This window comes from Cygnus olor, chromosome 2 (assembly GCF_009769625.2).
Source record: "Cygnus olor isolate bCygOlo1 chromosome 2, bCygOlo1.pri.v2, whole genome shotgun sequence".
In the NCBI taxonomy this organism is placed as follows: Eukaryota; Metazoa; Chordata; class Aves; order Anseriformes; family Anatidae; genus Cygnus; species Cygnus olor.
In genome coordinates, this window is record NC_049170.1 from 101817838 (window position 1) to 102106195 (window position 288358).

The 288358-nt window shown below is 36.2% G+C and overlaps 3 protein-coding genes across 7 annotated transcripts; 2 read left to right on the forward strand and 1 right to left on the reverse strand.

The window, feature by feature from the left end:
• Positions 1-15544: 15544 nt before the first annotated feature.
• Positions 15545-181687, reverse strand: CCDC102B (coiled-coil domain containing 102B). Of its 4 annotated transcripts, none has more exons than XM_040549775.1 (7): positions 181595-181661; positions 162767-162927; positions 158153-158773; positions 156759-156979; positions 153660-153768; positions 129401-129587; positions 15545-17131 (listed from the first exon to the last, which is right to left on the reverse strand). In XM_040549775.1, the coding sequence occupies exons 3-7, from the start codon at positions 158756-158758 to the stop codon at positions 17127-17129; spliced, it is 1128 nt and encodes a 375-aa protein (XP_040405709.1). In that variant the 5' UTR covers positions 158759-158773; positions 162767-162927; positions 181595-181661; the 3' UTR covers positions 15545-17126. The 4 variants fall into 4 exon arrangements, with proteins under 4 accessions (XP_040405709.1, XP_040405707.1, XP_040405708.1 ...); XM_040549773.1 differs by having other exon boundaries at positions 129378-129587; XM_040549774.1 differs by lacking the exon at positions 162767-162927 and having other exon boundaries at positions 129378-129587; positions 181595-181687.
• A 36666-nt stretch (positions 181688-218353) lies between these two features.
• On the forward strand, positions 218354-243964 carry TMX3 (thioredoxin related transmembrane protein 3). 2 transcript variants are annotated; one of them, XM_040549789.1, is made up of 16 exons: positions 218354-218489; positions 218663-218723; positions 222772-222811; positions 223881-224004; positions 225533-225578; positions 227728-227808; positions 228653-228752; positions 228988-229065; positions 230496-230562; positions 232768-232866; positions 233699-233756; positions 234511-234564; positions 234867-234923; positions 237643-237772; positions 239964-240032; positions 241035-243964. In XM_040549789.1, exons 1-16 carry the CDS (start codon positions 218369-218371, stop codon positions 241290-241292), a joined length of 1443 nt encoding a protein of 480 aa, XP_040405723.1. In that variant the 5' UTR covers positions 218354-218368; the 3' UTR covers positions 241293-243964. The 2 variants fall into 2 exon arrangements, with proteins under 2 accessions (XP_040405723.1, XP_040405724.1); XM_040549790.1 differs by lacking the exons at positions 218354-218489; positions 218663-218723; positions 222772-222811; positions 225533-225578 and having other exon boundaries at positions 223880-224004.
• A 23724-nt stretch (positions 243965-267688) lies between these two features.
• On the forward strand, positions 267689-280986 carry LOC121065162 (protein-glutamine gamma-glutamyltransferase 5-like). The gene is made up of 13 exons (XM_040547767.1): positions 267689-267841; positions 270295-270519; positions 270775-271017; positions 271946-272064; positions 272571-272699; positions 272935-273112; positions 274035-274167; positions 275220-275323; positions 275435-275677; positions 276461-276787; positions 277706-277863; positions 278176-278309; positions 279294-280986. The coding sequence occupies exons 1-13, from the start codon at positions 267835-267837 to the stop codon at positions 280984-280986; spliced, it is 3693 nt and encodes a 1230-aa protein (XP_040403701.1). The 5' UTR covers positions 267689-267834.
• Positions 280987-288358: the final 7372 nt, after the last annotated feature.

Genomic DNA, 288358 nt, shown 5'->3' on the forward strand with positions numbered 1-288358 from the left:
GAGAAGGACTTGTAGGTGATGTGAGGGTTGGAGGCTGTCTTGGGCACAGTGATCACGCATTAACAGAATTTCTGATTCTCAGAGAAGTAAGGAGACGGGTTAGCAGAGCTGCCACCCTGGACTTCCGGAGGGTAGACTTTGGCCTGTTAAGGAGACTGGTTGGAGGAATCCCTTCAGAGGCAGTCCTGAAGAGCAAAGGAGTCCAGGAAGGCTGGGTACTCTTCAAGAAGGAAATTGTAAAGGCGCAGGAGCAGACCATTCCCATATGCTGAAATATGAGCCAATGTAGAAGAAGAAGACTGTCCTGGCTCAACAGAGAGCTGTGGCTAGAGCTCAGGAAGAAAAAGAGAGTTTATGACCTTTGGAAGAAGAGGTGGCCCACTCAGGAGGACTACAAAAATGTCATGAGGCTATGCAGGGACAAAATTAGAAGGGCCAAAGCCCTTCTTGAGCCCAACTTGAGCTCAGTCTGTCTATTGCTGTGAAAGACAATAAAAATGTTTTTATAAATTCATAACAAGAAAAGGAGGACTAAGGAGAATCTCCATCCTTTACTGGATGTGGGTGTAAATATAGTGCCAAGAGATGAGGAAAACGCTGAGGTACCTAATGCTTTCTGTGCCTCAATCTTTAACAACACCAGTTGTTCTCCAGGTACTCAACACCCTGAGATGGTAACTAGGGTCAGGGAACAGAAAGAAGCCCTCCTAAACCATGAGGAAATGTTTAGTGACCTGCTAGACCATTTAGATGTACACACGTCTATGGAGCCAAATAGAATCCACTGAAGGGTATCAGGGGAGGTCCCAGTTGACTGGTGGCTAGCAAATGTGACACCCATCTACAAGAACGGACTGAAGGAGGATCCGGGAAATTACAGCCTGTCAGTCTGACCTTGGTGCTAGGGAAGCTCATGGAGCAGATTATCTTGAGTGCCATCATGCAGTACTTACAGGACAACCAGGTGATCAGGCTCAGTCGGCATGGGTATATCAAAAGCAGGTCCTGCTTGACAAACCTGATTTCCTTCTATGACAAGGTGACACACTCAGTGGACAAGGGAAAGGCTGTGGATGTGGTCTACCTAGACTTCAGTAGGGCTTTTGATAGTTTCCCAGAGCATTCTCCTGAAGAAGCTGGCTGTTCAAGGCTTGGATGGGTATATGCTTTGTTGGATTAAAAACTGGATGGGTGGCCAGGCCCAAAGAGTCATGGTGAATGAAGTTAAATCCATCTGGAGGCCAGTCAAAAGTGATGTCCCTGATGGCTTAGTACTAGGGCTAGTTCTCTTCAATATCCTTATCAATGAGGCACAGCAACTCCATGCAATGGTAGAGGCTGGGGGAAGAGTGGCTGGAAAGCTGCCTGGTAGAAAGAGACCTGGGGGTATTGGTCGATAGGTGGCTGAATATGAGCCAGCAGAGTGCTAAGGTGGCCGGGAAGGCCAACAGCATCCTGGCTTGTGTCAGAAATAGTGTGGCCAGCAGGACTAAGGAAGTGATCGTTCTTTTGTACTCAGCTCTGGTGAGGCCGCACCTTGAATACTGTGTTCAGTTTTGGGCCCCTCACTATAAGAAGGACAGTGAGGTGTTGGAGCATGTCCAAAAAAGGGCAATAAAGCTGGTGAAGATTCTAGAAAACAAGTCTTATGAGGAGCGGCTGAGGGAACTGGGGTTGTTTAGCCTGGAGGAGGCTCAGGGGAGACCTTATTGTGTTCTGCAATTACCATAAAGGAGGCTAAAGAGAGGTGGGGATGGGGCTCTTCTCCCAAGCACCAAGTGATAAGATGAGGGGAAATGACCTCAAGTTGCGCCAGGGGAAATCGAGGTTGGATATTAGGAGAAATTTATTTTCTGAAAGAGTTGTGTGACATTGGAATAGATTGCCCAGGGAAATGGTTGAGTCACCATCCCTGGAGGTTTTCAATAAATGTGTAGATTTGGGAATTAGTAGCATGGTTTAGTGCTGGACTTCTGTACTAGGTTAAAGGTTGGACTAGATGATCTTAGAGGTTTTTTTCAACCTGAATTATTCTATGATTCTCTCTATATAAAATCCTCCTGGGAAACTGGCACATTGAATACCTCTCTGAAGGGTCTCTATTACGATGCATATAGCATGGGGAATAAACAGGAAGAATTAGAGATCTGTGCATAGTTGCAGGGCTTTGATTTCATTGGAATTACAGGGACATGGTGGGATAGCACATATGACTGGTATGTTGTTGTGAATAGCTACATACCTTTTAGGAAAGACGGGCTCAGTAGTCAAGGTAGTTGAGTTGCCCTTTTATGTGAGAGAACACCCGGAGTATATGGAGCTCTGCTTCGGAGTGGATGATGAGTGGTTGAGAGCTTATGGGTAAGGATTAAAGGACAGACTAACAATGGTTATGTTGCTGTGGATGTTAGCTTCAGGCTGCCTGATCAGGAGGAGGAAGTAGATGAGGCCTTCTACAGACAGCTGGAAGTAGCCTCACAATCACAGACTGAGGTTCTCATAAGGGACTGCAACCACCCTGACATCTGCTGGAGGAGCAAGGCACAAACAATCCAGAAGGTTCCCGGAAAACACTAATGTTAACTTTCTGACACAGGTATTGGAGGAGCCAATGAAGAAAGGTGTGCTGCTGGACCTTGTACTAACAAACAGGGAAGGACTGGCAGGGTCTGTGAAGGCTGGGGACAACATTAGTTACAATGACTACAAGATCATGGAGTTCAGGACCCTGTGAAGAGGAAGCAAGCCAATAAGTATGATCAAAACCCTGCATGTCAGTAGAGCTAAATTTGGCCTCTTCAGGAATCTTCTTGCAAGAATACCCTGGGGATGGGCCCTAGAAGGAAGAGGATTCCAAGAGAGCTAGTTAATATTCAAGGGTCACTTCCTCCAGGCTCAAGAACAGCGCAACCTTATGAGCAAGAAATTGAGCACAGGGGACACAAAATGGATGAACAAGGAACTCCTGACAAAACTCAAACATAAGCAGGAGGTGTACAGGAGTTGGAAGCAGAGACAGGCCACTTGGCATGAATATAAGGACCCTATCAGAGTATGCAGAAATATCATGAGGAAGACCAGGGCCCATTTGGAATTAAATCTGGTTGTGGGTGTCAAGGACAACAAGAAAGACTTCTTTGAATACATCAATATCAAAAGGTAAATACGAAAAATGTGTGCCTGCTACTGAATGGGGCAATGATCCTGTCAACGGAGGATGCAGAGAAGGCATAGATACTGGATGCCATTTTTGCTTCAGTCTTCACTGTCAAGGCCAGCTCTCAGGAATCCCTGACCCAGGAGACTGGGGAGAAAGTCTGGAGAAAGGAGGACTTTCTTTTTGTTGAGGAGGATCAGGATAGAAATCATTTAGGCAGCCCTGGCATCCACAATTCCATGGGCCCAGATGGGATGCACCCACAAATGCTGAGGAAGTGGACAGACATCACAGACAAGTGGACAGACAGCTAGTCCACTCTTGATAATCTTTGAAAGGTCATGCCTATCAGGATAGGTGCCTGAGCACTGGAAGAAAGCAATTGTCACCTCAGTCTTCAAAAAGGGCAAGAAGGAAGACTCAGGGAACTACAAGCCAGTCAGCTTCACCTGAATCCCTGGAAAGGTGATGGAACAGCTCATCTTGGAGGCCATCTCTAAGCATGTGGAAGACAAGAAGGTGATCAGTAGTCAGCGTGGATTGACCAAAGTGAAAATAATGCCTAACCAACCTGATGGCCTTCTATGAAGGGAGAACTAGCTGGATAGATGAGGGAAGAGCGGTAGATGTTGTCTATCTGGACTTCACTAATGCTTTTGACACTGTCTCCTGTGATATCCTCATAGGCAAGCTAACAAAGTATGGGCTGGATGAATGGATGGTGAGGTGGATTGAGAACTGGCTGGATGGTAGATTTCAGAGGGTTGTGATCAGTGGCAGAGAGTCTAGTTGGAGATTTGTGGCTAGCAGTGTCTCCCAGGGGTCAATACTGGCTCCAGTATTGTTTAATTTATTCATCAATGATGTAGATGAAGGGATAGAGTGCTTCCCCAGCATGTTTGTTGATGATACAAAATTGGGAAGAGTAGCTGATACCCCAGAGAGCTGTGCTGCCATTCAGAAGCATCTCAGAAGGCTGGAGAGATGGGCAGAGAGGAACATCTTGAAATTCAACAAAAGCAAGAGCAGGGTCCTGCACATGTGGAGGAATAACCCTATGCACCAGTACAGGCTGGGAGCTGATCTGCTGGAAAGTAGCTCTGTGGAGAAGGACTTGGGGGTCCTGGTAGACAACAAGTTGACTATAAGTCAGCAGTGTGCCCTTGTGGCCAAGAAGACCAATGGTATACAGGGCTGCATTAGGAAGAGCATTGCCAGCAGATTGAGGGAGATAATACTCATTATCTTTCGAGCCCTGATGAGGCCTCGCCTGGAGTACTGTGTACTGTTTTGGGCTCCCCAGTATAAGAGACCTTTCAAATACACCTACTATGGTAAATATGAGACTAAATAATCCTACACATAATACAAGTATTATTTCATCATGAAGAGAAAAATAGAAGGAATTTTTTAGTGCTAAGAAAAAATAAAGCCAAATGTTCAGATTTGATTTTGAGAAACTTATGAATAATTCAATAAATTCAAGTGAAATAACAGAACACTTCTTAGCTGCAGAGCTAGCCAAAAAGGATTCAGTAGATGACCAATTAGAATATTTCATATATTATATAGAATGCTTTGATTTCTTCAAAAAAACAACTATAGTGCCATCCGATTTTGTTTGTTTGTTTGTTTGTTTCACCCAGTTTATATATTGGGTAGTAAGTAGAGAAAATAATGTTTTCTATTTAGTTTTTGTTACTGCAAATTTGATGCCTCTAAGTTCATTAGGAGCCAAAAATAAAAACTTGATTGAATCTCCAATTGGACCTTGATATCAGACTTATGTAGAAGGTCATTATTCAGCAATGTTTCAAATCAATGGAAATAACCAATTATCACTAATGTCTGCGACCCACACCAAACAGGTTATCTGGGTTTGTCCGTCATACATAATGAGCTCTGAAATACCATAGCATGTTATTTTCTTGAAAAAAGAGAACAATTCTGGATTGAAATATAAAAAGATTTTAAAATACACTGTAAGGACTGATAAAAGAAATAAATGTATTCTGAAAAATAGTACATCTTCTTAGGCATACAGATTTTCAAGTATTGTAATGCCACTGTAAGGAGTGAATAGGAGCTTCCAAAGAAAGCTGGAAGAAAATAATTATTTACAGTGATTTGTATCAGCTATGATCCTAGAACCAAAAATATTTATTTTCTCTTTCCTTGAATTTTGAGGAAATCACTTATGATGATTTAGGACTCAAGATCCTGGTCATTTCTTGAAATTTCTCTCTGGAGTGCTGTTAATAAAAACAAATAAATAAAAACAAAGTTTGTCTTAACCAACTGGATTTTTTAAAGAGTAAACAGTGTTTTCCTTATATTGCAGTTTTTTGTTGGTAATGTTCCAAACCTTGATGGGACATATCTTTGTGTTTTGTTTTGATCTGTTTTGTTTTGATATGTCAGTTTGATTCAAAAGTAAGTTTCACAAGGTATAGACTTAGCAACTCTACTTTCACGGTGAATTAAAACATTTAAAAGTAAGTAAAATTCTTCAATGGCAATTTGCACTTTCTGTGAACACATTAATAAAGGTAAATATGACTAATAAGTTATTTCCAGGAGAAATACCTTTATGACTTTAAAGTCAATTAATTTAAACTGCTCAGCCAACTTTAGGCAACTTTAATTACATAGTGCTGAGTCAGACATTTGTTATGTGACTAGTTTGCTAGTATTGATTTGGGCTTGAGATATATTCTCGCTGACTCTATTACACCTCCAGTATATGTGATTTATGGTAAAGTCTAATTTCTGTAGCTTTCTGCATCCGCAACTCCCACTTTATTTCCTCAATTCCCATTGGTTTCAAAGGTTAACATAGTGGGTTTTTTTTGTTTGTTTGTTTGTTTTGTTTTTAATACTGGGTTGAGACTGCCATTTATATCTTCTTGGAAGAGAATTAACTTCTATCAATCCCTAAGTAAGACTTGTTGCAAAAGTTGCTAAATACCCAGAAAGAGTTCTAACTGCTGGAAACTAAGGCAGGTCCAACACTGAATGGAAGTCCTCTTGCAGGAAACTATGTGGTCCAGGTATGTGGGGACTAATTCACCTGTACTTCTGTGAGATCTAGCCATGAGCTTAGGTATCTGGAATGATGATGATTCCCTAAAAAGGCACTTAAATAGCTAGAAAAAACATGCTACATCAATTCCATGAAAAGATGTCTAGGGTTTTCAAATTCGTAGTTCTCACAGAAACAAGAACAACAAGAAAATAATTTCATAGCACATTATATTTTTTTCCTTCAGCTCATGTCCTATTAATGTTCTGCAGGTGTTAAACACTTCTCTTTTACTGTATCATGTTTCATAGGTCCTATAAATAAATAAAACAGGGTCAGACTTGAGTTGGTATCACAACTGTTGTCTATAATTCAATATCGATTATTGTCTGTTATGATAGCATGCTAAGTCATTGGCATGATGCTTCATACAGCCCTGGCTAGCATCAGCTGTCATTCTGCCATGCATTTCCCAAAGAGCTTGTCACAAATAGCACATGACAAGGACCATTCCACATAAGCAGTTATGATGTTGCCCTCTTCTTTTTGGAGGCATGTGGTTGTGAGATAACTCATTTGGGTCTCAGAGCCAGTGAACAGTCCTTGACATCTTTTGTTTATGTTGTGGTTTAGCCCGGCTGGCAGCCAAACACCACACAGCCGTTCGCTCACCCTCCCCACTCCCTCTCTGGGATGGGGGAGAGAAACGGGAAAGTGAAGTCTGTGAGTTGAGATAAAGACAGTTTATTAAGACAGGAAAAAGAATAACAATAACAATAACAATAACAATAATAATAATAATAATAATAATAGTATTAATAGTAATAATGTGTACGAAATAAGTGATGCACAATGCAATTGCTCACCACCCGTTGACCGATGCCCAGTCTATCCCCGAGCAGCCGGCCCCCCCCTCCACCCCGGCTAGCCACCCCTATATATTGTTCAGCATGACGTCAGATGGTATGGAATACCCCTTTGGCCAGTTTGGGTCAGCTGTCCTGGGTCTGTCCCCTCCCAGCTCCTGCTGCATCCCTAGCCTGCTCGCTAGCAGGACAGAGCGAGAAGCTGAAAAGTCCTTGGCTTGGTGTAAGCACTGCTCTACAACAATTAAAACATCAGCATGTTATCAGCTCTCTTCTCATTCTAATCCAAAACATAGCACCCTGCCAGCTACTAGGAGGAAAATTAACTCTGTCCTACCTGAAACCAGGACAGTTTACTACTGTATTCTTAGCCACAGGGTCTACCAATGCCTGGAGAGAAGAGATTTGTTGACTCCTCATATGCTAATAATGATAGTATAACTGTGGTTTTGCAGATGTTTTACAGGCAGCAAAATTTCCAGTATCTATGTCATATCCTATTATTTTTGACACAATTGCTTGTGAATATGTTACAGATCTAGCAACTGAAAATGAAATGTGATTATAGCTACAGAAGTGGTACCACTTAAAGATAATTTGGGAAAAAAATGAGTTCTGATGATTTTTATAAAGCTGTGGTGCTTGCAAACTGCAGTCCCCTAACAAATGAGGTGATGTATTAGGCTTATGTGGCAAGGTTTTGGTAGCAGGTGGACTGCAGGCATGGCCTCTCTGAGAAGAGCCTAGAACCTGCCCCCTGATAAGAGACAACTCCAGCCAAAAAGGACTTGCTGCTGGCCAGAGCTGAGACAGTGAATGATATTGCTTATGCTTCTCTGAGAGCAGATTTAAGAAAGGGAAAAAAACAACTGCCGTGCAACAACAGCTGGGAGAGAGAGGAGTGAGAAACAGTACTGCAGACACCAAGGTCAGTGAGTAAGGAGGGAGAGGAGGTGCTCCAGGCACAGAGCGGAAGTTCACATGCCTGTGGAGAGGAGCCCACGCAATAGCAGGTGATCTGGTGGGAGCTGCTGCCCATGGGGCACCCAGGTTGGAACAATCTGTTCCTGAAGGAGGAGTACCACCCTGTGGTACTGACACCTATAGGAGCAGTTCTTTAAGATGTGCTGCCTATGGGAAGCCCACGCAGGATCAGTTTAGGAAGGACGGCATCCCATGGGAGGGACCCAGTGTTGGAGCAGGGGAAGAGAGTGACCGTGAAGGAGCAGCAGAGACAAAGCATTAAGGACTGATCAGAACTCCCATTCCCCTTTCCCCTGCACTTTTTAGTGGGAAGAGGTAGAAGAGGGGGAATGGGTGAAGGTGATTTAATTTGCTTTTAGTTCTCACTTCTATAACTTGTTAGCAATATGTAATAAATTAAAATAATCTCACTGTGCTGAGTTTATTTTACCCATGACAGTAATTGTCATGTGATCTCCATGTCCTTATATCAAACCTTGAGCCCTTTTTCATCCTATTTTCTCCCCCTGTTCTGTTGAAGAGGGGGAATGAGAGAGCAGCACGGTACACATTAGCTAGGGTCTTGTGAAACCACTGTAAGTGAATGTATTATTGTAGAAGCAAGGAGGGGCATTGGATGAAAAGGTTGATTCTTGAAGAAACACAAGTGTAAAAATTAACTTAAATTGTGAATTGAGCAGTACACTGCTGTCAAAAAGGAAGGATATTTACTTGTATTAAAGATGTATTAAAATGTAGTGCAATAATCTAATTTATTCCATTGTGATAAATTCCTGCCTCTAATTGAAGAAAGGAACACTGTGCCAAAAAGCAGACTAATTTATCATTTAAAGAGGGGATGATATGAATTATTGCTGGATTTGGCCAGAAAAAACAGAATTCTAATTCATTAAAAATTGTAAGAGTTTAGAAAACAATTTATTTTCTGGGGAATGCAGGGAACAGAAGGATGCCTGAAAAAAAGACCCATACTGAGAGTATAACTGATAGCTTGGTGCCTATTGCTGTCACCTACCTTGTGCATGGCTGAGGTCAAGGTGCGGCCTCACGAGAGCTGAGTACAGGAGGATGATCGCCTCCTGGTCCTGCTGGCTACACTATTCCTGATACAAGCCAGGATGCCGTTGGCCTTCTTGGCCACATGGGCACACTACACTGCCTGCTCGTGTTCAGGCGAGCATTAATCAGCACCCCCAAATCAATTGAATGGTTCTTCATTCTTATATCCTTCTTAGTAGCCCTTGACTGTAACTTTACAATTTGAATCCAAATTTCCTGAACATTGACCAACGCCATTTTACATATTTCAGATCTGATATCATCCAGTGCCATCATTGCTGTTTTCTCTATGAAGAGTAAAGAGCTTCTGATCTAATTTTCTTGTGGGCATTAAGCTTTCCCTCTTGTGTTATACTTTTTCTAGCATGTATAAGATGTGCATTAACTTACAATTAGTGGAGTATTTTCGTATTAAAAACCAAGATTTTCTGGTTTGTTTTTTTAAACACAAAAAAAGCTCCAAATCATTAACAAACTACTTTAGACTGATATTCTTTTAAACTAACAGCTTCAATGGTTACTGCATTAAGGTTTAATTAGAAACTAACCTTCAGAAGAATCTTCCATTTTCAAAATATTATAGATAAAATATTATATTATATAAAAATATAATTTGCTTTTAACCAAATCAATGAACTAAGCTTATTCAGCAGGAATTCTTCAGGAAATTATGATGTAAAAATTATAATAATAATAATAAAAAAAATAGTAAGAAAAGCTTGTCTTTTGAGCTATGGCTTCTACTTTTTAATGTCTGAATACTAGTTAGAAGTAAAAAACTTGGCCTTCCTTTCCTTGTATCTCCCACAGAATACTGTCTAAGGAAAATGTCTAAATCTTCAGTGGCCAAACATTTCTTTTTCTATGGGTGAAATGTTTTACTAAAGGAAGTCAGGCCTAAAGAAATGTCAATTAAAGAAGACTTAGAGTTATACTGCACATTAGTTCTAAAGAAAAGTAGAGCATTCTTTTTCTCTTTAAGATCGGCTTCAAGGGAGTTATACCTGTAACAGTAAAAGCGTGTTTTTTTTTTTTTGTTTATTTATTTTTTTCCCACAACATAATAAACACAAACTTTAGTCAGCACTTTTCCTGTAACCTTTCCACCTTTCCCAATATTCGTGTTTAGAAACTAGAATATGTAGAGATACAGGGAAGTGTACCTGACTTAATCAGGAATTGCTTTTTTCTCTCCCATCCTAAACTTTTTTTCATTCTCACTTTCAGAATCTAAGAACTCTATTTAAGATTTTGAATTTTATTTCTTGTATTTAATCACAACATGAAGAACCTTGCTAGCTGTAATTATAAAATTAATTTTTGCTTTTGAACTATGCAGTACCTAGTGTTATGAAGAAAAGCAAAGTTGTCTAGTAATAGAGGTGGAGCTGAGCTGCACATGGTCACTCACTTTTTTGTTTTTTTCTAAAAAGAAAAAAATATTGAAGCATTCAGAACAAAAAGCATGAATATTGTTGACTTCAAACACAGAAGAATCTATACCCACAGAACTTAGATTAGTTTTTAAATATGTACCTAAGAGTACAATACAAACAGAGAAAAGCTTCAGAAATGTTAAAAAAAAGGTTCAAGAAAAGACACTGGGAAAAATGGAATCTGATTTCCCTATATAAATTCTGTTGCTGAAGGTATTATGTGAACACAAGGATTCTGAAATAATAAACTTCATTTTATTGAGACATTTGGGAGAACTGAAGTATTTAATTCATAATAAAGCATTTAAAATATTAATGCAAAGTTAAGGATGGAAAAAAAATCACAGTTTTTCTTTTCCTTTTTTTTTTTTTCCAAAATTTCCAGATTTTTCATAATACCAAGAAAACCAGTAAACTGTCACTTCCACTTTCTTACTCTTGATTTTGATATGTTTTGTGTCTGTATATGTATAGTCTCTCTATATATAGTTTATAAAAGTACCAGGAGTATCTTTGCACCTTGTGAATATTTGGAAAAAAAAAAAAAAGATATAAAATAAAAAAAAATAAAAGTATAAAATTTCCTTACAAAAATGAAATAACTTAAAATGTAATTAATTATATACATTTACAGTCATGCCTGTCAAGGAACTTTTGGCATTTTTTGGTTTTGTTTTTTTATCCTTTTAAAGGTGGATGTTTCAAAATACGTCTGAGATATGTCAAAAGACACTTAAGATACTTGTTTGTTTTTTGTTTGTTTTGTTTACTTATATATATATTTTTCTTTTAAGCAAAGACATCTCAAAGTATGAAATCTGAGATTCTCTTTTATTCTGATTTGTTTTCTTAGTGAATGACCATGGCACTAACTACCATGGTTTCTTTGGAATGTTATCAGTGCCAGTAGGATACTGGGGAGCAACTATAGTAGCCTTCAGTAATATGTTGCCATTTCAAAACTCTCTAAGTTATGCCCCTTAAATTCTATCTGTTTGTGGATATCAGTGAAGTAATGTGATGTGCAATGACAAGATTTGTGGAACACTGGCTGCTGAATCTATTTGTATTTTATTGATTATCCAACTGGAAGAAAAGCATTCATTTATCAATAAAAACATGGTATATTGTACATGTACCATAACATTTTGTTACATTAGTGAGATTAGCAAATCCACTGCTACCTTTTGATGTGTTCAGTGATGGACAGTATGGTAATACTTCTTCATTTCAGAATCTCTTGCTCAGAAAAAACTCTCAAAGCCTAAAATATAAATAGCATGATTTTATTTGTCCTTTTCTTATCTACATTTTCTTCTTTTCAAATGTTAATAACCAAGAATTATTTTTTCCAATCTCAGCATAAACAGTCATTCATTGCCCTTTTCTTGTTATGATCAATTGCCTTCTGAAATGGCATTGCCTGGAAAATATTCTATTCATGATTAAAGCAAGTAACTGGATCACTTCTTCACTGTAGCATACTAGTATTTGTTGAACATATGGGGAATATCCCCTGATATCAGTGATTGATTTTTAGTGATTTTGGTTTTAGATTATGCAAATCATAAGTAACTTTTTTTTATGGCAATTGAAAATTTCTTGCCTTCTTCCTGAAGTCATATGATGAAAGAACTTCAATAGCAAAAGGCATCTGAGAATCTTTGTAGTTTCTGAGAAACAATTACTTACTGACATGTTTTTAATTTAGAATTGGAAGATTCTTTCCACTTAAGGTGAGGAAAATAGGTTCACGTTACTCTGAAATTATCATTCTATTGTGATTTAGGCAGTGTGCCCATGTGGCCAAGAAGGCCAACGGCATCCTGGCTTGTATCAGGAATAGTGTAGCCAGCAGGACCAGGGAGGTGATCGACCCCCTGTACTCAGTTCTTGTGAGGCCGTACCTTGAGTACTGTGTTCAGTTTTGGGCCTGTCACCATGAGAAGGACATTGAGGCCCTGGAACTTGTCCAGAGAAGGGCTAAGAAGCTGGTGAAGTGTCTGGAGCACAAGTCCTGTGAGGAGCAGCTGAGGGAACTGGGGTTGTTTAGTCTGGAGAAGAGGAGGCTCAGGGGAGACCTTATTGCTCTCTACAGCTACCTGAAGGGAAGGTGTGGGGAGCTGGGGGTCGGCCTCTTCTCACAGGTAGCTAGTGATAGGACTAGAGGGAATGGCCTCAAGTTATACCAGAGGAGGTTTAGGTTGGAAATTAGGAGACAGTTCTTCTCAGAAAGAGTAGTCAGGCATTGGAACGGGTTGCCCAGGGAGGTGGTGAGTCACCATACTTGGGGGTGTTCAAGGAAAGGTTGAACCTGGTGCTTAGGTACTTGGTTTAGTGAGTGACATTGGTAGCAGAGTCATGGATTTACCAGATGACCTTGAAGGTCTCTTCCAACCTTAATGATTCTATGATTCTATGATTAGAAGTCATAGAGGGAATAGAATTTGGGGAAAAAGAGAGAGAGAGACTTTGGGGAAAAAAAAAAATCACAACTTTTAATGAGATTCTGATAGTTCCCACCCTACTGGAGGCAAAGCTCATTGCTATTCACGTACTGTTAATAAGTATTCTGTTCTATCAAGTGAACAGTGGTATAAGAACACATTGTTTTGACATGTATCTTGAAAAGTGTTTGCAAAAGTAATTTAGAGGGAGGTGGAGATAACATTTATAGTTTTAAATAAGGTATGGAGCTTGCCAGTTCTGAAAGTTATTTGTAGGTCTTTCTGTGTTTATCCCCTGTTCATTAAACTAATTTATATACAATATACACAGTTCCATCTGTTAAAAAGAATAGCAAAAAAGATCAGGTTAAAATTAATCTTAATTTTGTCTAGAAACAATCCACTATTTTAGGCACCAATTGTTTTTTCTGAGCTATAAAGAAGAATAGCTCAATCATTTGGAACCAGATTTAGAGTTAAGAGTTTTCCTGACTTCACCATATTTATCCCTGGTGACCTTGAGCAAGTCACTCTTTCTGCACAGATATGTATATATTCTCTGCCCACAAAGGGGAATGTGAAGGGAATAGATGGGTATAGCAGTATATAACAAATATCATAGATTCATTTTTAAGATCAGGAGGAATTCTAGTACTATGCTGAAAAGTTCATAAATAAACATTTCTGATATTCTCAACTACAGTCAGGGCAATCATGTATCATCATACCTTGGCTTACTTTCAAGTGACTAATTTATGGGTTTGCTTCTTTACAGAGACCTCAGGTTGTGCATATGTAGTTGCCGAAATAAAAATTTTATGCACTTAATGGAAGTAGCTGAATTTTCTCAGGGAACTTTGAGAAATTATAAACAAACAAACAAATTGCCTGATTATCACAGTCTTGCAATAAAACTTAAATACCACTACTAAGAAGAAGGCACCTGAATGTAAAGTATGGTCAATACGGTGAATACAAAGAAGTGTGTGGGATAGATGTGTGTGTTAACTTCCCCTGAAGAAACAGAAGAAATAAAAGATACCGTATTAACAAATTATTGATACATTATTGATTTTATTCCATAAATAGAACACCATGACAGGTGTATCAGTCCAACTGGGTATTCACAGTGAAGTGAAGGACAAACATGTACTAAGTTTATACAGAAGTGCAATTCAAAGCAGCACAAACTAGCTCCTAGCTGTTGATTTCCGTTAATATCCATATCACTCTGCCAAGCTCTTACCACAATAATATTCTTCAGCACCAATTAAACATTATTTGTTTTTCTTATATGTTTGAAGATACAAAGAGGGAATTACAGAATACTAGATTTTCCAGTAACTCATACAATTGTTTGACCTGATTTTAAACACTGATATTGCTATAGGCTAAAAAGACACCCTGGAGGTTAAAGAGATTTTGCTCAATTGCTGAAACCTTAGGGTTTTATCTCTAAAAGACCCATATTTCTAATGGCTTGTCAAAGAAAAAGAAAAAGAAAAAGAAAAAGAAAAAGAAAAAGAAAAAGAAAAAGAAAAAGAAAAAGAAAAAGAAAAAGAAAGAAAAAGAAAAAGAAAAAGAAAAAGAAAAAGAAAAAGAAAAAGAAGAAAAAAAAAAAAAAGAGAAAGAAAAAGAAAAAGAAAAAGAAAAAGAAAAAGAAAAAGAAAAAGAAAAAGAAAAAGAAAAAGAAAAAGAAAAAGAAAAAGAAAAAGAGAAAGAAAAAGAAAAAGAAAAAGAAAAAGAAAAAGAGAAAGAAAAAGAAAAAAGAGAAAGAAAAAGAAAAAGAAAAAGAAAAAGAAGAAAAAAAAAAAAAAAGAAAAAAAAAAGAAAAAAGAAAAAGAAAAAGAAAGAAAAAGAAAAAGGAGAAGAAAAAGAAGAAGAAAAAGGAGAAGAAAAAGGAGAAGAAAAAGGAGAAGAAAAAGGAGAAGAAAAAGGAGAAGAAAAAGGAGAAGAAAAAGGAGAAGAAAAAGGAGAAGAAAAAGGAGAAGAAAAAGAAGAAGAAAAAGGAGAAGAAGAAGGAGAAGAAGAAGAAGAAAAAGAAAAAGAAAGAAAAAGAAAAGGAAAAAGAAAAAGAAAAAGAAAAAGAAAAAGAAAAAGAAAAAGAAAAAGAAAAAGAAAAAGAAAAAGAAAAAGAAAAAGAAAAAGAAAAAGAGAAGAGAAGAAGAGGAGAGGAGAGGAGAGGAGAGGAGAGGAGAGGAGAGGAGAGGAGAGGAGAGGAGAGGACAGGAGAGGAGAGGAGAGGAGAGGAGAGGAGAGGAGAGGAGAGGAGAAGGAGCGGAAAGGAAAGGAAAAGGAAAGGAAAGGAAAGGAAAGGAAAGGAAAGGAAAGGAAAGGAAAGGAAAGGAAAGGAAAGGAAAGGAAAGGAAAGGAAAGGAAAGAAAGGAAAGGAAAGGAGGGGAAAGGAAAGGAAAGGAAAGGAGGGGAAAGGAAAGAAAGGAAAGGAAAGGAAAGAAAAAAGAAAAGAAAAGAAAAGAAAAGAAAAGAAAAGAAAAGAAAAGAAAAGAAAAGAAAAGAAAAGAAAAGAAAAAGAAACACTTGTGTGTCAGCTACTGGAGAGCAGAGAAAGAGAGCACTTCTTCATCATGCACTCCTAGCATAACCTAAGAGACAATGGCTGGGATTAGGTCAGCATTTGCAAACATGAAAGAAGAGTAAGAACCTAAAGTGGGAGTCAAACCAAAGATCCTTCTGTTTTAGCATCCTGCCTCCAGCAGTGGCCAAACGCAGGTGCTCAGGGAGGGTCTTAAGAACAGTTAAGGTCTGCTGGATGATTGCAGCCTCCAACTCCAGCAGCTCGGGTAATTCCTGGTCAAAAAAAAAAAAGCGATTCTTATGTAATTAATAATCTTTAGTGTTTTCCATTCATGAACTTGACCAACCTCCACTTAAATCTAAGCAAATTTTAACTATAGACACACTGTCTTCATAAAGACTTTCATGGCTTATTTACCAGTTATAGAAATAACTGTTTCTTTTTCTAAGGTACTATGTAAATTCCATGACAAACTAAGAGATTACACAGTTGCTGAAGCAGGCTTAGAAGGAGCATGCAATGTATTAGTGGGAGAAGAAATATTGTTAGATTTAACTATAAAATAGAACTCTCAAAAATACAAGTTTTTCAATTATATGGATATAATGTATGAGAGAAACATATTGCAGAGTAAATAGAGCAAGTTCACAGAATCTCTATGAAACAGAACCTGTATATACTCGTGTCTGACTTGATGACTGAACATTTCTGGTGCTTAATATATTCATGCTATTTCCTATGTGACACTTGTAGTTTTTACATGGACAATAAATTCAAATGTAAATAAAAATATGATATATACATTAAGATGAACTTGAGATGCATTATTTCTATGTATTCTTTTGTGAAATGCAAAGAAAACACAAAAAACATAAAGAAAAGGGATACATTTAAATGGGATACATTTAAATGTAAATGTATAAGTGATAATATTCAGGTATTTAAAATAAAATGAACTTTCCTCTTTAAATATATTTATATATTTTAAATGAATGAAAGGTGTAGTCTTCATGCCACCCTGATAGAACTAGGGAAACCTACTGAGAAACTGAGTTGTTTGCCCACTGCTGTATGAAACAAACAAACAAACAAACAAACAACAACAACCACAAGAGACAAGCAAGAAAAAAAGCATTGACTTCCATTTCACTCAGTGTCTTCACAGGACCAGATGTGAACCTCTCTCCTTAGAGAGTACATTCTAAATTATTTTTTCCCAAAGCTAAGCTATGGGTCAGATTAATTAAAATACACCTTTTGCTTTAGAAGATAACAATTTAGATAATGGGGAAGGAAGAATGAACTGCCAAAAGTTCTATGTTGGTATACAGTGACACTTTTTCTTGGTCATTAGTGGAAATATGAAATACATAGAAATAACGCATGTGTTGTTTCTATATATGTCTTATATGTACTTCTTCAGCTTATTTATTTTAGTTTATTTATGTGTCTTTTTGAAGGCTTTAAGTCATTTGTCCCTTTTCTTTAATATTAGCCTTGTTGCCAAAGGTCTGTTTGATAGTCTCTTGCATCTTCACTCACTGTCTTGGTGAAGTCTCCAACAACATACGAAGAACTTTGTTTGGTCCCAGATCCAGAGCTCATTTTCTTCTGTCTCTTTAACCTGAAATGAAATTGTTAAAAAAAAAGAAAAAAAAAAGAAAAAAAAAGGAAAAAAAAGTATGACTAAGTGGAAAAGCCAGTTTAAATTTAAAACAACTGCAGATCAAATTTCTTCTAAGAAAAAGTTTCAGTAGGAGACCGGTAGAATTTAGATGAGACAGAATCTTTCTGTCTGTTGTTAACTTTATATTACACACTGGATACTTTTTCAACAGATTCTTTAATAAAGAAGAAAAAAGCACAGGGTTTCAGAGCAATTACTTAGAATTGTCTTTCACTGTGAAGCAGGCTGCACTTGCTTGTTTTGCTTCTGATGACTAGGAGTCATTATTTATTGATTGACAGTTCTGAACTGCAGTGCCATTGTTATTCAAGATACATTTAAAACACATCTAATTCTCGAGGTTTTTATTTTTATTTATTTTTTTTTTTGGAAGAATCGAATGTGGAGAATAGTGAAAAAGACAAAGTCCAGCATAAAAGCCTTCTATTAAACAAATAGCAGTAGGGAGAGATTGTTTACAAAACGTAATCATTATAAAGAACTGCTGAAATATATATTAGTTTTTGCAAATCTTGTTTTGATAAATCACATTCTCAATAACAATGTGCATCAGAACAGGAACACCCACTCAGGCTGTGCACCAGAAACAAGCTGCTATGCTCTTCAGCATTTAGAGCACAGTGAACCGATACTCAATAGCTGTGGATAGAACATAGATTTATCAAGATTTATGAGCTCAAGCAGTGCCCAAAGTAGATACACTACAAACTGATCCAAGATGACTGCATGTTAGAAAAGGTAAATCCTAGCAGACCTAAACTGTTTATTACTAGTTTTTATCTCATCCATAATTTATTGAAAAATTCCTGTGTTTTAAACTTACAGGCATATACCTCAAATTCTGTCGATATGGTCTGTAATTTCATTGAAATCCTATCACAAACAGCAATGCAATTTCTATTTTTTTTTCTTCTTTATGTAACTTGAACAGGTTTTCAGAAAGGGAAATTGACAAACCCAGGTGATTAGTTTTGAATCTGGGAACCTAACGGTTTTGGGAACAATGACTAAACATGCCAAGGAACCTGGAAGTTTTCAGCAAACTGTAGAATATTGTGGACATCAATTACTTCTTTGCAGCTGTAACCCAATTCCTGGCAGTGTGAATGGGTCAGTCATGCTACTATGCATACATATCTAATAATATGTCTTTTGCTTAGAAAATAAGTTATCTCATTATTTTCTTGGGAAAAAAAAAAAAAAGTATATAATATCAAAATCACTCTGGGTTAAAAAGTACAAAAACCTTAAAGCCAGTGTGGCAATGAGATTGTTTACAACATCAAAGACCCCATGATGATACTGTCTGCTGATGAACATACCCACTAATCATACAGATACAGACGAATTGCCAAGTCCTACATCAGTGAGAGTCAATAAGCTGTCAAATTCTTCACCCCATTGGATACACAAGACTAGGCAGATCAGAAAATTAGCTGTCATTGTTGAATTTCTCCAGATTTATTTTTTTTTTTGAAACAGATTATTTAAGCAGTTTCCCTTTTAATTAGTGACTAAAATTAAAATTTAATAATTAAAATTTCATAATTTCCAAACATAACTTTGCCTTATTAATAAGTCTAGATAACTCCTACGTAGTAATCCTTGTTATTAAAAATACTTCTGTGAATATATTACTGCAATGTCATTTATTGTTCCATCCTTTTCTATTCATTTTGCTAATCTAAAAATATTAATATATGTTAAAATTCCTAAAACTAGCATCTGAAAGAGTTTTATATTAAATTTAAGGAAAATAAAAGTATTTAAAACATATTAACCATAGCTGGTGGTTGTGGCTTAAATTACATCTTGCTCCTCTAGGAATACATATAGTATATTTTCAAGAAAAAATGTTATTTAAATATTTCTTACTTAAGTTAGAAATACTCAGTCTGGTGCTTCTAGATGTATTGTTAGTCTACTATCTATAAAGCAGTAAGAGAGTTACATTGTGACTTCTGTTTCCTAATAAAATTAATATAGTTACAGTAAAGAACGACAATGAACACATGAAATGGTATTTCTAAATTATTTATACAAAAGAATGCATGCTTGCCAGAAATCACTAGCATATAGACTAGCATATCACTAAAATCTTTAAACGACTAGTCCAAGTCTGTAGTAAAACACAATACTCAAGAGCGCCTATTGACAAGCTAATGTACAAGAACAGCCTGTCTTTTCCACATCAGTTTGCAACAATCCTCAAACATCTCCTGCTAAGAACTTCTGACATCAATGCTCTGTATTTTGTATACTGATTGTATACTGATGTATAAGCATCAGTATGAGTGAAAAGAGAAAGCCTAATGTTATTTAGTGGAAATATTTTGTAAATTAATATTTCTAATTTGCAGAAAATTTTCTGTAAATATTTTGAATCTTGTCTCTTTTGTCCCACTAAGCTGTTTTTCACAACTCTTTATGTTTAAACTATGTTTAAATCCAACTAACAACAAACAAACAAACAAACAAACAAACAAACAAATGAGAAGACAGGCCACATTAAAAAATGGAATAAGCATTTGATATAAAAAATTAATTAAATATTTCCTGGCATCCTGGAAGTGGTGGGACAGGAAGTTGTTCAGTTGTGTCCCTCAGCCACATGGTTGGTGTAAAGGGCACTAGGGAACCAGGTGAAACAGGAATAACAACTGCTTCCACCTCCAGTGTTTTGGGGCTCCTTCATGTATGCAAGGAAGCGGTCGACTGCACATGTGCCCACGCTGGTTGTGCAAAGCACTGTCAGTTAAGCAGTTGCATTAGCAGTTTGTTAGGTCAGTGGAGAGAGAGTCAAAAGCCATTCGTACAAGGAAGGACTACAAAACTGTGTTCCAGGCTGTTGCCCAGTAGGGATTATTGGGGAACAGCCTAATAATAAGAGAAATATGCAATTGCTCATGGGGGAAGCCAAAATAAAACACTTGTCTTTTGAGCTCCAGACAATTAAGCAAAACAAAAAGGACAAAAAAAAATTAAAAAAATCCTTTTCCTAGCAGAAGAAAAATATGACGTGCTATCAAAGTCAGCTAAAAAAATCATGGAAATACACAGGCATATAAACAGGCAGCATACCATATGTCCACCAATATCTCGTACAACAGGAACATTAAGAAAGCCATTAAGATAGTGTCCCCATTGTGCTCAGGTACACAATAACATATGGTACATTTCCTGCTTCACTGTGCATTTCCCTGCTTTTGCAGTTTAGCATCATTAATTTAATGCCCAATTAATAGAGTTTATGTGTATATTTTTCTGCAGAATATTTTAAAATTCTTCATTGCCGTTTAAAATTAATATGTTTTAATGCAACTGTATAATAAGTATTAATATAAGGAAGGATTTATTCAAAATCTTAATTAAATGAGGGATCTATATAAAATTATTTTGTTAGCTACACATGATACTAAAATTATTACTAATTAAGTCTTCACACAGTTTGCTGTAATGATGCCACAGTGAAGCACTACAAGGTTGTTGTCTGCTTTAATCAATGAACACTGCCCAAGGATAACGTGGATATATCTCAAGAGGGTGGGCTATAGGCATAATAGTATGGAACTAATGTAGCAGTGATAAAGAAAATACAAGAAATATAAACTGATAAATGTCCACATGTATGTGAAGTGAAAAGAGAAAAATCACGATGTCTGAAAGATATTTCTCCTTCATGGAGAATGGATATTCATGGATATTTATATTCAAAATTATGAATATGATTAAGGAATCTAAGAATTTTCATAAATAATATGTAAACCATTTGAAATAAATTGTCTCTCTCTTTGGTATCTACAGATTTTGCATGCCTTGTAGAAGAGCAGAATATTCCCACCCTATCTCAATCCTAGCAAGTATCCTATCTGATTTCAGAAATCCTAAAACAAACAAACAAATACATAAATAAAAAAATATTCTTTTCCCAAAGGAATATTGTTAATTACCTTATCTGTTTGCCTTCCTGAAACATTCATATATTATTTCATGAGTTTGTTATAGAAAATGAAATTAAAAAGAAAATTAAAAAAAATATATCAAATGTTTGCATCAGAAATGTCTACATCAAAGAATGGATTAGATCAAACAACTAATATACTAAATATTTAATTTTAAAAGATAAAGGATGAAGATTCACTTAGTAATTAATAAAACTCAGTATCCAGATACTCTAGGTTTTGGCCTTTACTGTTTCATCTATGACAGTGGCATTGCTTAGTACTACAGAAAAAACATGCAGAGTTTATTTACAAGAGCAGATGGAAAAAGATGGGATCTCTGATATGAAAACAGATGAGGATGAAGAAAAAACATCATTACAAACTCTAGTATCTTCATTTTTATAAACTGTACTTCAGTTTTAGACATTTATTGATGTCTAAAAAAATATTCTAAGTGGAATTACAGATTCTTGCCCAAATTATAGTAACATTTCAGTTTCTGATTTAATTAAAACATATTTGTTATTTAGTATTATGGGGCTGTTACGAACAATGGGTATAACATATGGATATTGACTTAGGTTTCATACCTTTAACAGATAGAAATTGCCTAAACCCTGGCTAAACTCTTCTAATGTGCTGATCCAATCTCAAAAAATACTAAATGGGCTTTCAAGCTATATGACATTTTCTTTATATGTTTTGCTTCCTTTGAGAGTCACAAAACCCTAAACGACATACTTTTGCATTTCGCATTCAATTTTATTTATTTATTTTTCTTCCACGGAAATCATGTACAAACTAGGATTTTTTACTTTTATTACATTTTTTTTTCCGTGTTTATTTTGCCATATAAATATATCACCTTTTAACTTTCAAAATTCTTTTGAGAATGAATCTTCCTGATTCATTTCTATGTCTTGTGTATTACAATGGCTACTACAAAAACTTCCTGAACAATTACTTTTAATATTTTTCTCTAGGGCGGAACATGAAAAAATATATATTAAGTAGTTCAAGTCATCCAGAAAGCCCTTTTAGAAAGGCAGAGGATGAACATTATGCAGTGGACATATAACAGAGAAGGACTCCTTCAAACACTTATTCATAAATTCAGGTTTTGTTACCAGTGAGGTTTTCCAAAAGAAGAATCATTCCAATTTATAATAAAATAATTTTACTATCTTGGCACATAATAAGAATTAAGATGACCTTATAAAATATCTGGTTTTGCTTAAACTATTTTTTCCTTAATTCTCAGGTAATCTCATATATCTGCTCAGTTGACTTTACATAATAGAGTCTTTCTCCAACTTTATATTTTAGTCTGATCATGCCAGCTTCCGACATGTCTTCAAAAAAAAAAATGCCTTTCCGAAGAAAATACTTCAATTATATAATAGAAGAAAAGATCCATCCAATCTCCACCTCAAAAAGAACACAAGAAATAATTTCAGTTTTTAGAGAACTGACAGTAATCTTTTGGCTTTTCTGACTTTGGTTTTTAGAATATTCTGAATCTACCAGAATGAACAAAACTATACATATTGTCTGCTTTTACAGTGAATGTAATGAATGAATGAATGTAGAAGAAAGTACATTTTTCACAACATGCTTTAAAATGATTTTTTTTCTATGTTCATCATTATTTATGAAATATTTACTGAAATATCTATTGATAAAGAAAACAATCTAAAGCCTATCTGGGAAAAGCAGATGCTGTAAGTAGATATAAGACATAAGTAGGTAGCATAAGACTTATTTGTGTAATGTGCTCTAATATTTTGTTATGAAATGGCTTCTTCTTTCTGGTCACTGGAATTTTTTTTAGCCTTAAAAGTTAGTGTCCTGGTTTCAGTTAGGACAGAGTTAATTTTCCTCCTAGTAGCTGGCAGGGTGCTATGTTTTGGATTAGAATGAGAAGAGCGCTGATAACATGCTGATGTTTTAATTGTTGTAGAGCAGTGCTTACACCAAGCCAAGGACTTTTCAGCTTCTCGCTCTGTCCTGCTAGCGAGCAGGCTAGGGATGCAGCAGGAGCTGGGAGGGGACAGACCCAGGACAGCTGACCCAAACTGGCCAAAGGGGTATTCCATACCATCTGACGTCATGCTGAACAATATATAGGGGTGGCTAGCCGGGGTGGAGGGGGGGGCCGGCTGCTCGGGGATAGACTGGGCATCGGTCAACGGGTGGTGAGCAATTGCATTGTGCATCACTTATTTCGTACACATTATTACTATTAATACTATTATTATTATTATTATTGTTGTTATCTGTCTTTATCTCAACTCACAGACTTCACTTTCCCGTTTCTCTCCCCCATCCCGGAGAGGGAGTGGGGAGGGTGAGCGAACGGCTGTGTGGTGTTTGGCTGCCAGCCGGGCTAAACCACTACAGATAGTATCAGTAATACATACACTCAATGTTCTTCTATGAAGTGTGATTGGCATGAAAGGCTTTTTTTTTTTTTTTTTTTTTTTTCTCAATAGCAGAAAAAAGGATAAGAAAGGACACTTGGTACAAGCTCTTTTCTCATTCCTCTTTTATACAGTCACTTTCTCCAGTAGTTGTATTTTCACCTGCATAATCTTACGGCCAATAAAAACCATGATCATTTTCCTTCCCAGTAATTATATGCTTGCCAGCTTCAATTTATTTCCATTTACCCTTTCAGAATTCTTGACTTTTAATAGTTGTTCAACATGCATCTTCATTACTACGCTCTTACTTCTTCCAGGTATGAAAAGTAGTAAACTAAGTAGCAGATATTAATTTTTTTTCCCTTATCCACTTACTGTTCTCTGTCAAAATTTATCTCAAAATTTGTTTCTACTGTAGAGTATCTTAAGAATAATGTCAAGTATTTTTTTATGTACTTTTTTTTTTTTTCACATTGAAAACGTTACACTACACTAACGTTTAAACAGAAAATGAAGTTCTCTTCAAAATAGGGGAAAAGAAACATGTACATTTATCAAATCACACTATTTAATTCCTGAGAAAACATACTTACAATGCAATATCACTCAATATTATGCCTCCCATAGATGCTACTTTTTGAAATTGCTTTCTATTCATCGAATGAAAATTATATGAGAGTTCTGGGAGGCACTACAGAGTTCCGCCATACAACATGTTCTGCCTTGGACATTGCCCAAAACAGACTGTTAATCTTTGACAGTATTAAAGTCTTATATCTCTTGAACCAGTCTCAGTAGAAACAGATACTGTGCATCATTGCAGTACTGTGATTACAAGATTTGCAAGAGTGAAAGCATTTATTTTTAAACTTGCAAGGTTGAGAGATAGAATGTGAACGTGCACATTACAATTACTTATTCTGCTTACTTTCACTCCTCCCAGCTTCAAATCCTGGCATGATAGAAACTGCTATCTCACTGTTAAAGACTGCATGTAGCTAGAAAATTATCTGCTGGGAAGTTTGAGCCTCAACTTTCAAATATCACAAAGCACAAATCTTTAGCTCCATGGTTTGTCAAATTTTGGCCACTGAAATCATGTGGGAACTGAAGTGAAAAGGAACAAATGTTGATGGTAATCTGTGATACTGAACATTTCATTATCTTAGGACCCACCATGTCTGATAAAATAGTAAAAGTGCTCTCAGGACCAGTAAAATTATCTTAAGCGTGTGAGCAGCAGGGAAAAGAAGTGATCCCTAAATGACAGCAAAACAGATAAAGACACCAATGTTTTATTTATTTACCAGAATGTTATAAGAAAAAATTGGTACTTGCCAAATGCGATGTTTTGGTTTCACAGTGGGGGGGGGGGGGGAAAAGTTGTTTTTTTTTTTTTTTTTCAAACAGTGAGTTTTTCAGTAAGAAAAGATGGATGAAGTTTTCAACATCATAATTACATCCATAATGTATCTAATTCACAATACAGTTTGGGATCAGTTAACATATTATTTGCAAACTCATTTGAGAAGTCTAATTTTATTGTCTCTGTGACAATGCCAGGACACAAGCTGGTTGCATTTCTGCAGTATGGTTTCTGTTATTCTTCCAGCATCCAGAACTGTTGTATCAAAAATGATTGAAAATATATCTTTGCTTCATACTTTTAGGATTCTTATTGACCTGTTGTCCAGTGTTTCAGACAATACCTTTTGGAACCAGTCAATATGTTCTGCCTGACTAGTCTCTCAAGGCAGATTCACAGCAATGAAACCCTCAATTGTTTTCATTGCCCTTTGATAGACTGTCTCCCGTATGTCCATGTCTTGTACTGGGGACCCAGAACTGAACCCAGCATTCCTGATGTGGTCTTTCTAGTGTTGAGCAGAGAGGAAGGATCACCTCCTTCAACCTACTGGCAGTGCTCATCCTAGTGCTGTGGGCTCTCATTGCTGTGAGGGTTCATTGATGACTTATGGTCAGCTTGTTGTCCACCATGACATTCAGCTGCTTCCCAGTCAGTCAGCCCTAAGCCTAAGCCCTAAGCCTACATGTTACTGTTCCTTCCCAGTGCAGGACTTAGCATTTGCATTTGAAATTTATTAGGTTTCTACGTGCCATTTCTCCATCCTGTTTAGGTACCTCTGAATGGCAACACAACTACCTGGTCTGTTAGGACCTGTTCTTCCTTCTTTCATAGAATTGCAGAATGGCTGCAGTTAGAAGGCACTCAGTTGGAGTGCTTCATTTCATCCAACCCCCTGCTCAAGCAGGGCCACGTGGAGCCAGCTGCCCAGGACTGTGTCCACATGGCTTTGGACAGTCTCCAAGGAGGGAGACGCCACAACGTGTTCTAGTGCTTGGTTACACCCACAGTAAAATGCTTCCTGATGTTTATATGTAACATCTTGTGTTTTAGTTTGCATCCATTTCTTCTTGCCCTGTCACTGGGCACTACACACAAAAAAAGCCTTTCTCCATCCTCTTTGCACCCCCCCAGCCCCCCCTTCAGGTTTTCATATACATTGATAAGATTCCCAATTAAAATTTCTCTTCTCCAAGTGAAACAGAAGAAGTTATTTCAGCCTTTCCTCAAAAAAGAAGTACTTTGTACATGTGAGGCTTGTTTCATTTGTCTGAAGGAGGCCTCATCTACTTCTTCCCGATCAGACAGTCACTAGCAGACACCCATCTCAGCGTCACCCATGTTGGTCTGCCTACTAACTGTGACAAATAAGCTCTCAGATGGCTCATGATCTATCCCTAGGCAGAGCTTCCCACATTCCTACTGTTTCCTCTCATACAGGACAACTCTCCCTCTGTCCTGTCCTGTCCTGTCCTGTCCTGTCCTGTCCTTCCTAAAGAGATTGTATCCAGACATTGCAGTGTTTCAGCCATGTAAGCCATCTCACTGCTTATCTGTGATCCCAATAAGATCACAGCCCTGAGAGACCGCACACAGAGTAATTCTTTCTTTGTTCCCCATGTTGTGTGCACTGGTGCACAGACACTTCATAAGGTTATCCAGTTGTGCTGATTTCCACCACCCTCTGTAATGTTGTCCTCTCAGCACTGTTTTATTTCACAGAAACATAGAATGGTTTTGGTTGGAAGGACTGGATCAGATTGCACCATTTGTGTTTATATGTTTCAGGTGGATCCCCTTCTGCACTCTTTTGTTGATTTCAGGGTCTTTGCTGTTCTTATCATCCCACAGTCTCTACTTGCGAACCCAATTAGGTGGAAAAAAAGCCACCTGGTGCCGGAAGTCACTGTCTTCCAAACTTTGCCTTAACGGGAGGCTCCACTAAGCACAGATTATGCCTGCCACTCTTTCAGTACAGTTGGAGGTTTTGAAGCTACAGTCCTGGGAAAGACCCAGTGAACCTCTTCATTGTTTATGATGCTGAGCAGTCTAGTGACTGCCTCCCACAGCTCCTTTGCTGCTAGGCAATGCAGTTTCACCATCACCGTGTTAAGAGAGAAGGCATACTAGGAGGCATCTGCCCCTTCCTTAACCTCACTGAGAATCTCCATACATCTCTGAAGAGCTGCAGCTCCCCTGGGATCTCTCTCTGGGTTAATGCTTCTGTTGTCAAGATAGTGATGGGTACTGGGGAGTGTGCCTTGTGGGGCATCACCAGCACTGCTGAGCAAAGGGATGTTCTTTCCAGTACAGCATCCATCCCTTTCTGTCCAAAAGACTACATAAACTGCTGCACTTATTTGCTTCCCGTGTTATTTGTGCTCTCCTGGTTTCAGTGCCACCTAATTCTCTTAATTGGTCAACAACAGTGTCATGCTCAGTTTATCCACTACCCTCATAATTCTGTGAATATCATTTATAACCCTCTCAGTTCTCTTCTTATTGAGTGAGAGCCCAAGACTTTTACTCTTTCCTTGAAAAGCTACTTCTACATCAATTTGACCCATTCAGAAGCTGAAGCATATCCAACTGTGGTTTTATTGAGCTTTTATGCTCAAATGTTATATATATATATATATATATATATATATATATAAAGATGGCATATTAACAGTTTAAATTAGAATGGAATATTAACAGTTCAAATAATATGCAATTGAAGGTTGAAGGTTAATTTTACATTTTAATTTTACATCTGCAATTTTATTTTTAACTTCCAGTTAAATAAAGGTCTTATATTTTGCAAATTCTTACTTTCAGAAGCAACACAGAAATTTTCATATTTTTTTCTGGTTTTATTTTGTGTAGATTAGTTTTATTACTGTTGAGATTCTCTTTCTGGCTGTCACTTTACAATTCCTTAGTATTCCTTATCTCTAAATCTTTCACTACTTCCAAAGATCAAATATTTCAGACTATTCTTCAGCTATCTGAAAACTTCTATTATTCAAAATATTGTTGCAATAAAAAAAAATAAAAAAAAAGTTTATCTTTCTCTTTATGGCATCAAAAATTAATAGAGGATTGGACTAACATAGTATGAAGCTCTTCTATGAACAGAAATAGATTTTTTTTTTTTTAATGTTGATAAATCAGGCAGAGTTGATTCAATGTATTCCCTTTATTTCCTGAAAATTATGAAATTAGAGTAAGCACCATTCTTCTGGGATTAGAAACAAAAGCAAGTTGAAAAATTGTCTACATGGTAGATGTTCTTAGATTTTAGGAATGTTAATAAGATTTTATAGAAGGTACAGTATCCACATGACAAATATCTGAACTCTGTTCATATATTCTGTTGTAAGTACAGGATTTGATAAATTTTATGCCAAGAAAATCCATCAAACTCTCTTACTTAATGAGAAAAAAAAAAAAAAACAAAAAACTGTCAATTATGCTGAATCCGAAAAGTGCTAAGATACTGTAATGATGTTCAGAAACAGAAGAAAAAAAAAAAAAAGGATTTATTAATTGAACTATTAAACAAGGAATGGAGTATATGTATGTCATTATGCTATCACACTAATCCAAAAAAAAAAAAAAAAAAAAGAAGGCATCTTGAATAATGAATACGAGTAGTATGCGATATTTGTTATATCTGAAAAGTTTCACAAAAGAATAAACATTTAAACAAATGTATGGAATAGGTTCCACAAGAGGGATGACTAAACAAACCTCAGGAGAGGTAAGATAGGATGAGCAGGCACTGCTAAATGTCTCTAACAATATTGAAAGTGGGGAGCATCAGATTAAACCTGCAAAAGTCATGCTGGATGTGACAAAAGGGTAACTTTGAACAGGACACATTGAAATCTTAACAATTTCTGTAGTAGGCTGTTACTAAAACTTTACAAGGTCCAGAAAGCCATCAAACAATTTAATAGAAGAAATTTCCTTATAAGGCTTAAAAGACACCATCTCTGACTGAGGTCCTTGACCTGGATTTTCCGTGAATCTGGCACTGTACGACTGGGATGTATGTCTACATGTCTGTTTTGTTCTTAACAGTCTTACACAAATCCACTTTTGTCCACCACCAGAAAGAGGATACCAGTTCAGATGGAACTTTAAATGTCCTGGAAGAACCATTTTTATGTCAAGTTCATAGAGGTAATAGGCATATAAAACAACATTTGATTTATATTTTTTATTTTTTTTTTTCCAGGTATATTTTACTTTGTATCAGGAGACACAAATGTGAAATATGTTGTGCTAGGATTTGGAGTACTTATTGCAACTTTTATTTTTTTTTTTCCCTCCGCGTGCATTTAAAACATAAAGCCTTACTGACTGTGAAGAAAATTCCAGACTTATAAACATGGGTTTCTACTTTACACAAAATTGTCTCAAAGTGCAGGAGGAAAGAATGCAGAGTTCAGTCTTTTTTATTTCACGTTGTGATTTATCTCTTTCACAGTGGTATTGTGCATACATTATGACTTCACAGATGAAATTAAGATAGTTACACCTTTGGAATACATGGGACTATTTTTGCCATTGTATTTCATTGTAACATTAATTTTCTCATTAATTTGATGAATTTAAGTCATTCAGTCAATTAAGAGGAATTTTATTTTATGATGAAATCTGACCTACTAAAATGTTGAAGTAGCATCTCCATATTTCTCACTTAACAAATAAAATCCATTAAGATAGTACTGGACTCCAACAAAGCTTGTTAAAGTATATAAAACTGGATGCATCAAAACTCTTTTGCACCTTTGTTATACATGCTCTATCTTCACACAACGTAGCTCATTTGGCACCAGATTTGCAGTATTGCTTCTCTAGCTCTACATTTTCCCATCATCCCAACAGAATTAGCTCATTTTTTCATATTTTACAGAACCAGCTTTAGCTGTAAGCGTCCTTTTTAAAAGGGGCCGTGACACTAGAATGTGAAAGTAGATCTTCTAGGAACTTATGAATATAATTAATCATTCAGATAACAGGTTTCCAGGACCTTCTACAAAGTGCATTATTTCTTATAAATCCCAGCAGTTGGTCATACATCACTTTCTAATTACTGTACCTCTCATATTACTTGTTGCATTCTCACTTTTATATTGTGTTTCTTTGTTGGAGCTGTATCAAATAATTTCTTAATTATTCTGAATTTGTGTATTTTGTGAAAAATAACAAGTTTTCTGGTAGTTTAATTCTGGATAGAGGTATTAATTTTCCCCCTAGCTCTCAAACGCAAAAGTGTTTATGCTTCTGCATAATTCCAATTTGCCTACTTTAAGCTACAATGCAATACAGAATACACATCTAAAATTAAGAATTTAGGCAAAATGGGCAGAACAGTTTTTTGTTGTTAGTTTGTTGTTGTTGTTGTTGTAGTTGTTGTTGTTTTTTTGCATATGACAGTAAGCTCAAATCACTTGAAAAAAGACTTTCAGGTAAGGACTTGATGGATAACAGACTACCCTAAAAAAGTATAGGGAATAATGTAATCAACGTTTTGGAAAGACCTTTAAAAGAAGCCTTTTCATGTAAATGCTTCATATTAGTATCTAAAACCTAGAAGAAAGTCTTTCTTCTGGACTTGGGTATAAAATATAATTGAAATATGTGCTGAGAATTGATAAGCACATCTAAAAGATTTAATTAAAGCTCTCAGGAATACAGAAAAGAACTACTGACACAAAAACTGTCATGATAAATTATCTGTTGAGGAATCTTCAAGAACTGGAAAATACACAGCTGAGTACAGAAAATGTTTTAAAACGCTTACTGGAGATAATTAGCTAAACTGAGTCATGTGTACATTTGTACATTTTTACTGAGTACATTTATAATGTTCAATATAAGGTCATGTACTTGCTCTGATACATTTAGAAAAGTTGAAATTAGAAATGATTTGTAAAAAGACATGACTTTTATAAACAATAAACAATTAGTGTGTAACTTTAAAAGAATATTTGTAAAATCATGCTTTAAGATTATTTTTGTTATTAGCATAAAAGCACCTGGCTGCCTAAGTAGCTAGCTAATAATTCTATTAATCATTCTACAAATGGTATTTGTCTTTAGTGACAAAACAATTTCAGGAAAGATCAATGACTCATTTTAAGAACAGTTATGGTTATACCCTGCCTTATTTGAATCTCACGTTTAACAAAATCATACATTAGTTCAGGTTAGTTTTCAGAATAATGCTTTGGTTATCTATACTTTATATAACAATCATCAAGTGAATTCAATCCCAAGGGGTAAAAATACTCGCTCCACTAGTGACCTAATCACTTCTAAATCATAGAACCATAGAATCACAGAATGGCTTGGATTGGAAGGGACCTCAAAGATCACCTAGCTCCACCCACCCTGCCATAGGCAGGGATGCCACCACTAGGTTGCCCAAGGCCTCAACTAACTGGTCTTGAACACCTCCAGGAATGGGGCACCCGCAGCCTTTCTGGGCAACCTGTTCCAGTGCCTCACCACCCTCTGAGTGAAGAATTTTTTCCTTATAGCTAATCTAAACCTTCCCTCTTTTGGTTTAAAATCATTCCCCCTCATCCTGTCATTATCTGATTGAGCAGAGTCACTCTCCATCTTTTGTATAAGTCTCCTTTAAGTACTGAAAGATTGCAATGAAGTCACCCCAAAGCCTTCTCTTCTGTAGGCTGAACAGCCTCAGCTCTCTCAGCCTTTCTTTATAGGAGAGGTGCTCCAGCCACTTGACCATCTTTGCGGTCTCCTCCGCTCTAACAGATCAATATCCTTAAATAATTAAGTAAAGTTGAAAGGATGCATCTTTTTCATGTAAACATTTTATTATTATTATTATTTTATTTTTATTTTTATTTTGGATCACTTGTAGAATGAAACCTGTGGTGACTGGGATGGATATTTAGTCAAGATACCAAATATGTCCAAAAGAAGATAACGTATGAAAGCATTGTTTGGAATTGCCAAAACATAAAAATATACTCACACATTGAATTTATCAAAATGCATAAGAAGCAAAATGTAAACTGGACTTGGCTAATTTCGTTACTAAAGCTTTCCTACTAAAATAGAAATTTACCTCTCTGCTGAAGTTAAACCACTAACACAAAGAGTTTATCAACTTTTGAAGCTTAAATAAACCAATGAAAACTTCATATAAGAGCAGCTAAATGCAAAGAAGCAGGTTATAGTTTCAAACAGATCACTGATGGAAGACTTGTTTTCCTTTCCAATTTATTAAAGTGCACAAATATGATTATAGAGTGTTCTACATTTCGAAGAACATTGAAATTCTCTTTAATGTTCCTCTAAATGTTCATAAGTAATCCACCCACCTTCTCTTACATTTTCTTCTGCAAAGTTATAATTAAACATCAGAAAACTAAAAATTAGTGACAAGAAGATTTTTCTTTAAAGATTGTATGCCTGCAAACAACACAGAAATGTCTGATGAAATACCTTCTCAAAAACAGGCTACATTTTTATTTTGAGAAGAAATATCACACAAAAATATTTTGTATAAGTGGATTTCTCATTTTCAAAGAGCTATATGTGAAAATATTCTAAAAGAATGGCAGTTTAGTTCAGACAGTTTTTAATTAAATAAAAAGAATATTAAAAGAAGTAAAAAAGAAACAAAATTTATTTTCTCTCCTTAGTTGATTTCTTGTTTTCAGTGCTGATACCAATTTAGAAAACAGATTCAATGTGGAGCATCAAAAATAAGGAAAATATAATTATGATTATTATTATTATTTTTTTAAAACTGATTCTAAAGCTATGTAGAAACAGTAAGCGTAATTTCCTCTTATTTTTCAGAAGCTTATATAGCTGGGATACTGTGTGGGATGCCATGCATTCCTTTGCACAGAAAATTTGTGCTAGGAGAATTCAAGAATTTGTCTCTGCAAAGCTTTTATATAACTCCTAATGTTTTTTTTCCTACATTCATTTTACATAACATAATATAATCACTCGTTCATTGAAACAGTATCCTTGTGATTCCTTGCTGCCAACTTGGTAGGTCAAAAATATGAATATTTTAATCTGTAAAATAGAGGAAGAGTTGCTATGGTGCTACAAGTTTAGAATTAATCACTTCCCATGATGTGAATTATTTCTCAAGATCTACTGATTCACAGTTCTTTGAATTATCACCTCCACTATGATAAATCCATAAAAATATCCAGTAAGAAATAAAATAAAATAAATTTAAATTAAATATCTTTTTAGGGTACTTAAGTTCCCTTATGCAGTGGCAGAAATTGCCAAATGCAATTCTTCACACTTTTCCTAAGGAACAAGAATCCTTTTTTAGAGCCAACTTTAACATAAACTTTCAATCCTGATTTCAGTACAACTATAAACATTTACCAACTTTGCTAAAGTTCCAATTTATTATTTTTAAAGCATAATTTACTGCTACAGCAGGAGATAATACTGTGGAATGCACACCGATAAGATTTTGTATCTTCTGGGCTTTATCAGTTCCACATCTAAAGTATCAAGCTTTAAGGTAACGAAACCACTTTTTTTTCATTCCTTGAATATTAGGATCTGCATAAATACATGTTTATTTTTAGCAGAAATATTTATTTAAATAAATATTTCAAAAATTATCCTATATATTTATTGCTAAATGATACTGGTAAACTCAATTCATCAATATCAATTACATAATTTTAATTAATATTATTTTTAATTTTCTTCTGCGCATATACGTCTAAGGAAATTCGAGCAAATCCTCATTGAAGTTTTTTATGTAGTAAACAAGAAAACAAGGAAAAGAAAGCAAATTCAGAGTAATTAATACATAAATATTGGCTGAGCATCAATGTTTGATGTTTATTAGGGAAGGAAAGGATTCACTATAAGGTTAAATAAGTAAGACCACTACCTGCATAAGCATTAAAACGACCAATTTTTTGTATAATCTGAAACCTGTAACTTTATTTACAGATGTCAAATTTAATTTCAAGAAATGTGTGTGTGTGTGTGTGTGTGTATTATTTCTTTTAAACCATTCTCCCATGGAGGTACTGATAAGTTCTACATAAGTTCATGTGACCAGCTTTACATCATTATTCCTTCCAGGCTGTGGGAGTAAACCTTGCCAACAGGGTCTCAATTGTTATTTGTTTTCTTCCCATTCCTATTTGAAGCATTGGGGAACTGTTCACTTTGCCCTGTTCCTTCCTCATCTCAAACAGTCCCTCTTAACTTACGTCTACTGAAGATAACTAAGTTAACTTATGTTCGGTTATCTTTAGTTAAGTAACTTTCTGTTGTCCAGACTTTCTTCTTGCTTTGGGAATACATTTTTGACAGCATTCTGAGGGCCTCCATGGTGCCCTCACTGTTTCAGAGATGCTTTGTCTGTTAATTTCCCTTTCCTCTTTGCTGTGGTTTTCCCTAGAGTGACTACTGACTACAAGTTTCATCATAGAGTCACAGAATGCTTAACGTTGGAAAGAACCTCTGGAGATAATCTGATCCAACCTCCCTACTCAAGCAGGAATTCTTACAGCAGGTTGTCTAGAACCAGACAGCTCTTGAAGATCTCCAGGGAGGGAGACCCCACAACCTTTATGGGCAACCTATGCCAGTAGTCTGTCACTCACACAATGAAGAAGTGCTTCACTGATGTTTAGGCAGAATCTCTAGTTCATTTTCTGCCCATCGCCTCTTGTTCTGGCACTGGGCACCACTAAAAAGAACATTGCTCTGTCCTCTTTGCACCCTGCCTTCAGTGTTTGTACACATAGATGAGATCCTCTCTGAGTCTCCTCTTATGTAGGCTGAACAATCCCAGCTCTTTCAGCCTGTCCTTACAGGAGAGGTGCTCTAGTCCCTTCATCACCTTGGTAGACCTCTGTTGGACTCTCCATTATGTCATGTCTCTCTGGCAGCCCAGAACTGAACACAATACTCCAGGTGTTGTCTCACCAAAGTTGAGTAGAGGGGAAGCATCACCTCTCTTCACTTGCTGGCAATGCTTTGCCTAGTGCAGACAAAAATACCAGCAGACTTCTTAGCGTCAAGTGTCATGTTCAATGTGATGTCTACCAGGACTCCTAGGTCCTTTTCTGCAGAGCTGCTTTTCATCTCGGTGGTCCTTAGCATGTACTGGTGCCTGTAGTTGTTCCTCCCCATGTGCAGGACTTTGCATTTCTCCTTCATGTCTCACTTGTTGTGCAATAGCATGTGTAGTGGGTTTATGTGGCAAGGTTTTGGTAGCAGGGGGCCATAGGGGTGGCTTCTGTGAGAGGGATCTAGAAGCTGCCCCATGTTAGGTAAGGGCTCCACTGCTGACCAGAGCTGAGCCAATAAGTGATGTTGTTTTGCACCTCTGTGAGAGCATATTTAAGACAGGGAAAAAAAAAACCACGCTGCGCCACATAGCAGCTGTGAGAGCGAGAGGAGCGAGCAACAGCCTTGCAGGCACCAAGGTCAGTGAAGAAAGAGGGGGAGAGATGCTCCAGGCACTGGAGCAGAAGTCCTCTGCAGCTTGTGGTGAGGACCATAGTGAAGCAGGCTGTCCTCCTGCAGCCCATGGAGTACCATGGTGGAGTAGGGTTCCATGCTGCTGCCCATGGAGGAGACCATGGTAGAGCAGGTGGACCTGCACCAACAGAGGCTGCGGCCTGTGGAAGACCCCTGCCAGAGCAGATTCCAGGCCGGAGCTGTAGCCCGTGGAGAGGAGACCACGCAGGAGCAGGTGACCTGGCAGGAGCTGCTGCCCGTGGGGGATCCAGGTTGGAGCAGTCTGCTCCTGAGGGATGGACCCTGTGGTACGGACCCATATCTGGAGCAGTTCTTGAAGAGCTGCTGCCTGTGGGAAGCCCATGCCAGATCAGTTCAGCAAGGACTGCATCCCGTGGGAGGGACCCCACAGCACAGGGGACGAGAGTGACCGAGAAGGAGCGGTGGAGAAGAAGCGCTATAGACTGACCATAACCCCCATTCCCCCGTTCCCCTGTGCCGCTCGGGGGGAGGAGATGGAAGAGGGTGGATGGGGGGGAAGGTGCTTTTGGTTTCTTTCCTTTGTTTCTCGCTTCTCTAGCTTGTTAGTTATAGGTAATAAATTTTACTGTCTCCCTACGCTGAGTCTGTTTTGCCCGTCACGACAATTACTGTGCGATCTCCCTGTCCTTATCTCAACCCTTGAGCCCTTTTCATCATATTTTCTCCCCGTTCCTCTTTCAGGAGGGGGAGTGAGAGAGCGGTTGTGGTGGAGCTTGGCTGCCCACCCGAGTAAAACCACCACAGCATGAAATCTTTGTTTGTGAAACTAAATGGGTTCCCTTTGTTAGGAAAAAAACAATTTAAAATAAACTTGTTACTACAGCTAGTATTCTAGACAAAATTTCTTATACCTACTCCAATATTTTCCCTTCTGCAGTATGGCATTTTTTGGTCTTTTATTCAAGCTAGAGACACTCTACTATAACCAGTAGCAATTAAAGAATATCCACAACCTCTAGATTTAGCCTGAAAACAAAGTGAGAGAATAATCTTTTCTTCTTCCTATCCCAAGCAAAGGAAAAGAAAGTATGTGAGGTAAACTGAGTGGAAAAGCCAAGCTTATCCCCTGTTTCTGACATATAGTAACTTAGCACAGTAATATGCTATTGTCTGTATTGACTATAATCCCTCTATTCAAATTATCACATATTTTGTCTATATTAATTAATATATACATATATATATCTATATATTAACATTACGGACGTTGTTCTCCCTAGTCAGTATTTGATCTTACTTCTAGCCTCAACGACCTATATAGTCAGTCATACCGAATGTAAAAAAAGAGTTCTTTGTGCTGACACTGCTTTTCTCACCATATTTGGAAATCCTCAGCTAGAACATATAAACTGTACATACTTTTACAGAGCTCAGCACAGAAAAACAAACAAGCAAACAAACAAATCTACGACACATGGTAGGTTAGCAGATAGTAAGGGAAGCTGAAAAGTACATTTGTTGGGGAATGTTAGGTTGTGCTGTGGAGAGAAAAGGAGATTTGCTGAAAATGCCAGCAAAATTTGCTAGGAATGCCCAGTAGAAGTTATAGAAGAGTGGCTGATGCTATGTATGATCAATTCTTTGCATTTTTTATTTTTATTTTTAACAAGGAAATAACAAAATATTAGTGCATTGTAGTGAGGTCATACAACCATCTTCTGTGATGATCTATAAAGTAATTTAAACCTGTATTCTCAGTGATGTGATTTTAATGAACCTAGGAAACAGTTTGAGAAACAAACACATTTCTATCCAGTGATAAAACTCATAATATCTTTAAATTATTATTTTTTGTTACTTGGGATTTTGTGGGTTTACTTTGCTTTAACTTATGTAATAGCTGCTGTCATTTCTAACATAACAACCATGAATAATAGAAGTTTAGAGTTGTTGAAATATCTGCATTAAAAATAACAGCCAGAAGTAGCTGGAGAAATGTAATGGAATGGCATATGTATTCCAATGTTAATGTGTGTTCAACAGAGGATAAAATGAATGAGAATCATTCATTTGAGAATAATGAGAATAATGTATCTAATAGTCTTCACTGTATATATATTATTTGCGTATACTCAAGCATATAATACTCTTTGTTGGGCTCCTAGCATCTTTATCACAGATAATCTATGTTGTAAACAACAGATGCTGAGATTATAGCATGCAGGCTCCCATCACCAGGAGGTATATTTCAAACGTGTAGCAATGTTGATGCTAAGGGTTACATTCTCAAATGCGGTAGGAAGGCTTAAAAGAGATTGGATGTTTCCATGGAAAACCAGACAGAGTCACTATATTAAACAAAACATTTGGAAATGATGCCTAAAGCTCTTAAATCCAGGATTAAGTCAAATGCTAAACATGATCTGTTATGCAGATAGACTATTTCCAAACAGCCTTCTGCACTTATATGCTTGTTAAATAGCTGATACTATCTGAGAGGTGGGGGGAATCTTCCCCTTAAAAACATACTGGCTTAATTAGCATAGATATCTTGTAAAACCATTGCAGTGCCTGAAGAAGGCTGTGGTGTCAAGCACAAAATAATTTTTAGAGGAAAATATAGTAACATTATTACAACTCCTTATTAGATGAGGTATTAATCCTACAATTTGTTTTGTTTATGTGATGTATTGAACTTTCTAACAATATAAACACTGCAATGTTGTAAAATAGAACATTGTAAAAGACTTTGTTTTGGTTTTGTGTGTGCATACATCTTGGAGAGCCATCAAGAAAATCCTGTCAAATTCAGAGGGCTACAGCATCTCCCCCGTGAAGACAGGTTGAGAGAGCTGGGGCTTGTTCAGCCTGGAGAAGAGAAAGCTCTGAGGAGACCTTATAACAACCTTCCAGTACTTAAAGGAGGCCTACAGGAAAGATGGAGAGGGACTCTTTGTGAGACAAGGGGTGATGATTTTAAACTAAAAGAGGGGAAATTTAGATTAGAGGTTAGGCGGAAATTCTTCACTCAGAGGGTGGTGAGGCACTGGAACAGGCTGCCCAGGGAAGCTATGGATGCCCCATGCCTGGAGGTATTCAAGGCCAGGTTGGATGAGGCTTTGAGAAACCTGATGTAGCGGAAGGTGTCTCTACCCATGGCAAGGGGGTTGGAACTAGGTGGTCTTTTAGGTCCCCTCTAATACAAACCATTCTATGATTTTATGATTCTATGACATTTTTCAAGATTGCTGACAATCATTTAGGAAAATATAACCTAGTTCTTAAGATTTGGGGATGGCGCTTTTCTGAATCAACTTTTTAACAGCTCTTGGTCTTACCAATTTTCAGGTGTTGTAAAAGTGACTATATATATTTAACTCTTTTAAAAGCGAATGTATAGATTCCAGACTACTAGAGTACTCAGTTCTTAAAATAAGATTGTTTAAGCTTTTATTAAAAAGTATTCATGCAATTTTATTAAAATTGTTGATACTAGCTGCAAAATAGACTAATTGAAATATTTGAGAAATGTTTCATGAAATAAAATGGTTAAAATATTCATATGCATAGTCTCTGTTGAATAGTACTGGTATTTAAGGTTTTACAATTAGAAAAAAAATCTGAATAAAGGAAAACATTTGCAGATATTTCAGTCATATCTGCATTTGTAGTGACAGCATGAAATAATTAGGGAGGTTTATTTTTAAGTTTAGTCTTCACGGGACTTAAAATTTATATTTGACTATTTAAACTGTAGCTTTTAATCAGCATATTTACTTTTGGTTCATTTTTAACTCAGAGGTGTCTCTAATGCCTTTTAGCTGGTGAAGGTCCCATTTCCTGTTCTCACCTTGCCTATTCTGAGGGTCACAGTGCAGGCACAGTATCTTTCCTGTGCTAGTATGTGCTTCCCCTGACAGTGTGCAATTGTGCTGTGCTTTGTACCAGTACATGTGCATTCAGTCTAAGGAAATAAGTCTGAGAAAGTGTTAGAAGGTTATAGAGTTAATGGTGGGGGTGATCTCCAATGTCACTGGTAGTAAGAGCTTTCCTCTTTCAATGGATATAGATTAAATTTCAGATAAACTAGTTGAAACTACAAAGTAGGCTTTTTTTTTTTTTTAATTATAATAACATTTTACTTTATAATTACTTTACAGGGACGCTGCTGGAGTTAAATCTGAGAGATGGTATTCTAATATAGGGGCTAATTTTTTTTGTTTATGTATAAAACAAAGTAACAGCATATATATATGTGATTACATATACCTCATTATTATTAATATCAAAATTCTAAAATGAGTTTGATAAATGTAAAGTGTTGTCATTCTGTGTATGCTCATTTTTATAAGTTGACTGAGTATTTACTGTATGCACCATGTACTACAGTCAACTATTTATAAAGATTTATATGCCCAATACTTCATCACCAATGAGCTTAAGATGCCCAAATATTGTTAATTATCTTAATTAAGTCTTTCACAATTAAATTTGTTTCTTAGACAATGCTATTATACTGCTACTCATACACTTGCATCTTATTAATATATGAAAGTGAATACAGAGCACATACAAGCAGTACAGAGAGCTGGCAATACTTTCCTGCATAGTGCTATTGCTGTCCTGAGATCAACATACCGGTGTCTTTCAAAATAAATAAATAAATAAATAGATAGATAGATAGATAGATAGATAGATAGATAACCTTAAAATAATAGGGGAAAAATACAGTTAATTTTTCCAGAAAAAAAATAAAAAAGACTCATGTCCATCCAGATTTATATGTTTTTCTCTAGTAAGATTGCTATAGTTTGTTCTCTAGTTTAAGAAATGAAATTGATACCTACACAGTGAGTTTTGTTCATTTAAATTGCTACAATAGCAATATTGCTACCAAATAGAATTTAGGAAAAAGGAAAATGAAAAAATTCTACACTTTTTCTCCTACACCATTTGCACTATCCAGTACACTTCCTCAAATACATGTTGTCATTTTTAGTGGACGGGTAAGAGAGAAGAAAGAGTTCAAGAGCTAGATTGTAAGTCAATACTACAGAGCTTGCATTAGCACATTTTTCAGTCTCATCTGTTTTGGACTTTGAATGCTTGACTCTTGTTATCTTTGAAATTGCTTTGTCACAAGCTATTCATCTGTTGTACTTACAGATATTAGGCAAGATTGAAAAGTTGGAAACCAAACTAAACTGAACCAAAAAAAAATCCCTAAATGAATTGGAACAGTACCCAAATGCAAGTTATAAAACAATAAAAAATACAGATTTATTTATTTGTTTGTTTATTTATTCATTTATTTATGAAGATTATATTTCAGAATATGTTTTTGCTTTTAGAACAAGTTCAACAAGAAAATGCTGGGTGTTCCCTTTCAAGAGCAATTCATCTCTTTTGAAATGCATAAATCAAAGAATCATAAAATGGTTTGAGTTAGAAGGGACCTTAAAATCACCAAATTCCAACCCCCTTGCCATGGGCAGCAGCACCTCCCCCTAGACCAGGTTGCTCAAAGCCCCATCCAACCTGGCCTTGGGATGGGGCATTCACAACTTCTCTGGGCAACCTGTTCCAGTGCCTCACCACCCTCTGAGAGTGAAGAATTCCTTCCTAATGTCTAATCTACATCTACTCTATTTTAGTTTAAAGCCATTACCCCTTGTGATGTAATGCTCATCTCACTACATTCCTGACAGAGTCCCTCCACTTCTCTCCTGTAGACCCTGTCTAGTACTGAAAGGACACTCCCCTAACTTTCTCAGCCTGTCTTCACAGGAGAGGTGCTCTAGCCCTCTGATCACCCTCATGGTCCTCCTCTGGATCTGCTGTATCAGGTTTATTGCCTTCTTGTGTTGGGTGCCCCAGAGCTGAACACAGTACTCCGTGTGGGGTCTCAAAAGAGTGGAGCAGAGGGGGAGAATCACCTCCCTTGACCTGATGGTCATGCTTCTTTTGATGCGGCCCAGGATACGGTTGGCAAAAATGCACTGCTGGCTTATATTCAGTTTTTCATCCACCAGTCAGCTTTGTCATTGTCTCATTCTTTCCATTCTAATTTCATCAGTGACCATATAACTGTATGCTTTATTACACACTGCACAGGATGTCATAGCTTCATGTCCTTATCTCTTGCAGGTTATATGGAAAGGATGCCAAGATTTCATCTCCTGTAATCACTTTAGACTTTAAGTCAGAAGAGGTCACGTGGGCATTAAGAAAGCTGCAGTTTTCTAAAAATAATGAAAAATAAAGCTGTGCAATGAGTACAGTTTTGTTTCTGTGTTTAGTAGATTAGAAAAGACCTTCCTGGTAACAAAAAGAATTGCACTACAAGTCTTCTGTGAACATTAATAAAACTGTACCCATAAATGTCGAAAAGCTCTTCTCCAGTAGGGTAGCATGAATTAACAGTTCATAGAAAACACGAGAGACAAATCTTGATATTCAGAACGTTGGATGGATCAGACTCTTTTAAGGTTTCCAGTATACATAAAAAGATTATTTTTATATTGGTTTGCTTAAAAAACAAACAAACAAATAAACAACCAACCAAACAAAAAAACTATTATTCTTATAGCAGTTGTTGTACCTGAAACTGATATTGATAGTATTAATTAAAACCATTTTCAGTCATCTGCTTATAATTTGGCAAACTTTTGTGGCAGAGCATTACATTGTCCTGGATGACCTGTAAGTTCATATATTATGGGCAAGATATAGTCCTGTGGGAAGTCTTTTTTTGTTTATCTGTTTTAAAATTGAAGAAGAGGAGAAGAAGAGATTTAAATGCACATGTTGGAAAGCTGATAGGTATGGCATCCAAATGTATATCAGACATTTTAAAGACAGGATTAGTTGAAGGACTTATGATTTCAGGGTACAGTACACCCAGTACAGATTCTGTGGAGAAGTAGCCTTAGATATAATGTTTATAGGTAAAATAGCACAACCAAAGTAAAGAAAACAAGATTTGGTGTAAGTTCACAGGCTTCACAACACAATTCAAAAGACACAAAAGACATGGAACAAACCAGAATAGAGGCACTATGGCCACATTAATATAGTGGAGAGAGGAACAAGGTAAACAGAAATATCAGTGTTCTGCATATAGATGCCTAGTGGTGCACAGGGTAGATAACAGGAAGCCACTCACATCCCAGTAGAGGTTTTCTTTCCTTCTGGAAGTCATTGCCGTAAAAATGGAAATATATGGAAATATATGTAATATATGTATGTATGTATGTATGTATTACATATATGTAATGACTTTAATATCAGATTAGTGAAATAAGCTGCTGAAGCAAGTTGCTTACTATTCATCTAACAATTTCAACACCACACCCTCTGCAACTCTACATTTCTGTCTCTATACCAAATTTGTGTGTCTTCTCCAGATTATGTAGCATTTTTTGTTCAGGTAGAGTGAACTACAACTTCCAGACAGAAAGCAGCTTAGATTGGTGCAATGTTCAACCAGAGAAGTCTTTAAAAAAATAATAATAAATAAAAATACTTCTGGACACAACAGAGAGATGCCTGCATAGTGCTTTTGTGTCAGTTACACTTAATTTCTTGACTAGCAGATAGGAACAGTCTAATCATTTTGTGGTTTGAACAATGTCTCTCTCTCTCTCTATATATATATATATTCCCATCCACATTTATCTGAAGCTTGTAGAACCTTGAGACACTGAATCAAAACAGAAGTTAAAAATAAGGGTCTTGAATAAAGAAAACAGTAAGACTTGTGCTGGAACAGGTCAAGGATCCTTAATTCTTTGTATGGCAGGAGGAGGGTGCATACAGAAAGGGGGTGAGGGATGCAGAAAAAAAAAATACTGGCTATGCTCTTTTGAATGGATTGTTTCATAAATTTGCCTTCAGCCAGACAGCAGATGTGCAGCCTGAGGAGAAGCTATTAGAATATATCATGAAGAAGGCACAAGTGAATGCAATGCTCATCTCACTGCAGTGCCAGCTATTGAGATTCTAGTTCTGCAAGGTGAGAATATTGCATATCCTAGGAAAAGCAGTACTGTTGCCAGATGTAGTAACCAACTTCAGAGTACCACACAGATGGCACTTTGGAACAGAAAAGACAGGCTTACATGCTGCCGTACTTATGCTTCTGGGTCTGGGAGGCCTAACGACCTGAGGCAGAACTGAGCAGGATGAGACTACACAGACAGCAAAAGAATTCATGCTCTTGAATTTGTTTAAACCACAAGGAATCGGTAATAAATTAGCTGTTTAGGAGACACTATACTTTATATGATACTCAGGAAATGCCCAGTTATGCTCCTTTCTGCTCTCCTAGTGACTAAAAACGTATGGATCATACTAATAATGTAATAAAGTCAGAGAGTGAGGGTAAGGAAAAATAGTGTACTAGTCACTTCTGCATTTGTTTGCTCCTTCAACAATTAATTTGTGCAATGAAATTTTGACCTAGTAGAAAGGTCCTACACAAAACACAAAGCTCATAAATCTTGTAATGCCACATATAATAAAGGAATATGCAAGAAAAGGATTGAACTTAAAGCTCTAACATGTTAGTGGTGAGACAGTATGATCATATCTGCTATAGAAAAAAGCTAATAAATAATCACATTTATGTATGGGATAGTTTATTCTTTATTATGCCCTGTTTCTAGTATTTTCATCATAGCTATCCAGGAACAAGCAATTAAAAAATAAGACAATTTATTATTCTTAGAGAATATATGCCAGATATCAGTTCACTAGAATTCTTTAACTTCCTGTGATTTACTTATACACAGACCTGTTATATACTTGTAGAAATAACTGAAATGAATTATGTCTTATTAAGATTACTTAGGAGATGATTAATTAAAGAAAACCTTAATATGACCTCTTTTCAATAGGTTACCCACTTCATCTACAGCATTATTGATTTAGAATACAGATACTCAAGGTTTTACCTTAGAAAACCTTGCCATAGAAGACTTGGAATAGTTCATGTAACTATTAGAGGAATACAAAAATGTTCTGATAATTTGAAGAGAAATATTGTTGGAAAACTACTGAAAGTTTGATGGCCAAGAATCATTAACAATCTGGTGCGTATTTTTGAACAGGTGTACAATTTAATTATCAAAGCCAATGGGCAATATTAATGCCAATTTCACAGAAGCAAAACACTGCTGGGGGTTCTGAGCCAATGAGTGAGTAAATATCTCATTTCAGTTAGACAGTCTAGGATAATCAGGAGTAGTCAACAGTGATATGCATAAAATACTGCAGACAAGAAATAAAAATGGTACGTTAATTCTCTATGGTAAAAATAAGCAGCACTTGTCATATTGATACATTCCTGCCAAAATATTTTGCCCTTCATTAACCTCTGAGATATTTCCAGTTTTTATGCAGAATTATAAGGGGCAAGATCTAAACAGATAAGATACACATAACTACCAGGTATTATTTGGATTATTTTCCCTTTTTATTTAATTGTCTTAAGTGACAAGCTTCTAAAAGTTTTGACTTAGCATAATTTCTCCAAGAAATCAAATATATGAGCCTAGAAAATGCTATTTGCTTAGAAAGAACCCTTCTTCTACATGCAGTATCTCTTACAAGTAAACCTCAAGAATTTTGTTTGTGCTATTATATAGAAAAAAAAATATATATATTAGTAGTATTACTATTTTAATTCCAGTAGAAATCATTCCATTCAATTGGAAATTATTAATCCCACAAAGAGATATACCCTTCGGTAACATTAAAAAACAAACAAACAAATAATAACAATAATAATAAAAAAAATTATGATCTGATTCGTAACATTAATTCCAAATCCTTTGCTACATTTCTAATAGGTAATTTAAAAACAACTCCTGCTCCCCACTCTGGTCTAATGTCCCCCCACCAAAAAAAAAAAAAAAAAACAAAAAAACACATTATTTGTCAAGGTGGTTGTTTTTTTTTTGCTTACCTAGCTTTCTTATGCCTGTCCACAGAGTCAAACTAAATCTTCATCTAATGGATTTGAAATCAAAAGTTTTCCTCAAACTTCCATTGTTCAATTTTACAGTGATTTGTACTTGAAAGCCTCACTGGTGCTTTGGGGATTAAATAGCATGAAAATCATTTTAACTTGTTCCCATTTGCCAGACCATGGAATTTTTATCTGCACATCAAAATTACCAGAAAAATGAACTCAAATTAAAAGACATCTAATCTGAAGTCTTTTCTTGAATGTTTCTGTTTAACATAAAATAGAAATCCTACAGCATTTAATGAATGGGCAAGGTGTAATAAGTTTAAATAACCAATCATTCCAGATGATCTACATAAGTCAATGTTCAGTGATATGCATGAGCTTTAAATAAGCAGAGAGATGTCAGCTGAGTACAATCTGGATCTTCTGCTGCTTCATTCGTTGAAAAAGGTAGTATTGAAGATTGTGATCTCGGGTATTAATAAGTTAAAAAGTGAAAAGGAAAGTGGGGGTGGGGGAGGTAGAGAAAAAGAGAGAATGAATGAGGGGAAGAGTGATTGGAGGTAAGAGAGTGAGAGGGCAAGGAAGTGAGATGGAGGGAAGAGAGCAAATGAAGAGGTGGAGAGAGAACACAAGCAGGGAAGAGAGTGGGACAGATAGGAACAAGCTAGAGGTACTTCTCTCTCACCATTTTTGTACTCTTACTTTGATCCATCAGAACCGGGATCTATTAACTTTCAGGGCTCACTGAAAATACAATTTCTCACTAAAAGTTTGGCTGAGGCACTTCTGTCACTCTGAATTTGCACCACTAGTGTTAAATATACTTCATAATTACTATACAATATTTTTTAAAGGAAAAAATATTTTGAAATGTATTTAAGTGGATGCTTGTTTTTACATGATTGCACACTGATCAATTAAAGAAATTATTTCTATGCACCATAATGTCACCAAAATAGTCCTAGAAACTAATTTATAGCACAATTGTCAAATTAAATGCCAAATTATTTTTATAAGTGTGTCAAGAGTTTGTTTTATAATCTTAAACTGCTCTGCCAAATTTGTACTTGTTTTCCTATATAACTGAAACATGACTTGTAATTTCTAACTAATAAACTGCACTAGCTTGGACCTTAACTAAGGAATGGCTCTCTTTCAAATAACATGGAGAAAATACAAATTCTGATAAGACTTTGTTACTCCCTTTCTATTAACAAAACAAAACAAAACAAAACAAAAAACAATCAAATATATAAGCATATATGCTACCAAAAAAAAAAAAAAAAAAAAAAAAAAAGGCAGAAACCCAAATAGAGTTTAGGAAAGTATCTAAAGTATATTCTGGTACATTTTCTTTCCACAGCATATGAGATGCAAAACTGAGGCTTAATAGCAGAGTATACTTTTATGCTGGCTAGGCAAGCCTGTTCAAAGAAAATCCCTTAGCAGTAAACTGAGAGAAAAAATATTATAACAAAAGGTCTATTAAAGTTAGATTCCTGCTCTAACCTGTCCACTTGGTTTACATCAAAGAAGGTTAGGGATGGTAGTGTTATTGATTAATGTTTGTTTTGTGATTTTCTACGCCCTATGGTCATACATTTTATTGTCATCAATTCCTCATATGTTCAGCAGATATTTTATTCACTGCTGAATGTTATTTATGTAAGGATACATGAGATATATTAGTTTTAGAAAACACTTGGTGATTTTTTTAAGGTTTCACAAAACACATTTTGACAGCTATTTCACAACCTAACATGGGCAGCATCACCTAGGTTTTTGTATCATTATAAAATATCAACCCCCCTTTGCTCTCATATTTCAGAAAATTGACTGTTCTCTTAAATCAGTTGCTGAGTCAGAAAGAAATACACACTTCAAGCAACACTGTGACTGCCTAATGATCTTGACTGCCTAAAGAGAATGACTTTGTAACATTATTTTAAGAAAAATAATTTCATATTCTAATTTTAATATTCTGTTTTGTATAAATACGGTATAAATACTGTATGTATTTATACATAGCTATGCTTTACAAGAAAAACAGACAGTTTAGATAAATCAATCTATTTTGAATATTGTTCATTTGTTGTTTATATGGAAAATGACTTAGTGGCTGTAGCCACTAAGTATTAAGATGATGACTCCAAACAAAATTTGACCTATCAAAACAAAACAAAACAACAACAACAACAACAACAAAAAACATAAACAACCTCTTCTTTCTATTCCTTTCTTCCTCCGATATTTTGTATCTTCCAAAAGGGCTTATTAATATTCCAGGAGACATAGCCAAGGTGTTATGGGAACCTCATATTTGTTGACTATTATAGCCTCCATACATTTGAAAACCACTACATATACAAAGGACACAGTAAAATCCAACCTAACCTCTTTAAATAGCTTATTCTGTAACTAAGTTCATAAGTTACTTAATTGCAATATGTCTGTCTTTGGTATAGTGGTTGCAATTATTTTTCAGCCTTTTTGGTGCCCCATATCATTTTTTCATGTGTTATAATGAGTTTCATTCAAAATATTTTTGAATGATTATGAAGAGCTTTTTCACAGATTTTTCTAATATTTCTACATAACCTCAAATGAAACCTGTCTTTTTTCAGTGTCTTTTCTTAAAATAGTTTACCTTGGGATTTAATCCTTTTGCCAAGAACCTGTCGCTGTTAACTCAAGTCATATTAGGATTCACATTAGATTAAAAAATTGGCAAAGCAATTAGAAACTTTTTGGGATGCATAAGATGTCAATAGGGTAAGGCAATGGTAGAGGTAAGTCAAGCAGCCTGTAGTATATTGTTATGTTTTTAAAGATAAAAAAATACAACAAATCCAGAATTCTATTTCCATGATGTGAGGCAAGTGTATTTCAGCAACATCAGAAATGAAAAGACTTAGGATTTTGTTGTTGTTCTTGGTGCTAGAAAAAAACTAACAATACTGACACAAAACAAAGCCAGCACCCCAGCTATTACAAAAACATTTAGCTCTGACGAAGGCAATCTCAACAATAATAATTTAATCAGACTGCCTGGCAGTTTAATATATAAACACATCTATTATAGTAGAATAAAGAAGAAACAACAACCCAAAGCCCAGCCTTCTCACTCTGCAGGCTGAATCGTGTCACTCCTGACAGTAATTATATGGTGCTTTGCAACATGCAGCACATAATTTTATGTAGCTGATATTTGCAAATTACAAAAAATCCAACACAGCAACCATAGTTTTGAGTCATACATTTTAATCACTGTTTACTTCAAGCATTTGCAGTTTATAATAATTTTAAAGAACTGCATGAGCACTACATTTCCAATCATTAAACTTTTAATTAAAAAAAAAAAGTAAAGTAACTTTATATATGCATATATATATATATATATGTACATATTTTGCAGTGCTTAGAGTTTGACTGTGACTTCCAGTATTTAAAAGCATATCACTCTAGAGGTTATATAGTAGAAAATCATGAGGATTAACATCAATGCTGACTGAAAACTCAAGAATAACTGATTTTTCAAGCCACACAGGACTACCTACTGCCCATTATATGAGAGTCTTTGGTAAGCCAACACAATATCATGGTTCAAGAGAGCTAAAAATGTGACTTTTCACACCTGAAAATAGACCTTTTGGAAATATTCCCATGGATTTTCTCAATGTGTCCAAATTGTTGCCTACATATTACAAATGAGAATTTATCACTGCTACTAAAGAAATCATTGATACATTCTGGTGAGAATTCCAGATACCTCTAATGTAAAACAAAACATACAAATAAACAAAATCCCTAAAACAGAGATGAAGATTATCTTCCCTGTTAATGCTGTGAGTGTTTAAGAAAAATCTTAGGTTTTGAAACAGAATGAAAAGTATGATAAGGTTAGTGTATGTTATACATAGTTCCTACTCGAAATACATTTTAATCTCAAATCAAATCAAATTTCAGAATGTATGACTATTGTTGCATAAAGATGTATTGAAGGATGTTATTATAAAATGATAACAAGGTCTGTCACTAAGAACCTCCAGTCTCTGTTCTGAGAACTAAGTTGGGCAGGAGTGTTGATTTGCTTGAAGGTAGGAAGGGTCTGCAGAGGGATCTAGATAGGCTAGATCGAAGGGCCATGTCCAATTGTATGGCATTCAATAAGGCAAAATGCCAGGTGCTACACTTGAGTCATAACAAACCCATGCAGCGATATAGGTCCGGGGAGGAATGGCTGAAAATTTGCCTTGCAGAAAAGGACCTGGGGATGCTGGTCAACAGCCATTTTAACATGAGCCATCAGGTGGCACAACCATGTGATCAAGAAGGCCAATGCCATCCTGGTCTACATCAGAAATAATGTGGCCAGCAGGACTAAGGAAATGATTGTCTCTCTGTACTTGGCACTGGTGAGATTGCACTTCGAGTACTGTCTTTAGTTTTGGGCCCCTCACTACAAGAAAGACAGTGAGTTGCTGGTACTTGTTCAAAGAAGAACAATGAAGCTGGTGAAGGGAGTAGAAAACAAGACATATGAGGAGTGGCTGAGGGAACTGAGGTTGTTTAGTTTGGAGAAGAGGAAGCTGAGGGGAGACCTCATCACTCCCTATAACTAGGAAAGGAGGTTTCAGAGAGAAGGGTGTTGGTCTCTTTTCTCAGGTGATAGGACACAAGGCAACAGCCTCATATTGTGCCAGGAGAGGTTTAGATTAGATGTCAGGAAGAATTTCTTCACAAAAAAAAGGGTGGTTAGGCTTTGGAAAAGGTTGCCCAGGGGAGTGCTGTAGACCACATACCTGAAGAGATGTGTGGATGTTGCACTTACGGACATGGCTGAGTGGGGGACTTGGTAGTTAGGTAGATGGCTGGATTTGATGACCTTAAGGGTCCTTTTCAGCCCAAATGATTCTATTATTCTATGAACTGCACATTTTAAAAATTAATGGCATTTGCAACACAGGTCAGACAGAATATTGAGGCCATTTTGATAGTAGTAATTATCAATGTCTTAAAACTATTCAAGTATGCTTTCCTTCATCACCTAATTTTGTACTGATGACAAGACAGAAAACATTCAATTCACTTGTCAAATCAGAAACTCTGAAACCAAAAACTCAGAAGATGAATTGGCTCTTGCCTATAAATTAATCAAAAGAAAGAGAAGAAAAAATGACCATTCAGATTACTTGAAAGCACTTGGACTGTGCAGTTTCTGTTTATTTACATCTCAAATAAGTCTCTTCAGTCTCTTCAGCCATTTCTCAATGGCTAAAATAAAGGACAATTGAAGACGACCTGCTGTAAGAAAAGAGCAAATCTGAAACAGACAACACAACTTAATCATTCACTGAATAAATTTTAGAGGCTAACACAGTATGTATTTCCTGTTTGTTCTCAGTCACCACATTCCCGTATCTCTAAAAGCCATGCTGGTAATTAATTGATAAACTACATCTAACCTTGGATTACAGTTCAGTGGGAAAGTCAATTTCTTGCTTTTCTTGTTTTCTGCACTTCTAAGCTTCATTTTTATACAAATTTTAACATGAACAATTTCTCAGCACTTTTAGCTATGAGATATAATAAATTGCACCATTGTGAAGAAACTGGTTATTATAACTGCTATTATAAATTAAGATTGAAAGTCCCTTGCTCAGTCCTTGATTTAATTCACATAGAGAAACCAGTTTTCACATTGGTGGCTATTATAATTAGAAAGTAGTAAGAGTGAGGGAAATAAAATAGGACCCAAAAGAAAAAGGTTTCCTTTCAACTAGAGAGATGGACAAATTATGAGAAAGACAGTGATTTCAGTACAGTATTAGAAAAAAAAATAAATTGGAACCTAATCATAATAGTAGTAACCCACAATACCAGCTGAAGAGTGGTGTAGCCAATATTTCTTTGTATTGTGCTTATCTTCTGATGCTAGTGCTTCCTTACTAGATTTTCATCTTAGGAAACTATTTGTTAGTAACAGTTAGTATGCAGTGACACAACTAACGCTAGGGAATTAAATCTAGTATTGATATGCAATATAGCACTGAATCTGTTTAATATGTCCAGATGTCAGTTTGATATCTGCTTTTCCATTCCCCCTTCTGGAAGCATAGTTAGAAGGTACTAGAAAAAGACTAGGTTTTCCTTTCATAGTCTTTCAGGTTTCTCTACTTTGCAAGTGAAAACAATCAATCTGAATTATTCAGATGACTGCCAATGTTATAAATTAGAAATGTCAAAGGAAAGTATGGTTACCGAGCTATGAATATGATAGCAGTGTGAAATATCTAGCTGTATGTGAAAATTGGATATTAGGTCTTTCTCTACAGAAGATAAGGACTGTTCTGAATATCAATATTGCATTCTGGAAACAATGTACAGAACAGTTCCAATTTATTATTCACACATGCCTCGAAGCACCATCTAACTTTGACTTTTCTTTTTGGTGTGAATACCTCTTTGACTACAAAAATCATACATATAGGCCTACACACAAGCTGAACTAGTTCCTAAACTACTACTAAAAAAAAAAAAAAAAAAAAAAAAAAGGACATGAAAATCCAAATTTTACCTTTATTTTATCCCAGATTCTCTTTCTCAGCAAAAATTTCCATCAGCCCCAGTTTCATGCTGTTACTGTATATTCTGTGTATAGGACCCTTGCATGATGTACATGCAAGGTGTATGTGCATGATGTACATGCATGTTCATTGTACAGAAAGTCTTCCAAACCTTATGTCAAACAAATGCCATTTCAGTGAGAGCTCTGTTCAATACTATGTCCATGCACTACATTCCTAGAAAAAAGGTTTGTGTTGCACAAAAATCTGTAATATGTTTTGCTCCAAGGGGACTAGTGGGTTTTGCAATAGTTGCAAAGCCTAAGACTAAGGAAACAACATTTTTAGAAATTACTGCTTTTGAATTCTCTCTTCAAGAAAGTTAACACTGTTTGAAATCTGCCCCTGCTGAACTCATTGACTTCAAAAAAACAGGATTTTAACCTCTATTTTAATAACCGATATTTCCACATTAGTTTTTCTCTTTTCTTAGCCTGGTTCCTGGATCAAAAAAAAAAAAATAAAGCCCTTTTCATAACATGTGCATACATTCCAGAATGCCTACATTCCTTCCATGCGTAGATGGAGGTTCCTTTTTGTATTGTACATTTGCATTTAAATTGCTGCTAAGGAATATGGGAAGCACACATTACTATTTAAATTTGTTCTCTTATTAAAAACTCATACTATCAATATTCAATTAGTGTATTTCCTTCACTATTAGCATAGTAGTCCAGTGAGTTAATTAGTCATTTTAATAAAATATGACTGTTCCTTAAAAGATAATTATTAAGCAGAAAATTGTCTTATCAGCAAAATATTAGCTTTTCATCCTGAAAATAATTTTAAAATTGATTTGTCCTCATAAAAGATCATTAGATGCCTTTTATTTTCTCATATTTTTCCTTTATTTATGCTAAAAATGGACAACCATTATTTTTCCAATATACCCTTTGTAGTATATTCAGAAAAACATTTTTACTCATAAGTTAAGCATGCTCATTGAATGCTGATGTGAGCATGTGGCTTCAGCTTTATAAAGCCAAAGTAACTCACTCAAATTATCAATTCCGTTCAAGAATTAAGTGAACGTTTTTCATCTTTCTAGCTTCCAGAAACAAAGCTTACAATGTGTACTAGATCAATCTTTAGCTACCCTGATGAAAATTCTCTAGTTAGGAAGGATCAGCACTTTAATAATGTAAATTTAAATTTTAATGAAAATATTGCTGAGTGTTTTCCTTTCTTATCACTTATGCTTACACAGTTCTTTATGCTTAAGATTTCTTCTATTTTATGTGTTTAAAAAGTAAGAAAGGCAAAAAAGCCCTGCAACAATACATTAAGAATGAACAGAATGGACACTGGATTTGCTCATCTCTTGTTTTATCATTAACCTTGCAGTTAGATTAAGAACTGCATATTAACTAATAATAGTTATTATCTGTATTATGCTTGTATGAAGCTAGAAAACATTATCAAATAATAAAATATACATTCTGTTGTACACAACAGTACACAACTCTTTCCTCTCTATATTTCTTATATTCTGTTGTATTCAGAGTCTGGAGGAAGAAAAGGAATAAGCTAAAACACAAAACAGAGATAATAATTCTATCACATACCTGTCCTTGCTTTCTTTGTTTTTAGGAAAGAAGTTTTAGAGTTTAAATACCATCAGTTTAATAATATTCTTCTCTTTTGCCTTTTCTGATTGTTTTTATTTTTTTCTCATTAGTTTGTGTATTCTACAGTTTCAGCAAGAAATTCTACATTTTCAACATCCATATCCACTTGCTCACAAACAAAAATGGTACAAACAAAAAACAGGAACATTTTGCTATAGGAAAGCAAACTAAGATATAAAATGCAAGATGTTTCCTGTTTGTTTGGATATGGAAAGTGTTTATATTTACCAAACAGGTTTGCCATAAAAACGTGTTTATAGAGTCTTCCATCCCTAAGTTCATTACTAAATAGTTAATAGTAATGGGAGAAAATTCAGACTACAAAATACAGAACTTACACAATATTCTTCTACCTTACATATTTTGCAGTAATGCCAAGGGATACAAAAAGATTTCAATATAATTAAAACAGATACAATCAAAGAATTTTAAATGGGTCATTCTTCTCTAATATGCAAGTGTGAAAGTTGACTTTTGGTCACGTCCCAGGATTATTACACTGTAACCAGATTCTCTCAGCATATATTTTTATATTTTTTAGTAATAATATAAATGAGATGTACATGTTAAACTGCCATTATCCGTCATTTTACTTCTTTACTTTCTTGATAGAAAAAATGGACCTACCTAATGTATCAATAATTTAAATGTAATCTTGCATGCCTAGGCAACAGGTTGCATCCATACAACCTATATTTCTAAATTTTACTGATAGTAAAATTAATTCCAAGCTTACAGAAATTTTCAGTTTATTGCCATGTAACTTCTGTATCACACATTTCTTATGGAAATTATTCTAAAAGGTTAAAGAATTACTTGAAAGCTAATCCTTCCCGATACATAAAAATATTATTTACAAAGGATATTAAGCTGTGTCTAAACACAAGAAAGTTGCTAATTTGCTTACAGCCAATATTAAGAAATCTTAGGCACCATTCACAAAGTGAAAGGAAGAAATTTTTACAAATGATCCTTCATGACCACTTGGGAAGAACAGATGGTAGGTGCATACAGATGCTGCTGAAGGCAGATGACTACTGCTCAGTTTAAGGTCTTGAAGTAAACAATAATCTAATTACTGGTAATGGATTGTCATTATAATGAGAGTAAACAGTAAAAGAAACCTGAAGCATCTTCATTTTCAGGAGCAGATGCATGTTCTAATCAAACTAAACAATACTAATTATTATATGTAAATTTTTATAGCATCAAGATAAAACGAAGTATAAACTGAATTGGTAGGATAGAAGCTACAAAAAAAAAATTCCTCCCCTTGATATGCAGACAGCCAAAGATGCCATATGGTATGAAAATCACATGACAATACATACCACAGAAAAGACCTACCCAATATATGATGATAATATAGTGATATCGTCACAGAACAACAGAATCACAGAAAAGAGAACTGAGATATGAATACATGCCAAGAAAGAAAGAGTGGAAAATTAAATAACATTATGGATTAACATATCAGATCACATTTTTTTGTGGTTCTGTTACTCGGAAAATAAACCAGAAAGGCTAGCAGATATTTTACACACAATATTTAGTTAAAATACAATTGTATTTTATTTTTTTTCCTCTCCATTTATTTTACCTTACTTTTGTCAGCTAAAACTATAGGTAAAATATTAGTTCAATAATAATATATAAATTGTTTTCTAGCTCATTAACCTCATATAGGTTCAGTGCCCATTGTTTCTCTTGATGATTAATAGGAGGAAGAAAATTTTACCATTTTATAATGAAGATTAATAAATAAAGACCATTTAATCCATCAGTATATGAAGTCTTTCTTTTTCTTTTTTTTTTTTTTTCTGAGTTTAAGTGGTACGCTCAGGATTTATGACATTACTAGCCATAGCAGGATTGAAAAAATATGAATCACATAGCTGCACACATAACATGCTAGTTAGGGAATATATATATTATACATATACATAATATATATATATATATGAATCTATAAAACTTATAGTCAATAGATATGTCAGAAAAGGACATATTGACTTTTGTGCTTGTCTAATCTAGAAAGACTACTTAAAGGTTACAGTGAAATTAAAGGAACATTTTTAATTAATTTATTTACTTAAGGTGCCTTCCAACTTTTCTCTTCAGGATACATAACCCAAGATGTTAAGTGTTTACTTCTGTCCTTGACTTTTATGACCTGTAATTACAAATCCTGTCATCATTCCTTTACTGTAACTTAACATACCTCTGAAAGGTATGACATTTCACTATGCTACGCTCTTTAACAGGATATATATAATTGATAGATCTGAATCTGTTTCTTACTGAAGTGCAGAAAGTTCCTACTGAGATTTTAAATAAAAATGTCTCCAAAATGGATGGATGGTGTTTTGAAAGTTATAAGTCTACAAAATACTCAGAATATAACTGTGGGATGGTCATTTTACCTGAATTCCCAAATGGATATTGTGAATTAAAGGACTAATGCAATCTTTGGACATATAACATTAAAATGAAATGAAAGAAATAGAATTTTAACTTTTGAACATATTAGGAAGGAATTGGAACAAAAATCTTTTCAGTTTATCAAATGAGAGACTGGTGCAGCCATAAGCTATAAAAACCTATGTGTGAACAGTACGTGACTGTAGAAATAATTTAAGTGCAATAAGATACAATACTGATTGAAAGCTAAAAGCTGACAAATAGATTTTTTTTTTCAAGTCAGTACGGTAATTTATCTTTGGAATAATTTGAAATGTTTTTTGAAAATTCATCAGTTTTGGATTTATTTATTTTTAGTCAATATTTTTTGTTTCTAAAAGGCAAGTTAATTTAAAAAAGCTGTATATATGGTGTTTTGCATCTTCAAGGGGCCACTTCCAACTCTACAACATAGTGAATAAGAATGTGAATCTCATACTACTTATAAGTTCTTAAACTTAAGTAGTCCATTACATTTTGAGTTTTATACAAGCTTGAGAAATGAGCCTTAATGGTTGTGCAACAAAAGCAAACTTCAAAAGTGGAAATATCTATTTTTGATATACTACTGTAATTTTTTTAATCCTCTGAAATTTAAATGTTTAATGTATAAGGCTAGAATTGCTCCACATACTACTTCAGAACTCCATGTGAAAAATATATTTCCATACTTCAGAACATACATAAATGCTAGAACAAAGAAAAGGCTGAGAAGAAATAAATTTGTATTATCAGTGTACTAGTGCCTACTGTTGAACCTATATACTAAACAGACTTTCTGATTTGGTTCCAGGTTGCATATCATACCTGGAAGTGTTTTGGAATCAATTAATTGAATAAAAAAAGATGCTAGAATTTAGAGGAAGTGATGAATTAGGGTCTTCAGAAAAAAAGAAAATATCAATAATCAAGGCTATTTTAGGTAACAACAGAAAAATATAGAAGTTCTAACAAAGAGAAATGCATTAAAAATTTCTAGATTTATAAAACAGTGTATTGGAATAGGCAAGGCTCTCAAAGAACTTATAGATATTTATCTTCATAAAATAGACACAAAGAGTAAAAATAATTTATTGGTGAACTACCGAATTGATGTATTTGAGCAATTAAACTAAAATCCATTGCTTAGAAACACTGTTTCCTAGCAAAAACAAAAGCAGAAAACATGGATATTCAAGCTGCATTGTTCAGAACAAATATTGAACATCTTAAACACAGAAGTAGAAACAGTAGGAATTTGCAGCAGTTTAGATATATTATGTTCAAATTGTCATGCCATAAAAGGTAAAGCAACATTGGCTCTATATGCAATGAGCAGATCCACATAAAACTAATGATCTACAAAAATTGAGGTTGGAAAGCTAGGACAGCATGAACTAGAGCTGAGTCTTGGCAATTAGGAACACAGTATTTAATACCTTACAAGGGATAAAAAAAAAAAAAAAAAAAAAAAAAAAAGCAATACAAATACATGTAGTAATTCTAAAGCAAAAACAGCCACCAGAAAGGGGAAATAAAACAAACAAAACAAAACAAAACAAAACAAAAAACACCACCACCACCACCACCAAAAAAAAAAAATACAATAAATTAATGTTTTAAATGCAATAGCATATTAAATGCACAATGCAAAGAAATAACAATTTTTTCCAAGATATAAACATTTTTTTCATCCCAAGGACTTTAATTGGAATGCAAAAGCACCCTAAAATATACTCAAAACACTATTATAACTCAATATTAGCCTTTTACATCAAATGGGTTATCACTATAAAAAATCACTAACAATACCAAATGCATACAGAATCACAGAATCATCTAGGTTGGAAGATACCTCCAAGATCATCTAGTCCAACCTCTAACCTAACACTAACAAGTCCTCCACTAAAGCATATCACTAAGCTCAACAACTAAACGTCTTTTAAAGACCTCCAGGGATGGTGACTCAACCACTTCCCTAGGCAGCCCATTCCAATGCCTAACAACCCTTTCGGTAAAGAAGTTCTTTCCAACCTAAACCTCCCCTGGTGCAACTTTAGCCCATTCCCCCTCATCCTGTCACCAGGCACGTGGGAGAATAAACCAACCCCCACTCGCTACAGCCTCCTTTAAGGTACCTGTAGAGAGCAATAAGGTCGCCCCTGAGCCTCCTCTTCTCCAGACTGACGAATTACTATTAATTGGGCAAGGCTAATAAACAAGGAACTGTGATAATCCATGAAGTCTTCAGAACAAATTAGAATAAATCCTTGCAAATAGATATTTTAATTCTGAAGAATTCCATTACAAACAGGATTTTTCCTTGTCATTTATAGCTCACAAAAGCAGACCGTAAAACATTGATAGATTCAGACCTCTTACCTTAAGCAGATGATTCTTTCGTGGCAATTCACTACAATTAAGTGTTTAGAAAATATATGTTGCTTTTAAAGAGGCCCAGAAAACCTGCTGTTGCATACATCACATACAGATGAATTACTTTGGAGGTTAGAGCTCAAGTTGTAGAAGATCTAGATTCAAGTCCCACTCTCTAAGTGGATTTGAACTCATATGGAACTCTAAACTGTGAAGTAAAAGTCTAAGTAAAAGAAACACCAATAGAAACACCAAAAGAAACACCAATATCAAAATAGTTTGATTCTTTAGTGCATAAATTAAAATCCAAGACAAGAGTTATCAGGAACTATACCTATACAGTCATATATGTCATATAACACTGATATTAATATTTCAGCAATTACATGGGAAAAAATTGTGTACATGTAGGTATGGTGCAAACAATCTTTGACTGGATCAGAATACATATATGCTTGACAGCAGAGTCAGGTTATGCCTCTGTGTTTCTTTATTCTTTTGATAGATGTTTTGATGAAAACATGTCATTCAATGCAACATCACAAATGCCACTTTTGATCACCACTGAGATACTTAATAACTACTCTTAGTATTTATTGGTTAGATCCTTGAAGTTTGAGGCAGGTCATATCCAGATTGACATGCTTAGTAGCATGAGAGAGGACTCTTCACACCAGAAAAGAACAAATCAAATGAAATAAAGCCAAACCAATATTCATCCTCCCTCCCCACCCCTGCCCCCCTGCCCCCCCAGAAAAGGGGGGGGGGGGGGGGGACAAAAAAAACAAAACCAACCAACCAAAACAAACAAACAAACAAAGAAACAAACAAAAACGCAACCTTTTATAGCAGCTAGATTCAACTCTGCTATCCTCCAAAGAATAAGTATGTCCATAACAAATATGTTTCTTGCAATTTACAATTAAAAAGTAATATACATATTTTTGATGAAAATAATCTTACACTTTATTGATCCACATTATTACCTTTGTTTGCTTTATTGCTTAATATTTTTATTACTTGCTTTTTATTTTTATTTCTATTTTTATTTATTTTTATTTTTATTTTATTATATACTACTATTTACATGAACCTTCAAACTTCCTTAAATTTCACAAAATTTATTTCAAATGGTACTTAAAAAAAAAAAAATAGCCTTAGAATTACTTCTGGGAAGAACATGGTTGAATCAAGACATCTTTCCGCTATTTCTTTCCATGGGCTTATTCTTTTTGCAAACTGTTCATTACCATAAAGGCATCTAACAAAATAAATAAATAAATAAATAAATAAACATAAAAACAGCAGAACCTTATAGAAAAAGTACGGTATCAATTGTAAAGGTCATTTCATAAATAATATAATGATATATCAAAGCCCCACCTAAAAAAGTAACTCCAAGATACAGTCTTATGTAATTATTTTTTTTTCGTTCCAAGAGAGAACACTTCTATTAATCTTCATAACTCATTAGAAGATGTTGCATTTCCAAAGCTACCAAATGCTCTTTCATCAATTGCAAAGAAGATTCATTTGTTGGATCAGACACATGAAATAACTGCAAATTACATAACAGTGTATATAAGGTTAAAAATTACTGAAGACATCTTGATTATTGTGTTGCTGCACAGTGCAAGGAAGCATATCAAAGTGTGCAAACCCATGAGGTTCTGAAACATTTTTTCTCTATGTAGTTCTGCTAAAAAATATATGTAAACAATCCAATATATAAAAGATAATGAAAAAATGAAAGGAATTAAAAAAGAGTACACAATTAACCATTTTAGTGAACATGAAATGTTTTTATTATTACCCTGAGTAGCACTAATGTAAGTGCTGCCTCGCTACAATGATTTCAAATAATTTTATTATATTTTAGAAAAAGTAATTAAGATTTAATGCACAACTTGATTATTCATTCATGAGGCTTGATTAAATCTGATTTTTATTTTAATTCTTTTGTGACACAAAGAACTTAGCCAGTAGACCATGGAGTCAATTTGTTGTGCACTCTTCCCAACAAATTCTAGTAATAAAGCTGGAAAAACAAGTTTATTAAAGATAAACAAAAAACAAACAAAAACCCACCCTAACCACAACATTATGATAAAGAGAGAAGCTTCCTCCTTGCTGAGATTTCAGCTATTTGGGCTTCCAAGCCTTTCTTAGGCATACATATTTGTGTGCAGGCAATGAGCTTTGTAACAAATACTAAACAGAAGTCCCACACAGACATCATCTAAATGTTTGCACATCTGCCAAATACAGCCTCATACTATAAATATCAGACATATTCAGTTAAAACCTACTCTGTTTTGTACTAGTTTTAAAGCCAAAGAAGTTTGAAAGGTAAACTATTAAATATTAATCAACATCCACAGACTCATAACAATCTACTGAATGACAGAGAAACTTATAGGAGGCACGTTTCATTTTCAGACTTTTTTACTTCTAATTACTCCACTTTGATTCTTTGTTACCTGACTTTTTTATGAGTTCTTACCTTGTGTATCCAGTGTAATAACAACAACACATAGTGGTATGTTCCTGTTTTTCACTAGAAGGTTAATTCCAAGTGGACATCAGCTCTAGATCACTAACCAACATGTTCTAAAACTGACAATAAATTTTAAAAAATTCCTCTGTCAGGAAAAGTTCCTAAGAGTAAGATTCAGAATGTACAAGGAAGTTTGAGACGGGAAACTGTAACTTTCAAACATTCCAATATACATAATACTACTCTAGTATATGTCATTATGCTTATTGAAACGTAAAGCTGTATATTTGTAACAGCTACTTTCTTCTTGGTTTCAAATGCTACATCGATGTTACACAAGGAGACAGTATTTTGCAAAATGGGAATACTCACAGATGAATGAAATACTCGGAAGTAACTAGAAATATAATTAAAAATGTTTTTCTTTTCAGTGAAGAATTTCATGTTTACATAGCAAAATTTGGCATTACTTCACTATCAACTATTGAAAGAGTTACTTTGGCAACTTCTATCTAAAATAGTTCAGATTTTCTATAAAATGATTTAAAAGTTATTATATAAAAGCATACATACAGGCTAACATACAAACACGTTCCTTCTTATTCTGCCCCACTGCCAATAGTCTGGAAACTTCAAAAATTTGTCATACAGGTTAAGAAACCTATCAATACGAAACTTTAACTAATCATGATTTTATCTTCTAATACTTTCAGTTTCATTTTACAAGTCCAAATTTCTGTCCTGAAAAATACTATTTCTGAAATTTGGCTCAACATCACAACTTTTAACTTCATAAGAAATAAAAAAGTAATGTGAAATGTGAAATAAAAAGAATATGAAACATGGGAAGTTGAACCATTTTTGTATGGTTCACATTAAATTTTACACAGTTCAAATAGTTGCATGGGCAGGATTTCAAAAGCCTAAACTAAAATATGTAAAGATACAGAAGCATCAATCTACTGAAAGAGTAAGAGTACACCAAAGGCTAACAGTAAATTATCCTGAAGTTCAGAGTTATCTCCCAGATGAAGCAGCAGTGATCACAGGTGCATTTCATGGTCTCTGACCCTGAGCTCCAGGAAGAAAAATATTTTAGAATACACTTAAAAACATATATAAATGGCTGGCTATTAAAAATGGGCTTGGCAGAACAGTGCCCTAATGAGAAAATGGGAATAAAAGTGTTTCTGGATGATTTATAATCAGCATCCTTTCTAAAATGAGATAAAATGCCTGGAGGGATACACAGCCTATTCCTTGACCTTGCTGAGATATGTCATATGAACAACAGGACCACAAAGCAGATTCTTGAAGGATACAAATAATATATTTATGATTTACTTGGCTTTATTTAATAGAGAAAAAAAAAAAAAAAAAGATTACCTAGTGTTATTTTCCTTCCCTGTGAATAAAAGTACTTTGGAAAGTTAGTAAGACCATAAGGCACTGTGAATTATTGATACATATAATCCATAGCTTCATTACTATTACATATATTAGCTGTCTACCTTATGTCATTGAAAAATAAATCTAAACCTTTAACAGGTTACTTTACTTATTTTAATCAAGTGAGCGGAGTTATAACAACGGAAGAACACAGAAAATTTTTCCATAGAGAGAAACTGAACACCTATGTAATTCTCTGATATTGTCTAGTTCATCTGTTCTCCCTAGATTCATGGAAAATTTGGTATCAGCATATAGTAATATTCTTCAATATTGTTTTGCAAGTGCATTACTAATTTATCTATTTCAATTTACATTTTGGTGCAAGTGTGAAATTCTTAGTTACAGCTAAATTACAACTAGAAACACTGACAACTCAAACTGAAGTAAGTCAACAAAGATATTTTATTTTTTGTTCCAAATGCAGTTATATACCAAATATCAAGATGTTGAAACTAAAATACTAACATAAAATTAGCATAAGATTATTGCTAAAAGTAGCATCTCTGACTTCCCAGAATATATATAAGATTATGTATATATCTGTATATATAAGATTCTAATTATTGCATTGTAATAGTATGACCATCAAGGATTAGAAATATAGCAAGATTTGCACAAAATCCGTACAATATCTCTTTTCATTCCCAAGGTAACAAAAAAGAAATGAAGATTTAGAACAGCCACCAACAATAACATGTAAGAATGTCCTGAGAGAAATTTCATGCTAAATATCTGAGAACTTATCACGCTTTATTTTTTCAGCATTGACTCAGGAAATGTATCTTAAATGCTTCATGTAACAGCAATTATAACAACCCCAGTGATTTTTAAGTCTTTCAGAAATATTTCTACCCTAAAGTGATAAAATCTGTTCAACTCCTAATTGGGTAAATTAATAAAGTATTTTGTTACGCATCTGTTATATCTGTTGAGCCTCTGCCTGCATTAATACTGTAAAGTAAGGAAAACTCTTTATAGTTTTGTTGTCCTTTGCTAGACAGGAAGATTTCTCCAATACAATACATTTTCATGATATTTTTTCAATGTTTCTAATACTTATGTTATAGTTCTGAAGAAGAAGTAAAAAATATTTCCAGCAAACGAATTCCAGAGAATACATTTCTTTTATCCAAATTAATATTAGTACCTGTTAACTAGCTTAGTAAATTGCTATATAACTTTAAAACAGAAAATTATATTAAAAATAACAACTACTGTTCTGGCATTGAAACATTACTTTCTGAAGAGTCTGTTATAACTGCTATTGCTATATAATTGTGGTGAAATTATTGCAAACATTTAATTCATTTTATCTCTCAAGAGATACCAGGTAGTAATATTTGGTTATCAACAAAACAGCACTGCTGCAATAGGCAGGAGGGAATAGGAAGAAGCTAGGCTATCTACATAGTGCATTTTCATTTGTTTTGTTGGAAATTATTGGAACAGGGAACAAATTCACCATTTGTATAACATAATTCCACTGAAACAAACTAATTCACACTTTTTATCAAGTTCTATGTCTGTGAGGAGAGAAAAGGACACACAAAGTAATAAATAGTATTACACTAATTTATGAAAGATGCACACACAGAATAATAAAATGCTTTTTTACTTCCTGAATGTTTAGAAAACAAAAGCTTCAGATTAAAAAGAAAAGAAAAAAAAGAAAAGAAAAGAAAAGAAAAGAAAAGAAAAGAAAAGAAAAGAAAAGAAAAGAAAAGAAAAGAGAAAATACCGGGCAATGAAAAATCTAGATTTTTTTTCAGTCATCTACTGATTTTCACTATCACCCTTTTTTTTTCCCCTCCTTTGAAAAGTATCAAAGGAATACATACAGATGTACTCTGTATAAACCTGTGGGTCTCCTAGCTAACCAAAGTTCATCTTACACATTGGGCTAATTGAGCCCAACTGTAAAGACTAAGGGTAATTAGTGAGGACAGAGAATGATGGTTGATAGACCCTAAGAAAGTAGAAGAGAATGTCACTTTCTCTTCTGTCTAATGATAAATTACATGGGATGCAAACATAAATACCTAAAATGTATCATTACATATAGAAGTTGTTTAGATCCTTACACTGTTTGTTACTCAGGTATACAAATCAAAAAGAAAGACAAACAGCAAAATATTTTATAATTTTGTTAAAGTTTTTCCTCTTTTTGCCTGTTACCTCCAAATTGCTCACATACAACAATGGCATGAGATCTATCCCATACATACGAAATACTTTTATATACACCTTGAACAAAATCAAGTGTTTATTTTTCATGATGGGAATTAGAGCTGAATTTAAACACCAGCTGTTCTAGATCTTACAGAGTGTATAATGAGGAGTATTTAATAGTATAAAAAGACTAGAAACTAAAATAAAGAGAAAAGAGAAAGAGGTGGGGGCAGGGGGAGAGAGAATAGGTCCAGAGATGATCTGACTGATCCAAGATCGACTGTGAGTCAATAGCAGAGAACAGCAATTCCCAAATCCTAATCTAATCAGCAGAATGGTAACGTGGAGCAGTAGCATTCATATCATCTAAGGTAATAATGGTCTTTAAAATGGTGCTTTCAATAATGAATACATCTTATCCAGTAGAGATATATAATTATACATGAGAAACAGAAATAATATTATATTAAGAAACTTCTCGTATATAATCCCATTTATTTTTTCTTTTTGACATCACTATGCTTTTGCTGAATCTTTCAAAGTCATACAGCTTGAGAGTAACCGAGAACTGCCTTTAACTAAAAGTCACAGCAGCTCTGAGGGAGACTTTTTAGTTTTACATAGATTTTATGAGCTCAGGCGCTCTTCGGTATCACCCCCAATAAAAAGATGTCAGCTTTTTGGTGTCAAAATAAAAATTTTTCACAGATGTGCTGATTCACATTTTTATTGGGAAGCTGAAGTATGTTCTAGGTAACACTGCAAAGTGCTACCAATCTTAAAATAGTGGCAGAAACTAAAAGGAAGGTATTGAGCACATCCAAGCTCCTACCTAATATTCTAATTAATTCCATGAACTTGTTTATTGTAGATGGTGACTTCAATTCTATCCTATGTAACTTTGGATTGGCAGTAATAGTTATTGTCTGATTCTGGATATTCTATTGATACTCAATACCATGTCACACACACACACAAAAGTGTCTTGGGTATTAAAGCATCAGCATTCTAGAAAAAAAAATCCTCAAGAGTATGAAAAGTCTATAATATTTGTGGTTTTATTTTCTATACTTAAATAAAAATTCTGATGGATTATAATATGTAAAATTTAAATTTATTCCTTTTCTTGAACTGGTGAATTTGTATTCTGAGATCACACTGTTTTATATACAACCATATTACATTATATAATGACAGAGTTCTTTATACATATTAATCAGTTGAAGAAAAGAACCATAAAGAAATAAGTAATCTTTTTCAAGTATATGTACCTAGGGTATTTCACCTATGTGTATTTGCTTTCGTTACAATACTACTTTTGCAGTATATTTGAACTATTGCACACTTTTGTTTAATATTTTTCCATAGTTACACACTGCACTGTGAAATAATATACAGTAATATATAAATAAAATGTTTGGAAAAGCATGTTTTTACAGACAAGGTAACCATGGATACGGAAAACAGCTGGTCATTAAAAGCTCATGGAACCAAACCATTTCAGCAGCAGCCCAAATTTTTATTGCAACCCTGCATTTTCAAACACAATCCCATCTGTTGACATGGGTATAGAGGTCTCCTGTGTGTTTTGGAGCTTTTCTGATACTTGCAGATTCTGGCAGATGTACACCCAGATCCCACAAAGACGTCTGCCTATTTTAGTATATGAATTAACACTTGTTAGGTTTATTAAATCCATAATCATTCAACCATTCCAAAAAACATTACACAACAAAAGCAACAAGAATACTGCTTTTCAGGCTTACCTATGTTTCTACTGCATGGCTGGCAAAATTGATATCAAAAAGCCTCACATAGCTAGCTGCCCCTCTGTTTGGTAAATTAGGGACAAATAACAATATTTATAAATGGAGTTCTCTTTTTGATTTAACACATTACTATTTGTCTCCTTAACAAAGGAGATTGCATTCATAATGCTTCAGCCTTAGCAGATCTATTTAGATTTTATTAAATCTGGCAAAGTACATAAGCATGCTGATCAAAAGAAAAGAGCAGCTGGTAATTTTATCATGTCATATGTATGTTTGTACCACCATCACACAATGCTATTTCACTCACGTTTCATTGTCTACTGTGCTGAACATCCATCTCTGTCAAAAACATGCTATCATGGATGATCTGTCATTACAAAGTGAACAGTGGGATTTCACAGAGATCATCCACCAAAAAAAGTGTTACTTAAGAACAAGGCAGCTGACCCTCGCATTGTATCCAACAGAATTAAATTGATTCAGAGTGTAATAACACAAGGAACACCAAATTTGGGAGTAATTTGAAATGTTTATATCATGCTATTAGATGTGGCCAAACCATATTTATAAAATGAAAGTATGCTGAAGTATAGATTCAATATAATGACTAGGTGTGCTTCTGTGGCAAAGCAGGAGAGCCAACTCAGTCCTATGGTTAGCTATAACCTGTAGGAGAAATAGTTTTATATATACCAATGTTTATTCTTGCATGAAGCTAAGCTAAGTTTCCTGAAGGTTGTTTTTTTTTTTTTTTTTCCAGTCTATTATATTCCTTCATCAGAATATTATTCCAGAATATTTTCATTCCAATACAGTAGCATAGTTTTACTATTATTTATTTCAATTCATTATTTTATTATTTTATTTTATTTTTTTATTGAGCTCTGTAAGAATCATCACTCCTCATTCAGCCTAAGACTTTGAGGCTGTACTCTGGAACTGAGCAGCAAACACATTATTAACTGGGTTATCACAACTGGATATATTTTCAAGGATCAGACTTTTCTGCTATTATTTTCCATGTCAACTTCCTTTCAGTCAGTCTTTTTATTGTCATGAACTTTATTTTTATGCCAGTTATGTATCATCTGTGTCAAATATCTTTTATTTTCACCAATAACAATCAGGTACATCATCTACAGGCACAACATGCATATGCACAGCTCAATTACTTGTCCCTCATGAAATTCCTTCTCTGTGAGCTTTTTTTTCTTTCCTTTCAGTGCCACCACTGTTTGTACTTTGTCTTAAAATTGCCACATCTAACCCTAAAAACAGCATTTAAGATTAGAAACGTGCAAAATAGCAAAATAAAAGTAATAATAATAATAATAAAAAATTAATTCTAAGTATTATTGTAAAGTTAATCAGTGCATAGTGAATCTTCACTTAATCTACCTAAACCCAGCTGTTAGTGTAATTTATACACATTTTAAATTGGATTTGCAGATTTTGTTTTGCTTCTGTCTGCTTATCTAGGCACTGCTGTAGTTTTTGAATTTAATGTAGCAAACCATCAAGCTGAAAACAAATAGACTGATTTTCAAATAATCCAAGCACATTTCTACATTGATGTTAGTTATAATGCAATAAATTCAAAGTAAACTAATAATATTTGAATCTGTTCTCTATACATGTACATGTATTTCACTTTTTAAAAAGATGAACTTCAGAGAGTAGCATTCTGCTTTGCGTGTCTTAAACTAAAGTTGTCAGATATTATTGCATGTATATTGTTGTACTCTGTATTATGGGCTATACACAGAAGCCCCATTTTCTTAGCTACCTTGAAATCCTTCCATTAAAATGTTATGTGACAGTTTATTGACAACAGGACATTACATACAACTTTCTTTCTAATCACAGACAAGGACATTTCTTTATCTTAATGTATTTCTCCAGTTTGTGTGCCACTGCCAATAAAATACGTCACAAGACTGGAAAAGCAATATAATGCAGAGATGGTTTAAAAACAGGCTGCGTATAACTTTCATTCCAAAACTGTAATTTGAGCCCTATGAAACTTAAACAAACAAACAAACAAACAAAAAAAACCCGCAATGAAAACTGATAATAGATGATTTTCTTCCTGGTTTTGATAAACAACTGATGCATGACCAGCATTTTTTGTAAAGGCATTATCAAAAATGTTCTGTCTGAGACTGAGCTCATTGCAGTGCCCTATGGCTTTGTGTACTTGTAGAAAAGAAAGTTGTTGGACGGAGGCATTTACTCTTACTCTCAAGAAAACAAACCAGTCTCAAAGGGAGAAGTGAATGTTTCTAAAAGTCATAGACTGGGGGGAAGGGGTGCGGTGATGGAGAGTCAAAAGCTTGCATTTATATTTACCAAAATAATTGTGAGTATATTCCTGTGTATTCATGCCCATAATGGTAAAATTTGATAAGCTTAGTAGAAAAGCTTCTAATGAAACTATTATGGCTCGGAAACAGATCTGACTCAGGAGCTTCTTTGCAATCAGCATCAAGCTACCTGTAAAACATTGTTTTCCAAATAAAGGTAGTAAAAGAATACACTGATTGGTATCCTGCATTATTTCATATTGGTTAACAATATGTTCAAGATAATTTAAAAGCATTTCCAAGGGATATCATTACAACCAGTATGACGTCCATTTTCTGTAATACCTCATCTCAAATCTCAACACTGATTTGCTTACACATTGTTTATTTCTCCAGGTTCCATTTTAAAATTTAATTTTCGGTATGAAGAACTGTATCAAAAAACAGGATCTGATGTATCTTCAAGTTATAGTGGGATAACATCTTTTTGCCATTAATCTGTCCTTCTCAGAAAGTACAAGCAGATTATCCATGTCTAGATTCAGTCTTGGTCTTAGTTCCAGTCTCTAAATTCCCTCATTCTCTTCTTTCTTTTGCTTAGGAATATTTAACACTTGATTGCCTGAGAACAAGCAGCAAATGTCATCACATAGGTTGTTTTATCAAGTCATCTGCTTTTATATGGTCTTAGAAACTGATACATATCACCCATTTAACTGTAAAACTCTAAAATGGAACTGAAATCAAGCCATTTTTCCCCTGTGAAGCATTTAAATCAAATTATCACTTGCTAAAAGATAATCTATGCTCCCCTTTCATAAACCTTGCCTTCCTTTTAACTTGATCAAAACCTAACCATATTGCCACTAGTCAATTTAGGAAGAAAATGCTAGTAAATGTTTATGGCTATATATTCTATTGCACAGTGATTCTGTTCATGCTAATGAAGTTGCATACAGATAAAGAGATTCAAAGAGATCACTTAAATCTGCAATTAATGGAACATAGATCTTGTATTATAAAATTAAGAGAAAGGAAATCAAAAGTGGCTTTCTCCTTAAGATTTAACATCAATGTCTTTAACAGTCTGACGCTCAGCTGAGCTGGGGTAAACTGTGCATTTCCCTGTCTCATGAGCAATTTGAAGAAATGTGCCTTAACCTTCCTGATCCTCAGAGCTCAGATAAGCCAACGACTTTGAATTATCATTGGCTAAAATGTCAGGATATTTCAAGGGAAACATAACAAGCTGGCATTAATTGTACGCGAGACTTTTTTTTTTTCACCATCTAGAAATGTATTTTCTATTTCTTGTGCTATAGTTATTGCTATTAAGTGCCACTTTAAAAGGTTGCAAGTGATTCTTGATGGCTTAGTCTTACTTCCTTGAAACACAAAACACTAAATTGCTGACAATTTGTTTATGACCAAGTCTAAATCGGAAGTTCTTTTTTTCTTTTATAAATGATGTTTTTGAACCATTGCACCTAATTTTGAAGTCACTGACAGGCACTGTTTAACATCTGGTATGTTACAGGTGAAATGTTATTTCTATCATTAATTTATATTTTTAGTAAGTAAACATTTTTATTAATGTGCAGTGATATTTTTCCATATTTTTGTAACAGAGACTAAAGCTATTGAAAAACTGATTTAACCCAAGGAGCAATCAAGCGGTCTTATATATAAAATAATCTGATGAAATATGTCCACAACCTAACTATTGGGTTAAGTTTAATGCTATACACTGGGTAGATATAATTCAGTCCTTCCAGTAGGATCTTTCATACTTTGGGTAACCCTCAGAGTAGCACATGAGTAAGGACATGCTTATTCTTAGTCTGAAATGGAAGTTAAATACAGTTTGGTTAAATTTACTTGGTTTAAGATTTCATGTTATATGAAAATATATCATATGGAAATATGATTGGTTAGAATTAACTAACACAAGTCTTTAAAACAACCAGATCCATTTGTCAACGTGACACTTAATAGTGACAAGTAGGACACTTGAATATGATGAAAGACACTTCAGTGACAGACATTAGGCATGTTTGTATGTGAAGTGAGTCATAACTAACATTATTGGTTGAACAATATTTTTAGAAAATAGCTTTTTTTTTTTTTTTCTGTGACTTTGCTATGTGCCTAACATGTCACAAACAGTTCTAAAATAACATCTTGATATTTCATTAGTTAGTTAGATGAAATGTCAAAATAAAGTAGTTATAAATTGCAAGTTTTGAAAACTTGTCATGCTGAGAATGGAAATAAAAATGATTGGTATGCATAAAAAATATTTTGTTTTAGTTCGTTAAGCTGACGAAGTATATAGCAAATATATATATGTATAACAAATCACTTTAAAAATACTTATTTTCTGGAATGGTACTCAATTATAGGTCAGTATGGTCTCATTAAGCAGAGTATATGTGTTATTCAGCATTACATGAGAAAAATCTGAATCACAGGAAATATTACACTGCCATGAACTATGTTACATGTTGGAAAAGTGACATGGAATAGTTTTAACTGGAAATAATTTTTTTTTGTTTTCATTACAATATTTTCCAAAGACAAATAATTTTTAGACAAAAAAAAAAAAAGGTTAAAATAAAGAAGTTAAAAAAAAAAGAAAAGAAAAGAAAAGAAAAATTAAATGAACTGTTTTCCAGGACTTCCAGATCTTGTATTCTTAGAAATCCATAGAAAAATAGAACATTTTTTTCAGTTACTATTCAGTAAATGAATTCAGTTTCAGTATTATATTTCTGAATGTTATCAGTCACAGCAGAAACTACTGTTCTACAGATCTTGTTATTTGAGTACCTTTGAGAAAAAGGATAAAATATTATACCATTAGTTGTCAGGTCAACACCATTGGCACAGTGGACAAGATTTCTTCCTTCACGGTCACTCTCTGCCCCTGCTCCATGTGGGGTCCCTCCCATGGCATGCCGTCCTTCCCGAACTGATCCTGTGTGGGCTTCCCACAGGCAGCAGCTCTTCAAGAACTGCTCCAACATGGGTCTGTACCACAGGGTCCATCCATCAGGAGCAAACTGCTCCAGCACGGGTCCCCCATGGGTGGCAGCTCCCCCAGACCCCCTCCTCCTGCGTGGGCTCCTCTCCACAGGATGCAGCTCTGGCCCGGGGCCTGCTCCTGCGGGGGCTCTCCATGGGCTGCAGCCTCCTCCAGGCCACATCCACCTGCTCCACCAGGGGCTCCTCCACGGGCTGCGGCATGGAGATCTGCTCCATGTGGGACCCATGGGCTGCAGGGGGACAGCCTGCTCCACCAGGGGCCTGTGCACAGGCTGCAGGGGAATTTCTGCTCTGGGGCCTGGAGCACCTCGTGCCCTCCTTCTGCAGACCTCCTTGGTGTCTGCAGGGCTGGTTCTCACCCCTCGCTTTCCCAGCTGCTGCTGCCCAGCAGGTTTTTTCCCCTTTGTTAAATTTGCCCAACCAGCATTGCTCACAGGCCCATCTCTGGCCAGCAGCAGGTCCCTTTGGAGCTGGTTGAAACTGGCCCTTATCTAACATGGGGCAGCTGCTGGATTCTTGTCACAGAGGCCACCCCTGCAGACCCCCACTAGCAAAACCTTGCCACGTAAACCCACTATATGCATACAGTCAGAATTAGATAAAGCAGGCTTTTTGTCCGCTATTTGTAAAAAAGGGAATGACACTGCCTAGTGGAGTCCTAGGGAATGCTATTGAAGTTGTTTTTGAAGCTGCACTCGATTACAAAGATGTGAGATGTAAATATACCAGAACTAAATTTAATGACACACTTAAAAATGGATGGGAAATGAGACTGGCTGTTCTGCTTAATATAAGTATTTCGATATAAGGAACACTATCTTTTGGGTCAATCTGGAACACAGAACAAACACTGTGTTGTTGACCTTTTAAATTACTCTGCCTAGAAGGCATACAGAATTTATTGTTCTCCATTAGATTAAGCAGTTTTATCTGGCTTCATTTCCAAGTAAAGAGTAGTCTCACTTTTACATTTTGGCCAAATCTGAATAGGTCCCTAGAAATCATGTATGTGTATGTGTGTCTGTGTAAGAAGCTGAATATGCATTCATTTCTGTACACAAGTATTATTAACTTTCTCCTGTCATGTCATTCATGTAGAACTAATCTATAGTTCATTGTTTTCCTGTGGGGACTAAATCTTGATAATAAGGTTCATCATCAGTGCTTGATAGAAATAAGAGTGATAGGTATCCTAGTAACACTATGGAGAGAACAATTTTCTACAAGAGACTGAAGAAGATAGATGATGTTCAGTGATAGCACTAAAGAGAAAGTAATACTTGTTTACAAGAATCAAAAACAATGAACTGGATGCTTGTGAACAGGAGAGAGAAAATGAACTATTTTGCACTATTTTGTACTTTGCACCCAGAAAAGTGAAAATAATTATTTTAAAAGAAAAACAAATACCATAAATATGGGCTACCTAGACTTTAAAACAAAGAAAAGTGTTTGTTTGTTTGTAAGACCCAATCACAATAATGTTTAGGATATCAACATGGTATGGAATTTTTAAGACTCAGACTGAAGACATGCAAAACCAACTGAGTGTAATCACCTTGGAGCCCTCCCAGTTCACGTCTAGATGTAATGGACAAGTCTTCATTTTAAAAGTCATATGAACTTGTCTTAATTTCTGAAATTACTTCCAAAGAATTAGCAGGGTGATTCATTTGCCTCAACACATCTGCATAAATGCTACTAACAATATTAGTGGCACTGGTGTCAGTGGGTAGCATGCTGAAGGAGACAGAAGTTGATCATTCCCTTCTCTTTATGAGTTTCTAGTGTGCAGAGTTCCTCCTACACATAATGCACATAGGGAGTGTCACTGTATGCAAAGTACACCGAGTAGCTTGTTTTACCCAAAGCATGCCTCCATCATTTCCTAGAAGTATTCACACTGGAATAATGTCATCATCTTATCTGTGAGGATCTAACTAACATTACAGAAAATTTATTTTGAGCAAAAGCCACAAAACCGAGCCACGTTAGCATAGTCCCTAAGACATTATAAAACATGTCCCAGCCAGATGGTTTAGTCACAGTAAAGGAGTCAAGAGAATAAAGCTCTTTAAACGTGGAGTAATTAAGATACGTATCTTTCCTAATCATGACCTCTGAAATCCCTAAAGTTATGTTGTGAATTTCTGAGCGTTTTCAGATAAATGGATTCAATATGCATGCTGCATATAACTCAATTCCTTTCTACAGTGACTCTTCAGCTGCAAGGAAAGGAATTTAGTCTCCCTCAATATCTCCATGAAATCCCATGTAGAATTACACAGATTTATATTGATTACATAAATAAATATAAAAGTTAAGCTTTGGGACTTTTGGTGGGTGCATACTGTATGATTTATGATAAAGGATGATGTTAAGAGGTAAGAAGAATTTAAAAAGTATAAATAGAAACTGAAAAAAATGGTAAGTAGACTAATGTGATAAATTATAAATCACTTGGAATAATAATTGGAACTGTAAGCCTTTAGATCAAAAAAATCTGAGATCTTGTTGTACGTTCATGGAAACACATAAAGATATAGAAATCTTACCGTTGATGAATTTTATTTAAAACTAAGTGGCTATTACAGTGATCATGCATTTGATATTACATAAACAGAGGTTCCAAACAGATATTCATATAGAAGTGTAACAAACGCATTAGACTTTAAGATCCTCAAGACCTGCCATGCTTTGTTGTGTGTAGACAGATTCTTAGCAAAATATAAATATGAGTATGCTGCACTGCTACAAATAAAAATACTTTTTTAATTATAGAAAAATATTATTCACACATGCCATTTATATGACAGAATTACAGGCTCCTAAAATAAAAAGGCTGCATAGAAAAGTTGGGAATAATGAATATTGAGCTGAATTGAAACTAGAGGAGAAATACAGTTATGCAGAATGGAATCACCCAATTTGGAATGAGGCCAGAGTAACACAAGGCAAATTCTGCTGTCTGTTGAAGTCATATAATCTCTCTGCAATCAATGGGAAGAATTTGGTTCAGTACTTGTTAAAGCCTCTTTGTCATGGAACTTTGTCACTGCAAATAGTCAGGACCTTGGATTTGTGCCTCTTTTAAAGGATTCATGTGCTTTCACTATCAAACATTTAATACGTTATCTTTAAACAGCTGACTCTCATAGAAACTCTCCCAATCATGTGTACAGTAGGAAACTCCTATTACTCCCACACAAATGGCTTAGAACATGACCTGCCAGGTTGGGGGTATATGGGAGGAGAACCGTGTAGCCCACCTGAAATGCGTTATACTTTAAACTGGTAATGTTTCTTAAGGAGAATTACAATTCTTAAGTCATCTTTTATTTCTGACTTGGTTTCGTCCTGTAGATTATGAGCAATTCAAACACTTATCATAAAAATATAGCACATCATGAGAGAGCTGACAAAAGAGACACACAATTATCTCTGTTTAAAGGATGTAAATTCAAAGCACAGAGAATTGACTTGCCTGACATCATAACTCCATAGTGGAAAAAGCTAGAATGGGAATTCAAGGTTTCTGAGGCTTAATTCAATGTTCTGTCATCTGTTGCATACCAGTTTCATCTATGATCTGAAATGTCTCTTAGAAATGTTTATGACACTTATCTAAAACACCATTAAATGAAAGTTTTCTTAAGTTTCTCAGACTTCTTGTCTTCAACTCTGTTCAGTAAATTCATACTCTTTTGAAAGACTCAAGGTTTGACAAACAGAATGGATTTTAAATCCAAATGGAGAAAAGCAGCCCTTCTTATGGGAAAGACTTTTGCCAGGGGGGTTGGCCTTGCTTTTTCCATATAAGAGTTGCTTAGGTTAAGATAGAAGGCTTATTTTAAAACTTCACCCAACTAACACTAAAATCAAAGTCTAAAATTGTGCATTACAACATACATGTTATTACATACATCTGAATAATATTTGTGTTTGAAATAGTCAAGGAACTTGATAAACTGTATAACACAGTAAGCATATGATAGTTTAGTCTACCTTAAGGCAACTCTAAACAGAAATACACTGAGACAGTTTCTTGTTAGTATATGTCTATAAATGTAAGTGGTGTAAAGTTGTAATGGCCTTCAAGTCATTACAAAATAAAAATATAAATCTGAAAGGATTTTCTTATTAGATCTCGGAAAGTATACTCTGAAGATATCAAGGTAAATATATGGGGTATTATTTCCTGAGGTATGAAAGCCATTAGTAATTATTTTCAAAAAAAGCAATTAAGAACAGAAGCAATGCTAATTCACTTTTTCACCAATAACAGTATCTTACTTTAGCATACTCTTTAGAGTACACTTGCAGCATTACAGTGTTCCAGGGGCTGGAACAAGATGGTCCTTAAGATCCCGTCCAATCCAAACTATTCTTTAATTCCATGAATACAAATAAATAAATATTTGCTTACTAAGTCAAGCACAGACACATCTTCAAGACCATACCTGTCACTGAAGAGACAATCCCCATACAAGAGCAGTCATGATCTGACAAGACAAGCAATCTATCAAACAATTTATTAATGTTAAGCACTAGTTCATGCCCTGAATGAGCACGTATTATTAAAGTGTAATACTTAATATTCTCCTATTTCTTTTGTGTACCTTATTACTACATTCTTCCAGGTATTAACATCCTTTATTTATCACTTCACAAGAACAATGTTGATTCTAAGAGCTTTGAAGATGGCCAAATATTCTGTTAACAGAATTATTTAAAAAAATGCTTTTCATATAGCTAAAAAAAAATTCTGACAATCTATCTTCTCAGGTCTGCTCATCTGAGAGCTTTGCTTCCTTTCAAATAAATGCTAGCAGGATTAGCCTATATTTAACTGCTCCTCAGAATTTATCAGCTTTCTCAACTACATGAATAATGTGTTAGAAAGCACTGTGAGAGAGATGTGGGGCAATAATCATGCATATTCTGTATCAGCAAAAGTAACAAAATTTATAAATCTTCTGGGTTTAAACTGTTCACCTGTTTTGGGAGTATTATCACACATTTGAACAGTATATCAGTGAGGTTTATGGTCTTATTAAGAAGGAATGAGAGGAAAGGGGAGGGGAGGGGAGGGGAGGGGAGGGGAGGGGGCGGGAGGGGAGGGGACGGGAGGGGACGACAGGAGACGACAGGAGAGGAGAAAGTAGTAGGAAAATGTATTCCTTTTGTAGACTTTCCCACCGAAAAAGGTATAAGTGCCTGAATTTGGTCCTGGTGATTTTTCAGATAGATTAGTCATGAAAGATGTACTCAAAGACAAAAATTTCATTACACCAAGTCTAATCTAGGCTACCTCAGATACTATCCATATGCTTCTTCTAAAAATCTTTGCCATAAAAAATAACCAGCAAAACCTTCTGAAGGCACGTATGGTAAGGCAAGGTCTTTTCTAAACAGTTAAAGCAATAAGTACAAAGAATTTGTAGCTCTACACTTGTAATTGCTCTTTATGGCAAGTTCAGCTGATCAGAAAGTAACTGATAATCTTTCCTTTACTTCTACATTTTTTTTTCTTCCACATTACCGTGTTTTTTCTTTTGTTTTTTTCCTCCTTTTTTTTTTTTTTTTCCCTGTTTAATACTAGCAAGATCAACAGCCAAGGTACTTCCTGTAGTCCTCCCTTCAGAAGAAGAATATTTTTCACTCTAGACAGTACAAAGAATATTGCACCAACTTTTCTAAACCTACAGAAGCATACTAATGAGAATGGTCATATCACACATTTCATAATTCTAAATTACATAGTTTAACACACACATAAGACATGAAAACAGATTTTTATAGGTCAGGCAAATGATTACTGGTACGTTCATTTATCGCCAGTAAAAATATTTTCATATCAGTTAATTTTTAGATCTCTTCTTCCACTTGTACTTGAATATCTTTACTTATTATCAAAATCAAAGAGAAATGCAGCAAGCACTTCAACCTCCTTCACATTTTCTTTCACTAGCTTGCCTTCCTTCAGAAATGGGCTGACATTTTCTTTGAATGGGAGTTGCTACAATCCCTTCCTGATATCCTTTGTATTCGCTTCAAGTTTGAGATCTTGCTGGGCTTTTGCTTTCCTGATTTTAAGTGTCTGAGTTTTATGACTGCTCATTTGTAGACTTGATTAATTTGCACATCATGAATAATTTTGGTTTCAGTTTATTAGGAAGGCTGTATGATGTTCCATCAAATTTACCAGCCTTCCTGCACAATGGGATGATTTTTTTCTGAGCACTGTTTCTGAGCACTTAATAAGTTTTCTCTAGAACGTGAGCAATTTTCCTGGGCATTCTTCCCTTTGTGATAGCTTGCCAGATAATTTTGCCTTATAATTCCCCAAACAAGCTGGAATCCAATTTTCTAACTGAATGTTTCTGCTCACCTTTCAAGAATTCCTGCAAACCCTGAATTCAGTCAGATCATGGTTGCCACAGCACAAGTTGACCACACTTGACAGGAATTCTTCCCTTCTTGGAAGCAGCAGATGAAGTAGGACATTGCTTTTGTTTGGCCCTGAGCCTGTTAGGGGAACAGTTCCAGATGGAGATGGAGACCCTTCCTTCTACTGACAGAAGTAACAAGCTTCTACCATTTGAAAATGCATGTCCTTTTCCTGCTCTTGCATTGCCTCATTTAACCTTTTTCATTTTTTTCTCTCCTGAGGTTTAGGATCTTGCCTCTGCTGGATCCTTCAAAGATTCTGTCAATCTTTTTTTGTAATCCCTGAGACAGTGGGAACAGGATCACCTCACAGGGCTGCCTCACCTGGTGACTATATAGAGCATACCTCCCATAGATGAGTCTGCCAGCTCCAGAAGTTCTAATCCTTGCCCCAGGGTAGAGCAACAGCCACTGCCTGAAGCCCAAATTTTATTTATTTAAAATTTTATTTATTTATCGTGAATGCACTCTCTGGCAGTTGTTTCTGTGTTGCTGCATGCCGTACTGTTCTAAAACAAATCAATAATTGTTGATACCACTTGCAGCTCAATTACATCTTTCCCTTCCCTTCCCTTCCCTTCGCCCTTTTTATGCTGTGCTGGTCAAACATCAAAACATAACCATTTCATTGATTTAGCCTTCATCCAGGCTAGCATGATTGAAACAAACAATTTCTATAAGCTTCTAATCTATGATGAGTGTTGAAACACCACAATTATCACAATGTGTTATTTTAGCTATATGTTAAATTCTGACACTAGCCTGCCATTCTGTCATTTTAAAATATCTCTTGATTTGTTGATGTCTGCTCCATCAAAAGAAGGAGCTACATTTACCTAATGATATTTATCAACTGTTTCATTTCACTGAAGATAGAACAAGGAAATGAGTAAGAGATCCTGAAAAGGAACTGACTGAAGCATTATTTGTATTTCTTCTACTTACATTACCTGCACATCCTCTTCTATTACAGATTTCTTTTCCCAGAAAACAAACAAACAAACAAACAAAAAACTTTTTTTTTTCCACTTGAGTGGCATGAACAGGAATAGTTAAAACGATTATGAGTATTGTCTGCTATTTGACAGGAGATTATATCAACATTGCTTAAAGCAATATTCTAGAGTACTTAGAGCAGAACTTTCTGGTGTTTGTGGAAAAAAAATGCGTATGTATGACCTGGTTCTGGTAGTTCTTCAAGGTAGCAGTCTTTCTAAAGACCTTTAAATAGTCTACATTTAATTGAATGAATAAAATAGGCGTTGCTAGTTCCTGAAAACTACCATTTAAGAGAAATTAAAATGAATAGACTATTTTAAGGAAAAATTGCAAAGGCATCAGTACAGAGTCAGATAAAGTGTGTAGGAGAGAAAAAAATTAGGTTCTTTATCAGTGAGGTGCAGAACTGAGATCAAAAGCACTAAAATACAGCTAGGAAAGGAAACAGTCATGGCGTTCTCTCTGCTTTTCAGTGAAAGGTTACAGGCTTTTTTTCTTGAAATGTTTCAAGTGATCATCAAATTGAAAAGAAAAAACAAACAAACAAACCAAAAAAAAAAAAAAAAAAAGAAAAATTGCTAATCCACAAAATGAAAAGACACAAATCAGTTTAATGATTACAGCTTGTGTAAGTACAGGAACTGTGAGAAGCATTTGAAAATAAATAGTTGTATCTGATTGCTTCCCACCTTCCTTTTGGACTGCCAACTGGATAAAACTGCTCTTTCACTCTTTCTGTTTTGCCCTTCTGAGGACATTTAGCTGAGAAGGTAATTTAAGAAATACATTATATCCACAAAATTAAACTTCACAATTGTGACTTCTTTGTAGTGCATCTCTTCATTCGTGCCAGATGATCCTCTCCTAGTCCTTGTGAAATACTCAAGGACTCTGTAAATAATAATAATAATAATAACAGCAACTGTTTAATGTTCTGGCCCTGGTTCTAGTTGACTTAGAGTTTGCCTTCACAGAATCACAGAATGGCTGAGGTTTTGAGACCTCTGGAGGTCATTTTGTCCAAGCATCCTGCAGAAGCAGGGGTAGTTACACCCAGCTACCCAGTACCATGTCCAGATGGCTTTTGAGTATCTCCAAGGAAGGAGACTCCACAACCTTTCTGGGCAACCTGTGCCAGTGCTCCATCACCCAGTAAAAAACAAGTTTCCTCATGTTCGGACAGAGCCTCCTGTGTTTCAGTTTGTTCCCATTGCCTCTTGTGTTGCCACTGGACACCACTGTAAGGTGCATGGGTCCATCCTCTTTAAACAGACCTTTCATGTATGTCTACACATTAATGTACACACTGTGTGCATTCTCTAGGCTGAACAGTCTTAGTTCTCACAGCCTTTCCTAATAGGAGAGATGCTCCAGTTCCTTCACCACCTTAGTGGCCCTTCTCTTGACTTTTTCCAGTATGTCCATGTCCCTGGGGACAGGACTGGGGAGCCCCAAACTGGACCCACTACTACAGGTGTGGCCTCACCAGTGCTGAGTAGAGTGGAATGATCACTTTTCTCTGCTGGCGACACTCCTCCTCATGCAACCCAGCATCCTATTAGCCTTCTTTGCCACAAGGGCATATTGCTGGCTCATGTCAACTTGGTGTCCACTGTATCTTCAACTTCTTTTCTGCAAACATGCTTTCCAGCTGGTTGGTCCAAGCAAGTACTGATGCAGGGGGCTGTTCCTCCCCAGGTACAGGTCTTTGTACTTCCCCTTGTTGAACATCGTGAGGTTCCTTTTGCCCATTTCTCCAGCCTGCCCAGGTTCCCCCAAATGGCAGCATGACCCTCTGGAGGTATCAGCCACTCTTCTCAGTTTTTTGTCATTTGCAGCCTTTCTGAGGGTTCACTTTTCCTCATCATTAAAAAAGATCATTACTGACCCCTGGGGTACTCCCATTAGTTACCAGCCCCCAAATAGATTTTGTTTCGCTGATCACCACCCTCTGGGTACAGCTGTTCAGACAGTTTTCAGTCCACCTCGCTGTCTGCCTATTCAGCCCATACTTCATCAGCTTCTCTGTGAGGATCTTATGATAGTATATGTATTGGGTTTACATAGTAAAACCACCACAGTATCAAAACCCTTACTGAAGTCTAGGTAAAAAATATTCACTGCTCTTCCCCTGTCTACCAAGGCAGTCATTTCATCGTAGAAGGGCATCAGCCTTGGTGAATCCATGCTGACTATTTCTGATGACCTTCTTGTCCTTCATTTGCCTGGAAAATGTTTCCAGAAATGCTTCCTTCATCATCAGCTGAGGGCTGAGGTTAGGTTGACAGGCCTTGGATCCTCCTTTCTGCACTTCTTGAAGACAGAAGTGCTATTTGATTTGCTCCAGTCCTCAGGTACCTTTCCCAATTACCATGATTGTTCACAGATTATTGAGTGGTCTTGCAGTGACACCAGCCAGCTCCCTCAGCATTCATGGGTATATCTGTGTGCCTAGTTTGCTTCTGTATTCCCTGAATTGATCCACTTCTACCAAGGGTGCATCTTCCTTGCTCCAGAATTTTCCCTGGTCTAGGGGGCCAAGGACTCCTGAAAACTGGTCTTGATAGTAAAGACTGAAGCAAAGAAGGCAGTCAGGATCTCTGCCTTCTCCATGTCCCATGTCACCAGATCCTCCGCCCCATTCAGCAGCAGGCCCACGTTCTCCCTAGTTTTCCTTTTGTTACCTACATATTTAGAGAAGCCCTTCTTGTTGCTTTTGATATCCCTTGCAAGATTCAATTTCATTTGCGCTTTCACTTTTCTAACTGCATCTTCTCATGGTCAGGCAGTGTCTCTATATTCCTCCCAAGTTACTTGCCCCTTCTTCCACCTTCTGTATATTTCCTTCTTGCGTTTGAGTTCAGCTAGAAGCACTTTGTTCTATGCTATGCTCCTGACATTTTTGTCTGACTTCCTCTTTGTTTGAATATACCCCTCTTGAGTTTGAATGAGGTGATAAGAGTATGAACTAGCTTTCTTGGGCCCCTCTTGCCTCCAGTGCCTTATCCCATGGGACTCTTCCAAATGGATCTTTGAAGAGGCCAAAATCTGCTGTCCTGCAATCTGGTTTTTGGATCTTGCTTTTTGTCTTCTTCCCTCTTCTCAGGATACTGAACTCTACCATCTCTGGGTCACTGCAGTCAAGGTAACCTTTGACCTTATATCCACAATAAGCCCTTCCTTGTTGGTGAGAATGAAGTTCAGCAGAGGTCCACCTCTCCTCATTGGCTCCTCTATTATGGGTTGGGAATTTGTCACTGGTACTCCCCAGGAACATCATGGATTGCTGTACCATCTCTCCAACTCATGTCAGGGTTTTTTTGAGAATTTTGAGAATTGGGTCTTGTGAATGTGAGGCTGCTCCTGACTGTCCATAGAAGACCATATCAATTTGTTCATCTAAGATCGCTAAAGCAAGATCTTAGAGGATCTCATTTTTCATCCATAGCTTTATTGCTCTTGTCCTGCTGCTTCTTAGTTCATAAATCCTACACTAACTCTGATACTTTTTTCTTCTTTTTTTCCCCACCATTCCATCTGCCAGTTTTCAAATTAAGCATCAAGAATGCCATTCTTCAGTGAGATTAAACTCAGTAAAGATGATGCTTAGGTATGTTTCCTATCTTTGAAAGACTTAAATCAGTTCAGCAATGTCTGTGAAGCACAAATCTCACTGCATCCTTAACTGCAGATTACTGTCAGGAAATATGACACAGTGTAGTTTCTCTTGACATTTTCATTCATTTTTGTTGTTGTTGTTTTGTTTGTTAGTGAAAACAGCATAGTTGACATAAAACCTGTTGGAACAATGTAAATACATTTTTAAATGACTACATGAGTAAAATGCCCCAATTATATATGCGTTAAGAAGACAGACTACAAGGCATTATAGAGCACAGAGACCAAATGAGAACAAAAGCCAACAGAAGAAAATGAGAAAATGAAACAGTACCCTGCAACACCAAAGAACTGTTATAAAATAGATTTTTTTCCTGATTTTGTTTATTGACAGAAAGGTGTTCTTCAGCAAAATTCTCTTTATTTCTAACCATTTCCACAAAATGTGCTTTTGGGAATAAAACAAATTTCTGTTTAGAAATAACTGGTATTTCTTACACCTTGTTCAGCATATACAGGTTAGTTGTGTAAATGTGTTTTTATACATCAATATATATTTTATACAGGTCTTTAAAGGAGTATCTCTTTCTCACCTCTCACAAGAAAAAAAATAGTTTTCCTAACTCATAAAGAAGTTAATGTACAACCATGATTTATAACCATAGGGGAAAAAAAAAAAAAAAAGATATAATACTATTATACAGGAAGATATTATCAGGAAGATATAGATATTATAATCATGGGTTTTGCTAATGGACATTTTGTTGGAAACAAGGTAATATTACTATGTCCACCAACATCTAGAGCTGCATATACATATAATTGCACATATAAAAATTAGGTGCTACAAATCCTTACGACAAATTATAAAAATTATTTCACTTAAGAAAGAACAATAAATCAAAAGACAAATGAACCCCAAATGCAGTGACCATGCCCTGGTTGAGTTTGTGATCTTCAGGAATGGCAAAGAGCAAAGTCAGGACCCTTAACTTCCAAAGAGCAAACTTCCAGCTGTCTATAGACCTAGTGGATGAGATCCCCTGGAACACTGCCCTTAGGGATAAAGGAGCTGAACAGATCTAGCAACTCTTTAAGGATGCTTTTCTAAGACTGCAATAACTCTCCATCCCCCGTGTAAGAAACCAAACATGGAAGGCAGGAGACTGGCATGGCTGAGAAAGGACCTGCTGGTCAAACTGATGTCTAAGAAGGAAATGCACAGGCAGTGGAAGCAGGGACATGTGGCCTGGAAAGACTACAGGGATACCCAGGGATGGATGGCATCAGGAAAGCCAAGGCACAGATGGAACTGAACTTGGCAAGAGATGCAAAGAATAACAAGAAGGGGTTCTACAGGCACACTGGTCAGAAAAGAAAGGCCAAGGAGAGTGTACCACCTCTGATAAATGAGAAGGGAGAACTGCTAATGACAGACAGGGAGAAGGCTGAGGTACTCAACAACTTCTTCGCCTCAGTCTTTACTGGCAGTCAGACTTCCCACATCTTTTGTTTCCCTGAATCTATAGGTGAGGGCTGGTGCAGCAAAGTGCCTCCCACTGTGAGCGATGAGCAGGTTTGAGACCACCTGATGAAACTAAACAGATACAAGTCTATGGGACTTGATGGCATGCATCCCAGGGTCGTGAGGGAACTGGATAATGGAGTTGCCAAGCCTCTCTCCATCATATTCAAAAAGTAATGGCAGTCAGGTGAAATCCTTGGTGACTGAAAAAATGAAAACCTCACTCCCATTTTAAAAAAGGATAGAAAGGAATGCTGGGGAATTACAAACTAGTGAGCGTCAACTGGGAAAAGTGCCTGGGAAAATCATGGAACTGATCCTCCTGGAAGCAATGTCAAGGCACAAGGCAAAGAGATGATTCGAGACAGCCAGCATGGCTTCACAAAAGGGCAAATCATTCCTGACCAACCTGGTGGCCTTCTATGATGATGATGGAGTGACTGCATCAGTTGACGAGGGAAGACCAACCTATGTCATCTACCTGGATCTACATGACATCCTGATCTCCAAATTGGAGAGAGATGGGTTTGAGGGATGGACCATTCAGTGGATAAGGAATTGACTTGAAGGCCACACCCAGAGAATGGTGGTCAATGGCTCTATGTCCAAGTGGAGTCTGGTGACAAGTGGTGTCCCTCAGGGGTCTGTCTTGGGACCAGAACTATTTAATATCTTTATCAGTGACATAGTGGGATAAAGTGCTACCTCAGCAAGTTTGCAGATGACACCAAGCTGAGTGGTGCAGTTGATACAACAGAAGGAAGGGATGTCATCCAAAGGGACCTGGACAGGCTTGAGAAGTGGGCCCATGTGAACCTAATGAGGTTCAACAAGTCCAAGTGCAAGGTGCTGCACTGGGGTCAGGGAAATCCTGGACATGAGTACATACTGGGAGAAGAACTCATTGAGAGCAGCCCTGCAGAGAAGGCCTTGAGGGTTCTGGCAGATGAAAAGCTTGACATGAGTTAGCAGTATGTACCTACAGTCCAGGAGGTCAACTGTGTCCTGGGCTGCATCAAGAGAGTCACAGCCAGTAGGTCAAGGAAAGTGATTGTCCCCCTCTGCTCTGCCCTCATGAGGCCCCAGTTGTAGTCCTGCATCCAGGTCTGGGGCCTACAACACAAGGCAGATGTGGACTTGTTAGAGCAGTTCCAGAGGAGGGTCACAAAGATGATCAGAGGGCTGGAGCACCTATCCTATGATGAAAGGCTTGTTCACACTGAAGAAGAGAAAGCTCTGTGGTGACTTCATTGCAGATTTTCAGTACTTAAAGAGGACTTAAGAAAAGATGGAGAGCAACTTTTTGCTTTGGCAGGTAATGACAGGACAAGGGGGAATGGTTTTGAACTAAAAGATGGGAGATTTTTATTAGATGTTAGGAGGAAATTCTTCACTCAGACAGTAGTGAAGCACTGGAACAGGTTGCCCAGAGAAGTTGTGGATGCCCCATGCCTGGAGGTGTTCAAGGCCAGGTTAGATGAGGCCTCAGGCAACCTGATCCAGTGGGAGGTGTCCCTGCCCATGGCAGGGGGTTGGAACCAGATGGTCTTTAAGGTCCCTTCCAACCCAAACCATTCTATGATTTTATTATCCTTGAAATTGGAGAGTTTACTATCAACTCACTCAGGACAGTGTTTGTGATCACCCTTAAACCTGAAAAGCCTTGACATTCCAATGACTCATATACTGAACAGTCCATAAAATAATGAGAAAATCTGACAGCACCTCAGATTGCTGCATTAATCTGTATAAATCAGATTGAGTATTAACTTCATGTCAAATATCCTTTCAAAACCTGCTAGGCCACAGCTATATAACTGCTAAGAGATCCAGTGAAAAAGAATATGGATCATATAACAACATAAAAAATAGCAGAGTCAGAAGACTGAGGAATTTCCATTTTCCTATGAGTCTGAGAATACAAATAATCAGGTTGTACATTTCACCCAAGTACACAGGACAATTTCCTGGCAATGGAACAGAAAACAACAAACAGCTTTTGTGGTGCATTAAAGACACATTGCCTGCGGTACAGGTTTGTGCAATGTACATTAACAGTGAACATACCGTAGGTAAGTGCTATCTGAAGAAAACTACTTTATTATTTAGTCTTCTTTTATTCCCACCACCCAATTTTAAACTGAATAGAGGATCTTCATGCTTTCGCTAAATCACTGTTAAACTGCTGCATTAGAGAAAAGAATATAAGTATTAATATGTTAACTTCTCCAAAAACACAAGGTACCTCTCCTTTCAAATAAGGAGTGTTTAAAGGAAATATATTACTCCATTACTGCAGAATTTATTCATTTATTTATTTTACTTATTATAGTGCATGAACCCCACTTTGAAGAAAACTGGTCTAGATCAACCCACCTGCTCAGAGCAGGGTCACAGCAGATGGCTCAATTTCTTGTCCAGTTAGGTTTTAAATTTCTCAGAGGATGGAGACTCCACATTGTGTCTGGGCAACTCTGTGCCAATGTTTGAACATCCTCATGGGGAAAAAAAAAATAAAAAAAATGTTTTCTCATTTTTAAATGGAATTGTCTGTATTTCATTTTGTGCCCACTACCTCTTGTCCTTTTAATCAGGACATTTAATTAGGACTGTTATGATGCTGTGCCTGTCTTGAGATGTTACACAGATTTTTAAATAACTTGGAGTCCGTGGCAGGTAAAGTTTTGAGCAGTTCCATGTATGCAGCCAACCTACAAACAAGCCCTTGTTCATCTGTTAAAGCAGAAGTAGAGTTCAGATTAGGACTAAGGAAGATGATGACCATGCATGCTATGATAAAAAATTCAGTTCTTCCAGTTAAAGAGGAGAAATTAAAGCTTTTAAACAGGCAAGAGTTTGAACTTAGAACAAAACAAAACACAACCAAACAAACAAAAAAACAACTACTACTACCATCCCATATTCTCCTACTAACACTACTATTGCTATCTTTTCTTTAAGATCTGTTTGCTTGGTTCTGGTCTTTAGGTGTACTTGACCTTCAGAAAGCCAACCACAAGAAATAAAAACTTTCTAGCAAAAGCTTAAAGAAAAAAGTCATTTATTCCTCAGCACAAGGGAAGCACTTGTTTAGTCCATCTTCACTTGAGTTTTTATGTGTTATTTTACAAGGGTCATATTGGTTGGTAAGAAAATGTTTATTCTTACTTCTATATAGAAAAGAAACATTAAAAGGTGAACAGTAGGAAGAGGTCTTCTTGCCACTGTATCACTAGATCATATGACCATGATTACAGAGAGGATTTTAATAGGTTTAAAACATAGCTAGTAATTTACCTCTTTCTGCTCCTTCCCGTGAATTCAGAAGAGGGAGAATATGCAACTTCCATGCACTTGTACAGGAAAGGTGATCCTCAGAATGAAGTGTGATAAAAAGCAAGTCCAACCATTTTGCAGTGATTCTGCAGGACAGCTGTTTTCATAAACTAACTAATAGTTAGTTAGTAATAAGAATAGTTTACTCAGGAAAAAAAAATCTTTAAACAGAGTTTGGTGGGAAAGCACTTTTGAAGTCAGAATATTTTCAGTAAAAGAAGACAAACAGAACAGAAGGAAGAATGGACACCCTTGCGCATACAGTTTTAAAGGCAAAGATGAATCTCTCCTTCTCATAATGTCTCTTTTGAGGGAAGTATAAAATTAAATATTTATGAGGATCTTAAATCTGTATTTAGAGAGATTGTTAAGAATGATTTACAATTACATTTAATTAACAAAGGTGTATCACTTCTGCCCAATACTGTTTTCTATATACCAAACTTTAATTTAATTCACTTCCCATTAAAAATTTAAATTCATAACTCCTTCTGTCCCCTTCAAAGTAAATCATTCTGAGACATGAACATTAATCAACTTCTTTTAATTATACTAAGAGGACTGTTGAAACTTAGCTAATTACATTTAAAAACATCTAGTAACATTTTACCATCACACTATTTTATAAATATTGAAAAAAAATGGAAGCATATGCATAGACACAGACAGAAACAGGAAAGCACATATGTTTCTATGTAGAGGACAGAGAAAATTCTTAAGGAAGAACACTATGAACAATGGATTAGTCTGATCCTTGTCCAGATTCAGAGTATAAGTCTTGATTCATTTCCAACAAATATAACATTTGGCAAAATTAACAATATTACTTTTTCATATGCTGGTATGACAACAATACTGTACTGACAAAATACTGTACTAGTAGTCACCTCTACTTTGACCTACCTGAACTTGACAGGTTTATCTCCCTAAATCATCCACATGAATTCTCAGTATTTTAACTCCAGTTTCATGCTATTTTACTTCTTTGTTTGCCCATCAGTTCTGCTGCTTTTTCTTGATATTCTCTTGCTACTCCTTTTTCAGTTTGCTGTAAGTATGCTGCAGATTTTGGATTACCCATTAAATAAGAACAGAGGAAAAAAACAACAACAACAAAAACAAAAAACACAACTACAACCCCAAGGCCTTTTTCAGAGTTATGAAAAGAAATCTGACTACTGTTGGGGGGGGGGGGGAAAGAATGCGTTAATAGATTTCCCAGTACATAGGCATTCCTAGTACATAGGCATAAACGCACTGTATAATGGCTGATCCATACTTGAAGATTACTTGAAAGAGAATGGGATTTAAAATAGATAGATATATGGATAGACAGATAGATAGATAGATAAACAACTGTGAAATATTTACAGCAAGTATAAATTTTTGAAGGTCACACAGTGGTGATTCTCTCGTTTCAGACATTGACTAAGAAAGAATAGTCCTTTCAGCAGAAAGATTACCAAACTATCTAGCTATCACTACTATCCTGTGCTTTTCCACCAATCCTGTGCACAGTTTGTCATTCCCCTCTAGTATTATATATGTATGATGAGGAAATATGTTATCTCCCTTATGGTAAAACTAGCATTTAGTTAGAAATTATAAAATCAGGGTAGGTAGGGAAATGACAACAGGGATTATTTTATATCTTTGGTATGTAAAGTTAGGGCATGAAACCAACTTTTAAAAGAGGGAAAAGACTTATGAACAAAAGCTAACATAACGTGTCATGTTGGTGTTTTGTAACATTAGAATACAGTGCAGTATCATTACACTCTAGTAAGAGAAAACAGCAAAAAATCATTTTCCTGAACAACTTAGAACATAGATAAAATTAAATTTGACTGAAAGTAAAATGTGAAGACATTTGGCTATCAGCTGCAGAGAAGAAAAATTATTATTTACTGCTGTACTAAATTTTCTTAGTATTGAAAGTTCAACACACATCAATAATTAGATAAAATAAGTGCTTCATAATTCGTATCTCAAACATTTATTACTGTGATTTTCAGTTTGTTTAGTTTCCAAGTGGTCAACAATATGTCAGAATGACATTTTTAATGAGTGAACTGAATGAAATTTTTTGAGCCTCTAATTTGAGTTAAGTCATTTATAGACTTTGCACACTCATACTTTATCCGATATGTTTATGTTGCGTGTGTGTCTTCTTCGAAAACAAATTTTCAGAGAGACATCTACTTTTGGGTGAAATGAACTGCATCCTAAAATAGCCCATTCTGCTAAATTAAGTGAAATGAGTTTCATTATTTGTATCCGAAGTTACATTTGAAGCCTAAGCTTCAGTCATGCAGGCAGAGAATTTGCAGGCAGGCAGAAGGAGAAAATGACTATTTCTGTTCAGTTACAAGTAACTGAGAAATACTGCTATTGTGGTATAACATAGTAAATGGGTTTACCAAATGCTCATTTCAGCTAACTGCTCTGTTACCAGCCTATATCCAGAAGACCAAGGCTGTACAACCCTGTGTGCTTTCTGAACTAAGGTATAAAACCATTGTCTCCTTCAGAGAGTAAACCGTTATAACTAATCTTAAAATTTTTAGTTAGCTACTACATAAACTAGAATTCTACTGCTTACCAGTGCTCAATTCCAACCCCCCCCTCTCCCAAAAATACATATAGATATTACTGTCAATAAAAATGGACTGGAGTAGTTCAAGATCATGCCTAGAAATAATTTACTATTTACTGCATCTATGATTTTCAAAGTTGACAAGATTCACTTCAAATACTTGACAATTCTTATGGTCAGTTCTCTAACTGAACCAAAAAGCACCTGGTAATGGTGTCAGTAAAAAGTTATGATTAAGTAAAGTGACTTGCAGAAAATTATTAACAAAACTTCAGTCCTTGAATCCAAAGGTAAGCAGACATATAAATATATATATAATTTCCTCTATATGTATATATTTTATTTGTTGAATATTAATTCAGCTGGTATAAACACAAGCATTAATTTGTCTGAATGTACTGCATTCCATATCTATTAATACAAGAATATTGAGCAGATGAGGAAGTGAGCTAAAGATTTATTTTACATAGATGCTGCGATCTTCATGACATCTTGAGGTACGTCAGGAAATCATCTGAATATCAGTCCCAGAAGATCATCACTTCACAGAAAGTAACCATAGACAAGTGCTTTGCTTCTTATCCAGTTTCTTCTCCCAGAGAGAAGAAGCATCTTCACCCAGAGCCAGATAAATGAGAATTTACTTAATAGCTAGAACCCACTTTTTATTTCTGGTGTCACTGAAGGAAAAAAAAAAAAAAAATAAATAACTTTTCTTAGGGGACAGTACTTGACCTCTTCTTTGTAAACTCATAAGAGAAGAAATAGTGAAAGAGCTGAGTATTGGCATGTTGTGACACATCCAGACTAGAGTGCTCTTGTCCTACAAACACACGATAATCTAATGTTACAAGTGATAGCTGAAGAAGGAAAAAGAAATGATATCTAAACATTGCTCTAATTTTCAATTTGGAAATTAAACCAAGATCACTTTTATTCACTTCAACATCACAAGTTTTGCCAAGGTTTTGTGCAATACAGAGTACACTAGGTATATTAGGCATTACCACAAAACTGCAGAAACAGTGACTTTTGATTCCATTTGTTTCACGGGTGTGGAATTTAGTCATATCAATTTAGGTTGTGAGATGAGCCATCATGATAGTCTTAGATTTGTTATCTCCCAACAATTCTAATTTCGTGTTGTGTTTTTCAAAAAAAAAAAAAAAAAAAAACAACAAAAACCACCCTATTTACAGACTTGGTACTACAATGATTAATAGTAAAACTTTTATCATTCTTACTTACCAGAGAAACCAACACAAAAAGAATCTGAAAATAGATAAGCCACAAAGTGCTAAGTGGCCAAGTGGAAAGAAAAGTCTTGTAGTGAAATAAACATTTGTTTGAAAATAAATAAATAAATAAATAAATGAATATAAATTGCAGCAACAGAATGTGATGACTATCTACACTTATCTCAATCACATCACAGGGCTGCAAAGAACCATGTCTGGGAATGAGTGAATGAAAAGACTGTATACATGTGTGTGAGCACACGCATACACATACAGTCTTTTCATTCACTCATTCCCAGACATGGTTCTCTGTGTGCTTACACAGAGAGTGAGAGAAGTAACTAAAAAGTATAAAAATAAGGTCTGTATCACAGTATGCACACACAAGAATAAATGAATTTATTTTGAAGAAGTCTCTACTACTCTGACCCCCTTATTTTTGTTTTCTACCCCTAAACAGAAGGGAGAAATGCCTACATTTGACTCCTAATTCACAATCTGTGAACGCAATATTTTTAAAGTAGCTACCTCAGTATTGTTTCCCAAATTTTGTAAAGACATTTGCTTTCAGTATTTTCTTATATCATTCCCTGTATTAACATTACACGTGAAACCAAAAAATATTTCACGTTTCATGTGTTAAGCCATTGGGTTAAGCCAAGGACAGATATATCAAGTGCTACCTCTCAACTTTATGATAATCATATTAATTTCATCACTTTCTATTCATTTATGATTTACTTAGTCAAATTTACATAATCTAATGAGAGTGATATGTAGGATCACAAGAAGTGCCATGCTAAAGTAAATTTCTATCCATTCCTCCCATGTGTTTGGTCCCTACTAGTGATGTATCATACAATGTGAAACTTTACTAACCACTCGGTTGAGGATCTATAACCATTTAAGTTATTGATCACAGAAGCTGAAAAGATCTTAAGTAGTTCAGCCGCCACATTATAACCAGGTATTTTTTCCTAAATATCAGTTCTGTTCTCACAGCATAAACTTTTAGTTCAAATCTTACTGTATACAGTCCCCTGTCTCTTGCAACAGTACTGTCTCAATTCTCTATTCAGAATGTAATATATTCTTCATGAATTCTTTAATGACATTCAGGCTTAAAGGGACTTCTATTTTAAGGATACATTTTCTAAACATGCTTTCCCAGAGCCTTATCATGCAGCAACTTAAGATAGTTGCAATGGTTTAAACTCCTTTAAAGAAAATATAAACTAAGCTTTTACTGCCAAAATTCTTGGATTTAGGAAGACTTCACCAGCAGTCCTTAATCATCTAAATTCTAAACTGTTCTCTAATTATTGTTATTATTTTCTCTGAATACTCAACTCAAATTTTACCAGTCCAGTATACCTTCAGTATACAATGCCAATTATATGGGACTAATAAAGTTGTTCTAAGCCATTTATTAAATGACATTTTTTTTAGTGACAACTAACTGTAACTCTAATTCCTTTTTTGATGTATTCCATAGCTCTTTGGAGACCCCAAGAAATCAGGTAATCTCTACGAGAAATACTAAAACAATCTATTTCTTGAAATGGTTCTGCTGATGCATTTTTACACCACAGCACGCTGGTGTAATTTCCCACATTTTCCTCAGGATCCCTGTGCATGTTACCACAACTACTGTGGCCTGGCACTGCTCTCAGTAAGACTTTAGCCACAAACAGTATGGTCAGTAGAAGTGAAATGTCTTGTTTGTGATCCTCCTGAGAGCTGTGCAGTCTGTCTTGACTTTATTTCTGGAATTGATCTGCTAGACCTGTTTGAATAGTGTCAGAGCTGTTAATTGTGGCTTCAATACTGCCACACAAACACTGATACCTCCCTGCCTTCAAGTATGCCACCAGGGTGATGTTAATTTAAAGACCTGCTATTAAATATTTTGTGTATACAGAGGATAGTACTGGTCTTCATGAGAATATCTGCTTGACTCCGTGATATATCACCCCTAGAATTCACACTCTATCTGCTAAGACTAGGAGCCCACACCTAAAATGCATTATTTTATAAGCTATTGGTCACATCTGGTTACATTGCATCAGATTAAAACATTTTTTAGCATCTGTGACACATCTATCTATAGGTGAAAATGTAATGGATATCTTCTCCATCAACTTTACTATCCTGAATTACAATGCTGCCAGACTTTGATGCAGAGAAAAAGGGAGTGGGGGGTGGAGGGAAGACCTTAGAGAAAGAGAATAAAGTCCCCAAACCTTCAATCCACTCCAGCTTCTTGTGAGTTCATAAATCTTTACTTTTTCCTGATGGCCTCTATTACTTGTCACTTTCTGGGATGTTTTCCACAAGACATCATTTACTTTACACCAACTGACAACAGATGTATTATCTCAAAGAGTCAACAAAATTGCTCTAAAGTTAATAGTCTACTTCACAGAAGAACATATACTACTGAATCCTTAAAGTAGACTCCTTAGGGCAAGAATCTGCAGTAGTGTCTACTTAAGCCTTCAGTGTTCTTTGGTTGATTCCTACATGTTGTGTGTTCTTTCCTCACAAACCAAGAGAAATAAGGGAATTTAAAGGCCTTGTATGCTCTAGTAAATAACTGTTCAGTGAGGTGTGCAATTGCTTTATGCAAGTAAGTACAAATGGTAAGAAGCTGGAGTGTGTGTAGTATGGTATGGTGGTTTTACCCTGCTGGGCAACAAAACTCCACCATAGCCACTCTCTCACTCCCACTCATCAAAGGAAGAGCAGGAGAAAATGTGATTGAAAGGGCTCGAAGGCAGAGATAAGGACAGGGAGATCTCTCAACAATTACCATCATGGACTAAACAGATTCAACACAGAGAGATTTATATAATTTATTGCCTATCACTAGCAGACTAGAACAGTGAGTAACTAGAAACAAACTAAACCCACCTTTCATGTCCATATTACCCTCTTCTACATCATCCCCCCAAGCAGTGCAGGGGAACAGGGAATGGGGGCTGCGGTCAGTCCCTAACACTTCATCTCTGCCTCTCCTTCTCAGTCACTCTCTGCCCCTGCTCCACATGGGGTTGCTCCCACGGGATGCTGTCCTTCCCAAACTGATCCTATGTGATCCACAGACTTTCCACAGACTGTTCCTCCATGGGACCCATGGGCTGCAGGGGGAGGAGCCTGCTCCACCAGGTGCCTCTCCACAGGCTGCAGGGGAACTTCTGCTGCGTGCCTGGAGCACCTCCTGCCCTCCTTCTGCACTGGGCTTGGGGTCTGCAGGGCTGTCTCCCACTCCTCTCTCCCAGCTGCTGTTGCGCAGCAGTTTTTTTGTTTGTTTGTTTTTTCCTCTTTCTGATATCTGCTCTTCCAGAGGCCCAACCAGCATCACTCACTGGCTCAGCTCTGGCCAGTGGTGGGTCCTTTTGGAGCCAGCCCTGATCTGCCACAAGGTAGCTGCTGGGCTCTACTCACAGAGGCCACCCCTGCAGCCCCCCCAGTACCAAATCCTTGCCAATCCTTAAACCCAATACACCCCTCACATCTGTGAAAAGTATATTTAAGAATTATCATTAAAATATACTCTTACATCAGTATCATCACAATCCTCACAAAAGTAATCTACATTAAAAAAAAAAAATTCCCCACACCAAAGCAAATATCACAACACCGACAAAGTGGATAATTTAGACTCACTCTATCCCTCATCCCTTCACCACATTACTACAACATATGTTCTTCACAATCATTTTACATTTTTCACAACTATTATATTCTTACAAAATGTCCAGTCCATATTTTGTCCATTAGTTCTCTCAATTACCATCCTTATCTCAAATTCCTTGTGCCCTACATTGGTTGTCAAAAAGGACTGTGGTAGTTTTACCTTGCTGGGCAGCTGAATTCCACAACAGTCATTCTCTCAGTCCCCCTCCTCAAAGAAAAAGCGGGAGAAAATACGATTGAAAGGGCTGAAGGGTTGAGATAAGGACAGGGAAATCACTCACTTTTTTTTACTGGTTTTTGAAACAATTAATTAGACATGTAGAATTTAGTTATAACAGTTTTCCATTATCCCCTATTTTTTGGGGGGTAGGGGTGGGGGGGGTGGGGGTGGGGGGGGGGGGGGAGGCTGTTACAAATTCAGAATATAAAGGAATCTGAACAAAGCATACCAATTCAAGTTTACTTTTTTCATTAGCTTCTCTAATATTTTATAACTTACATAAATAGGGATCTGATTTTCAGGATGTTTCCAAGCTCATTGAACAGTAATATTTTAAGACCATGGTTTTTATTACTTTATTTCCATAAATGACTGCCTAATATCCAAAGAGGCCATAGAAAAAGTATGCAAGCTAATACAGACAGTGGTAGTCTACAGTCACTTTTATTGCTTTAAAACACATATTAAATGGATTGTCCTATACTAATATTCTGAGACCACCCTCTGTGGACAAAATTAACTGTGCATCCTTTGAATACTATTTCACCTACTTGCTTTTGTACTTTGAAAATATATATTTTTTTCAACACCAACTTTTAGTTAAATAAATGGTCAATCTATCTAGTTAATCTCAAACACATTCATTTGGTCTATTTTGATCTCTATGATACATCATTGTTTATCAATGGAATACATATGCATACTCTAGCAAACAATAAACGTTAATTTTGCTCTCCAAAACTAATGGAGAGCAAAATTAGCTATTTTGATGCTAATACTAATATGTAGCCCCCACATTGACTTTGTACACACTGGAGTAATCAGTAACTAATTCTTATAATAATAATAATAAACACTCATCAAAACTGCTACTCTTCTACTTAGACTGAAAACTTCCTGATTGCAGATGGCTAAGGAGAGCTGTGGAAAGTTAATAAACACAGTCTCTAAAGACCAGAGGTGAGGGAGGGGAACTTAAATATCCAAGCAACTTGGTGGAGGTAAAGTGAGAGAGAGAAGAAATAATATAACAATAGTGACTGTAGCTTTAATTATCAGATGTCAAGGACATTCAAAAGTGGAGAGGGAAAAAAAAAAAAGGTAGATAATGAAATTGTATTTCAAAGTCTTGTGTATGTCCAGATAGCAAGCAATGAAACAGTCTCATGGGATAGGAAGTGTTGCCTGAAGGATCACAGATATTTTGTGGAAGACAGAAGAGGAAGGAGATTGTCATAAAATCAGGGCAACAAGGAAAACTACATCATAAGGTCCTGCTTTTGTTAAGGGATAATAAGGGCTGCAGCTATTACATCTTATTTTATCACACTAAGGGAAGCTTGAACAGACATCCTCTCTCTCATTATTTGTAAGGTAGGAGGGATAACAAATGAATAGGCAGTAACACCTCAGCCTCAATCCTTGAGTCTTTTGATATCAACTTCTCTCAAGCTCATATAATCCACGTGACAGTAAGAATTCATCTTTTCAGATAAACTAAAGTAGCTATTGGCCATGTAAGTCCTCATAACCATTTTCTCTCCTTCAAGTTGGCTACTTACAGTACATAAATTCACCAAATTGCACAAAATCATTTTGCTTTAATTTTTTAAGGTACCACTTAAAATATTGCATAGTACATTAGAAAACTTATAATGTACATGGAAGGTCAAATCATACAGAAATTACTAGCTATCAAATTAGTTAATACAGTAGATATTGTTAGGATTGAGGTGAAGAAAGCACAGAAATATTTGAATTCCTGCTATAAATTTTCATCAGTTTATGAAATCTTTTACTGCATCTAGAGATTCCCCAGGAGTCTCAAATGACATGGCCTACCTCTAAGGTGCTATTAGATTAGAAAAACTTACTGAATAAGCTTTGCAAGACATGTAGAATCAATCATTTTTACTATTATAACCAAGACAAATTCCCATTAGAAACTATGCTACACTTTCAAGCATCTATTTTAAATTTTTATATACTTGGTGTGCATGATATAGCAGTACTGTGTCTCAAATTACTTTTGTAAATCTAATTGATTTAATAAATTCACACTTAAATTGCTATTCAATTACTTACTCTTCTCTTCAGCAATTTTACAATCTTGAGCATATAGCAGAACAAAAATATAATTAAAGAGCTTATTCATTAAAGAAACACTTCTCTGCTGGTAGGTCACCTGGGTTTTTCTCAAGATATTCAAGCTATACCACTTCTCTGTAAAAATGTTATTATGGAAAACTGGAAAATGATAAGTATCTGGTAATACACAGAAGGGGACTAGTTTTATACAGAGTTTTCAAGCTTTTCTTTTTAATTTTTTGATAATATCATATGTTGAAAAATTTAGGTTGGAAAAGAACTCCAAGATCATCTAGTTCAACTGTTAACCTAGCACTGCCAAATCCACCATTAACATGTCACTAAGCTCTACGTCTACATTTTTTTTTGAAGACCTCCAGGGATGGTGACTCAGCTATGTCCCTGGGCAGGCTGCTCCAATATTTCACAACCCTTTGAGTGAAGATGTTTATCCTAATATCCAACATAAACCTCCCCTGGCACAACTTAAGGCCGTTTCCTCTTGTCTTATCGCTAGCTGCTTGGGAAAAGAGACCAACCCCCACAGATACTCACATGACACTTGTATGTGTCATACAAGTGAAATGTCTTGAAGACCAAAGAAAACCGTGGACCAACCACACAGCAGTGATCGGAACACAGTGAAGAATATTAATATTTTAAGTGTGTGTAGGTACTGGATATTACTATTTTTAAATTTCTTTCAGGTACTATGGACCCACACTCTGTAGAGGCACTATAAGCAATATTTTTTCTTCATAATAAAGAAATAAAGTAGGAAAATATCATCCATTTTGGCTGATGAGAAATCTGAAGCAGGGAACTACTACCTGCCTTCTTCAAGCCTGCACAAAACTGAACGTACAACACAGAACTGTTAATCACAAGGACAGTGCTTTGATCATGACCACCACATTTTTTTTTTATTTTTATTTTTTTAAATCAAGAAACTTTTTTCAGCTTAAAGGTGCCATAAATCTTGCTAAAGTGAGATGTTACTCTTCCAAGCAGAGCCAGATTGTAGTTCCCTGCAAGCAAATTAATCCACAGTTTACTAGCTCTGCAATTCCAACTTCCTTTTTAGCACTGCTTAGAGAGTTTTTGTGAATAATCTCTGCTACCTAAAGAAAATGCAGAGAGGGAAACAATGACACTGCTTCTGCCTACAAACTAAGCAAACTGTTCCAAAGAATGGCTTGGCTGTGCTAGTAGGTGGTGTATTAACTAATTCAGCTTTCCTCCCACCTCACAGTTTTCAAGAAAAGTTTTGTATTATGTGTTCTGCTCATAGAGATGTTCATACACAGATAAGGGACTTGATATTGTTTTCTGCAAGTGACATTTTCTATTTTAACAGAAATTTTTATGGTGCTCAAAAATTTTACTTAGATCTAGAAGAACAAAACAAAACAGAACAAAAGCAAAACAAATCTAGTAAACAAAACCAAATACAGATGAATACAGAGAAGATGACTTTCTCTCTTAATATGTGAAAGTAACACATCTACTGATTTCAATATAACCTGAATTGGAGCATTCACTCTTTTAAGTACTCCACAAGAAAATAAACTCTGAAATAAGAGTTCTAAAAATTAACTAGAACTGTATTCCCTACAGTTTTACTATTGAATATGGTCGACTAAACAAAATACCAAAATGTTTTCTTAGAGCTCTCTGAAGAGATTTTAATTCTCTGAGTTATCTAATTTGCATGTATCATAATTTGTTTAAACTAGCATTCCCTCCTAATATAAAACCATAAAGCAAATTTAACTTCTGGCTAAATAAACCTGCTTAGAAGTATTAAGAAATTTTTCAGTTTTGAATCACTTCACAAACAGTACAGGTACTTATAAGAAGTCAGCATTTCAGACCACTAACAGAATTAATGCTACAATTTTTAAAATAGGATTTTCACAAAAATTAGTGTTTGAATCATATCTGACTTCTGCCCAAAGCTTCTATACAATAAATCTACTTTGGAAAGTGAAGGGTTTACAGTTTTCATATGTTACTATGAGGGAAAGCTTTACTATCCTCAATGTTATCAGTTACCCTGACATTTTGATGTACCAACATTTTTTTTCCCCAGACCAAAGAAGTTAAATTTTTGTATAATCTTATCTGACTGTTAGATAAATCTTACAAAAGGATTACTGAGGCAATGAGGGATGATACTTCTGCTCTGCAGAATTTGAATTGGATTATACACATGCATGACCTCTATGCTACATGGAAATCTGGAGTATAGATTTTAATTGGATACCACTGCATTATCTGCAGGTGGGATACCACTGTATTAGTAGGTGTGGGTTCCCCCCCCCCCCCCCCCCAGAAGTCACTGTACTTGATTAGCATTATGTTATTCCCTATGAACTCATATATTCATAATTTTCTAAAAAAAAAAAAAAAAAAAAAAAAAGTTATAAACAGAGAAATATGCTGGCTCTTTTCTATTTAGTCTTTCATATAGAAAATTCCAAAAGCTTTTTTATTGCAATTTAGTGGGTTCTGTCCCTGTTGACTGATCTAAGAAAGGTCATTCTATAAAGAAGAGAACATGAGGTCACATGCACACACACATATTTTTCTGCACCCTACTCACCACAAACCCTTTGACAAACAAAAAATGAATAGGACAAATTGTTAAGGACGAAGATCTTATAAAGATTTCTAAAACATCAGTGTCATTTTCATACCTAACATCCTTCATTCCCTCTCCTACCTTCATTAAAAAAAAAAAAAAAAAAAAAAAAAGAAAAGAAAAAAAGATTTAAGTATTATGAATAAGACAAATTCCTGTTGTGAGTACGGCAAAAATGGAGGGAATTATAAAACTGTAAAATACCAACTCATAATTTTTCTTCTTAAAACAAGGAACTGAGAGCTTACATACAGAGGAATGTGGTTCCTTATCAGAAAGTCATTTAGCTAGGATTCAAACTGCTAAGTCATTTTAGGTCAAAGCAAAACAGTTTGTTTAGTGATGATTAAAATGATTAGCAGTCATCAGTGACTGAGAAACTCAGTGATCTTTTTGCCTGAAACACTATTTAGTAATTGCACTCCCTCTCATTTTACAAATCTCATCAATCATGAGAACCATGAAAAAATTTCACTTTTATTTCTTCTCACATAAGAAGCATTATACCATTATATTCTGTTGAGTTTCTTCCAAATAACTCTTACCACATGCAAACATATATGCACCCGTAGAAAAAGTGGGCTATAAACATTAACATTTCTCTAGCCGGAGCCTGAACACCCAATAATCCACACTTCAAGCATTTCCTTTTTAGCCCCTGCTTATCCTAATGAAAAGAACTGATAACCAAATGCAAGCAAAAATGCTCACTGTTACTCTTCAAGTAAATGACTCTTCATGTCAAGCAGAAAGCACAGCCCTTCTGAAGTTAATGATTGCTCCTGCAGTCCCCCGTTGTGTCAGCAACATCTCGTACTTGATTGTTTCCATGGTAACCAACAAACTAAAGGAACTGCTGATATTCTGAGGCTATCTGTTGCCAACAGAACCTTAGTTTATTACATTTGTTTCTTTATTCTAGCCACATCTAAAACCTAATTGTCTGAGGTTAAAAAGAACTTTTGGCATTGTTAAGAGATGTTTTCTGCAGGTGATTCTTCATATAATCTACATCCAAGAGTGAGCAATAGAGAACAAAGCACTACCGAGTATTGTACTGGAATCAAACAAAACTTTCTTCCTACATACATTAAGAGGAATTTAAACAAGGGGTTCCTGCGTCCCCCCTGCCCCCCCCCCCCCCCACTTCCCCGCCTCTATATGTATAGCCAAATAAGTGCTATGGATATAATCCTCATATAACCCACTTACAAATTATGATGGTTTTTATGTTCAGTTGCCTACAGTACCCACCCACCCCCACCCCCCTTCAAAGGCAGAGGAACCTGCTCCACATAAAAATAAAATAAAATAAAAAATTGTTATGATTAATTGGAAACTTTATCATGAATAACATAAGGAAACAGGCCACATTAGTCAAGGTCCAAAGTAATAGTTATACTAATTATCTTTTTTTTTTACACAGCTATTTTAGAGACCAAACAAGTTTTTCTGAATAGTAGAATTAGTCCACTGTCTTATGTGCTAATTGCTCTTTAACTTCTCTTATCTTCCACAGGGCACATACTGGATAACACACAGCACATACTCTGACTAATCCAGAATTTATGTGCTGTGCTGACTGGTCAGCTGCTACCACAGATAACACATACCAGTCAAATTTTACCTGTTTCCTTTATCCACCCTCACTAAGGAGCTGTAACCAAAATTAATTTGTGTCTTTTTCCTCTATCAAGCAGGACAATTTTCCCAAAGCCCATAGGAACTCGGTTATTGTGAAGGACTTATTTGATTTAATCATTTTACTGTTATTGATCAACAGGTTCAAAAGTTATTGAAGGGAATGTATAGATATGTTTAGCCTTATTGTCATTATTTGGCAAAGCAAACTAGAGAGAAGGAAAACACTACGGTGACAAATGAATGTGCAGTGACTAAATTAAAAATCTCAGCAGAATGTTCAGATGATGCAAATGTACCAGGGCCTAGGGAGCAATTTGTACATCTAGGATAGACTGGGACAAATGGTGGAGGTGAAACTAGATCAGCATAGAACCATTTATCTTCTTGAAGGGGCCATGTTAACTAATCAGCAATAGCTCTGCTGCTATTTAGTAATAACCAAAAAGCTTGTTCCTGACCAAACTGATTGAGCCACCTGTTAGCAGGGCAGTGTTCTTCAGGCTTTCTCAACACTAGCAGCATTATTTTCTCTTTTCTAATCATTCAACAGTTTGTTGTATGACTTCTCTAAATAACACCTGAAAATAGAAGAGTCTCTGAATTTCATTAGAGTTAAATACCCAAAGTAGATGATGCCACCATCCTCTCTGCTTTTCTTTTTATATTATTTACAGGTTGATATTATTCCCCTGTTCTTTGATTTTAATGGCTGTACTTAGCTGTAGAATATTTTTCAATATGAATATAACCTTGATGTTCACTGAATATTAAATTAATTTCCATCTTTCATGTTTTACATTTTATATGAAACAAGAAAAGAATTAGAAAATGAATAATTTTTAAGAGTTCATTTATTGATATTAATCCAAAAGGTCACTTAATTTTTCAGTTTCATTTCTTCCTGTTTAAAATGTAATCTTTGTCACTTTAACAAGTTTTGATATTCTCAGTATGATCAATATACAGAATCCCAGTGAATTCAGTATAGATATTTTAAATTAAAACAGTTTTGTAGCCTAATCATTTTGTAATCATTTGTAGCCTATACATTTATAACTCACTGAGTATTTCTTTCTTTATTTATTTATTTTTTAAATCTAAGTTATGTAAAATAGGAAAATCAGTTAAGAATCCAAATTAGGAAAAAAAAAGTCTCTATTTAAGAGAACCCCTTTCAGTGGAAGTATAGGAGGAATCAATGGAAGCTAGCTAAATAAAGACTAGAAAAACATAATAGAAAAACCTACTCTATTTAGTTAGAGAAGGACTCCCTGAAAATTCCTGTTACAAGGTTAAGCAAAAAAAAAAATAAAAAAAATCATGGATTACGTGGAGACTCTCAATCCAGGAGTCCTCTGTTGAAAGAAACTACACTGAAGTACACCAAAATGTGAAAGTTCTATGATGATAACCAAGTATGATTAAAGATCTTAAAATGCAAATTCTTCTTTTCCTGATTTCTTCCTTACCTAGTAGAACATACAGATACAGATGGCAGTTACCCATAGCAAAATATCCTCTGATCTTTTACCCTGTTTTTCACCACTTGAGAGAAAAACAAACAAACAAAACAACAACAACAAAAAAAACACAGATTAAAAAATTTCCACATCGTGAAAGGGAATATAACAGTATCTGAAATTACACTATCAGAAGTTTAATACTTTAAAAATCACTACCTTGTAGAGACCCGCTGAGTTTATTGCAGTTGCTTAGTGTATAGAATAAGTAAATCAAGAGTAAAGTAAGCCACAAATCTTTGTAGTTGCTTCTTTTTTTTTTTTTTCTTTTATTCCTGTTGTATTCATAGTCATCTCTGACTTACAATTTCTTACCTTTGAATGATTTCTCAGCCTCAGTTGCCAGATATTATAAATGTAAATCAAAATTAGCTCCACTTAAGCACAGAGGACTAACATAATCTCAAAGATAAGCTTTATCGGTGTGGATCTTGTTTTATATCCTTATTCAGGTTTCATATAGATATAGGAAAATTTGCAAATTATTTAACACTGATTATCTAGTATACTAAATTTTGGCTATTAATTTTTACAGCTTAAGATCAATTTCTGAACAGCAATTAAATATTTTATCTTTTGATTATATCCCTTAGGCCCTTTGCATTCATATATATATATTGGAAATAGTTCATTTAACTTTGCAGTTGGTTTTATAAGATAAAGATATTCAACCACCAGACTTTGAGTCATTATGAAAGATGAGGTTGTGCTGAATGAATGATGTGCTTGAGATAGAGCAAACAGTGTCTGTTGATCCTTAAGGCCATTCATTAGCTTTACAGAAAGAAATGCAAGCAGAGTTTAAATATTGTTAAGTCTTAATCCAGCATTTCTTTTCTGAGTGATCACCTTATTAATGACTGCCAAAGAATGACATTCAACATGCATCACCTTTAAGGGGTAATTTCCTCCATAAGATCATTGTGCCTGGGAGATGAAGGAGATGTACTATTACAGACCTTGGACTAAGGGTTCTCCTCATACTTCACAGATCTAAACTCATATGAGGCTCCATGTGTCAAAATGACATCATAATCTTTCATGAACAAAAGAAATAATCTCTTCTCTATTATTCTTGGTTGACCTATGTTCTCTACTTCCATTTTAACAACTTTTTGTGTTTTTCAAGGGAATTCTTAACATGCAAAGTGTTTGCAACCACTTCAAAATAGGACAAAACATCAGAAACTGTATTTTAAAATAATATGGGAAAGGACTACAGCACCTTATAGACCCTCTACACAGTATAAATTATCCACACTCTTTGTCAACCACTTGAAAATTTATGAACTTGTAAACAAGTCTGTGAGAAGTTCTCATCAAACAAGCTATTGATTCTTATTGTTGAATGCAAATAGAATTCATTGGACATGTAACCAAATTCAACCTAATGGCATTCTGACACTAAATGCAGAGAAAGTGTTTTCAAGTATTTGCAGCCTCAATAATTTTAATCAGCTGGATAAACACACAGGAAAATAGAGTTTGCTGTATTGAATAAATAATAAATGAAAATTTGAGAATGAAAGTTTCCAAAGTATAAGACATACAATTACCTTATTGAACTTATTGTATTTTATACTGTTTTAGTATTTTGTTTCATGAATATTCTGTGTACCCTTACCTATGATGATGAGGTAATTCGGTAAAGTGGTATGTAGACAGTTGTAATGGCTTCCAAAGTACAGCTTTGTTTAGAGGAGGCAGGACCTCAGAATTCCAGAACTCTATTTAAACTCTTGTACCAAGATAAATGAAAAAGTCTTGGTACCTCTGAGAAACAATCCAGAAACCAAAGACACTGAATCAGAAGATCCTTTTTAAACAGCTAACACAAAACACATAGGTAAGTCTCAGCCCTGTAAGTGTGACTACTTCTACCCAAGAAACCTAATATTCAGAAAGAAAAAACAACAACAACAAAAAACTCTGCTCTTCTTTTTTTCAGAGATGATTTTTTTTTAAACTAACACTGATGATGCTACATTAACTTGACCTTCCAAAAGTGTAATATGTGATTGCTACATAGAGAACATTACACTTCAGAAGTGCAACGCTCTTCTTTTTGTTTCAATTAAAATATTATATATGCAGTAAAAAATAGTGCAGTTCTATTATGCAATGTTGATGCCATGTAGATATTTACAGCAAATACTGTTGTGACCTCCCACTTAATGACTCTTGTTGAGGATGAGTGTTGCTTTCATACTTGCTCAGGAGAAAGGAAAAGACAATGAAATTTAGAGTACTGCTAAAAAAGGTTGGGGGGGGGGGGGGGGGGGGGGGGGGGGAACGACCACAAACCAATTTATTGATGTAATTTATGTGCGTCATTCCTCTGAGTGCTTGAGAACTCTTCAGATCAGAGATAGAAGGCATACAATACAGCATACATCAAGATCTTATATACTTATCTATTGTCATTTTGGCTGACACTGTAAATAAAAACCTCATATACATACAGTTTACTGCTCTGAAGGCACTGAGACTTTTCTTCAAACTATAATTAACTACCTCCAGTAATGATTTCTTTCAACTCCCAGATGCAGTTTCAACATCAATAGCAGCTGTGTCAAAAAAAGACTAACAAAAATTAGAATATAAATCAGGTAGTGGGAACATTATTTTTTTAGTATGATTGTATATTGTCAAATTTGGAAAAAGGAGAATAAAAAATTAATGCTACCAACTTTGACCAAAATGAACTCTCTGCTCACAGACCTTATTCACATCCATCTAAATGTATTTAAACTCACATATGCCACAGAGAATTCTCAGATTAAAAGTGTACGTCTGGATCAAAAACAGTTGCCTGTATTAATTTTATTTTAGAAAATATGTCCTCAGGAGAACTGAATTCAAGTTAAAATCATCAGTACATTATATCTGACTTTTGCTTAACAAGGACGGATCTTCACAGACATAAAATGAAAAATAAGAAATTCTACTAGCCAAGTACGAAGTATACTATGACAACAGCACTACACTGCCACCAAGTTTACTCAAGCAAACATTGTAAAATTATGTGTCATTTTTTCCTGTTAAAAATCACAGAACTAACCACTATGATTGGTTTAAGAAGTCTCCAGGTCTGTTGTCAGCAATTGTCACAGAATAACAATGAGAAATAACAGAAATACATATGTAATCATACTCATCTGTGCTTAAAAGCAAATCTGAAGTACAGCTGTTTATGGAAGTACAGTGATCCAGACCTGCAAATCTGAACAGGTAGAATTCATTTGATTCGGAGATGATGCAAGGAAAACATTGACTAAGGTTTTCTACTGACAGGAGTTCAGTGGTGATGCCATCACATGTAATGACTTGCCATTACCAGTAGCAGGCCACAGAAGTTTTATTAACTTGACAATACAGTATCTCAGCTCTTGCCTTGAATAAAGCTTGGTACAGTTGTGTTAGGTAGTGATAGTCACTTGCTAGCAATCAAGTGACTATTCCCTATGAATACTCTCTTTGGTCTAACAAATCTACAAAGTTAAAGACTAACAAACCTTATCCCTTTAAGTGGATTTGGAGGCTGGCAGACTCTAAACTAAAAGCAAATGAAGGAAGGCAGAGACACCTTAAGTAGCAACCAGTGATTAAAAAAAAAAAAAAAAAAGACAAATAAAATGATGATGTCTGAAAAATAAAAAGATAAACCCTCACTACCAATCATATACTCCTCCATGTAAAAAATTCAGGACATGCTCCCCCTTAAACCATCCCTTCACTACTACTGATCATATATAGGTACCAGAATCACACTGGAAAGATTAAAACAAACAAAAACAGAAAAAGAGTTAAAAATTTTGGTACAAATTTATCTGTACTGCTGAAATTTTCTTTATTTCCTAGATATTTTGGCCTGTAAATGTTAGTGTTGTAATTAAGCTAGTAACAGCAAATTTGGATTAGAATGTTAAGACTTGACTTACACTAACAATAAATTCTGGGCTCTGTATGTAAGGTGCATTCTCTTTTTGCTCCTAAAATTTCAAGCTTTAAGCATTTTTTAGATTGCATGTAGTGTGGAGTATATAGATGGTTAAATGTAAACCAGAATTTTCAAGTAAATGAAGCCCTTCAGAAGTGAAATAACTCTGATCATCTCCCTGCGCCCTATTCCTCCATCAGAGACAACTAGATTTATTCCTTCAAGATAAAATTGTCCATTGTGTTCTGTGCTATAGAGGAGATAGAAAGTATGGTTAGTCATTTTAAAGAAGTGATTGTTTTTTACCTTTAAGAAAAAGGGAGTGAGATGCCTTTAAACTAACTTATGCTGTCATGAAATTCTTGCCTCCTGGGAATATCTAAATAAGGCCTGCAATTTCTGCAGTGAAGCTGAGAACATATTTTGTTTAAAAACGTTTTTTATACCATATGTATTTTTAAATGCAATGTTTAAAGTACAGTCAAGATTATATATACCAAATATAAAAATATGCAAAGGGTTTCATGCTAAAATGCTCTTCTGGTTACAACTAAAATATCATCAGCAGTTTTGCATGCTAAACCTCTAGATGTGCAGCATCTACTAGAGGTATTACAAGATAATTTGAAGTGTGGATGAGCTCTCTCAATTAGTGCCAGCAGCATATGAACCTCCTAAGTTCAAGATTTCCTTGTGAAATCCTTTATTGTCTCTTTTCTTTCTTTGTCTTGCTCTGATACAACTACCATCCTGCAACATTCATCAATCAGAAAGAGAAATAAATTAGGGACATTCAAGGTGCTCAAAACCTGACCAATGATGAATCATTTGCTGATAGTAAAGTAGTGAAGTCCAAATCACGAAGAGAATGATCATTATTTTTCATGGAGGAATGTGATAAAAAAAGTATTTAATTCATGATTTCTTCTCTAATGTCTGTGTTACTACCACAGTAAAACAAACAAACAAAAAAATCAATATTCTGGAGAGACTAATTTTTCTTCTTGGATTTCTTTTCCTCTAACAGGACAAGTATTCTTCTTCAGAATAGAAGCACATTAATGCTATCTAGAAACATACTGCTTACTGACAGAATTAAATAATAATAATAATTAAAAAAAAAAAACATCAGTAACACTCTTTCCTCTGCTTCTCCTCTCTCTCTAAATAGAAGAGGAAAAAAAAAAAAAAACAGAGAAGCTAGAAAAATGCCTACATGACATTTATTGCTGTGTCAAGAAAAAAATGAAGTTTGAAAATGAATGTCCTGATTAGTTTTAACAAGAAAGTCCATTTATGATGCACAAGAGGAAACAAAACAATTTTTTTTCTTCTTTTGGGTGAATATTCTGTTTATTAAGCTAATAATTTGACAAACTGACAGACATGGTAGACCAGGTCAGATATTTTCTGCTTTATTGCATTGTTTTTATTTTGGCATGTGAAGGAGAACTTTGCACAACTATAGAAAAAAAATGCATTGCACCACAACTACATATCCCTCAAAGAATAGAAAGAGTTGGGATTTAACATCTATCCACAGCTCAATTGTTAAGAAAAAAAAAAAAAAAATGTTTATTCTGAATGTTGTCAGTACACAATCTGAAAATACACAATACACAGAGCTGTGCTCTAGTTACTGGTATTTTATATATATTTATACTTATGGTATGCAGGCAAAGATTGTAAAGAACAATCTAAAATACTGTAAGGGAACAGTAATTAGCATTGTGTGGTTGTTTTTGTTTGTTTGTTACTCTTTAATCCTGTCAACAGAAGAAACTGTCTTAAGAAATAAGTTAAATGCTGACATAACAGAAAGTTTGAGCTATAGAAAACAAAGAAGGAATTATCTTGAAAAAGTGAATCTTCAGGTATGCTTACGTGATTATGCTCAAAGACAAATTTTATCCCAGGAGAATTACTATGTAGGAAAAGAAGCCAGGTAAGAGCTAAGCAAGCAGCTCATTTTAACTTGTATTGCAAATTCCATCTTTACCACTCTAAAATTGATTTGTTAAAGTTTCAAAATACCAACCTTAGTGAGAAAAACAAACAAACAAACAAACAAAACATAAGTTTTTACTGATGTTCAAGTGGAATCTAACTATGCTTCTCCCTTCACTGAAATAAAAAAAAACAAACCTCCAACAAGTAGTATAACGCCATAGTTTGGACCAATAAAATAGGCATTTTACCTCTGTAATATATTGCAATGGAACAATAGAAACACACTCTGCTATGCAGCCATCCTTAAATCACACAGACACATGGTTCCTCAGTCTTATTACTCCGCAATTGCCACTCTATGTTACGTGTTAAAAAAAACTTTATTTTTGAATAAAGATAATACAGGAATCCTGTAGAAAAATGTAACCTGGAGGAATCTTTCATAGGTTTAATAAACTACAATAGGATTACTGAGATAATTTTTAGGTTCTAACCATAGTATCAGGAAGCAAGACTTCACAGAACATGAAGGAATATAACAGTCAGAAACTCAACGTAGACCATGGGGAAAAAAAAAAATATATATATATATATGCAAAACTGCTGTACCAAGCATCTGCACAGCACATCACTATAGTACTTCACGGGCATCTCATGAAATCAGCTATGCTTTGCTTGTTTCTGAGGCTCTGTTCCTTGAAGCATGACTTGGTGCCATTAACTAAGATCTGAACATATTTAAGATAACAGAATCATGCAGAGAAATAATTCAAATAATTCATTGTACCACACCCAGACCTTGAATATTTAGGAAAGCTACCCAAGAAACATTCATTTTTTTTTATCACCATTTACCTTTAATATAGTTGTTGCTCTTGAGTATTCATACTGCTCTAGTGTTTGTCAACATGTACGTGTGTCCTATTTAGCACATGAGTACAGTGAGTCAATATTTCTCAGAAGTCAGATCTATTGGGTATGAGGTACACAGCTGGTATGAGAACATTCAGGAAAACCAACACATTTTGCTTGTGCCAAATTTGCTGTGTGTGGTCAGACCATTGATGCAGAGCATCTGCAACGAAACATCTGCACTACCTGAAATCACAGCATCACCGCAGAGGTCTTATGAAGCTGATTTACACAGTGGACATGCTGTGTAAGATTTCATCCCCAGATTTCAGTTATGAAATTGTGTAATCCATTCAAGGCTTGTACCTTGTATAAGACAATTCCCTAACATCTTAAAAAAAAAAAAAAAAAAAAAAAGCCTTTGAATTCCATTGAATAAAATTTCCAGTCAAGAGGACAGAGATATATACAAAACTCCCTGAACAAATGAGCATCTAAGCCTAAAACAACAATAAGTTTTTTGTTTGTTTCTTTAATGCAACTACCTGCAGCTGTGAGATACATCTTTAGGTGGATGCTATCATATTGTCAAAAACATTAGTCTTGCCACTGTAACTTACAGTTATACAATTAAAATTATTCTATAAGTATAATCCTTCTATTTTATATGTTAATCCTGTGTATTTAACACATCCTAGTCCAATTTCTTTCAGCAATTTCACATAGCTGCTGCATAGTGAACATGTGAAAGTTAAAAACAACCTATCTTACTAACTTGTCTAGAAAACATCAGTTTCCTTAAAGACAAAATAGCACATTATAATAGCACAATGCATTAGTTTATTCATACTTCCTAAATGAACTTTCCTGTCTTACTGATCCACAGTATTTTACTATATTTGTAAATTGAGAGCTATCCACCCCACAGCACTGTGATAACCTTGGCAGCATGGTTCCTTGGTTTTGGTTTGTTTTAGTTTTGTCGTTGTTTATTTGTTTGGTTGGGGGGGTGGGGGGGGAGGGCTGGGGGTTGGTTGGTTTAGTTATCTATCTATTTATTTATTTTTGTGATCTCTGTGTAACCACACAGAAATGCTACTTAGCTCAAAAGATCAAAAAATTGAATACTATCTAATTTTGATACTTTCTTAAAAGCCAATTAGTTCATACACTGTGATGGAAAGAATTCACAATAATCAATCACTCTTCAGAGCACATGTAAAGCCCTCTTGCAGGGTAGTGTGCTACTATACTATTTCAGAACTTGAAAAAGAATGTATGAAGTATTATTCTTCCTTCAGATCACCCTGGAAGGTAACTCTAATGTATGTGCTATGAAACCAGCAAGGCACTTCTGTCAGCCCTCTGAAAAAATTTGTCTGAAAACTATTCTAAAGTAGAATAATTTTCCTGCCAAATTTTCCTTGTGTCATCAACAAAATTATGCCCGTTTTGGCAGCAGGTTAGGGTAAAAGAATAGGAGGACACAATACACTGAAAAAGTAAAAAGGTTTAAAGATGGAAGTCTTATGGCATTGTTCTCAGTTTCTGAAGGCTACATATAGAAAGACAGCACCATTTCATAAAGCTTCTGGTTAGTATGTATGCTTTTCTGCCCTTTCCCATGCATTTTTCCCACATCAAATATTCCTCTTCTCCCCGTCTAACAAAATCCATTTTTCCCATCTTCAGTGGGTATTCTTTGATCAAACATTCTACCTCTACACAACCTTTTTCTACCACGCTGTTGACACCAATCTTTTTTTGTTTGTTTGTTTCTTGTAATTATTGCTATATTTAAATTATATATATGTATTTATGGGTTTGTGGTTTACAGGATATATGACAGATATGTATTACGTGTCTGCCTAAAATTACAAATAATTATAATAAAAAATAAATGATACATAAAAAATAAATAATACATGTATTATGATGATAAATATATATATATATCAGAAGATGAACATTATGTTTCTAAACATATTGTTAGGAAACTATTAATTTTCATGGAAAACAATTGAAAACAAGGCACAGATATTTTCATGCTGGAGTCACACAGAGCAAAAAGTAATTAATATCTTGAATACTTATATTTAGTTGTATTTGTTCTCTTTTGTTTTAACATTCTCGCAATGAAGTTAAAAATTAACATTTTTCTCTATGAGTTTCCATCATATATGTAAAGTGGAAATCAATGATCTTGAGACGAAAAAGACTTAAATATGTTTAAACTTTGGATAAGTGACTGACACAAATGTTATGGTAAGCACTGGTCCATAAGTATGGTACTAAGCTAATTCAGTTAAGATCATCATAGATGTAAAAATAGAAACAAACAAACAAAATAACAAACAACCCTCAAAATATGAATAAATAATAAACCATGTATTTCATTTATGTAAAACAGATTTTTACAGTTATGTAGGACACTGGATAATGTTTGACCCTCAGCATCAACCGTTTGTCTATTTTAGACCATGCAGGCTACTCTATATTCTTTCAAATTTCTTGAGAAGGCACAGTGGCTGGATAAAAACTACATTCATAAAAATGGATCTGTATTCTATAGACTACCCTAAAACCAAAACACCAGCAACAACTGTGTATTACCAAAGCCTCACATAATACACATGCTGAAAGATCACATGTATTTTAGAAAGAGAACATATACATTTTTTTATGTTTCTTATGTTTTAAGTAGGGAACACTGCCATATGTTATGTTTGAAATGAAGGACAATCATAACACATAGACCTGAACACAAACCACAGTGAAACTAATAGTGATAAATCAGTTTTTCTTTCTCTGCAGACTGTTTACAGCATATTTATATTCAAATATTTCAAATTATGTGTTATTATCTGGCATAACGAGTAACAATTCACCGCATAAAAAGTTTCTGCAAAGGTAAATCTGCTTCCAAATCCAGTGATTTATTTAACATAATAATAATTAAAAAAAAAAAAAGCCTCAAAATAAGAAACAGGCTATGTGACCACACATTTTCTACAACAAAAATTCTGAGTAAAATGTTATATTTACCTTGGGATACATTATAAAATGCCATCATATCTTCAGTGACATTTCTAAATATCAATTTGGCTGATTTTATGAAACACTGCTCTTATTTCTCTAGGGCCAATCTGAACAAACACTAACTACTACTGCAACAGAAATTTCTTAGTCCAATAGCACTGTTGATGAATAAGAAAAATACAAAGCCGTATCATTTTCTCCACAATTCACAGATACGAAATACTCCAAACTCCATTCACATCCAGGTTAGACTTTATCAGCCTACCTACATCTGTTTAAAACACGGGTTAGTGTTTTAGTCAGAGAGGACTCTTTTTTTTTTTTTTTTTTTTTCCAGATATTGGCTATCACATTTTATAATAATTCTTCTGTTAAAAGAAACGCACACTGTGTAAAATAACAAATTACAGAGTAACTATTTAGATCTATTTACTTCAAAGTTCATAAACAGAACCTGTCAAAATAAGGATTTTTGATGAATGTTTCTACTATTATGCTGTTTAACTGCTTGGAGCTTTAAGAAAGTGAATTCACATCAGTATAACTGAGTTTTGGAACTTGCCACAAACTGGGTGATTCACAATCTTCCTGTGTTTCCCAGTGCCTATGAAGCATATTTTTTTCATATTAAGATATAAGGTTGCATGCTAATAAAGTATGTAAGAGGGTTATGATGTATAGCCCTCTGAGTATATAATGTATATTATACATTCATATATATATAACATCTAATGTATAGACCTCTAAACATGCTTTCTATGTCATTCATGCCAAATATTTGAGGTTAAACAAAATCTCAAAGTTCTGTACATCCTATGTTTAACCCTTGATCAGAAAAAGCTATTTATTTAGTATTTTTATCTTCTGTTTAGGAACAATCCTAGCAATAAAGTAAAATAAAAAATAAATTTCAAAATATATATATATGATGTACGCTTCCAACATACTAGCTAACAATTATTTCATTTTCATAAAACAGCCCAGTTGTAGTTTAGAATATGTTTCCAAGCCAAGCAGGCTTACAGTTTATCATTGTTATTATTATATATATTTTATTATATATATATAGGCATCTAATGATTTTAGGGCATAATTCTATTTTAGCATTCTTGGAGCAAAGCAAAGAGCCCAAAATAAGTCAAACTTGTTTTCTCTGTATAAATCCAGTATCAAATACATATTGAATGTTCCTTGTACTTTACATATATTCCCACAGAATAAAGAGACAAGAGTATATACACAAATAATTCCATTTTATTAAACTTTTAAATTTCATTCATCTTAATGTTCTTTTTCATGACTGGGGATTAAGGTTTAATTTCAGTAAATTTTGTTCTCTGTGGTACTTATGAATATACACAAAATAAGTGATTCCATAGACATATAGGACTACAGATATATTTATATTAACTAGGAAGTAAGCAATGTGAAAACACATTTTTAGGACAAAGAAGCAGCCATGTGCAACCACAAACAGAAATTAGAAAAAATGACAGCTGTATAAGCCTGTAATGCTGGTCTTTTCTCATAGATAAACACGGACAAATTGCTTCCTCTTCACTGTTCTACAAGAGTTTCCACAACATCATGACAAATATTTTCACGTCACATAGGTTTAATATGCTTCAATAAACTGCATTATAAAAAATCAGTTACCATCCATTATGTAGTAGGAACCAATAGCTGTACTATACGCAACTTTGAATATCTATAGGAGAGTTACATTGTAGTAAATGTATATTAGCTCGTCACATTTTGTTGTATGGTTTTATCTTTGATGCATCAAAATAACACACTTTATTTTTACCGAACAAAGCACGGATGAAGTAAAAAACAATTCGTAATTTGTCCAGATACACATGACATTTGTGGCAAATTAGAACTCTTAAAATCTCTTCAGAGTTTTACACCTCAGAACAAAACAAAAACCACATACTACCTAAATTAAACCTTAATCCCCAGTCATGAAAAAGAACATCAAGATGAATGAAGTTTAAAAGTTTAATAAAATGAAACTATTCAAACTGTAATCTCCTTTTTACTGATATGTCTAATTTGGAGGTAAATCCTTAATGAATATCTAAGTGGCAAAAGTTGTGATAATCAGCTTCATAGCTGAAACGAAGAAACTCTATTGTGACCTCTCTGTCCTTCTTCTCACTCCAGTCATGTTTGCATCATTCTCATATTTCACTGTTTATCTGAAACATTCACAAAATTATTAGGTAAAAAATACTTAGGTTAAAAGTAACTAGGCATTTTAAATATATATATATATATATATATGTATATAAATTTGTTATCTTAAGATGTTTGCAAGTTTCTGTAATACTCAAAAAATTGATTTTTTTTTTTAATTGACACTCTTGAAGGATACTCTGACAAAAGACACCTGTAAATTACTAATATTAAAAAGTATTTAAATATATTACATGACTATAGAGTCCATGGAACATACTATAGAATGCTTCTCAAACATTGCTGTAAACTGACTGATGGCAGTGAGTTAAGTTGCATGCTACAGTTTATTAAAGTTTTAACATTAACTGTTGGAGAAGAAAATACTGCCTGCAAGCCAACAGTAGATTATCATGTGTTATAACCCTATAAAATTTTAAATATATATATATATATATATATATATATATGAGAGTTTTTTTGTTTGTTTGTTTTGAGGTAATGAAAATGAGAGATTCTTCCTATAATAATGCGTAAAATGCTAAACTGTATTCCCTCTCTTCCAGTAAAAATAGAACTATTTTTTAATACGGCTTGAAGTGTTAACTTCTTTAACAGAAGTTAAACTGAAAATGAGAAGTGGGGAAGCAAACCCAGTCAGGACTAAAGATCTAATACCAACAGTAGTTGAGCTGTGTGGCATAAAGAAAAAGCTATTGCTGCAGAGTGGGTAAACTAGAGAGCTAATAGTTCTCCCCAAACCAGTTAAATATGAAGCCTTCTACAGTGTAGGCAAAGGACTGTGGCATGCTTTTTGACATCAAGACAAGTTGCAAGTTGAGTCACATTATGTGATCTTTGATTACAAGTGGTTTTATTATGTTTTTGTTTGTGGGGGGTTTATTTTTTATTTACATTTTGTGGGAGGGAAGAAGCAAGAGGAGAGAAAGGAAGAGATAAAGGTATAGACTATGATAAAGATATCATTGCAAAAGTAACCCTCTACTCAAGCTCTATTGGCAGTGATTTTAAATGGACAAGTTTATTATGTTTCTTCTTGTCGTCTTACAGTTTGCATGAACAGGAGAGAATCAGCACATTCTCAGAGAATATTGAGAATCTCAGCAGAGCTTTAAAGTATTCAAATAACCAGTATCTTATTTCAAATAAAGGATCTATTGGTGGATCTATTGATGGTGTCACCATCAAAACTGAAGATTTTAGCTTGTTTTTACACTCTGTATAGTGCTAAAGAACATGATTATTTGGATGGCCCTTGGTACAGAACCCGTTGGGTGATTTTTTTTTTTTTCCTTTTAGAAGCGTACTATGGTAAAAATAAATCTGTATAGATAATCTAACAGAACTGACCATAATAATATTTTTATAATTACTTGTATTCATATGAATCCATACCATTTTTTTTGAAATACAGAACAATTCCAAACAAAAAGAGGGGGTACAGTGCCTATGATAAGTTGGTTGTCTGAACCCCACTTAGCAACGATCATATTTTCTTCACTTTGAATATGTTGATAGGATAGCTAAATAATTTCTGGGTTTTGAGTGCATTCAGAGGCCATACTAAGAGATTCAGGTATGTGGATATGATACAAGTTTTGAAACCATTTAAGAGGAGGTGTGAAAGTTGTGGTGCCTTGTCAGTATTGCACACCGGAATAACTATTAACTAGTAACTTTCTCCAACAGGAAAGTTATTAAGATGAAAAATAATCTATTAGCTAAATCTTGCTAGGACAAACAAATTTAGAGGTGTTCTACTGTTGTATTTTTATATACATTAATATCAAAATAGAACAGAAATGAAGAACTAAACTGTCTTCATGAAGCATGAAATAACGAAAAAGCCTGGATGAGTGGGGCTCTAACACTAAGTTTATGTCCAAAGTACTGTTAAAAACAAAACCTCAATTGCCTCTATTCTACCTCGTGCACTTGTGACAGTCCAGCTATTGACCTTAACAGGACAGCTTTTGGACTTAACAATCATTTTGTCTTATTTGCCATAAATAAATAAATAAATGTGGAAGTCAAAAGTCCATCACTACTACAAAGTTATACCTCAATACAATTTGCACTCTTTACTGACAGAATTAAAAAATATGTCCTTAAAGGCAACAAACAGATCTTCAAGTCATAATGTAATGTCCATCAGAAATGTAAACCCTTATTTCCTGAAAAGTTCAGCATAGGTAGAAAGAGTACAGCTGAATGAAGTAATCACAGTGAATGGAAATCAACCTCGTAACTCTAATTTCCAGACACTAACTGCTCCTTTTCACAAATTATCTATTATGTTTCAGGTTAATGTTGTTTTCAAATATGTACAATTAAACTATTTCTCTGAGGAAGCTGGCAGTGTTGGAATTAAGCTTCAACACCTTTCCTATCCATGAAACTGATAGGCAAAAAAAAAAAGTCAGTTTATGTTAGAATAAAATGTCAGTTTATGTTAGAATAAAACCAAGGTTTTATTCTTTATTCTATTATTAAGGGAGGTTGTTTGTATTTCTTTCTGTGTGAAAAGCTATATAACAAAAGATAAACAGAAATAAGATACACAGGGTATTCATATCAGCTTGACTGTTAGATGATTCAGTCTGAATAGGAATTGAACACCTGAATGAACTCTGCAGTGATTTATTAAATGTGGAAGAGCTTCAACAAAATAGTCTTAAGAGGATCTATCCCAGCCTAGATAATAGGCTTTCCCATTTTTTTATTTTTATTTTTTTTCCCAGAAAATCTTTTCCTAGATTTTCCATTTTTCAGTTTAGTTTATTCTAGGACCTTATGTTCTCATTGAGTATTTTCATGAAAACTTTGGGCTTTATGGAGTTGATGTTTTCCAGACTTCATTATTTAAAAAAAAAAAAAAAAAAAAAAAAAAAAAGCACCCCAACAACAAAACAGTATTATCACTTAAATATCCGTCTACAGTTGTTTATATATATATATATATACACACACACACACATTATATATTATATGGACAGGAAAGTAAAACAGTGCTATGTCTCATATCTTAAGAAATTGTATGCTTCTTAAAAAGGCATTAAACAATGAGATGCATCTGATCACCCCAAAATATCAATTCTGATCTAAATCATAAACATTATTCTTGTATCTGTCAAACAGAACTTCCATACTATAAACAGAAACAATATCATACATTAAAATATTTTTACACTGACATATGAACTTTTTAAGATGAAAAATGTGAAAATATATTCAGAAAGATAACCATACAACCCAAATCAGTACTTACATGTACAATCATGTACTAATACAAAAAGTTACCACACATCTTTCCACAGTATAGAAGAAACTACCATCTCTTAAATATTTTACATTTCTTGTAAAGTCCCAGTCAGGCCAATGAAAGAAAAGTTCACCCTCAAACAACCATCAGTGTTTGAAACAAAGAGAAGCATCAATAGCTTTCTTCACCTAATCCACTGCAGCCAGAAGGCAGATTATGTGGATATGAATACCATGCTCTTCCAGATTTTATAAACAATATCCTTCATGTAAATTGATACCATTTTAGTCCACTGGAGCCAGCGATGAAGAACTGGCAAAAGCATTCACTTACACTTAGCTGGAAATATAACTTCTTGTGAAAAAGCAGTTTCTTCAATCATGGTATGTGGCTTCTGTACATATGATGAAACATAAATGTCTAAGATAATTCAGAACTACAGACACCTTTACACCTACTAATCATAAAACCACAAGAGTGTGAATGTACCATAACCAATTTCAACTTAATCAGTTCTAGGCCATTAGACTTGGCGAAAAGTATTTCCACTCAACTATGAGAGTCTGCTACAGTCATATCCCTTTGAAGGTCAGCAATTTGCACTGTTGACCTTCAATAGGGCATAAATGTTGGCAACCAATTAATTTATTATAATAACCAATAATCACAAAACAATACTAAAAATAGATCATATTTAATCAATATAAAGACAAAATTTTAATTATTTTTTTTTTATTAGAATGGGCTGAACCTCTTGAACCTCTCTCTATTCTAAAATTGCTTTGTAGCCTCTTAGCCATGCTCTACTGCTGATACAATCATTTGATACTGAGTGGGGAATATCAGTATCCCCTTCCTAAGATTTGTCTGCCTGGGCTCAGGGCAGAGAGCATAGCTGAGGGCCTGCTCCTCAGCTGCTTGGGAAGGACCAGAAAACAGTGTTTCCAGAACACCCTGCTGGAAACCCTAAGCAAAGGCTTCTCTTCCTTCCCTTGGGAGCTTTTACGCTGAGGCTCTCTCCATGGGACTTGCATGGGCTCCAGTCCCAGCAGCCACGTCATATTTGCAGCCATGCCTGTGCTTGGCCAAATCAACCATTAATATGGCCTCAGAGCTCACTGACTGGCTTCCTGGAGAGTCACCATGAACTTGCCTAGTGATTTGGACTTTCAGCTGACCCAGTCTGCCACCACCCAATCTACTCTGCTTTCCTTCTCAGGTGCTGAGGGATTGGTGAAAGGATGAAAGTCTCTGCCTCGTCCGACCTTGGTGCTGTGCTCAGCTCCTGGCTCCCCTTTCCTTTCGAAACAGGTGGATCTCTGATATATTTGGGTAGAGGTCAACATACACACTTTGACACCGATACCAAAATTGCAGTAGTACAACATAAGAGAACGTGAAATTCCAAATTCTTATAGCTACAATATATGTACACAACATTGGCAAAAGAAGATAATAGTCTCCATGGATTAATCACTTGGTAAATTTCAAAGACCTCTTGCAAACACTATAATGAGAGAAAACATAATAATATTTTCTAGAAAACTTTCAGAAAGACTTCTACGGCCTTGCTCAGGCATGGTATATTCACAATAGTGTATTGAATACAGTATGTTCTTCTGCACTAAAGAAATGAAATCTCTTTCCAGCGTGGTTTCTGCACATTTATACTACACATTTGGTAATATGATAATAAATGTCCTTGCTAATAGGATGACACATATGGAACCAAACAATGTCACCTATCTGAAAAAAAACACAGGAAAAAATAAAAGGAATTAATCAGTGAATGAAAGAATGTGTATAATACAAGCTGAGAGGGAGCAATACAATAAGGTAATCACCCCAAATATTCCAATCAGAAACTGGATAAATCAGTGTTGACTTTGGTGTCTAAAGTCCTCTTAAATGACTTCTTGGTATATCTGAGTGTAGACGAAAGGCAAAATAATGATGAAAAATATGTGCTTTCCTCTGCTCATGTTATATTAAGAATGTCTTGAAGGTATTTTTTAATGTACCTCCTATTCAACAACAATTAAACACAGTTTAGAAATATGAAACATTATTCCCTTACCCCCAAAAAAGTAATTTATTCAACAATGTTTCTGCATTATGAAGGGCAGAAGTAGGGTACAACATTTGTTTTTTTAAGGAACCATCTTTTTTTCATTCTTAAGCATTAAACAAAGTTCTAGTCAAGCTATCTTTAAATAAATAAATAAATAAAAGGACATTCTCTTCAGATGGAGAAGTAACTTTGTTCATCAGCCATTATTTTTCTTCCTTACAAATTCTCTGAAACTAAAACAGGTCAATATCCCTAAATTGAGCAAAGCAAAGCATACAGAAAGTGACTGGGTCAGACAAAAGGTATTCAGCTTTATAAAACAATGTTTATGCAGGTTTTTTTTTTTTTTAATAATAAAATAGAAGGTAGAGATCCTATTTCAGTTTTCTCCTTTTGCACAAGACTTACTTAAGGCCTGATTTATTTATGTAGTTAATAAATGAATAAATATATAAATAGAAAAGCATAAAAATAAAAAACTTAGTATAACGAAAAGACAACCTTTATTAATTAACAGTTTGACCAGAATTACTTGGAGAAAGAGAATCCAACACTAATTCATTCAGCATAAAAGGCAAACATCAGACCTAAATTAGAATAGTCTTATAGGGATGAAGACTCGATGAACATAATAACCCAAGATAGCTATCTTGAAAGCAATGAGGAAAGCATAGCACAGCAGGACAAAGCACATACTTCAGACATCTAGTGCTGTCTGTTTCTGCATTATGTTCCTGGTATGAAATGTCACAAACCACATCTTTTTCCAAGGGAGAAAAAAAAATAAAAAAAGAGACCCAATGCTAATTAAGACCGATTTCCATAATTAGCCCCTTTTTCCCCCCTTTAAAAAAATGAAGTAGTCAACAACCAAATCTTAAAGTCTGATACTTCAAAGCAGCCACTTTATACAAGCTAGAAGTTAAGCTTACAGATATCATTCCAAACACGGCTAAAGTTTCTACCTAATTGAAGCTGTAATAGACAGATTTGATAGGCTGAATTTAGAATAATGAAAACTTGAATTGACCAGCAACACAATATCATATATACATTTGTCTTTACCAAGTGACAGCTTAATTATGAGAAAAAAAATAAAATAAAAAAAATCCCCAACCTTCTAGCACCACCAATATGTAAAGAACGTATTTCAGAAATAAATAAAAGGGGGGGGGGGGGGGGGGGGGGGGGTGGTGTAAAAAAGAGAGAGAATTAAGGAAGAACTCTGAATTTTATTTTTATCACAGATATGGTCTGAAACCACATTCTAGTCCAAGAATAGGGGAGAAAAAAATAAAACTTAAAGAGAAATATAGCATACTTATCTGACTCAGGAAAAATAAATAAATAAATAAATAAATAAAAACTTCTATATGCTGGAATACCTAGTTATTGAACGTGGGAGAAAATAAGGAAGAAGGCACATGAAAAGAGAGATAAATGACAAATTTCCATGCCATAGAAAGATCTTACCAGTAGACACCTAAAGGAAGACTTGACTTAAGCCACAGCAGAAAAAAGAAAAAAAAGTGAAATTATTTAGAAAGCTTAGGAATACCAACAAAAACAAAGTTACTATGGTATTTAAAGCAGTAAAAGAAAGTAGGGTCAACTGAAATGCACCCTAGAAAGGTCTACAATACTAAGTGATGAAACTTAACAGAGAAAACTATAAAGAAATATAAAACAGAACAGTTCTGATTCTACTGATAGAGGTATAGATCCAGTTTGCTACTATCATTCAAAATGAGATTGTACAATAATAAATGTTCCTTTATTTCAAAAAGACTTTTTATTTTTAAAGTATATTGTGCAATAACAAGAAAAAAAAAGTCTAAGATTTATTAGGAAAAGAATACTAAGCCTAACAGGAAATATAATTACCCAAACATTAATATCTTTATTAATGAATTTCTGTTTACCATTCTGTCCGTCTCTCCCCCCAGTTTCAGTCTATGGAATGGAATTGACCATTTCAGCACAAATGTGATTAGAAAGAAGAGTCGTATAAAGCAACTGTATCCCAAGTGGTAATTCTGACAAAACATGCTGCTTTTGAAAAATCTGCTAAGGGCACAAATTGTGCAGCCACTGCTGCTTAACCATCACAATAAGTAGTCCCAGAGGTTTGTATTGAAACAAAGATAATTCTCTGTTGGATGAACAGTGCTAACTGAAGTATCAAAGTGTTTAACAATAGTACCATAATGTTCTCTTGAGTATTTTTTCTGATGAAGAGTTAAAAAACGTATTAACAACTCAAAGAGATCTGTGACACAAAACCAGGAATTAAACACACAGCAATTATTACAAGCCCTTACTACTCATACTTCACCTAGGCAAATCATAAAGTTCCATCTCCATACTGTGGTGCCTCCTGGAAGCACCTCTGGCAGATCACATGCTGGGCTAGACAGATTCAGACCTCTGACCACTGTTGACAAGGTAGCGATTTGCATTCCCTTCTGTATTTGTCTGTGTTCACATTATTAAGTCAGCACAGCAAAAGCTGGTAAGCAGACTGCAGCAGCAGGTGCTGAGGGCTGCACCTGCAATAGGAGACATTCTCAAAAACTGACATTGGTCCAGCCCTGTCAAGCCCTTAGGGCTTGGAAAAACCACAGTGAATACCTGAAGCAGAATTTCCCACATAGTCCTCTACAGAAGAAATCAAGTAAAGCATGTACAAAACCACCCAACAATACACCAATACCGATTCAACAGGGGATACTAGGAGACCTGTCTTAAAGCCCCATTAATTCTTTGAACCAAAACGTTCACGTATATCCGTGCAGCTGCAGCATTTGTCACCTTATCTCATTCCTTTTATTATTCTCAATCACTTGTTAAATTTTTATTTCACAACTGTAATTGTAAATACTTTTCTCGTTAATAATTTATGGTAGGTTTGTATGGAGCTTAGAGTAATAAGGCTGTATCTCATTAGAAGTGTTCTACATTCAAGTAAACAATAGGAACAAATAAAAATGAATAAACTTTTAAATGATCCAAATATTTCCGGGAAGAATAAAATAGAGTCTGAATCTACTTGTAGTATAGAATATTTTATATTTTTTTTAGCAAAAGAGAAAAGTATTTAGCACTTGAATAACCAAAACTGTAACTGATATTTTGCTTTTATAAATATATATATATATACATATATATGCACACCTGTGATTCACATACTATATAAAATGCATGTTACTGTGACACATATTACTAATCTCTAATGGTGAATATGGTGAAGGGTCTGGAGGGGATGATGTATGAGGAGTGGCTGAGGTCTCTTGGTTTGTTCAGCCCAGAGCACAGCAGGCTGAGGGGAGGCCACATGGCGGCCTGAAGCTTCCTCACAAGGGGAGCGAAGGGGCTGGTGCTGAGCTCTGCTCCCTGGGGACAGCGACAGGACCCAAGTAAATGGCATGGATCTGGGACAGGGGAGGGTCAGGCTGGGTGTTAGGAAAAGGTTCATCACCAAGAGGGTGGTTGGGGATTGGGACAGGCTCCCCAGGGAAGTGGTCACAACACCAAGCCTGCTGGAGTTTAAGAAGCGTATGGACAACACTCTCAGACATAGTGTCTGATTTTTGTTGGTCCTGTGTGCAGCCAGGAGTTGGACTCAATGATCCTTGTGGGTCCCTTCCAACTCAGGATATTCTATGATCCTATGGTTCTATTCTGATCCAACAGCATCTCATCCAAAGGGATAATTAGCAGTAATCTATTAGAACATTGCAGACACTGGAGACAAAGGTCTGACATATACAGAGATGTCTGAAACTAAAAAATAAAAAAATAATCCGCTCCTGCTTAGAGATGAAAAGCACCTGGTAATATATTTTTTTTTCTTTCCACCAGGTAGCAAAAGACAATAGATGTAAACATTATTTGTTTTCATTAATCATTGTATTTATAAAAAGGATACTTTATAAACAGCCTAAAAATAACTCCTTCATGAACATTTCATTTTGTACTAGCTTTTCCATTTGGAACAGAGACGCTGAAAAAAATAAAGGGGGGGGGGGGGGGGGGGGGGCGTGTCGAACAACTCATTTTTCTTCTCACAGGCTTTTCTCACAGTGTAAGAAAGCACTGGAGAGATGCTCCAAGCACTTGCAAAAATGGAGAATGTTTTAATTCCCAAATATTATTAAAGCTAAGATTAATGATTAGATTGACAAGAGAAAAAGTCCACACCAGTGGACAGTCACAACTCTTTATGTGTTGCAAAATGTAGTATAGAAGGGTCCCTGAGACAAAATGTGGAAGGAGAAGCAAGAAATGAGCAGGCGAAATTGTTAAAGCCTGTTCAAAGATGTAATCACTGAGAAGTGTAGCACGGGTATAAAACAAAGATTTAGGAAGTGGAAAAAGTTCTAGCAGCAGTAGACTTTTCCTCAGTCTATTTCCAGAGCTCTAAATATATATATATAAACTTACAAAGAGCATTTGTTAACGTGTTAAAATAGGATTAATAACAATAACTAATCCAATGCTAAATTGTAATGATTTTTTTTTCTCCTAATACATAATAAAAGGATATTTATCAGGTCTTTCTGAGTTGTTTTGGTGTACATTATAAAATGTTACTTGTTTTTTCCATTTGTTTTGTTGTTGTTCTTTTTGCTTTAAAGGAAATTTAAAGCCCCTGCAGAAACAAGGTGTTTATATTTTATTCCAGTTGTGCTGCTTCCTTTTATTATTGCAATACTGACTATTATCACATTATTTCTAATATGAAGCAGCTGCTCCATATTTGCACCAGTCACTCGTGAAACTCAAGAAAATTTAGTAAAGTTGGAAGGAGGTAATACCGTAGTTAAACAGATATATTTTTTTTCCCTGTAGCAGATACTGTTCTGGTTAAAATATAAATTAAATGGTTTTATAAAATTGTTCATAATTTGAACTGTTATTTCCTAATGTTACATAAAACCTATCTACTGAGGGGTAAATCTATTAAGAATTGGACAAGAAGAAACACTCCTTTGACCTGTGCCGGTGGAGGGAAGGGGTGGGGAGAGGGCTGGGAGTAGCAGGGGAAGGAAGGAAGTGTCATTTAGTTGGTTAGTTTTAGATGACAGATTTGAATTTAGGATTTCAGACATTTCATGCCACAATATTTGATTATAAGAAAAGAATGAGCGATCTGTTGCTTGTATCTGTTCTTCAAGTATACAAATATGAAATACAAGTCAGTTTACATACTTCATGTAGATTGCAGCATGTGATTAATTTTTCGAATAATTTATAAATTTTAAAATAGATTTCCACTAATATTTTGACAAAGATGCACAAAGTTTATTAGTTTTTTTAGTAATAAAACAAATAATTCATGTTTTTGAAAATGTTATTATTTTGATTTTCCCAGATCTTAAATAAGCAATGATTGAACTGTTTCAAAATGATTGAACTTATTCAATCCTTATTCGAGTAAAAATAAACAAACAAATAGATTTAGGAAGTGGCAATTTAGTCTCAGAACCTTTAGTGGTTTTTATGGTTAAATTTAGGAAGGATGTCATTCACATCATAATCATTCCAAAACAAAAGTTCATATCTATAAGAATTAAATCTCATTCAAGACATTATCATAAAAATGAAATATTTCCTGTGTAGCAGGGCATACACCCACAATGGCATTCTGGTGGAAGGGCCAGGGTGGCCTGGCAGATATTCACTCATTTTGGCTGCTAGGCCCAGCCATGCCCTGAGGTGGGGCCACTGGAGCCCATCCTTGCCTTCAAGAGGAGACCTGCAGCCCTTGCCCCCTTCCTGTTGTCACCACCTTGCCATGCAAACCCAGCACATCTTAATTTTTCAAAGAATTTGTATAAAAAATGGAGTGCTTCCTACTTTTGAAAAATCAAACCTAAAATGTTGATGTTGTTGATGATTAGCTTAACATTACTTAGCAATCTTGCTAAATAATGTTAAGCTAAAATGGCTTCATAAAAATGCATGTTATATGTCATCACATCTTTGAGATATATGCATTTTTTTCTAATATTATAGCCTTATTATATTAAAGTTGGAAACTAAAGTTTAAAAAAAATAATAAATTAGTCTATGAATCCCCAAGCTTCACATTCTAGACCTAGATCCTGTACTAGTCCTCTACAAAACATATTCAATGAATCAACACTTAATAAACAGATATGTAGCATAACAATTAGAGAGAATACAAAATAACACAGTTATTATTTCTTGAAATTAACATATAAATTTGCCTAAAGGTGATATTTACAGCTGAAATAGAAAATCTCTTTCCATAAAAAGTATGATGGTATTGATCTATACCATCAACAAGTTTTTTTTCTTCATTTTATCCCTTCATAGATGAACAAGTTAGATCCATTTAATTTTTTTTGCCATTCTACTCATCAAACAATACAGCTATTAATTTAAAGGGCATTCTATGTTCCATCAAGTACAACCAATAAAACAATGTAGTAACAATGTTTGATCTCAATTGTTTCATCAGTTTTTCTCATCTTGTTTGACAGGAGGTAACCTTTTAAAAACTGCACATGGAAACATTTTCAACCAACATACTGCCAGCTAAGAATAATATTAAGGCTTCGTGTTTTGAGCAAAATATGATTCATATTAACTTTTCTACTCAGAACTTCAATTTGTATACATGGCAAGAGATTGCATGCATTCTATATATTTTAGAGGTGTCCATATTAAAGAGCAAGACATCGTCAACATGAAATTATTTACATAAGGATATCCCTCTGTCTTTTGATACCCTAATATTCTGTTATATTCCATTTATAAACTGTTATAAAAGAAAAAAAAATGTTGTCATTGGTTGTTTATAACCTTTAAAAGTATGAATCAGACATACATCAATTAATATCACTATATGCTGTTCTAAACAACTAGAACAGATCTCCATATTACATATACAGGTTTTGGAGAAGCAAGGGTATTAGGTAACTGTTTTGCTCTCAAGTTCATTCTACAACACATTACCTGTAAATCTGTAAATGTAAATTGTAAATGTAAAAAATGTAAATGGAAATCTGTAACCATTCATATTAAAATTGATAAAAATCTCTACATAGCTGTGATTTCAATCTTGCATGTTTCCTTTTGCTTACCTAAACATCTAACCATCACCCATGTCATACAGAAATCCTTATTCACTCTTCTAGTCTTGTGTATAGCATGTTATTTTAATTGAACTCAAACTACCATGCCAGGAAAAAAAAAAAAAAAAAAAAAAAAAAAGGCTTTTGGATTAGAATCCAAAGTCATTCTGTGTTTTTTGATGATGTTCGGTGATTCCATGATTTGCAGGAGTTATTGTGAATCACAGAGAGAACAGCTGCAAATAAATCTTTTCCCATCCTATTCTTTGGATGATAACTACTATCAAGCTACCAGATGATGGTTTACAGTTTCATCTGCTAATAAATTATCATTTTTAATTTTTCTCATTGAAACTGATAGTTAATAGTTTTGAAGACAATCTTATCCTGAAATCACCAGCTATGAAAATGCAAACACTACAGGAACATGCACTTTTATAATAGGAAAAGAAAGATGCTAGAGCTTCGTATCCACCTTTTGACTTTGATAAAAAGATGTAAAGTATTCTCACAGCCATGATACTAACAGATAGACCTGATCACAGATGTCTAATATTCTATGCAAGTAACATTAAAAAAAAAATCTAGATAAATAAAAGGTATTTGAAATACAGTAACAAGCCAAAGCAGATATCCATCTTTCTGGCCATGTCTCTAGCCTCAAATTACTTGCATTACAAAGAAATCATGAAAATCTTCATATCATATGATGTGATAAATACCAGTAATGGAAAATCAAAAACAGATGTTCATTGTATAAGAAGATATTCTATAAAGGTAAACTATATATGTGAAATACAATTTGCTGTTCCTGAGCCACCACAGAAATACAGGAAAATCATTACATTTAGCAGCAGACCTCAGGTATAGAATAGCCTCTCTCCTAATCTTTCCCAAGAAAAATTACCTAGTGTAACAATACCTCAAATCTGGTTCCTCTGGTTGGTATTGTTCAACGCTAAATGCACATAAAATGGCATTAAAAGATTTCTTATTTAAGCAAATAAGAATGATTCTCATTGCCCAATTTGCAACATCAAGTATGTACGTTTACATTTTTTTGTTGTTAGATTTTGCTTTCTCTTATACAGCTTTCAGAGTCTCAATGAAAGTGGAAGTCTTCTGGATTACTACTTAATGTATTGGCATAAAAAATCATAAGATAGAAGAAATACCCAGAGATAAGGGTCTCTGAATAATTTATCACATCATTATTTATAGCTATACAATAATGGTTTAAAAGTGAACAGATTTTAGAAGAATATAAAATAAGAAATATTATTCCTCCTTCAGTTTTCTCTTTCCTGAAAAGAGATTAAATATTCAGAAAGACAGATAAATGATTTGTCTCACATTTTGTTTGCTTTGACCTTTATCAGGACTCTGTAGCTACCAAAGATTAATTATTCTCTTCAGTTCCTCCTGGTCATAACTTTTGCTCCATAGTCTTCTTTTCAGATTTATAATTTCCCATGGTTCTTTTTAAAAATGAAAAAAAATCTTTCTCTTTCTGTACCCTGCAGAAATTCAAAGTCACTGAGCACTAATTGTGCATATCTGATATGCAGAAACACAGATGTTCTGTCTTTTATAGCTCTTTAGCTCTTGTTTTAGGGACAACTTTTATTATTATTTTCATTTTGAAATAGTAATTCTTCATGCTCCCCAAGTAATCAAACTAAGAAATGCACATACCTTATTTTTAGCCAGCAGCTTACTTTGTATATTTTGATGATCACAGCTCAGTTTAATTGGCGTTGCTTTATTTTTCATTTCCAGAAGTCCCTGAATTTCTTTCACCTGCAACTTCAGTGTTCTGCTTTCTTCTTCCAAACTTTGCTTTTCTGCTTCAAGTCTCTCTCTCTTTCCCCATTCAGAGGTATTCTCAAGCTTCAGCCTTTCCACCTGGGAAGAATTTATGGGGGGAGCAAGAGAACAAACAAAAAAGAAAAGGGAAGTGGAATAATAAAGTAAAATCTGTTTTTTATTATAAGAAGAAGCTAACAGCCTCACCCCAAAATAAGGTGGGCATCTTAAAAATCAGTCCAAGATGTAGTACTTTTCCATGGTATGTAAAGTCAAGAACTTGAACAACAAGTTTTTCATAAATTGTATTTTCATAAAAGTAAATCATAAGATAGATAACATTTTAAAATAGTAACTAGCAACCAAAATCTTATTTATTTCCATTCTATTTATGGAACAACACTATTAAAAAAACTCTTTTAAATTACACTGAGATTGATTTTGGTCTGACAGTGTCAAAGTTCACTTTCTACTTCCCTAAAGATGAAGTATAATCACATTTTCATGTATTGTCTATTTTTACTTTAGAATTACTACAATGAATATTCATTATACTGAAGTTATAAATTAAGTCTTCATCACTAGAGACTACTATCCTAATAACCAAAGGAAAGATTTTAAGTTTTCACACTACTCTATTTCTTAACATCACAATTAATAATCTTAACATAATTATCTTTTATAATCACTAGTGCTACCTTAATTTAGGATAAACAAGTTTTCTTAATTCACAAATCTAATCCACATATAGGAGGAATTAAAAGTAGGAACAAAAAGCCGCATTACTAGTCATAGGACGTAATTATCTCACAGCTGATTTTATTCAGAGACAAGGAGATAGAGGTTATGTCAAGAATGTAATAAATGCTCCTCAGATTTAAAAATGAAAAACAGAGGTAAAACAAGTTGATCTTTATAGCACAAAACTGGTACTAATATATTTATTGGAAGATTATGATTGCAAGCACTTACTACTAACAAGTTATTATCAATAGATACTTATCAAAAGATTAAAACAGATTAAAATAGATTAAAAATGTGCAAATGAAAGATTCAGGTTCTTTCAATGGACTTAAAAAAAAAAAAGATGAAAACTGCTCATATACAGAAGTAAAAATATTAGGATCTTTACAATTTTTAGTTCCATGAAGGACAGAATCAACTATTTGATAAAAGTATGGAGACTGACTACAGTGGAAGGCACGTTATTCTAAGCAAGGAAGGCTTTAGAAAGAAATAGAGAGGTAGGTGGGGTTTTGCTTGTTTGTTTGTTTGTTTTGTTTTTCAGATATTGCTTACTTTTATTCTAAAATAAATTTCTGGCAGATAATGATAAGCTGCTGAATGTTAAACAAAGAGAATGAGACATTACATCAGAGAAACTTAATTCAGACCCTGTTAATTGTAACAATGTGATTACCTAGCTAAATCAATTAATAAACTTGTCTCTTCCCACCTTATTTCTAGAAAATTTTCAGTTCTTTAAGGCCCTAGTTCTTCACATGTCCTATGGACCAGAAGTGTTCTCAGTAATGAAACTAAGCAAAGTGTTTGTAATACCAAGGCATAATACATGTATATGTACGTATTGTACATATATATGTACATATACATATACATATGTACATATACATATATATTCACAACTGAATTTAACTAAACTCAGAATTAGGCTTACCTGTTTTGACATAAACTGTCACATCTTTTTACATTATTAAAAAGGAGATCCAGCCCTGCAACTAAACTCATAGGAAGAGTGGTGCCGTTGTGTTAAAAGGTCTCCAGATAACCACAAAAGCCAGCTCAAACTGTTTCAATGACAGGATCCCAGTCTACTTTTGCTTCTTTCACAGAGAGTTCAACACACTGAGGCTGAGGAGCCTTTGTTCAAAAGAATGCTACATGACACTATCAAATCACATTGTTTGCACACTGAGAACCCTGTTTTAGTCTTCCTGGTCTGACCATTTTATGTCATGGTCTTGACTGTAAATAAGTTGCACATACAGCAATATATGTAGATACTAAAACATAAATTTTACATATATGTAAAGAGACATACATATGTATACATATAGATAGGCACATGCCTAAATGTTACAGTGTCCTGTTCCAGGGACACTATACTATGTAGTATTAGATTTTAATAGAACACAGCGATAAAAAGTGGGTGTGGGTTTTTTCATTGTTTGTTTGGTTATTTGGTTGTTGTTTTTGTTTAAGAACACATCAATTATAACTGAAAACAGTGAATGTAAAAAAATGGAAAAATGGAAAAAATGAGAAAAGTTATTCAATCTTACATTTAAATATTTTTTTATCCTTCAACTTGGGCAGCTATAGTGAGTCAGCTGCTCCTATTTTCCTCAGTCAAAACCATATCTTCAAGAGCAAATAGCTTATATATGTGGAAAAAAATCACAAAAGAAATTGAATCACATTTCCTCTCAAAAGTAAAATAGCTTTCTAACTGGGGCTGAACTGTAGCCAGATAAGAGTGAAGGGATAAGTATATTCCAACCTGTTGTCTAGTTGAAGATAGATACATACTTGGTAAAGTCCTTACTAAGTAAAATCAAACATTAACAATGAGTCACAAAAATTAATCCATTTAAAATCATTTCATTATATTTTTCATGCCATTTGAATTTTCTTAAATACTGAGCAAAGCCTCCAGGAAAGAAAATGTCAGGAAAAGATGAAACAATATGCATGAAAATATATATTCATTTAGAAGCATGGATCAAAATGAAAGTGAGCAAACATATCAATCATTCATGCAGTTTGCTAGGATTCTCAAGAAAATATTTAAATTATCAAAGGACAAATGATCCTTTGAAGTATATGTATTGTATTAAATATATATATAGATATATACATATAATCCAAGTACAAATAAATATTTTTTGTCTGCCTGGTAAAGACAAAAATCATATTAAATGGAAAATAGGAAGTATTAGTATTTACTAACAACAATCATATTCTTTTCCAGATATTTCTCTAGATAGTGTTTTAAATATGATAAACTAGAAGATTTTCCCAAAGATTGAGCAAAGTAGGAAAAAAGAAAAACCAAAGTGTTTTTTTCTCCACAAGCATTGTTACTGATAACGAAGACCAGTAATATAGAAACAGCAGTGCTGATGATTCAGAACATTTCCATGTATACATCAGAACCCAGCCATGATATTCTCTGTTTGAAAATGAGACCCATACTACCCAAAGCTTTCTGTCATTTAGGTATGGACACTTTATTAGCAAAAGGAATAAATGGGAAAATAGAGACAAAAGAACTCAGAAATTATAAGAATATACTTATTAACAAATTCATTAGAGCCATATCCAAATTCTAAGTCCATTCACATAAATACAGAGAATAGGTACCAACTAAAAAAGCAACTTCTCAGAGGTAAAAATTCAATGGATTATGTTTAGAGTTACTTTATTCTGCCAACAAAAAGATTCTTCCTCAGGCTGTTCCTTTTTGTAATGGATTACATGTTCCTCTTAAAAAAAAATAAAAATACACATACGTACTCTTAGAACTTTGTTAAGTCTTAACACGTTGATATGCTGTTGAAGGTACTGTTTGGAGACAGCTCAAAACAGTCCTTAAAACTGAAATGGGCTTTTGATCTAAGATTATGTACAGTAGCAAGAAAGGAAGGAATATATTTCTTTTACGCTCTGCATCATATTGGCAGACTAACTGGGAACTAATTTTAACTTTTCAAACCATATACTACTATATAGTAATTATCTTTACATTATGGACTTCTCCTTGTATAAAAAGACTTTACACAGCTACTAAACTACTAACTTTGTTGTTGTCATTTTTGTTGTTTGTTTGTTTGTTTGTTTTTCCCATCTGGGTAGAGAAAGATACAGAGTGAAAAGCTTACATATTTTACATTTGTGCTACCTCACAGTCTTAGAAATATAAAACTAAATCCTCTAGAATGTGATAAGCATCTGTACTAATATTAAACATGGAATAGGGATTGACCTTTCCTCTTTTTTATTTTTATTTTTTCCCCTCATGGTCTTCCCACTAGTGACAGGAGTCTAAGATGTTAACTGCAATGCTCAAAACTATGCTAGATGCTCATGTGTTCCTAATGATGTCTTTAAACTTTATCCACTGAATTTATGTACAGTAACTAGAAAAGAAAGGATCACATAGTTCTATCTACCAACAAATTATTTCTCCCTCAAATTGCTCTGATTTATAGTTATTCAAACACTGTTCAGTGAATTACAAAATCTGTATCTTTCTAAATAAATATACAAGCATAATATCTTACAAATACCCATGATAGATTTGGTACACCAGAACCCCCTAAGTTTTTACAAAGCATCTGCCAAAATACACAACTACAAATTCTAAGCCTCGAGGTTCACCTTTTCACAGTGATGATGCTAATCAATACCAATTCATTTTTGGCTGACTTCATGTAGAGAGAAATCACAAAGCTATCCAAGGTTGAATTTCAGTCAAGCAATTAAGCACAAGATGACTATCAAGCCAAGAGGCAATGTGAAAGATAAATTTACTTATCTGCGTCTGTAAAATTTAATTCAGTGCACCCAGGATGGCTACAAGCTCATGTCTACAATGATAATTTTTAATATTTAATATACCAGGTACATAAGGATCTCTAGAATATTCACAAAATGATTTTGTATATGTTAGTACATTTAATAGACAAGTTTGGTATCACTGATTTTAGTATAAATCATTGCTCAGCAAAGTACTAGAACTCATATTTTCTGAGGTACTATATTGGCTAATTTTCAGAATGTTAATAATTCTTATTGGTTTGTTGTTCATCAGAGTTCTCCCAAACAATATCTTATGCTTATTCAAAATGACATTTTTCATATAATGCTCTCAAAGTATTTGGGGAAGGTGCCAGATCCCAAATTTCAGATATCATCTCAGACCACAAACATCACAAAGTCCTCATGTGTGAATTTGTCACTCCCAGATAAAAAGATCAGCTTCCTCTTGAGTGGACAGAATTTGTCTCCACATGTGAGTAATGCATTCCCAGTTCCACTCATGCTTCCAACCCCGTCAGAGCACTGGGCATACTCCCCACCCAGCTCCTGGAGTTCAGCCTGCAGCATCTGAGGCCAGCTAGCTGGTGTGTAAAGATGTGTAAAAGATGTGTAAAGATGTGTAGCTAGCTGTGTTGTAAAGAGCTGGAAGAAGACTCAGCAGAAGTCTTCACTTCATGGCTACCTTTAATGTGAATCTTTCCCCGCTCAGTCCCTTCCTGAGCTACATTGCAGCTGTGCTTCTGCCATGACACATTCACTGAACAGTCTGAGGAGTATCAAGAGGGATTACAGAGCCCTGGGAGCAGCAGCAAGGGACTCCGGAGTGTAGGCCCTTTCTTCATCAGTCCTGTTGGTCAAAGGGAAGGGGACTGAAATGGCGAGTCTGTGGTGATTTTACCCTGCTGGGCAGCAAAACTCCACCATAGTCACTCTCTCACTCCCCCTTCTCAAATGAAAAGGGGGAGAAAATATGACGGAAAGGGCTCAACGGTTGACATAAAGGCAGGGAGATTAATATAATTTATTGCCTATCACTAGCAGACTAGAGCAATGAGAAATTAAAAATAAACTAAACCCACCTTTCATCTCCATCTACCCTTTTCTACATCATCCCCCTGAGTAGTACAGGGGAATGGGGAATGGGGGCTATGGTCAGTCCCTAAGGCTTTGTCTCCACCTCTCCTTCACAGTCACTCTCTGGCCCTGCTCCATGTGGGGTCCCTCCCATGGGATGCCGTTCTTCCCAAACTGATCCTGCTTGGGTTGCCCACAGGCAGAAGCTCTTCAAGAACTGCTCCAACATGGGTCTGTACCACAGGGGCCATCTGTCAGGAGCAAACTGCTCCAGCACAGGTCCCCCACAGGCAGCAGCTCCCCCTAGACCCCCTGCTCCTGCATGGGCTCCTCTCCACGGGCTGCAGCTCCGGCCCGGGGCCTGCAGAGGCTCTCCATGGGCCGCAGCCTCCTCTAGGCCACATCCACCTGCTTTACCAGGGGCTCCTCCTCAGACTGCAGCGTGGAGATCTGCTCCGCCATGGGACCCATGGGCTGCAGGGGGACAGCCTGCTCCATCAGGGGCCACAGGGGAACTTCTGCTTCGTGCCTGGAGCACCTCCTGCCCTCCTTCTGCACTGACCATGGTGTCTACAGAGCTGGTTCTCTCCCATTTTCTCACTCCTCTCTCCCAGCTGGTGTTATGCAGCAGTTCTTTTTCCCTTCATTAACTTTGCTCTCCCAGAGGCCCAACCAGTGTTGCTCATTGGCTCAGCTCTGGCCAGTAGTCTGTCCCTTTTGGAGCCAGCTGAAGCTGGCTCTGCTCTGAAATGGGGCATCTCCTGGGCTCTGCTCACAGAGGCCACCCCTGCAGACCACCGCTACCAAACCCTTTCCACTTAAATCCAATACACATTTGATGCTGGCAAATCAACAGATGTTTGCAGGTCTGGTGCCACAGACAGGGGTTTGGCTACTTAGACCATGGGAGTCACTTTGAGAAACCTAGTCTTCTGGGAGCTGATGGAGCCCACCTGCCAGAGCAGGGGAAGAGCATCTTTGGTCATAGGCTTGCCAAGCTGGTGTAGAGGGCTTTAAACTAGAGTTGCTGGGGGACGGGAACATCCCATCCTGGAGGAGAAGGGGCCTTTTTTTCCCTCCGTCTTCACTGACAAGAGAATATATGTACTTGATATATGTGGCTCTAGCCACAGGAAGAAAAAAAAAAAAAAAAGAGAGAGTCAGGGAACTAAAGGCCAGTCAGTCTCACCTCTGTGTCTGTCAAGATCATGGAGCAGATCCTTCTGGAAACTATGCTAAGGCAAACAGAAAAAAAAGAGGTGATTGGTGACAGCCAACATGGCTTCACTAAGGGCAGGTCATGCCTGACAAATATGGTGGCCTTCTGTGACAGGGTTACAGCACTGGTGGATGGGGAAAAGCAGACATCATCTACCTGGACTTGTGCAAAGCATTTGACACTGTCCCATGTGATATCCTTGTCTCTAAATGGAAAAGACATGGATTTGACATAGGGACACTTGGTGGGTAAGGAATTGTCTGGATGGTATCACGCAAAGAGTTGCGGTCAATGGATCAATGTCCAAATGGAGATTAGTGACAAGTGGTGTTCCTCATGAGTTGGTATTGGGACCAGTGCTGTTTAACATCTTTGTTGGTGACATGTATATTGGGATTGGGTGCACCCTCAGCAAGTCTGTGGATGACACGAAGCCGTGTGGTGCAGTTGACATGCTAGAGGGAAGGGATGCCATCCAGGGGGAACTGGACAGACTTGAGAGGTGTGTCCCTTCAAAGCCAAACCATTCTATTAATCTATGATCCAGAACTGAGCTCCAGCCCTGGTCCACAATGGACTTGGCTTCCCACACCTTCCCCATCACTGTGGACTTTTCTGATAAGCTGGATCTGAACCTGCTCTGCTGACCTGCCTTAAGTACTGTGGGACTGGACCCCGGACAGCATTACCTCAGCCTACCAGCTCTCCTTCACTTAGAGAGCAGCCTGCCTGTCTGCTCCCTGACAACATCACAAACATACGTGTCTCTCATAACAAAAGAGCAAAGGAACAGTGTATGTCAGAAAGCACTAACCTCTGGATAAAGTCTTTACTGACTTAAAAGAGAAAAATAGGGAAAAAAAAATCAGAGTGAGTTTAGATTGGTCTTTGAGGTTTAATTAAAAATGATTTTTTTAAAAAAATATTCTGAAATAATCCTGAATACAATCTTCCCAAAAGTACTGATTTTATAGAAGCAAAGGGCAGCGTGAAATCATTTACTCAAATCTGCTCTTTAAAAACCTGTATATTTATGTATTTGCATTTCAAACAAAGACAGGAGAGATTCATATAAATTTAATTTAGATTGTAGATTATAAAACTTGGGAAAAGCTAGGAAAGTGTTTCTAGAGACCTATGATTTTCAGCTTTCAAAAGGAAGCATTTAAAATACAGATGAAGACAAGCCAAGCATTATAGTAAGAAGATGTAATTTTGATTTTATCTGTTATAGACTGACAATGTTATCAGAAACAGAAAAAAAAAAAAAAAAAAAAAAAAAAAAAAAGCCAGTTCAACCAGAAATTCTCTTTGTCACTTTTTAACAACAGTATTCTCTCTGGAATATTCTCCAAACATCTTAAAAAAAAATAAAATTATAAGTAAGACAAGTAAGACATATAGACTCATGACCCAAAGGGGTTAAAAATTCCCTTTTAATAAAAAGAAACCTCTGGCAACCTCAATCAGATACCTGTAAACCACCTGTTTCAGCTTACACAGACCAGAAATGAAAATTTAAAATCAATATGTTTTTTGTGCTTTACACAAAAAGCCCTGTACAGGTTTTAAAGTGAGAAGAATTAGTACACATTTCCAAGAGTCTTGATTTCACCACTACTTTGTGCATGGAGGTCATTTCCATTCATCCCCAGCAAAAGTTATTCTGTAAACTTAAAGCAAGAGATTGATTGAACTGAAAGCTGTGAGCCACAGATTGATTATGAATTAGAGATCATAATACTCTCCTAAATAAATAAATAAAAAACTATTGAAATAACAATAAAGTATACTGAATAAATTAGTGAATTTGTCTCTTACAGACGTTTTCTTCAGAGATACTCAGTGTGTGATATGAGGTATTTAATGATTGTTTACAGTATATGTGACTGTTTCTACAATTCTTTTTTTCTTTTTCATCTAAAAAGAAAAAAAAAAGAAACTAAAAGAAAAGCAATCAAATACTACTGGAATCCATAGCACCCCTTTCACAGAAAATGGAAGACAAATGTTAGTTACATTTCTAATTGACAATTACCTCAATATTCAATATAGAAAAAAAAAAAGGATTAGTCTGCTTTATTTCTGATTGTGAGCAAGTCTGCCAAGAACACCATTTAGTCCATCAGAACTATACTGATAAATGATAAATGTTACTGTGTCTGACAATATTTTAAGACACCAAGACCTGCAACAAATTTAACTTTTTATTGAATGTTTATATTCATAACAACACATATATCTGAGCCCCAGCATGTTTAGTAATCAAATATTTCTTCCTTCTGGTGCTACTCAAATATTTAAGTCTGCTGCAAGCTGATATCATTGTACTATGTTGACATTAAAGAAAAGTTGCTGATTTATTATTTGTTTGTTTTTTTTTTTTTTCCTTTTCTCCATCTGATAATAGAGAAAATGCTTTGTGTATATGGCTAATTTACCAAAAGAGTAAATCATGGAATAAAATACGCAGAGGGGTATGAATAAGTTCAAGAAAAGGAAAATACGTGGAGTGAGGTGAGGGAAATTACGCTTTACCTCACAGATCTTTCTTTCCATGTTGATTCTGGCACTGTTTTTATTGGTTTATTTTAAGTACAAGTTGTTATGGACTATGAATTATGCTAAAATAAATAAACATGAATATCTTCATTGAAAAGACTAGGAACCATGTCCATTTTACATAATCCTTAATGCTGCTTTAGCAGTTTGCAGTAACATACATTAACATACAGAACATAAAAGTCCTGCTTATTCAGACATTGTTTACTGCATTCATCTCTCAGATATCATCTGAGTGGATCATAGCGTACCTGATGGAGTCTCATTTAAAACAATAGATTCACATGAAGAGTTGTATAAAACCATCCTGCTGAATTCAGGGGAATCTATTATGGACTCAAGGAAAAAAAAAAAAAGTTTTGTTTTGTTTTTCTTTTTTTTTTCTTCAATGAGTATCAGAGAGAATTATCTATAATGACTGCCAAAATTCTACTTCCAGAAATTACCTGAAAATAATGAAAAAACTTCAGAGTAACTACTTTTACCTCCCTAAAAGGTAATTAACTACTTTTACCTCCCTTACCTTGGGATTGGTACACCAACACCAATCATGCACTCATTTTTACTGTAAAATTATGAAGTGCCTTTATGCTTATTTTAAACAGAAGAGAAATATTTATATTTTTTATGTGGAAAAAAAAATAGGGAAGATGACCAGGTAAACACTGAAGGCTCCTTGCTGTATGATAGCCTTCTTCACTGTAATCACAATTCATAAAAAGATTGAAACCAGTGAAATATACAAACTGTCATTGTCTAACAAGTTGTATAATACTGCAATTACCAGTTTCACATTTTCATATACAAATAACAAGTTATTGAAAAAAATATCTAGGAAACCAGGAAATAGAAATGACTCTTATATTACACATATGCAAACGTGATATAAATATTTTCTAGATATAAACTAGAAGGACAATTCTGTCAAGTAGACATTCTTTTGGGCTTACCAAAAACATAAACTTGAAAGTTTGAATGACTTTTTTGTGTGTGTGTGCATGATTTTTTTCTGATACCTTTTGTGCTTTTTTAGCTGTCTCTTCTCCCATAAAATGTCTATTTTCATATTTACGCAATTATATGATTCTCACTTAGGCCCCTATTATCTCAAATTCCCTCTGGTTTTGTATACCATTAAGTAAATAATAAAAAATAATAATATGTAACCCCACTGGCCCACAAGATGGATTTTGGTTTTGACAGAGTAAAACAGTAAATATTCCTGGTAAACTATGACCTAGTTGATGATCAGGTTTAGAATTTTAAACTGAAGAGAAGTATCTGGGTTCCTTCCGAATTCTATGTCCATCAAGTTAAATTAAAATTCAAAAATCTACCTAAAAGGCTTGCTGCACATATATTTTATTTTGCATCTACATGCAATGAGGTCAAAAAAAGTCAACTGAAAAACACCTACAATCTCTTTAAGAGACCCATGAAGGGGAAGTGTGATGTCAGTGCGTAGGGCAGAAAGACCACTATAAGGTCTCTTCTCCAGGTTGAACAACTCAAAACCCCTCAGACTGTCTTCATAGGACAGGTGCTCCAGACCTCCAATCATCTTTGTAGCATTCCTCTGGACTCACACCAACAGGTCCATGTCCTTCCAATAGGGGTTCCAGAGCTGAATGCAGTACTCCAGGTGGTCTCACAAGAGCAGAGTAAAAGGGGAGAATCACTTCCCTTGACCTTCTTTCCACGATTCTTTTGGTATGGCCCAGTTGGCTTTCTGGGCTGCAAGCACACATTGCTGGCTCATGCTGTTTTTCATCCACCAGTACTCCCCAGTCCTCTGCAGAGCTGCTCTCAATATATTCTCCTCCAAGCCTATATTTGTGCTTAAGATTGCCCTGACCCAGGTGCAGCATCTTGTACTCAGCCTTGTTGAACTTCATATGTTTCACATGATCCCACCTCTCAAGCCTGTCAAGGTCCCTCTGGTTGGCATTCCTTCCCTCCAGTGTGTCAACCACACCACACAGCTTGGTGTTGTCCAAAAACTTGGTGAGGGTGCACTCAATCCTACATGCATTCCAATAATTGCATACCATTACTTGAAGAATTTTTCCAGACAAGAATACTGAAGAATGAAGTTCTCTTACATACTAAAAAAATTCTATGAGCCAAATGCTAAACCATTTGTAAACTGTCTTGGAAATTTAGGGGCCTTCAGACATAGTCTAAACTGAACAATTGTATAAATGCTGTATTCATTTTTATGGCCAAGCAATATATTGAACATCCACATCAGCTAAGTTAATAATGAATATGTGAAATAAACCATGTACTTTATTCTTTTTTGGAAATGAACTTCTATACCCTCAGGAACCTGTTCAGGATGCAAATCTCATGTATTCCCAATCCACAAAAACACTTGTTTTTCCTATCAATAAAGTGTATTTTAGCTGAGAGAAATTACAGGAAAAAAAAGAAAAAAAAAAGAAAAAAAAAAAGATTACTAGGCCATGTGTATATAAGAAAGTACACTTGATTATTATGAAAATTAATGTATTCTAAATGCAAATTTAATTAGCAAAAATAATAAAAATAAAAACTAAACATGACATCTCCATACACCTTGCAGAATAAAACAGAATATCAGCCTCATCTCAGTGTTCACTCTTGGTACAGCTTTGTCTCATATTTGTTAACATAAATATTTCAATATTTAATCACTGTTCCTGGTTGGGGAGCTCTCAGATTACATACATATTTGCAATCAAAAAGGTAGCAGGCCATATATTTGCATACATTAAAATAAAATATTTGAGTAAGAACCATTCCTGAATTTTGTCATCAATATTGATACTGACTGAATTTCTAAGTAGGTTAGATGAAATAATCATGGTGAGTACATTTTCCAGGTTGAAGGTGAAAGTACTCTTTTTAGGCTCTTCTTGAGTTTCTTGGCACTTTGTCAGTGATCATGGAAACCCTCTGAGGAACTTGTGGGTACCTGCTGCTGCCAGGTAAGGAGCCATTGGGGTAACTGTCCCTTTACTGTCATACGCTCAGACACAGACAGAGCTCCAGAAGGAGGATGCCGTTCTGCAAGTCTCAGGCTGTAGGGAGTCCCTGGGGCCTCTCACTGGGGCATACGGTATCATACACTGCAGGAGGTGTGCAGTTATTGGGGGGCTATGCTTCCATGTGAAGGAGCTGTGGGAAGAGGTTACGAGACTGCACAGCATCAGAGAGGATGAGAAAGAGATGGACTAGATCTTCTCTGAGACCCTGAAGTTTCAAGGGCCCAAGCCTTCATTTGAGATGGAGGAGCTGGAAGAATCTGTCCCTAAGAAGCTGGAAAGTGGAAACTCCCATGACGGTGAAGGCTGGAAGCTAGTGACTTCTCATACTAGAAGGCAGGTTCCTGCCCCATCTGATAACCTGCAGTTTCAAAACAGGTTCACTGCCCTTGCAGTGATTAGAGGCTGGGAGTGTTGTCAAATGGAATATCTCTACTGGCTGAGCCTGAGTCTCTCAGAATCCACAGAAGGAAGCTGTAATAGCAGGAGGAGACCCCCTGCTGTGGGGGCTGGGGCACCCACCTGCTGAGCTGAATTGTCAGAGGAAGGTTTGCAGCTTGCCCCAGGGATTTTGTGGAGATGCTGCCAATTCTCAACTGGGCCTCCAACTATTACACCCTGTTGCCCTTCCGTGTACATACCAATGATTCTGCCACTGTCAATGCACATATAGTGTCAAGTGCAACTGCACGGCTCTCAGGGCAATGGTCAAGAGCATGGTGGTAGTATCCTCAATCTTGCTAGTGAGAAGGAAGGCCTGAGGAGGACTGGATGGATCCTACAAGTAAGTAATTGTGCAGCTGATTTCAGCAGCAGGATTTTGGTTTCTATGACCACAAGCCCCTTTTTGAGGGTCAATAGATGCTGCAGAGAGACAAGGTCACCTAAGTAAGCAGGGCTGGCCAACATGGTAAGGACAGCTTTAAAGAGAGGAGGAGATTCAACAAAAAAGTGATGAAATTCTGGATGGGGCAAGGAAGCCAAGGACCCAGGATGATGGGAACAGAGGGCACATAGCAATCAACAAAATAAGGCTGAATTAGAATCACTTCAACTGTAAGGATTTAAAGAAGGAACTGTCTGCAGGATAGCCTTATGAGGAAATTTATTATACTGATTATAAGGAATCAGCACACTTGGATGACTCTTTGACATGCTTCTGCGCTATTACATGTAACATGGGGAAGAAACAGGAGGAATTAGAAGTTTGTGTAGTTGCAGGACTATGAACTCATTGGGACCAAAAAGGCATGGAAACATCTTAGGAAGGCTCACATGACTGGAGTGCTGTGACAAATGCATACAAGCTCTTTAGGAAGGACACGCCAGGGTGTGCAGCCCTTTGCAGGAGAGAGCAACTGGAATACATGGAACTCCATCTTGAGATGGATCAGGAACCAACAGAGAGTTTATGCGTGAAGATTAACAGGCAGACCAATACAGATGCTATTGTAACAGGGATCTGCTATAGACTTTCTGATCAGGATCAGAAAGTAGATGAGGTCTTCTTCAAACAGATGGAAGAAGTGTCACATTCACAGGTCCTGGTCCTCATAGGGAACTTGAATTACCTTAATAATCTGCAGCAGAATACAAGCAATCTAGGAGGTTTCTGGAGTGTATTGGTGACAGCTTCCTGGCACAGGTTATTAAGAAGCCAAAAAGGAATGGTGTTCTGCTAGATCTCTAACTTACAAACAAGGAAGATCTGGTTATGCATGTGAAATCTGAAGGCAGACATCATTGCTCTGATTATGAGATAGTGGAGTTCTGGATTGTGAGAAGAAGGAAGCAGGGCAAAAAGCAAGACCACAACACTAGATCTCAGGAGAATACATTTTGGTCTGTTCAGGTATCAACTCGGAAGAATCCCGTGGAATAAGACCCTAGGATCCAAGAGAACTGGTTGACATTCGATGATCCCCTTCTCCAAGCTCAAAAAAGGTCCATCCCAGCAAAAAGAAAAGCAAAGGCAGCAGGAAGCCTGTAAAGTCTCTCAGGTTTTCCAGATTAACTATCTAGGAAAGTAGGTTAGAATAGTCTTTTTCCTGAAACTAGACACTTTTAAAGGTTTAAATTGTTCAAAAGTAAAACACATTTTATTCCATCTTGAGCATGTATACAAATCTGAAGACACCAATCCTCAGAGTGATTCCTGACAACAGAAATCAAAGTTGAAGCCTTGGTTCCCATGGGAAGAAAAGAGTACATGTTCAAGACAACACTTACACAGCTGCATGAATACAAAACACTTTCAACAGAATTCACTAATTATAATATTAGGCATTCTTTAGGTAACCTTTGATACAAAGGTTATTTTTTGAATAGTGACACACACACACACACACACAAAAATCAGATTCAAGTGCTTTCCATAATTAGAAACAGACACTGAATATAAACTCCTTTGGATGTATCTTTCTGTAACACCTTTTGTAATGCAACTTCTTCAAATAATTTTTTTTCTTGTTTGTTCTGTTTAGCAAAATATCTGTGATTAGATAAGAACAATAAGCATGACCTCATATAAAAATGTCATGTATAACATGCTTATTTGCTATACTATTACATGCAAGTGATATTTGACATGGGGTTAATATGACTTAATTCTCAAACCACATTTCATTTTTGCCTAAGACAGAACATAATAATTATAGTTCCAACCAAGAATAATCTAAATGAATCAAGAATGAATCTAAATGAGTAATCTAAATGCAGCCATTTAGATGATTTTAAAATGTTCTCTAATCTCAATCAAGAAAGGGATTTCCATTTCAGCTAATCCCTTGGAGAATATTGCTTGAAATTCATAAAGGATGCATGTTAACCAAAATTCTGAAAACTTGACAATCCATCAGTCATTTGGAGGATCAGAACTCTGATGTGCTAACATGCGCATAGTTGCTTTTGCAACTATGTGGAAACAGAGGTGGAAGTTTTAATTCAGGGAATACACAAGTGAATATCCAATATTAGAAATCAACTGATTTAGGAAAAGTATCAGAAAATAATTTCTTTTTAAAAAATAATCACATTTTAATTGTTATGTTTCATTACTGAATGAGGGAAAACTGGAACTCTTGACATTCACACCAAAAGTTGTTTTTTCATTTGCTTGCTTGCTTTATAAACAGTAGCATGCTTTTCTTGCAGCTGATTGGATTATGACAGAACACAGGTTAAACAAATGAATAGATTTAAAAAAACTGTTAAAAACCTAAGTAAATAGCAAAGATTGTTTTAGGTACAGGGATTATAGCAATAATTTCTCCTAATTTAATTTTAAATGTCAAAGGGCAGCTGATTTGGAGCATTCTTAACCAAAAGATCTGAAGCAAAACATGAGCTTTCATCCCTGACTTTGCCTCGGTGGCATCTTAGCTTTATGGAGAAAAAAAAAAAAAAAAATCAAAAAGTTTGTTCAATAATTCCCCAGTGTGTTTAAAGGTTCAATATTAGACATTTTGATTTACACTTCAAAAGAAGGTATAACAGAATGCTGAGAACATTTTTTAAATGACATTTGAAATCTAGTGCTTATTTTCCAATTGCCCAGTTTAAGATTTTTTATGATCTGAAGTGAGTTTACTGTTACTATTTCTGAAGGGAGCTGTAGGGAAAGGGGGTCTTTTTTTTTTTTTTTTATCTTCTCCCCAAAATAAGGATCATAGACTAACTACCCCCTTAGAGAGCTGAGACTGACTAATCCAAATCTTTCCAATCACCAAGATAAGAAAGGTATGTCAGTTTATATGCCCATGAGTAGAAATACATATACATGCTGTATTGTATGCATAAATAAGTTTCTATTCTCTGCAAAAAGGCTGAATGATTAAATCATTTCTCTTAACCCTCAGAACAATGTAAATTTACCTATAATTTACCAAAGATAATTTAAAAATTTGGGATTTTTACAGATAAACAGCATACAAGTTCAATTGTTGCCAGACTATAACAGCCTACCTCACTTAGCTTGCTGTTATCTATCACCGTGTATTTATTATCACTTGTTAATAAATTCATGGATTAGGACAAGCCATGGGCCATTCTAATAAGCATTTTAAAAGGAAGAAGAAAATCAAAAAAAAAATGCAGCGATTTGTCACAAGATGACGAATGTAAGCATGTAGAAAATCATGTGAAAAAAAGTAAACAGTGCAATGAGTAATCTCTCTCTTTCATGTTTTATTTGCCATATAAATGGTCACTGAAATAACACTTCTCTGTTTTCAACTGATTTCTAAGCTGACCTTCCATCCTGACTTTATACTGCTGTATTGAGCCAAATTTATAGATAAATAAGGTACCACAAGGTAGCAGTAAGTCAACAGTGGTCAGCATTACTAGAAGTAATCAAAGCAAGTTCAAACTATAATCAGTTTCATGAATTTCCTAGACTGTACCAGTGTAATGTGCTGCAGATCAGAACACCGTTCAACCCAACTTAACATAAATTAGCCCTAAGTTATCAGATATCTGACAAGAATGTTAACTGATAGACAGGAAAAGAAAATACTAAGTAAAATTATTTCCGTTTACAGTATATTTTTCAGTGTACCTGTTAACGAATCATACAAAGAATACATCAAAAATGACAGGAACAGTCAAAGCACTCTACAAAGTTATTTTAAGTCAGGAACTAAAGAAGATCATTTATCTTACAGACACTGAAGATTGTTGACTATTCAGATTAAGTGTTAAGTGATGTTGGGATGATCTAATTGTAGAACTCTAAAAATACATATTAAATTATGTAAGTAAGCAATATTTTTGCCCATCTTAGTTGAGAATTTAGCAGAACAATTCACAGTACCTGGTATAGCCATTAGATATACTGCTTCATATCCAATAATTTATTTTTTTTTCTTCTTCATGGCTCAAGAAATGAGCTGTAGGCATGTTGGGGGTCAGGCAAAGAGTATCAGACAGATCAGATATTATTACATCTGTCTAAATTTCCTGTAAGATTATCAGAGCATCAGTATTTCTAATTTATGTATATACTAAGTGAATGAAAATAGCAACTACAGATAAGCAGCTTTTCGTTTTTTTCATACTATAAGGTAACGGCAGAATAAAGATGTCTAGAAAAAAAAGGTGGAAATAATGCAGAATTTCAGTTTAACAAGAACTAGCTGTTCCAAAAATGATGTTCCATTTTAAACATCATTTAAATGTCTAAAGTGAGATGTAGAAGGCTTGATTTGTCCAGAAGACTCACTTCAGTGGAATTTCTTCCACCTGGGAAAAAACAGGGAGGGTTATGGTCACATTTCTCTTCAAAAAATAAAAATTAAAAAAAAAAAAAACACACCTAAGTAACAATATATAATTTGCCATAAGATACAGTGTAAAACATGTTTATATACCGAGCAAGAACAGAAGGCACTTTTCTTAAAATGTGTTTATCGGGTTTTTTTTTTGGTTGTAGTGTAAAATCAACAGCACTGGTGACTTACCTTCAACTCTGTGCAAAAAGTGGAAAAGCAATGGTGGATCCAGTTCCTGTATCCCAGTGTCCATCCAGTTCTAGAAATACCTCTGCCTAAAGATTCAAAATGCTAGCTTTGCTTGTATTCTTTTTCATCTAAGGGTATTTCTTTTGATAGTGATGTTCCAATAGGCTTTAGGTACAGATTAGTGTAATTTTTGTCTCATATCCCACAAACTGAGCTATAAATTTCCCTCATTAATTACCAACACACTAGACAATCTAGAGTAAGAGTATTTTCTGTACATCAGCTAGCAGACAATGTTTTTAAACAACACAGAATTCACTGCCTATAGAGGCATTTGTAAGTATACAGTGCACACCAGTGGAATATAGCAGTATATGCATGTTTTTCACTATCCACAGTATAATGCAAAATTGCTTTGTAAATACTCCATCTCATTTAACTTTTAAACCACCTGAAAAGGATGTCCTTCAGAAACGACAAAGGCAGCTATAAAATGCTGAGGAACACTAATATAAAGTGTGTACACAAGAATGTTTTATTTTTCGTGTTATAAGATTAAATAAGAATTCTAAAAACTAAAACTTTAACAGTCTTGCTAACTATAATTCAGCATTTACAAACATCTGGACAGCACACCAAGGATTTACACTGTTTTACAAGGAGCTCAAAGATCAAACTTAGTTACTCTTTTTGTGTCTTTCAGATCGTAAGGTTAGTTACTTGACATATAAGCTAAGTTGTATGTAACAAAACTGGATAGCCCATTTCCAGGGCTGACTATGGACATTCAGTTAGCAACATCATTGACTGCAAAATTTGTATGCTGTCCAAAGAACTTAAAGATTCTTAAAGATTAAAAAAAAAAAAAAAAAAAAAAATGTTGTCAAATAAATATTAGTTTAAAAACAAACATATCTAAGGTCAATGGTTTTACAGACTTGATCTTTGCTTTTCTGTGGATTGTAATGCAAACAAAATAATAATGCATGTATAAAGTTACACTGAGCAAATGCTTCCCCCTTTTAGGAATAAGAAAGTTTTTTGCAGTTCTAAATATGTTAATTGCAACATATGTGAAAACTAAGGCAAATGAAATATTAAATTATTTACTATCCCACAAAGCTGTAAACTCTTCTAGAAGTAGAACTGAAGCTTCTTAACTAAACAGTACATAAAAACTATTTTGAGTAGCTAAGAAATATTAACACATAAATCTTTAAAATATGATCACATGGGCTGTGTACGGTGTAAAAAGCACATAAATGAGTCTCTTCAAAAGCCCAAAATGTATCTAATCATCTCTGAGACTGACAGCTTTGTTACGCCACAAGTTTGCAATAATTTGCAAGGTAGGATCCAGATAGCTCAACACATTTTTCCTGCAATAAACAGAAATTGTAATGAAGAGGCACTCCACTTCCATTCCTCTTTTCTCTCCAGGAAAATAGTTGGTGGACATAAATCTTAATTCACTAGTTCTCTAAAGAAAGCTGAGACAATTTTCACTAGCTAGCCAGCCACACAGGATAACATTTAAGCCTCCTTTGTAGCGAGGAGGTAATCTTAAGAAGAGTAGTGAATTAGAAATTGGTTTGAAACTGTTATAAAGAAAGAACACTTGAAATTAAAGAAAGGCAGAGAAAGCTGAAAGAATGAGAACTTCTGTGTATCTGTATAGAAACAGACAAAATGGTGTGCTGCAAAAAGCACTCACTTGACTGTTTATATATGAAGAAACTGTGCTGCCAAATATCAACCAAGATTTGAATAAGCTCAGTGTAAATCTTAACTTCTTGTTTTACTATTTAGTGGGAGAGTAGAATTTTTACAACAGAAAAAGAAACAAGCAATTTCAACACTAAATGCAATTTCATGTTGATCCATAAAAATTATCTAATTTATGAAGCCAATGAGGCCAAGTTCAGTGCTACAATCACACATAAAGTTATAGATAATGCTTGTAGTTACTATAAAAGTAAATTACCACTTTACTACCTTTTTTAGTGAACTCAAGAAATTGAGAACTGATTTACAGTTTCCAAGTGATGCGAAATTGATCTATTAAAAAAAAAAAAAAAAATGATGATCATTGAGGTTTTCCATATTTAGTTTGTTTTCAGGTGAGTGGATACACATCTTTCAACAGAACATAATTAGTTATTTGGAGTACTAATATTCTTGGCAGCTATGAAGTTTATAACATTGCACAAAATCTCACAGTTTTCCAACAAGCTAGCAGAGCTAACTATTGCTAAAAATGGTTTAATTTGCAGTGGCACTGACACTGAAAATCTAAACATTCTTTTCCACATTCCCAGTGGAGCTGTCCGGTGATCTACCAAAGGACATAACAGAATAAGTTATTCATGACTCTGAGACCAAAAACTCTTGGTCAAGGACATGAAAATAATCCCAAAGCAATGATTAATGTTATTAATTTATAAATTTATTTGTAATTTAATATTGCATGTGCGTATATGAATCAGATTCCATGTTTATCTGCACTTTCCTTTATTTCCCTTCCAAATTGCTCACTGTCAAGAACCTTGTATGGCTCTCCAGTATCCACTTCTCAACAGTGACATTCACATACAAATCTTGTGTGTTGGGGATGTGTATATTTCAATAAAGGAAGAATTTTCACTTAAAAAACAACAAGAACAAATATAATTTCATTGACATTTGTCACATTCATCCAGACTAATGCTCTCCTGTAATTTAAAAACATGTATGTCTTGTGAATCTCAGAAGACAAACAGAATGCTCAAAATAACACCTGTTAGCAATTAAAGCAAATCAGCATGTTCCTCAGATAAAAAGCAGAAACATGCATGTATGTTTGTACATGCACATAAATAAAAACTGGAAGCTATCAATTTCCAACTTCTTCTCAGCAAGTTTTTACTCCTTGTTGTTCCATTCCTGCCGACAGTGCCATAAAACATGAAGACCACATTTCTTAAACAAAACTATTAATTAAATCTTGTGATCTTTCCCAGAATGTGAAAAGAAAATTAATTAATTTGCCTAGATTATTCTAAATCTGATATGTTAAATTTACAAGAAAATGTTAATTCTATGCTGAAATTTGGTTATATAGATATATATTTTGAGTTTTGTTGGATTTAAAAGGTCCTATTTTTATGAAAGCTAAATCCAGAAAGATGCAACAAAAGTAATTGTTAGCCTTCTACTCATGGACTTATTTTGAAATGAACACTGCTTTTCTAACACCATCCCTATATACCCAGGCAATGTTCCTATATTTCTCCTTTGTAGCCTGAATTCCTGTATAGTGCTTTCTGACATCAGAACTCCACCATGAGTTTTCTGCTAAGCTAAATCTGTTTCCTGACACATCGACTTCTCCTAAGTTCTCCTGAGCATGTGGACAGACCTTTCCTGCACTTGGAAGATACTGTCCCTTGAGGCCTGCTGGTTTTGATGAACTCCTTTGTTTATCAGTCAGAGTTACCTCCCATGAGATCCCACCCACCACTTCCCCGACTAAGACAACCCTCTTCTTTCTTTAAGTTCAGGGTCTGCATGCTCTTACTACTTGTCTTTCTCACTTTCTTCAGGACCACAGACTCTTATGTTTCAAAGTCATTATTGACAATGACATTACTTACCATCACATCTCCAATTACTTCCCTCCATATTAGTTAACAGCAGATCCAGCTATACATCGCCACTGGTTGGTCCATCTAATACCTACAGCAAGGAATTATTTCTGAAATCCTCCAGAATCTGATTGCATTGCATCCAGCCATGATGCCCTTCCATCAGTTGTACTGTCAGCCCCCCATGAGAATCACATTCTGCAATTCAGAGACTTAGGTTCTTTAAAGACATATTCGCTTCCTTGTCAGGTGGTCTGTAACAAGCTCCCACCACAATCTCACCCTTACTGATCTCTCCTCTGATCCCAAGCCACAAGCTCTTAGCTCAACTATCACCATCAAACAGAAGATCTTGAAAGATTTGAGCTGTTTGTAGATCTGAGTGCAACTTCCAACCCTTCACACCTCCCTTCCCTGTCTTACCTGAAAAGCTTACATCAGTCCTTCACAGCACTCCAGGTGTATGAACTTGGCAGAGTATCTTAATTGCTCTGTAATCTGTAGTTCTGTAATCACATACAGCTCTAACTCTTCCTGCTTGTTTCTGAGGATGTGTATTTCTATATCAATACTGGCAGGTGTCCGTTCACCTTGTTTTATCATTCCTGAAGCCTCTCTTGCTCCTATCAACCTGTACCCTGAGCTTCCCACCCTTGACCACCACTTGTTCACTTAACTGTGGGTTGTGATCTCCTTCCCCCACCATTCTTTGTTCAAAACTCTCCTCACCACGCTAACCAGCTTGTTGAATCAAGGAAACAATACCTTGGCCCCACACAACACCTAAGCCCAGAGCTGTGTACTCATTCTCAATATGCCCTCTACAGTGCTGCTGGTGCCAATGTGGATGAGCAGCCAGGAATACTAGTCTAAGGACTGGACAGGCCTTGGAAATCTCTCCACATGTCCTGGATCAAAGTCCACAGCAAGCAACATAACCCTCAAAATGTCAAGTGTGAGACACAGAGTTTCTGTCTCCACAGGAGGGACTCTCCCACTACTGCCAATTGCTGTTTCCTCCTCATATTAATGCATAGTTCAGGTTAAAGCTGGCTCTGCACCTGGGAAGGAAGATTCTTTTGCAACAATAGAGGCAGAGAATGGAAAGACTGGGGAGTAGCTTCTCTGGAAATGTCCTTGGGTGTCCTGGTGGGCAGCAAACTTAATGTAAGCTAGCCATGTGCCCTGACAGCAAAGATGGATAAAAGCACCTTTCGTGGTATTAGTAGTAACTTTACTGGGTCTGCCTGGGATGGAGTTAACTTTCCATGCAGCAGCCCATACAGTGCTGTGCTCCACACCTGTAGCTAGAACAGCACTGGTATCATACCAGTGTTTTGTCTACTGCTGAGCAATACTGGCACCGTATCAGGACTCCCTGTAACCCCCCCCAGAGCCAGCTGGCTTGGGGTGGGCAAGAGGTGAGGAAGAAACATCACCAGGGCAGCTGACCTAAACCAACCAAAGGGAAATTCCATAACATATGATGTCACACTCAGCAATAAAAGGTGGAAAAAGGAAAAAGAGGGGAGGGGTGGGCTCTTGTGAAAAAGTCTGTCCTCCCAAACAACGGCTACGTGCATTGAGGCCCTTCTTCAAGGAGGTCATCAAGCATCACTTGCTGGTGGGAAGCAGAGAGCAATTTCTTTCCTCTGCACTTCCACATGGCCTTTGCTTTTTTGTTGTTTTTGTTTGGTTCGTTTGATCGTTTGTTTGTTTCCCCTTTTCCATTTTCCCTTTAGTTAAATTATTTAATAAATAATAATTTTCCCTTAATAATTATTTTTCATTTAATTAAATTATCTTTATTTCAACCCATGAGTTGTTTCTTTCCTTTTCTTCTTCCCCTCCTCTTCTGAGGAGGGTGAGTGAGAGAGTCGTTGTGGTGGAGCTCAGCTGCCTAGCAAGGTAAAACCACCACAGTAACACAGGCTGGCTGAGTGCTCTCAGCACTTGTTAGACCACATGCAGAATACTGCAACCAGTTTGGGGTCCCTTGCACAGGAAAATGTGGATGAACTGAAGCATGCTCGGAAGAAGACCACAAAGACAGTTGCATACTGGAGCACTTGCCCTGTGATGAGAGGCCAAAGGAGCACAGTTTGTTCAGCCTGGAGAAGAGAGGACTTCGGTGTGCCTCTCCTCTCTTTGATAATACCATTACTTACAGAGGGATTATCAAAGAGATGAAGCCAGGTCCTTCACAATGGTGCAGACTGGGAGAACAACACACAACAAGCATATATTGGAACATGAGATGTTCTGATGATACCATCAGAAGCCAGAACCTTCTTCACCATATGAAGAGTCTACCAGTGGGACAGGCTGCCCAGAAAGGCTGTGCAGCCTCCAATCTTTGGAGACTTTCAAGACCTTACTGAACATAATCCTGAGCAGCCAGGTCTGATCTCAGAGATGATCCAACTCTGGATCAGAGACCTTCGTAGGTTCCTTCCAGCTTGAATTATTCTATGGTCCTGTGGTGAATACAGTTTTCAAAAAAAAAAAAAAAAAAAAGGATAAATAGTTGTTTATCATTTTTGTAAACCCTAAAAATGATTTTATTCTATTCTTAGTTACACATAGAAAATCTGAAGTCTGTTTTGTTTCTTATTCCACATTATAATAATGTATTGCTAGCATACCTGGTTCAGACTTTCCAGCTTAGATTGTCTTAGTTCATCATATTTCCATTTCCAAAGAGATAATTCATTTGCTGTCCTTTCCACTTCTTTTTCCAGAAATACATTCATTCTGAAAGTGTTTTAAAAATCAGTATTACATTTTTTGAAGACAACAAAAGACAAATTATATTTAATTTTCTTGACATAGGTTCAGCTCTATTTTGCTGCCTTTTTCAACTGTATATTTGTGGGGTTTGTTTTCTGTTTGCTTGTTTGTTTGTTTGTTTTTAATTACAAACCTACCTACTATCATCATATAATTATTCTAAGAGATCTACCAAAAATAATAGCAGAGAAGAACAAACAAAGAAATCCAGTCATATAAAATTCAAATTTTAAATTAAATAAAACTTTGGGCTCAACTGAAGACAATAGGGAAATAGACTTCAGTTAGTGATCTAGATTGCATAATATATGGTGAGATAGCAAAAATCCTCAGATAAAAGGTACTGTACCTGTTATTTGGCTACAGACAAAATATTATTTTAAGTATACACATATGTAGAAATATATACAGTATGTACAGAGTGCTGAACAGAAATCCACAGGATCTACTTTAGATGTAAAAAGAAAAAGAAAAAAGAAAAAAAGGGGTTAAAATGTGTTCCTTGGCTGTTTAAAAAATAATTGCTCTTGAAAGAATATGTTAGCAACATTTTGGAAATTTGGATTATTTAGCTCAGAGGGACTCATCTTCATTAAAGTGACAACTTTAATGATTTGCCTCTGGAACGTTATTTGAGCATGTCCATTCCTACATTCAGGAAAATATTTAGGATATGTGATTCACAAAGAATGAATGATGGTTCCTTGGAGAAAGGTATTGCATTACTGAAACACTGAACTTTGATTTTGATTTTTACCTGTCTTCAAAACACTTACATTATTTTCAACCATTCAGTAGATAATGTAAGAAATATGAAGCAGCAGAGGCACTATAGGTGTTCTTGTCTTTGAGACCAGATAAAAACTCATTTCTGTGTCCACAGTAAAGACTATTAGCCAAGTTCCAAAGATAAGAATGAACTTCTCATAATTTATATGTTTTACACCTATTTATAATTTATACCTATTTATAATTTATGCTTTCATAATTTCATTTAATATTTGTGTAGCATGTGTACATCATTTTGCAATAGTCTAGCAAAATAGAATTTGGACCACAACTAAAAACGGAAAAAAAAATCTTAATTGCAAATAAAATCTTTTAAATTATATTTCTAATATTTTTAATGAAATACTGTCACAGTTTGTAATCCCTGAATATTCAATTGGCTATAAACAGCAAATCTAAAATATGAAAAACAGTAAAGCCATAGAAGCACTATTATGTTGGGAGATGAAAATTTTACATTATCTACATAACACAAAACTAGAGGGATGCAGGGTGATGAGAAAAGAGAAAGATATTGAAATAGTGAAAAAAGAAAATTCAACTAGCAATAAAATAAACGTATGTCACAGTAGCTATTTTCTATTCTGTGGCTAACGGAATTTGTAAACCTTTTGACAGAAAGTATTTTTGTCAGGTTGACTTTAACTACATTCTGAGAATATTTGGCTAACATCCATCTTTCACAGCAACATTGTTAACCTTAAGGAATTAAACCATAGTATATTTGATGAGATATGTCTCTAGGGCATGTCTACGGAGCACACTGCAGGCTTGTGCAGAGGTGTGAGAGTTACCGCTGAGTAATCTGGCTCAGGGCCTGGAAGCAATGTTAGCTATGCCAATGAAGCAATTCACTTGAATGAACTATCTTCTTGTTGCCTCTGCATTTGCAACTGAAGCTAACATTCTTGAACCAGAACCATCTGAACTATTTATGGAGAGGTTAGTAAGGTAAGTAGAGACATGTCCAAACAGTAGCTCTGCATGACTCCATGAGCTGGTTTGAGTTTGGAGAGAATGTAGCCGCAATTCTGGAGCACTGTGGGGTAAAAAAAAAAAAATATATATATATATATATATGCTGAATGGTCCTGTGCAGAATGAGCAAGATCATACTGGCTGCCAAGGTAACCTTTGGCCTAGTGGGTTCAAGCTGTCTATAAACCAAGCTTGGCTTTGATGCAGCGCAGCAGTGTCCTTGGCTTACTTTTATTGAGAAAACTGCTAAATTGTGAGGAAGATGTGAGAAAATACTTAAGCTAGAGCTATGCAAGATAAGTAAAAATGCAAATCGGTAAGAACACTGAGACAGTGATTACTAGCAGCTCCAGGATCCAGGACCAAAAAGTACTGACATGAAGTATAAATCTCTAAGAGAAAATATGGGAATCTGAAGATGGCAACTCATCAAAATCATCCCATTCCCATGAGAAGTGGAGAGTAATTCTTTGTGAGCTGGCAGATGATAGCTTGCCCAACAAAGACTCATAGGGCGTCTCAAAGACTGGTGACTATGTTAATAATGTTCCTAGTAACATTATTCCTAGGTACATATTGTGTGCATGGCCAAAAATAATTACTTCATACTTTCAAGTTGCATATATTCTGCTTACAGAACCTCTTTGTAAGCAGGAAACGTTGCCCAAGGTGACCTACGGAGGAAGTTGTTACACCAATGTCCACTATTATGTAAAAGTCACTGCTATGTAAGCAGGTACTGCCTGAGGTAGGTGGACTTTGAAATCAAAGTCAATGAAAATTTCCTCTTAAGCACAAGGCACTCCAATAAGTGAGTACAACAGATATTATTTCATTGGTACCACATTGCTGGTAAGTATGATTTTGTGATTAACTTTATATTCTTAACACTTCTATATGGAGTGCATCTTATGCAAATGACAAACAAGACAAAGAAAACAAGAAACACATACATAGTACTGTGAAATGTTTTCAAAACAGGGAAATATAGATGTTCAAAACCACTAATCAGTATATATATATTTTTTTTTCTGAATTACTTAAGGCAATTAATAAAGCATAGAAATATCTAGGAGAACATAATATGAGCTGTAAATGCAAAACAGCACCATATCTACTTCAGAAAATGTCTTTAAAAACTTATTTTTAAATAGAGATTTCCCCAAGGAGAACCCCCAAGCACTTACTCTCTTTCCTTCTGTAAGATTTTCTTTAACTCAGCCAAATGCAAATGCAAGACAGAAACATGTATTAAATCATTCTCTGATGTCTGGGCTATATTGTCCAGACTTTTTTTTTGTTCTTCCAAATAAATACTGGCAATTCCACAGGGAAAGGAATCAGAATCCTTTAGAGTTATTTTTTTATTTTGATTGCTTCTTAAAGAATCTTTGATTATTTCCACATCCTGAGAAAAGAGAAAAACGTGACATTTCAGAAAAACATAAATGAAAAGCCTAAACATAACTTCTGCAAGGCCTACCAAGGCTCTACCAAACACTTAAACCATGGAGGGGGAAAAAGGGAATAAGTAACATCTTGTATACTTGCATAGGATACGATTAGAATGTTCTCTAATGCAAAAAAGTCATTCTGGTTGGAGTAATCACTGTTGTTTTGTGACACCTCACACTCTGTGAATGTGCGAGATGTTCCGTATGCAAGATATTTCTAATGTATCACTCCTCAACAAATTGGTTCCAGTTATCACTAGTTGGCTATAACTATGGTGAAGACAGAAACCTAGAATTTTTAAAAACAGAAACAGAATTTGTACATACAGATAATATATTGAGAAATTCCACGTAAGAACTCTTAGACTTCTAATAAAAATCATATTGAAGCAAGTGATGGACTTTAACAAGTTTTGTATAAGGACTAGTTACTTGCATAACATACCAATCTGTGTCCAATCCAGAAAGCAAAAGCACTATAATACCTGTTTTGAGGGTACACATTTTGCATGTAAAATCTAAGCAAAATTAAAAACAGGTAGAAAAAATGACTAAAAAATAAAATACATTTGCATTAGGAAGACTGAACAATAGTTTTCTTCAGAAATACGCTTAAATTTTATAACCTCTAAACAATTGTGCTTAAAAGCTAATCACATTTTAGCATGGTACCAACAGTACTGTTTCATACCAGTCTATTCTTTCGAGATTTTAATTGCTCTCCTTACCAAATAAAAATCTTGCTACTTTGAAGAGGAATTCGATTCACCTCTTCCCTCATTTCAGAAATTCCAAGAAAGGAGAACTAAGTAATCTTATTTTAGATATCAGGAAAATACACTACTTTTTTTTTTTTTTTTTTTGGACATAACAGTACATGAAATGTGAAGAATTCAGAGGTAACCTGATACCTTATAACATGAAAGATAGAACAAGAGATTATTGGAGGCAACAGTCTGCCTCTTTTACTTATATGTTTAGCCACAGCTGAGGGATATGAATAGTTTTCCATGTTTCTCACGACCAAATCACATGGTATTTTGGTGAAAATGCTTGAAAAATTCCATTTCTACACACACCCATAATTTCCTTCTTCTTAATGAGCTAGAAAAATCCCCATTCTTTACCTTCTTTGTGTCTTCTGCCACAGGAATCTTGCTGGTTTTGCTCAGTTCTTTCACAGGTTCTTGTTCGGGAAATGTTAACTGGTTTAGGTCTTGTTTTATATGCGATATTTCTGAGCAACTGCATTCTGTTTTCCAAGTAGTTACATTTTCTAAATTTTCCTTCTCACTTACTAAATCTTGATTTAACTTTTTAAGCATACTCATTTCTTTTACAACATTGTCTAATTTTATTCTCAATTGCCTTGCTTCCTCTCGGGCTTTATTTCTTTCTGCTCTAACTTTGCTCCATTTCTCCCTCCAGTTAGCAGTACAATCTGACCACCAGCGCATGGTCTTCTCCATTTGTGCAGCTCTGGCTTTGATTTCTTCCAGTTCCCGAATTTTTACTGCTTCAAAAATTTCCAAATCGCTGCTGTAATTCATATGCATACATGTATAATTAGATGAATATGGATAGAAATGTTGAGATGGAAGATTTGAATTACATATATTGCCATCTGGTTGGCAAACTTCAGCTGATTTATAAGGTTGTCTTGGCTGGGTCCTAAAAACCTGTGTCTCTTCCATTATTTTCTGAACAGAGCCTGTGTTCATGTTTTGATTCATAATCTAATTTCACTCCTAAAAAAGACAAAGATAATATTTTAGCTTTGCTCAATTAAATTATGTTTTATGAATAACCTCAAACAGTATTTTATTTTACTGTTATAATAATGATATAATCTTATTAATAATACTGTTGGGCATTTTAGCAGTATATTTCATTAAGAATTAGCTATGAAAATATATTTTATGTAACATTTTTGAGTACAGCATAAACAGACATACTTATTACTTGTCTAGGAATTGTTACCAAAGGAAATGTCATTTAATATGCTTTCAAAAATTTCTGAGTCTAAAAAAATTATGCAAAAACCTTCTTCTTTCAAGACAAGATTAAATTGAATCTATATATATTTTAAATGTCTAGTAAGATGAAAGGATTTAGCTACAACTACAGTCACAGATTCATTTGCCTTCTTTCTCAAACTATGGAACTTCATACTAAGCAAAACTTACCTTGTAATTTATCTACATAAGCAAAAAAATACCAATTCACATTTGGATTTTCCTTGTTTCACAAGAAAAAGGAAATCAAGTATCTTTATGGTGTGCTTTATTTTGCGATCTACATTCCAGAAACTGTCCAGAAAGTGTATTCACCTATTATTCTTGAAAGAATATCAATATCCTAACAGTAAATCTGGCTGCTCTCTTTCATTATTTATCCACTATTACTCATTTGCCCAGAGGAAAATCAACACCTCAGCAATTGCTTTCCCATCCCATTGCTAAAACAATGATGATATGGACAAGCTGTAGTCACTTTTTTTTTTCCTCTTGGTTAAAATTAAATTAAATTAAATTAAATTAAAATCTTGCTATACCAATAGAAGACTAAATTGTTTAAAGTAAAAAATTTTCTCTTATATTCCAACATCCATGTTTAAGAAAAATCATGTTTATATGTTACAGTGATTAGCATTAACACCTGTATTTGAAATGTAGAAAATAAATGCAGTAAACAAATCACTGAAGAGTGGACAGTTTTGACATTACAGTTCTTTCATGTTTCATTTCAGCCAGGTAGAAGTTTCTGAATTTTCTGGTTCCATTTTCTCAGCTCTAATCAACTTTTCAGTGCTTTGCAGGACATTTACTTGCCGCTCATTAGAAGGTTCTGGAGAATTGTGGTAGATGACTATAGATATGAGAAAAGGAAAAATATGGAAATAGACTCCAGCTCCCTTCATTGTCACTGTCTGGTTAGCACCAGCAACTCACACAACAACACTACACAGCTGCATAACAGCCATTGCCAAAGCTTAATGAAGGTAGAGTCTTTTCCTTGTTGGCTGATCTCTTTCCAGAACTGTCATCTAAATAAACCTTACCCAAAACACAAAGATATCTCCACACATGATTTTGAAAGAGGCCCATTAGAGCCAAAATAATTAAATATTAAAATCTTACTGTAGTTTGTTACTTTAATTTTTGTTTTCTGGTAATGCGTTTTTTTCCTAAAGTGTAGGAAGAAAGGAAGGAAGGAAGGAAGGAAGAACAAAAAAGCAAGAAAGAAAGAGCAAAAAGAGAGAGAAAAAGAGAAAATTTTATTTAAAATGAAAATCATTTTTTATTTTTTTTAGTAGTGAAACAACTTACATTTTTTGATTCTGACCAAGAACAATAGTATTTGCAGAGAGATTCACTACTATGTTGATAATCGGTAATTTTTTTGGTTTTGTTTTAATGGACATTGCTAGTGGCTTTACAAATTCACTGGAAGAAGGAACAACTTGCAAAGTGTACCATTTACAAATATTTACATATCTTAAAAGTTGGAGAATGAAAAAAAAAAAAAAAAAAAAAAAGATGGAAATCATTTAAATCATTTGCTTTGGCTGAAACTTCAGAAGTCCTGAGAAGAGAACAAAACCTTTAAGAATCAGAACAGCCTGTTGCTGTGGTTTCATTATTGGTTTAAGGCAATCTAACTGCAAACTGCTGCCAAACCATTGGCCTCATCCACTGACCATGATTCTTGGCCATCCTCCACTGTGTTGGCTGAGACACGGTTCATCAGATCAGACTTGCCAGTCCAAGTTAAAGCTGCTAATTTTTGAAGTTGACTTGTAGCTTAACTACCGTAGCTGAGTAGCTCCAAGACTTCAAAGAGTTTTGTGAAACACTGAAATGTGCCAGCACATTTCATTCTGGATAGCTGATCCTAACTTTTCACCTAAACGTCCAATAAATTAAGAGTCAAAAGAAATGACTCTTCCTCCAGAAAATATCAGTGGTGACTTAGTCTGAGATGGTAAGGAATGTGAGATATTCATATGTTTTTAACTTCCCTGTGTGCTTTTCAGAAAACCTAACCAAAACTGATTTTTAGAAATCCCCTGTAAGACTGTAGGAGGTATAATAGTGTCTTAGCTTTTTATTTATTTATTTATTTATTTATTATTAAAAGACACATATGTCAACATAATTCATTTCAGCGACTGGCTGATGCCAGATAAAAACACGGATATTTTGAGTACTGTGTTCAGCTCTGGGGCCCACAGCACAAGAAGGACATGGACCTATTAGCATGAGTACAGAGGAGGGCCATAAGAATGATCAAAGGACTGGAACACCTCTCCTACAAAGACAGGCTGAGAAAGTTGGGATTGTTCAGCTCGGAGAAGAGAAAGCTACTGAAAGACCTTATAGTGGCCTTCCACCTAAAGAGGGCCTACAGGAAAGCTGGGGAGGGACTGTGTCAGGGAGTGTAGTGGGTATACAAGGGGTAATGGCTTTAAACAAACAACAAAAAAAATAGATTAAATATTAGGAAGAAATTTTTTACTGTGCGGGTGGTGAGGCACTGAAACATGTTGTCCAGAGAAGCTCTGGATGACCCGTCTTTGGAAGTGTTCAAGGCCCGGTTGGATGAGGCTTTAGGCAACCTCGTCTAGAGCTACAGATTATACAGGTCTACAGATAATAATCTATAGATTATATAGATCAATACCACAAACAATACAAAAGATGAAATTAGAATTCATACTGAATACAGCTTTCAGCATGGCTAATTTCTAGGAGAGAAATAAATAAAAGAAAAATATTTAGTCCTGTTACCCCATTATAAATAAGATAAATGTACATATATTGTTGACTTCATAAAGATGTTGTGCTTATACTGGTTAAAAACTACTGTTTAATTGATATCTGACCATGCCATCTGACCAGCTCTCACACTGCTGCAGTAGACAGTAGATCAATGACTAGAACAGCAAACCTTGACTTTAGTCTCCCTTTTGACAGAGGGAAGTCAGCAAATCATTAATACATGCATATATTTTCCCATTTGTAAAATGAGGATAATTTACTCTTTGAAACAAACATTGAGAAGCATTGCCCAAAGAATTACATATTGTTATTGCTAGATGTCCATATGTTTTTCCTTTTCAAGTAGAATGACAGCACTGAAGGACCTACACCAAAATTCTTGAACCCATAACTATTCTAGTGGAAATATGACTGAAATATTTTGATGTTTCACTATATAGAAACACATATAAACTTTCTTTGGTCAGGTAGCCTGTTTTCACCCTCTTATATGCATTAAATAATGATAATAATAATAAAAAATAGTAGCTTTCATTGCTTGGGACCAGATTGCCTTGTTGTGTTTCATTTGCACACAATACAGACAATCAAATATTATCACTGAAGCAGAGGAAGATGTAAAGCCAAATTCTCAAAAATAAAAGAACAAAAAGTAACTAGAGGCCATGATTCACTAAAGACTTTTCAGATCTCATTCCATCTATTGGATTTCTCTCATGTAATTTAACTTATAAATTTTATCACAATAAAAACAAAAGCAGTGTACAGAAGTGCAACACTTATTTGAAGACTTTTAGATATATTTTTGTTTTAGTGAGCAAGGTGCAGTGCCCTATAATTTAACACTACATTTAACACAGTAGAGAACAAGAGTATTTAGAATGTGGGAAGGGCAGCTCATGACTCAGTGTAATTTTATTAATTGTAGTCAGGAAAAATGAATCTCGCTACCATACTTACTTCGTTAAATTTCCATTATATTTTATACTGAAGCATCCATAGGTCTTCTGGATACAGGGCTGCTCTCAAAGTAAAAGGGTGTTTTTCCATTGACCTTAATGGAAGTAGGATTTTCTGCTTTGCATAATTGCTGTACTTCCATAACCAGTGTTAGTCAGCTCCTGAAAAGACAGCACCCCCATTCTCACACATGCTCAGTCTTACACTTTTTTTTGACTAGTTATTTTTTCCTGTTAATGAAGTAATCAGATCAAACAGATGCAACATTTCCATCTAGTCATTTGTCAGCTTTATCAGTGCCCTCAGATATTTCACAAGAGGCTTCATGAAACAGTATTTCCACAAAACACACGGTAGAGGTGGAAGGAAAGTAGGACTGTCCCTTTTGACAGCATCATAGAATTGCATTCAATCTATATAGATCACAGAATTATAGAAGTAATATCAAGGGAGTAAAAGATAAGCAAGAATTTGTGATATGACCGACAAAAAAAAAAAAAAAAAGTGCTTGTTTTTTTATTTTTATTTTGGGAAAAAGAAAAAAAAAAAGAAAAAAAGCTAAAGTGAGTTTTTGGCTGTCAACTTGCTTTTGTGGGAAACCACTATTGTGTATTGCGCAGATCCATTAAGGTAACTCTAGCTAGGAACATCAGCCTCTAAGAACATGGGGGATGAAAGCAAATGAACTACCCTTTAAAATGCCATACCTCATTGTAGTGGCATTTCCAAACTTTTTTTTTTAATGTAATGTTTGTTTTCTGCAGATATTTTTCACAAACATTTTCATTTAATCTGAAGACTAATAGCTTTCTGTGAGTGTTAAAAGATTAATAGTAGCAAGTATGAATATTTTTATGCAGCTAGTTTAATATCCATGCTTGACTGTTGTAAACCAACTCTGATAAAAATAGCAATGTTCAGCTAAGACTTGAGCTTGTATCTATTTTAACAGAAATAGACTGAGTACGAATCCTGAAAGGAAGCAAAGGTTTAAAATAAAAATCTGTTGATTATTAGTAAAGTGCCTGAAGCGGTCAGAATCTCATGATTCCAGATCAGAATAGGCTTTTTTACACGTCACGTCAATGGGATCTTTCATGTTACTAAACAAAACTGCACTGATGAAATAAAAAGCAAAATGTTTAATTTAAGACAGTCATAATCCCCTGGTTGACAATGAATCCTTAGTCATCCTTGTAGCTATCATGATACTTTCAAAAAATTTCCCTTCTCTGGTATATGACTGCTTCATAGAAAAATAATTCACAGTAAAACATTTCACATGTACATTGAATTTTGGTTATATTTTATAGGTGACAGTTTTCAATCTGTTTCAGGGACAACCAAGAAAAATTTCTAAGGTGTATCTGAAGGATAATAAAGATAAGAAAGCATTTATTTTGTTACAGGTGCAGACCTCTAAGCATCAGAAATTTGCTGAGTCTGATAATGGAGAATAAAAAAAAAAAAAAAATGTGTCTGCAGCTAGTTTGAAAGTTTCCAGCTTGAGTTTGCAGCAGCAGACAAGCTAGCTCAGCATATGGAACTTGATGAGCGTAATTTACTTAATAAAAGATAATTAGATGGAAAGATAAGATGAAGTTAGTGAAGTAGATGAAAGTGGGGATTTTCTGTCTTGTGAAATCTTCTGGTAGTTCCACCTGTTTAACAATTCAGGGATAAGAAGTAACACAGATTCCCTTTTAGAGTAGTTTTCTTAACTAAATAATCTAATGTATGCACAAAATATAGGAATCAACATTTATGTTATCATGTGAGTGGGGTGAGGACAGCATAAAGGAGTTAGAGAAAGAGATCTGATGGTTATAAGAGGGGAAAAAAAAGCATACAGATAATTGACAAACAAAACAAGGAATCTGTCTACACCATATTTCATTATATTACAACCTTTGCTTATTTACCTAATGATCATAAACAATTGTAACGAAAAAGAACAGCTCTAGATTTATTATCCCAGGTTACTATTATGGACAAAGAGAAATGTAATAAATCTGCTGACACAGTTGACAAAATCACCAGAAGTTAAAAGAATTATTACACTTCCCTTGTTTTAATTCATGCTCATTGAAATCAGCTTTTCCAGTAAGTTCACTATCAGTATCTTGAGGATAGCATTTCAACGTCCCTCTTCTTACTGCATGACTTAATCTGTAGTTACATATCTCTTATGGATTATGAAGGTTTCAGCCAAACTTTTTTTAAAGGGATCCCATATCTTAACAGAAAGTATCTGCTTCAGATGAAGCCAGTTAATTTTCTTTTGTCTAATCTATTAAAAATAATTTAAAAAAAAAAGTCAAAACTGCATGTGTTCCTTTGTAAGTGCTACTGGAAAGTCAGAACTTCCCATGATATTGCTACAGCTGTTTAAAAACAATAATAATAAGAACAAAAATAAATTTCATTTACTCCAGGAGCTGCAAAAATGTGTGAACTTATATCCATGGGGAAAAAAAAAAAAAAAAAGAGAGATTTTTGTAAAAATCAGTCATAGCTTGGGAGTGTGATCATATTTGGGGCTTTTAGGTTGTTTGAGTTAGTTCTTTGGTTTAGCATGTTGTTTCCCCTACAATGGAAAAAAGGCTTGGAGGAGGTGGGTGGGGGAAACAGGGAAGAGCACTGACTGTTCCTCCCTGAAAACTTTGCTCTATATGCAGGGCTGCCAACTATGGAGCCATTAATTCATGAAAGGGGAATGTACATCGCCAGGTAACAAGTGAAGGGACAAACAAAGAGCGTAAAGTGAGTTGGGACACCCATTGAATCCTCTCATCTGCCTACCTCTCTGCTGACAGAAGTGTGGGTCGCAGACAGGAGTGCACAGTGAGTGGGGAATTATAGAGAGATAAAGCTGCAATTATATCAGTAAAGACTATCACAATTTCACAGCAGAGATTGGTGGCTCAGAGCAGAGCTGAGTTTAGAGATGTGGAAATGGCTTTGAAGCATGGAGTCACTCATGCCTATGCAGATATTTATGCTATGTGGGATTGTTCAACCCCACGACTACAGAAGAGGGTAAAAAGAGAGAGAGAGAAGTAAGTGGTAGACATGTATGGGAAAGTAAACATACCAAAATTATTTACAATATAGCTAAATCTAAGAATATGTGTCTACCCACAAAAAGCCTACAAATCTTGAGGCACATTGGAGTCAGGTGGCTGGTCATTTGGCTCAAATAAATATAGCACAAAATCCTTGGGACAGAACAAGTAACTGGTTACAGGAATGGCTAGCAAACACTTGGATTTACAATTTACTTCAACAGGATGTGAGGAGAGGATGCACTGTGGCAAAAGCTCTGGCAAAACAAACTGTAAACTCCATTCTATTCACAACTTCCAAATCTCTGTGCCTGTCAAAGTTCATCTCCATTTTACAATTGGCCCCAAATATCTGGACATACGTAACTGGTCACTCCTGAGATCCTGCTCAGGTTTTGGCTGAACACACAGCTCATGCTGGGGACTAGGACTAGAAACATTAGCTCAAGAGCAAGAGCAACAAGTGCAGAGTACAGGAAGAGGTAATGTCCATTCTGCAGCTGTTCTCACCTGCAGTCGGCTGTTCCCTGGAGCCATCATTTCCTGGGGTCTTTGCAGAGTTACTGCCTAGCAATTTCTTCAAAATCCACTAGTTTATGGAAATGGTATAGACCAAATTCCAATCTGAAAAGTACATGTCAGAATGCCAAAAAGCTTTTGAACCAGATCCAAGAACAACCAGACTGCTGAGGCTTTTTTGCTTCCTGGTGTGTTGCAGGGGACATCCAAATTGTGACAGAGGAGGAAGAATGAGCACTTGCACCATCGCCTTGGTAACTATCTTGCTCACAGGTGCACTAATAGGGAATTAGAGAACTTGTGGGTTACAGAGTTCATGAATTAATGAAGTGCTGAATTAGTGAATTCTAAACTAGTCTATACAAAGAGAATTGAAGTCTTAGTTGGTGTTTTTGTGTTGTTTTTACTGATAATGAGCATATAAGGTAAAGTTTAATAATTTACAGAGTACATTTTTCCTGTAAATTTGAAAGATCTAAATGAACAGTGACAACGTATGTACATTCTCGTAGCTCTTCAACCTGGGTGTGATCATGATCTCTGTTAGCAAGTTAAGAAATTTGTTATTTTAGAAATGAAAATTAAAAGAAAGATTTTTGAGTGCACAGCCAAGGATCATTGTGCTTATTTTTTCCAGAGCTATAAAAATTAAACCATTTTTAAGCTGTTGATGTTGGCTCCAAACATTATATTCTTTGCATGTGTTGTAACTAAAAATCAGCCAAAAAGTGTCCTGAAATGAAGATAAACAATGCAAATCATTTACTTCCTGTCATAAGTTATCTGCTCATCTTTTTTTTTTCCTGTTTACACTTCTCTAGACACATTCTTTTTAATATCAAAACTTTGATGCAAATCTCACTTACTTAAAAATCCCTTTATAACTACTTCACGTCTGATAACTAAAAACAATTATGCTGCAAAAACGATAAAGTATAAAGTTATGTTTTTAGCATCATAAAAAGAAATGTTTTAATGGTTTTGATTTTTTTTTGTCATTGTTGTTTCTTTGTTTGTTTGATTATAAAATCAGTAAGTGTATGAAAGAAACAAGTTTTTCCACTGTATCAGTTTGGAAAGTGTGGTTTGTTCAGTATGTCTTTGGGATCAAATGAAATCACAGCCACAGTTAATGTCTTGACACACAAAATAAAGGTTATGCAATCTCATCTTCCTTCTATTACCTAGGCTCAACCTAAGCTTTTGAAATATAACTGATAATGTAAGGCCAAAAACTTAATTCTAAAATTCCTAAAAAAATAAAACAAACCCAAAATAATTAGACTGCCTTAGAGAGAATGAGTAAACATAGAAATGCTAGGAGAAGTTCTACACATTTTTTACGGATCTGGTCAAATATAAAATATTGATAAAACTGAGTATCACTTTTTTGCTCATTATTTCTTTATGGTATAAACACCTTTGCCTTTAAAATAAATAAATAAATAAATGATCCCAGCAGAGGATAAATATGCATATATATATAATAATAATACAGTAATACTACAAAGGAGTATGACCAAATGTAAGTAAACACTTGTTAGTAGAATACAGAATCTGTGCAAAAAGAGTCAGATCCCAATTCTGTGTTGATCACCACCAGATGATGGGAGGGAACAATAAGGCAAAGAGAAAGCACATAAATGAGACCCAAGTTTCCATTTGGCGCACTATTGAAAAATCTCAAAACAAAGTTTGTTACCTACCTAAGTAGACTAAAATTTTCAAAACAAGAAAGTAACTTCAGGAAAATTTCTGTAGAAAAAATTGCATTTTACTAGGATATAAAATGCTGTGACAAAGTGTTTCTGAAGAACGACAGAAAATGTGCTATTACATTATCAGTCTATGTATAGTTCAATTCCCAGGAGAAAAGGTAAAGGATGAGTGTTAAAGATGATGACTGAAATGTAATAAGCCACAGAGGGATTAATAAGTGAAAGGAAATATTTTTTCACACTGGAATGTGATCTGGAATACATGATGATTTTCTGTTTTATTCAGAAACTAAACAAGGTTATCCAGAAACCAAAGGAAAATAAAGCAATCACCAGAATGCTGCAATAAGCATTTTACACTATAAAACAATATTAAGTATATTGCTACCTGATATTCCAGTATTCATCATAAGAAACAAACAAACAAACAAAAAATTCTGGAGGGGGAATCCTTGTTAATAGTAGATAACAGCAGCTTGCTTCTGGCTGAAGGTTTTCACAATTCACACAAAGACATGTAGAGTAAATTGATATACATATATATAATTTGTAACTTCACAAAGAGAAATGTGAAGTAGTCCCGTGTGGCCCTCAAGTTGGCCACACCATTCTCATTGCCAGTTTATCCTCATTTCCTATCCTTCCCCATGAACGACTCCAACATTCTGAAATAAGATTTACAGTTCCAAGTGGAAGTGGTCCTGCCCCACTTTAAGGAAAATTTAGGGAAGCTTTTTGGGAAAGAAAAAAAGAAAAAAAAAAAGCTTTCACACTGACAGATAAAACAGAAATTTCTCTTGAAACAAATGATGTGATGTATATAAATCCTGAGTAATCTGCACTACTTGACCTGCTTCGAGCAGGGGGCTTGGATTGGGTGAACTCTTGTCGTCCCCTCTAACCTCATCATTCTCTGAGAGGTTCAGATTCTGAGGAGCTGTGCATGTCCACCTCTCCTACTTCTAACAGCACTGCTGTAACAGCCAGGGAACAAGAGCAAATCAACAGTTTTTAATCTTTCTGAATACATAACTTGCAGCCAAATGGCTTGAAAAACACTATGTAAGGTGTAGAGGATCCTGTGAAAACACTGATGCTAGAAGCAGCATATCCCAATTGTTATCACAAATAGTAAGTATCTCCACATTTTTGACATCTACAATTCTTCCAGGTAATTTATTTTTAAAAAGAAAGTCATTTTGTAATCTTAATGGAATAACTGTCAATGCAAAAAATAAATAAAAAAATAAAAATAAAAAATTAATCTTATGTTTTTCATGTGAACATACACATGCTTTAGAACTTTGTTCTAACAAACTCAATTACTGAACTTTTAAAATACAGCAGCAGATTATGTGCAGAACAACACATTTGCTTTCAATATGGTAATTAACATTAATAAAAACATATTCTAAATAACAAATCATTCTTGCGATTAGCATCAGAATTCTCTCACATAGTTACGGGGGGGTGGGGAAGACAATATGTTATGTTTCTGTAAGAATTCAGTGACATATGGAAAAGATTTTCTCTGAACTATTTTCCTATTTAAACCATTTTCACTCTAGTGATTGAAAGAAAAACCCAGACTATCTGTTTCAAAAAGACTGTCAAATTATCTTTATTTGCTATTCAAGGGCAGTAATGTGTTTTCTTGGAATTTTCTTGTTTCCATTTCAGATTAAAAACAAACAAACAAACAAAATACTACAAAGCATACAACAGATAACAGTGACATATTTAAGACAGCTATGCTCCACTCCCCCATATCTCTAATTTGCTAAAAGTTTGATCTTTTTATGGGATTTATATAGCTTTTGTGAAATATACCAGGGTCTATGCACTCATCCATGAAACAAATACATACATTTTAGAAAGAAATATAATTATAAAATATCTTGAGATATGAACCCTGATTATGTTTAGCAACTTACAGTTTTTTTTTTTTTTTTTTTTTTTTTTTTTTTTTTTATCTTTCCCGCATCTATTATTGCAAGTCTATTTGCTCCTTGTTTCCAGAAAACAAAGGAATAGAAATGCTGGCACACAAAGGAAAAAAATAAAATAAAATAAAATAAAATAAAATAAAATAAAATATTTTATTTTATTTTATTTTAAAATAAAATAAAATAAAATAAAATAAAAAAGTTCTTAATATAAAAGAAGCTCGAAGGAATATATGGTCCTCCCAAGCCAGATAAAACTTGAGTCTATAAATGAGACTAAATACTTAAATTTGTAATACTTTAATACTTGGATACTCTAGAGTCAAAGAGCAACCTGCAAAAAAAACACATTGGACATATGCAAAACCAGAGAAATTTAATCAGTTAAGTATGAGCAAAGATGAAGAAAAGTTAAATACCCCCCAAAATACTATAAAATAAAGAACTATTATTTGTGACTAAGGACTGTTACATTGTATTTCACATAACTTAGATTTTCTTGAGGTAGAAGGGCAGCAGATTATTTGTTCAAATCCAAATCCTTATGAAAGATTAGTGTATTGTTTTGTTTTTGTTTTTCATCTTGACATATTTCTCCTCTATGAGAAAAGATCCACAGACCATGACTAATTATTCTCAGTGATGAACTCGTATTCTTATAGATATGAGGTAGAGGTGGAGACTCTCCAGGTGGAGACTACAGCATTCTTCTCCAGGTGGAGACTGCAGCATTCCTAAGGGGTCGGTATTGGAAATGGTACTATTTAACATAGTTGGCAACATGGACAATGGGACTGACTGCACACTGAGCTAGTTTTTCAACAACACTATATTGAGTGGTGTGGTCAATGCACTGGAAGGAAGTGTCCCCCATCCAGAGGGACCTTGACAGGTTCAAGAGGTGGGCCCATGTAAATAACATGCAGCTCAACAAGGCTCCTGCACCTTGGTTGAAGTAATTCCAAGCACAAATACAGGATGGGTGACGAGTGGATAGAGAGCAGCCCTGCAGAGAAGGACTTGGGGGTACTGATGGATGAAAAACTCAGCATGAACCAGTAACACATGCTTGCAGCCCAGAACCCAAACATATCATGGGCTGCATGAAAAGAAATGTACCTAGCAGATTAAGGGAGGTTATTCTCTCCCTGTACTCTGCTCTCATGAGACCCCACCTGGAGTGCTGCATTGAGCTCTGGGGCCTGCAGCAAAAGAAAGACATGGACACGTTAAAGGAAGTTCAGAGGAGGGCCATGAAGATGCTCAGAGGTCTGGATCAGCTCTCCTATGAATAGAGCTGGGGTTATTCAGCCTGGAGAAGAGAAGGCTCCTGGGAGACTTTATAGCAGTCTTCAAGTACCTAAATGGGGCCTACAAAAAAAGCTGTGGAGGAACTCTTTGTCAGGGAGTGACAGGTAGTGATAGGACAAGGAGTAATGTCTTTAAGCCGAAAGAGGGTAGATTTGGATTAGATAGTAGGAAGAAATTCTTCACAGTAAGGGTGGCAAGACATTGGAAAAGACTGGCCCGAGCAGTTGTGGATGTTCCATCCCTGAAAGTGTTCAAGGCTAGGTAGGGTGGTGCTTTGAGTAACCTGGTCTAATGGGAGGTGTCCCTATCCATTGCAAGGGACTTGGATAATCCTTAATATCCCTTCCAACCCAAACCATTCTATGATGACAGAAAACTTTCTTCTGTTCCTCTTCACCACTTTCTAAGCTAATTGCATTAGAAGCAAACTTATTTCAGCTCTAGTGAGGGCCCTGGTAGAGCACCGCAGAAAGGCACAGTTTTAAGGGATAAGAAAAGAGAACAAAGATACAAGATATACAAAATGTGTATAAACCCTGTTTTTTTCCAGGTAAACCGGTTCTGCCAACACAAACTATGAACATGCAGAACAGTGTGTGTGAAAAAAATGGAGTATAAGATAAACAGGTATTCCCAGATTCCAGACTAATGGTCAATTCTCCTAACCACAGGTGGAAACAATCCAGAATAGATATATCTGTTAGAGCAACAATTAGTGACTTGAAGAAAGCATTTATTATCCATAAAGTTCTACAAAACGTTATATTTGGACTGATTTCTTTTTTTTTTTTTTTTTGAAGTTATTACATCCACTATGATTCCTGTAACAATGATGTGTTATATATTTCTCTCAATGTGTGAATTGCTTCTGTAAAATATAGGTTTTGTAGGCCAATAGGAGAATTTGACCATGGAAGTGGCTTTTTTTTTTTTTTTAATAAAAAATAAAAAAGATACTTTTTTTTCTTTCAATATTAAATGAGTGAAATACATCTAGGTAAAGAAACTTTACTCTTTGAAGTTACAGTAGGACATGAGGTGCCAACAATTGAAAGCAGTAACTAAAAACAGAAGCACTTAATGTGATGTTCTTTTGGTAACTAAAAATGTGTCCTAAATTAGATGATAAGACATCAATACTCAATAACTTTCTTAACACTTTGTAAGTAGTTACTGTTATAGAAGGTTACTGTCATGGATACAGTTTCTATTCCATTTTAGGGTAATATGATGCATTCAGTAGGTTGGTTTTGTTTCCCTACGTATGAGTACATTTATAACCCATGTAAATCTTTGTAAAGAGTTTGTAAATTGTTTAAGGAAAGAGGCTAAAAATAAACAAGTTACAAACAGCATGATTGCTTTTATCTTTTATATCTTTTTTATCTTTTTATTTTTATTCACACCTACCTATTTTTGAATCTTTTGAAAATTTTTCAATAGCTTTGACAGATGGAGTAAGTTTTTACCAATAATTTAACTCCTAAAACATGACTAAAACAAAGCGACTGGGTAGGAAGTCAAAGTTCAAAGAAAAAGAGTCAACATAAGCACTGAAATATTATTAGATATAAGAGAAATTCACACATAGGTTTTCATAACATCCAGCAACAGTACCAACTTTAACAGAAACCTCAACCCTCAAGAAAGTTATTTTGGTAAGCTAATATCTCTTTATGTCTTTGAAGTTGTGTTCAAATCCTTAGGGTTAAATACGGGAAACATAAACATTTGTAAATACAGATGCATTACAAAATGATTTGTAAATACATAAGGCCAAAAGAAACTCTGAAGTACTGCTTTAAATCATTTACAATAACTTTTTCCCCACAGGAATGTTTTCTTTGATATATTACGAAGGTTTGTAATCAACCATAATTTCCATGCATTTGAGCCTGTAGTATCAATATTTATTTCTCAGCCACTACACTTGAAAAAGTTGTATAATTAGATCATTCAGGGAAAAAAAAAACAAAAACAAAAACAAAAAAAAACAACAACACAGTTTCCCAGACAATCTCAAACAGAAATAAGCATTAGAGAGCAGCCAAGACAAGCTTTACCCAACATACCAGCTAACTGTGTCTTCTGAGATATGATGGTTTGCTTGGCTGGCTCACTGATGAGGTTTTTATTGACTGTCATTTTTTATGAGAATATGATTAATGAAAAAAAAAAAAAAAGGCAACGTAATATTCCTAGGCAATTAGGAATAAGAATGAACTGTCAGTGTTTTAGATATTTTCAGGATCACCAGCTTACAAAGAGGTTTACAAAACCTAGTGTAAACTTCTGGACTAAGCAAGTAACCAAATCATATTAGTTCTAATATAATCCCATTCATTCTGTGTATAAGCACCCACTCTTTTTTAGTCAACTGTAATCACATGAACTCAGGACAATTTAACAGTCTTACTTTGAAAATTAAAGTGTTGTTTACTGATAACACCCAGTCTAGAAAACTTCACATACTTCTGTGCTCTTGAGAAGACATTTCATGAAATGGCTTGGGTTGGAAGGGACCTTAAAGATCATCTAGTTCCAACCCCTCTGCCATGGGCAGGGATGCCACCCACTAGACCAAGTTGCCCAGGGCCTCATCCAGCCTGGTCTTGCACACCTCCAGGGATGCACCCACAGCTTCTCCAAGCAATCTGTTGCAGTACCTCACCACCCTCTGGTGAAGAATTTCCTCCTAACATCTAAACTAAATCTCTCCTCTTTTAGTTTAAAAACATTCCCCTTTGTCCTGTCCTATCTGACTGAGCAAAAAATTGTTCTCCATCTTTTTTATTGTATTTAACTATTGAAAAACTGCAATAAGGTCACCTTTCTCTTCCTCAGGCTGAACATTTCTCTTACTACAATACCAATTTCCACTGCTATGACAACAACAGATGCACAGACAGAAATAAAATTCTTATTTTATAAAGGTATTATTGTGGCTACCAATTTAACAGCAAACTGTATTTGCCAAGAGTTATGGCAGAAAGACAGACATGGAACTTTTTAATTGCAGTTATATTACCCAACTGGACAATATCTGAGGGGAAAAAATATATAGTACGTTAGAGGTCAGTCCATTTGGACTTGTATCTATTTCTCATTTAAAACTAATGTTGAGGGCTCCAGCTGTGTAGGTTTCCATCCTACCTGACAGCTGAGCTTGGGCTTCCCATTTTGCAAGTTTGACTGATAACATTAGGAGGCTTCTCCCTTTGCAACAACTACTCATGATCAGTCTTCCCCAGGATGTAGAGTTGCTACTGGATAGTTAAACTTTCTTTGATTATTATAATCTTCAGGATGTTCTGATGAGTTAAGTGACCTGAAAACCTGGGTTAACTCATGCAAAGGCTGGACTGGTGCAGATGATGTTTAGTGTAGATGACACTTTGAGCATACGAAAGAACATCTGGTATGAACAAAAACATCAACTTATCAGAGCCGTGTAGAGGTTTCTGATTTGTCTCAGAAGGAAGTTTTCTGGGGAGCTTGAGGTTTTCTTTTGGGAAGTGTTTATTTATTTTACAATACTATTGCTGATAATGATCTAACAATACTAATAACACAGTCGATTACCCTCAAGTACAAAATACTTGATACAGAGTGGTTCCTAAGAATCTCACTTCTAGTTGAATTTTACAATTAGAAAAATCAAAGGGTAAAGCACACCTGTGTCTGCTACTCAAATTTCTGGGTGACTTTCCCCTCTTTCCAATTCTCAGTCTCTTTAATCCCTAATTCAGAAATCCATCTGCTGCAGCACACTGACAGCTGCAGTGATAAGTCACAGCTAAAGTGCAATAGAAACCTGAAATAAAAATATTTTCCTTAAGTAATAAAAAAAGGAGCAATAATATAATACATATTCACAACCGAAGACTGCTCTTATTTGACAATAAATGCAATGAAGTTCCTGTTATCACAGACTGTCTTTTCATCCATGACAAAAATATGGAGCTGGTATCACTCGTATGTCCCATCAAGAATATGGAAATACAATTGCAGTCACTTTAAGGAGACTTAAATCAAAATTACATCAATTAATAATAATAATAAAAGTAATTCTGCAGCCCATCACATTATAATCACACTTAATGTGAAAACATAGCAAAAACTAAAACCCAGGAAAATTAGCTGAAAAAAAAATGTAGTGGGCATATAATCTTAATTTTAACATCTTTGTATATAATAATTTAAAAGAAAATTATTCCTTACCATTTTGGATACTGTTATTGACGGAAAAGTTGCTGTTGTTAAAGTTACGCTTTTCTTGCTGATTTTTTGTTTGTGTGTTTATATTTAAGAGGTTAAGGTTAGGGGGGAGGAGAAGAGGAAAAGAATTTCACAAACCACCAACATAAATTTACTTTGACAAACTTCCTTTGAAACCAAAAGGCCTACCAGCAATACTCTTCAGCAATTGCTATTCAGACACAATGAGATTCACTGTTATTCAAGTTTAAAGTGTTTCTGATTATTTTTTTCAACAGTTCCACAGAAGAGGCAAAGAACAACCCAGTGCATAAGTCTTCCTCCTTTGTTTCCACAGAAAACTGAGTAAATTAGTTTAAACCCTCACTGAATGTGACACGCATTTCTTACCCCACACTGCAATGAATAGCAGTCATAGCCCATTGAGTTGAATGTGTAGGCTAAGCAAGTAGCTTCTAATGTTGCTCAGCTCAGTGGCAGCAGAGTCACTTGTTGGTGGTCAGTGGCAAAGAATCTCAAAAGACTCCACACAGAGTCACAGTTGTCAGCGTGTTACCACACCACATACATGTACTATCCTGCTTATACAGATGGATAGCCTTCTGGCACAGCATAGGTCATCTTTTGTGGATTTGCCCTGAACTTTCCAGAAAGAGGAAAGGCTCCAGAAATGTGTGGGAGTAATATCTAAGATATGCATCACCCACAAGGCTAGATCTGCCTTTCGACATGACTTTCATAACTGGTTTAAAACATTTTCAAAATTTTCGAGCATTAAAGCCAGTATTAAGTGAAAATCAAATAAAGTTAAACATTTAATTCAGTTGTCCATTTTCATTCAGGAAGCCTGTTAATTAATGTGATAACTAAACCAAATATTTTCAAGTAAACTTTAAATAAGCTTAAGGTAAACTATTCAGACCAAAGATCATTGTGTCATGGTCATGTTGTCAGTGGTTGGTTTCCTTTCCCAGCCACTACTAACATCAGCATTCTACTATGTAATGTATTACTTGTTTATTTAAAAATGTTAAATTAATTTCACTGAGCTTCTGAGAGCCCCTGTAGGTTGTGATCGGGTATAGCCAAAATGGTCAGCTTTTTCCATGCAACACTGAAGACTTTGGAGAAGATCTGGTTTTGCTTATAATTTTCAGGTTGGTCTATAGATCAGGTCAGTGGGCTCCTTTCAGTTTCAAAAGGAAGTTGAGAAAGATCAGTGAAGATGAGAGATTTTTCAGTCACCTTGAACAGCACTTTGCTGAACAAGAATCAGGTCAGAACAAACATTGACACCTGTTCAGCCATGTACAGTAAAGGATATCACTTAAATGTATGGAGAAGCTTCATTATTTAAATAAAAAGCATCGTAAGTTTATTTTCTAGAGTTTATTATCACATTGCTATATTTTTTTTGTACGCAACACTGTTGCAAAGTGACTTTAAACTGGATAGGTTCACTTTCATTTACAGGCATTTTTTCTTGCCTACTTACAAAATGACACTGAGTGGGCGTTTTTGTTTTCAATGTGAGGAGGTAAAGGCATATCCTCTAAATGTCCTAAAAAAATTAAGTTTTTAATCCTGTTTAAATTTTGATCAATTCTTGATTTTATTTTTTTTTAATTCTTGACAGTATCTGAAAAGTATATTCCTTCTGATATCAGAGATAAGAAATAATTGCCTTATTATACTTGTAAACATTTATGATCTTTTTCTACATAAAACATGACCTACTTTCAAAAGTAGTTTCATAATATTGGGAGTAGGGAAAATTAATCACAGATACATGATGCATTGCTTCAGATAAAACATTCCAACACTTATTAAGACACAAAACAACTTTTCTTCAAAATATGGCTCAGAGTCATTCTGGAAACTAGCGATTTTCCCACCCACTTAAGCAGACAAGTAAGAATGTTCAAAAATGCTTTGTTTTCTCTGGGTCAGAGCCTATCCCCTTGGCTTGTTCAACTACTCTGTTACAGTTTTATAAGAATTAACAAAATTCTGATGTGAATAGATCCACTCAGTTTTATCAGAATAGTTTTAGAAGCCATCCCTTCCATAATTAAGTCTTTAAACACTTTGCTTTAGAAAGAGATTACTTCCTGGACATTTATATCTACTTATTCTTAATTGTTCTTTTCCACTGTAGTATTTTAACACCAGTAATATTTTGTCTTTCAACAGTTCAAGGGTTGGTGGTATTTAAAGCTGTAACATAGAACCTTTTAATGACTCCAACTCCAGTAAGTCTTTTTTGACAGAAATGTACTTAAGAGAGAATTTATATTTTTGCAAAAGTCAGAGAATCATAGAATCATTAAGGTTGGAAAAGACCTCTAAGATCACATGGTCCAACAGTCCCTCTACCACCAATATTACCCACTAAACCCATCATTCTACTGTTATTACAGTAATCCACAAAGTAGCATATATTTTGTGGTAGGGTTCACTTAAATTCATTTTTAAAAAAAAACATCTTTCTTCATCTTCCCAGTGCCTATGGAATGGCTACGTGTAGTCACACCTAAAGAGAAAAAATTAATTGCATATATAATGGTTACTGAGGCTAGATCCTCCTGCGTACTTTCTTTTGAATATTGTGCTTCAGACAGAGGAGAGGGTAGCATTTTTTTGTCAAAAATGATACCTACAAAAGTTATGAAGAAACCTTCAAGTAAACTGAAAATACATTAAAAAATATAATTAAAGAAGAGCTTTCAGGGAACTTCCTCCATGAAACTCATTTAATGTAACATAAATCAGACCTAGAATACTCATAGCAGCATAAGCAGAGAGAATCAGGCTGTTCAGGGAAGATAATTTTCACAACAAGTCAGCCAACAATATATTACTATATGGACAAAAAAGGGAACAGGAGTAAAAGCATACTTTGCTCAAAGAACTGCTTTTCCAAATGAATGTGGAATATGGTTTCTATCATGCTTTAACAGGAAGTTAATTCCAAGATAACATAGTTTCCATATATTGATATATCTTTATGTCATGTCAGTTAAATAGAGAGGCATCTTACTTGTACAATTCTTATTACAAAAAAAAAAAAAGTAAAATGGTCTTTTAACAACTTGGAAAATAAAAGTCCAGTAAGGGTCTATACAACATAAATGGACTATTAATAACCATAAAAGTGTTGTTTATGAACTAATTTGGATTTTTTTTTCCCCAATATAGAAGCTTACCAGATATAATTTTAACCACAATAAAGACCTGTTTTGGGAATGCAGGAAAATCTTTGACATTAAAGCAGCCCCTGCAAATGCATGAGATTAATGTTCAGTTTTCAATTATGGTTATAACTCTTTAAGTTAGTAGAGTAAAAGATTCAAAGCTGAGAAAGAAAGTGAAGAGTAAGAACAAGGAGTCTAGACAATCATTGAAGAGATAGACTCAGAATTTATAGGCATAAGACTTATCCATGCTAGGAAAACAAAGCACACAAACTGAAGTTGAATACTTCAATTTCAGAGTTATTCAAGAGTTTGTTGCTTGCTTTCTTTTCTCCATTTTGCTACAATGTAATTTAATATAAATGCAAATAAAGTACTTATCTCTGTTTTTCATGGGACTTCCCTTAAAACTGCTGTTTCCAAATGCAGTTTGCTTGGAACTCCATCATAGAAAGGTAATTGCCTTGCCACCTACTTATGAGATGGATCACACTTTTGGAGTGCATATAATCAGACCCCCAGTAATGATAATGACATTAGTAACAGCACCCTTTACACCTATATAAACACTTTAGAAGCAGAGAAGGAACTGCTTCCTCCTCTGGAATCTCTAGGTATCCTCTAGGGAGCCAAATTTCATACTCTCTGAAGTATACTTCTCTTGGATTGCACAAACAGAACATAAAAAATCCTTGGAACAGAAAAGTTTATATTTGTGTGACACTTTTTATTATTATTAATAATAAATATATATATGCATATGATATATATGATATTATATGTATTAAACTTGATGTCAGATTGTTCAGGTGTTTGTCTGCAAGTGGATGAAATCAAACCCAACAATGAAAAGGTTTAGTTTTATACACTTTAAAGCACATGATACATATGCTTGTTTACATAAACAATTAATGTAGCCTGAAAGTTAGTTTGACTTGCTTTTCCCTTGGAATGCTGACAATACTTTATTCAATTGTACTGCTGTAATGAGTTCTTCATTTATCAGCAATTGACATAAAAAAAAAAAAAAAAAAACACGCAACGAAAGTAGAAAGCAACACTTAAATTGAAAATAATATGTACTTCATAGTTACAATATTTATAGGCTACAAAAATATAGCTAGTTGAATTCAAACTTGCACTAGGAAAAAAATAGTTTTTTCCCGATAAAAAGTTGCCCTTACTCTCCATATGTACTTGCCTATTATATTTCAGAGGAAAAGCACTAACTAAAATTTGTGCAGTAAAAGTGGTAGGAGACAAGATATTTTATTCTTACAAAAAGCAATTTGGAACATGAAAATTTATGTTGCTAAATTTTGCAGATATTAGTGGAAAAATTAATATAGAATTATTATTGTGGATAACAACTGCTAGTCTCTTCAACCCACAGATTAGCCAACCAGTAGAATAATAAATTTGTATGTTTTAAATGATTCCAAGATCCACGCCTCTTGGTGCTGAAGTTAACTACAATGCTTTAAGTTTGCTCATTACCAGCTGCTTTAAAGTATTCATTCCCTGATGAACTTATTTCTCAGTTTTACCTGAAGTAAATATCAATACTTTATATTTAATGTGAAAAACTGGCCTTAATAAAAAGCAGACTACATGCACATACGTAAAAATGACAGACTTGTTATTTCATTATTTTTTCCACTCAAAAGTTTTTGAGAATTCTCTGGAATGTTTTTCTGATGTAGATATGACTAATTCCATTACTGATACCTAATATTTTATAGAAATACTTTTATCTTCAGTATATTATACAAAGAAGTACATTAAAAAAAAGACCCCAAAATGAAAGTTTTCTAACACGGGTGATCTAGAACAAGAGTTAGGCTTCTAGCAATGAGATTATGCATAGAAGAATCTGCTCCACAAAATGGCTTTAAGAATCAGTGTGGAGTGAGAAAAATAAAATGCAGCTAACTGGACATTCAGTAGCCTGTCAGTTCTATCTGCTATGTATATTTATTAAACTGATCAGAATTACCTTTGAAATTTGGCCCTTTCTCATTGGTAATGGGTCATCCATATATTCTCACACCATCTGGTATATTAACCTTTCAAATAGTGACAAACTAAAATATTTGTCCCGTATCAACAAACCATAGTATTAATAAGCTGTATTTCATTGCATTATTATAAAGTCATATAGCTAAGAACACCTCCCCCCACATACACTTTTTTCTTATCCTATCCTCAGATATTTTCTGAAGGAAATTAGGATTATAAATCTAATTAGAGGAATTTATGAAAAGGGTAACGCTGTGAAAACACTACTTCTAAGAACAGAATGCAATATGAACAGCTGCAAACTCATAACAGAATTCTCGTGACACTTTAGGTTTATACCACCAATAGCTATTGAAAACTACTCAAGTTTATCCTATTCCAGCATATCCTGTTAAAGATGTATTTCACACAGTGATTTAAAAAAGGATTTCATCATTGAAACAATATAAGTCTTGAAGTCTCTGTATTTGTACTAACTTCTAAATCAAAAATAAGAAATAAACATTTAACAAACTACCACTTCGAGAATTTAAAAAACTTACCTTGTTATGGTAAATAAGTACCCTTCTATATCTGAAAAACAACAACAATAACAACAACCTCTATGTTTAATAGGGTGTTAGGATTAATATTACCCAGCACTAGTAAAAGGAAAGGAGAGAAATATCTAGCTAAATCTAACTTAGCTACATACTTCAAATAACTGTTTTCTGATCTTCAGTACTTTGCTTTTTCAGACCATTTTTCTCCCTACTATCAGTATGAAAGTAACCCATACTCTGTACCAAATGAGAAATATAAAAATAAGTAATAAGCCCCCAAACTTAAGACCCCTTACCCTCTGGGTTTTCTGGGCTCCTCTTGCTTCTCAGTGTTACAGAGACATGTGTAAACAACAGAATTTCCTGCATCCTTTTCTCATCTGCACAGTACTGGGACTTGGCCAATAGGATTATTTACAACATTAGGGCTATTCCACAGTAACTTGAAAATGACTCCCCATTGGTCAGGCTTTATCAAAACTAAAACCACAACATTTTTCCTTTATGTGCAAGTAATTTATCCAAAATAAAACATTTTTCCGTGTTGTTCTTCACTAAATATTACTTTCTTCAATTTTTATTCCTTCTTACCTTTCTAAACTGAAGACTATGACCCCAGTCGCCTAAAGGTTATGTAAAAGCCTAAATTAATTATTCTAACTGTAGTAATTAAGTACATGTGTAAGTCTTAACCAGACTGGGTGGATTCATATGCTACTTCTTGCTCTTATGCAGATTTCCTGGCCAACTATATGGCAGGTCCTAGAGGTATAAAGCTGATACAGTTTGTTGCAGTTAATATGATTTGCTATAGCTCTGAACAGCTAAATATTTTCAATTATAAAAAACTCATATGCAAAATACTGACAATTCATATGTCATAATCTCAGACTGAGAAGCCAGGGCTCTTATAAATTTAAGGAGCATAACTCTACTTCCCTATTAACATTTCATCACCTTTTCATCACTATAGAAGTCTTCATTGTGAGTAGTAGCTATGGCTACAACACTTCATTTAACTAAGAGGATTCTCTGACGAATCTGATTCACAAAATCTACTGCACTGATTGGATACATAGGGCATTCAGTTAAAAAAAAGGGGGAGAGATTACAGGAGGGACCTAAGTATTTCTATGAAAATAATAATAACAAAAATAAATAAATTTAAAAGCCTGTATCAAATTTGTGCATGTATATATATATATATATATATAAATGATAAAATAATAATAAAACAGCTACTTTATACATATTCCATGGCTCTTCCAGCCACATATATCTCATCTCCCACTAGAATACTCTCTGGCATTATCCCTACTGTAGGAAATCAATCCACATTTTTTAAATCAAGTTATGTACACATCGTAACTTACATTGTATGTTATTCCTTTGTAACTAACCACATTTCAATCCATTCGTAAGATGCAGACCTCACTTCCCACCATTCTACTCTTACTGCAGTTTCTGTCTGCAACCAAGAATTCTGTTCCATTGCCCTTACTCAGACAATTTTGCAATTCCTAAAGAAACTGATACGCAGTCATTTTATCTGAGAGGAAGCTAAGTAACTTGGATCAGAACTGAAAATGCCTTCAGAAGTGAAGCTTTCTCACAGAGGATTTATGCCCCTATTTCTCCCTCCCCCTTAACAAAATAAAAATAAAATTAAAAGAAAATAATAAATCAATATGACACTGTGAAGGAATCCCCAATCAGTTCTTTTCACCAGGACATACATTTGGAAAAAAGGCTGCTGCAAATATCTAGTTTTTTTGTGGGGGGGGAGGAAAACCTAGGAAAACCTAGGGGGAAGAAAAAAAAAAATAGCGCACGTGGTAGGCAAATAGTAAAGCTAGAACCAAAACTCAGGTTCCGTTCTGTTGCACCTGTGGTACTCACCAAGTCTTGGACGAATCTTGATTTTATGCCATTGTTATAGGTATATTCAAATTTAATTAAAAAATACAGATTAAATTTGGGAAGTTAGCATGTGAAATTGTATGGCTCATGTTATGCAGGTGGCATGTTTTATAAACTTAAAAGAAATAAATTAGAAATGCAATAACTCATTGACTTTGAAGAGAAAATCAAATTTACAAAGGCAAACAAAAACTTTTCATAAGCTTCTGGATTGCAACACTTCATGAAACTAGAAAACTACCAGGCAAGTAGTAGTAGTAGATAGCAAGGAACCTGGTACCTGTGGAGCTAGATTTGAAAAGCAATTGCAAATGTTTACTTTAAAAAATGGAATACCCAGCTATTCTTAGTTGCAAATATAATCTCCATTTGGTCTGATTTGGCCCTTTAACCTTTAGGCTTATCATTGTAATTGTTACAGAACAGGTGTTGCCAACATGCAAACTTGCGAACATGTAAACTTCCCATAGTGAATTATATTGTTATATTGGGTTTATGGGGCAAGGTTTCAGTAGCAGGGGGCTGCTGGGGTGGCCTCTGTGAGCCCCATGTCAGATCAGAGCCAGCTCCAGCGAGCTCCAAAGGGACTCGCTGCTGGCCAGAGATGAGCCAGAGTGACGCTGATTGGGCCTCTGGGACAGCAGATTTAAGAAAGGGAAAAAAACTGCTGCACAACACCAGCTGAGAGAGAGGAGTGAGAACCAGTCCTGCAGACACCAAGGTCAGTGCAGAAGGAGGGCAGGAGGTGCTCCAGGCACGAAGCAGAAGTTCCCCTGTGGCCTGTGGAGAGGCCCCTGGTGGAGCAGGCTGTCCCCCTGCAGCCCATGGGTCCCACATGGAGCAGATCTCCACGCTGCAGCCTGTGGAGGAGCCTCTGGTGGAGCAGGTGGATGTGGCCTGGAGGAGGCTGTAGCCCATGGAGAGCCCCCGCAGGAGCAGGCCCTGGGCCGGAGCTGCAGCCCTTGGAGAGGAGCCCACGCAGGAGCAGGGGGTCTAGGGGGAGCTGCCGCCCGTGGGGGAACCCGTGCTGGAGCAGTTTGCTCCTGACAGATGGACCCCATGGTATGGACCCATGTTGGAGCAGTTCTTGAAGAGCTGCTGCCTGTGGGAAGCCCATGCAGGATCAGTTTGGGAAGGACGGCATCCCATGGGAGGGACCCCACGTGGAGCAGGGGCAGGGAGTGACTGTGAAGGAGTGGTGGAGACAAAGCGTTAGGGACTGACCACAGCCCCTGTTCCTCTGCACTGCTTGGGGGGTGGAAGTAAAAGAGGGTGGATGGAGGGAAGGTGTTTTTTAGATTGTTTTTAGTTTCTCGCTTCTCTAGCTTGTTAGTAGTAGGTAATAAATTACATTAATCTCACTTTGTTGAGTTGGATTTGCCTGTGGCAATAATTGGCGAGTGTTCTCCCTGTCCTTATCTCAACCCATGAGCTCTTTTCACTGTATTTTCTCTCCATTTTCCTCTGAGGAGGGGCAATGGGAGAGTGGTTGTGGTGGACTTTTGCTGCCCAGATGAGTAAAACCATCACAGTTGTCTTCCTAGAAATCATTAGGTAAGTAAACAATGCCTAGTAAGCTCATACTAAGAATATTTATACACCCGCCAAGAGAATGAGACCACAGTCGTTATTTTTTGGAGAGAAAAAAAAAAAACAGTAACACATGTTTTGACACATGGCATCTGTTGTCATCTGGATTTTTACATCCCTGACTAGTGTGGGGTGGGCTCCCTTCCCTTGGAGTATATTTGATTTTTAGCAGTACGCCTAATCTGATTTTTCAAGATCTGCAGAAGAGCATTAACAAAACACGAAAGACAAACTTCGATTTTTTTTTAATGTGATCCTGGGATCACAAAGGAAGAGACCCGATTCTTTTCAGGATTATTGAGCCAATGAAGAAAATAATTTAATTTGTCTTAGAGAAGAAAGTTAGAGCAAGTCTTTTTTCAAAACGTAGAAGTTAATTATACTTACTATATTGATGCATTTCCTAAGCAAATACAAAAAAATTAAATTGCGCTATTGTTCTTCAATACAAAAAAAAAAAAAGGCGCTTCAAGCACAAATAGCAATAGATGGGAACATTATTGTTAACCAAGTTGGAAAACAGAGGGGCATGATGCATTAAAATTGGAACCTTTTGAAAATGAAATTCCTCAGGTATTCTCCAAACAAACAAACAAAAATTTAAAACTTCAGTTGTTAGAACCTGATCTTGTTTTTGTTGGAACCTGTCTTTATTCTTACTATAATTTCATATTATTCCACAGCATTTCATAGAACTGAAACAAGCGGTATAACAACACATTTGAAAATAGATGACCTACGAGGTCTTTTCCAACCTAAATAGTTCTATGATATAAGGACAGAAGGTCATCCTTTACTGTATTTCAACTCTAGATATAGTCCCATAGATGAAGAAAATAAATGGAAGAAAGAGAAGGCAACTTGACAGTAAAAGGTACCTTCAAGGCATACAGAGGAGAAGGAAGGGGCAAACAGTCATTTAACTTTTAATCTCATCTCTGCAGCAACAGAAAAGCTCAGTTACCTAACAAAAAAGTAGACATTGTCCTGGTTTTGGCTGGGATAGAGTTAATTTTCTTCCTAGTAGCTGGTATGGTGCTGTATTTGGATTTAGGATGAGAACAATGCTGATAACACACCAGTGGTTTAGTTGTTGCTGAGCAGTGCTTTCACAGCATCAAGGACTTTCCTGCTTTTCATGCTGCCCTGCCAGCGAGGAGGCTGGGGGTGTGCAAGACACTGGGAGGGGACACAGACTGGACAGCTGACCCAAACTGGCCAAAGGGATATTCCATACCATATTTTTACATATTTTACATAATTTTATTGTTCGTGCTGAACAATAAAATGGGATTTGGCCAGGGTTGGGGGCATTGCCTGGGGTCTGGCTGGGCATCAGTAAGTGGGTGGTTAGCAATTGCATTGGGCATCACTGGCTTTATATTTTATTTTATTATTATTATTATACTTTTCCCTTCATTTTCTGTCATATTAAACTGTCTTTATCTCAACACTTAAGTTGTTTTGTTGTTTGTTTTTTTTTTTTTCAATTCTCTCCCACATCCCATGGTGGGGAGGACAGGTAGTGAGCAAGCAGCTGTTTGGTTCTTAGCTGCCTGCTGGGTTAAACCACACCACCTGTGAAGATATAATTAGTTACAAAAGGGCTAAGTAAGTGAACAAAACAAACAGAAATGAGACACCACCAAACCTTATGCACAGACTAGAGTGGATAAATGACTGCAGTTCTGTTTCTTGGGCATGCAGATTAGGAAGAGAAAAACAGTGTAATTCTTTTACAGAACTTCTCTCTAAAATTAGAATTTCAGAAGAGGAATAAATTTTTTTTTTTAATTTTCTTCTGATTTCTAGCATGTACCAAACAAACAATCCTAATAAAGCTTTGTTTCTATGGCTTTTTAATTCAATGGTATTAATTTAATATTACCCATTAGCAATACTAACCTAGAATTTAGGTAATAATAATCCAGCAAAATAATTGTTACATAACAAGGCTATTTGTCATAAAATCTTCAAAGCAGACAACTAAAGGTTATGTTCAGGCATAACAGGATTCTATGAATAACAATACTTATGCATGTATCAAAAGATATATAGACAGCAGGTAAAAGGAGGTGATTCTCCCCCTCTACACTGCTCTCATGAGACACCACCTGGAGCACTGTGTTCAGCTCTGGGGCCACCAGCACAGGAAGCACAAGGATGTATTAGAACAAGTCCAGAGGAGGCCCACAAGGAGGATCAAAGGGCTGGAGCACCTCTATTGTGAAGACAGGCTGAGAAAGTCTTTTACTGTATATCTTCTAGTGTTAATTACCAGTGTTCCTCACAGGGGAGGGAAAAAAAAAAAAAAAAGAGAGAGAGAGAAAAAAAGAGGATCCAGGATCCAATCTTGAATATATATATATATTTAACTCAGATATTCTGAAATTCAATGGCAGAACATGTACACGGACGTACATGGCATTCAGATGGCATTTCAAGATATTGCTCAAGAGATGTGCTATTCTGGCAAGAGCTAGGAGCAACTCTCCACGATGTGTTAATTGTAGTCTTGAAGTAAGTTTACTGAAAGGTATTACATCTAACAGCAAATGTTGAGTCAACACCTCTGCCTTAAAATGAACTGACTCTGAATCTCACCTCCCACAGTTTTTCCTCATTCCACTTTAGGATAATAAAATTTCAGCTGTGAACACAAGGTTTCTCTTCACTGTTTTTTAAATGAGTTTAATATGCATATTGAGCACCATAGAGATATCACAGCTGCACCAACACTCCTTTGCGGTGGGGAGGACTTGGCTGTTAGTAAGAAGATATAAGAAGGTAGCTTCTTCAAAGCGACAAAGATCAATGCAATCTCAAATCAAGGTGTTTACACTCTTTAGTGAAAATTAATGCATACCACCTGGAACTGGATTATGCATTATAGATTATTATACTTCGACAGGCCTCAGTTTGGCAGAACTAACACTGATTCTTAGTGCTCAGAAATATAAACAAAGCAAGTTATAAAATAGTCTTCAAACCTGAAAATTCCTGTGCATTCCTACATAGTGGCAGAGTTTGAACCCATAGATTTATGTAAAAAAAAATATATCAAAAAAAGCTCAACTATTTTATCTGTTCCTGTCTTTATCACAGATGTATCCTGACTAGTTCATATTATTTTTCAGAGATCTTGTGAAATTTGCAGCAGATAGTATGCCAGCAATTTTATGATGAGAAATAGAAGTAAAAATGCAAGAAAAATCATTTTATGTGTACTTCTGATGAAGAGTGTGAAAGGTCTTGGTTCTGCACTTTAACAAAAACTATAAAGCCTAATATTTTTAGGGAACATATAATTCTTGATGAGTCACTTATATCCTTAGATATCTTTGTTTTCCTCAAAAAATACATGTAGTTTACTAAATAGGTTGACAAATACTGTGATGAAGTACATGCATCTTCCAGCATCACTTTGGGATGGCTGCAGGATGCGAAGCTATTTTACATCCTTAGAATTCAACTAAATAAACACAATTAATTAATAAACACCGCTTTAAAAGCAACTTTTTTTTTATTTTTCCCCCTCCTGTAATCTAATAGTAACAATATCTTCCATGAATACCTCTACTCTATACATAAGATTGTAACAGAAGTGCCGTGTGGCTAATGTTTCATCAGATAACACCTGAAACAGGTGTAAAGTCATATAATTGTCACCTATCCAGTTCTCAAATACAGATTTTGAAAGTTCGTAATTTTTATACTTGAGATAAAAAGTTAGCTCTTTTCCAAGGGTAGCGTTACTGTATGTACTCCATATTCAAATAGCAACAGTGACAGCCACAAAATTTTCAATCACTCTAAATACAATTACTGAGTTAAAAAGTTATGTTTTGTTTGCTGTTACGAAAAAAAAAAAAAAAAAGTACCACTGGCATTACCATTCTCACTAATAAGAGAACAATTTGTATCTTCAACACTTTAAGTGACAAAATTTGGCAAGATTAAAGGCTATGTTATTCATAAAAAGCATATTTTCAGTTAGGTTTCAGAATATCTGGACTTCATCTGTCTCTATTTCAGAAAAAAACCTTATTGTAATTATGTCTTTAAATCAGCAGATTATAAAAAACATACAAAAGGAATATGTGTTCCTGATTTTTCTTGTAGTCCAAATCCACGATGAACATCAGATGCAAACAGTTAGTGTCTTAGCAGTACTTACAGTTCGACAGCAATTAAAGAGGCCATAATAAGCATGGATATATTTAAGACCTTGCACCATGCTCTTGTGATGACTTTGATTAGGCCAGTTAATCCTTATTTAATCCTATTTAATCTTTACCCAGGGTTAAGTAAAAATTAGAACCCAGATCAGATTTATATGGAGAAAGTGAAGCATGAGTCTCTTTTTTTGTTTTGGTTTGGTTTTGGAAGGGATCAATGTAATATTTTTTCCCATTTTTTATACACATATAATAACTACAGCAATATAATCATTTTTCTCTGCATTATTATTCATTCATGTCTATTCTGCACGTTTAAAGCATGATTAAAAATATACTTCGTTTGGATAATTTATTAACCGGTTTTAGTTAATAAGCCTTTTCTCAGCTTAATGAGAACCACAGGAATATCTCGTCTTCTTGCAAGCTTTTGCTCTGATGTTTTTTAACCTAACTGTTATTGTTGCAAAAACTCATATCAGTTTCAATACAAACCTTATTAGTCACCTAAGGCTATTATATAAAGTATGAGACAGTACCATGAAGAGATATGCCAACGGTATTATGGAGGAACATAAAAAAAGAATGAACTGGAATGCAATTCAGACAAAAAATGTGAGCAGCTATAAGAGTCATTTTCAAAAATCTGAAATATTAGTGACAATCCCTCCTTCTAGTTTTTAGGATAGTTACATGAAGATGGAAATGGCAAATGGAAAGTGCGCATGGGGAAAAAAAGCTAAAACAAACAAACCAAATTTATGCTTGAAAATATCTCAGCTAAATAAGGTTTTCTTCACACTTATAGCAGCATCTTCATTATTATTATTATTATTATTAATTATTATTTTAAACTTACAGTGCAAGCATTCACTTATGTTGTGGTTTAGCCCGGCTGGCAGCCAAACACCACACAGCCGTTCGCTCACCCTCCCCCCTCCCTCTCCGGGATGGGGGAGAGAAACGGGAAAGTGAAGTCTGTGAGTTGAGATAAAGACAGTTTATTAAGACAGGGAAAAGAATAACAATAATAATAATAATAATAATAATAATAGTATTAATAGTAATAATGTGTGCGAAATAAGTGATGCACAATGCAATTGCTCACCACCCGTTGACCGATGCCCAGCCTATCCCTGAGCAGCCGGCCCCCCCTCCACCCCAGCTAGCCACCCCTATATATTGTTCAGCATGACGTCAGATGGTATGGAATACCCCTTTGGCCAGTTTGGGTCAGCTGTCCTGGGTCTGTCCCCTCCCAGCTCCTGCTGCATCCCTAGCCTGCTCGCTAGCAGGACAGAGCAAGAAGCTGAAAAGTCCTTGGCTTGGTGTAAGCACTGCTCTACAACAATTAAAACATCAGCATGTTATCAGCGCTCTTCTCATTCTAATCCAAAACATAGCACCCTGCCAGCTACTAGGAGGAAAATTAACTCTGTCCTACCTGAAACCAGGACAACTTAGCAAAGTATTCTTTGGCAAGACTTCTCCAATTCCTTGTTCTGCTAAATCTCCACTCCATTCCTTGTCTAAAGAAAGTTCTCGCTAAAGTTGAGAGAGATCACTTCTAAGCCTAAATAATTTCTGCTCTCCACCCGTCAGGGCTTCTTCCATAATTTATCTATGACCGAGCTCTAACAACTGTTAAAAACTTTGTTGCTGTAAATCAAAAACATGCTTCAAAATTATGGCTTTGCAATGAGAAGAAATATGCAAGCAAATTCTGATATCAGACTTAGAAGCAGAAACCATCCGTGAACTAATTTACTAACTTAAGCATTCTTAGATTATTGCTTTTTGTTTGGTTGGTTTAGATCTGTGGGGCTAACACCAGCCTGTCACAGCAGTAAGCCTTAAATCTTTTAGTGCCGTAAGAGATCCGTTTTTTAGTTTGTTTACAAACAGGGAATGAGAAGTAAGGCATGCCTAGTACCTGAAAAGGTGATCTGCCTTTCACTTGTCAGAGTTTTGCTAGGATTAGTGTCAGTGTGGCTGACTGCCTTGGCCAAGAATGAATTCAGCTTGTATTAGAAGCTTAAGTTATAGCTGAAATGTTAAACTAAAATAGTCCTGAAAAATGTTGAAATGAATGAATTACAGTAAGTTTTATTTAAGTAAGTGTCTACTTTAAAGGAGACGTACAATCATATCTGTACATCTAGATCATTTATCTACAAAGATCTGTATAAAAATATTTTAGAATTTTGCTGGCAATATGTCTGAAGACAAATTAAAAATTAATATACAACTTCTATTACACCTTTTGGCTCAATTGCTTCTTTTTTCTCCTCTCTATCCATCCTCCAAGAGAGCAACGAAAGGAGTGAAAGAAAGGAAAATACACAAAGTTTTAAAAACAAAAATTACCATTCTACCTGTTTGATATTTTTATGTATTACGTGATGTAACAATTTAATTTTCTATAATGAAAGTATTTAGTGACAATAGGAATGCCTTATTGTTTAAAAATCAAAATTTTGCAAGTGTTTATCATTTTAACCTGAAGGAGATAAATTAAAATGTAGGCAGTATTGTGAAGGGATGATGTCATCAAGTGAAGCAGAAATTGTGGTTTGACTTCTCAAATAAACAAGAAACATTCCAAGGAAGTATTAATTTTGTCTAATGTATGTGACATTTAGAAAAGCAGCTACAATTCTGCTCTCAGTACATATAATAATCTTTTTCTTAAGAGACAATGCCACTTTCAGTTAAATTGTCAGTACTTGTTTTTCTTCAGATGGCAATAAGAGCTAATGCTGATGAAGGCAAACAGTAACAATTCTGCAAATTTTCTTTAGGCTAAATATATCTGTTGGCAACTCTGAACTTGAGTGATTTAGTTGGTAACAGCCCCCTGACTAGAAGAACAGATTTAAAATACAGATAGATTATTTTTCCTTTTTTTTTTTTTTTTTAAATGTAAATATTTTCTATGGTGGGATTACATTTTTTTCTAAATCTGTGGCTGATTCCAACCCATTGAGTTTAATCAGAAGAAGATAACTTGTTAGTTTAAATTATGTGTGGCTTTAGCCTTGTTATTCAAAAAATAACAAGTTCAGTGTTCTGTTAAATAACTTGTGACCAAATTCTCTCTCCAATACAGAAAAAACAACAACAACAACAAAAAAACACTAATAAAAAATCATCAATATGATCGTGGATATATCTTACTTAAAATTAATTTTGCAGTCTGGCTACAATTTATTTTATGTGGAAAAAAAAATGGCTAGCTAATGTTCACAGAAATAGATGAAAGCTACTACCCGCTGATTGCCATTATTGAGGGTTGTGTGTATAAATGAAAGGAGAATATGCAAGTATATAAGGAAGTTATAAAACCAATTAATCAAAATGGTTCATAATTCTGATACTAATATGCTTTCATTCTCAAAAAAAAAAAAAAAGAAGAAGAAAAAAAAACAAAATATAAAAAATATGAAAAACACCTCACCTTTGACATGAGCTTTTTCTTCCTTATTGGCTTTAGCAAATGTTAAATCCTAAGAGGAGACACATCACAGGTTATTTAAAATCAGCCACATGCTTTTGGTTTTAAACTATTCTTTACATGCAACCAGATCTAGCATCTGCCTAGTAAGCCATGATTTCTGTTTTATAAATTTAAATGAAATTGTAATTTGACCTGTTAAGAATTTTTCTAGTTTCAGTATCACATATAGTTAAAACATATCTTATATATGCACAGGTGTCTTGTGCTTTCCAAAGCCAGGTTATACCATTTCTTCATTAAAGACAGGATACCACTTTCAGGGCAAGTTTATGTTATCTCATCTAAATGATTATTATCTTCCAAACCTTGCAATTCTGGCCCATGTGTTGAAATGGCTTTACAAGATTTAATTAGCAAGCAGAAGGATAGAGAAGCTGGAAAAATTACCTTCAGTGGATTACACCCTGTAGATGTCTGATTTTTGTGATGAGTTGAGAACACCTGCAATGGTGTCAGCTCTTACTGTATTTCCCTCTACAGTTGTCACTGGACAGCTGTGCGGAGACTCAGCCAGTTGTACATCTGTTCCAGCAGGGGAAGCTCGAACTGCCAGAAGTGTCTGGCTGAGTGCCTAGCACTATAGCCCTAGGTTTCTCCACAATAATGGAAAATTACGACCTTCCAATCCTCAACATTTCCCCTTAGTTCCCTCTGACTCCTGCAATATTCTCTAGATGAAATGGAGGAGATACATTTCAAAATTTCCTACTTCTAAAATTCATTCCATTTTTTTTTAGTAAGTTTGAGCACATGGTTAATTTGTATTAGTATGCTTTACTAGCATATATGCTTCAGTATTTTCTTGCTCATTTATGTGGCAACATTCTGGGAGTTATACAGAATCACAGAATCACAGAATCACAGAATCGTCTAAGTTGGAAGAGACCTCCGAGATCATCTAGTCCAACCTCTGTCCTAACACTAACAAGACCTCCACTAAACCATATCACTAAGGACTACATCTAAACGTCTTTTAAAGACCTCCAGGGATGGCGACTCAACCACTTCCCTGGGCAGTCCATTCCAATGCCTAACAACCCTTTCAGTAAAGAAGTTCTTCCTAATATCCAACCTAAACCTCCCCTGGTACAACTTTAGCCCATTCCCCCTCGTCCTGTCACCAGGAACGTGGGAGAATAGACCAACCCCCACCTCTCTACATCCTCCTTTAAGGTACCTATAGAGAGCGATGAGGTCTCCCCTGAGCCTCCTCTTCTCCAGGCTAAACAACCCCAGCTCCCTCAGCCGCTCCTCGTAAGACTTGTTCTCCAGACACCTCACCAGCTTTGTTGCCCTTCTCTGGACTCTCTCGAGCACCTCCATGTCCTTCTTGTAGCGAGGGGCCCAAAACTGAACACAGTACTCGAGGTGCGGCCTCACCAGAGCCGAGTGCAGGGGGACAATCACCTCCCTAGACCTACTGGCCACACTGCTTCTTATACAAGCCAGGATGCTGTTGGCCTTCTTGGCCACCTGAGCACACTGCTGGCTCATATTCAGCCAACTATCAACCAGTATTCCCAGGTCCTTCTCGGCCAGGCAGCTTTCCAACCACTCATCTCCCAGCCTGTAGCGCTGCTTGGGGTTGTTGCGCCCCAGGTGCAGGACCCGGCACTTGGCCTTGTTGAACTTCATACAGTTGACCTCAGCCCATCGGTCCAGCCTATCCAGATCCTCCTGCAGAGCCTTCCTTCCCTCGAGCAGATCGACACACGCACCTAACTTGGTGTCATCTGCAAAGTTACTGAGGGTGCACTCGATCCCCTCATCCAGGTCATCGATAAAGATATTAAAGAGGACCGGCCCCAGCACTGAGCCCTTGGGGACTCCACTAGTAACCGGCCTCCAACTGGATTTGACTCCATTCACCACAACTCTTTGGGCCCGGCCATCCAGCCAGTTTTTAACCCAACGAAGCATACGCCAGTCCAAGCCACGAGCAGCCAGTTAATCTTGAGGAGAATGTTGTGGGAAACGGTGTCAAAAGCCTTACGGAAGTCAAGGTAGATCACATCCACAGCCTTCCCCTCATCCACCAAGTGCATCACTTGGTCATAGAAGATCAGGTTCGTCAAGCAGGACCTACCTTTCATAAACCCATGCTGACTGGGCCTGATCGCCTGGTTGCCCTTCAAGTGCCGCGTGATGACACTCAAGATAATCTGCTCCATGAGCTTCCCTGGCACTGATGTCAAACAGGCCTATAGTTCCCCGGGTCTACCCTCCGGCCCTTCTTGTAGATGGGCGTCACATTTGCTAGCCGCCAGTCGACTGGGACCTCCCCTGATAGCCAGGACTGCCAATAAATGATGGAAAGCGGCTTGGCCAGCTCCTCCGCCAGTTCGCTCAGTACCCTCGGGTGGATCCCATCCGGCCCCATCGACTTGCGTACATCCAAGTGCTGTAGCAGGTCGCCAACCATTTCCTCGTGGATAGTGAGGGCCACATCCTGTTCCCCATCCCCTTCCACCAGCTCAGGGTACCGGGTATCCAGAGAACAACTGGTCTTGCCGCTAAAGACTGAGGCAAAGAAGGCATTGAGTACCTCAGCCTTTTCCTCATCTTTTGTAACTAAGTTTCCCCCCGCATCCAGTAAAGGATGGAGATTCTCCTTAGTCCTCCTTTTTGTGTTGATGTATTTGTAAAAACTTCTTTTGTTATCTTTAACGGCAGTAGCCAGATTGAGCTCCAGATGAGCTTTGGCTTTTCTAATTTTATCCCTGCACAGCCTCGCAACATCCTTATAGTCCTCTTGAGTAGCCCGCCCTCTTTTCCAAAGATTATAAACCCTCCTTTTTCTCCTAAGCTCGAGCCACAACCCTCTGTTCAGACAGGCCGGTCTAGTTCCGCGCCGGCTCGTCTTTGGGCACGTGGGGACAGACCGCTCCTGAGCCATTAAGATTTCCTTCTTGAAGAGTGCCCAGCCTTCCTGGACTCCTCTGCCCTTCAGAACCTCCTCCCAAGGGACTCTGCCAACCAGTGTCCTGAAAAGCTCAAAGTCAGCCCTCCGGAAGTCCAAGACAGCGGTTTTACTGGTCCCCTTCCTGACTTCGCCAAGAATAGAGAACTGAACCATTTTGTGGTCACTCTGCCCAAGACAGCTCTCGACCACCACATCTCCCACCAGTCCGTCACTGTTTGTGAACAGAAGGTCTAGCGGGGCACCTCCCCTCGTAGGCTCTCTAACCACCTCTCTAACCACTCTCTAACCACCTCTACGTTTCTAGATACTTCCAAACATATTCTACTCTCCTGGTTTCAGGTAGGACAGAGTTAATTTTCCTCCTAGTAGCTGGCAGGGTGCTATGTTTTGGATTAGAATGAGAAGAGCGCTGATAACATGCTGATGTTTTAATTGTTGTAGAGCAGTGCTTACACCAAGCCAAGGACTTTTCAGCTTCTTGCTCTGTCCTGCTAGCGAGCAGGCTAGGGATGCAGCAGGAGCTGGGAGGGGACAGACCCAGGACAGCTGACCCAAACTGGCCAAAGGGGTATTCCATACCATCTGACGTCATGCTGAACAATATATAGGGGTGGCTAGCCGGGGTGGAGGGGGGAGGGCGGCTGCTCGGGGATAGGCTGGGCATCGGTCAACGGGTGGTGAGCAATTGCATTGTGCATCACTTATTTCGTACACATTATTACTATTAATACTATTATTATTATTATTATTATTATTGTTATTCTTTTTCCTGTCTTAATAAACTGTCTTTATCTCAACTCACAGACTTCACTTTCCCGTTTCTCTCCCCCATCCCGGAGAGAGAGGGGGGAGGGTGAGCGAACGGCTGTGTGGTGTTTGGCTGCCAGCCGGGCTAAACCACAACAGTCCATTTGGCGCCCAACATGGGGCACGAAGGGTTGAGATATCGACAGATTTGACCAGAGTGTGTTAAACTAAAATTGGTATAAGTATTCGACCTGCTTAGTAGTTGCTAGTCACAATGTTGATTGCCTTAATCTCAAGTCTGCTGTGCCTGTTTCCCAAATTGAGTTTTATAGCAAGTTACTTTCTGTATGTGCTCCCTGTCGTGCTGTTTATCCTTTCCGGGCCCTGGTTTAAGACTGTTATGGTACTGTGTGGTGTAACGATGGCTTATGAAATGATGAGATTTCTGGTCATGACTCTAACCTGGTATTTGTACTCAGCACTGTCGTCGACTCTATACTTCGGAAACCATATCTCAGAAACTATTAGCAATTACACCTATTGCCTTTTTTCATCAGGGAGTCAATCTGTGGAGGGGACAGGGGAAGATATTTTTTCCTACCTGTTCACTCTCCCTTCCTCCTTCACCACCCTCTTATCCCCCGAGCTAGTTACGGTAGCTCTCCAAGATGTTGAATATCCTTGGGATACTCAGACCAGCATGTTCTTGTTGTTATGTCTCCTGAATGCGCTTCAGGTTCTGTTTAAGGTTAAACAACTACTTAGGAATCTCATCTGGAGACCTGTCTTGAGGCGGGATAGTTGCGAGTGGCAGGAAGTGTGGGAGGATATGGGCAGGTTTCTAGAGCAGTGGGCATCTCCAGTGTTTTGGACATTCACCCCTGAACAACTGCAAAATCCTAAAAAACTGGTAGAATGCTTGAAAAAAAGGTGTCATGACTCTGGCAGTTCCAAAGTGACACAAATCACTGTGGCGTGCTGGGGTCTGGCTTGTGCCTATCGAGCTGCAATTGATGCTACTATCAACCTAGTGACAGACTCTGCGGCCGTTCCAGTCCCGGCTCCTGCAGCCATTCCAGCTCCAGCTCCCGCAGCCGTTCCAGCTCCAGCTCCCGCAGCCGTTCCAGCTCCCGCAGCCGTTCCAGCTCCAGCTCCCGCAGCTGTTCCAGCTCCAGCTCCTGCAACCGTTCCAGCCCCTGCAGCCGCTCCCACTCCTGCAGCCGCTCCCACTCCTGTGGCTGGGTCAGAGAAACGAACTGTAGCAGTGCAAGTTGCCCCTGCAGAGGGTATTCCAACCCCTGTGGCAGACCCTGTGGCTGGGTCGGAGAGGCGAGCTGTAGCAGTGCAAGTTGCCCCTGTAGAAAAGGTGAAAAAATGGTATAGAAACTCAGGTCGTTTAGAACGCAGAAAGTCTTCTGCTAAGTCTGGGTGTGGAGAAGACGGGGCTGGGCCATCAAGTGTGCAGGAGGATGAAGATGAGGATGAGGATGTCGAAAAATCAACAGTAACTACCCGAACCCTATACCAGCGTGAGCTACGAGATGTGCGAAAAGATTTTGGTCGCTGTATAGGTGAACAGCTTGTCACCTGGCTGCTCCGGTGCTGGGACACTGGAGCCAATGGTGTGGAATTAGAGGGCAGGGAAGCCAGGCGGTTGGGATCCCTTGCTAGAGATGCAAGCATTGACAAAGCAATTGGAGATGGAGCATGATCTCACAGCCTCTGGAGGCGTCTCCTGTTAGCTGTGAAGGAAAGGTATCCCTTCAAGGAAGAACTTGTATGTCTACCAGTCAAGTGGACCACCATGGAGAAGGGAATTCAGTACCTGAGGGAATTAGCCGTACGGGAAGTAATTTATAAGGACCTAGACGACGCACAAATATCCACAGATCCAGATGAAGTCCAGTGTACTCGACCCATGTGGCGGAAGTTTGTACGGAATGCACCATCATCATGGGCCAGCACATTGACAATAATAACCTGGAAAGACGGTGAAGACCCCACAGTGGGTGACATGGCTAAACAACTCCGGGAGTACGAAGGAAATCTCTCCTCTTCCTTACAGGCCTGCGTCTCGGCTGTGGAGAAACTCTCTGAAGAGTTCCACCAACTTAAAGAGAATTTATCTTCCCCCCCCACCTGAACAAACCAGTGGCCACCAACTAAAAGAGAATACTTTGGAGAAACTTTTTGAAGAGGTCCACCAACTTAAAGAGAATTTATTTCCCCCCCCCACCTGTACAAACCAGTGTCTCGGCTATTAGGGGTAAACGTGCATCCGTGCAAAGAAGACAATATGGTGGTGCACACCCTGCACCACCCTGTGGTTTTACCTATGTGACCATGGAGAGGACATGAGAAAATGGGATGGAAAATCTACTGCAACCCTAGAGGCACGGGTACGTGAGTTGCAAAAGAAAACAATCGGGAGAAAGGGGTTCTCTGAAAAGTTTGCTGCTCCAACTTCCAGCAGGCAGTCTTTCAAACACAGAAACGAAGATTCTGATCAGGACTAGAGGGGCCCTGCCTCCAGCCAGGGGGAGGAAAGGGACAAGCGAGTTTATTGGACTGTGTGGATTCGATGGCCTGGCACGTCTGACGCACAGAAGTATAAGGCTTTAGTAGACACCGGTGCACAACGTACTCTAATGCCATCAAGCTGTAAAGGGCCAGAGCCCATCTGTATTTATGGCGTGACAGGGGGATCCCAGCAGTTAACTGTATTGGAAGCTGAAGTGAGTCTAACCGGAAATGAGTGGCAAAAGCACCGTATTGTGACTGGCCCGGATGCTCCATGCATCCTTGGCATAGACTATCTTAGAAGAGGATATTTCAAGGACCCAAAAGGGTTCCGCTGGGCTTTTGGCATAGCTGCCTTAGAGACAGAGGACATTAAACAGTTGTCTACCTTGCCCGGTCTCTCAGAGGACCCTTCTGTTGTGGGGTTGCTGAGGGTTGAAGAACAGCAAGTGCCAATCGCTACCACAACTGTGCACCGGCGGCAATATCGCACCAACCGAGACTCCCTGATTCCCATCCACGAGCTAATTCGTCAACTGGAGAGCCAAGGAGTGATCAGTAAGACTCATTCACCTTTTAATAGTCCCATATGGCCAGTGCGAAAGTCCAATGGTGAGTGGAGACTAACAGTGGACTATCGTGGCCTGAACAAAGTCACGCCACCACTGAGTGCTGCAGTGCCGGACATGCTAGAACTCCAGTACGAACTGGAATCAAAGGCAGCCAAGTGGTATGCCACAATTGATACTGCTAATGCATTTTTCTCCATCCCTCTAGCAGCAGAGTGCAGGCCACAGTTTGCTTTCACTTGGAGGGGAGTCCAATATACTTGGAATCGGCTGCCCCAGGGGTGGAAACATAGCCCTACCATTTGCCATGGACTGATCCAGTCTGCGCTGGAGCAGGGGGAGGCTCCTGAACACCTGCAGTACATCGATGACATCATTGTGTGGGGTGACACTGCAGAGGAAGTTTTCGAGAAAGGGAAGAAAATAGTCCAAATCCTTCTGAAGGCCGGTTTTGCCATAAAACAAAATAAAGTTAAAGGACCTGCACGAGAGATCCAGTTTTTAGGAATAAAATGGCAAGATGGACGTCGTCAAATCCCAATGGAAGTGATCAACAAAATAACAGCTATGTCTCCACCAACTAGCAAAAAGGAAACACAAACTTTCCTAGGTGTCGTGGGGTTTTGGAGAATGCATATTCCAAATTACAGTCTGATTGTAAACCCGCTCTACCAAGTAACCCGTAAGAAGAATGCTTTTGAATGGGGCCCTGAGCAACAACAAGCCTTTGAACAAATTAAACAGGAAATAGTTCATGCAGTAGCCCTTGGGCCAGTCCGAACAGGACCAGATGTAAAGAATGTGCTCTACACCGCAGCCGGGGAGAATGGTCCCACCTGGAGCCTCTGGCAGAAAGAACCTGGGGAAACTCGAGGTCGACCCCTGGGGTTTTGGAGTCGGGGATACAGAGGATCTGAGGCCCGCTATACTCCAACCAAAAAGGAGATATTGGCAGCATATGAGGGAGTTCGATCTGCTTCAGAAGTGGTCGGTACCGAAGCGCAGCTCCTCCTGGCACCCTGACTGCCGGTACTGGGTTGGATGTTCAAAGGAAGGGTCCCCTCTACACATCATGCAACTGATGCTACATGGAGCAAGTGGGTTGCACTGATTACTCAGCGGGCTCAAAATAGGAAACCCCAGTCACCCAGGAATCTTGGAAGTGATTATGGACTGGCCAGAAGGCAAGTACTTTGGGATATCATCAGAGGAGGAGGTGGTCCGTGCTGAAGAAGCCCCACTGTACAACAAGCTACCAGAAAATGAGAAGAAATATGCCCTGTTCACTGATGGGTCCTGTCGTATTGTGGGAAAGCATCGGAGATGGAAAGCTGCTGTATGGAGTCCTACACGACGAGTTGCAGAAGCTGCTGAGGGAGAAGGTGAATCGAGTCAGTTTGCAGAAGTGAAAGCCATTCAGCTGGCCTTAGATATTGCTGAACGAGAAAAGTGGCCAGTTCTCTATCTCTATACTGATTCATGGATGGTAGCAAATGCCCTGTGGGGGTGGTTACAGCAATGGAAGCAGAACAACTGGGAACGCAGGGGCAAACCCATCTGGGCTGCTGCATTGTGGCAAGATATTGCTGCCCGGGTAGAGAACCTGGTTGTAAAGGTACGCCATGTAGATGAAGAATCGGGCTACTGAAGAACATCAAAACAACCAGCAGGTGGATCAGGCTGCTAAGATTGAAGTGGCTCAGGTGGACCTGGACTGGCAACATAAAGGTGAATTATTTATAGCCCGATGGGCCCATGACACCTCAGGCCATCAAGGTAGAGATGCAACATACAGATGGGCTCGTGACCGAGGGGTGGACCTGACCATGGACACTATAGCACAGGTTATTCATGATTGTGAAACATGTGCTGCAATTAAACAAGCCAAACGGTCAAAGCCTCTCTGGTATGGAGGACGATGGCTGAAATACAAATATGGAGAGGCCTGGCAGATTGATTACATCACACTCCCCCAAACCCGCAACGGCAAGTGCCACGTACTTACAATGGTGGAAGCAACCACCGGATGGCTGGAAACATATCCTGTGCCCCATGCCACCGCCCGGAACACTATCCTGGGCCTTGAAAAGCAAGTCCTATGGCGACATGGCACCCCAGAAAGAATTGAGTCAGACAATGGGACTCATTTCCGAAACAACCTTATAGACACTTGGGCCAAAGAACATGGTATTGAGTGGGTGTATCACATCCCTTATCATGCACCAGCCTCCGGGAAAGTTGAACAATACAATGGACTGTTAAAGACTACACTGAAAGAAATGGGTGCTGGGACATTCAAAAATTGGGAAACACATTTGGCAAAGGCCACCTGATTAGTCAATACTAGAGGATCTGCCAACCGAGCTGGACCTGCCCAATCAAACCTGTTACGCACTGTAGAAGGGGATAAAGTTCCTGTAGTGCGAGTAAGAAACATGCTGGGTAAGACAGTCTGGGCTACTCCTGCCTCAGGAAAAGGCAAGCCCATTCGTGGGATTGCTTTTGCCCAGGGACCTGGATGCACTTGGTGGGTAATGCAAAAGAATGGGGAGGTCCGGTGTGTACCTCAAGGGGACCTAATACTGGGTGAGAATAGCCCATGAGTTGACTTGTAGTATGTTAATTATCATATAACACTGTATGTCATCACTACCATGGTTGCTATATACCATAGATGAAAATGGTGATTAATTAGAAGGTATTGGAAAGAGTGTAACCTGAGCATGACATAAATGGTATGGAATAAGGGGTGGATATCTGTCCTGGTTTCAGTTAGGACAGAGTTAATTTTCCTCCTAGTAGCTGGCAGGGTGCTATGTTTGGGATTAGAATGAGAAGAGCGCTGATAACATGCTGATGTTTTAATTGTTGTAGAGCAGTGCTTACACCAAGCCAAGGACTTTTCAGCTTCTCGCTCTGTCCTGCTAGCGAGCAGGCTAGGGATGCAGCAGGAGCTGGGAGGGGACAGACCCAGGACAGCTGACCCAAACTGGCCAAAGGGGTATTCCATACCATCTGACGTCATGCTGAACAATATATAGGGGTGGCTAGCCGGGGTGGAGGGTGGGGGGGCGGCTGCTCGGGGATAGGCTGGGCATCGGTCAACGGGTGGTGAGCAATTGCATTGTGCATCACTTATTTCGTACACACTATTACTATTAATACTATTATTATTATTATTGTTGTTGTTATTCTTTTTCCTGTCTTAATAAACTGTCTTTATCTCAACTCACAGATTTCACTTTCCCGTTTCTCTCCCCCATCCCGGAGAGGGAGTGGGGAGGGTGAGCGAACGGCTGTGTGGTGTTTGGCTGCCAGCCGGGCTAAACCACAACATCTACAACAACTGTACTCCATGCAACTTCTGTGTGGTAGAAGATTGAATCACTTCCTATTATCAATTTTATTAAAACTTTTTATTTATTTATTTATTTGAGAGAGAGAGAGTCCTTACCAGTAGATTATTCCAACTGGAGCGAACTAGTGAAGCTGAGAGGATGCATGCTACAGGCACTTGTGCTTAGGAATAACTTGTGTCAAATGAAGGGTAACAAGAAAATATAGATAAACAGCTAAATAACTTAATAAATTACTTATCCATAATGATGTTTGCGAGACTGAAAAATCAGTACCAAACAACGTACTTCTGCTCTGTGGAACACAATGTACTTTATGTGCTGTGAGTCAGACTGTAGTATCCAAACTCAACACTACTGTATGATCACATACATCTGTTGTACTGTCAGAATAAGCTTAAAAATCAAATGATGAGTAATAAATAAGCCAGTCAGGCCCCCTCTCAACACCCCAGCCAGGAGCAGGACATCCAGGAGAATGGGGGCATTCAATGGGGCCTGGCCCTGCTGGGGCCTTGCTGGGGCTGATGGCCTGGGGCCTGGCACACATCCTGGGCCTGGGCAGGTGGGGAAGCCCCAGAGGCGGGCATGGACAGGCTGGGCTGGTGGTGCCTCGTGGCACCTAATGGTGTCTTTTCAATCAATATTGGACATTTTAAACAAATCAATATAAAACACAAACGTATTTTAGAAGTGAACCTAGTTACACATATGAATTTAAAAAGAGATAATTAATTATCTTTGATACCCTGATAATAATCTTAGTAATTTAATACTAAAGACATCTTTCGTATCTTTGATAGTTATCTTTCATCGTCCCACCTTGCTAGTTGGCCATGTTGTGCCTCCATCCAGAGAGATGTAATTCAAAACTACACTTTGATTAAATCATACTCATATGATAAGTTGAGTATCTTAAAACATTTACGGTGTGCTCTTCTGCCTACTTTCTCCATATTTGACTTTGAGATTTGTTCCACTGTCTTCTTGGCTTCTCTACCAGTATTTCCCTCTTGGTAGCTTCTCATTCATCACCACATAGCCCTGCAGTGGGGTTTGGCTGTCTGAGAGGGGCACAGCCCCTCTGGCCTGCCTTGGCTCCAGCTTACTGGGAAAATACTTTCTGAGGTGTGAGAAAGCAAGCAAGGAAAAATGAGGAGAGATAAGCAGAGTGAAAACATATGGATGTGTAACTGTTGATGCAGCAACATGTAACAGCTCTGGGATTCAAAGGGAAGTACTGACTTAAAAATGTAAAACATTTCCCTCCCTTTGGAGGAACCTGGCCCTTCCTCAGCCGACTGACAGTGACCAGGGGACTCAGACTCACTCCAGGGGTAGTATTATACCTAACCCAGGAGCCTGCTAAACCTAGCCAGTCATCACATATATCACACAACAAACAATCCTTTCCTACTCCTTAGTAGTACTTGCATTGCTACAGAGTCTCTGCTCGTTATGAACACTGCCTGAACTAGGTAAAGATGGATTTACAGCTTCTTTAAAAAGGATGCTGTGCCCATGGTACAGCTAGTGAAAAGTTTTCCAGTCCTGTGAGAATTTAGGTTAAAACATATTGATTTTCCAGAAATTTCTAACAATCAGCTGTAAAAATATGCAGGAAACATTTAGAAAGGATGAAATGAGAACGTAATGTTTTTATGTAGTCATCTCAAAATTCAAAATTAGTCACTGAAAGAGTAAAAATATTTCATTTGTTTTGAAATTTGTCCCATTTTTAGAAATCAGAACCCCTCCTTTTCTTTGCATGAATGAAAAGTTAATTGAAACCAACACTTTTGCATCAACAGATCTGTTGCTAATATGCATTTTCAGTGAAAAACATTTTGCTGAAAATTCCTACCAAATTCTTTGCACTTGTATTTAGTGTGAGTCTTCCATTGAAATAAAACAGACTAAGGCATGATGGCTGTAGAAAACAAGTTTTTAGAAACTGAGTATTCATCTAACAACACTATTGAAAAATCCACAGAAACTGATTTGCAATTACTGGCACCAATGTTCTCAATGTAAGCAGCTAATCAAAGTATGTATAAATCAGTAAGGAGTGACAGAAACAATTTTGATGAAATCTGGCTAAGAAATTCCTGCACATATCTGGAAACATAAGTTTCCCAGAATATCTAAATTCTCACAGATTTATGTTAGCACACTATTTCCTTTCCCACACAATAAGATATTAAACCACAGAAACTGTGACTTCTCAGAAAGAAAGTCTGGTATAGCAGGATATTAAATTCTGTCTTTTAATTTCTACTCCAGATCCTGGGACTCTACCTCTCACATATTCCTTGATGTTCATAGATATTTCAAATTCATACATAATGTATTATGATGTTTAATGTTACATCTATTTTTTGCTGTAGATATGCTATTGCCAACACAAAAATAATGTTAAACTGTACTTCATAAGCACTGTTATCAAGTGAAATTTAATATCTCAGATAAAGGAATGACAGAAAGAAGAAAAAAAAGTACTTCATGCAGTGAGTTTACTTCTCACACATTCCCTTTTAACGGTATCAGAAGTTGAACACCTTAACCATTTTTTTCATATTGGTATTGGTATAATGCAGGCAACGTCTATGATTCTTATATAATATTAGCTTACTTAACTCTAACTCAAAACCAAAGTAAATCTTCCCAAAGTGAGATTTAATAACATTTAGTTATTAGATGTTCATATTCTTCTGAAGTAATGTTCAGAGCAATACAAATTTTCTCTCATGGGACTTCAGAATAAAAGAGCACAGTGTGTCCTTTACAGATAGTAGCTAGATCTCACAACACCCTTATTATAATAATATATTTTATGGGTCTTTGCAGATGAAGTAAATGCATACAATGTATGTTATACAGGAAGTAAGTGACATAGATGATATGGAATTCAGACTCCTAGTCTCTGAAAGATTAGAATCTTTACAAAAAATGTGCAGAAACTAGATTCTTAGATATAGGAGAAAAAGAGAGTGCCAAAAAAAAGCAAATAAATTCAAAAGAGTCTAAATGAAAATCCTGGGAATTGTTCTATTTATTCATTTATTTATTTAAATGAGATTATATGACTGCCTACCAGAACATATTTTCAAATCAACAAAGGCACAATAACTTCTCAAATGGATGCAAGAATCAGAACAGAATTAGAGCAACACTCAAAAATACTTTTACCAGATATCTTATTTAGTTCTTTATTATGTTAGCTCTCCCAGTTACTGCTGCTGCTAATAATCACAGGATGCTTACATGTCTACAACTAGTTTCTGCCAATCCAAGCAAACTGTAGTAAGCATGTTGTAACTTACAGTCCCAAGATGTTGACAGACTGGTTCACAAGCCAGCAAAACATTACTTTCTTTTGCAACTTCAAAGCCCAAAAGGGGGACATAGAGTTCTGTGAAAATCAGTGGGATGCTGGAAAGCCAAGGAATAACTTAAGCTATTGGTTACAAAGATGCTGGCCACCATTCCAGAGGGGATATCAGAACTAACTCCAACAAACCATCTGGCAAGGGGGCTGTTTTCTACATAGGCAGTAAAAAATAGACTGAGAAAGTTTTTCTTAGGATCCTCAGCCTGGCGTCCAGCTGTGCATCGTTTTTGTGCACTACCAGTTATGTGCAACAGTAATATTTTGTTTATGTATATAGAATTGCCTGTATAATTTCTGTATCTTCTGTAGGTATTTTCCTGGCAAAATGTATGTACCCTTTTGAAATGTTGCTATTTTGGGATAGATTAAAAAAAAAATAAATAAAAAATAAAAAAAATGTACTTCTATAAATTATATGAGATTGGAATTCTAAAAATATGTCTAGTTGCTATTGAAACTCTTGTCTGGCAAATGCTGATTGTGTGCATGTGTAATTGTAACTCAAAAAAAAAAAAAGAAGAAGAAATATGTATAATATTTTAGTACTTTTAGATTATACAAATAAATATAAAAAAAGAAAAATAAAACTTATTTTTGAACCATGGGAAAACATTAACCTTAATTCTAAGCCTTTAACCTCAGAACAATGGGAGATTACAAACAAAGTTAGGGTGGGAGCAAAGGTCATCATAGCACAGCACTGGATGCCTACTGACAGAAAATGTCTGGCTCTAAAAATTAACAATACTGTTATGTTCACATGGATGTTTCAAATACCAAGAACAATCTGTCTGGGTTCTGTTACATCTTTCAATTCAAGCAGAAAAATCAAATGTGTATGCTGCAGCCTCATCCATATCAGAGAGCTGCTGCAGTCTAAATGTTTCTGGAAGCCATCTTGAGGGAACAAAAATGGTACTATTGTTAAAATAAATCTCCTTATGTTTACATGTTAATTTAGAATAATAATAATAAAAACTGTTATTATTAGTCTTAATAGTTTTTAATCATGCAAGGTAAGTGGCAAAATTACAGAAGAGTAAAAAAGGAAAGTTATCACAATGTGTCATAAGCTCTTGAATTAATCTCCAGCTCAGGAAACTTTACCCTAACCCAAAACAGGAAACATTGTCTAGGGGCAGGACATCTCTTCCCTCCACAGCCTTGTAAGCGTACTTCAGTCCTAGGATACTTTCTTCATTTTCTTTCTGTTGACTAATTCTCTAAGTAAATTCATGACCTAGTTGTGCATTAAATTCAAACTTTTTTTCTTTTAGTCTTTAAGGAGACTTTGAATGGTTAATCTTTTGTATTACTAAAAAGTAAGAAAAAACACCAAACCATCCAAGACAAAGAATACAGGGTGTAGAAGTTAGCGTGTGTCTGTGTGTCTGTCTTGGTTTGTATGTTACATGGGGTGATTTTATTATTATTATTATTATTATTATTATTATTATTATTATATATTCTTTTTTTTTTTTTTTTTTTTTTCCCCAGGAATTGTGTTGTGTCAGTTATCAAAGCCTTCATAATTATACCCAGAATTTCAAGATATCCCAAAGCCACAGCAGATCCTGTCCTTATGCAGTAGAGGAATCAGACTCAGAAATCAGACATGATCACACCTGGATCTCTAGGCCTGGCTGAAGTTCCTATGCATGCATTTACACCAGTAAACCCGAAGCTTTTGGGAACTGCCATGGCCAGGAGGCTCTCCCATGCCTGCCTGTTCATATCCACCCTGAGGCCTCCCCGCACCTGCCCAAGCCCCCACATCACCCCAGGGCTGTCAGCCCCTTCCCCAGCAAGGCCTTGGCAGGGCTGGGCTTTAGCTCCTCGCAGCTCAGCCCTGCCCAGCTCAGGTGGTTGACCAGCACGACCTGGTGAGGTGTTCTTCAGTTGCTCTGCCCATGCGCAACCATGGAAATACATCAAAGTTTTTGTTGACATCCCTTGTAAAAGATTATTAATGTAACGTAGTCCTGTACAAGACACAGCAGCTCTTTAGAAGAAGACAACTCTTCTTATGCAGACAGTATGCACAGAGGGGTACAATACAGAAATCAAAATAGTTAACAGCCAAAGAGGTTGGTTTTCCTTAATAGTGTCTGTTTTTTATCACAGCAGGGTGGAACTACATTAGCACCCCACAATTTGCTTGCATCCTGTGAGCTCTCCAAACAGTCCTCCACAGATGTTTGCTATTATCCATAATTTAGAAACTATTTCACCAAAGAAAAAAAACCCTGAGAAAAAATCACCTTCTTCGTCAATGGTCCCTTGAAGAAGCTAAAATGTTAGCATCACTGCAACAAATCAAAATGTGCTTGTTTGCCCATCTAAAATGATATAAAATTGTTCTTATTAAAAATTATTATATATATATATATTAACGTATTCACCATACAGGCATATTGGAGCCCATGCTACAATTTGATTATAAAGAACCTCTTTGGGGTCTTCCTCACCTAGCAGGAGGAGAAAGAAAATACCTAGGAATCCAGTGATATGTGGACATGTGCAGGCCAAGAGTAACAAATTAACTGATTCAAATTCAAGGGTAGCAGTCATCATACATATAATGATACATAAATTGCATAAACCAAATGGGATTATTCTTGTATGGCTAATGAAACCTATAGATACTAAAATGACAGTGGTCAATATTTTTTTTATCCACCCAAGTTTTTTACCCATATCTGAGGTGGCAAGTTAATCAGAAATTGCAAAATATTTTTCTATTTTAACCTTAAAAGATCTTAATCATGGAGTTGCCAAATAACAAATAAGGAAATTAGAGAACAACTGTAATTACATCTTGTCCCAATTCCTCCTTCAGATGTTGCATAGTGTCTCATTGACAATATTTCCGCATAAATGAGATATGGCCTAGTGGGGGAAGAAATCAGATTTTTTCCTGTTATCCTGTTTTTTTTTTTCCTTTTTTTTTTTTTTTTTCCCTGTTATCCTGTATCAGGATAATAACTGATAGTATTCAAATAAAACCAATTTGAAAATTTTCTTTTTTTCTTAAAATTTTTGCGATAATTTCCTTCAAAATGTTTCTGTCCATTTATCCTTTATCTAACTGGCAAATTATATTTATGCAATTTCTAGTCTATGCATTCTGAGAATACATTTAGTTGTGAATAGTGACTGACTATTTTGCCTGTTTGGATCAAGTAAAATGAAAATCTGAGTTCTAATACAAATACGTATTTATTAAATTCTATTTTCTGTCAATAGAATGGAATTGTAGAATCATAGACTTGTTTGGGTTGGAAGGGACCTGAAAGATCACCTATTTCCAACCCCTCTGTCATGGTCAGGGACATGATAGCTGTGATATTTGTATAGATTTGCTTGCTAATGACTATGCAAATTAAATTGGACACAATTCAAAATTGGTACAAGTGTATTTTAAACAAACTAATTGTAATGAAAACTAGCAACATTGCATTATTCTCCTATAGTGAATACAGCCTTTAACACTTGAATAATTAGAAAATTTTACTAGCTACTAAAGCAGTCTGCTTAATTTCACAGGCATAAATAATTTATTTACACTTAAATTATATAAAATTATTGTTAGCTTGACTCTTCACAAGGAAAATGCAATTGTTACAGAATATATGCAATAAAAATGAAGTAATATATAGCAAAAAGCAGTATTTCAAAATAGGAAGCGTTTTTTATACTGCAAATGTATTTGTCACTAATTTTGTGATACAATATAGGTAAGTCTTGAACATATATTGTGACTGTCTTCAGAGTGGTGTACTTAACAAGTACAAGATCTTTGGCATCATTTTGCAGATTTCTCCCTTTCAAGCAAAGCACCACTGGCTTGTTTTTTTTTTTTTTTTTTTTTTTTTTTTTTGCCAATGCAATCCATTTCCCAAGCATTTAACTGAGTAGCTACTTGTTAGCATTAGTAGTTCTGCACTCCAGGTGCTAGTTTTGACTTTTGTCATGATTTTATTACAGGACTCTGAGCTATTTCCTGAAGTTGCAGCACACAGATAAGACACTTTCTTTTTTTGTGTGTTTCAGTTTCCCCATCTCCAAAACAGGAAAATGCTTTAGGATGTTCTGAGAAATTTGTTTGGCAGAAACCAGGTTGGTCTGCAGCATGTCCAGACAGAGCATTCCTCAGGATGAATCTCACTGCTTGTTAACATATGTCAACTGGTTAGAACATGATTTTGCCCAGAGGGAATTCTCGGTCCCTTGATGCGACTGGTTGAAGTAACTCTGTCCTGGTTTGTTCCTGGGCTGTAGGATAAATGGGCTGGAATCTTTACATAATCTTCAGTGCACCAAATTTAGTCTGTTTGTTGCTTGACCTAATGATCAGCAGATATGGCTCCACTCGAGTGTTATTTGTGATACTTGCTGATACAGGGTACTGCTGTCAGAAGCAGCCAACAGCCACAGTGGTTACCACAGAAGGGCATACAGAAAGGGCCAGAAGGGCTGAGAAGAGTATCCCTGGGCTTGGCACTAGTGATGACTTCCCACAGGACAGAGTCCCTGCCACTACCCTGAACTACCCCGGCACAGCAGAGACTCACCTGGAGCGAGCTCCCAGAGAAACTACAGGGCTGTGGCTGCAGGGATGCCTGGGACCTGTTGCTGAGGCTGGGGCAGAAAAGCACCTTGCCTGCCTGCTGTCTTCTTGTGCATGGGGGAGAATGCTGGTACTTAGGGGATCTACGACTGTACATGTGCATTCTCTGTGGCAGTCTCTGTGGCCAGCCGTGTCAGCATCTTTGGACGTCTGTGTGGGTCTCTGGGACCCACATTCAGTTTTGCTGCTGGTAGAACATGGAAATGGGAAAGCAGCAGCCATATCCATCGGCTCAGAACAGAGATCCATGGCAGTCTGGGCACAATGGGCTAGGCTCCAGCGGTTAGGCAGGAGGAACCCCTCTGCTGGTGGAGGTGATGGTCATTTACAATATTTCTTAACTATTGGGTCTTCTCCGAGACTCTCCAGCTTCAAGAGTCTGAACGTTCAAACAGAAATGATGGAGGTGCACGTAGAGTCTGTCCTTAATGGGTTGGAAAATGAAGACTACTGTTTCAGGGCCTGTGTCATGGTTACATTTGTGTACTAGAATTAAATGAAGAGATACTGAACGATTGTTCCTGGGTATTTTTGTCTGATTGATTTATAGTACTGTTGTCGTCACATGAGATTGTCCAATCAGGTGGTCATCAAAATGACAGAAAAAAGACATGTAATGTTGTTTATCATCCAGGAACCATTGTTTTAATAACTTCATCATGTCAACTGCTGAACTACTGACATAACTGCTTTACTTACTAGTGCTAAGGAACAGTAGAACTTTTTGTTTGTTTGTTTGCTTGTTTGTTTTTTAACTGATACAATCTAATGGGAAAAGTGTATTCGAGTTTAACTAGGCTAAATGGTGTGGGTTCAGAGGGTATGGAACTTATACGTCATTTACTCTGTACTGTTGGAACCCCCCCCCCCCACCGAGTAAGTGATCAAGCTCACTCTCAGAACATGGAGTCTGCAGAGTAACAACAAGTTAAAGAAGAACTTCTTGCCAAATGAGTGAATGTAAATTCCAAAGGCATTATTTCCTTGGCTGCAACTGTTTTTCTGTTATTGAAAAACAAATACAGATCTTCAGTTTTCCAGACAAGGTTTCAAAATCATCAAGATAAAAATGTAATCTTTGTTTTAATTACTGTGAACCAGGTCTTTAAGAATTCACTAATAGCTTTGTCTGTGTGTCATTTCAACTTGTTGCCTGTCTTCTAACCCGAACTATAAGGTTTCTATTTGCTGGGCAGCATCTGCTGCATAGGAAGAGTAGTTCAAAATTTATCTGACCACACTATTACTAATATGTTTTGACTTAAATTACACTGTCAGCTATGTTAACTAACATTAATTCAAAGCATATACTCCTTTGTTTTCTTGTTCTTTCATCCGCTATTTTGAATATTTTTGCTAGAAAATGATGTTACTAAGTTGGGGAATAAATAGTATTGAGTAATGCTTTGTATTTCCTGTGTATCTCCAAAAACACCACAAATCTGTTTTGTTCCTATAGTCAGAGTGATGGGCACGTTTTCTGGCACCAGCAGAAGAGTGAAGGTTAAAGATAAATAGAAATCTTGCTTAAGACAGCTCCCTGGAGTTTCATAACTGCGAACCATATACTTTTTTTTTTTTTTTTTTCCCATGAATTATTCACTTGGAATTTCAAACTATATCAAATCAGTGTTGCAATATACAGGAAATCACTGCATTAAGAAAAAAAAATCAGATGTGAAAACCATTCCTCAACTGAACTGCAGTAATTGTTAGCATTGCATCAATCACCTCAAAGTGTCTGTAAACTTTTCTTTTACAAAAGACTGCATTAATTAGCCCTTAAAGACTGTAAAATGACATCAAGGGCATGGGCTTGATACCTGCAAAATTAAAAAAAAAAAAAGTAAACATAATTTCCAATACAAATAACCTCAGTGCCAATTCTGTTTCAATAATGTAAAAGCTGTAAAACAACATTCTAAATTTGGTTTAGAATGTTCCTATTTTACTTTTATTTCTGGAAGTGAATAACACCCATTTTAACTGCAAATATTCAGCTTGTTTCCCACCCACTCACACCCTGTGTCAAATAAAGATACCTAGCATTTAAAACCTACTTTTGCATTTGTCCACATTGAAAGAGTGGGCAGGAATTCTGTGCCTTTTACCTAAAAGCCAGCCGACCTGGTTGCTGGTTAAGAAGGCTGTGGCTGGAGGGCACTGCCTGTGTTGTGCTTGTGTTGGAGGCAGTAACTCTGCCAGAGCTGCGGGTATGTGTTAGCAGGGTGACTACAGGGGTGGAAACTGGAAGGAAACTGGAAGGAGCTGCTGCAACACTGGACACACGGCTCTGGGATCTGATTGACGGCCTGGGCATGCTGTAAGGAGGGATCTAACATCAGGATCCTGTGTGATTATCTATTATGCTGTGGAATTACCTGTAATTGCCTATTATTTATGAAACACCACATTCATGGAGTATTATTAAAGCTTTTCTATGGTACCAGAATTTGTCTTTTAGTGCTATTCTTTCCTAGTGTAGAAAGCACTTCCTTCTCTTTTATATATGTACACCTAGACATTACACTGGTTCTGGCGTAACTTTTTGGTCATCATTTTAGTCTCTTAGAACAGACATACCAGGAACAAAACACATAAACTGAATACTGAAAACATGAAAAACAAATACTGATTACTTTAACATGAAAATTTTAAACAATGTATTTTTACTTCATTTAGTCAGCCAACAATATGCCCAAATATCTCCTCCATATACAGATGATAGGGAAGACAAATGAAAAATATCCATGATCAGCCATGAGAAAAAATATCAGGAATATACTGATATTTATATACTGATATATATTTATACATATATTTATATTCTAAATGTAATTTTAAAATGACACAGTAGCATAATATGGCAGGGTCTATACATGAGTGATATATTATAAATTACAAAGTAAAGGCAGACAAAATAAGGAGAAAAAATTTGTAAATACACTCAAAGACCACCAGATGTCTCTGTAATAAAAGTAATGCAAAAATGTAGTAAAATAAATTTTTCAGCCCACCAAAACCACACAGACAAATGGAAAGCCTAATGAACAGTTCAAACTGTTATAAAAACTAAAGCTATATGGAGGTGAAATGTTAATACAGCCTAGCCAAATTCTGTTGCCAGTGTCAACACTTGAATGCCATAAATGAATGCCATTAAAAATCAAGGTTTTAATTCAGATTCTACTTCATGTTGCAGCTTGCAAAGTCTGTATTCGTGCAAAGCATGCAAGAAAAGTGGAAAGGTGCATGCAATTGTCTATTCTTCTAATTAGACAAGAAATTATTTCACTACAGTTATCACTACTTTGAGTTGAACTCAGATTAATGACAACCATATTAGCAATTTAGTTCATTCTACGAAATGGACAGAGTAAAGTGGTACAAAACTACTATCATAGATTCAGTTACTATGGAAAGATATTACATATCAGTAAAGCTTATTCCTGTAATGGAAGAAATAAACAACAGTAATGTAAACTCTGTAGCAATATAACTTTGCATATTGTCAGTTACAAAAATCAGTACTGAATTATACAGATACTGCTATTGTTTTTTATAATAGTAGTTGTATTACACATGAAGACAAATATTCTCTGTAGCTTGTATGTAGTTGCAACAGTGCATAGATGTTTTGCAAAAATGTAATGTCTTTTTGTTCACAAATGTGCACTTATAACTTCAAATGAAAGCATATATCCTCCTTTCCTCTTTGGTGCTACAGTGCATCTGGTTTATGTGGAAAAGCCACTTGAGTAGTATTTGTTTTGAATTTTGTTTTGCTTGATGTGTCTTTGACAGCAGTTCTTAAGTGTGAGCGAACACTGTAATCTTAACTGTTTGATAAAAAGTAAATACCAAGCAGGTGAATATCCTCCAAGTACAAATTACCTGTGCATTATTAAGGAATAAAAAATACATACATTTCTCTATACTTTCAATAAGAAACGTATTTTCATTTTGAAATTACTAAGTTAGTTCTGCGAATACTTCTACTGAAATTAAAATATTTTTCTAAGCAGTCTCATATTTCACACAATGGCAAGTAAAACGTGAAGAGCTAGAAAACACGTTTTATAAAAACCTCATATAAATGTTTAGAAATTGTATTTTTGAAAACATTTTTATATTCACACAAGTTTTATGTTATTATATAATAGCAAATTTATTTAGTAAAAAATGTAAAATGAAATAAAAATATACAGTAACATTTATATTAAATATAGTGAAATATACACAAATGCAGTAGCAACATCTAGAGATATTACTCATGGCAAAATTAGAAGACGTGAATTTTTCGGTTTGCCTTCTTCATTAGACAGAACTGATTCTCTCTTCAGCATCTCAGCTTCAAGGCTTTTCAGAGCCTAAAACTTCATCTGTCCGATCATAAACTCTTGATGTGGGCTGCATTGTCACCTCACCACTGAATCCAGCTCCAAAACCCTTCAAATGCTCTTCTGTCTTCTTTTATGCCTCTTTTCCTTGTCCAAATTCTCATTTTGCTTTCTTTCCTGTTTAATTCCCATCGTCCTCTCTACACTTTCATTCTGAAGCTTTCCTATGACCTTTCATGCCTAGCCTGGCAGTTCTCAGAAGTCTGTTTCAGCATGGTGTCACAGATACATTGTTTGCCCATATAAACCCTGTTCACTGTATAATAATGTGCACATAAAATGTGCATAAACAACTTTAATATTCTATGTAATTTATTTATGCCTTCATGTATTGAAACAGATCTTCATAATCTGTTTACAGTGTTAATGAATCCTGGGCAGAAAATTGTTTGAAAGAGATTATTGCTGTTAAGACAAAACTATTCTGCACATTCCAGTAAAAATAAATCTGTCTTGTTTCATTTAGACAAAGTTACAGATAAGTGCTTTTCAGCACTTCACAAAGGGCAAGAATGGACAACCTGCACAAACAGCCTGAAAAGCTCATAGCAGCAAAAAAGCTCTGAAAAAGTAGCCTTTACCAGGCCAAGACACAAAGCTTATATCTTGCCTTTGTTGAACCTATCTATCAGATTCAAAAAAAGAACTATCTAGGAGGATCATTACATCTTCCTACAGAATATGGATTGGAGAGAGCTTTTGAAAACTTCTATGAAAAATTGTCTTTTAAATTTCCAATGCTTCATTGATTGCGAACTTCAAAACAGTATTCTCTGTGCTTTTTGTTTCTTATTCTTCTCTCTCCTCTTTTTTTTCATATCTCCTGCTCAGTTTCCTTATTTTCCAGAGACTTCCCTTTTCTTGTCTTATTATCTTTCTCACATTAATCTCCAGTGAGTTTAGTAATCTACAAATAGTCGTCTATTAATCCTGTCTTTTTTTCAAATGAAATGTTCATAGTAGATATAATACAAACATTGAAAAACTTGATTTTTCTCTCGAACTCACCTATCATTATCTTATTTCTTTCTTTCACATGTTGCATGCATTTCCCATAATACATTGTTTCTTGTCTTCAGTGCAAGACCTTTTATATGCAAATCCCATTTGGGGCAGTAAACCCGCACTATGAATTGTACAAATTGATACAGTGTAATATTGTGCATGTGGGTGTATACAAATTTAGTTAAGAAGTAAACATACAGTGACTCCTTAAATCTCAAAATAATCTAGTTCAAGAACAGTGTATGTGCTTGCCGAAGAAGAATTTAGCTCTTAAAATGCAAAAGACAGAACAATCATATTCTAATATTTGCAGAGAGAGTAAACTTCACAGCTTGATAAACAGGACTTAAAGGATGTGCAAACAGTTTTCATCAACTCTATACCAAACTATACAAAATGTTCCTTTCAGTTTAAAAGGTATTTAAAGCAAACTGTGTCTGACTAAGAGAACAGGATTATATTAATTTAACAGTTATCTGGCTAGTCGAGTTTTCTCCTGTAAGGATTTTTTTTTTTTTTTTTTTGCTAAAGGATTGATAGGGTAAATTGTTTTCATTGTCTCAGTCTAGACAGCAGCTAGATTAGGATCAAGACAGATGCCAATTCTCATTTGGTTGAGCATACACTGACACCACTTAGCTAACAGTGGTATACAGAAAGTGAAATGCTGTGGAACAGAAAATCTACGTATTCAGGGAATAATTTTCACAATTTATTCATTACAGATGCTGGCAACTCATTAGTTCTCCCACTGCCTGTGAAAAAATAAAGTGTGAAATAGTCTTATTAAAGTGCATAATACTGTGTAATTTTTTAGAAAAACTTGAGTAAGAAAAAGATGTCTATTGTAGGCCAGAGTCAGATAATTTAAATACTAATGTGAGCTATGACATGCACTTACAGGTCTTGACCTATTTCTCAACCAATAAACTTATGACATGGTAACTGGCCTTTCCAAAGGGCTGTACAATTCTTGGTATTATTTGATGAGTCCAATATGCTACAGCCACAAAGCATTATTTTATTTTTTATGATAGAGAAGTAGCGTATGTATCTACATACGCACCTGGCTTACACACAGAGGCACCCAAACGTGAGGCAACTGTAATATTTGCTGCTTGTAGACCCTGCCATTAGAAAAAGAGACTTGAAGGCTGAAGTCAGAGGAACTGAATTCTCACTGGAAAGGATTTATCCTTCTCCCCATCATAACCTCAAACGTTTTCTCGTATGGCTGAGGAAAGTAACCCCAGTATGGGGGAGAAAAGGATGTTAGCAGTTATCCACAAGGAGGCAAAAGTGAAAAGCAACAAAAAAACAGAATCACAGAATGGCTGAGGTTGGAAGGGATCTCTGGAGGTCATCTGGTCCAGCCCCACTGCTCAAGCAGGGACATCCAGAGACCAGGACCATGTCCAGGTAGCTTTTGAAGACAGAGGATTGATTGATGGTCACCTGCACAGCACAGAAGTGCTTCCTAATGTTCAGAGGGAACCTCCTGACCTGTCTTCCAGTCTGTGCCCACTGCCTCTTGACCTGGCACTGGGCACCACAGGAAAGAGCCTTGCTCAATTCCCTTTAAACCTTCAGCATTTTATATACATTAATAAGCTTCCATCTGAGTCTTGCCTTATGTAGACTGAGCAGTCAAAGATTAAAAACCTGCCCTTTTTAAAAAAAAAAAAAAAAAAAAAAGTATGGTAGGTATGAAAAAGATGCCTTTTTAAAGAGGTTTCTTAGCTGGATTGCTTGCCCTTCCAGGACTTGCAAATCTGTACTGAAAGCAAGCTAGCTGAGGATACGAAAACCTGTAACAGGTTTCAAAGGATGAGGAAAATTAAAATAAATGACATAAAGAAGCAGTAAGAGAGCCTGTGTTTTTCATGAACATGATGAAGGAGGGCTGCTGATATATCAGTAAGCAGTACAGTATGACCTTCTACCGCTCAAAGACATGGTAGAGATCAGTTGAAACTCACTTTTCAAGGAATTGGAACATTGTTTTTATTTAATGCGAGGGTATGGAGGCCCCCGACTCTGCAAATCGTGGGTGAGATCACAATGCCGGCTTCTTGGCAGGCTCTGCACCGTGCAGCCCCACAAACGAGGGCAAGCCTTCCACCTGCAACCGAAGGCAGAGACCGTGGGGATGCTTCAAGGCCTGAAGAGCCAGCTTTCGAGTGCCCCAGCTCTCTGCGTTCCCAAACACAGCCACCCAAACTCGGCGACACCCTCAAGAAAGACAGGAACGAGCCCTACGGGTGCGAGGACCGGGGGCCGCCGCTCCCCCCTGAGGCAGCACCCTCCTCCCGCCTCCTGCGCCCATGCGCGGCGGTGAGAGGTCGGTGCCGCCGCCCGCCGCTTCCCCTTCCGGCGCTGCCGGGGCTCCTCGCAACATGGCAGCGGCGGCGGGCGGGCGGCTGGGCAGCCCCCTCTGGGCGGCAGGTGGAGGCGGGGGGGCTGTGCAGGGAGCCGGGGCTCGGGGAGGGTTTTGGGGGCTGCGAGAGGGTCCCGCGAGAGGGTCCCGGAGGCGCGGGGGGAGAGGGAGGAAGGAGGCGGCTGCGGGAGCTCGCAGAGCTCGGCGGGGATTACTCACGGTGCGCTTTTCCTTTGCCTAGCGGTGGTTGCGTTCGCGCTGGCATCGTCAGGTGCGGTTTTTGTGGAGGACCTGGATGAATCGTAAGTGCTGGGGGGGTCTTGCAGTGTTAATTGAGTGTTGGATGGCCTTTGGGGGCGGGGTGGGAAAAAAGTACCTGGACCCATACCCAGGATCGATGGTTCTGTGCAGCGTGTGGTAGTCCAGAAAATTACACCGCAAAAGTTCATTTGTTCCTTAAAATGAATAGCAGAAAGGCTGTGGCTTGCATTTAGTAGTTGTCATCAACTAAGCTGGGGAATGTTTTAGTTCTAAGGGTTTGTTTTGAGGTATTGTTACAGGTGCTGTTTGTAAAAATGTTCTCAGGCTTTCTTGTATTTATTCCACTAAAAAAGAAAGAATGCTGGTGACTCGATAGCCATCCCAAATTAAAGCTGATTACGCTTCACTAAATTCTGCATTTGCCTTTGCCATGTGGCTGCCACAGGGAGTTGGGAGGAAGGGTAAATGTGTGTTCATGCATGGCTAGAAACGGAAGAGGAAAAAAGCAGGCTTGCTCGACTGGCCCGTGGCTGCTTGAAGTGCCAGTTGTGTTCCAGTGTAAAAACATGCTTTTACAGCAAATGTAGCCCTAACGTGGTGAAAGTGTTGAAACGGGTACTCCTGCTCTTAGCCTAGTTGTGTACTGCCTTTATTTGCTTCACTGTAGTAGTTCTGTGGCAATGTACTTGCTGTTCCCACTAAAAACTAACTTTCTGAAAAGGAGTACAACTTTTTTTGGTCAGATCAGCAAGTTGGTCTGAAGTAATAGAAAGCAGTGTGATTATTAGGGTGGAAATAGAAAGTATAGGAAGTATTTGCTGTCAGAGAAGGCATTAGATAAATTATGCTTCATTATAAACTTAAGTCAGTCACAGGAAGTTTCATGAGGCTTCAGTCCATGATAAATTGCTTCATTTAGCTATGTGGTCAAAAACCATTCACTTGTATTTTAAATGTACTGCTGATTCAGCTAGAGCAGATAATCATAGGATCAAATGAGTTGCAGTGAAGTTATGGGGGAGGGAGTGGGAATGTATTGAAAGGGCATCAAAGAGAGATAGATACCTCAGCATCTCTGACTGGGGTTTAAAGTGTTATGAAAGAGTAGCTGGAGTGCAGGAACCGCTTGGAGTTGATTTTCAAAACTTGTTTTTGTTCCATACCTCATATTTTCATATCTCATACTGAAGGTAAAGAGACTAAGTGAATAAAGTAATGTGTATCTGCTCCCACATCATGTTCTCATATCATGTTTCCACAGGTGTAAATTTAAATGTAATTGTTTGGAGTAAAGAAGCATAATTCTGTAGTCATGTAACTTTTGTGAAATAGCTGATAAAAGAAAATCCTGTTTTAGAACTCTTTTTCATTTTCAACTATTTAACTATAGCAATGCCAGAGTTTACAGTTGGGAATAGGAATTAAGTAGTAAGTTGTTCAGGATAGTTTTTTCTTTTTAGCTAACTGGCAAATTGTGGGGAAAAAAAAAAAGAAGAAATTGTGAGCAGTGACTGGTAAAAGTTTCTAGTTTCCCAATTTTACGGTTACCCAAAATATATGTAGTTTTTGCTGCTAATGAAAGCTCTTAAAAAAAAATGGTAGTTGCAAATAATGCCTGCAAGGGCAAGCTGCAGGTCCCTTTCCCAGGTTTCTATGACAGGAACCAACAAGTAGCAGGGAATAACAGAGATGTGAATTACTCATCATCACCCAACTGGGTCATTGAAGGGATGCAAAGTGAGAGTGATGGTTCCTATCAATTTATTCTAACCTTACTGCTGGCTGCCTCAGATCAGTACTCATCCTGCAATACTTGCTGAGTTGTTGCAATGTGATAATGAAGCAGTAGTGGCCTGACTAAAAAGGAAGTATTTTTCACTGTGAGGATGCTGTCGGAGCTTGACCCAGGATCAGAATCATCAGAAATGGTGCAAGAGGAGTGAGAAGGGAGAGGGGGGGAGTGGAAGCAGCAGCTGGGTTGGTTTTAAGTCCCTTGAAATTTTGATGTTTGTCTTTATGGGGTATGTATTTAAATGGCGGTGAGGGAACATTTGATTACATAGTATTCCTCCAAATGTTGGGAGGTTGTATGTTTTTGAGACAAATCATTTTGTTTCAAGGATATGCAACACCTGTATCATCTTTCCACCAGTATGACTGTGCCTGTGTCTACTGACTGCAAGAGGATTGCATAGGACAGTTAACAAGAAAACACTAAAATTTTATTCTTGGGAATGTATTTACAGGGCCTAGAAACAGCACCAGTAGAAAATGCTGAAATACCTGTTTGTACAGATAATTTTTTCTTCAACAGTGCATATAGCTGCTTTGATATGGTCTAATAATTTAATCATTGACAAAAACAACTATCAGGCTAGTTTTGGTAATGTTACGCTTTGGATTTTAATTTCTGTGGATGTTGATGTTTTAACTAAATAGGTGCTGTTAAATCAGCTGTACAACTTATACTACAATTCTAACAATGATTAGTTTTTTCTTAGGCCCAGTGAATGTGCTGGCAAAATTATTAAATTCCATTGGAATGTACAGTCTTCAGACGGTCCCTTTTGTTTCATATTCTTGCTGTATACTAGTTTTGTAAGACTTCAGCCTACCTTTCCAAGTGCTTTAGTGTTCTGTACAATTTCAATACTGTTTCTTGGAATATAGTCATACTGTGACAGGGAGAACAACTCATTGTAAATTCTTCTTTTTACATACTAAAGGTGATGCTCTAAATGCAAGCTTAGCCCAGTACCTGATGCTTCAGTAGCTGCTTTCTGCCTCTTGCATCATGACTAATTATTTGTCTTCGTAATTGGAAGGTAGCTGGAGCTTCATTAGAGTTCTCAAGAGATGCTAGGCTCTAACTAGTTCTCAGTAGCTCTGTAGCACGTTTTTAGTGAGATGATGTACTAAAGTAATCATGACTTTAAAATGTTGCTTTACTGTAGCTATTAGTCACTAAAAATACCTTTTCCACTTTAAGTGTTGCAACCTTGATATGCCATCAATAAAACAAAAAAGGGTTCAAATTACCACCGTGAGTTTGTAATTACAAGTTTCAAACGACTCTGTAATTTCTCCCAATTCTAGTCACTTTTATGAAAGCCCATCTTTTTATAACAAGAAACAACCTTACATAAAAAATGTAGTTTATTTAATTCTCAAAATAGAAATAGTTAAGTAATGAGATAATTTCCATGATTTTGTTGTAGTGACAACAGTGCAGTGAAATGTGTAAATAACATTTCAAGAGGTACCCAGGGATTTTGATGCATCATGTTCTATTTTTGTTTGGAGTTTTTTGCATTTAGCGACAGATTTGTTGTTAGTAAAGATACTCAGTCAGTTCACTAAGATGTCATTGCTCTAGCATTAGAGTATTCAATAGTACCAGTTTATCCATGGTTTTCATCAGTTTTATTTTCAAATTATTTTCCATTAAGTTTTTTCATTTAACTTTTATAAAAACTTAAACTGATAACACCTGTAGTGGATGAAAAGGAGTAGAGAGGTAGAATGTTGAAGGACGTTGAATTAAAATTGCTCTGCATGTAACACAAAAATAATTTAGTGTACATTCGGTAAAGCTAAGATTAACAGTGTAAACCAATGTCTAGGAAAGTGAATTAGTTCATCTACAAAAGTGTTATGTATTCTGAATAGTTAACAGTATACAGTGTTTAATATAACAAGAATAGCAAGAAAACACTTTTCCTGCTTAGCTTACATATCCTAATCAAATATTTTTTGAGGTTTTGGTGTGTTTTCTGGGTTCTAGTTTGCTTTTGGTCTTGGCAAACGGTCATAAAAGCATAATTGATTCAAAAAATAATTGTGCACATGCAGAGGCTGCTTTAATGAAAAAAGAAACTTTCCTCCTTTTCCACACCTTCTCCCCATTCCAAGAAAGAAACAAAACAGAAATCTAGTATCTATAGTTTTATAACGGATTAAATTATTATTATTAAAATTATTATTATATAAATTATTATTTAACGGACTTTTACTTCTTTGCACATACAGTTCATATATTTATTTGCAGATATATTAATATATTCAGATATATTTTTTCTCCCCTTCTAGGTTTAAAGAAAACCGTAAAGATGATATTTGGCTTGTAGATGTGAGTATATGAGGAAAAATTTGAAGGCTTGCTCTTCATTTCGTACCAAGCTAGTAAAAATCAAAGCATAAAATGTATGATGTTACTCTGTAGTAAGGCTGCTTCATCATCTGGAAATTCATTTGTATGTGGTGCAGAAAAATTACATGACTATTCTTTTGACAGGATGGATAAGCAATCTTCCTGCATTGTTCAGAATGAAACAGGATTTAGACTGAGTATTGAATGCAGACAGGCTTCATCCTATATTTTACAGTCCTTAAAAAAGGAAAGCAGATTGTCTAACACAGTGAGGAGGTAATTAATAACCTGCATGCAGATTTTTTTTTTACAATTTCATTCTAGCTACATCAGCTAATTTGTGCTAGATATTTAGCACTACATCATCAAATATACGAAAGGTTTCTTTCTTTCCAACATACTTGGAAAGATAATAAAGGTGTGATATTTGAGTGGTGAAAACCATATATGCTGCTTCAGGGTTGATTAGACAAAATCCAATTTTATCTGCTTGCCACCTGATCTTGTTATACATTGAAATTTACATTGGAATCTTCCCTGTTAATTTTACTGAGGTGTTGCAGCAAGGCATAGGCAGAAAGATAACGTGAAGTCTCCCAGATCTGCTTGGCCTTGACAAAATGGGATTGATTTTACACTGTGTTTGTATAAAGGTGGTTCCTGAAAAAAATGAAATCCAGAGGGACAGCTTTGGGAAGTATGCATATCCTCTTCCATTTGGCAAATAAGTTCATATTCCTGGATAGATTGATTACATGATGTTTTAACTTTCTAGAAATAGAGGAAGGTATTCTGAGAGGTTTTTTTAAGTGGTTGCTACACAAGTTTCTTTTTTTAAAGAAGAAATGGTATAATAGTGCAGCAACTGAGTGCATTCTTTTCAAACTTCTGCTTTCATATTAAAAGTATCACCAAATCGTAAAAGCTCAGTTTGTCACTTCAGCTTTGTAAGTAACGTGCAGGCTTAAAAATAAATCTTTCTACTGTATCTGAGGGCTAATTAACTTCACTCCTTTTTTTTTTTTAATGCAATGTATTTCCTTCTCAGTTTTATGCACCTTGGTGTGGCCACTGCAAGAAATTGGAGCCAGTGTGGAATGAAGTGGGTATAGAAATGAAAAACATGGGTTCTCCAGTAAGAGTTGGGAAGATGGATGCAACTTCCTTTTCTAGTAAGTATTGTTTGGTTGGGGGTAATGTTTTCCCAATCTAAAGGCTTTATGAAATCAAAGTAATTCAACCTTGAGAATATCAAAAGGAAATGCAGCTGGGCGCACACACATGACTGTGAAGGAACATGAATGCTTAGCTGTAAATAATTAGTATTCCCAATGGGAACGTGAAGCATCGTGAACTATCTGAACTTTGTGTAGCTTGTCATCAAATGTTGAGTTGGAAACTAAATATATATAAACCATTCAATAAATCTTGCCTCTGGTAGCTATATGGAATGAGGATACAGCAGTTATACCTTACCAGATGACTATTCTGTTGCTATCACTTGAATTTTTGTGCAGGTTTGCCTTAGAAGTCCACTGAATGCAATCAAAGGTAAAATAAATCATGCTTGGGTTTAGCATAGTTGCTGCTGTTTGCCTGTACTGCATTCTTCGTATCACCAGATGATGATGATGGTGTAAATAAATCTCTTCTGTGATGCTAAGAAAATTTTAGCAATCTCCATGGCTGGAATCTTTTGAAAACCAAAACAAAGATGAAACCTGTCTATTCTGTAGTTTTTTCAACTGTGCTTTAAGAACTCTGCAAGGAGGAATAATCTACCTAACGATAGCTCTTGTGATTGAGTATTTTAATACACATAATGTGTTTTAGTTTTTTACAAAACAAATATGAGAGGAAAGGATCAGAATGAAATTGAGCATAGTCTGTGTGTTTCTTAGATTGGTCTTCTTTGAGTTAGATGCAAGTATGTGAATTGCTAGTTTAATTTGTTGTTCTGTGCAGTTAGGTTTTTGACCCAGGCAAACAATCTTAAGACACAATTTCTGAATTGTTATGCATATCCCTGCACACAGGTCCTCCCATATTTGCTCCTCTGGCATCTGGTTGGTAGCTTCAGAATGTTTATGCTTAAAAGTATTGAATTTTTGTGCATTTTTAGTGCAGGTTTTTGGTGTGTCCCGCCCCCACCCTCGGCAGGGAATTGCAGAGGCATTGTTAGAAGTTAGTCTTATTCTAGATTTTTTTTATTTTAAGAGTGCTTATTTTAACTTCTGGAAAACACTGAGTTGACTGGAAGGTATTGTTTAAGGTGGCAGTTTGTGTTCACAACTGGAGAGGATGTTGCAAATTATGCTGTAAATGACAAATGTGAGGCAGGGTGGGGCCTGGGGAAAAGTGCTGCAATAGTCTTTTTTTCTTTTTTTATCAATTAGCAAGCAGCAGGTAAGTGACTGATTGCTTAGAAAGCCTCTATTTCTGGTGAAGTTTGTTCTCATGCAATTTTGCTTACGGCATCTAAATCAGGAGTCTATGCTGGGAGCCTGCAGTACCACAGAAGGAGGTCCCAAATGTAATGAAGTTTTCTAACAGCAAATTTTGAAAGGAAATAATTAATATTGAACTAGTTGGTAGGCTTTTTGTTTGTTTATGTGGCTTGAATAGTAAGCACTGTTTAAGCCTTAAGTTAGGAGAGCAGGAGACATTTGGTTCAGTTTGGCATTAATGCATGTATTTCAGGTATTGCTTCTGAATTTGGAGTGCGAGGCTATCCAACAATTAAGCTGTAAGTTGATGCTTCCCATTAAATTATTTTTAAGTTACCTTTCCTAAAACTGATCTCATAAAAGAAAGTGTTCTCTGTTTAAAAACAAACAAACAAAAAACCACAACAAAACAAAAAAGCACCGTCCCCTTTTGATGATATCAGTGACTTTGGCTGGACTGTGTTTTGCTTTGAAATTCTAATCAAGATGCTTGATATTACTGAATTGTTTTTTAAAAAAATAGTTTAACAGATTTGGAATTCATTTACTTTCTATTTTCTATGCAACTTTAAAAGTGTCTATAAATATATATTTCATATATATGATAAGAATGAAATATTAAAATGAATGTTATGTGCCAAGTTTTTTTTGCCTTAAGAGTGATTCAGGCAGTAAGTACATACCTAAGTCTTCCCATTAATTTCTATAAGTTGTTGATTACACTTTCTTATTTTTAATTACGACTCCCTTCCCTTAAGTGTTCCTGAAAATCTTATGTAATTGACAGTAGTGTGGTTACTGTATAGGGTAAAATGTGAGAGCAGTTTGGCAAAGGGCATATATGTGGCTTTTTTTTTCTTGCTTCACTAACTGAAAAATTGATGGAGGATAATATTATGGCCTTTTTTTCTTTAATGTTATTATATGTACTTATAATATGTGGAGTGTATAGTCTAGTACAAGGTCATGTCAAATAAAGAGTTATTAATTTGGGCTACTTTTCACTGAATATGTTGGGCTCTAGGAGTTCATTGTTTAAGCAAATAGTATTTATAATATATTTTTTCAACTTAGGTTTCTCAAAAATGGGTCAGACGTTTCGCATATTAATCTTTAGGGATGAAAACTTTATTGACGTATAGAATCATAGAAAATTGGTTTAACGGTTGCTTTCTTAATGTGGATTTTCTAAAGTTATTTGGATTCAAATAAAGCCCTGTTAGAATGTAGTAAATCTTACTTGAATACACTTACAGTGCAAACACATTGCATTCCCTGCCAGCAAAGAATAGTAAACTGACCAACACTTCATGGAAGCTTTGTTTAGTAGATATATTTAGAAGGTTTTGCAGATCATTTGGTACTTTTCAGTTATTGACGACAACAAAAAAAAGTGATGCTGAAGTTTTGGTGTTTGTTTTTGTTATTGTATTATAAGCAAATGTTCCCAATGACAAGTGTCTTTACAAAGTAAACGACTGCTGTGCACTAGGAAAAAAAATAGTAATTACTTTTAGAAATCAGTAAGTTAGGTATTCTATAAATAATTTTTTACTCCATGATTCCATTAATGAGTTTTGTTTTTTGCTGATAACTTGTTTTGGCTGATTATTTGACAAATAAACTTGCTTATCACTTGATAACAGATGACTAATAAAAGTGTGAAGATTGAGTAATTGTACATAGAATAGAAGCATGGAATGGTTTGGGTTGGAAGGGACCTTAAAGATCATCCAGTTCCAACCCCCCTGCCATGGGCAGGGACGCCTCCCAGTAGACCAAGTTGCTCAAAGCCCCATCCAGCCTGGCCTTGAACACTTCGAGGGATGGGGCATCCATGGCTTCTCTGTGCAAACTTTTCCTCACCACCCTCCGAGTAAAGAATCCAAATCTCCCTTCGTTCATTCAAAACTGATCCTCCTTGTCCTATCACTATCTGCCTATGTAAAAAAAGTCACTCTCCATCTTTTCTTAAGCCTCCTTTAAGTAGTGAAAGGCCTCAGTGAGGTCTTCCCAGAGCCTTCTCTTCTGAAGGCTGAGAGAACATCCTCAATTCTCAGCCTAGGAGAGGTGCTTCAGCCCTCTGATCAACTTGGTGGCCCTCCTTTGGACCCGCTCTACCAAGTCCACATCCTTCTTGCGTTGGGGGCCCCAAACCTGAACACAGCACTCCAGGTGGGGCCTCAGAAGGGCAGAGTAGAAGGGGACAATCACCTCCCTTGACCTGCTGGGCTCTTCTGATGCAGCCCAGGACGCAGTTGGCCTTCTGGGCTGCAAGCACGCACTGCTGGCTCGTAACGAGTTTTTTTGTCCACCAGAACCCCCAGGTCCTTCTCTGCAGGGCTACATGTGCAGCTATAGCTTTGTTGGTTTTACTGTTATTCAGAATTTGTGGCTTCTTAATATGTGCTCGTTCTTTACATTTTTTTTCCTTTCCTGTTTATCCAGCTTAAAAGGTGATTTGGCATACAACTATAGAGGACCTAGAACAAAAGATGATATAATTGAATTTGCTAATAGAGTAGCAGGGTAAGTATAGAATTCTGTGAGACTACTTCTTGTGACTTCTGTAGGATTTTGAGGTGGGCCAGAAATGCAATTAATTAAAAAAAAAAGTCATTGGCATGAAAAGTTATGTGCAATATACATGTGGTTGCATGTGAGGTGGTTGTTGAGTGGCATGGAGAAGGCAAATAGAGACTGACTAGTCATACTTGCACTTCTTTATGGCGCAAGAACTAAGAACTAGGGCTTTTCAAAGTAGTGAAAAATATGGATAAAGGAAACTCATGGAAGCCAGAGACAAGGATACTGACCTAAATGTTGGCTAATATATAGAGACATTACTAAGACAGAATCGTTGTAATACTCATACTGAGAGGCCTTTGGGGAGAAAAAAGAATCAAGTTACTTCCTTTTATCCTTAGATATCAAGTGACATTCATATGAATTTAAAGTTTTAATTATTGTTGAGAATTCTGTAGTTTAGGAGTGTCTGTGATCTCTAATAACTAGAATCTTTAAAGAATATTTATTTCGAAGACTATATCCTCTGCCTGCTGTCCTTACATTCAGAAATTTTTCTCTCAAATGATTGTACAGTTGGTAAATGGCTTGGATGTTAACATCGTGACAGCGTTTTGTACAAAGATACTGACTTGAAATTTGTGTGTTATTTGAGGAACATAGCAAGGTAATTGGGGGGGTGTTTTCAGTTTTTAATAGAAACTGAAATAATAAATTAAATTAAATGAATTTGAATAGGGAAATTTAGAAAAAGAAACCACCTGTGCATTTTCTTGGGGATTTCTGTTTGGGTTTTTGCAGCTTGCAGAAACTAAGATTTTTTTTTTCTTTTCTTTTTTCTTCCCAGACCTCTTATCAGGCCACTTCCTAGCCAGCATATGTTCGAGCATGTGCAAAAGAGGCATCGTGTACTTTTTGTGTATGTTGGTGGGGAATCTCCTTTAAAGGTTTGAAACTTGATTAAATAAAGTTATTTATTTTGGCTCTCCACAGACGTAGTTTAAAATAACGTCTAAAAAGTTTAGAGACTGGAGAAAGTACATGCTTGTAATAAGTGTTTTCACAATTTTTTGTCCTAACCATATTTTCTAATGAGTCTTTGAAGATAAGGTAAGTTGCAAAGCATTCCTTTGAAGCATACTCAAAGTTGAGACATTAAAAAAAGTGTTTGTATTTTTGCAGGAAAAATACATTGAAGTTGCTTCAGAACTAATTGTTTATACATACTTTTTTTCTGCCTCAGAAGATGTGCTACCTGAGGTAAGCTGTTCAGCTCCTACTGTTTCCATAGAAATGGTACAGCTCTCCTCTGCAGGTTTTGGTAGCAAGAGATTGCTTACTACAGTATATTTGTCTTTGATAAATTTCAAACTAATTACACTAACATTTCATTTTTTTTGTCTGTATGAGGAAAAAAAAAAACAAACAAAGTTTGTCTACTTGCTTTTTATTGCACAAATGGCTTGTTCGGTAATATTACTGAACCAGTTAATATAAAACCAGTTAATAAACTGGTTAAATCACATTTATGTTAAATCACAAACCTACTCAAAAATATGTATACTTCATTTCTGAGCTGATGCAGATGATCCTTGTTGCTCCTGGAAGCCCTTTCACCAGCCACTTTTATGACTAGTTTGAGTGTCTGGAGCGTGGGATGCCACTGGTAACCATGAGTATCAGGGAGTTCAGTGAAAAATGAGTTCTTCACAGTGTGTGCAATACAGCTGATCAAAACACTAGTCTGTCCAGTCTGATGGCTGCAGAATCCTACTGTAGCTCTTGAAAGATTGGGTTCTTTGATGGAAAGGAAATAATTTTGCATTTAATCACAAGGATGAAAAAATGCTACCGCTGTTGTTAGTCTAATCATTGTTACTTAAGTGCTGAAGCAAAATCAAGAGGCTTTTTCATTTCTAGTTATCTCCAAATGGGATATATGTCTGCTCAGAATCTGACAACGTATAACCTTGAAATTAGTTTCAGATTAGCAGAGTGTGAACTAGCATATTTTTTTATAGCCGTCTATGTATTCCAATGTCTAGAATTAACCTTCTTGCTCATTAATATGAGCTATTACATAACAGGCCGATTAGTTTTTACATTTTGTTCCAAGAAAGATAATGCAGAATGATTACAGAACGTGTCAATTAGAAAAGTACTCGTGATACTGTTCTTATATTTCCCAGAAACAACAAATGTCTTTGTATTTCCATTAGCCTGAACCACAGGAAATATAGCCCAGATTTAGTGGGACATGTTATCAATGTTACTCTTTTACTATTCAGTATTGTTGACTGACCATTTAGTAGAAGCAACTGTATGACAGGTATACTGACAACAGCACAAATTGAGAGCAGAGAACAGTACAGGATTGATGGAACCCTCATGTTACGAGCTGTCCAAAGTTAATGTCAAACTTCAATAAAACTTTCTTCATGCTGTTGCAGATACTATTAAAAATCCTGCTTGGTTTCTAGTTTGTGAGACCTACCTGTCAAAAATAGGTTTGTGTTGCACTACTTTGTGATAGTGGAAAATTGGGGGTGTTTATGTTTATAAATGTACACAGAGAATGTTTAAATGTACTTCAAAAGTTTCCACTGGGCTACATTTCCACACTTCTGAGATGCTTGTTTAAAAAAAATTCTACTCTTCTGTGGATTAATTGAAGAACATCCCTCTTTCAGTATGTGACCTTGCCTGAATTGCCTGCTGTTGTTGTTTTCAAAGATGGAACTTACTTTGTATATGATGGTAAGTAAAAGTGTACACTACCTTAAGGCAAGATACCAAAAGCATATATGGAGAAACTGGAAGAAGCAGAATTTTTATGAAGGTCAGGTTGGGATGGTGGGAAATTCCCCAATTTTGTGATAAATAACAGCTATTTCATGAAGGAATAGAGAAAAAATTACTTACGGAACAAAATGCATTTGAGAATATGAATTGGTTTTTATCAATACTGAAGTAGAAGTTAAAGGGGTTACTTTATGTTATTCAGTGAGACACAGCTTCTAATATTACTGCTTTGCTGGCATTAAAACACATTAAAATGGCATTAAAATGTTTTCCTTCACTCACTGTCCAAATCAATTACATGAGAAGTAGAAGAAAACTCTTGCTGAAGAGGAGTCACTTAACACAGGCTTTGGGAAATCCAGATACAATGAAAAACAGTATCATATCTAATAGATGAGTTTACTGTTCCAAACATTTAATCAGATTATCTCTAAATAGTCTTCCTGACCTTCTTTCTCTTGAACTTAATTTGATTTGTACTTTACTCCAGTAAAGTAGCTTTTTGTGTCTTGATAATACAGGCTGTATAGTTAGCACAGCAATTCTTCCTTTAAAAACTGTGAGGGAAACTGATCCTGCCTTTATTCTCAATATTAAAATTTAGAGAGACTTAAATGACAGCTTTGAGCATATGTGACTTTTGTATTTGTGTTACTTATATATTGGTAGTGGGAAAGGATTAGGCAGCATAACTTCTCCCTAGATAACTGATCGAGCATGCACAGAACAGTTGAACTTTCAGTCTGTGATTTTTTCCATTTCTGAAAATGTGCCTCCCAAAAAGAGGTGAAGAGGATGTGAACTGTTACTGCAACACTTGATGCATGATTTTAGGTGGCATAAACTATTCTGACTGGCTTGTTCAGCTTGTAGACTCTAGAACGTCCACATGAGAATAGTACTGTTTCTGAAATGCCACTGACAGAATGCCTATCATATAGATAAAAAGAGGATATGTGTTTTAAATTAGAAAAAGCAAGCTTATTTTGTAAAAAATTTACTCATAAAGGACTGAAAATATACTGTTTGCATAATTTGTTTGATTTATGCTATAACAGATTGGATAAAGTTATACGTGTAACATGTTATGAGAGGCTGGGTAAGGTTGTATGTGTAATTGTTACAATTGAGAAAAAAATTGAAAATGTCATAAAGGAAATGGTTTAGCAAAATTCATTTCTGTTCTGGCCTCATCTGTATTTTTTCCACAGTAAGGGATGTAGCTCCGTGGGAAGCTTTATACTTGAAATTGCATGCTACAATCTTATGACGGTTCAGCGTTAACCTAAAATTAGTGATGATTCACTCTACCCAACGTTAGGATTTAATGCAAATTTATTTAATATACATTTATATATGTATGTGTATATATCCGTGCATCATATGTTTCTTTATGGGTCAGAACATCTAGCATTTGAAATTACAGTCTTCAGTATAACTAGTTGTTAATTATACGTAGATATTTGTGTTTACATTCACAGTGCTGTTAATGAATCTACCTTTTCTGGACTCCTCTGTTTCATTTAATGTTCACAAACATTGCTTTGCGTATTTTTGTATCTCTTCTCTTAGTCTGAAACTCTTCTTAGGGTTTTAAACTGTTCCTTTCTGTAGTGGGTCACACTTGTCTCCTAGAATAGTATTGTTTATCCTTGACATGATAAAAAGGAGTCATCAAATCAATTTTTCATACTTTTTATTTAACAATTGAAAATAGTATGAGAAGTTTTAAAACTGATATGTCTAGTAATGTGTCTAACAACAACAAAAAGAAGCAGGGGGAATGCTGTTTGCATCTGAAGTGCTGACATTATTTCCACGAATAAAACTTTGACATTTAATGTGCGGAGTTACAGCCTAAATCTTTGGTAGAGTATAGGAAATACTTAATTATTTCTCTGCCTTTCACTTCTTTTGGAATCTTTAGGCGGGAACAGGGGGGCAGTTGAGGTAAAGTCAGCTGGTCATGCAATTGGAGCATTTTAGCAATGAAAGTAGTTTACTATAAACTTAGTATTCTGCCTAATACTAATATTTTAGGAATGAGAGCATACTGCTCACTTGACGTTAATAAATCCAATTGCTCACCTTACAAAAAAAAAAAAAGGTATTTGTTAATTCATGATGTGTCTTTAACTTCTAGCATTCTTTGTTTTTTAGAATATGAAGATGGTGACTTGTCATCCTGGATAAATCGAGAAAGATTTCAAGGTTACCTTAATGTAGATGGCTTTACGTTATATGAACTTGGAGATACAGGTGAGATGATGCTACATTTGAAGTCTGTGATCTCTGAAACTGAACTTAAGCATTAAGGAAAAATAAAGAACACTAAGAAACAGCACTAAAATGAAAAACTGCTTGTTCTGAAAGTTAGAGTTAATGATGTCTGCTGTTTTTTGAAGTTAGTTAGACCTTTTCTACTAACTAGAGTCTTCATCCAAAGCCTGCGCTAGTCCTTTACTCACAACATAAAGATAAGTATGTCTAATCCTGTGGTATTCACAAAAGCTAAGTAAGGCTTTTAATTGAACAGCAGTGTAGGTTTTGCATGAATTATATGTTAACTCTTGGAATACTGACGGTTTTATGAACATATTATAAAATTTTGAATGTGGCTGAACTTAAATGTATGTCTGATTCAGATACCTTTAGAGTAGATATGGTGAGGAAGGAAGACTACCAAGTGCCAAAATGGACCTCTGTTTCAGAATACTTTAGCATTTCTTTGGTAAATTTTTTTTTCAAGTTAAATGAGAGCTTTGCATCCAAGTGACTTCTGGAATGATTTCTACTGCTTTTAAAGGCATGCATACACTGAAGTAGCAGAAGAAATGCTATCCCTGTTGATTCTTTCCAGGTCAGGATACCTTATAATTTACCTCCCATTTAAAAAGAAGTTTATATTCAGTGCATGCATTGACTTGTTTGAGGTTTTAAAGGTTATAAAATGTCTGTGTTCTTACATGTTTGTGAAAAAAATAGTTATACCTATATTTCATAGAGTATTTGCAGAAATGTTGCAGTATTTTCCATCTGAAAATGCGTGTTTGTTTTTAAACGGTTTCAAGCATTCTACTCCTTATTTTAGGAAAACTTGTGGCTATTGCAGTTATTGATGATAAAAACTCTTCACTGGAACATACCAGGTACAGAATTCAGTATTGGTGACACTGTGGGAGAAATGTGCTTGTATGGTGGAAAACTACTTCACTGATTTACAGAATTTTGGAAGTTTAAGTATTCAGAAATGCTAGGCTAAGTGGAAGGTTTTAACTTGTGAATGTTGTCTAGATTATGACTTCAGCATACTGACTTGACTCAATTTATGGCTCTGAAGCTCATGTGAATTTTCAGGGGGGTGATGCATGTTTCTGGATCACTCTTCTCCCACTTACCAGTGAAATCACAGGAACAAACAGTGATTGCATAGCTTTTTAACATGGAAGACAGTACTTGAATGCACATAATTTTGAGATAAACTTGGTGAAGTTAAACAAAAGACTTCATCTCAGTTGCATTAAAATGAATTTAGTGATGGTTGACAATTAACTTGCAGAACTTGCATAAAAAAAGCATTTTCGATTGAGTTAGAACTTGCTGAAGAGACTGGGAGGAACAAGGCTTTCCTCTGTCTCTTTCTGATTGCGCACAGAAGTAAGCTAAGAAAATACTCAAATACCATATATACTATTTTCCCAGATCATCTGGTTTTTTTTTTTTTTTTTTTTCAAGGTTGGTGAAGGCAAGATGAACAAGGTGTTTTTTTGTTCGAGGGGTAGGGAATCCTAAGTGCTGATGAGATACTATTCCTCACTTACTGGGGAAATCTAAATGTTTGGATTTTAATGGAGTATACGCTGGATTTTCAGTGTTGTTCTTTTTATTTTTTCCCCCCTCCAGACTAAAATCTATTATTCAGGAAGTTGCTAGAGATTATCAGGATCACTTTCACAGGTATGCACATGTTTCTACAATATCTTAATTTAACTTCTGCATTAACCCTTCCAAGACGGTTATTTTTTCACCTGAGAAATGTTACAGTATCTGTTTTTTTAATTTGTATGCTGATTTTAATAAGACCATTCCATTAACAGTGTTTTTGGGTGGCTGACTGTCCTGCAGCATTGTCAGTTTTTTTCCATTATGTTGCTGAGTGTTTGCTGTCATCTTCAGTTGCAGTTATTTAAACACAAATTTACTTCGATGCTGAAATCCATTATTCTGTTTTGTTTCTTTTTATTATGCATTTCTTATAGGGATTTCCAGTTTGGCCATATGGATGGAAATGATTACATTAATAGCTTACTAATGGAGTAAGTAAATTCGTATTTCAGTATTTCTTCTGCTTATATTTGTTGCTAATTAAATATAATTTAAAGCAGCCTTCTGAAGAAGTCCTGCCTTTCATGGATTAAAAAAATTCTGTCCTCAGAAGTCAGTATATAACATAGTATCAGTTGTTTGTTAAATTAAAGCTGCGTAATTTAATGTTAGAAGTTTGGCCTTCTGGTAGTGCTGATTGTCAAGTGTTCATCTTTCAGGTTTACTTTCATAAATTAACTACTCTATTAGAACTTTTTTTTCCCCCCTCGGTTAAATTTACAGGACACTAGCAAAATCAAAAGTTATGTCAAGTTGTAACAGGACATACAAATGTTTATTCATTAGCTATGTTTTTTATTTCTGGAGAGGCACATTCGTTCTTATTGGTGTATTTTTAAGGCCGATGTTTAAGTGGCTCTTGCTTTATGAGCCATCGCTTTCTGAAAAGCAGTTGAACAATGAAGTACAAGATTTGCCTGAGATTGTATAAGATGTCTTCCTAAAACCAGAGATAGGTGTCTTAGCTGTTCAGAAGCTGGCACTGGAGTATCAATTAACAGATATCGTTAATTCCTGGTTTCACCATGGATTTGAGAGTTGAAATGGCACACAAACATGTACGTGTAGGCAAGCAGGATAAAATGCATAAATGATTCTGTATGCATCTGGTATGTACTTTTTACCTTCTGAAATATCTAAATAGCTTAACAAGATGCTTCACATTTGCCCTTATTTTCCAAAAATACATAATTGGAGAGTTAGGTTGCTTGGCATTTATTGTTGACCACTTGTTCTACTCTGGCCTTCTGAGTGATACACCAGCTCTGTAATGGGAGAGTATTCCAAGCCCCACTCTGAGAGATCAAAGCACAGAGCCTGAGTATCTGCACTGGTATACAGTGTCTGTCTTCGTGTATCTGTCTGATCTTGCAGCTGTTGCGGATGCTAGATCTAAGACCACAAGAGGACTACAAGGTCAGAATAACAAACTGAGATAGATATGCAAATATTCCATTCTGAACTGTGCAAATGTGTTTGTGCTACTAAAAGTTCTAGGAGATACATGGAGAGTCTGGAGGCACTAAGTCTGTATTTCTGTGGAATGCCTGTAGATTCAGATTAGTACCTGAATAAAAGTAATTTGAAAACAGCTGTGTCTAAATTGAAGTTAAATGGTGTGATTATTGATATAGTGCTTTCTAGTTGTCAAAAATGAGACCCTCCTCACTTCATTATTGCCTTGCCTTTGCAGGCTCTGATATCTGACTGTCTGCTAAGATGTGTCAGCTTGTTTACCTGGTATAAAAGCGTTTGTTTTTCTGGCAAGGAGATATGGGGGGTTATTTTGATTCAACAACAACAAAAAAAAGTCTTACTATGTAGTCTGCTGAGTACCAGAACTGATGTGCAAAGGAGCTAGGGAAGGAGATGAGACCCCTAGGAACAATCAAATGAAGGGAAAGAAGACAGAACTGCTATTTATAGCAGTAGTGATCTGGTAATAATTGCTAGATCTGTTCAACTGGATTGTCTAACAATCTACAAAATGCGTGAATTTATAATTTGTTGTGTTTTTTGGGGGAAGTTGCTGTTAACAGGCTTTTACTTTATTTTCTGAATGAAACACATACACTTCCAGCATAATTTAAAAGCACTAAAAGAAAGCAGCAAAATCTGTTCAGTGATAGAAGTGGTTCACATGGTTACCTGAATAATTTGAGTAAAAGGTTATTGCCAGTCCTTCAATTTTCCACCAGATGGCAGCAAGTGGAAACAGGTAGAAAAAGCCTCTGGAAGCACAAGGAATCTATTGCAGAATACGTTTTATTTTTGTAGATGTGCATAGCAACAAGTTCCCTTTCTTCACAAAGGACAAAATAATTCCACCAGTAGTCCCTGGTAGAAATACACTTATTGATTTGCCTGTAACTCCACTAGTAGATACTATCATTTATCTCTGTCTTCAGCAGTGGATGAGAATGCTTCTGTTGAGTTAAAAATGATAGTACTTAAAGCTGTGCACAAAAGAAGAAAGCAGAATATTAGGTATTTTACTGAAAGAAAAGATGCATCTTTGTGGAAGCTGAGGTACGCAGCATCATTGTAATGCCAGCTGTAGGTGTCTTGGAATCCTCAGCTCCCTTCCTGATTCTGTGATCGTTAGCAATGATTATGCATGTGAATGTCAACTGATGACTAATAATGGTTTAAAAAAAAATCTGTGGTTTGTCTGCTATATCTAAGAACTATGTAACAGAACTTCAGTTGGTATGTCTTTCTCTCTTGACTTGACACACACAAATTGATTGATTAGAGCTGATCAACTGGGACTGAATTTTTGGATTAAAGTTTTGCCTTTGTGCACTAATGTAGTGTGTCGTACTAATAGTACATTTCAAATGCAAAGCTACTGTGAGATCTTACTAACGGGCAAGTCACAAGCTATCTGATTTACAGTCGCTATGGGCATGTAAAATACAGTAAGCTTCAGTAGCTTCACTGGCACAGATGAGAAGGAAAAATATTAATGAGAAACATTCTTGTACCATTAAGTTCCTTCTTCCTTCTTGTCTTTAAGGAACTGGTATAAGGAACACACGAAGAGAGTATTAATGATGTAGAATGCCATTAAATGCTGTAGAAATTTGAATTGCAATGTTGTAGGCAGTATTTCTTTAAATCTCTAACCTTTCTGTTTTATGTTTCTAGTGACTTGACGATCCCTACTATTGTTGTTTTGAATACTTCCAATCAGCAGTATTTTCTACCAGATAGGCACATTGAGAATACAGAAGACATGGTTCAGTTTATTAACAGTATCTTGGATGGCACGGCTGAAGTAAGTCTTCATTGTGACTTCAAATGTGTGGCTGGTGTTTATTTAATTAGATGTTAAAATAGGAAAAGAATTTGGTTACTCTAGTTGCCATGTCGTGTTTTTTCTTCCTGTTCCGCTTTCTTGTCTTGGGTACTGTCAATAAATGCATGATTCTTAGTTCTTGAGGAGTGCCTTTGCTCATAGTTCTGACTGTAGTACCTCAGGTAGAAAGCAAGAGTGGCTTTATTGCACAGAGCATAATGTTAACTTCTCTTAATTTCTTTTACTGTTGTCACTGGTAAATGGTGAGCTTTTTATTCTCCTGTTTTGCCTTAAATATTTGTTTAAAATTTCTCTGGAGTACATAATTGAACTTTTTTTTTTGGCAATGAATTAATAAATCCAGTAGCTTGATGAATGGTAGATTCAAATTCAAAAGCAATGGTATACTTCCTTTGCATATTTCAGACACAAGTTTACTACTATCTAACTGCTCTAAATAATCTTTTAACAAACCTCATCAATCCCCATGGAATTGATGGCTTGGTCATTTTTTTTCTTTTAATGTTGGCAAAACAAACTCAGGTTTGCTTGTACATTCAGTGGACTGTAAATTGGGCAGAAGGCTATGTTATGTGGATGAGTAAAGATTGTGGATCAGAGCTCTCGTTTGTGCTCACAGAACAAGACAGCCTGCAATGAAGGGAGGCAGTGCTAACAAATCATTCGGCTGACTTCTGGAAGAAGAAGCCTGTGCTGGTTTAAGACAGTTCACTTTGTATTGAATGCTTACTGTGTTAGCTGAATCCCACATTGTGTTATACAAGTAGTTTTAGGTTACTAGATGGTGTAATGACAAGGCTGTAGGTTGTTTCAGTCATATGGAGTACTTTGGTTTACTCAGTCTGACAAATTGATGTAGCAACATAAAATATGGGTAGGCTTATAATATGCTTGCTGTTCATGACTTTACTGGCCATGTTTCCAGTTGCAAGGCAAGGAGTTTTCCAGTAACTTATTTGGTGGCTCTTTGTTCTTCAGTTCTCACTTCTTTAATATTTTTATTACACTTTAAAATTCTGAGTTATGTTTTTATCACATTTATTTAACTCTATTTAAATATATCCTTATGGTGGGAACAACAAATTAAACTAGTTTTTTTTAACTTTGAGAAATTCTGTATTTGTGATGTCTTGTGTTTTTGTCATAATATCCCTTATGTCTTGTTTACCGTATTTCAGCTAGAACGATTAAAGTTCTGTCTGAATTCACATCTTGTACATGTATGTAAGGGGGCTCATACAGGGTGTGATTTCATTTAAGCTGGTGTCTGTAGACAGAAATGGTATTACTTCAGCTGTGTTGAGGCCCAAGAGATTGTACAGCTTTTGAGGAATGACAGTCTTTAAAGTACGATGGCAAACTAGTATAGAGCACAAACTTTCTGAACCACAGTGAAATTTTGGAGGAGTATAACACTCCCTATCTCCCTTTCTTGGGAGGTGTTGGATTATTCACCTTGTTCCTTTCTGTATGGTCCTAGGTAGCTTTGAGTCTTTCATTTTTATTTGTAATTTTGGAGGGCTTGGGTCAGGGTCACGCTCTGATTAGTTGACTTCCTCCAAAATGTAAATTTTCATCCTATTTGTTTCTTCAACACGTTGAGAAAGGTGAAGACTCATCCTGTTCAATACACATATTACCTTCAGACCTGTATAGTATTTTGAAGGCTCTTCTAAGTTAAATGGTAACACAGGTAGAGTCTATCATTGCTAGACAAAAGCTTTTTTTTTTTTTAATTATACCTATATATCTTTTTATTGCTTCACAGATTTTTCTAACTGCTTCTGTCATTATCCATAAATAGATATCATTCAGCTGCAGGAAAGTTCAGAAGATCTCTGCAATTCTATAATTGTTGCATTGGAACAGTTGGTAATTTCTTCTAGTGTTTCTCTATGGTGAGATGTGTTAGAGTGACAGTTGACTTGGAACCTATTGTCTAAACCAATTGTGAGAGAATTTTTTGAGGCTGTTGAAATGTTTATCCACGCTTGAGAAGTTGGAGTGTCTGGGCAGCATGAGATGCAAGAGTAATTACTTTTCATTTCCTTCTAAAGGGACTTAAGATTGCAAGGTCTGAAGAATGAACTTTTGGAATCATAACTGGAAAGTGTCAGCAGTTTTGACATGGTTCCATTTAAAATTTCAGGCACAGGGTGGTGATGGAGTTCTGCAACGAATCAAGAGAATAATCTATGATGCCAAGTCTACTGTAGTGGTAAGTTTTATTTTTTGTAAACAAGATGATAACCTTGCCAGTAAAGATGCAAACCTTTTTCGGAGTTTAGAAATACTTTATATAAACATGTTCCTATTTATGCACATGTGCGTGCACACGTGATATATGTGAAGTTTAAGCCTAATTAACTTGGTTAAAGTCTGAATAATATTTTTCAGTGTGTTAGATGTTGAATATATGTAGTTTCTTTATTTTTTTTCACTCCCTTTCTGTATTAAAGTATGACATTTTAAAGGATAGAACAAGAAGAATTCAAAATCTTCTCCTTGACCTTCTTGTCTTCCTTTGACTGAAAGTAATAGCACTTTTAATGTTCTGAGAAATGTTATGGTTTCAATTTAATTAGTTAAGGCACAGGGGAATTAAACACTATACTTAATGTGGTTTTGAAACAAATATTTTTATAATTCTTCTTAGAGGTTAGCAATGCTTAACAGAATTTTATTGGGAAAATGTACGTAAATTTGTTTCTTCGTTTGTCCTACACAAACAAATGTGCTGTGAATCTAAATTGAAACTTGCATGTTTCTTTGTGTAACTTCCAAACTTCTGTCAGCGTGCAGTGTTCAGACACCAGTTTCTGAAACCAAGTCCTTCCTCTTGTTCAGTGAAGTCTTTCAAGCTACTCTTTAATAAGAAGCTCTCTAATAAGTGTTTCTCAAGATCATTTGTGATGACTCAAACTAATTTTTGAGAGTGAGGCACAAATAAGAGTTAAAACTGAATGTTTTAAAGTGTTATTTTAATGCTATTAAAACAATTGTTTATCGAGCTTCAAACAATAAAATATGTAGTTGGCATGTTAACATTAACCATCCTATTGGAATGTTGTAGTAATAATTAAAATGGCACCTCCTTTCTGCAGCAAGCTCACTCAGTTCAGATGTTTCTGAATAAACATACAGAATAATAAGAGAAATAATGTGGTAATTTTGAATGTTCAGTGAAAGTTTTTTTGACTTCAAATTTGTCTTCCAACAGTCAGTGTTCAAGAGTTCACCGCTTCTGGGATGCTTTCTCTTTGGGTTGCCCTTGGGTGTCATCAGCATTATGTGTTATGGAATCTGCACAGCTGATACAGATGGAGGGGTAGATGAACATGAGGCAGCTAAAAAGGAGAACAGTGATCGGGAGCTTACAGATGAAGGCAGTGAGGAAGAACAAGAGGAGGAAAAGAACGAAAACTATACAGATGGAGATCTTAAACAGAAAGACCTATTGGAAAAGAAAAAAGACTAGTTGAGCAAAAAATTCTCTAGAATTTCCAAATAGACTTATTTATTGAAGATAGTCATTTATTGATGATCTTCATGAAAGAGGACCTTTTTGTCTGCACTATGGTAGTTTTGACTTGCATGTATTCAAATTTTCTCAGATATTGAAAGTAAAAAATTTGAAATATTGATGTTCTTTATTGTCTTTAACGATTATCAGAGAAGGAATTTGCAGGTACGATTTGACACTTTTTGTTTTGGAAGGTTTGGATTGTTCATTTCCAGAACAGCAAGATAAAGATAATGCAACTTGACCTTAGTATATGTGATTAGCTACTAATAATATAGCCCAGCTAAACACTGATAAAATTAAGGCTGAATACGAAGAAAGTTTAAAAGAGACCTGTAAAGTCTTTCAGAACCTGATAGCTAAAGACAACTTAGAGTTTTTCCAGGAAGTCACATGTTCTACATGTTGCACATTATTTTGAAAAAATACTTTATTTTATCAAGTTAAATATAAATTGTTATAAATTAGAGGACTGTTTTATCATGTATTAATGTAATTATTGGCAGTCAAGAATGTCTAATTGATATAGGATGTGTTAGCAGTTAAAAAATATTGGAGGACTACGTTATAAACCTTTTTGGAACAAGATTGCTTGTTAAATTGTTTTTGTATGAGTGCTTACACAGACTTTTAGTAAAAGTTTATCTTCACTTTTCTGAAACCACAGTACAACTTGATAAATTTGGCAATGGTGCATAAGCAAGCACTGTTTATCTATTTTGCCAAACTCCCAAGTGACAAGCTTTTTGAACAGTGGAAACATGTTTACAGTGTTTAATTCAGATTGTTATGTATCTTTGAGGTAGTTGGTGTTGATATTTCTGTTTGAGACTGTTACCTACTTTGAAAGAGGGAGTTAATGAAGCATAATATTAACATTCATACAGATTGGTCAGTATAATGCGTTTTTGTTACCTATTTAGTTATAAAAGTCACTTTTAGCTGCAACCCAGTGACTGTGAAAAGGATTAGTTTGTATCCAGGGTTAATCTCCAAGGATAAAATATAAAGCAGCCTTTGGTGTTGATGTCACAGTACCATAGAAACAAAACTTCTGTTGCTTCTCCTCTTAGTCTTCATGGTGTTTTTTTCCTCTTTTAAGGTAATATTTCTGTGTAATGCAGATTATTTTCTCACATAAGGCAGCTTGATCACACAAGAAATTACCATACTGTAGCACTAAGTTAAGGAATTTTAAATTAAGACATTGGTAAGCTTAAATAGACAAGTTCTGATGGTAATATAAATTATAACCGGCTAAAATGTATTGTATAATTTTTCCTTGTAGGAAAGAAATTTGGTTCTTCTGGTTAAGTAGCTTGGTAACAGCTGGCTTAAAGTTACAGTGAAGGGTATAATACATAGATGCATGAGTTGAAAGAGTTTTGTTACTGTTGTAAAGTTTAAGGAGATCAGGAAATTTTTTTGGAAAAATTCTGTGTCTGATTTTGAGTCAACCCTTTTTCCTTTTGGGAGGAGAAGAAAAGATGAGTTTATAGAATTTTGAATAGCAGGTGTCTGATAAGTTCCTTCATTTCTTTCTTTTCTCTCTGTGAATTGCCTTTTTTCAGTTTTCCATTTTATTTGCATAGTTGGTTGTAAATAGTAAGTTGAGTTCCTTGCTTTTTAATGTTTTTTTTAAATCTGCAGAATACCTTGAGAAGTATTTTTAGCATGTATGTGAAGAGTAAGATGCTTAAAAAATGTGCTTTAAGTCGTCTTTTACTTGATGTAGAGCTGTGTTATGTTTAAAAAAAAAAAAAGTCACTTAAGGACAAACCTGTAAGTTTCCTTGGACTTCAGCACAAGTCAGTGCTAATAATCAAAATGCTGGACTATTAAGGCAATAAGATGCTTTATTCATTTGTCTCTTTTCATAAGGTTTCAAGTACAAATGAATTACGTTTAATTTTGGCTCAGGCTGGAAACCTGTGGCTTTTGACTAAAAAAAAGAAAGTGGTCCATGGAACACCACTGTTTATTCTATAATGTGTAATTAAAAAAAAAAAAAAAACACAACCAAAAAACCACCCCAAACCTGAATTCTGCTGCACTGCAAGGAACTGTTTCAACTGTGAGCTTTCATTATTGTGGTTATTTTTGTGTTTATAATCAAAGTAGTATCCAAAGACCTTGCTGAGAAATCTTCTGAGATATGGACCTAAAAATTATAAATACTGTGTAAGAAATAGATCAGACTGGGATCCATTACAATTGTAACATTCAACTGCAGGAGTCAAGACAAAAACATGTATCTCAGGCACTTCTTAATTGTATTATCAATCAGATGTGTACTGAACTATTGAATATTTAGCTTGAAATGTACTGCCATTTTCACCAAATCCTTTTCTCAGCTATATTCAGCAAGGCATAGGGAAAAGAAGAGCATCATATACTGGGTATGTCAGAAGTGATATGCAATTAAGGGATTTACTGTGGTCATGCAAATAGTTTAGAATGCTATCTGAGCGGAATCTGACATTTTACTGTTTTTTTTTCTTGAATCTCGAAAGGTTTCTTAAAGCAACTTCACTGTAGTAATTTCTTCAAATTCATGAAATACTGCTGCTTTTTGAATTCAAGTGTAAGCCTTTTATTTTTTTCTATAATAAAAACATATAAAAGTACTTGTTTCTTTTGCTTAATTTGCAGTGTGTGAACTTCAGGTGTTACGTATTCTGTAGGAGGTAGTATTTCCTGGAACTCCTTATAAACGTACTTTAGGCCCAGAGTAACTCAGTTCAGAAATGCAGCTGGCAGCTTTTAAAAAGAACGATCAGTTCATCTTGTCTGATATCTTCTCTTAAATATTTTGAAAATATTCTCCAGATAAAGGAGTGAATAGTTTCCTTATACATCTGGGATGCTCACTAAATAAAACAAATGCATTTTTGAAAAAATGTTGAATACCAATTCATTCTATTAGCATACTTGTGAATTCCTACAGTGGTTTCTTTATCAAAGTGAACCCGAGGTAAATTCTTCTGTTATACATTTTGTTCGGAAATAAATTGATTTAGGGTAGTCCTGACACTTGGCCATGTGCAATCTGTTACTGCTTCAGTGTTTGTCTGGGTTGTCTTGACAGATGCTGTCCACACTGTGGTGCTCACTGCTAAAGGATGGCATAATTATATTTTGATAGATCTGATGTGTCGAAGACTGCACAGAGGTGCTTAATTTTCACAGAATGTGTAAGTGAAAGGTTTAGCTTGCTCTGTTTTGGCCCAGAACAAATTTACCCATTCCACTTTTATCAGCACGTTTGTAGAAGTTGTGCTTGGATGGGAGTTTTGATGGTAGCCAGATGCTCAAGTCAGTGAAAAGGATGCTGCAAAACAAGAACCTCCTTAAAGTTTTGCTAATATCCCATGAGACTACAGATGTGTCAGGTTGTATTATACTGTGACAGAGCGGTTCTGGCACTAAGATCTTTTCAGGGAGCACAACAGCTTTTTGCTGTTTTGTTGTCATCACTGAATATATTGCTAACAGATTGAATCGCATGAAACTGCTGCATGTTATATTGGTATAACCGATGGAGACAATTTTGACAATCTTGTGTTGAACACTTCTGTTGAACTCTTAAGTTGCAAGATTTCTGTAGTCTGCGTAGGTGGTGTAGCTATTCCCAAAACAATATTCTTCCTCTGGTTTCTAAAATTTTAACCGTTTTAAAGGATTACTCCTACTATCCTCTATTTTGATTTACTGACGCAGAGAACCATTTAGCAACTGGTGCAAACTTCCCTGATGCCTGCAAGCTTCTTTCTCCTTATACACCAAGGAACATAGAAGTGTTTGTAGTTGTTTAACAAGGATAAATAATCTAAGGCTATTTTACACAGAGCGTGATTGAATGGAGAATTGTGGCTTTTAACTATAAAACCTAAAAAGTCTCGAAGATCCTTTGAAGAGGAATGAAGAAACCTTAAAGACTATTAATAGGGAGAGAAATAATGTTTTCTGGCTGAATATCCCCGTAAATTCAGATTGGAGAAGAGAGAATTATTTACATTAGCTGACAAGATGTACACTAATTCAGCAATTTTACTGAAATGTGGTGTTGCTTTCATTGTGTTTGCTTCTGCCACTTCACTTTCATTGCATCACTTCTGGTACTCAGCAACTCTTATTGCTAGGTTGGCATAGTCTTTGGTTGGGCTAACAACTGTCATGTCTAGACAGGTGGACAGTTTTAGTCTCCCTTGATTTAAGAGATGGAAAGCTCAAGGGCTGACGTGAAGGGGATGAAAATGCATAGACAGAAGTGGGAATGGGAGAAGAAATGCAGCAGGGTTCATCTATTCTGTCTGTGATTTATGTTTTGATATAGCTGAGCTACAGTTAATGTAAACAGCCTATTAGCTATGCAGATAATGTAAGTCCTTTCAAAAGAAATAACTCCATTTACTTTATATTAGTAAAGTTTTAGCTTGTTCATTCAGTTTTTATCTACGAAGTAAACTTTTGGCTGGGTAAGTTTGCCTGACATATAGCGATTGGGTAGTAATGCTACTTATTTTTAGATTTTTATGCTGTTTCTCAGCAGAAGCATACACTGCAAGTCACTCAGTACTGTAGCTTGACGTTCTTCATCCAAAGTGAAAAAAAGAAACAAAAATAGCTCTTCTGTTTGCTACACCACTAATTTAAAGGAATGCTTAGACTATATTTAAATATAGGCAAAGTTAGCAACTTGTAGTCTTAATGCTTCCAGGAATTAGGGATCTAATCAATCATGTGGGATTTGCATTTTTACCTTAAATAAAAGCTTTTTTTAAAAAAAAAAAAGTTGCAATCGTTGCTGCAAATTTATTCTTGTTACTTGTGCAATAAATGTTGACTTCTAATCCAAATCAGATGATATACTTTTGACAGACTAAAAACTTCTCAGTGACTCATTGTTTAAAAAAAAAAAAATACAAAAAAAAAAAAACTTTGGGGAGTGGCTTCAAACCATAGGCTAAATAAGAATATGACTTTAATACCTACATTTTTAAGCCACTCCCAAAGTATTTTTTTCTCTTATCCTTGAGTCATTTGGGCTTAGAACTGACTAATTTTTAGAAGTCTTTTTTTAGTATCCTTCTCTAGAAGAATTTGAATATCCTGACAGTACACTGTAATTTAATAAATAATTGAAATGTAGACTGATGCTCTGGTTAGTCACTGGCAAATTTTATTTTCTTTACTTTTGTAAAATATCTCTTTTGATCTTACATTTCCATATTGAGTCAATTGGGCTACTTAGGGCATCTTGCAGGACCACTGAACTCACCCAATGTATAGTGTTGTCCTCAGGTATATGTTAAATGTGATTAAATAACGTTTTCTAAAAACATACTCTGCAAAAAACAAATGTGATACCGAAGATATTAAAATATCAGAGTGTTTACATAAGATATTTGTAGACATTCTTTTTATCAACAAACATTTCAGTCTTCAAGTATCAGAGTAACTTTCTTGTCCCAAAATATATTGATTGGTAGAATGGGAGGAGTTATAGAAAAAAGGTGATCCTGCATCCCAAGGAGGTGAAGACAAATTCTTTATAGAAGCTTAAGGTTTCTAGGAACAGAATTACTGATTGGGGTAAAAGATCTTTTATTTCAGGTGGTAGAAAGCTAATGCTTCTTTTTAATCACAATGAAAATTGTATTTTGGGGTATTTCCTGGTATACAGAAGATGGGAGAAGTACTTGCCGGTCCAGACAAGTCCCTGGCAATGCATTAGTTTCTCTTGAGCTGACAAAAGAGGCTAATTGCCTTCGGCAGATTTACCATTAATAGCTGTGTCCAAGTTTCAGTGGGGGGAAAACTATAAATTACACTTTGCCTTCATGCAAAGCTATGCTTTATGCAAAGAAAAACACTTGAGAATTGAGTTAAACCTTCAGATGGAAATACTATGATGCATATCTCCCCTTTTTTCCCGAACCTCTTGAAAATAAGTATTTAAAAAAAAAGAATGCGTAAGAAACGCATATTTTAATTCTTTGACTCATCTATGAAATCCCCAAATACTTCAATCATGTCCTAAATGCCACAGGTTGCAAGAGGTAACAGTATGTTGTATTGTTAGCTTTTCAAAATTTTATCTGGTCCTGAGAGTTATTTAGTGAAGTAGGAAGTATGAAGAGGCTTTCAAAGGAGGTTGAAGGAGAAGAAGCAGTATTTTTCCAAAAGGTAAACAGAAGTATTGTTCTGTGTTGAGTGTCTCTGCCATACAGATGTACCAAAGTTTGAAAAATATGCTTTGGAATGGATCTTTAAGTAGCTGGGAGATTCTTGTATCATATCATACTGTTATGCTTTAAAATAGGATTTCTAGCAGAGTGGGAGTAATACTTGATTTTTAGAACAGGTTTTAAATGCAGTTATGCATCTTGACCTGAGAATAGCATATTTATATATTTACACTTTGCAACATGCTGTTAAAATTTGAGTGGGTTTCAAGAGGAAAGCTATTAGCACATTCAAGTAAAGTTTTAGTTTCTTGTGAGCACCTGGAATTCAAGCCTGGTGAAGAAGCACGGTATTCTTTTAATGGGTCATAACAGTGAAAGAACCTGCTGAGACAACAGTTGTCAGAAATGTAAATGCTTACATGTGCTAGAAAGAACACCTCCATTTGCTCATCTAGCTTTGCAAAGGCTCAGGACATATATAGAAAATCAATCAATTTGCAGGTGTTGTTACCTAATGGAGAATTATTATCTACAGCATAATCCCTGGAAACAAGTCATGAATATATTCATAAATAATTGTAAATAATTTGTAAATAATGTTTGTGAGGTGGGAGGAATTTTCTCATACTGACATCTATAACATTGATGTCCAGAAGGTGTGATCGTGGCTAGAAATGTGTGGAAAGACTTAGTGGAATGAAGTTCACAGTGAAGTCTAAAGGCACGGTGATCTAAACTAAGAATACTCCTAATGTTAAAGTGCAGTGGGGACTTGGGAAAGTTGTAAGGACAGTGCATAATAAAACAATAAAGCTTGTAACATTCACATTCAAATAATATATTAATCTATCATGTCAGTCTTCTTAAAGGAGTGTTTATAAGACTAAGCCTATGTCAGGATATGAACCATGTTGGAAAGAAATACTGAAAAGTTTCAGTAACAGTGGTAGTTCTCCTCATTTCTTCCTTTTAGAAGGAAGAAAAGCTCCAGTGCAGATTCTCAGTGTGATCCAGTACAGATGGGATCCAGCACTGGTTTCTTGCCCGATGTAATTTCTAGAACCAGGAGCTTCTGCTGAGCAGGAGCTTTGTTACCCTCCACTACAAAGGCATGGGTAGCCCCGGTGGTTGGTCTTTAGAAAGTGTTGGAAGTTGGCCACAATGAGCCTAAGCATGGAAGTAGCAGAGATTTCAGGAGCCTCAGCTTTGGCGTGCTGGCTGTGTGCTGCTCTGGATAGTTTTAATGACTGATTTTAATTTCTGATTTCAGTTTTAATGACTGAAGACATAGGGAAAAGGACACTTTCAACACACTTTAGGAAATAGTCATTGCATTGCTGTGATGATGTATCATAATAAATGAGCTATGGAGGTGAGGAGGCACAGAAGCCTGTAAGCTATTTCCTCTGTTCAGGCCCATGCAAGCTCGGTTGACATGAGGACATGGCCACTCTGTTTTGGGGACAGTGAGTTCATGATCACAGATGCAGGCTGGTCTTTGGGCAATGAACTTGCCCTGTCATGTTTAAATTAGAGTGTAGACATGCCATGGAACATTAAGCTCAGTTTCTAGCCATCTTCCTTTGACGTGGAGTGCAGTTTTAGGCAAGTTGCATAGGCCATAGTTTCATTATACTGCAGCTTTAATGACAACGCTGGCTTAAGGAGTTTCTATCATCATGCCTTTGTACACTGCCTTTCAAATTAGGGCCGTACAAACTGTTGGAAATGCATTACTGTAAGTGGATGAAGGAACTGATCCATGTGAGCATAGTTCCTTGGACAGAACAGCATGCCAGGGTAAGAGACGTGGATTTGGAAGCAGCAGAAGAGTGGGAAACTTTTTTTTTTTTTTTTTTTTTTTCCACAATAAGCTGACTTTCTTGCTTTAGGTATTTATTTCATCCTTTGCTTACTTGGTATTTATTTCATCCTTTGCTTGCTCCATTTGGAAAACAAATGTGATTTGACTGAGTCTCCACAGTAAAGAAACTGTGGGTTGATATTCCGCAATCCCTCCCTCAGCACTGCAGCAGTATGTTTTATGATGTATCTTAACATCAGCCTGCCAGGAGACAGTTAAAATGGAAAAATCTGAGTCCTGACACATTAGACAGAACACATCTTGCACAGAGTATAACTAGATAGGAGCAGGAAGGGCACACACAGAGTGTAACCATGGGCAATCACTGTCACAGTGATAGGATGACTCACTAAGTTATACATTTGTAGATAAGTTCTGCTTTACAGTTCTGCAAGTACATTTAAACACACAGACTGCTCAATGTCTGAGGCCAGATACAGCAATCCTTTCCATTTGTGCGTGGCCACCTTTGCAGATAACAGGAGTTGCATTATGAAAAGGAACAGGATTTCCAGACTTGCATTTTAGGAGAGAAATCTGTCAGTATTGACACATTATCTGTATTGAGAGATAACTACATGAATTTTAGACTATCTAGTCTGGCATGTAGCAATTACAGTTTTTGGTGGAATTTTGTATGTGAGAATATAAGAGCTTTGTGAGGAGGATAGATTTAAGAACCAGGTGCATGGGAGGATCAAAGAAAAATCTCAAATGTCTTCAATGTTTTATTTTGGAAGTACTTTCCCCTCTAACCCAAGTTAGATGAGAACATTGTGGTTGTAATCTTGGAGAAACATAGGATACTATATATGCATATTTTGTTCCGAGTAACTTGACAGAAAAGCAAAAGATGCCCTTAGCCAGTAGCAGCCAGAGATGCATGGTGATGCTTTAAGCAACAGCTTCCACATCTTGGCTGAAAAGATTGCTTTCTTCAACCAGTTATTCATTTATGTCTATTAGTTAGCGTATCTATTTTGCTTAATTTCTCTTATTTTCCTCTTTCCTCTAATTTTCACTGTCTCTTCTCTTTGTATTGTGCCCTCTAACAATCTTACCACGTTTCCACTGCCATTTTCTAGGCTTTTTTGATTCTCCTTTCTTTCTCTCTCTATGTAGCAGCAGTCAGAAATATACAGAAAATATCAGATGATGAAGAAACAATCTGTAGTTAAAAATCTTCAGAGTGCTGTGTGGCCTTTCAGGCTGTTTCATAATGATGGTTCTTCTGTAGTGACCCAGCATGTTGGCAGTCTGGCATCTTACTTAGGTTTGTGCATTAGTTTGGACTGGCCGAGATGAGATTAATAGAATATTTTATTAAAATAAGGGGAAAACTTGTTACAAGTAACTTACACATATGGATTTGAGATTTAACATATCTGTATGCAGTAAGTAAACATTTTTCTATGAGCCTTGGGTATTTGTTAAATTTCAGTTATATATTTAGAAACTGCTAATTTTAAATTTGCCTCTTTTGAATTTTTACTACAGTTATCAAACAATTTAAGACTTCCTTTCAATGCAAACCATGCAGATAAGCAATTGCTAATTAATTCTGTCCTGACCTAAGATGATAAACATGCTCTTGCAAATTACTTCCTTCTTTCTAAACAATTATTAATTTATATGATTAAAATACTGTGCAAACAAACTTATCTGCTACTCTTGTTGTTCATATAGTCTACCTTTGGATCAGCAGTTGATACTAGTTAATTAGAATATTGATGCATGGCATATATTTTTCAGACTGAAAAAAACACTGATTTGTTTTTTTTGAGAGCTTTTATTTCCTCATCATCTCCTGTTTTTATAGTTTTGAGTGAAATCTAGAGAAAACAGATATGAATGTTATCTCAAAGTGAGTCATTCTAATGTAATGACACAATGTCTGTGGTGTAAACAGTTGTTATTACTAAAGAACATGTGTTTGTTCTCTTGGCAAAACTATTTTAACTGAGCATAATTAATATTATATATTCCAGAATGCTGTAACAACACTGATTCTCATCCAGCCAAGGTATATCCATTGAGACATCTTTCTCCTTCCCTTTCTTTCTTAATGTAAGCATCAAAAGAAACAAACTAATGGGCCAACTGTATGTACAACTAATGTTGTACAACTGATTAGCTATATGGGTAATTCACATAACGAAAACAACTCATTTTGTTTGTTTTAAACATGACTAATGCTTTTGTAATATTGTCAAGAATAATTCCAAATTAATTCAAAATGTTTATGTTTCAGCAGAACCATGAGGTCTCTATGGATTCTTCAAAGCTTTCTACCACTGTAGTTTGCTACCTTTTGCAAGATAATTTTTAGGGGAACTGTTTGTTTGTCACAGGCATTATGTTAGCCAAGTTCTAGTTGTGCAAGTTCTAAATTTCTGCCTATAGAAAAGGATAGCAAAAGTGATGATTCTACAAAGTCTCTCTTGTACAATGAAAGACCTAAACATCACAAATTAAAAGTTAATTTGCCTGTGATTATTAAAGCTTAGGCATTAAGACAATTAGCCACTAAGTTCACATAATTTCTGGTTAGATAGGTGTTTGTTTTCTGCAATGAGCTGAAATGGTTGATTTTATGTAACCAAAATAATGAGTGTAATTTAAGCTGTGCCACAACTCAGGTCTCCCAGAAAAATTGTAGTTGTCTGGTCCTGCAGCATCATGGCTAAGATCTGATAAACTGTGGTTCATTTAAATATTTGAACCATGGTCTCTGGAGATGAAAGACCTAAAATGGCCAGATTAACAGAAGTTAAACTTAACAGATTAAGTTAACAGATTGTTAAAGAAAAATAATATCTCCCTGTCAACTGTGTAAAACCTAGCTATAAGAAACAGAATTTTTAGACAATGTTCTTCTATCTTAGTGCTTTTGGATTCCACCGATTAACAGGCTGTTCAGCACTTTCATGCTGTTCTAGAGTAACTTGCTGTGTAATGGTAAACAATCTACATTTATAATTTTACAGACCTCATGTGTCTGCACGGTCACTATGTGACTGTCACTGTGATTTTAGGTGACCTAAAACTTAAAAATAAATTTACCACTAATAAAATCTCATACATAGATCATATAGGTGTTACTAGATTGCAGATATTTTTATTAAACAACAATGATAATGTTTCTTTAATATTTTGTATCTTTTCAGTTTCGTATATTCACACATAAGAGCAATATCAAAGAATTGTTTAATTATCCATTCTTTCAGTTGTCTGAAATCAGGAAAAGAACCACACTGGTGAATAAAAGTGGGGAAAAAATATTATAACCATCAGTTGTTTGTATATTTCAATTTCTTAACAGCATGTGACTCAATTACTAGGGAGTTTAATAGGGAAAATGCAGATTGTCTTCTCTGACAAATAGATTTAAAATACCATGGATGGTCTTTCATAGAAAATTAAAAGAGCATCTCTGAAGTGAACAATATGCATTTTTAAATAACAACTAAGACGGTTCTGGACTGTTCCTTCTGAAAACAGGCTATTGAATTTAATTGGGATTTCAGGTCTTAACCTTCCAGCAGTGACTCTCTGTCATATATTAGTAAATGCCAAGTGTCTGAATCTAGCTCAGTATGTTAACGTGGAATCTTAATTATTAAAAGTCTAATCCAATCCTTCTAGTGCAAGACCACTGGAAGTCTCTGAAATATAATTACACATTTAGAAATAATTCAATGAGAAAAAAAGCATAGTGTTTTTCAAAAGAATTTTTGAAAAATAATATTTTTGAGTCTCTGCCTTTAATGTTTTCTCTTTGCAAATGTTCTAACATGTTCTCCTTGTGAGCCCCACCACTCACTGGGTAGAATGTGCTTTGTGACTCAGCACTTACTACAAACTAATAAAGCCCAGAAGTGGATTTCAATGTTTTATGTTTTAAAATAGGCTATGCAGTGTAAAATTCTAATATACATCCTTCAATTAAAAAAAAAAAAAAAAAGGGAAAAGAAAAAAAGAAACTAATCAAAAGATGGACTATATTAGGAAAGAAATATTTACTGTGAGAGTGGTCAAACACTAAAACAGGCTTCCTAGAGAGGTGGTTGATGCCCAATGCCTGTCAGTGTTCACGAGGCATTTGGACAATGCCTGTTAATATGCCTCATTAATATGCTTTAACTTTTGGTTAGCCCTGAAGCGGTCAGGCAGTTGATGACCTTTGAAAGTCCCCTCCAACTGAACTGTTCTATTCTATTACTACCAAGAATGATTTGGTTCAGCTCTAAAAGGTGTTTGATGAATGCTGTGCTTAACTGACAGAAGTTTAAACTAATGTTGCAGTATTAGCTGTAGAGCCAAGTTATCTGCTGTTATTTGATTTTTATAAACAAATTTTCTAAAATGCTCTGATTACCATCTTGAGCTGTTGCTTGAGTAATCCAAAATAATATCTTACTACAGACAGACTACAGACAGACTGACAACTGCATGCATGTAAAATGGTGAATTTGCTTGAAAATTATCCTGCTGTGTGGTTCCAAGTGGGCTTTCAGTATGTTGTGGATAATGCCATTTCCAAACAAACAACAACAACAAAAACAGCCCTTATTCTTTTAGAGGGTTTGACTACTGTAACTTAATGCATTTGATGTTACTCTTATGGTCCATCCATGAATATGCTATATTTTTCCATGCTGGGATACTCTTCAATCCTCTTGTTAAAGCAGAGGCTGTAAAACAAAGCAGACTATATTTAGATAGTTATTAGTTTCAGTATTTTTTTCCTTCTACTGTTCTACTCAGCTGAAGTTTGTAAATATATGTATTTCTAATATAAATATACTCTATTCTGTTCTAGAAACATTCCTAATGCGATCCATCATGTAATTACCATAAACCTGACCGTCTAGGATTCTTAGATCATATTTTCTACTTAAATGCAACTTCATTGGAGCTGCCTACTAATGTTTTTTATGCTTTGAGCTAATGGAGTGTTGGCTTCTCTTTATTCATTTTTTTCCAACAAAACTTTTAAATTCCTTTTCTGAGAACTTAATAGAGCTGTATGCTGTAAGCCAGCTTCCTTCACTTAAAAAGGAAAGGCCAATGTAAAGGAAGTCAACAGTCTCAACTTCTCATGTGACTGAATGTTGTTGATATATCATGTTTTATGTCTGTATCATGCTTAGAACACACAGCAGTTGGACACTTCAGCAGTCGGACCACGATGAGTATGACTTTCATATAGGATTTGCTTGAAAGCAGATAAAATCATTTATAATAGTGGATTTTTTTTAATCACAATTTTTATTTTAATGCTGTGCTAGTTTCATGAATAGAGAAAGAAAAAAAACAGCAGCTTGATTATGCATTTTCTGTGTTTATAACCATTTTCAGCTACCTCTTTCAAAGTTATTAGTAATCATGTTGGACAAAGAAGTCACCAAAAGATTCAACAACGTGCCCCATATGCCTTACTTGGCTATGTTTTTTCTTCACTTCTGATTGTAATGAATGCTTTCTATTGTTTTTTTAAATTTTCTATTGTTTTTTTAAATTTTTTTTTCATAGTTGTGTTTAGATTCACATTTAAGCTCACTGTCGCATACTGGTTATTTAATAAAAAAAAAAGTTATATTTAGATTCTAACTTACAGTCTAATTAGCATTAAAGTTTGATTAAAGCATTAGTCTTTTCTGCTTAATCAAAGGGATTTTATTTTATAAAAAAGTTGTCTACTTAATCTGTTTAAATTTCTCTTTTCTGAAGTCTGGGAAGGAAAACTCGGGTTCAGAGTAGGTCTAAGAAGAAATAATGCTATTTTTCTGTTATGATCTGCCTAGTCAGTTTTACTTTTATTACTCCAAGAATTTCTGAATGCATCTTTAAAAACGAACTTGAAAGAGTGTTAACTGAGTGTTTCAGAAAGTTAAGTGCTTAACATGCCAGAAATATCCAAACTGTTGTATGTTTTATAATATGTTGGTGGATTGTCATAAAAGATATTTTTAAAGGTCAGTACAGTAGCAGAATACAGATCTAAATGCAGATTTTTTATGGTATAATCAAAGACATGAGAGATGAATTTATAACAATAAAAACTGGGGCACAGGAAAGCATTATCTAACTCTCAGCAAATTATAAAAGACTCTAAAACAAATGGTGCATAACTTCAACATTGGTTCCCTGAAATAGGGACTGAAAGTGTGTAGGAAAACCATGTGAAAATATATCCCTTAATAAAATATAGGCAGCATTTAAGGGATATGTTAGATTTACTTAATTAAAAGATTTAATCTCTGCTTTCCAGTGTGGAACATTTATTGCAATTTTGTTATATACACAAAGGGGAGCAAAAAGGTAGTGGAAGTTAGACAGTACTGGAAAACACTGGTAAAGAGTGTATCTATCCTAGTATAACATGAAGTATGTAATATATGATATGTTTGTCCATAGATTTTTTATTTTTTTTTTTTAAATACTGTCATAATGACAAACCTGTTCTTAGAGCCAGATCAGTGTTTTCTGAGATTGGAAGCTCTTTGATGTCCTAATGAAGGCAAATGGAAGTTCAGTATAAATGTAGAACCTGTTCTACAGGAATCCTTTGTTGACCATGGTAAATGACAAATGTTAGATAGCAAAGAGTTAACACCTCTTTGAGGTGCTGCTAAACCTCTCCTTTCTGTGCATGAGGCTTTTATAAAGTGTTTGTTATTACTTACGCACAGCTAAAATGGATTATCCCTGTAATTACAGTTTTGTATGTCAAACATCAAACAGTTAAAAAAAAAAAAAAAAAATATATATATATATATATGGTTATTGTTGGGATTAAACCATGAGCTGTATGTTATTAGCTTGCTTGTAGCACTTAATGCAGGCTGTAAGTAAGGTGTTTGTAAATCTTGCATAATGCCTTAACATGTTATTGTTGTAATCTTGTGTCATATCTTCTTATATTATTTTACTGGGTTTTTGTTTAAATTATGTTGCTGTGAAGTGTTATCAGTTTTAGAAGTTTTTATATCGTAAGCATGAGTAGCAGGCATCACATCACACCTTTGGAATTTCTTCAAGGTGAGCAAGTAACATGCTTCAGGAATATGTATGAACTTGCATCATCACGATGAGGTTGATGAAATGTGTTGCTCTGTCTTAACATGCCCATGGTTTTTACGCAGTATATTGATTAACAAATGCAAACCCTGAACTATATTGTTGCTTTCAGGAAGGAAACAAATGCTTAGAAGAATAATCAATTTTGAATAGATTTGACATCCTTTATTTGTTTAAAAAATAAAAATAAAATATTTGAAAATAAAAACATTTTTTGTTGTTTATTTTAAACAATAGTTTCTCAGTCCTTTCTTCTGTCTTCTCCTTCACAACTTCTTTAAAGCTTTTGTTGGGGCCAACGTGTCCTATGTTCTAAAAAATATTTTCTGAACAAGTTAAAAATTAGCTGTAGAGGAAAACTAGTGGTTTTGACTGCAAAGTTCTAACTTATGGTGGGGGGATGAAGCGGGCAGTTCATAAATTTGCTGCAATTGAGATTAAAAAAAAAGTGAGATGCATATTTAATTAACACTGGCTTTTCACCTATGTGATGGAGAGGGGAAAACTTTGTCATGAGGGCTTTAGATTACATAAATGCAATTTGAGAAATAAGAGTTAGTCACACAACTGTTTGGTTTGAAGCAACCTCTCCTATATCTCTGGAAGCTGCTTCTCATAAGTCCCAAGAAGCCATTATGATTGTTTCACTGTTCATGTAACAGACTGGCATCTATCATTTGAAAAAGTGCAAAGAAGGTTCCAGTTACCCTTGCAGTATTAATTTAAAAATAATAAAAATAATAGCAAGGGTTGGTACAAATTAATCTGTTTAAATATTTATATGACATTGAGACAGTAAATTAAATAGATTAATTAAAATAGCTCCAGATTCTTGTTGATTAGTTACTTTTTACCCATGTGTGTAATAAGACTGATTCCTGTTTCCATGGCAGTGGAGCAGTGATAAAACTCAGCTAATTTTTTCATTCCTCTTGGCAATCTGTTCTCACTAGTATGCGAGTATTAAAAATTGATCTAATTAGGAAAAAAAGAAAGTTGGCGATGATTCTTGGTTTCAGAGACAGACAGGTACTTGCATGCCTATGCTTTTAGGTGTTTGTTTAAATTATTATAATAATCATAGATACATAGCTACTTTTTGTATGAGCTAGTATTTGACTCTTTGTTCTACGTATAAAGGATAGTCTAACTTAAAGATGTTTTCACATATCAGTAAAGGGAGAAGAATATAGGAGATTTTTCTTTAAATATTGCCAATAATAAATTAAAAGATAAATTAGTTGTATTTGTTTTCTTCTCCAAAGAATCACAGAATTGTAGGGGTTGGAAAGGACCTTGAAAGATCATCGGGTCCAACCCCCCTGCCAAAGCAGGTTCCTTAGAGCAGGCTGCCCAGGTAGGTGTCCAGATGGGCCTTGAATATCTCCAGAGAAGGAGACTCCACAACCTCCCTGGGCAGCCTGTTCCAATGCTCTGTCACCCTCACCGTGAAGAAGTTCTTGTTGGTGCATGTTGGTGTGGAACTTCCTGTGCTCCATCTTGTGGCCATTACCCCTTGTCCTGTCCCCACAAACCACTGAAAAGAAGTTGGCCAAATCCCTCTGTCTCCTACACCTCAGGTATTTATACACATTGATGAGATCTCCTCTCAGTCTTTTCCTTTCTCCAGGCTGAACAGACCCAGGTCTCTCAGCCTTTCTTCATAGGGAAGATGCTCCAGGCCCCGTATCATCTTTGTGGCCTTCTGCTGGACTCTTTCCAGGAGATCCCTGTCTTTTTTGTACCAGGGAGCCCAGAAGTGGACACAGTACTCCAGGTGAGGCCTGACCAGGGCAAAGTAGAGGGGGAGGATCACCTCCCTTGACCTGCTGGCCACGCTCCTTTTAATGCACGCCAGGATCCCATTGGCCCTCTTGGCCACGAGGGCACACTGCTGGCTCATGGTCAACTTGTCGTCCACCAGGACCCCCAGGTCCTTCTCCTCAGAGCTCCTCTCCAGCAGGTTGTCCCCCAGCCTGTACTGATACGTGCAGTTGTTCCTTCCCAGGTGCAGGACTCTACATTTGCTCTTATTAAACCTCATTTGGTTTCTTCCTGCCCAAGAAGAAGCATGAAGAATTTTAATTTTTGCAACATCATGCTTTCTCTTGCAAAGAAAGAAGGCAGAGTTTCGAACTGGTGCACAAGGCTGATGACAACCTCTATCCACAACACCTTTTGCCATTTTTCTTTGAATGATTTACTATTTGGATCATTAGCTGGAAAGGAAAAAATGTTTCCCTAAGCATTCAAGACATCCAGGCTCATATTCCTAATTACTATTCTTTGGAAAGATGACGGCACATTTCAGTGTAATTATTGCTCAGCTGGATATGTTCTTATGAAAAAGAAGACTCATTTCACATTATTGTATAAAATGTTAAGATGACATTCTCTAACACATGGTGTTTGAATCCAGCCAAGAGTAGACTTGATAATCTTATTGATTTCTAAGCAGAGCAAAACTATGTTCAATAAATCTTGTGAATATTTATTTTCTTTGTATAGAAACTGAGAAATTGATGTTTAATAAAAAAAAATAATAAAATATAATTGAAAGCGGGATTGGACAAAGACATTACTGAAGATAGCTGGTAGTTTAAAAGACAGCAAACTAAGACTGGCTACTGTAACTCCACCACGGAAAGAATCCATATTTGTATATAGAAAACTAGCCCAAAGTGTTTTAGTATGTCCTTAACATATAGTACTATTTAAAACCTGACAAGAAAAACTGGAAGGTGCTGCTTGAAATATGTGATACCTGGGTGTGTAGATGTCTTCCTGCTTATTTTCATAATGCAATTAAATTGTCATTCCACTTTTTTTTTTTTTTTTTTAATATTGTGTTAGTAAATTATTTTCCACTGTTCTGATATTGAAGTGCTAAGACTAAAGGTATGAGCTAGGTTCTCTTTCTGTATATCAAATGGAATTTGGGAGGTTTGTGCACTTAGAAATTTATTAAAACGTCTGTAAAAGGAATTGAAAGCAGAATATTACTCAGAACTTTCCACTGAAAATAATTTCATACATAAACAATTCAGCATTATGATTTTTTGCTCATATGTGTTAGCTGAAGACTTTGCCTGAGTGTAATATGGAACACTACTTAGGCAGTCAGATATGAATTACTGGTGGTCTTGGTATAATAAGAAGCATATAGAATAATAAGAAGCATAAGAAGTATAATAAGAACATTCAGTTCTGTGCTACGTTTTTCATAATGTGTGAGAAGATTTCACTAAGAGTTGCATAAACAACTTGTTTATGCCAATTTTCAGGATGAACCAAAGGATGGACAAGTTCAGCAGGCACCTTACTCTTAACACTTAATATTCCCTCTAGTGAGTGTAATGACATTATCTAACATATCCTGATAAATTAAAAAAAAAAAAAAAAAAAACAGCTATATGCTTTTGAATTATCTAATGTGTTTTGATAGTATAAATTGATGCTGAATCAAGAATAACTACTTAATGTTTTGCCAAAACACTTGTACTGTGTGTGCTACAGCTTTCCTATACATAATGGTTACTGAATAAGAGTTGAATTTTGAATCTAAGTTAATGTGTTAGTTCCATATATTTTTTTTTATTATTATTATGAAGATGGTGACACCTATGTAGCTTTCATAAAATGTTAATGATTATTTTGTAAATTTGTTATTTAGTAAAGCTTTATAAGTATAAATTGCATATCAGAAACTATTGGAGAAAAGATTAAAAAAAAAATGAAATTGTATTGTTAAAAATTTTATTGTAGCCACTCTATATTAAGTTGTTAAATGACATATCAAAGATCATCTTGTCAAAAAGTAGGGATCTCAAACAAAACTAATAATTTTTTATTTATTTATTTTTTGAAAGAAACAAAAACTATTGACTCAGGAAATTCTGGTAAATGGGAGACCAGAGCCTTCAAAAACAGGCGTTGGTGTTTATACCTGTATGTACAGCTGCGTTTATAAAGGAGTTGGAAGTATTTGCTGCATCATTCTCATATGATGTTTGTACACCATGCTTTTATAGGAGCCGGAAACATTTACTACTTCCTATTGAGGCACATCATCTGTCTTCGTGCTAGCCCTGGCTTGTGTTTTGACCATCTTTCAGACACTACCATTAGTGTTTGAGTTGAGCTCCTTGCAACACAGTAATAATCTAGTGGCAAAAATCTGTTGGAGGAACAGAGCTTGAACTGTATGAGCAATCCAAACTGGAATGGAGCCTCTTACATATATAAAACCAATACATGAAGGTACTTCCAGCACCTGGGAGCAGTTGTTCTCTCTTTGCCTTGTACCTTGCTTGCCTCCACCTAAACCAGCACTTCCATTTCCTTGTCTCTCTTTTTTGTGCTTAGTGGTGTGGAGTCTAATTGGAGGCCTGTGCTAGCGGTGTCACCCAGGGGTCAGTACTCGGTCCAGTCTTGTTCAACTTATTCATCAACAACCTGGATGATGGAACAGAGTGTGCCCTCACCAAGTTTGCTGATGACACAAAGCTCAGAGGAGTGGCTGATACCCCAGAGGGCTGTGCTGCTCTTCAGAGGGACCTGGGCAGGCTGGAGAGTTGGGCCGAGAGGAACAAGTTCAACAAGGACAAGTGCAGGGTCCTCACCTCGGGAGGAATAACTCCAAGCACCCGTACAGGCTGGGGGCTGACCTGCTGGAGAGCAGCTCTGCAGAGAGGGACCTGAGAGTCTTGGTGGACCATGACTCAGCAACATGCCCTTGTGGCCAAAAAGACCAATGGTATCCTGGGCTGCATTCGGAGGAGTGTTGCCAGCAGGTCAGGGGAGGTGGTCCTGCCCCTCTACTCAGCCCTGGTGAGGCCACACCTGAACTATTGTGTCCTGTCCTGTGCTCCCCAGTACAAGAGGGACCTGGAAATACTGGAGTGAGTCCAGAGGAGGGCTACGAAGCTGATTAGAGGACTGGAGCACCTGTTGTATAAGGACAGTCTGAGAGAACTAGGCCTGTCTAGCCTGGAAAAGAGAAGACTAAGGGGAAATCTCATCAATGTATATAAATATCTGAGAGAAGGGTGTCGAGAGAATGGAGCCTGGCCCTTTTCAGTTATGCCCAGCAACAGGACGAGAGGCAACAGGCACAAACTGAAGCACAGGAAGTTCTGGCTGAATATGAGGGGGCACGTCTTTACTGTGAGGGTGACAGAGCACTGGAACAGGTTGCTCAGAGAGGTTGTGGAGTCGCCTTCTCTGGAAATATTCAAAACCCACTTGGATGCCATCCTGCGCAATGTGCTCTAGGTGATCGTGCTCAGCATGGGGTTGGACTATATGATCTTCAGAGGTCCCTTCCAACCTCAGCCACTCTGTGATTCTGTGAAACCTTCCATTCTGTACTTTGTGCTGTACTTACACTGCTGAAAAGGGAGCTCCATGATTCATTAAAACCAAGTCCTAATCCCCTACCATTGGGAAGGCTCTGAAAGCTTATGCAAATGTCATTAGAGCAATGTCATTACCCGACATTCCAGCAAATGTGTTGCCCAGATCTGCTGTCTAGTCTTCCTGAATGAGCAGAGAAATCACCAGCTGCCAGGCCCAGCAATCTAAAAGTAAATAAATAAGTTTGCAAACAAATTGAAAAAAATGAAATGTCTTTGTTTCTTTAGACATTCCCCCTCGTCCCCCCTCAAAATCTTTGTGGCATTGGAGCATATAAGAAACTATGCTATTTCTCATTGAAGAAACAGTGTTTGTATTTATATATGTGTCTGTATGTGTATATATAAACTAAATAATATTTGGGGGTTGCATCTCTGATCCATTGGGTCTTCCTTACTCTTTGTACACAATACTGTCTTCTATATACGCCATGTTTTACATATACAGAAGATATACTGTATAGAGATTTGAAACAGGACAAAGAATTTTAAGAATCTCTTCCAGTTAATTTTAACTTCTGATTCTTCTACTCCCAAGTGCTTAAAATAAAAACAGCAAAGAGCTGTGTTTTATTTATTTATTTATTTATGGAGAATAAATAATGCATGGGCAATCTTAGAAATCGTGAAAAAGCTGTGTCAGGTACTGAACTCAGATTGTCAGAACTAAAATACTTTCTTGCCTCTGTTTTTAACATTAGAGAGTTCTCAGGTGAAAACAAGAGCTCTGTTTATTGAAAGTATCAGTACTTGAGTCTAATACTTCTGTTTGTTCATTTGCTTGCTGTGATGGAGATTACACTCTAGACCTGTTCCTTGGGATTCTGAGTTCTAGTCTTACATAAAGAAATTTTAAAGGCAAATCTAGGAAAAATCACAAGAGGAGAAAATATGTTTTTAAACAAGAAGTAGACTTCATTCAAAGTTGAAGCTTTAAATTAAGGTGTGGAATAGGAGCCAACTTGAATTCTTCAAGATAGCAAAAAAACTCCTGTGATCCAACCTAATAAATGTCCTTCTCTGTTTTATTCTTTGAACTCACACTGCTCAAACTGAATCTATTTCAAATTAGCATTGCCTGTCTGGGTAAGAGATCCATATCTACTTCATTGCTTGGGAAGTTAGACCAGTGGGTTGTAATCACAGGCCTGGTGATTTATAGGTTTCTCTGTGTGGGAAAGTTACTGTTCAGTGACCTGAGGTTTGAATTTACAGTACTACTAGCTTATTCTAGTTCCGTTTTTAATACGGTTGTGAACAAGCTCCTTTGAAAGTGAACCTACATTTCTCAAAGTATTTAACCTAGCAAATTACTAAACTGTAAATTCTGGCTTATTTATGAACTTTTTATAGACAAACCATTTTTTTTTCTTCCTGTTGAAACTTATTCATTGCAATTTTTGCAATTTATATATATATATTTTCCTATGAAGTTATCCTAGTTACAGTTGCTACTGTTAATAAAGTACATGAAAAAAAAGAACCAAATAAAAATTTACTATGGAAGTACTATAGAGTGAAGATGAAGTGCAGAAGTAAGGCCTGCAGTATGACTCAGGCTATTATTTTACTTTGGCTCTGTTCTAAATGCGATGACATGATGCCTTAAGCACAAATGATGTTTCTTCCTTTTATGAGGTACACATAGTTGTTTGACCTTTAAGTGTTCTGCATATGCTGCAACATTCTAGGTGTGTGTCTTTCACGTTGGCACTGTGGACAGTGGGAAAAAATATCCTACCAAATGGAGCGAAAACAGGGGCTTACACAGTCATTGTAAGCCCAGGATAAGTCTAAAATACAATAGACCAAGCAGCTCCAGCAGAATGCAAGGTAAGTCCTATGAACCAACTTGGAGCTGGGAGCTGCCTTGAAGTAGTTTCTCTGTATGAAGACTGGTGGTTTTGTTGTTTCAGAAACCACCTATAATTATTTAATGCTACTAATTTCCTCCAGGTTCTAGAAAGACAAAGTTGCCCTATACACCTTGAAACACACTGCCTTCTTGTCTAAGGCTTCATTTGAAGCATTTCTTCGCTGTAATTCATCTGTAAATAGGGTGTTGTAATATTTGCTCACACTCAACAGAGTAGTTGCCAGTGCTTTCAGGTTCTTTAATGAAAAGCACCCTCACTGCAAATTGATATATGAATTTTAAGAAACTTCTGGGTGTGTGCTGTAACAAAGTTCATGTTACTTTGACAGCCTATTGCCCTTGTAATATGAAAGTTTTTAAAGGTCATATGTACTTTATGCAGATTCCTAACATTTTTTTTTTTTTCCCTTCTCTATCCACATTTCTCGTTAAGCATGAATGTTCCTGAAATCTTGGGAGCAGGTAGTGATGCCAGTTAATGGCTTCCTCAAATATCCATACTTGTCAGGTAAATTTTTATTCCATCACTTACTGTTATTTCTGCAAAATTGTAAGTTTATTAATAAGATGAACTCTAGGTCCAATGATCAAAGGAATACAATTATAAGACCAAGTGCGAAGAGTGAACATTAGGGCTGCCTACTGACATGTGCCTAAGCTGAGTAGCTAAAATGTTTTGTAACCACTGTAGTTGCCCCAGCATCCCACTAGATGACACTTTCACCAAAACACGTTAATCACAATTCACATATATGCTGATTCTTCTCTTAGTCCCCTGTTCAGCTGTCATTTTGTGTTCCCTTTCTTGAAAGGATTCCTTGGATGCTTGATTACTCTGACTTTACTATTGTTCCCGAATATGTTAGTGACTCTGTGGAGCTGCATCAGTGAAGTTCATAGGTGTTCTTTCTGTGATTGCTATGCCCTCATCTTCAATTCTTGCCCTTTCCTAGTGGCATAATGGGCAATTGAAAGCTGAGAAGATTTCTGATACTTAGCAGGCACTCCACTTGACTTTGTCAGTGCTCAGCATATGTCACTCTACAGTAGTGCAAGTAATATATAATTTTCAAAGTACAATAAAAGACAAATGTAATCCATACTATTTTAATAACAATTACTCCATAAATTAAAAAAATCATCTCAAAACTCTTACTGCATAGATGATTGTACAGTAATGTCCAGAGTCAAAATATTAAATAAATTTAATAGTCTAAATAGCTTAAATTCCTCATAAATGTGTCATTTTGCAGAAATTTCAGACCTGCTTCAGGCATATCATCTTTGTACATTTCAGGGGACTGCTGGATATATAAGTAAGACACTAGTGATGTGAAGAGGACATCTTGCACGAACGATGAGTGAAATATTAGGGAAAGAGATGGATGCAAAGGGGAAAAGTGTCCCCCGCTGGGACTGAGGGACTATCGATGTTTGTTTGGTGCTCCTCACTGTTAGGCAGGTAGAGACATTTCTGTCCAGAAGGAGATTCAGCTCCCTTGGAGGTCAGCAGTCAGGACACATCAGCTGTTTAGACAGGTCGTGAGCTGAGTGGCAAATCCTTTCCGTAACTCATATCACTGTTTCCTGTTTGTGCTCAGTCTCCCACAGCCCTGGGTTTTTCTTTAGGGCAGTGGCCCTGTTGCCTGAACGATCTGGGACCAACTTGTTTGATGTTGGCGAGGGCTTGGAAGGCAAGAGGGGTAAGAATAGACTGAGAGCAGATAGAAGGCTAGTATGCTATGATTTTCTCCCTTGTTAAAAATTCTTCTTACTCTAGGCACTTGGGACTCGGGTTTGAATGAGAGGACCAACCAGTCTGATAGCTGTGAGCTGGCAGTAGCAATTGGATGGCTTTGCACGTACTGATAGGCAGGAGCCTGGCCATCTTAGAGATTTTGCTTTGGGGCTGGGTATCTGTAAAGTGATCCTGCAGAGACAGATAGGCACCAAAGCAGCTTCAAGGATCTAAGCAAGCATACTTACTAAAGTCAGTGACTCATGTCCATACAGAAAGTGTTCAGCTTCTGATTCAGTCCTTTATTATTTTAAACTCTTAATTAAGTCACTTTGAACCCACAGGTGCAGCAACTTACTGATGCATATTTGTTTTCTTTTATTTGTCACAGGATTTCATTTACCAAAATATTTTAGGCTGGTGGTTGAACTAGAGATATTCAAGGGGATTTAAATGTATTTTTAGAAACTCTGACCAGCTTTGGTCATTTTCTGTTTATAGGTCTGGGACTATCATTTTGTCACCTAAAAAGCTCCATCAAGATCAGTTTTTCTCTCTGGACTTTAGTATGAGCGTACATTTGTAAGTAGGTCTCTGATGGATGGCTAGACCACTTCCATTCCTATTTTACAGGTTGATTTTAAATTGATTATGTGTTTACACCTGTATTATTTTCTGTTTTAACTAAATGATTTCTTATGCAATAGTGTATATATATATATATTTAATTTCCATTAAATTGAAGTTTTGAATATTCAAATGAAAAACATTAAGAAAATGAAATTTGGTATCTGTACCAGTTTTCAGATATATACTATTTCATGCGAAATGAATGAAATACTTACCATTTGCAAATATTTTCATAGCTTCCAATTGATTAGCCAAATATTTGCAAGTTTTGAATATGAACACATTAAATTTATGTTCGCTTTCTAATGAATCAGTCGTACAACTATTTCAGTTACTGTTCCAAAACCACCGCTGGTGCACTGATTTGTTCTATTTGCTATAGCTTCTGTGAAGTTATTTTGCCACACATGCACTTAAGTTAAGCTTACTAAATCATTTCAGTTTTAGTTAAGCTGTTTCATTTTATGATTTCTTAAAGAACTGACTAGAATCCACAGTTATCCAAATCATTAAACTTCAGTCATTGCGTTCTTTGTGTATCAATGATTTTATTTATTTTTATTTTTATTTTTATTTTTATTTTTATTTTTATTTTTATTTTTATTTTTATTTTTATTTAATCCAAATTAATTGGAGGGATTGCAAGTGATATTTTGTGGATTGAATATTCAGGGCAAGAGACATAAGAAAGATAGTTGACAACTGTTAAAAATGTTCATCCTTGTTCTGGGAGGAAATTTGAATCCATCTTTCCTAATTGCAAGCTGATGTCCTCATCCATGAGTGAGCAGAGAGAACACTGATGTACTTTTTGGGTATTATTTTATTAAATATGCCTGGGATCTAAATATAACAACACATCTTGTATCAAAATATTTAAATGTTTTCTGGTCACAGAAATTATTGGAAAAACCTCAAATGCTTTTCAGAATTTTTGGAGAAGGAAGCAAACAAGCTGAGATATTGGTTGTGTGCTCTCATATAAATATGCACAAGGTATAAATAAATTCTCTAACTTTTAGATTAAGCTTTAATGTCCATTTCAAAAACATTTAATGCGGCTCCTGTTTATTTTACAGTTTAGCTGGGAAAATTTGCAACTGTTTGTTATACTCTGATCTCCACTTGGAGGTAGTGCTATGCACTTCCTGAAAACTGGGATTTCTGCTTATAATAAAAATGTCCACTATTGGTTGAATGAAAATAATTTAAATTTAGCTTAAGTCTAGCATTCCTTCTTGTTTTCTTGCAGGTGACTGAAGGTGTCTAGCCACTAGGTGCTGAGACTTGTGGGAACTTTAAGTGGCTAAAAATCATGGCTTATGCTGAAATATGTTCAGATTCATCCTGGTCTTAAAATATTTTTGAGACATGCCGAGTTGTGGTATGTTGAGTGTACCACGCTATAGGTGAGGTACCAAGATTTCTCCTTCCCTTCAACCACAGGACTCTCCCTAATAATGCTGGAAGTGAAAATGAATCATTTATGAGCATCAGTAGACACATGGGTGGGGCCTCTTTGTAAACTGGTCTTTTGTTGATGCAATATGTGTGACAGCCTTTTAGTTCTGAATATAAATGTTACTGAGAGGAAATTAGGTTGGTTCGCAGAGATCAGCCAGACCTTGCAGTGCATCTTGCTGAGGAGCAGGTACCGCCAACCAGCACTGTGCTTCAGATACTAGTACATGCAGAAGGAAAATGGAAGGTGAGTGCTTTGAAACTTTACTATCACTAGACACAGGACTGAGAACGGAAATAATTAAACAGTCAGGTGTAAATACATAAGAAAGTGTAAATATTGCTGTGTGGAATCAAGACAAGGGATTACCTCTAAGGTTTAGATTTTATTATATGTGGATTTAGAAAGAAAAGAGACATTTTTGGAAAAAAAAAAAAAAAAAAACAAAACAAAGGAAAAAAGGGAAAAAGAGAGTTATGGAGAAGAAGCGGTGGAACAACAGCCATTTCTGAGAATAAGAAAGAGCATGGAAAAGAATGTATTTTATTTCCAGCATAAAATAAGCAGTAATAGTTTTCAGTATTCTTATGTTAGAATCAATTATTTCACAGTAGTTACCTGAAGTATTCTCTCTGGAATGAAGGCAAAATGTGAATTGCTAAAGAAAACCCGTCGACTGGTATTAGAGGTAGGGTTTCTATCAGAGAAAGAGAACCCATAAGAGATGTGAAATTGATTAGCCTTTAGTATTTTCTCTGAGCTGCCTTTGCTTAAGAAGGCAATTGTTAGCTCCTTTGTGATCCAGCCATGATAGTTAACTCTGATAAGCAAACTGTGGGCTGACTTTAGACAACTTCCCTGGGAAACATGTAATATCTCAACTACCTGATGTTCCAGTTTAGCTGGATTCATGAGTCAATGAAATGTAGTTGTCCTGGTTTATAAGCTCCTCCAGAGGATGGGTGAGGATCTATCAGGTTCTTTCAGTCAGTGACCACAGGAATTTGTCATGTGTGCTGTAAGCACCTCTAATCCTTCTGTTCAACCAGAACACTTTGCATTGTGGTTGACAACCTCATTAAGATACAAGATTTTCTGTGATTCTGTTAATCTTTCTTATTCAGCAGGTATGATGCACGCATGAGCAATAATGATGCAATGCATTGCTCTGTTTTATTTTTATTTTTATATTTTTTATTATTATTTTTGATAGTGTGCATGTTTTTAGGATGGGTAATGCCTAGGTCTGTATTTCTTTACTGATCCTTGCTGAAGAGCTGAATGACCAATTCTTTACCAAATTTCAATGGGTGGATGAAATATGAAATTATTTTGTTTCAAGGAAATTTTTTTTTTCCCCTTTCCCAGACCTTCCCTCCCCAGTTCATTTCATTTATGGTTTACTTAAGAATGCGATCCTGGGAAACTCAATTGACTTGTGTTAGAAGTGTCCATGTCCCATGGGCTTAGCTATAAGTCTTCTTTTAAGTGAATACACCCCTGGTTCTGGTGGGAAAAAACTAGTTTCCCCTACATACCAACTGTCTATTCAATTTAGCACCAATTTAGCTAGAGAAATTGCATTGTTTGGTTGTACCGCAAGTTTAGCAGGACCAAACTTAATCTTTCAGAATTAAAATAATATCCAAGTCTTTGTAGTTCTGTGAGCCCAGTTTCCAAAACTGCTGAGAATTCGTGGCTCCCATCGCCTTCAATTAGAGTGAAGCACTTTTGAAAATAACATGTTGTATGCAAATAAGTAAAAATGAATGTTGCCACCCATCCTTCTGGCACCAGGATCATAATTAGCCCTGGGAAATGGCTGATATCCAGGCAGGGTGCCGGGGGTGTGGTGGGGGCGGATCATCCAAGATTTTAGTCAAGCTAATCACAGCATTTGGGATAGACTGTCAGCATTTTTTTTAAATCATAATTTATGAATATCTCCTTTTCCATCAAGTTCCTCAAAGATGTCTCAATTTGTGTAATAAAATGGGTGTCTCCAAGCCTTTTATAATTTTGGGAAATGTAGATAGAAACAACTACGTATGCATGCATATTCAACATTATTTGCGATTTGGGGGTGTTATTTATTCACACTTTTTTCATAACTTATTTGGAGTGCCATTTAAGCCTTAAAACACATGCATTTGTTATCAAATATTTTATTTATTCAGTTTGCTTTATTATTTTATTCCAACTCTCAACTGATAGCATGTGAAAAACGTTTGCTGTTTAGATGTGGTTGAAAAGTAACTATGTCAAAAGCCAGGATGTTGTCTTTTGGTGAGACTACTACAATACAGAACCAATCTTTCAGGTAGAGATACTAATAAGTGTCCTTTGACATCAGTTATTTATAAAGCACAAAGGTGCTATATAAGAGAAGTGAAACTTGTAGCACAGCTTTGATTTATAAAGCATTATACAAGTTTCTACCTGCAAGCTAAGGAAGTGGTGAACTTCTAAGGATACTTTTATGGAACTATGTCTCCATATAGTTTCTCAGTGTTGCTGAAATTTGAACAAACCCTTGACTGTTTTTTGTTGTTGTTGTTGTTATTTTGTTTTGTTTTGTTTTTATTTTCAAAACAGTTATCTGTTTCATCTATCTCCTGTTTCATGTAATCTTGACCTCATGAAGTGATGTGGCCTCAATTATTTGGTTTTCCTTCTGTATTTCTTTCTCCATCCTGCAGTCATTGAGCTTGGAGATGTTGACCTGAACTGTCCTTCCAACTGCCAAATTCATAACACCCATTTCTTCGGAACTGACAGACAGATAATAAGGAGAGGGCAAGCCTTCAACTTTTATGCTCGCTTCCATAATCGGGAATGGGATGACTCCATGGATCAGGCCATTTTCACCGTGGAGACAGGTAGTCACACCCAAAATATGTGTAGTCTTTCTCAGTCCATTTCTGGTAAGTAATATTTCCCATAGTCTTCAGTGATAAATACTATCTACACATCCATTTTCTGAGTGAACAGACTACCTTCCCGTAGCTAAGGCAGTGCTTCTACCATGTAAAGTTTTCTCACTCTGCTATGAAAATTACAAGTGAAAAACAAATCCACCCTTTGGAGCTTTAAATTGCAAATGATTGCTAAACAAATTACTTGTTTTTTACATGTGCTTTGTTTACCCTGATTGAAATTGTATTTATTTTCCTGAAAAGGCCTCAGACCCTGCGAGTCAAATGAGACGAAATGTACATTCCCAATGGGCAGATGTCTAGATCAAACCTGCTGGAGTGCTTCCTACAAAATTCATCAACCAAAATGCATCAGTATTAGTGTGTTTCCTCCCTCCAATGCCTGCATTGGCCGTTATATTCTCAATATGCAAATCACATCTTGTGGTCACACATACCAGCGATGTCTTGGAGATTTTTATGTCCTTTTTAACCCATGGTGTGCAGGTGAGAACTCCAGTGATATTGAGATAGTTTTAAGAAAAATGCTAATGATTAATTTTTATTAATTTTTTTTAAGGTTGAAATTATTAATTACTTAGCTGGTAAGTAAGGGATGAAGTCACAGAAATCACAGGAAATAGAGAAGGATTTTTTTGTTTCTTTTTCCTGTATATTCAAGGCTGTCTCAATCCGGTGTTTTGATTTAGTTTCTTAGTGGTAGTACTGATGTGATATAACTTTCTTTTCTCCACTTTTAAAATAGCTTGCCAGGAAAAGAGGCTATGTGCACAAACTGAAACAAAGGAGATTCTGTCTGAACATCAGGAAAAACTTTTGTTACTATACAGGTGAATGAAGTATTGGCACAGGTTACTCATAGAGGTTATGGAGTTTCCCTCCTTGTGTATATTCAAAAGCCATCTAGACATGGTCCAGGGCAACCAGCTCTATGTGACCCTGCTTAAACAGGGGAGTTGGACCAGATGACCTCCAGAGGTCTCTTCCAACACCATGCATTCTGTGATTCTGTGATATCACCATGACAGCACAAATATGAATGAAGTTCAGTAAATCTGATTTGAGAGGCAGCCAATTGTGAAGTTTTTAAGACTTTGACAAAATCATTAGATGGAAAATATTTACACTGTCCATTGATTTGATCAGAATTAAATACCAAACTCTAAATGTAGTGTTTGACTCCTAGGATTGCTTAGGGTGAAGACAAATTGCAAGCTCTGTAATTCAGGTGTATCACAGCAGAGTGAGGCTTAATAAAGGCAAAACCAAGAAGTAACCAGAAATGAATTAAATCTGCTTAAAAGCATATGTTTAAAATAGATAGGAAAAGAAAGAGGGATCCAGTGAAATAGATAAAAGATATGTAAGCGCTAGAAATGAACATCTTGTCTGATAGCTCTTGCATCTTTTCCAGATGACCCTGTATATATGGACAATCAGGCTCAAAGAGAAGAGTATGTTCTGAATGAACATGGCATACTGTATGAAGGAGTTCACAAACATATTACCTCTAGACCTTGGCACTTTGGACAGGTATATTTTGAAGATTTGTTCAGAAGTAGTTGTCATCCATATAAGTACTAAGGAAGTGTTATCCATATTTTGCAGAAATGCATCCTATGTTACGGAGTACAAAAGGTTTTTAGGTCTAGTCCAGAACATGCATGCAATGAAAGAAATGTTTAAGAACGTCTCTGTAGCTCAAACAACTGCAAGGAAGTTTTCTGTAGTATAGAATTATGGAAACATCAGAATGTTCTTGGAAAAAGAAAATTGTGCTTCTGAAGTTAAAATGATTCAATTAGTTAGACATAAGCAAGAATAACATGGTTTTTAAAAGAGACTATCTATCTTTGATCTTCCTTCAATCAGACAGACAACATCATGCAGACTACTAGAAGCTAGACTTGATTTTAAAGAAATGGTAGGGGAAGAGAGAGGGAAGCTCATATACATGAGAAAGACTGCAGTATTGACAAGAAAAGTGCTTTTTCAATGTTAGAATACCATGATGTCTGTGTTAACTTCTCTTTGATCAGTTTGAAGATGGAATTCTGGATATCTGCTTGAAGATTCTAGACATGGGTGCAAGTTACCATCATGGCTCTGATCGAGACCATTGTTGGCGCAATGATCCTGTGCATGTCAGCATGGTGGTAAACCACATGGTAAGAACTAATGGTGCATGACCTTTGAATAGATCGGGTCACACTTTGTGTTTTTTACAGAAGGATAAATTACACTGTAATGAAACAGTACGAGTAGTAGGGAAAATCCTTTTTGTGCTCAGATTCACAGGAAAAAGTAACTTGTAGCATTGATCTTTGATAATTTTGTGAGATGCTTAGGATGTGAAGACATGGTCAGGTATTTGGAAAAGTTGTTTTTCTTTTCTCTCACTAGATAAGCAGCCATACCACTAACAGCATCATGAAGATTCCAGAAAACAATGATTACCTGAAAGGAACAAAACCATTTTCCTGGAATGGAAGTGTCCCTATTCTTCAGCAGTGGTATAATGGCAGATGCAGACCAGTCAGATACGGGTACTGTGGGTCTCTTGCTTCAGTAATGTGCACAGGTATGATATCTCAGTCTTTCCTTACCTAGCTATCCAAATGAAAGACAGAAAACCAGGATTAGAAAACTCTGACCCTAAATACTACTGCAAGCATATTCCTCACAAGTATTTTACTAGAAAAGAAATGGAGTATTTTATCTTGTTTTGATATAGCACGGCTGCCTACACAGTGTTTATTATCAACCTGTTGCTTTTCTATAAACTGTGATGAACAAGAAGAAAAGTGATACTGTCTTTCTTGACCCTTATGCAATGTAGCTCTCAGTATTGCAGTTTTTATTAAAATACGGAGCAAACACAACCTCACAGAAGTAAAAATTTATCCTTTGGGTGAGGCTTGAAGGATGAGTAAAAACACCAACTTATGAAGAGGAATAAGACTTCTACCACCGTCTCCTCCAAAACACAAAAGCAGCAAGCTTTTGCTACAAAGGAGGAGATAATAGTGAACTAAATGATATGGAGGAGGGGGGAAGAGTTACAATGTTACACCATTTACTTCCTGAAGCTGATTCTGCATTGAAGAAAATTAGGTTGATACTATACAGACGAATCCATAAACACTACACTATACTTATAAAAAGTATGGAAATTTCTGACTAGTGTTTTATTAATGCAGGGTCTGGAACATTATTTCTGTATTTACAACAGGTGTATGTATTGTTTGTTTGTTTGTTCGTTTGTTTATTTTTATGCTGGAATAATATCGAGTCATTTCTTTCTGTTAGGCTCTTTTCAAGTTACTTTTCAGAAAAAAGAAATTCTGAAGACAGAATTACGACATCCCAAATGTTATCTCCTATGCATTTTGTTTATATGATGGCGAAGTAGAATGCAGGAGAATTATTTACAGAATAAGTAAAAGGCTTGTTTGATTAATTACTGTTTATAATGACTCCTGATTTTCTTTTTTCCCTTACAGTGATGAGGTGTTTGGGAATTCCAAGTCGTGTTGTCACAAACTTCTGTTTTCCATGCTCAAATGAGAATCCCCTTGGTATCAATGAGATTTTTGACTGTACTGGAAAAAACCTCTGTGGTAAAGACAAGCTATGGTAAATAAGAAAAAAGCAATAATATATTTTGGTTTTGTGAAAAGCTAGATGATAGGAAGACTAGTGTAAATCTAGCAAGTCAGTACTTTGGTATTACATAGCTGTTCATTTTCCTATTAATGCATTTCAAAAGTATACAGTCATTGAGGAGGCAGTCTGTTCAATCTACCCTTAAAAACAATAACAAGAAGAAAAAGCACACTTTTGAGAATTGATACTATCTGCTTATCCTTCTCAGTTGAAGCAATAGGCCATCCATCTCAGTAGATGCAAAAATATTAAGTGAACACAAAATTCAAAGAAAAATTTATGATAGATTAAAATTATTATCCTTAGTCATAATCACTTGGTTGATAATTATGTTGTCTTCCTGGGGTTTCTTACCATGAATCGCTTCATTCTTGTCAACCTTTCAACTCACGTTCATATAACTATGACATTATAGCTTATCAAAGTACAATTTGTTGTTTTTACTCTTGGCCTATATGTTCATAGTTTAACTGCACCAGAATTTGCTTGTATCCAAGCCTAATCTGTGAGAGCTTTCAAATAATTTTTTGATCTTTCCCATGTGAAAAATATAAGATCAAACTGAAATGCTAAGGGAAAGAAGATCCTATTTTGGCATTTAAGTCTTAAGGGTTTCTTCTTTGTTAGTCTGTTAAAAAGACTAGGACAGTATTTTGTTTGTTTGTTTGTTTGTTTGTTTTCTCTAAAGAACTGGGCAGAAAATGATAGGAAAAAATGACTATTTAAACAAAAGAACTGTGCTGGCATATTATCAACTGAAGCAACAACAACAAATAAGCAAAAAGATAATGGGTTATAAAAAGAACATTTTGCAAGCAGATTTGCAGGATTCAGGAACAGATTTTCAGTCTTAGGGATACAAAGCAAAGCAAACAACTCCTGTCTTGAAACATCATTAACAGTGCTAAGACAGAACTATTCAGTTGCATAAAGGTTCTCTATGATATTCTTTTCCTCCATAGAAAGGCATTGAACTTATTGACCCAAGTGATGTTTTTAATCCTGTATTCCTCCACCTACAGGCGGTACCACTGCTGGAATGAATCTTGGATGGCTCGCAGAGATCTAAATCAATGCTGTGGTGATTGGCAGTGCCTGGATCCAACACCTTTGGAAACTGGCAGAGGTAACTAAAAATGTTTCCTATGATTGTCATCGTTTGCATCAGCTTATGTTTTTGTTTCTATACTACTCAGGTTACATCCTGTTATAACATTTTGGTTTTCACCTGGCTTAGGTTCATCTTGCAGTGGTCCTACATGGGTTCGAAGCATCAGAGAAGGGGAACTGGACTTGGACTATGATGGTCATCATATGTTTTCTCGGCTAAATTCGAACTATGTTGGCTGGCTTTCCCAAAACAATGCCAAAAAAACAAAAGTTTTCTGTGACACTTGGCCATGTGGACAACATCTAAGCACTAAGAGTGTTGGCAGCGAGCAACTGGAAGATATCACTGGGAGTTACAAATATGAGCTAGGTATGATGAAAAGTCATTAACTGGGTTAGAGGCAATTTAAAATGTTAATTGTACAAAATTTTCAAAGTAATTTGTCCTGTGTTAAAATGAGTAGAACTATTTAAAGGTTGCCTGCCTGCCTGCCTGCCTTCCTTCCTTCCTTCCTTCCTTTCTTCCTGAGAAAGAAGGGAAGATGCCTTTCTGTTGAAATAAGATCTAAGCGTATTTAGATGAATCAAAGAAAACAATAGCAACTGCTTTTATTTAATACCACTGTTTTTATGTACATGATTTGGTCTCACCTATATACTAGTTTCAAATATTAGCAGACTTTGGATAATCTAACAAAATAAATTCTTTTAAACCCAGGATTAAATTCTTCCTTATTGACTCTTGCACTAGCTCTATCAGGAAATATGCTCATGTACTAATTTCATGTATTATTAGGACTTCCTGTTGTTATCACTTTTGGTTTACTGATTTTCATTTTCCAGGGATGTAGGGAAGAGTTCAATCAGCAGAATTGCCTAAAAGAATGTAGAGTAGATTAGAGCTGATTGTAAAAGTGCAAATTTTGTTTCCTGAAAAGGAACAAAAAAACCTTCATTTGAATGTTTTATCTCACCTTTTGTGAGAAAAAAAAAATGAAACCTCTTGTGGCTTCATATTCTGTTGGATTTGTTTAACACAAAGCTACCACATTATGTTTCAGGAAGGAGTAGGAGGAAATTTAATTATCTTTATTATTTAGGTAGATATTCCAGATTTCCAGAAGACTCATTATCATGTATCTCCTTTTCACAGGTTCTGTGAAAAGCAAAGAAGCCTATTACCGGGCTTACAGAAGAATTCACCCAGGGTACTGCAATGCTTCCAACTGTCATATAGATAGGGAGTTATCATCTCTGAAAAACCCATTTTTGAGTGACAGCGGTATTAACATGAGGCTAAAGATGACTAACTGTCCAATGTATGGTGAAGATGTCCAACTGCACTGGCTGCTTGAAAATTTGCGTAGTGAACCCAAAACCCTGAAGTTTAATTTGTGTGCACAAATAATAACATACAATGGTTGCCCAATGGATCAATTTTGGAAAGACAGTGTGTCTGTTACATTGGGTCCGAGAGAAGGTAAGAAGGTGGATTTGTCTAATGCCCTTCTGACCACAGTTCTTTTCAGGAGACAGATAGGAGACAGGAGACTGACAATCTTCTATAGGATTAGTGGAGACTTAATACTCGTGGGAAGTGAAATTAATAAAATGTTAAATATTGATAGCTGAATTGCCTTCAAGGCGATCCCTCAAAAATCAACACAATATATACTCTATGTGTAATCAATTACATGTATAGTAACAGGTTAACTGTAGTCTTTGCTTAATTTCTCAAGGTTTAGAGATTTTGATGATCATTTAAAACTTCTTTCTGTTAAAAGTTCAAGTCTGGATTCTATATTCAATACAAAAATAAAATTGCAGATGCTTATCATAAAAACAATTCATTTCCTTTAGCCAGAAGATATTAGTATAAAATATCCATTTTAAGCACTGAAGTGATTATTTCCAGATACAGCACAATATGCCGGGAAGTGCAAAGGTGTGTCACAGCATAAGCACTTGTTTTAATAGTTATCTCTTTTCATGAAAGAAAAAGATCACTTTACTTAAGTCATATCTATAAGAAGAAAATTAGTTCCTGATATTTACATTCTGTTTTACCTAGCTTTAATTTGACTACATTCAAATTATTGCTTTAAGAATTACATTGGAATTAAAATTTCAGAATTTAAGTAAATAAATAAATTAAAACTTCCCTGTAAACACACTAGTATAGTTAGAGTAATTAGAAAGTATGCAGCTGGATGTTGAAGGTAGCAATGTGTCATCCTAAGCCAGGAAAGTTCATGTCTGGTTTCAGAGATGCTGTGATAGCTTAATATTTAATTAAACCATTTTAATTGCCAGTTAAACTTTAGGAGGAATGGAAGTAGAATATTAGCCAAAAATAATTAAATGAATAAATAAAAACTTAAACACATTTGTTTTACAGTGAAAAAAATCCCACTGTGTATATCATATAGTCAATATGGACCTTATCTCTGTGATCACAACATTATGAAAGTAGTTGCTGTCTCAGATCCAGAGTGTGGAGAAGTTCTGATGGTTAGCAGGGATATTGTGATCAACAGGCCACCTGTTATTGTTAAGGTAAAGAACTTTAACTGTGCACTTTGTGTTCTAAGAAACAGTTATGGACTCTTATTGTCCACTTCCTATGTATAATACAGAAAAATGTGGAACTCATTTTTGTTTGCTTTTTAGAAAGATCAGTGTGATTATAAGTGTATAAAAAATTACTTAGAGTGATGCCTAAAGATCACAGAAGTAAAACAAAAAGAATCGTGTATATAAGTATTATAGTTTTCTTCTGTTTAATTTAATGCTAATTTTGTGAGGTTAAAAAAAAAAAGTGTTTGATATTTTAAATATTTATTTGTTCGTTTGTTTATTTTTTACTAGCTATTGAGCCAACCCAGGCTGAAAGTACCATGTACAGCAGAGATCTCCTTCTGCAATCCTCTCCAGGAAGATATGAAGAACTGCATAATGACTTTAGAAGGCTGCGGTTTATTCAAAGAGCCAATGACCATTGAGTAAGATCATCAATTATTTAAATGGGGATAATATTGGGGGTTGACTAATGTCTGCTAGGTCAGAGCAGGTTTTGAGGAAGATGATAGTTCTGATACTTCTGGTATTTAGGATCTGAACACGATTTTATGCCCCTTAATACTTTGAGACTCCATTACAAGACTCATTCTTCTTGAAACTCACAGAGTTGGCAAGATATGCTGTTGCTTCATTTTTCTTAAGTCTAATCTGTGTGTGTTACAAATTTATATCTGAAAGAGAATGTACACTTTTCTTCACAAGAAATTTTAGCTGTGTCCCCCAGCCCTTATAATCCTATTGTGTTTATAAAGATTTCCTCTAAATATTCATGAACTTGCATCACTTATGTAAACAATTAGAAAAAGACAGAAGTAGTAGTGTGCATTCTAAGCTCACAACAAGTTAATCACAGGAAACTGGAAATTTCCATGATGCTATAACATCCTAGGAAAAGGAGCTTTTCATTAATATGCATTGCTGTTCTTCATGACAAGGACAACTGACAGAGGTATGACTAGTTTTGAAGGGAAGCAATTAGGAATTGTTCTCACTGATGATAATGAACTTGGTATCACAGAGCTCCTTGATCCAACTTAGATGACTGGAAATGGGAAGCATCATGTATATCTTTGAGGCAGAAGGGTACTATGTTTTTGAAGAATTTAAGTAACTTACTTACTCCCATACAGTATCATGAATGGGTTTCCAGTTCCAGTTCCAGAACTAACAGTGTGAGTTTTCCGTGGGCAGAAGTAACAAATCTTTTGAGACAGAGTGAAATGGTTACCACGCTATTCACAACACAGGATGATTTGGGGGGGGCAGGGCAAGTAACAAAGTGATAATAGCAGACTGCCTCTGAAAACGTGTCATAGCAATCAAAACATAAAATGTGAAGTCATATTCTACTGCTTCAGGTCTTTGAGCTACCTAAGGCCCTAATTCTCTCCCTCCTCTTGGTGCAGTTTGGGAACACTGGCTTCCAATCAGCAGGCACGGACTATTGTGGAGTTCACACCATACAGACTGGGCAGCCACCGGCTCCTAGCCAACTTCGGATGCCACAAATTTGCCTACTGCAAAGGATGTGCCAAGGCTGAAGTGTGTAATCCTGTGGGGCAGAACGGCTCCCTGCCCGTGGGGCAGAATGGCTCCCTGCCCGTGAGCCAGAACGGGTCGCTGCCGGTTTGTGAGAATGGGTCCCTGCCCGTGAACAGCTCTGGGCCGGTCCCTGTAGGGGACCCTGGGTTCAACTCCATGTGTGAATACATATGCATCCCTGTGTGCAACCCGAACTGCAACCCAGGGGGCCCGCCTGTGTATGACTTCGTGTACCTTCCTGCGGGCCATCCCTTATGCAACACCATCTGCAATCCAGGCTTCAACCCAAACATCAATCCTGGTTTCGACCCAGGGTGTGATCCTGGCTTCCGAGTTATATGCGAGACCATGCCTCCCGCTACGTGTGCCCCAATGCCTCCGCCCATGTACGGCTCTATGCCGGTCCCATCGTCCAACCCTGTGGGCCCCCCTATGCCACACGTGGTGTTCGAGACAGGGCCCACTCCTGCACACCAGCCTGGAGGTGGAGGGGGGCCGATGTCCTATTCTGTCTCTGTCCCAGCAAATAATGCGGTGAGTGCCCTGCTGACCCATTTCATGGCTGGCCCCAGTCCCACTGCAGCAGCCCAGGCGGTCCCCACCCATCTGCCAACCCACCCTGTGTGCTCTTCAGTTGCCAACACTGTCGGCAGTCCCATGCCACCGCCTGCAGCCATTTCAGTGCCAGCTGCCTCCCTCTCCCATGTTGTCTGTGGCTCCGTGCCCTCTCCCACAGCCCAGCCTCCCTGTGGCTCCATGGCCACCCTTCCGACCCAGCCCTTGAGTGCCCCAGTAGCCCATGCTGTGTGCTCCCCAGCTCCCTGCCCTGAAGCTTCTCCGGTGCCCCGCTCTGCACGTAGCTCTACCCCTGCAGGGCTGCACCTTGCTGGCTCCCCAGTCCCCCGCCCTGTGGGACCCCCAGCAGCTCACTCGCTGTGCTCCCCAGCCCCCCGCCCCGTGGGACCCCCAGCAGCGCACTCACTGTTCTCCCCTGCCTCCATCTCGGTGGGAGCTGCAGGGGTCCGCTCTGCGAGCTCACCCACCCCTTGTCCCGAGGATTCGTCAACCACCTGCTTTGCATCCCCCCCAACTCCCCGGCCTCTGGCAGCTGCCACAGCCCGCTCCCTCTGCAACCCTTCCTCTCGCTCGGTCTCCCGGGCTGTCTGTACCCCAGGGTCTCGCTCCGTCTGTGGCCCTCAGTGGGGGCCCTCCTGCACTACCACCACCACCACCTCCCGCTCAGGCTCCCACTCCACGTGGACTCCAACCTCCCGTTCAGCATGGAGCCTCACAGGGCGCTCGGGTTACATCCCCTTCTCCCGCACCTCCTACAACACGCTCACAGGCCCTCCCTATAGCTCCTTGTCCCGCTCCTACAACACTTTGTCCCGCTCAGCCTACAACACCCTGCCCCGCTCTACCTCTCCCTCTGCTTACGCTACCCTGCCTCGCTCTGGCTCGCGCCCCACTGGAAGCGCCCTGACCCGCTCTGGGGCCCGCACCCCCTGGAGTCCCAGCAGGGGTACTCTCTCCTACTTCAAACGCAAATACCTGTAATTGAGAGCAACCCACTGGGGAAGAGCCAAAGTGAGTGAATTAAAGTCTGTACACAGATGCTTTGAAAAAAGGTTAGAAATAGGGTGATGGAGAGCAACCTGCGTAGTTCTGAATATTTGTCCAGGCATTTGAGATGTGTTGGAAAGCAGGCTGCTAGCCAACCCCTGAGAAGTGCATTTGATGTAATATTCATGTGTCTTGAGATACAGTCCAGTGGAAGTGACAAATGAACGTGCTCCTCCCGGAGCCGTAGTGACAACAGCTGCACAGTGCAAGTAATCGGACTAGATTGCTCAGTCAAGCCCTTTTATAAATGATCTGCTTTCATTCTCTTTCCTCTTGATTTCTTGCAATGTGTGTTTCTCACAACCCCCTTGGGCTACAAGGCTCATTGCACATCTCCCTCCCCACGTGAGATGTGCTGTTCACTGGTGTTCTGCTACCACAGAGGTGGTAGAAGGACCCTCATGACATCTCCCCAAACACACGGTGGCCCTCGAGCTCTGATCTCTTTGTGGCTAAGGTCAGTTCTGCATGCACTTGTATTTCCTTAGTTATAAGGTAATGAAAACTGTGGTGGTCATGAAGTAACTAAATCATTGCAAATGAACTTAAGTGTTCAGAAAAAAAAAAAAAAAAAAGGAAAAAAAAGGAAAAAAGGAAAAAAAAAAGTTAGTATGGTAAATTTGGTATTACTACTCTGGACTTACTACCAGTCCGGTATCAGGAAGAAAGGCCAGAGTAGAAAGGCTGAAAAACTCGATGAAGATTTAATGCCAATTAAACAACATCGGCTTTCACAGCCAATGGTTTTCTGTAAAGCATTTCCCAAAGTTTTCCTCTTATATATTATATGCATTTAAGTTTACAGTACAAGCTCATGTTCAAAGCCTGTGCTTTTGTGATTCAATATAGCTAGGGAACTTTTGTCACCAGACTTGAAGTAGAGAAGGAAGTGTGATGGTATCATTTCTTTCCAACATCTAGCCCTTCCAAATGAACAATTAAATGAAAGTTAACTGGTACCATTTCAATGCTAACCTTCTCCTTTTCTCTTTTTTTTTTTTTTTTGGTATCAAATAATATATTGTCATAAAGGAACTGTCCCTAAGTTTTACCTCTCCTTTGTCCGACCCTCACAAGAGCTTTGGATTTGGTGACACACCTCCCATCCCCCCATTGTTTTCCTCTAGTGCTGTTATTTTTAGTAGCAAGTGTTAGTGGGGTTTTGTGGTAAAATAATTTTGCTGGTGCTGCAGAATCTTCAATAATGTAGTGGTAGTATCTCAGTAGTATCACTGTAGTTCACACCCCTGTGTTTTGTGATGAGATTGAGTAACCTTCTGGGGATTTTGAAAAGGTGAGGTGTCAGATGCTAGTTATGAATATACCAACTGTGCCAATTACATAATAATTCTGAGTATTGTAGAAGTCTTTTCCTGGATATTGTAGTGCAGTGTTCAATTCTGTGGCACAGTTCTGTGACTTTTTTTTTTTTTTTAATGCAGTTTCCGTAGTTCCTATTGGGTATTTGCTGACAATTTCTTTTCCTGACTGACAATAAAAATAGAAATTTAGAAAAAAAAATCCTGTAACTGTGTTTTTTTTCTTCTTGTAATATTTCTTCAAAATGGGGGGAAATATTCTCCAGAGGCACTAGAGAGTGAAATCATCCTTCCACTGTTTCTGTTGTATGTCCTCTTTATTTACCTTTGGTTAGAAATCAAGGCTCCAAAATAGGTTGTGAAGTTAGGGGAAATCTACAGATTTCCTATTTTATTTGAAATACTCAGTTTGGTATTTAGAGAAAAAAAATCAGCCATCTTCTTTGCTCACAGTAAAACGTTCCACTTACACATGCTGCACGATTTTTCCCTTTGCTTTCATGGTCTGTGAAAATTATCATCCACGTAAGTGCCAAACTGAACAAATCTTTCAGCGACGGAGGAAGAAAGATAAAAGATACCAAAACTTATGACTTTTTTTTTTTTTAAGAAGTTTTAATAATAAATGACAACTACATTATTATGAAATAACATTTCACATTTCTTGTTCCACTTGTGCTTTGAGTGCTCTGATTTTTCCCATTTCTGAGAAGGAGCATGATTCCATATGCCAGAAACTCCAAAGATTTGTTCCCAACCTTTTAATGTCACTGGAGTTATACAGTGTGTGTAAATACTACTCCCCAACCCTTCTTGCTATATATACCAGATCACTGTTTCTGAAAACTGTAGCAAGTTGTTATAACTAAAGCCATAGAAGATAACAGAAATCCTTTAAAGTTGTGGTGGTTTTACCCTGCTGGGCAGCTGAACTCCACCACAACCACCCTCTCACTACCCCTTCTCACCAGAAAAGGGGGTAGGAAATATTATGGAAAAGGCTCAAGGGTTGAGATAAGGACAGGGAGAACACCAATTATTGTCACAGGCAAAACATAGGGAGATTAACATAACTTATTGCCTACCACTAGCAGACTAGAACAGTGAGAACCTAAAAGCAAACTAAAAACACCTTCCCCCCATCCACCTTCTCCTACATCCTTCCTCCAAATGACGCAAGGGAACAGGCAATGGGGGCTGCATTCAGTCCCTAACGCTTCTTCTCCACCCCTCCTTCACAGTCACTCTCTGCCCCTGCTCCACGGAGGGTCCCTCCCACGGGATGCCGTCCTTCCCAAACTGAGCTTACAGGGGCTGCCCACAGGAAGCAGCTCTTCAAGAACTGCTCCCCCATGGCTCCATACCACGGGGTCCATCCTTCAGGAGCAAACTGCTCCAGCACAGGTCCCCCATGGGCGGCAGCTCCCCCCAGGCCCCCTGCTCCTGCATGGGCTCCTCTCCACAGGCTGCAGCTCCGACCTGGGGCCTGCTCCTGCGGGGGCTCTCCATGGGCCGCAGCCTCCTCCAGGCCACATCCACCTGCTCCACCAGGGGCTCCTCCACGGGCTGCAGCGTGGAGATCTGCTCCATGTGGGACCCATGGGCTGCAGGGGGACAGCCTGCTCCACCAGGGGCCTCTCCACAGGCCACACAGGAACTTCTGCTGCATGCCTGGAGCACCTCCTGCATTCCTTCTGCAGACCCTGGTGTTTGCAGGGCTGTTTCTCACTCCTTTCTCCCAGATGCTGTTATGCAGCATTTTTTTCCCCTTCCTTAAATCTGCTCTCACAGAGGCATAAACAACATTGCTCACTGTCCCGGCTCTGGCCAGTGGTGGGTCCCTTTTGGAGCCGGCTCTGATCTGACATGGGGCAGCTGCTGGGCTCTGATCACAGAGGCCATCTCTGCAGCCCCTCAGCTACCAAGCCCTTGTCATGTGAACCCAATAGAAAAGTTTAAAATGATTCTAACACTAACCAAATTATCAAGAGTGTTCTCGATATTTACCTGCAATAACAACAGGTAGTTATTGTAATAACTAATATGTAGTCTCCTAGGAAAGTCCATTTTACTGCCACATACCCATTCAGGGAAAGAACAAAATTAATAAAGAAAGAAAGAAAGAAAGAAAGAAAAAGAAAACTTTTCACACAAAAACAACTACAAAAAGCACTCAAACCCTGGATTTAAATTACCTCTTTCTTAAAAGTTTGAGTGAAGGGCTCCAACCTATGTTTTATAAGGTATCTCCTATCACAAGAGGCCTGTTTTAAATTTCCACACTTTTTTTATTTTATTTTTTTTCCTCAAAACTGACATATTCGGCTGTCTGAAATAATTTTTCTTGTAGTATAATGTCTTTTTAATTTTTTTTTTTCCTTATTTTGTAAAACACATTGCAAGGCCAGCTCAAACATGATAACTATCATAATCAGATATTGAATACAGTACTGTACTATTTAAATGTTCGGGGGAATATTTCTAATTTTAAACTCAATTCAGACATGTTTTATTTATGTTTTTGAGCAAAATTTATTCACTTGTTTCTAGGCCAGTGAAGATGAAAAAGGCAATTTCACATGCATTACTATAGCTGCCCTTTCTGATTTAATATAATAAACAAGAGTACCAGAATTTATTTTTGTGCAAAAGTAAAACAGTTATATTTCTTTCAAAGATGAGAAAGAATCTAGTAAGCAATAATTTTTAGTTTTCATCACTAACCGTTCATTAAACCTTCTCAAGTCTTTAGATGAGAAGTTATGAAGATTTAGCTGCAACTTAATAGTTTCAAACTTTAAATGCTTAAGGTTTCTATTTCCTTTGACATTTGCTAGTTACATAGCATAAAATGCTGGAGTGAAATGTGATTCATTTGTATATATTCCATTACCTGCAAGAACAATATTGAAATTTATAACTCAATGAACCAATTTCCTACCAAGCATTATTTATAAAGGTAAATTAAATTTGATATATTGTGTCAGACACAAAGATTAAATTAGGGAAACACTATATTCATTTCACTTAGTGTTAAAAACAAACAAAATCATTTGGATAATAAGACTATGAAGTGTCTAAAAAAATGGAAATGAAGCATCCTGACCAGGAAAAAATGTGAGAATATTCAAAATGCAAAAGAAAGAAAAACTTTTTTATTTTCTTTTTGTTATGCAGCATTTTTGTGTCATTCATTGTACATTTCCATTATATTTGAAATTTCAAAACTATATTTTCATATTGCATATGGAGGAGTTTTTTTTTTTTTAAGAGAAAGTCTTCAAACACTTTATAGACTATCCCTTATAATAAAAGTGTATCCTACTGAAATGTTTTTACAGGCATCCCAGTTCTTTTTCTCTTTTGATGTCTAAGATGGGAGGAATTTCTTTCACGCCTTTGTGTGTTCTTCCTGGATGATCTTAAAGCTTTTAAAATCTTCATTTTTGAATGGCAAGGTATGTTATGCAATAATCACACATGTATACTTATTTGTATTGTATAATTATCTGGCTCTGTGACTAACATCAGAATAAAAGTTTTGTGCAGGAGACCAATGCAAGACTTAAAACAAAGTGCTCCCAGCCCAAGCATCAAATACGTGTATGACTGAGCCTTTGTTACTATTCTGTTGCTAGTTTATAGTAATAATTTGGTCTGCTACCACATTCATTTGGATTTTTAATCTATTTCTTTGAATTACACTAAATGGCCACACCTGTCCAACTTTTCAACTAACCAAATTTTTTTCCCTGCTATGCTCTCCTGAGAAAAGTTGAATTTGATGGCGCTTTGTAGACTGCATTAGCTATTTGAGCTATTTGAAAGTGTATTTTTACATATGTTCACTTCCAACCATCGTATATCTAAACTGCATGAGTGTTTTCTCCATAAGGTGTATGTTTAGTACAGGCTATCTATCAGTGTTACTTGGTTTGAATAAAGAACATTCACTGGTAAATATGAATCAATTACAAAAAAAAATAAAATAAAATAAAATAAAATAAAATAAAATAAAATAAAATAAAATATAGAAAAAGAGGAGTAATCTGGAAAGAAGGGAAAACTTTTACTGTATAAAGAAATGTTATCACTATGCACCATTTCTTTTTAGCAAATCTCTTCTGTGATTCTGTTGATCTCTGATTACTTGTACTGAATATCAAATCCTCAAATTTTATTTAAGCTGTAACAGAATTTCATGTTAGCTTTAGACTAATAAGAAATAGAGGAATGTTGATGTTTGAGATAAATATTACTAGGAATCCTTGCTACTCCAATATATTTAACTATGCCAGCGAACCTAATCCATCAACTGCAGCAGTCTTTGGGTCTAGAGATTAGATGGGATATTAACTCTGACCTACAAATATTTTTGTTCCAGCTAAATGTTGCCTCTTGATTTTCTATATTTTTCTTATGTTCTAATTTTTGCTTATCTTCTAATTTCATTTTGGCCTTTTTTAGCTTTCCTCCCTTTTCCATGCAGGTAGAACAATTAGAATAGCTAGAAGCTGCTCAGATGCAAATATCAAAATCACTGCAACAGCTTTCAGTGGACATTTGAGTCTCTAATACGGAATTCTGTCTTTGGAGCACAAACATTATAAGAGAAAGAATATTGATTTTTTTTTTTTATAATGATCTTGTTTCTTTCCTCTGGTGATCTCAGTTGATTGTATAATAGTGTGAGTCATTAGGGGTCAGACTGCACATCAGCAGAATACTAACAGGCTTTTTCTGCAACACTGACTGAGGCCATTTGCCAAGGACAATGTCAAAACAGAAGGAATGATAAACAGGATTCATTGAGAACTGGTCTGTAACAACTTCACAAAGAAACTTCATAAAATGAGGTACAAAGACTATGGATCAAACATAAATAAGATGTAGAAGGGTTATCCGATACATGAGGCAAAAATTAGGCACTAACTGCCCAAACAGTAAATTTCTTTGTCTTGGGAGGGCATTTCTGGGGATGAACGACACATTCACCTTCAGTAAGTAAATAATCAAATGGGAAACAGCTTCGTGATGGAGATGTTCCAGACACGTGATGGTTGTAATTTAAAATAAAAGTTTAGTTTTGTTCTGATGATTCTCAGAGGAATGGATGTGGCTTTTCCTCTGAGAGAGGTGCATAATCCCCATAGCATAAATTTTTTACACATGAAGATTTCCTAAATGGTTTCTTCTTGACTGCCTCTAAACAGGTGAATTCAAACTGTTCTAGCTACCTGCCATCCTTTGCTGGCTTCTGGTGTGGGCCACCAACATTCTCACTATCCATGTAGCATCATATTTTTGATTTATTTTAAATGAGTGATTGAAAGGGAAAAAGTTTAACCATTAACTGCTACACTATTACGTAGAAGTACTTTTTACGAAAGAAAAAAAAGACATTGCCTGCTAGGTAGAGCTTTCCTATTTGACTCTTCCCATACAAACTGGATTTGGAACTTTCCTCCTTAATTCCCAGGAAACATACTCAGTGAGGAAAAAAATAGGTCAGTATTTTGTTGATGCAAACCTTGTAGTATGAGCTAACTGAGCTACTTGCACTGTAGCAAATGAAATTTACAGAAGGAAGGTTGTCCAAATCAGTCATTGTGGGTTGGTTTAACTACTGAACGTTTTCCTTATAAGCCATGGCTACCCCAAAGAGATGAAATTGTCACCTATCCTTTTATGAAGATGGTAACTATTTTGATGTCTGAAAGGAAGTTTATGCCAATGAAGTATGAAAGGAGTGAGGACTTTCAAGCAAATGCAAGTGTTCATATGAATATAAATAATAAATATAAACATGTAAATACTCTTCTTCCACAAATATATTCATCTCTCAGTTACTTCCTTTAAAAGCTTGATCTACATGCTGCTACTTAACAAGCTTGTTGGATGATGGGGGAGCAGCAGATATTGTCTTCCTGGACTTTAGTAAGGCCTTTAGCAATGGCCCTCATAGAGAAGACTCCCCATGTTTCTGC

What these genes read in the sequence shown, in the direction of transcription:
- TMX3 (XM_040549789.1), top strand. Translation starts at nt 218,369, where the DNA reads ATGCGCGGCGGTGAGAGGTCGGTGCCGCCGCCCGCCGCTTCCCCTTCC. An exon ending in GGCTATCCAACAATTAAGCT is followed by an intron (nt 225,579 to 227,727) that starts GTAAGTTGATGC and finishes CTGTTTATCCAG; the next exon opens with CTTAAAAGGTGATTTGGCAT. An exon ending in AACTTACTTTGTATATGATG is followed by an intron (nt 230,563 to 232,767) that starts GTAAGTAAAAGT and finishes TTTGTTTTTTAG; the next exon opens with AATATGAAGATGGTGACTTG.
- CCDC102B (XM_040549774.1), bottom strand. Translation starts at nt 158,758, where the DNA reads ATGAATCAAAACATGAACACAGGCTCTGTTCAGAAAATAATGGAAGAG. An exon ending in ATCTTACAGAAGGAAAGAGA is followed by an intron (nt 153,769 to 156,758) that starts GTAAGTGCTTGG and finishes AAACACTTTCAG; the next exon opens with AATGAATGTATTTCTGGAAA. An exon ending in AGCTGCTGGCTAAAAATAAG is followed by an intron (nt 17,132 to 129,377) that starts GTATGTGCATTT and finishes ATTTCATTTCAG; the next exon opens with GTTAAAGAGACAGAAGAAAA.
- LOC121065162 (XM_040547767.1), top strand. An exon ending in ACCTTTGGAAACTGGCAGAG is followed by an intron (nt 275,324 to 275,434) that starts GTAACTAAAAAT and finishes CACCTGGCTTAG; the next exon opens with GTTCATCTTGCAGTGGTCCT. An exon ending in AAAGAGCCAATGACCATTGA is followed by an intron (nt 278,310 to 279,293) that starts GTAAGATCATCA and finishes CTCTTGGTGCAG; the next exon opens with TTTGGGAACACTGGCTTCCA.